The sequence below is a fragment of the Chionomys nivalis genome, chromosome 10 (assembly GCF_950005125.1).
Source record: "Chionomys nivalis chromosome 10, mChiNiv1.1, whole genome shotgun sequence".
Lineage (NCBI taxonomy): Eukaryota > Metazoa > Chordata > Mammalia > Rodentia > Cricetidae > Chionomys > Chionomys nivalis.
The window spans coordinates 4,913,108-5,201,465 of NC_080095.1; the positions used below are offsets into that span (position 1 = coordinate 4,913,108).

The 288,358-nt window shown below is 42.9% G+C and overlaps 1 protein-coding gene across 1 annotated transcript; it reads right to left on the reverse strand.

Annotated features, from left to right (window-relative positions):
- Positions 1-455: 455 nt before the first annotated feature.
- On the reverse strand, positions 456-230,138 carry Rapgef5 (Rap guanine nucleotide exchange factor 5). Its single transcript, XM_057782269.1, has 26 exons — positions 229,848-230,138; positions 189,634-189,684; positions 187,560-187,666; positions 183,087-183,208; positions 181,695-181,863; positions 170,232-170,298; positions 151,694-151,742; positions 121,582-121,655; positions 110,024-110,149; positions 75,531-75,655; positions 74,983-75,071; positions 46,314-46,392; positions 42,191-42,335; positions 40,910-41,007; positions 37,366-37,396; positions 36,558-36,636; positions 34,230-34,379; positions 30,633-30,730; positions 28,075-28,197; positions 26,032-26,210; positions 18,801-18,891; positions 16,061-16,111; positions 14,736-14,823; positions 11,383-11,447; positions 6,645-6,699; positions 456-4,103 (listed from the first exon to the last, which is right to left on the reverse strand). Exons 1-26 carry the CDS (start codon positions 230,061-230,063, stop codon positions 3,985-3,987), a joined length of 2,646 nt encoding a protein of 881 aa, XP_057638252.1. The 5' UTR covers positions 230,064-230,138; the 3' UTR covers positions 456-3,984.
- Positions 230,139-288,358: the final 58,220 nt, after the last annotated feature.

Genomic DNA, 288,358 nt, shown 5'->3' on the forward strand with positions numbered 1-288,358 from the left:
ACAACAAGACACCTGGCCATCCCAGAGTTCAACATTTCCATGGGAGGGGATGCCACATGCCATAGGCCATTTTGAATTGGACAGACAACTGCCCCACTTTCCTTGAACACCATCAGAGCCCTCCGCAGCCCACCGTGCAGCTCCTCCATCCTGGCAGAGGAATCCCTAGGTCTGGTACTTCTCTTGATTCCTAGTTAACTCAAGGAGAGTGGGGTGTTGGCAGGGTCTATGGGAATCCCCAAAACTCAGATAAGGCCTTAAGGCCATGTCCAGCAGGGGTATTGAGTCTCAGGGTGTTTAGGTGTAGTAGCAGGGTAGGTGGCTGGGTTCCTGCAGCTCTTCACTTACCTGTATCTCTTTCAGAGAGAACACTTGAGCTCTAGACAGAGTACCAGATGCTGCTGGAACACAGACCCACGGACGCAAGAAAGAGGAGTCCAGTTTGAGTGGTGTGTTTAACATAGTCTTATATTTGGAAAAGCAGCTTAAAAAACACTTGAAAATACAAGATAAGGTAATGGTTACTCATATAAGTTTTAACCTTATATTGCTTGGCCATTTTTACATATAAATTATTGCTTCCTACTTTGATAAATACACAGCACATCATTACACAGAGGCAGAAAGCAAACACTGTCAATGGTAGTCTGGTAATTCAACAAATGTTTCATATCTACCAGCTCTTAGACCGGTGGAAAACTACGAGGTGTAGTCCCTGAGAAGTTAGGTAGATGCCCGGACCGTGGGCTTTCTATCGTCTAATGGTTATCACAAGCTGACAATGTTGCAGCAGTCCTACACAAGAGTCCTTGCTCTGATCATTGATTTCATCCTGGTATTTAACAACAGTGTAATATGAATACAATAAATAGGCTATGCAAATAAATATCACTCTGCTAAAAATGCTTAGTATATACAGCTTTGCTTTATACAGTAGTACAATTCATCTGACTTTTTGGCAATTTTTCAAAATGTTTTCTCTAGAGCAAAACTGGCCCACTTAGTAACAAGCAGGCTGAAATTTCAAGGACACGTCTTTGAAGTGGGAAAGAAACCCTACGCTGGACAGCTGCAGTGGCCCTTGTCGTCTAAACATTGAAGATTTTGCCCAGTTCTGAGAAGCTTGGGTGGGTTGTGCTGTTCAGTTCAGGGTTTGCAGTGCATGTGTCGTCTGTGGCAAACCCACAGGGCTGGGACTTTGCAGCGTCAAGGGGCAGCTACAGGACCAGAAGTCTACATAAGCAGCCACCTGCCCACACTGCTTATGGCTCACTCAGGCGAGTGTGCACCTATGAAGTAGGGGGCGTGAGACTTTATTCTTGTGCCTCTAAAGTCAAGGCATGTGCCACACTACTTGCTTGTAGATATCGGAGTAGGAAAAGGAATGTATTCTCAATGCAATTAAGGATACTAGAAAAGACTGGATATGGGTTATACTATGTGCTACTATAACCATTTGGCAATTAGACAGACTCAAAGTGAATTTCAAATCCGTAGGCTAGGGAGCATCTGCAAATGTGTTTGTAAATTCTTTAAAGGATTTGGAAAGTTGGTGACTTTCCCTAGATGAACTTGTGTTCTGCCTCCTGTGCTAACTAGCAAGTGCGGTTGCTTTGCAGGAATGGACTCCAGAGATCCACAGGTCCCCTAGAGGGCTGTGCTGAGGAAGAAGCCCAGCATCACTCACGGGGGAAGATCCCAGTTACACAGGATTTGGAGAGGGACCGCAGAGCTATGTAATCTAAAGGAAAACTGGAAGAGACCCTAGGCATCCCCTAGTCCACATCCAGGGAGATCGATACTGATTTTGGGGAGGCCCAGGGGAAGTTCTAGAGAAGGAGCCAGCTCACCCCACACATGGATGCTGCTGACCCCTGGGCACATCTACCACAGTGCTCACTTCAGATTTAAAATTCTGCAAACCTTCTGAGGTCCCTGAATCTGCCACCTGAGAAATTCCTGGACATGGGTGTTAAGGTTGAAGATTTAGAGATTTTACATATTCAGAAGACTGGATGGCAAAACAAATCCCACCTGACTTTTGCTTTGGAGGAACAGCAGTCTCACTCACGCATCTCCTGCAGGATTCTCTGAGTGTGCTCAGCATGCTGCAGGCATGGCTTCCACAGCCTAGCTAAACTGGAGCCTAGACATACAGTGTTCTACTACAACAGATCTCTCCATCCAGTGAGTCCTGGGTTCTGCTTAAAGCAGCGTAGAGCTGACGCCATACAGTAGGTTAGGACAGAGACCAGACCAAATGGCCTGGTGTGATCTCACTAGCCGAATGCTGGCTGCTAGCTTGGAGGAAGACGGGTGTCTGTGCTGTCAGTCTGTGTTGCTCTCAGAGACTGCCAGGGCTTTGCGGGTGCTTGTGCTTGCTTAGACATCAAGAGAGCCTGCTTCCCTGCCTCTGTGGCTCTGGTCATCCACTGGTTCTCAGCCCTGTAAAACATTTCCTCAGTGAACCAGTCCTAGTTGGAGTGTGTCTATAACACCCTGTAAGTTTCTAGGACTAACATTCTACATGCTGGTTTAGATGCAATCCCTTTGAAATCTCTACCCAGGATTTTTCCATATAGTTCCTTTTATCAGTACTTCAGGCCCACTGTGGTCCCAAGACCAGAAAAGCAATCAGGAGACAAGGGGCACAGCGTAGTCTCAGTCATGAGAATGGGTAAGGGGCTGTAGTAATCAGGTCTGTGTGGACACTGAGCAGGCAGCCCCTCGGGGGGTGTGAGGAGTGTACCCACACTCATGACTGGAGATGCGGACCTGCTGCGTCAGACAGGGGCTTGCACCCAGCGAAGTGAACAGCTAGCACCAGGCAGCCTTGTTTTAACCACGCGCTCTTCCTTACTTGAGGATTCAGGGAAATTCTCTAACCAGTCCTTGAGAATTCCAAGAGGTCTTATTCGGTATATGAGGCCCAATTTGTCAAAACCAAGGAATGAAAAGGAAATGGGTGAATTGCAGAAAGGCTCTGGCTATCCTTGGGAAACGGACTCCCGACTCTCCAATTAAGTCAGATTTTAGGCATTTCTGGGTACTTTTCAATACTTCAAAGACTGGTAATGCCAACTGTTAAGCTATCTATATCCAGCTTCACTTCCCTCCCTCACAGGCTGACATGCTGCATCCTGTGGGCAGGGAGCCTGGTGGAGTTATGCCACACACCAAGGCTGCATCAGGCACAGGACTGCAGAAACTGGCGATCCTGCGATCTCAGTAAGCGGATACCGAGCACCCATGATCTTGGCCCCATGTTTTCCTGAAAATCATGTTGAGCTCAACAACAACAAAAATACATGTACAGTAAGTTTCCAGAAACTGAACAATGCCAAGTACCTTAGTGAATGAGAAACTCGGTCTACCGTGCTTACAGGAGTGCATCAGTAGTACGGAAACTAGTTTAATCTGTGCCTACGCTGGTAAATGATTGTGGATGCAAAGAAATGTATGCCAGGCACTTCTTATTTGCACAGCAGGACATGCCTCCCAGGGTGATGTCTGATTTCTAGCTGCTGGAGCCTCTCCTCCTGGGCATCTGGAGATGCTCTCACTGTCTTCAGGTGCTCCCGGTCTCTTAATGGCCCCTAGGCAGTAAGGTGATGCAGGCAGAATGGCAGTCCTCCCTGCTACACACAATCTTACTGAAAAAAAAAAACCTGGCTGCTATATATCAAGACATGTTTTCTCTTAATGCTGCCACGCCGTAAGCTGAGACTTGGACTGGATTGAAATCACCATCGTAAGAAAGACCCTGTTCCAAGGATGCTCGACTCCTTCCATCTTCTCGTTGAGGTGGGGAGAGGGGCACTCTCTGCATCTGGTAGCTGGTATCGCTTTCCGAATGGCTTTCCTGCACTTGTCTCATGGTAGCTGCTAGAACTCAGCAAGCTCTTTTCTCACAGGAAGCAGCATGCTGAACGGAGACCCTCCCTTCGCTTTAAGTGCTGTAGTCACAGGACAGATGGACGCGGCTCAGGCCCGGGGCTCCAGCCTGTGAGAGAGCTCGAACAGGGCCTGTTGGCTGTCGATGACATACAGGTGGTTGACATAGGACTTCAGCTCTTGCTGCTCCTTTGGGGACATGTCACTTCCTAGTTTTTTAGAGGGCAGACAAACAATCAATGGAGTGGGAGCAGTGGCACTAGTAATGCAGTAAAGCCACGCGAAGAGTTAGGTTAGTTCTACAAGTGGCAACCTGGTTCCCAGAGCTGAACCACTTCAGATCATATCAGGCAGGCTGACGGGCAAGGCATCCGCAGTATATACCTAATAGACTAACGTCATGCTGTCACCCCTTTACAGATGAGGAAACTGAGCAGTCAGCAAGTACATGCCTAATCACAGGATGCGAACCAGGTCCAGTGGTTCCTAAGCACCCCTCCTCTGTGGCTTCTTATCTCAGCTTAGAACTGTTTGGAATCGGCATCTGAAAGCAATAGCTTACTAAGTTATTTACTTATCTCTACTTTCTATTTTAGATTCTAAAATCTCTTTGTTGTTCTTATTTTTTGGAGGGGGAAAAAAAAGAAAGAAGAGATAGCACAGAACAGAACCTCAGGAATGGGTAGAGGAATGGGCTAAAGTCTACCCAGGAGGATAAGGCAATCTGAAGAGGTAAAAGAATCAGAAGGCCACGAGAGAGACTTTAGTGAGCTATGGCTATGTGCATGCATGCCAGGGACAGCTCTGATAAGGATCCTGATGTAGGTGCATGGACAATACCACAGAGAAAAAACAAACACAAAAGAACCCACATTAGAGAGGAGGAGGACTGGCTGGGAGGGCATGGAGCGTCTCAGAGGAAGTGCGCCCGCAAAGGAGCATTTACTGCAGCTGTGGAAACAGCCTCTCCCTCTTCTATGAAGAATGTGTTTAGTAAGGATAATTTAGGAGCCGTCCACCACAGGCGCTTTCTAACTCTTGGACTTCCTGGCCTCAGCGAATAAACACTGGAAGTTCAGCATTGGAACCCATAAGCTGTAATTCTAGAATGCCTTCCAGAAGACATTGGGAAATTGCTTTGGTAAATGCTTTCTGGCTGTACAGGTAAGTTTGTAAACAGCAAGCATTCAAAAGATATCAGGATGAACATTCCCAACAATCACACTGATCCCTGCACGGTGCTCCACAGTGCATAGCTGTTTGGAGTGACGTTTTCTTACTTTATCCCACATATTAACACTGTTAATGGGGCTCCTTAAAAGAAACTGTTAAAGGAGGTCAGATAATTTAGTCTCAGCCTAATTTATGGGACACACACCTGACAGCTAAATTTCTCCTTTACTTTGCGCTATGCAGAGTCCTGGTGGAAACCTGTGGAAGGGTCAGGCCTGGTCAGCCACGCCGGCACGACCTTCTTGCCCATACTGGGAACACACAAAACCTTCTAGTCCTTGATGGATCAGACTGGTAGCTTCAGAATTAGCTAAATATTTGCTGATCACTTTGGAAACAAAGGCCAATGGGAAAAATCTGCATGTGCACTCACAAGTGAAGCCACAGGTGTCTGCAGGGCCCTTTGCGGCAACACTGCCGCCTTCTGTTGTTACTGCACTGTGCTTGCGGACTTAGTGAGAACTAATGCAGTGCATATACCAAGCGGTATTAACTGAATATTCAGAAAATTAGGCCCTGTATTTTATAATTCCCATTCTCGACTTCATAACACATATAGGAAGCTCAGTTCCTAGTTGGATTTGCCGGGGTATACTATTGACAGCCATGAGCAGTACACTATAGAAAAAGCATTTAAAGCACGCACAGCAATTAGGAGTACTTTCTTTGGTGGGGAGAAGCTCTGGTTCTCTAAATATGCCGTATTTGTGAAATAAATTGTAATGAAGATATATTACTTAAGGTCTACTTCCACCATCTTTGATTTATAACCATTGGACTGTATTTTATTTCATGTATATGTATGCGTGCCTCAGTGTGTGTATGTACGTGCACCACAGTGTGCAGGAGTCCTCAGACATCCGTTAAGGTATCGAATCCCCTGGACCTGGAGTTATAGATGGTTGTGTTACCATGTGGGGGCTGAGAACCGAACCATGGTCCTCTACAAGAACAGCAAGTGTTCTTAACTTCCAGAGGTCTGTCTGCAGCTCGCCTCACACACTTTCTCTCCCCCTTCTCTTTCCAGAGTTTCTCTCACTCTGTAGACCAGGCTGACCTCAAACTCGAAGAGATTTGCCTGCCTTTGCCTCCTGAGTGCTGGGATTAAAGGGGTGTGCCACCATACCTGGCTATCTCTCCATTTTTAAAAATTACTATTTCTATACGTAGACTCAGCAGAGGGCAAAGCAAGGAGGCTGGAGGCAGGGCTATGCTGCTAAACTCATCAGTAAATCTGGGGGACTGGGCAAGCAAAGGGGGAAAGGGGATGGGTGGGTGGGTGAAGGGTCTGTCTGAAGTCAATCCGGACAGTGCAGACTTGCTTGCACAAGGGGGCAGTGCTGTGCCACATCCCAAACACGCAGGGAGGGATACTGTGAAAATGCAGACTATAAAGCATCACGCACTTATACATACCCCTCATAATCTGTTTAAATTTAGGGTCCTAAGTGTTTCTTAAATGGTGACAGCATCACTGAGAAGTCAGTATGCATCGTACCCCGACTTCAGGTACTCACCAAACTGGTTACTTCTGCAGTGTCTCAGGGTCCGGACCGTGTCTGCAATCATGTGCTGAAAGACAGAAGAGGGAGCACAGCAAAGGGTCACCACTGAAACAGCAGTGTCTGCAGGGGCAGCTGGTAACCTTCTCCTGGGGGGATAAAGCGGAGTTCATCTTGGAGCTGGACATGAGTTTAATTGATTATATTAAACTTGGATTATTCAAGAATACTGAGTTTGTGTCAGCAAAAGCAGTGGCTCCCAAATAATGGAGGTATTCTGGACCTTAGGAGAACATGCTGTCTCTACTGCCCCTGATTTCCTGCCCAAGTTTGCCCGTGTTTTCCTTGAAGGTGAGTTGTTGTCTTCATGAAGCCGTTTTGAAACCTCCCTTCTGAGGAGCACAGCATACGCTCACTGATTTTCTGTTCCTGTCACCGCTGGGACCTTTACCTTCCCCCTAATCAGGCAGCAGCACCAGAAGACTGCGCACTCAGGACGCAGGCTCACGTGTGTGCCACTGCCCCAGTGATGGGGCTGGGGACTCAAACCCAGGGACTCCTGAGTGCTCAGCTGGCAGCGCCACGAACTGAACCACATCTATGGCTCACATTCATGTCCTGGGCGGACGCACCAAGTATTCTGGACTCAGGGGCTGACATAACGATAGGAAGTGACGTACTCATGAGAGAAAAGCGACAGCACCGCCACTTTACAAAGGCCGTTTTGTCTCTGACTTATATTTCCTTCCTGTCTTCCGTAGTCTAATTTCTTTCCTTTAGCTTCTCACTGATCTCTAGACTAAAATTATCTGAACTGTACAGCTTTGGGGGAGGAGACCATGCTTAGGCCTTGTGCACACTAGATAAACACCGAGCTACCGCAGCCCCGAGTGTCTCACCTGCATGCCCAGGCTGGCCTAGAACTCCCGGTCTTCCCGCCTCAGCCTCCTGAGTAGCCGGGGTTACAGCCCTACAGCAGCAGACCTGGCCAGGACCCTCACCTCCCACTGTGTCTCTCCAGTAGTCTTTAGCTCACTCCACTATTTCCACTTTTCATAATGGTGGGAAACAGGGTTTTTTGGAAGAACTAACCTCTGCTATGGATAGTTCCTTCTCCACAGCCGCCAGAGTATTATAACACAGTAGGGCCTATTCTCTGGAGAATGACAGAACTCCTTACTTTGTTTCAAACCAAAATCCAAATATTTCATTACTCAAGGATCAATGCCATTCGTTATCTGGCCCTCCCAGCACCGTCTTCACAACCTGCCTGCCCTACTCAGACACAGGAGCATCCATAGACGACAAACAGTGAGTCAGCGATCAAAGAATAATGCTAACGCTAAACCCTTCTCACTTAAAATCCAACAGAATGGCAGAAATGCTACTTGAGTCCGAAAGTCTGATTGAACTATCCTGGCTGTAGTTGGGTTCATTCGATGCGTCTCCATGTTGGGTAATTCAGCGGGGCAGCCAGGCGGCATTTGAAGAGGAAATGAGACCTGACTCACGTCTATGTGCATGCATTGTTACATTTCCTTCCCCAATTCGACCCCAATTCCCAGGACAGAGTTCCCGTTGTTTGAGCCTGTGGCATCACACCGATGGCTATCCTGTGCCATTTGTTCAGCTCCCGAAAGGCCAGCGCTGACGTGAGGCTCAAGGCTGTGAGTCCTGATTCCCACCTCTGGGCTTTCTGGCAGGATGGGAGGTGGACACAGTCAAAGATCATGCTCATAATATTGGGGACAAAAAGAACAGGGTAGAACCCTCTGCTCCTCTGACACTTCATAGTTTGAGGTAGAAGCATTCAGAGCTGCTGAGGCAGCAAGGAACTTAGTACAGGAACTACAGGAGTCTTAGTGTGCTTCCCGAGCACTTCCAGGTCTGCGTATGGCCTGTGTCGGTCAGACAAGGAGCACATTCGGACTTCTCTGCTGACTGGCCCATGTTGACGTCCACCATGAGAAACTGCCTGCTCATCCTAATTTACTTAGGTCCCATTGGCTCATTACTGTGAAAGATGATCCTGTCCTAGCTTCAGTGAATCTTGTCCTCTGCTAAGAGACGCTCTCTAAGAATATTGTCTACATGAAGATGGCCCAGCTCCTGAGTGGAACACTGGCCTAAGTCAAATTGATTTTTGTCTGGTGGTGGTGGCACATGCCTTTAATCCCAGCACTCGGGAGGTGGAGGCAAGCTGATCTCTGTGAGTTCAAGGCCAGCCTGGTCTACAAAATGAGTTCCACGACAGCTAAGACTGTAACATAGAGAAACTCTGTCTTAAAAAATGGAAAGAAAAAAAATGATTTTTGTCTTTCTGAAAAAAATTCTAATCTCATCTGTCTTTCCCACATAGGAGGACACAAGGCATGCTGAGCTGGAAGAGCCACTTGCTCTTCAGGTGGTCTGAGGGCCGGGCCACCATTGCTGTAGTCTCCTCTCTTTAGAAATGACATACAAGGGCCAGGGAGAGTGACTCAGTGGGCAAGAACATTTGCAGTGCAATCATGAGGGCTTGAATTCAACTCTCCAGAACCCACACAAGGAGCTTGTCATGGCCATGCGTGTGCCTGTAAGCTAGCACCATGGGAAATCAGGAGAAGAGACAGGAGGATCGCTGGGACTTGCTGGTCACCAGCTTAGCTACAGGTTCAGTGAAAGACCTTCTCTCACGGGTAGAGAGCGTTAGGGCAGGACACACACACACACGTGCAAGGAATGACGTGCCAGTGTACATCTGATGGCCAAGGATCTGCTGTGTTTGCTCACTTGTTTGAGGTAGCATCTTGTACTTAGCCTAGACTGGCCTGGAACGCACTAAGAACCTCAGGCGGATCTAGAGGCAGTGACAGCCCTCGACCCCACTTCCTCAGTGCTGGGATTATAGACTCATGCTCAGCTTCCATGTTATTTTCTTAAACTTTCTTACAGATATAGTGAAGTCTGTAATGAAGTATTTATACCTTATCTCAGTCCCTACTTTGGGGCTCTGTGGAATCACTGGTGGGAAAGCCGAAAGGCCAGGCAATGAGAGGAGAGGTGGAAAGGGTGCTTGAAGCGTCCCATGGCCCTGTCCATTTGAGCCTGAACGGAACTGTTTTTGCACTGCTGTGACATTATCTGAGGAGAAATGGTACAAGGAATGTAGCCAGGCCACTGCTGGCTTTAGGTGAAGGTCAACTCCTAGTCTGCTCGGAGGAGGCAACAGTTTTTAAGGAGCACACTGGCTTTCCTGCATCTGTGAGAGCCACAGATGCCTTGGACCCAGAGACTTCCAGGCTGGACGACCGACTATATCCCATATCTTCACACATGCCCTACAATGCTCCTCGGTGATTTGAAACAGACACATTCGACAGGAGACAAAATAAATTCTGATCAATAGCTTCCTATTCCTGTGATTATTTATAAATACCAAACACTGAGAAGAAGATACTTAGGCTGAGGATTCTAGTGATTGAGACTTTGGTTGCTAATGTGTCCTCAGGGAATCATAGAACAGTACAAAACAAGATGAAAATCCCTACACATTCCATTGCTGGCCATGTCGGCTTCACTATAGCATGTGAAACACCTAAGCTCCAATTCTACAATATGCAGGGCAAAAAGAGAGAGAGACTTGAAAACAAAACATGTCTCCATCTCAGCTCTCAAAAATAACTAGCCATGAAGCCATCATCTTCAGAGTTCTAAGGGCTATTACAGAGCGAGGGTGGAGGATGTCTCTCTTTGCAGACACTGGGAGTCTGGGTTTGGGGTGGTGGGTAGGAGCTGACTTTACCCTTCCTGTGGGCCGCCGACCTTGACATCCTGGGAACCATGGCGACTAGGGCAGAGCAGTAAGAAGGCAAGGTCAGAACCAGACATCACTCGGAGACTCCAGTCTGGGTGCTCTTCAGACAGTGCAGTATATGGTTTGGGGCCTCAACCTCAAGTGGCCTTCTCTGAAGCCTGACTCCAGTCTCATGGGCAGCTGGGATGGTTCCCGAAAGAGCTCATGCAAATTCATTGTCCACACTGGGAAGTTCAGTCAAAGGTCAGCATCTCTAGAGAGGAGTGCTGGGATCACCTTTGACCATGATGGACTATTTCATCAATGGCACTAAAGGTCATCTGTCAGAAAAATGCCTTCCTTTGGTCACTGGGCTGTCTGTGTAGGACATTGCTATGCGGCACCCACTCAGGCCCACTGAGGATAACCCTGTGACTGTCCTCGCAGCGTGGTTAGGGAGAAGCCTCCCAGGAATGCACACAAGAGGCCTGGCCAGGCCCTACAGCCATCAGCAGGGAGGTCCTGCAGCAGAGGCCAACAAAGAGGAGGCCTTTTCCCTCACCTGTCAAACCCACAAATCTCAGGCGCATATCTAAACTCGGGGTTCTAGAAGACAGACACATCTGTCTGAGAGGACTTTCTTGCTCACTGTCTCAAGATGGCTTACACTGGGGCATCAAGAGACGCCTGTGCAGCAACTGCCCTCTCATGTTGGACCTGCTTCTGACACAGCCTCTCATGTGGGGACTGCTCCTGACAGCAGCCTCTCATGCCTTTGTGCTGCTTCCATAGGTTTACCCCGTCACTGGTGCTAAGATAATGACACGTTATTTCCAAGAATAAAAGGCAGATTCTCAGTCTTGCCAGCCTAGTGGTGACACCGTCACATGTGCAGCAGGGACCCAGGGGCGCTCAGGAAAGACAAGCATGCATTTCCCTTCCAGAGAGAAAGAAGGAGAAGTCGTGAAGTTTACATACCAGCTTTTCAAAGTTGACGAGATTATCCAAGAATGTTTTATTTCCTTCATGAATAAATGTTACATCTGAAAGTTAAAAAACAGCTAGATCAAATATACTATTAGGAGGAGAACAAGAAACAACCAAATTGTTTAGAAACAATGCAGTGTATGATTTTTGTCTTCAGTGTTTTGAAATTGTGCCACATATGCGACAAGGTGGCATAAAACTAAGCCTGTATAACATCTGAAATGGAAGCTTAGGGCAGCGCAGCCTCCCTAGAAGAGTTCACATTCCCACGTGCGCTGTCAGCTAATGTCTGATTGGTTTGCTATGTCTCCGGGTCAAAAGACTGAGTAGAAAATAAATGAATATTCATAAGCAACAGGGATTTGATATTTACATATTTGTATAAAAACTCCTGTTAGCCAGTGAAAATGGGAGCTGCTTTAGATAAAACAGTTTAAGTTTGGTCTTCAAAGCCCGTGCACCAGAAGTGATTTGACTGGTAGAGACAGCATCGCCAATGAAGAGAAAACAACAAAGGTAGTGGAATGGATTGCTTTTGGAGAAGAGAAAGAAGACTTGAAGTGAGCGAGGAGCTGGGGTGCAGTTCAGTGGCTGGTCCTGTGTCTAGTGTAAGGGCTTGTGTCTTACCCACTTCCCTAAAGAAGTGGCTGAGGGCGCTGAAAGAATACCTGCTTTTGTTGGAAAAAGTGACTCCTCAGGAGATAAAGATATGAAGCCGGGAGGTGGTGGCACACACTTTTAATCCTAGCACTCAGGAGGCAGAGACAGGTGGATCTCTGTGAGTTCAAAGCCAGCCTGGCCTAAAGAGCAAGTTCCATGACAGGATCCAAAGCTACACAGACAAACCCTGTCTCGAAAACTAACAAACAAAAAATACAACAACAACAAACAAGAGAGATAAAGATTTGGGAATGAGACCTATTAAGCTAGCATCTCAGGCTCTGAGAATTTCTGCCATACAAAAAAAAAAAAAGGTTCCATAATGATGGAACCTTAGCGTCCCCACAGACAAGGACTGCAGTACAGGTCATTCAACTTAAAGGACATGTAAATACCCTTGCTGTCATCAACAACAGACCAAACCCACCAAAAATAGAAACAGGTTCAGTCAAAGCTGTTGAGACAGGGGCTGCCAAAACTTGCGTACAGCGCTGAGAGCTTGTGCTCTCATGGTCACCAGGAGGCAACACACAACACACACGATGACACACACAACTGTCCCCAAGGTGACCCTTGCATACACTACAGCTTGCTGCGGGAACATGAGCTTTCTATCCTTTGTTGGTTTAATTGAACAATATCTTGCTATCTTTCATGGTTTCACTGCTACAACACAAGATTGCAAAAGAGCAGTTTTCCAGGTCAGCTTTTACATTTTATACACAGCAAATATCACTCTGTCCTCACTCGGCCGCCTCACACAGAACTTCAGACCACAGGCTCCGCTTAGCTGCTGGTGCCCCCTGGCCCCACCCCATGCTGCAAAGGATGGTGGTGCCCAGTGACAATATTATCAGGCACGGCTTTGGGTGTTTTGCATGGATTAACCACTTACTTCTCACAAGGCTTTCTAAGGTGGTTGTAGGAAGTATGCAAAGAGACGATGGCTCAGGAGACAGCCACAGCTAAATCATGCTCATGCCATTGCGGCAGAGCTAGGAATCAGTCGGAGGGAGGGTCCTTCAGACATGGGCATCGGGCATGAAAGGGTTTAGGTCTCCCACTTCCAGCTCGAATCCACCTGCTGAGCTTCTGCCACACCAGCTGCCGTTCCCCACATCCTTTCCTGAATGTCTTCCTACTTGGCTTCCTTCTTCCCCTTAGGGTCTCAGGACTTGTGGAAGGCAGCAGGGGGATAGTGCACTAAGGAGTGTGAGTGTGTGTGAGTGTTTGTATATGAGAGTGCGTGAGCACGTGAGTGTGTGCGGGAGTGTATCTGTGGAAAGAACGTGAGAGTGTGTGTGAGTATGTACGTGAGTGTGAGTGTGTGTGTGTGTGTGTGTGTGTGTGAGTAGAAGCACATGTGTGCACATGCTGGGGTGGGCTCCAGGAAACTAAAGTACAGACAGGACTGGTGAACAGAAGGTGGGGGAGGTGACAAGAGGACACAGGCTGGAACCAGGAGAAGAAAGGCTTTAGCAGCTGAAGAGTTCTCACTGGGACAGGAGCCATGGGAGGTCTAACCCTTCCTGCATACACAGGCCCTGAGTTCAACCTCTCCCCATTTTCTAATTGAAAGCCAGTTGAATCAGAAGGTAGACACGAGAGGAAGAGTTGTCATGAATATTAAGCTAGTCCCTCTAAGACTGAGTGAATGTGCTTTCAACAGAAAAGAAGGAAATCTGTCTTGCTGCCACCAAATGGTGCAGAAAGCTGCACGCATGCTCAGGTGAGTGGGTGCCTTGGCTTCAGGGGTTCGGAAGCACTAAGGGGCAGGACTGCTTCTTCCTAAGTTAGAGAGACACTAGTTTGAAGACAGTGCCTTACAAGCATTTAATGTTTCTAGTTTTCTAACTCAAATCAGTTCCTTTCCCTCATATTTTCTCCTGTTCCCATTTGTGCCTAAATAATTCCAGGAGTTCCTTCGCGCCTGTTGCCACTCCCCCTCCAGCTGAAGGTTCTGCACTTTGCGATGACACCTATGAGCCTGCATAGATGTATCTTAATGCAAGTGAGATCAAGAAGGAAGACAGTAACGAAACCTTTAAACTCTGACTTTGGCATTTCAACCTCTCCTCACGTTGCTGACTTGCCTTGAGCAGATTCTCAGCCCTGCACAAATTATGCTGTGCATCCCCCAAGTGCCCTCAGGACTGCCATGTTTCACATGAACTGTGTGTCCTCTACAGGAGAGGGTTCAGTGCTGTATGTGGAGCTGTTCGGTAACTTCCCAACTAGGACCCACTTCTCGGAGACAGAGAGTGTTCATGAGATGCGCAGCTTCTGTGGAAAGACAGGGTTTCTCACCCATCAGTGTGCACTGCTGTCTCTGAAACACGGATGAAAACAAACTAGGCCTTTGGGCTCTGTATGCTACCTTTATTCTTGTTTACCTATGTCACGGCACTAAAGAAAACAATACGGGGCTTAGGAACAGTAGGGTATAAACATACAGGCTTCAAGAGACAATGCTTTGACACCGCTCAACTACAACCATACATTCTAGATATTTGAAAAAACAGCTGGGTATTTAAAAAACAATTCCATGCAACTATAGAGGTATAAAAGTTGGAGCTCTTTTCAATACTATTGTTTTAACTGAGAGTTCCATTGTTTCTGCTATAGTTAGAAAAGACAATTCTAGAAGATGACATTGCATACCATAACAGATAGAAAATCATTACCTTTAAGCAATAAGGGCATGAAAGGAATTTTTGGTGGCTTCATCTTTTTGAATGCATCCCTGTAGGCTTTGTGATTTAGGGAAGGATCCTGCCAACCAAGCAGATCACACAGAGAAAGAAAAATCAATGCACTATAGAAGCAATTCTCAATCTATATCTGCTGTACAATTTGAACATGATTAGATACAGCAAGGTTCTTCCGAAGAATGAGGCGGATAAAGGTTTACTCAAAGGGTAAATCCACTAATTAGGGCAGGCAATTTAGGCAATGCTTAGAATTCAAGGTATCGGTTTACAATAACGGAAGATGACTGTAAGAGACGGCCACCTTTTGATTGCCCTGTCATTTTCCTCAAATAGGTTCTTCAAGTGCAGCTAGCTGCCTCTGCATGAGCTCTACCATGAGGTAACCTCAAAGTCTTTTGTTAAGTACACCACAAAGAGAAACTGCCCTCAGAACACAAAGACAATGCCAAATTCTAAAAATCTAAAGAATATAAACCTAAGAAACAATAAGTAAAGGGGGAAAGATTAATGTAAATCACACTGAATTACTCACCAAATTTATACCAACTACTTTCAGGCTGTGGAATGGAAAACGCCTTGTGAAACAATCACGTGGATTTCCAGGGAGAGGAGGCAGCTTGAACGGGCACCATGCTTCAGTCTTAGACACATCTACCATCTGTTTGTTTACCTATCATCCACCATCTACCTACCTACTTACCACCCACCTATCATTTAGTCTTCAAATTATAAATGAAACATCTTTGAAATTTTATCATTTCTCTTCTTCCCTTTCTTCCATCCAACTCCTCTCTTGAAACTGCCCCCGTCCTCTCCCAAATTCATGGCTTCTTTTCCTTCAATGTGTGTGTGTAAAACGTGTGTGTGTGTGTTCCCAAGTACATAAATACAACCTACTCAGGTTGCATAATGTTTCTTGCATGCGTATGATCACTTGGTATTGAACAACCAACCGAGTATTTCTCCACTATTTCTCCACTCTCAGTATTTTCTAGTTGCTTGCAGTTCTTTGTCTAGAATTGGGGTTTCATGAGATTTCAGCTCTTCCGTTATCCCACTGTACTGTTTATTTTTAAAACTGGGACTTATTTCATAGTAAAGGCTGGCCTGGAATTTGTAATCTGCCTGCCTCAGTCTACCAAAGTCCTAGGATTCTATCCCCACACCCAGCTCAAAACTGTCATTTTACATGCAAACAGTCAGTTAGGCACTAATATCATGAAGGACAGTAATTTGAACCCTGAACCCAGAAGGAAATAGCACTAATATTACATTGAAGAAAAGTCTCCTTTACTTACCGTTAAGCTTTCAAGTTCAGAGAAAAGTTTCTTAAACTTCCCAGGAATTTTCTTAAACCAAAACAACAAAATCACAGTCAGCAACCACAAAGGTCATAGAAGGCAGCTATTCTGAGAAGGGGCACTAAGGGACATTTGCACTGAGTTCTGCTTACTCACGATACATTTCTGAGCATAGATACCGGCCCTGGGACTCTACACTGATTGCATCTCATTTGCACGTTTATTCATCTCCTCAACATGACCTTCGTTAGGCATGTTGATAAAAATATCTTGGCAGCCACACGATGAAGGCATCTAGCTGGCTAAACTTTCTACACAATGTGGTGATGTAATGAACACAGATTTCAGTTCAGTATCTCATCTCTGACGAATGTGCTCGTCCTTCTAAGAGCCTGCCCAAGTGGGGACAGTGGTGGCTGGATGTGTTTCATGTGAACGGCGACACTGCAGAAGCCAGGTAACACAGACGGGGAAAACTTTAGGGATTCAGCTTGCACCTTAGAGGATGGAATTATCCAACCTGAATTGAAGGGAATGTGTGTCCGTGCCATCCTCCCAGGTAAAAATTCAGGCTCACGAAAACAGACCTGGAAATGCTCCAGACCCCTTTTCCCACGAGTAGGAGAGAGCGCAGAGCTTTTCACGCTGCCTTAGTGTCCAGTCACAGAAAGCTGACCCAACCAAGGCCCTGTGTGAATTCTGCCCCCGCCCCTGCCCCTTTCTAGTTTAGTGTGAGTCTGCACCCTCGCTGCTCTCAGCCTTCAGCAACAACCTATGAAATAAATGCACAATGGTCCATGTCCATGGTTGCTATTTAATGGATTCTAGCTATTAACATTAACAAGGAAGGCCAAGATATTCCAGAGAGGTTTCGTCTTCAAACTGAATCAAAATAATCATCGTACGTTTACTTACTTTAAAACTTTAACTAAAACTTTAAAACTACTTAATTTTTCAGTGTGATAATTCGACTCTTGACTCAGTTATTGTAGTATGTAGTTTAATTTACCTGGAAATAACTTTGTCCCAATAAAGAAAATATAAAATGCAGACTTTTGTAATTATTTCCAGTCTTTCCTTTGAATTACATCTTATTTTATTGGACACCCCAGTGGTACCACCAACTTGCTGTACTTAAAACCAACTGTATTAGCCAGAAGTCAGGCCAGAGCCAAACCTGGCCTGGAGACCAGTTTTGTAACACACCCATGGCCGTCATTCACTAGCTGCGGCTGCTGCAGTACAATGGCCGGGCTGTCTCACAATGGAGAGTGCCCGCTAGTTCAGCTCAGAAATCTGCCAACCTCTGACTACTTCTCAAACCTACTTCTTCCCTTTATTTGAATACATGGTCACCTTCCTTTGACCGTAAGGTCCTCTGCTGGGAAGCCCAACCTCAGCTACCAACAACTTCTTCCTCAACCTCCAAAGCCCTGCTGCCCAGGCTCTGAGTCAGGAGGGTCTCCGCTCACTTCTCCCTGGGCCAGTGAGACCTGGTAAAAGGTCCTTCAGCACACAGCATTCTCTGGTATTCGCTTTCAAGCAGTGTGTGCAACTCAGTAGGCAGCCAATATGCCGATTCAGCTTTTTAAATGTAATTCAGCTACTTCTGCAAATCAAAGTTTCTTTTGTGGTTCAATTCAAACTCCATTCTGTGAAGACCCTTGCTATCCATTTGTCTTCCTGTTGCTCTAATCAGCATGGCAGTTTTCTCCCATCTCCTTTAATCTTTAGTGTTCTTGGCCATCTTGTTGAAGCAGAGAGGGCAAGCCTTTCCCGTCTTGAAGGACAGCACTATCCCACCCCTGGTTCAGCACAGTGCATTCCATTGGGCACAGCTCCTGACTCGAAAGGATTGAATCCATAGGGAGAATGACACAGCCACTGAGGGAACCAGGAGAGGCCAAGGAGACCACAGTGGAGCATGCAGGCTACAGCCCAAAGGACGGTGACGTGAAAATTGGAGAGAGATGAGGAGAGAGACAGTGCAGGGTGAGGGAGACAGTCAGAAGAGACAGAGGGTAAGGGGACAGAAGCCCACAGAAAGCAAGAAAGCAGGGTGGGGCTGCAGGAGTGGCAGTCTGATGCTTCTGACTAAGTTCCGGCTCTCCTAATTTGGTTCTTCCCATGCATCATCTGGAGCAATAGGTCAACTACACTGGTCTCCTGCATCTCATAGTGCAAGTAGATTTCACCATCTACAGAAGCAGAACTGGAACTTGGGAGGCTTAAGCTTTCTGTAGATATAGAAAGTCCTCTCTAAGAAAACTAGAATGCAAACTTACTTTGGCAATTTTGAAAAGCTATACATGGCAATGTGAACATGGCCAAGGTCTGCAAATGGGGGGCACTGAAGCTCAACTTCATCTCGGTGTGCACCCCCTCACTCAGGCCAGTATCCTATTCATCTCTGTGCACACCTTGCTCCACAGAGCAGACTGGAGAATGTCTAGCCAGCATGAGCTAGAGATGCCTTCAGAAAATGCAGAGGAGGGTGAAGAGAAATTTAAAACATTTAACTTTTCAAAAATCTTCTTCAGATACTTTAAAGAATCATGTTAAGACCATTTGATAGAAATGGTTCCTATCACCCTGTCACAGTCCTACTAAAAATACTTTTAGTCAAGCAGAATTTGTCTCATTTAAACTACTTCAATCTTATTTCTAGTACCCCCTGGAGTGTTTCATTCTGCCCCACATCCACACCCTGACTCCCAGTGCAAAGCCCCAGGCTCACCTCCCAGGTCTGTGACAGCCGGCTCACAGAGGCCGTGTTGAGACCCATCACAATAGCGAAGAAGGAGTTCAGGTTCTGCTGGGCTTTGCAGCTGCGAAGAAAGGAGAGTGGGGACTGAGCAGGCATTCTTTCAAACAGTGGGCACTGCTTGCTTTATCACTGATGAAGCCCTCAAGACTTCTGGGAGTTCGAGACCAGCCTGGTTTACAAGAGCTAGTTCCAGGATAGGCTCCAAAGCCACAGAGAAACCCTGTCTCGAAAAAACAAACAAACAAAAAAAACAAAAAACAAACAAACAAAAAAAGACTTCTGGGACACGAGTTCAGCCCACACAACTGTCACTGTTCACGGGGAGGTATGGCTCAACCGTTTCTAATGCAAAAGAAAGGTTTATGGCTCTTGGGCTCCTCTCTGCCCTCAAGAAAACCCTTCCTAGCCGGGCGATGGTGGTGCACGCCTTTAATCCCAGCACTCGGGAGGCAGAGGCAGGCGGATCTCTGTGAGTTCGAGACCAGCCTGGTCTACAAGAGCTAGTTCCAGGATAGGCTCCAAAACCACAGAGAAACCCTGTCTCGAAAAACCAAAAAAAAAAAAAAAAAAAAAAAAGAAAAAAAAAGAAAACCCTTCCTGACACTGCAGGAGATCCTTCCTCCTCTGACATTCATTTATGCACATTTATGAGTTCAGCGATTGCGCTTTGAAATGGCCGCTTCTCTTCATCCGCCACGGATGGCCCCTGCAGCTCTCCTCAGCTCTTAGTCCCTGTGATTTCTGTTCCTTTGGCTGGTGTGCCCCTCTCACCTCACAGGCCTAAGTTCTCACATTCATTCAGACAGAACACTATCTCTCTCTCTCTTATCTATCTATCTATCTATCTACCTATCTATCCATCCATCTATCCATCCACCCATCCATCGATCTATCTATCTATCACCTGTTTATCTGAGCATATACATACATTATGGGATAGCTCTCCAATTTCTTATTTATAAACATAAGAAAACAAGATGGACACTTTTGTAATCCCCGCACTGGGAGTGAAGACAGGTGATTCAGAAGTTCAAGAAGGTTACCTTCTACTTCAATGAGAATTGAAGGCCAGTCTAGAAATACAGGAAGATCTTGTCTCTTACAATGAGAGCACGTTTCATATTTTTCTTACTTAGTTTTCCTAGCACAGCCTTTGCTAGTTTCAATTCTTCCCTGTTACACAGAATGCTGCATCGGGAATCTTTGTTATGAAACTTTTCACTTACTTGTGATTTTTTTCATGGGCTTCCGGCTATTACATGATGGTACAAAAGCTATACATGTGAAAAGTGTTTTTGATTTTTGTTTAGTTTTGTTTGTTTTGAGATGGAGCCTCATTATGCAGCCCAGGCTGTACTGGAACTTACTATATAGCTCAGACTCGCTTCAGCTTCACAGTGTCTGCCAGCTGAAGGTACCGACATGTGCTGTCTGCCAGAGCTGTGCCTTTTAGCGGCACTACGGTGAGTAAGAATGGGCTGTGTTCTAGCAGGCCCTGTCTGCCTCACGAACCACACACTGCTCCAGTCTAACTGTACTTGGACTCCATGCCGGGAAGAGAGGAGCTGGAAAGACACTGTTGTCTCCACACCCAGAGCGGAAGATACCGTGAACATATGTCCAGCAGGCACTTCACTACCAAGACACCAAGTCTGTCCAGTTCTGATGCAGCCTTCAGATCCTATACCTAGGAATGAGGCCCTTGGAGCCCAGACTTGCTGATTCTTCCTCTGGTCTCTTGTCAACGTCCACACCCCCGATGGCCGTGTGTGGCACAGTCTATGAAGACACTGAAGGAAGGGGCCTCCTGTCTATGATTACTTTGAGATTTTCTGCTGCCTAAGGCTTAGCACTGACTCCACTCACTTCCCTCATTCTAGACGACAGAGTTCATAGCAGACAGGAAAGCTTGAGGTAGCCCCATCTCTCCTCTACTGGAACTCCTGTCAGTGAGAATGCTCTAATCTACTGCCAGAAGATACCACCCACCCATGAGTCCTCCCACACAAGGGAGGCCCTATAGGCCATTGCTGCCGTCAGGCGCATTAAGGCTGGAGTACATACATATCTACTCATTTGTTTTACTGTGTATATCCAACTGCTTGATGCACAGCAAATCATGCACAGAGCAAGTCCTGCGGCTGAAAAAAAGAGCTTTTAGGTAAATGTTTATTTTTCATGATGAAGCCTTTGCACTCAGCACCATTTATTTCGATGTCTTTATATGGCTTCCATCTTTCACCTGTTCACACCATTTCTTCAGGTCCACATAGCTCCATTTTAGTCATAAAATCCACACCCACACACACCATCTGAATTTGTCTTGAAAAAAGAAATTAAATTAATGTAGACACAATTTCCACACCAGACAAATTGATTCTGAACAGAAATTAGATGCCAATCAGGCCTGGAATCCTGTTACAAGGCCATTCATTCCGAGATGAGAGCAGGCTGCCTGACACTGAGCATCCCAGTCCAGCAACCATTCCTTTGTCTGAGTGAGGAGAGAAAAGGCACTCAATCCACAGAGGTGGGGGAGGGGGACAGTGAGAAGGAGGGAAACATGAATATGCAAATCGCATGCCTTAGGCAGGGAAAACACTTCATGATTGTGGAAATTGCTGTTTTCCCTGGGTTCTTCCTACAGTGTGATTATGGGGAATTTAACTTTATGTTTCAGTTGCCATTCTGTTCCATGGACGGGGGAGAGACCATTACCATAAATAATTCAGGAGCACTGCGCCATAGGAGAAGACAGGAATATATTTCACTTCCCCAGGCTAGCTCCAGTCCTGTCTTGAGGAAGGACCGGGTGGTGCCTCCTTACTCCTTGGAGCCTCGGCGTACTGTTTCTCCATCTAACTTGTGTTCTAAGAAACTGTTAACCATAAACTGCACCTTCAGGAATCTCAGAGCCATTTTAGAATACAGTGGCTGAGTTAACAGACAAGCAAATAACAAAACCACAAATAAAGCCCCAGTCAGCACAAAAGTGTCAGCCTAGGGTACAGACCTTTACCTGCTCCTCTATCCAATCACAGCAGACCTCAGACAGGTGCTGCCTCAGTCTCTTGCTTCTGGGTCCCTTGGCCAGGTTCCTTCCCACTTTCAGGAGAGCATTCCTAAAGCAAGTTCTGGGCCTATGGGTCTCTTGGCCAGACTCTCCTAGGATTGCATCTGCCTTTGCCAGCCAACCGTCTCCTACAACTTCCTCTCAGCTGAACACAGGGCTCATCAGCTCGCAAAGGCTGCTGCTCTGCTGAGCTCATCTTCAGGGTGCCCTCCATGGAAAGAGTGTTCTTCTCACCCAGAAAGCAAAGAGAGCAGCAAAGGCTCCTTTCACCAGTGTTTCCTATCTCCAACCCCACACTCCTGAGATGCAGCCTTTCCTTCTCCCAAACCAGGACAGACCAGATCCCGTCCCAGGCCTTTCGCTGTGTTCTACGGAGCAGCATGCTGAGCGATAGCACCTTGTAGCAGGAAGCCTGACTTCCCACAAGGCCTCATCCAGATCCACACCCATGACAAGCGATCACGCTGCACTTTCTGGACAAGCCAGGCTGACGCACATTCAGCCCTGCACAGTTCCAGAGTGGTAGGTTTAGCCGTATCAGGCACCACGTAGTAAAACCCACGTGGCTTTATCTAAACTGAACCACAGAGGCTATTTTCCTTGACCTGATTCCCTAAAAACTCAGTGTTAATGACAGTTTCCTGGAGGATTACAGAAGCCACTCCTTCCCATTTCCATCCATGTAAGTGACCATGGCCCATCTTTCCCTGTAGGCATTTTGTCAGCCACACACATGGGTGACAAGATGTTCCCTCAGCATGAATAAACGTGATCCTGCCTAAGGTCAGACGGAGCCTGCTTGCTTGCTTGCTTCCTTCCCGCCTTCTCCTTCTTTGCCTTTTAAAAATAATCTAACATGATACTGAAGACCCAGGATGGAACAGAGCAGCCTACCAGCTGCTCAAGCCCCAGCAGGGCCACAGGTTTGTCTCAGGCAACCTTATCTTTTCATTCTCTGTCTCCATCCTTTCTCTCTCACCATACCATCTACCCCTGATACAGTCTGACCTAGGTGAGAGACCATGCTGCATTGGAACAGAACACACACACAACACAGAAAAACACTGGAACTAGGTAACCATGGATCTAACTCTGAGGTACCCTAGCTAGGGTTTGGAGACCACTGGAGCTCAACATACTGAAACTTTCCTAAGGCCCACTCTGTTGAAGGGAATGGGAGTTTTCCATTGGCTAGGAGACTTTCCACTGGCCCTGTGGCTCCTTCACCCTGGAATTGTATAGGTTGGGAACACCCTCATGATCTAGGGGCATGTGATCATTTCCAGATGTAGGGGATGGGATGCTCTTCTCAACTGGACATTGACCCCTGCCTGGACCTGGAACTGGGCCAAGCCATGGTTTCCAAATTTTCTGTACCGATAAGACACTCCTTTGACCTGTGTGCAGGCTAATGTAAGAAGAGTCAGTCAGGAAACTGGTGACTCTGCTTCGCCTTTTAATGCAATCTGGCCTCAATGCACACTGAGCAAACAGCTACTGCTGGCCCAGATTTGGAACCTCTTATTTCCAATACTTAAACTGATTTATGTAACTTCATAAGAGGACAGGAACGACAGCATGGTCCGAGGCCGCCTTTCCCATGAAACTCACAGTTGACTTACAACCATACTCAGAGCCAGGATGTCTGCTGGCTGCTATTCCTGCTGGGCTGAATGTCTGTATATTCAGATATCTTGTATTGCTCCTGAGATACCATAGAACTTTTGGCCTTATGCTTTTGTCTTACTTGTATTTATACTTCTCCAAACCTAGAAAATCCTGCTTTTATCTTCAGTAGCTAGGAGGTAAAGCATTTCAGGTTGTCTCCTCCGTCTGCAGATGCACACACCGTGTAGACCACTGGGTTCAGACTTCCAGAGATTTAGTCGTCTGTAAATGGAAAGTTGTCTGTGCTGTTCTACTGGACTGAGAAGGTGACTCTGGAGCTGGGTTTTGGTCCATGTGCTCCAGACCCAAGCATGTTTGCTTAAAAGTTTCCTCCAAAGTCCCTGACTCTGACAGGGAGAAGGAGAACACGCCAGGCAGTGGTGGTGCACACCTTTAATCCCAGTACTCGGGAGATAGAGGCAGGTGGATCTCTGCATCTGAGGTCAGCCTTGTCTATAGAACGAGTTCCAGGAGAACCAGAGCTACACAGAGAAATCCTGTCTCGAAAAACAAAAACAAAAACAGAGCCAAAAAATAACCAAAAAGGAGAACTAAGCAGAAGAGCTAGGAAAGGAACTGTGCTGGAGAACAAAGAAGTGAACTTTTCTGTTAGGGTTACAAACAGGAAAGGGTTTAACTGTCTGAATTAGCCCCCATTTTTTCTGGTTTTGTTTAAAGCTTTTGTTGAAACTTTAACTTTCTGTACTTCAGAATTTATAAATTCATTGACTGTGATTTAGAAAGTCTATGTACAGATAAAATTAACTTGCTGTAGCAAACCATGATGTAACGTGGACCCGACTCTTATTTAGGAAAAAGGGCGCGCTTCATGGGCTCACCTTGGAGTAATAACAACAAGTGGCTGCCACCATCTTCACTAAGAGTCAAGAAAGAGCATATCATGTGACTTCACTGCCATCACAGTTAAGGTGGCCATGTTGTATAAACCAACTAAGGCCATACCCATAAAATGAGGCCCACGGATCCCTCTAGTAAACACTCTACGTGACTCCCTTTTATTAGGCCAATGAGGTATGGTCAGACTTCCAAGATGGTTTGTTTTGAAACTGAGTCATATAAAACAAAACTAGCATTTTATAAAAGTACATTATAAAAGGATCATGGATATAAAGTTCTCATTTTCTCTGTAGACTGTATTTATGGTTTAAAGTTTATTTTGACACTAAAGGATCTTTAAATCAGAATTCTATTTTTTAAGGCTAACATAAAATTCTAATCTTATAAAAAGACAATTAGTAACACTATAAATTGTTACAGATAATTAAGATATACAAATTAATGGTCAGTCATGCTCAATACAAACATAATTTATTTATAGAGACAAGCTTGGATGGAGAGACCAATTTCTATCTATCATTAAATAGCCTTCTGTATATGTTATCAAAGTTAAGCCTGAAACAAGTAAATCAAAACAAGTTTGAAGTAACTTAGTTTGTCTAATGAAAAATAATATTCAATATCAGGCTATATTTAAAAAATCACTTACAAAAGATTGAATTATTGAGTAAAATGGATTAAACTTACAATATACTTGCATGGCAGGAAGCCTCTGGGCTCAAGCAGCTCCCTTGGGTGGAGCACCATCCCACCAGAGTACAATGCATGATAGCCTCCTTACAGCACAGGGACGCACGGGGAAGAAGCCTTCTGGAGTCTGTTGCCTCTATCTCTGGCTGCATAGGCCTGACCAGCTCTGGCTGTGTAGGCCAAATCAGAAAAAATCTCCTCCTTATGTAAAGATACTCCTCATGTCTACATAACAGCGGATGGATTTCTTTGCCCAGTGGAGGATCGCAGTCTGCACCCACATTCTAAATGTCTCAAACAACAGAGAGACAAACAGCAATTACTCTACCCTCAATGCTTCTCAAAATAACATATGTGCAAAAAATACTCTAAATTTATTTATGATGTATATATGTGCATGTTTGGTGTGTGTGTGTGTGTGTGTGTGTGTTTGTGCTTATCCTCTGTTGTGAGGAGGCCAGAGATTGGTACCAGATACCCTTTTTTCAATTGATAAGTGCCTTATTTGATTTGTTTATATATATATTTTTTGAGATATGGTCTCACTATGCACACCAGGCTAGCCTTGAACTCACAGAGATCCTATAATGTCTCTGAATTTCCATGATGCCCTCACCACACACATCATCTTTCATTTTCCCAGCCCACTGGCAGTGCCACTAGCTATATTGTACAAGAACTTACTACCTGGTTATAACTTCTAAGCAGACAGCTCAGTGCTCGAGTCTGTTATTTTGACACTTCCTTTAAGACATGAAAACTTCCAACGAAAGGACAAAAATAATCAAAAACAAACCTTTTCAATCACTTAACTCAGTATTACGTTGCAATATCCCAACCCTTCTTATAATTACAAAAAGTAAAAGAAAACAAAACCCTGAAACATCACCACACTTTCTCAAGGAAACCTACTGAGCAGCAATCTTGATGAATTTCTTCAGCAGTTGCACGCGCTTGCCCAGCTGGCTGCAGAGCAGGATCTCCGTGGCCACCCATAGCTGGACTTCATTACACCTCTGGAGCAGAAGGCTGAGGTTCACCGTGTGCTCTCCACCTCCCTGCCTGCTGAACGTGAAGTAGATCAGCTCTTGCTGAAAGAAACATGTTAACTTTTAGCCCAAGTCAAGCTGATGCAAAATTCAATTACTTTATGAGCCATTTTAAGAGGTCACTTCCATATTCTTCATGTGTTGACAGAAAATATGGCAGACAACTACACAGTCTATTCAAGCTAGCTTACCTTCAGTTTCCAGTGTGCTTTGTGCACCAATACTTACCTAGAACCCTCACACACAAAAACCCTTCTTCCTTCCTTCCTTCCTTCCTTCCTTCCTTCCTTCCTTCCTTCCTTCCTTCCTCCCCCTCCCTCTCTCCCTCCCTCCCTCCTACTTACTAAATAAGGCAACTAATGGCACTAGTATTTGCTCCTGCACATCGGATCCAATGGGGAACGGATTATTAAGGTGGTCCTCTGAGCCACCCTAGCACTGACTGGTAAGGATCAGGTTACTGGACCTCTTCCCACATATCTGACTAGAAGTCTACGAGGGACAGAAACATCCTTTGATACTAGGTCTCACCACATTGCCCAGGTTGTTTTGGACCCCTGGCTTCCTGATCCTCTCGTCTTAGGCTTTCGAGGAAAGAGGATCATAGGTGGGCACCACCATGCCTGTGTGTGGGCTTTGAAAATCTATAATTCTAACAGGTCCTCAGGTGTTGATTCTGGTACTCTCTGATAATCAGTGTTTAAAGACACTTCAAGATCATAGACAGAAATAAAGTGGAAATAAAGAGTGGGTTGCAAAAGTTCACAAAACAAGCCAAGACCAGTAACTATTTGCTGTAACCAGACAAAGCAATGGAGAGGTTCATTTTTAACTGGGTGCATGTGTTCTCTTCAGGAGTCATCAAGTTCACCACTGCACAAGCAGAGGCAGATCCCACCTGACTGACACTCCTAAAGAAGGAAGTCATCCAGTCTGAGCGAGTTCAAACCGGATTATAATGCTACAGTGTTTAATGAGAAACTATGAACAAATGTTAACAGATGCTGAAAGGAAGCAGTCGTGAGGTTCCCTGCAGAAGAAAAGGCGCCCCAGAAGGAAGTGCTGCTCTACATGAAAGACGAACATACCACACGGGTACCTGCAGCGTTTCTATCTGTTTCTATCTCCTGGCTTCTGTGAGACTTGCTACCACCAAACTGTCAGTAGCACTTTGCTCCTAGCATATAATTTATAAACATTATAATCTGTCTCCAAAGGAGACGTCCATACACATAAAAATGTAATTTATAAGACAGTATTTGAAATTTCATAGTACATTACAAAATTTATGAAATATGATTTTTTTTTTGTTTTCAAGATAGGGTTTCTTGGGAAGCCATGGTTGACCTAGAACTAGCTCTGTAGACCACGCTGGCATCGAACTCACAGAGATCCGACTGCCTTTGCCTCCCGAGTGCTGGGCTTAAAGATGTGCACCATCACGACCTGGCAAATTTATGAGGTATTCTTAAGTAAAAGGATGGATGTGTGTGTATAAATGCTTGCATACAAATATAAATATATATGTATATTTATATATGGAAATCCTAACACCAAAGGTAAAATTACTTTTTAATCTCATTATAGCATCATATATCGGTATAAATCTATGCAACCACATCCCTACAGATCTTATACCTGCCTACAGGTGTCTGTGCATATAAACCCAGCATGTTCACACCTACACCAAGCACATGATTGAACAAGAAGCAAAGAAAGCATGGTACATATTCTGACTTTCCAAGGATATATTAGATTTTCAATATATTTTAACTCCTCCAGACAGCTTTTAGACCACACCCTAGCATAACTATATCACTACACAAATGTCTCAAGACAAGCAACAACAACAAACCATTCATTTAAAAGTTAAAACAACGTTATCAATTCTTTTATCCCTGCTTACCTCATGGATTGAGTTGAACAGACTCCAATCAAAACTCATCAGTTCGAGAGCAAGGTCCCAAGTGTTCATTCCCAAAATCCTCATTGATCTTTGCTGCGATTCCTCATTTTCTGCAAAAGGATTCTACACCGACAGACAGAAGCAAAAAAAAATCTTCAGTAATTCCCAAATGTTTCACAGTGAATTGGCTGCACATAGGAAGATTCTAGGAACCCAGATTAGAAAAGCAATCCTTTCTGAGGGCACTCAATATTTTCCCTCCTCTCACCACCTTCAGTGAGTTACAGCCAATGTAGGAAACAGCCCTGAACAGCAGGACGTGATCAAGGATACATTGCCCAGTGAGCCTGCCCCTCCCCCCCACTCCCACAAGCTCACACACATCCACACACCCACAGATCTGATTATAAAACACAGTCCAGACAGACAGCATAATGAAAGCGAAAGCCCTGGAATCACTATGGCTTCTGGTAAGAATTAATGTGCCAGCAGGGTGAGTATAAAAACAAACAAAAGAAATGTCATGAGCACTTCAATAAAGGCAGACATGGCTTTTACAGGAAGCACGCTTTGCTAGCCTCATCTCTGACACATGCTCGCAAATTTTATTACACTGCCCTTGGAAAGTGAAAAATCTAACATGGAATAAAAATAGAAGCTATTTTATTTAGAGCCCGTGTGGCTAGTCAATACATTCTCTGTAACAAATGCCCCCGATGGAGATGAGGGCTAATCACTCTGAGGTTGATAACACTACGCCCTTCACAATCTGGCATGAGTCTATTAAATTCCCAACGTAGCCTGAAATCTATCATCACTTTTGAAGTTATTAAATAAACAATTTGGTATTTTCCCTAAAATAACTGATATTTTCTAATTAAAATACATATTTTCTCACTTACGGGGTTAGAGTCAAAGAGCTAATGATTTAAAAAGAAAAGGACTGGGAATTGGCTGTGGTGACCCTCACTGACAGCACACTGGGGCTTGCCAGCCGTCTAGGATATGTGTAGGGTTAATTCTCATGGATAACATGCCATTTAGAACTTTAATGCTTATGAAAACGCTTCCTGTTAAGACAAACGCTAACCACAGAACACCTTCACAGACCGCGCAGGGTCCACTGCCTCGCTAGCCGGCCAAGCACAAGTTGCCTCTCCACTCCACAGAGGGTGTAGGATGCCGTGTTGTGTCAGAAGACACTGTCAACACACAGATTCTGTGGTGCTGAGGTCTCAAGGGATCGTCTGCTAGGATGGGGCAAGACACTGAAATGGACTCAAAGGGAAAACTGCAGCGTGGGCTAGCATCTGATCACAGGGTAACTCGGCCTTTTGTCCCTTCTGTTTTCCCACAGATTTGCTGCAGCGTGGGCTAGCGTCTGATCACAGGGTAACTCGGCCTTTTGTCCCTTCTGTTTTCCCTCAGATCTGGCCCTAAGCACAGTTTAGCTTCCTTCTGGTTATTCAAAGCTGCCCACTGCCCCAGCCAGATGACATTTTATATTTCTTCATTCAGTTCCTCCAGGCTCTATCAAGGCTGCCCACTGTCCTGGCTAGGTGACATTTTATATTTCTCTGTTTTGTTCCTCCAGGCTCTACGGTGTGATTCTGAGGAAGATTTGTTTATCTGTGTGAAAGCACTAAGGGGTACAGTGAACAGACTCATGTGGTAGTCCTCCCCAACCATCATCTATTCTAAGTAGAATCCTCTGAAGATAAAATCCCTAAATCTGCTTCTCACAAAGACATGCGCCATGGCGTCCAAAGCTGGTGGAGAAAGCCCTGGATGGCAGGATGGGGTCTTGGTCCTTTGAGAACATCGCTCATGGTACATGTTTATTCCACTGGGACATCACCCACGACCACCTTAGGCTCTCTGCGAGGCCCTGTAGAGAATGTCCTGGGGAGATTATCCCAGGTGGCCATGTGGCCGAGAAGGAGGGTCCAGTGGACAGATAAAGTGTGGGCTTATGAAGAACCCACAATAGCTGCATTTCAGACTGTCCTCTTTCACGGGCAAGAATAAAATCAGATCCATTGTCTACTAAGAAGTGCTGGGGAATACCAATGATGGTCCTATGGTCATACATGTTCTTGAAATTTATACAGAGAATAACCTGAAGGGTGGGCTTATTTCCATTTTTTTCAAAATCTTACTCTTCAGGGCTTCTGGTATTGTTACCAACTCATCTCACTGAGGGAAGCCTAAAATCCACCCTGTCTTTAAGGAGAACATTCAAGAATACACGCATTTCTCCTCCCAATCTATTGGGGATTATTTCTCAGCCCTGTGCCCATATAGCTCCCCCAGAGAAAGAAGAGACTAAATCAGAATTCTGTGGCACAGGGAGTCACTATTTTAATTCTTTATAACAAAGCAAAAGCAAGACTGATCTTAGGGAAGGCCTCTGATTTACAGAACACACCACTTGGCATGTACTCATGGCTGCAAGAGGAAATAGTTTATATATATATATATATATGTTTCTCATAATAAAGCATGAAAGTATTGTTGAGTCTGACACTGTGTTTAAGTGCCAGCACAGAAGTCCTCACCAAAGTGTCAGCAAGATCTTTCCGGTAGACAAATATCCGACCCGAGGCCTCCAGGGATTTGGAAACGGCCAAGTCATTTGGCTGAAGTTCATGCTTTTCTTTATTAAAAAAGGAAAAGAAAAAAAGAAAAAAGTAATTAGAAACACAAGTGAGCCTGAAAATTTGCCCAAGAAAAATATTTAAAATAATGTAAACAGACTTTGAGTGAGTTCATTGTTTGCACATTTTAACATAATGCCTGTGGTGGCAGGAACATCACCTAGACCTCAGAGCTAAACCAGACAGTTTAAGATAGACAGCAAAATTCAGTAATAATCCCCTCTCCAAAATAACCACGTGAGTCCATATATCAGCAGTTCTTATAGTGCACGCACACTCATTCATGCACGCACACTTGCTCACGCATGCACGCACGCGTGGCTGTACAGCGTGACTTCATGAGAAACACATACCCACTTGCTGTTTCTACGTCATGTTTCACCGGTATACTGCAGCCCGTTACACCACCATCTAGTCACCCCTTCACCGCTGAACATTTAATGGCTTCCCTTTTCTGATCATATAAATTAATACATGTTAAGTACTAACACAGGGCCTGACATCAGAGCGTCTCGACAAATGGTCTGTTATTACAGCAGCTATAACATAATCCTTGCACATAAATCCTTTCTACTTACAAGTTTTTAAAGAGACTTCCCAGTGGGAAACTACTGGCAAAGGGGGTGTTTGCAAAACCTTTGACATCAACTGCCAAACTACTTACCAATTCTCTTTTTAGAAATAAATCAACATATCTCCCTACAACTAGATATAAAACTTGTACACTGAACAACACCTATTTATAGTTTATGAATGGTCTGCTTTACATGCAAGTTAAAAGGCTGATTCTTGCTTGGATGCTCTGGAGAGTTGGCTGCTTAACTTCCTTATTGCAAAATGTTTGAGTCTAGCTTTCCCTCTCCTGCAGACTGAGCCCTCTTTTAACAGATGAATGTCCTCCTCACATCAAATGTGCACACAAGGATAAAGTAGCAGTAAAATTTGTTCTGCGGCCACACAATCCACTTACCCTAGGGCAGTACTTTTGTTACTGGTGTGAGTGACAGAAACACTTGGTAGGTAACTTAATCAACTTAAATGCCAAATTTTGTTTTGAATATTTCTAGTTACTGCAGAGCACATAAATGATCATCTAGTTTACTCCCAATGTGTCAGCATTATAATAGTAGTGGGCTGTAAACACAGGTAGTAAATGGCTCCAAATAGCTGGGGCTACCAAAATATCAAAGATTGAAACTAAATTTTAGCCTTCTAATAAAAATGGGTTGGCTGCTATGCTACCACCTTAGACACAAAATATCTAGAAATCTGTTGAAGCTTGTGAACAATTGGTGCCTCTTTTAGAAAAAAAAACCATGAAACATCAACAAATTCCTTAAACTGTTCTCAAAAACAAAATGAAACAAAACCCAGTTCATGGTGCCAGCTCTCTCTGCAGAAGAAGGGAGACATTATTTGTGAGACAAGCTTCACTGCAGCAATGACTAGTTAATCAACAATTAAGCCCTGCCCCCACCCCAATTTATTGTTTGAAGGACAATAAGACGCAGGCAAGGAAGCTCTTTATAGATCATCGCACCATCAATCAGTCTAGAAAACCGACCCCCCATAACCAGCCAATCGATAAAAACTACTAGATGAATGGAACATCTGTGGACAGTTCAGGCTAGCCTGTCATCTCTGCTGATGGCAGGCAAAGGACTCACACACGACAGAATATCACTGCCCACACTGGTGACGCTAGCAGTGTGGAAGCGGCATTTCCCAGTCACCTGTAGGCACGCGGTGATAAAAAAGACACCTTTTTAGCTCCTAGATTCTTGTATGGTTCTGGGCTGGTGTGAGTCTGCTCCCAAGGGCCATGGGCCTTCACTGTGTGTGGAGTTCCCTTGAATGCCTGTCTTTTCTCACACCCTCTGTCTGAATAGAGGCCCAGTTCTCTACAGTGGTACTATCTTGAGAGGCAAACAATGTTTTGATGAAGTTTAATATTGTTTATAATCATTTAATGTTTTGTCCTTTTGGAATACATGATACATTTAACACATCTCCCTGAAATATATCATTAATTCAGAATTTCTGAGAACATGCATTCCTCTAGCTCACTAGCAAACACATCATTGGGAGTGATTTTCATTTCTTAAAAATTTTCTATATCTTTTTTTTGCATTTTAAGATTTTGTTTATTTTTATTTCATGTGTATGAATGTTTATCTGCATGCACATTAGTGTACCATGTGCTGTAATACTCACGGAGACCAGAAGAGGGTGTCAAGAGTCCCTAGATCTGGTGTTTTTAGATGGCTTTAAGCTAGGAACTGATCTTGGGTCCTCTGCAAGAGCAGCACATGCTTATAACTGCTGAGCCATTTCTCTAGCTCCCATCTCTAGTTTTTAGCAAACAACTCCCACCCCCAAATCATTTCCTTATTGAAGTTCATTGGGTTAACATGCGTTGCAAATTTTTGCGTTTATTTCTCGTAGATAATTTGGGGTTAGAGGTGTTTCTGGGGCTCAACCCAGAGTCTAGTACATACAAGACCTGTGTTCTACCAATGGGTTACATCCTCAGCCCTGGATGGTGTTTTGTTAAGCTGTACAATGAGAGTTCTAGGAAAGGAAGGACTCTATTAGGCTTACAGGGAATGGCTTTGGCTTTGTGGTTCTTTAATTTTTATTTTTTGTATTTGTAATGGATTGAGTTGTCAGACTATTTGACCAGCCTGTGAGCAAGAAGGTAGCAGGAACAATGATTTGTTACATAATGCTTTATCTTTACATATATTCCGAGTCCATCTCTCCTTGTAGAACAGTCACTGGGAGTAAACAGGAATGCCTTGTCTCTGCTCCCCTCCCCCAACACCGACTGGTTAATGTGCTTCAGCTTTCAACTGACCATGCTCAGTCACCTTCTCCTCACGGTTAGTTAATGAGATAGTTAATAAAGAGTGTAAGCCCAGAAGGAGGCCAGTGACATTGTAATCGGGCAGGCTCTAGTGAAAACAAGGGGTTTGTCCAGGCTGCACATCACCAATGTCTGCTTGTAATCTGCATGATCTATTCAAGACAGACAATAAAGCTTCCTTGTAGGACAAACAAGGCCCATCAGGAGAAGCTGGGACAAAGCCCAGCTCACCATGTGCACCTGAGAGAGCACTGCCTGTGAGCTGTGGCTTACTTCACAGTTTCCTGTTGTTTAACAGAGTCGAAATATTCAATTCTCAGCCAGCAAGATGACTAGTCCAAGGCTACCCCCTCCCTGTACAGTAATTAAACCCTTTAACAATTTCTGAAGTTAATTTAAATATGAAAATGGAAGGCTTATCTAATGTTAAAAAACACAAAAAGCTTTCAACACATTTCAAAACACTGGCACTACCCCGCCGTTGTCATGGAAACACCTCTGGCAGGCACTTTGTATTGTTGCTGTGGTCATCCAGCTGCAGGCAGAAAAAGGAGAAGCAGCATGGCCTACTCTACTTCCTCCTGGTGGAGATCCAGTGGAAGATTAATATCGAAGGAAAGAAAATAACTCACCTCCAGAGAACATGATGGCCACCAGAGCCAGATCCTCTTCGGCTCGCTGCAGCTTCTCAGCCACAACCTTCAGGATCTCCTGGGCTGTACTGGAAACTTTTGCCTTCACACTGACATAGGAGTGCTCCGTTATATACACATGGCAAAAAACTGCAGAAGTCAAAAGAACAATTCATAACTAGAGAATCGTGATCATGAGGTCACAGACTTTTCTAACTAAGGTATCACCTTGCTGTTGTCTTAAGTGAAAAGCGTGTGCAGCTAGATGCATTTAGGACATGAGGATGCAAGGGTGCAGCTTGTCAGCATATACTTGCAGGGACCATGCAGGAGCATGGCTTTTCATACTGCAAGGGATCCCTGAGTCACAGCAGCATGAGCTGGGGACAGACTGCCTGGTCAGAGGACATGGAAACCATGCTCCAAAGACTGTACTTCTAAAGCCCTTCCTTGAGAGCCACGAAGATCTCCCAAAGCAGCGTATTAAACTGTTGAATGCACACATTTTTACTTTACACTCCATTTCAGGACTGACTCCTTGGCCCAATCAAGAACTGCACACTTGCTATCGGAATTCTTGGAAGCTGATCTGAAAGTCTGTCATTTGCCTTGGTTCTTGTGTGCAGCTTTCTCAGTCATTTGAGAATGAGCCTGCATGAGCCTCAGTCTCGACCCATATCCATTTGCGTTTGAGTTTTTAAATAGAGGTCATATTTCTAGCTTTGGAAAATTTCCTCTTAATGTTTGCAGTGTTATTAATGATTAGTAGGGTATTATCACTGTCAGGATGATTGGGCTCTGGAAAAAAGTCTTTTCATGATTTGCAAAGCAGAGATAGTTTTAGTAGCGATGAGTATCACTGACTTGGTACTTCCTGCAACAGCTTCCTTTAGCATGCAAATGCTAGCTTCTTTAGACTGAACAGGACAACAATATGCTCAGACAAACTTCTATAGTCTCTCAAAAATAAACAGGGGGTTACAGATTTAATGGAAATTTTATATGCTATATAAATAGTGTCACAAAATTAACTCAAGGAGGGTTTTCTAGAAATGCAAAGGCAACAAGCCCAGTGCAAACTGCTACCATAGAGCCTCAAACAAATACACTGCCTGTACCAGGCACCCGAGTCTTTGCTTTGGTTAGGTGTGCCGTGGCGTGCCGCTAGATCAATAGCTTTTGACAAATCATTACTTCATGTTTTGTCAGCAGACTTGAGAAGAGAGAGGTTTTCCTCCTCCTACTCTTCCATTAGGGAAATGGAGATTTTGAGTAAAGATCCAGTCTATAAACTACTACATAGAGGCTGAGTTTGTCCTTGCGTAATAAACTGATAAACAAGAAGAGCCTGGGGCTTTACCATGCTGAAGTCTCTTTGAAGCTCAGCTTAGCAAACTCCACAATTAAATTATAAGAGAAATGGACAAGGAAGGTCAGCGATTAACGCATTAGGAGGTAAGGTAATTGCATTTGCTCTTTGATTTGGGGCAGAAGACAGCTAACACAACACAACAGAACCCTTGCTGCTGGGGGTATTAGCCTACACTACAGGACAGATTTGTTTGTTTGTCATTAAGACAATTTATTTTGGGATTGTTAGAAAATTCAAACAAATAGTAAACACTGGCCCTTTAGCACATGGAGGAGGATGAGTGGAAAGCTTCTCAAGTTGACAACAGCACAGGCATTTCAATCCCGGCCTGCTCTGACTCAACCTCTATTCAAACAGGGACCTCCGCACCACCTAGGCTCTGCCATAAGAGCGTCTAGTTGAAAACACACCAGCACCTGCAGGATGCTCACAATGCTTTTCCCCTGGTGCTTGCTGAATGCCTCTACCCGCAAGGGATGTTGTGAGCCCTATTGGGCAAGGACCACTGACTGAGTACCCTGGAGCTTCAGGTGACCGTCTCTCACACCCATCCTCTCATTATTCTCTGCAGATTTGCTCTTCTAAATCTCAGGGACCAACTCAGCTAAGACCCTGCACACTGGCTTTGGTGGCCCTTCTGGTCAATCACGAACCATGGACCATGGGTAGCCAGAGCCAGAAGGCAGGCTCAGGGAAGAAAAGGCTGAATTTCCAGGGTATTTCGTAGAATGCGAGAGGGCTGGCTCTGTGCACACATTCCTGTTCTTCTCTAATTAAGAATATCCTAGTCTTTGAAAGAACATTGCATTAACAAAATTAACACTCAAACCAAGAAAATAAAGCCATGATATTTGATATTAACGTTCTTGTTAAAGAGGAATGATGGCTACAACTGACAGTTGTAGGCGAGATGTGTTCCTGGAGGAGGATGCTGGCCCTCTTGTGTGCCTACTCACTTTCCTCTGTCTCAGCCACAGTTCCTCTATGCTGCAGCCAGTTCTCCTTAAGACTGAATTGGTGGAAAAGGGCTTTACTCTGTGAAAAGGGAGAAAGAACAATGAATGAATGTACCCTTGCCCTCTGAAAAGTCACGGCTATTTACAGCACGCTCCAAAAGAGCTAGCCAAGCAAAAAGCCCCTCGGTCTATTTGGTGCAGAAGATACCTCAGAAACACTCACAGTTCTCTAGAAGACACTTTCTTCATCCCAGCACAAGTTCTGAGACACAGTTATAGCAATCTCAGCTCCTGCCTTTTTCAGTTTGCGAGGTCATTTCACACGTCATTGGTTAATTATGGTTACCCACCTTTTTCCAGACACTGACCAACATCTTCTCCTACATTCCCCCTCACCAAATTCAACGGAAATACAACACACTTGCTACCATCTCTCTGTCAGAAGACTTTCTTACTCTTAGAGTAAGGAAAATCCTCTAGCTAAGATTCTTACTTGGATTTATAGGGAGGAATATGAGCAGTTTAAAATTCAAAATTCTATCAGTTTGGTAACAGTAGGGAAGTTCTGAGGCTTTAAAATGTATCAGAAAATATGCACACGGTCAAAAAGTCAAGGGTTCGTATGCAATCAGGCCTGAGATACAACAAGGCAGGACAATGCAGGCTACATCCCTGGGTTTGCCTATCTCACCGTGTTAGATTTGAGGCGGTATTCACTTTAATTGCAAGGAAACGCCAAATCAGGCAGGGCAAGCTCTCCAAGCCATCCCCTCCCTGCTCCCCTGAAGATAGGAAAGCATTTACCTACCTTCCTTTGTGGTGAGTACTCATCAACAGTGCTACAAAGAAAAAGGTGAGACATGAGACTGCAGAAGACCCACTTCAGGAGCGCTGTAGAAATGAGCCACAGAGGCAGATAAGCAGGCAAGGAGCTAACTGCTAAGCCTGGGGACCAGACTTCCAAACCCAAGATCTACACAGTGGAGGGAGCTGACTCTGAAGGCTGTTCTCTGACCTCCACTCTGGCATGCTGGTTTTTGTTTTGTTCTGTTTTTTTTATCAATGTGATACTTTGGAACAGGGGACTGCACATGAGGATTTGCCTCCATCACCCTGGCCTGTAAGCAGTTTTTTTGATTAATGTATTCTGCGGAAAGGCCCAACTCTCTGTGGGTGATGCCTGCCAGGGGCAGGTAGTCTTGAGCTGCAGAAGAAAACAAACTGAATAAGTCATGGGGAACGAGCCAGTCAGCAGTGTCCCTCCGGGATTCTGCTTTAGTTCCTGCCTTGATTTCCTTTGATGATGGACTGTACTCTTAAGACAAATAAGACTCTCTGCCTAAATTGTTTCTTTTGGTCAGTGTTTCATCACAGCAGCAGAGATTTAGAGCGCCGTGACACACCTACACAAACACACACTTACACACACACCATTGACACACCACATACCATGACACACAAACACACACACACGACACACCCCATACCCATACACCGTGCCACCCACACCCCTACACCATGACACCCCCCCCACACACACATACCCCATGACACACACCATGACACACACATACACATACACACCTTGGCACCCACACACCCACACCATGACACCCTCACACACACACACCATGACACACACCCACACACCATCACACACACACCCACACACACCCACACATCCACACCCCCCCACACACACACACCATGACACACACACACACACCTTGGCACCCACATACCCACACCATGACACCCTCACACATACACACCATGACACACACCATGACACACACCCACACACCATCACACACACACCCACACACACCCACACATCCACACACCACCACACACACACACCATGACACACACACACACACACCTTGGCACCCACACCATGACACACACACACCCACACACCATCACACACACACACATACACACACACCATGGCACACCCACACACCATGACACCCACACACCATGACACACACACACACAAACACACACCATGACACAGCCACACACCCACACAAACAAACAAATAAATAAATGTCATTAAAGTAGACAAATGAAAGAGAACAAAACTGATTGGTATAGTGGTACATGTCTATAATCCCTACACCCAGGAGGCTAAGCAGAGGCAAGATGGTGGTCTTCCTGGATCACAGAGTAAGTTTCAGGTCAGCCTGGGCCACAGAGTGAGACCCTATCTCAAAAACAAAAAAAAAAGATAAAACACACTATTCATCATTAATTTACTATGTATAATGTATCTGATATTGCATTCCAAGTTTCAAATGAACTGGGGTGAAAAAAAGCTACTTATTGGACACATGCATTGTGCTTTCTACTTATAGAGAACAAAGCTAAGGCTGGCCCACATCTCGTTCTAAAGTGTAAAGACACTCTGTAGTCTTATACTAAAGAAGCAAGGCCCCCAACCCTTCTCTGTGCGCCTGTGTTGTGGGACGTGACCCACAGCTTGAGTTCACCCTGAGCCGCACCCCTAGCCCAGCCGTATCCTACTACAATGTTCTCGTTCAACTCACTATCGTCTGTTATAATGAAAACATTTTAATGGAATGTACTAGATTTGGTGACAGAGTTAATATATTTAAGCATACTAAACCAGGCATTACTGTTTCCTAACTGTAACCGTTCTGCCTCATAGTGCAGAGATACATCCAAAGGAGAGATTATTTTGTCATAAAGTTTCTGATAAGTAAAAACAATAAGAAAAGGGCAGCTCCACCTGCACAAAAAATTCAATTAGGTCAAATCAAACCGAATCAAAATGCCCATCATTTTATTAAGAATGACACTCTCAGGTGGCCGAGCACATGGTGGGGAGACAGGACAGCAGGGAGCCCATGCAGACCTGAAAACGACGTGTTTCTCCTCTAGGAGCTAACTCAAACACCCTGCCATGCTGGGATTTGGAGTTCAGACCAATACAACTCCCAGGCCAGAGAGGCAGGGACGGATGCTAGGGGCGGGGGCTATGCTCCCAACTTAACAGTTTCTTTCCTTTTTTGTTTCATTTACTAATTATAATTTCAACTCAATACTAAGCTATTCATATATGCATATGATACTGTGATCATTTCTAAAACATTGTCCTACCTTGCACGCAGTTTCTAGACAACTGAACCAAAGGCTCACACATGATCTGTTTGCTCCTTAAGACTGACCTATATACAACTTTTATTCGTGATGGGGCCCCTTTACTACAGCTAAATCAATGATCTCAAAGGCTCAAACTTGCATTTCTTGAGACATGCACTCACTGTTGCTGAAGTCTTAAAAGCATCTCCAACCTGATAGTGTACTTGCTTCACACTGCTAAAAATAAGGAACTGCACTACAAAGTGTGATGGGGGAGAGTCTTCTGTTTTGTGTTAATTTCATTGGATAAATAAAGAGACTGCCTTGGCCCTTTAATAGGACAGAAAATTAGGTAGGCAGAGTAGACTGAACAGAATTCTGGGAGAAAGAAGCTAAGTCAGGCAGTCTCCATGATTCTCCCACCCGACACAGATCTTCCCTGGTAAGCCACCTCGTGGTGCTACACAGATTATTAGAAATGGGTTAAAACAAGATGTGAGAGTTAGCCAGCAAGAGGCTAAAACTAATGGGCCAAGCAGTGTCTAAAAGAATACGTTTCCGTGTAGTTATTCCAGGTGTAAAGCTAGCTGGGTGGCGGGACGCAACCCTGCCGCTCATACTACAAAAGTGGATAAACATGGCAAAGACTGGACCTTGGAACTGAATAATGACTCAGTATCTTCATTTACTAAAATTAACAGAGAGTCAGTTAAAACTAAGCAAAGGCAAAAACTGCCAATCTGAAAGACGTGTGAGTGCTACTTACAGGACACTCGGGCATTCCACAGTCACGTGAGAACGTGGCTTTCTCCAGTCTTTCTAAAGAGCAAGGAAACCTCGGGACCTCATGACACTGAGCCTATGAAATGCTCTGTGACTCACTGGAACTATTTACAGATATTTTCTTCCCTGCTCCACAGAGATTGCACTGAGTCCCTAAATGATGAGCTAAATATGAGACTTAAAATTAAGGAATAATTTACTGGTTTTATGTACTTAGGTTCTCATGGCCCAGTCTGCTTTTATCATAGAAAACTTAAAAGAAAATAAAAAGTCAGTGAGTATGACTAGTGTTCTATTTTTATTCACAAAAATAAAAACACATAATTTACTACTAGAAATGTTAGGTAATCAAGATAAATCCAGGGTTAAGATGTCAAAAATCATTGTACGTACACACCAGCCTAAATTCTTACACTGGCTATGGCATTCATTAACCGCTATGAGAAAAGCTCAATACTTACTGACGGCGATGCATCCCAAGTATCTTCTGAAATTCTTTCAGTTCTTTCTCGAGAATTGGGTATTCGTAGACATCATCCAGTACATTCCTGTATATGGTCTGCAGAGAGGGTGGAGACAAGAAACGGCAACTGTAACCAGTCACTGCCTGTTCTGTGAGGATTCAGATGAAGACAGGGCCAGCCACAAAGCTCAGTGGTAGCACAAGTTCAGTCCCTGTACCATCACCAAGAAAAAAGGCTCTGGTAAAGGTTATCTTGTTGCAGGAAGTGAGGCAAAACTCAGGACCAGAAGTTTCACCTTAGCTATTCAAGCCCCTGGCACTGCTCTCTCAGGCTGCTTTGAGAAGCTGTCTGTTGGGGATGCTGGAAACTGGGTATCAGAGATTTTCCACAAGTAGTTTAGATCTCAAAACAGAACACCTGCATGACCACCTGAGAGGAAAACATATTAATTAAAATAACCGGTGGGTTTGAAAAATAACCGAGTTTAGGCAGAGGGATGGCTAAGTGAATGGTAAGTTCAATGCCATTTCCTCTATGATAGGCAGGATAAGCTCAGACATTTATCTATTCTAAAGAAGATTTCTTGCTAAAATCCCAGTCTAACCTTTCTTTGTGCTGATTTATATGTCCAATACAATGGTCAAATAATCCAAACTCTCTAATCCAGAGAACTGTCCATGGTAAATACACATTATAAATTATTAATATTTAGACAGATTGGCTTATCTAGGTTAGTGTCTTTCAGATTGTTACTATTTCAAAGTTACTTTAATGTAACTTCGTAACTTTAAAGTAAAGATACTTTAATGCCAAGTATCTATTTTCAAATATATTTTCAAATACAGCATATATCTACAATTCATATTATGATACAATATACCTATGGTTAAGAAGATTTTTAAATGCTTATCAAGTACTGTTTGCCTATATAGGTGTTGTTAGCTTTAACATTATCATAAATCTAGCATTAAATCTTAGAGTATATTTTGGTTTATCTTATTTACCTAATTTGCAAAAGATTCTCATGATTTAAATAAATCATCCAAAATTAGTATATACAAAAATTTTCATATATAATTTTTCACAATATATTTAAAATTGTTAAAATAATTTCCTCCTTATATAGAGAACGCCAGGCATGGAAGATAGAATGAATTTATACTTTCACTGTATTTGACATACAAAACCTGAATGACTAAAAATAAGATTTTTTTGAATCATATAGATGAAAATAAAATCAGTCACCCAACATCAAAATACTTGAAATTGTAGGAATACCTTTAGAAACATTTTTGAATGTTCATCTTCATGTAGCCAGTCTTTGTACAGAGCAATCCACTGTGAAACCAGATGGAGGACCTTACGCTTCCGACAAGGGACATCTGACTTTTCTTCTTCCCCTTGATGCTTCTTAGCAGAATAGGTGCAAATGGTTAAGAAAGAACACCCGTGTTGTTGAAATACAAAATGTGAAAAGACCTATTTGGTCCAGCTTTTTACAAAGTAGGCTACAGCATATTTTCCAAAGAATTCAGAGCTGCATAAAGAATAGACCCTGAGCAGGGAGAGCAGACGGTGTGCTCTGAAAGGCATGAAAGCAAACCCAGGAACAAACGGAAGCATCCCCAGCAGGAGGCCATGCAGTTGAGGGCTGGACCTCACACTGCAGCTGCTGGAAAAGTCCCGGGGCTGTATGGGCTTCACGTCAGTTCAAAGGACACAGGACGGCCCGCTGATTTCAGAGTCACTTCCAAGGCAGATGCGGCCTCATAGCACAGGTGAACACTGTGTCAATGAGGCACATCAGAAGGAAGCCAGGCCGTCTGTGATCTGCAGAACTACATATTTTATAAAAGCAGTTGCTTCTAAAGTTGTTCCAGATGAGCACAGCTGTCTGAAGCACAATTTATGATCTGATTCAAATGCCGGATCCTAAGAATTTCCTTGATGAAAGAACCAGATGAATGTGCAAGGGCCCAGGTAAAAGGGTCGAGATTTTCACCTTCATTAAAGTAAATTTAAAACATAACAGGGAAGGGCTACGTGTCCCAGCAAGAAGTCAGTTAAATAAGTGGCTCTGAGGCCATGAAAATGAGGGTCATTACATGAACATTACAGTATACTGGTGAGCATAAAAACCAAAAGACAACAGCATTTTCTACTTGGGTTAACAATGCTTACATGATTATTTTAACAATGCTTATATGAATATTTTAATTACTTAGAAAGACATACAGATGATTAACAGTAGCTTTTCAGAGTAGCGAGATTTGAGAATAGCTGAGCCATTTTACTAATTGTCACTTCCTAATTTATATATAATGACCATGTGTTAACTAATTATTAAAATAACTTCAAAGTAGCAAGCTTAGATGACTAGGAATGAATTGTCTAAATTCACATACTCTTATTCCCTCAGAATGAGTCTCTCTCTGCCCCCCAGGACAAAGTCTCTTGCAGCAGAGGCTACCTCAACTTTTCATCCTCCGGTCCCTACCTCCCAAGAGCTGGGGTTACAGGTGCGTGCCAGGCCAACATTCCTGGTCCTGACTGTACTGATGGTGCTGAAAAGCTAACTAGACATAGGAAACATTGTGAGATGGTTCATCAAGACTGCGTATCTGTTAATGCTGATAAACAACTGCAAAACAAAAAGGAGCTATTATTCATCAGACTTCATAACTATGTAAACACATGGCTCCGTCACTTTCTCCCTAACTTGCAAGGTTACTTTGTGGCTACATTTAAATTCTTCTTGTGAAATCAACTGAGCCATACAAACAAAAAAAAGTCTGTTAAGAGTGCCTATTTCTTTCAGTTTTTCTCTTGAAAAGCAACTCTGAAGGGTAACTCTGTGTTATGTCTGTCTGCATGTGTTCTGTTTTCAGCAATGGCCAGCATGGGGGAAGATGTAGCCAGTTGAGAAACACCAACAACTTCGATCTCTTCTAGTGAAGTTCTGCGCTTCTCATTCAAATGTCATTTAAGTACGGCAGTCTTGCATCAGCAGAATAAAGTAATTTCAAGACTTTGAGTGTTCAACTATTATTCCTAATTTACAGTCATTAATATTTGTTTTCTTAACCTCATGTTCCCTGTGATATATGTACCTTTGAGAACACTTAGGGTTAACTGGCATTTGTTCTTCTGTTCTGTAGTAAGGTATAGGTTCCTTTATATTTGGCCCAGGCCTATTTATACTGATTTATAAATGGAGCAGTGGGGGAAGGGCACAGGATGAGCTGCAGGATCTTTGCAATGCGCTGAATATTAGCTGGCCCTGGCTATGAGCCTAAATAATGTGCTTTACTATGATAAAAGTCAAAAGCCATTTGAACCTATAACAATAAAAATATCCATATAAAATATCCAAGCAGTCTAAAATAGTCCCAATCTATAAATAGTGTTTATAAATCATGAGAAAACACAAACAAGAATGAGGACTTTAATAATGAAAAAGTTGCAGAAAAAACTAAAATTCTGTATAAAATGTCCCAGCTAGACTGAAAAACACTAATACCCAAGGAGACCCTCGACATTCTTCAGAAATATCCACAGGGGCAGTACACTACTAAGTGGTAATAAAAGTAATATTCGGACCATAGCTGAAGACAAGAGTCTGCTATAGGACATAATTTTAGAGCTAATGGGTGGTAGCTGCTTTGAGTAGGTGAGCATTAAAATGAAGAGGAAATTAGCTCACAGACTTCTTTCCCAAAATACATCTGAAGGAGAAATTTAAAAACGTTAATTATTGTTTTCTTTTTTAAAAAAAAAAACAGCACTCCACTTCAAAACTGTGAGAAAAAAATCTGCATATTGTTGAAATTTTCAAATTCAAAACTAACATTTCAAGATCAGTTTTATGGGTCAGTCTTTAGAACTGTCAACATAGCTATAGATCTGTTTGGTTGGCGGGTCCAGCGAAGCTCCAAAGCAGCGCGGGCATAAACATATGTCCTTTCTAGTTCATATGCACATACATAAATCTATAAATACTGTTGGATTTTGTTTTTGGGACAGGGCTTCTCTGGGTCGCCTTGGCTGTTCTGAACACTCTGTAGAGCAGGCTTAGTCATAAGTTTTTAAGAGATGTTTTATTTTTAACACCTTATGAAGTTTTAAACTATTCTTTTAGGTGGGAAAATGCAGTATAGTTGGGATATAGTTGGGAGACATATAACAATTATTTAACAGGAAAAGAATCTTAAATGGCCATTATCGTTAGATTTTAATAAAATCTTTGGCTTATAATCCATTTTTCTGAACATTTCCTATGGAGATTTGCTGAGGAACCTCCTTCAGCCAATGGCTTTGAGATACTGTACCAGGTTGGGTGTGGCCTTGGGCACCAAAAACACGCTCTCTGTTCTCTCTCTCTCCCCCCCCCTTGGCTGATGGATTCAATTCCTGTTCTCCATTTGTGCAAAGGACTGTGATCTGTGAGTCCGTCCTAAATAAAGTTATACTCAGTTCTGAGCTGGTGTGGGATTACTTTATTCGTGTTCTCCTACAGAGATTGAAATGAAATCTCTAGTTTCCTTTATTAAAATCAGTAAAGTTTCTTATTAAATGCTTAAAGGCTATAATTAATTTATTACCATTAGAAATAAAATTAATTAACTAAATTAATTTATTAAATACTTAATTGCTTTTGAGGCATCTTCTCTAAGTACAGTGAGGCAAGAAGCCCTGGTGGGGACTTCTCATCAGTTTGCAGAACCTCTCTGGTTACTGAGTAAAATTGTAAGGCTTCTTAGCCAGCGATTAACCTTCTAATCCCACCTGACACTTGATGAACGTATGCAGTGAGTGAAAACACTCCAGAAAGATGACAATTACAACCAGGGATGAGAGGATTTCCTGTGGGGAAGACAGTTCAGGTGTCCACAGATGCTCTCCCAGGAAGATGGTATCACACACACGCACACACACACATGCACAGACACACATGCGCACACGTGTGAGTGTGCACACATACACAGACACACACAGACACAGAGGGGTGTTGCACAAGAAGTCTAACTCTAAATGATTGATTCTCTATGAAAATACTGAATGTTTGTTATTGTCGATCCATTTGACCTGTTCACTTGAGTTTACCTAGAAGACAAGTTTACTTCCAGGCCCCTAAGCAACCATGAGAAGTAGATATAAAGTAAACATGATATTCACAGTACCCTTTGCCCACAGTAGACTATGAAGACAGCAGCCCTGAATTCCCTGCTATCCCTGTCTAGCCTGTCTCATTCCATCTTCACCTTGGATATCATCACATTAATATTTAACACATTCACACTTCACCGTGGGTTGAGTAAATTAGGAAAGGCAGTTAATTCGTAATGTGGGACATCTGTCTGAGAGGAAGCCCGCAGAGCATCCTGAAGTTAATGAAGGATATTGTCTCAACAGCGCCTGGCACAGGTCATCGGTTGTCATGAATACTGTATACGTGAGAAGGAAGTCATCGAGGAGCGTCTCTGCAAAAGAAGAAAACAAGCACAACGTGAGCAAAGGAAGGACGGACAAGGTACCTGAATAGTGCCTATTGCAGGAACAAGCTGACTGACTGGGGGCTAGAGTGAAGAGGACCCTGAGAGAGACACACATGTACATACATGTGTCTAAGAGATACATACATGCAGATTTCTACAAGGGAATAAGAAAAAGACAAGATCTCCTGAGTAAATCAGGAGTGTGGGGATCATGAGAGGGCAGAAAGGGGAGGGGGATAAAGGAAGGCGAATGGCTAAAAATATATAGCTCAATAAAAACAATAAAGAGAGAGACAAAGAAAACCAGTGCATAAATAATGTGTTTTAAAAAATGAAGTTCCTAAGGCTTTTGAGATATATACTCCAATTGTACAGAAAAAGAAGCCTTCAAGTTCTGAGGAAGTAAGACTTTACAAAGCCATTCGTTTCATTTAGGACGAGAAGAAGGATAAGAAAGCCCACAAGACACACATCAGGTCCCAAGCCCATTCACCTTTACCTTTCGATGCACCTTAAGCAGTGGTTCAATGGTGGATAGACTGCTTTCCTAGTACTATGAGGCCTCAACTTTGTATCAATGCCACAAACAAAAGCTGGGAAAGTGATGCAAGATCTCTTTACTACGGTGAAGAGAGACCGACCCAATGCCAGCAAAAGTCAGGGCTGAAGAGAGACCGACCCAATGCCAGCAAAAGTCAGGACTGAAGAGAGACCGACCCAATGCCAGCAAAAGTCAGGGCTGAAGAGAGACCGACCCAATGCCAGCAAAAGTCTGGGGTGAAGAGAGACCGACCCAATGCCAGCAAAAGTCCGGGGTGAAGAGAGACCGACCCAATGCCAGCAAAAGTCCGGGGTGAAGAGAGACCGACCCAATGCCAGCAAAAGTCAGGGGTGAAGAGAGACTGACCCAATGCCAGCAAAAGTCAGGAGCCTAAATTCTAGCCTTACAAAATGCTTCTTCCTAACTCCATTTGTAATCTCATATTTTTAATGTATGAAATAATAGGTTTCAGTATGACATTTTTATACACACTAATCATTGTACTTTCTGTGTCCCAGACCCTACAAGCCCCAATCCCTCTTTTCTGAGTGTTTTGGGAAAAGCTGACATGTGATATGAGGGTACAAAACAGGCAAACTCCAACCCTCTGCACAACTTCCAAAGCAACAGAGATCATGTGTAAAACGCGAAGTAGCTTCACCTTGGTCGCTCTGTCTTGTCTCTTTAACTCACTTTCCAGCATCATTTAACTTCCTCATCTTTTACATTGTGAACAGAGCATTTTTAGTCATATCAAACACTAATAAACTATGAAGGTAATGGAATTACGTACTATTACAGACTGAAGACTGGTACCACCTCCAACTTCATAAACTGAAACCTACCTCCTAACATGATAAAATTAGAAGGCAGAGTATTTGACATGCGATTAGGACTGGATGGAGTAGACTCGAGAGGGTGGATCCTTTATGGCTGGGATTAGTGATGTTTACAAGTTCTCTGTGCCTGCTTCCTTATCTACTACACGAGCACATAGTAGGCCAGCTTTGAACCGGGATCAAGTCCTCATCAGACAGACACTGACTCAGGAAATGTCTTGCTCTTGAGCTTTCCGGCCTTCATAACTGTGAAAATAACTGGATTTATATTTTGTTTACAAACTTCTCAGGATGTGGTATTTTGTAAGAGTAGTTTGAGCTAGGACAACCAATCGGTTCTGTTGTCCAAGATCTAAACTTTAATAAATGCTTGGTATAACTAACTGTCTACTGCATAGTTCTGTGAAGACTGAACAAAAGAAAAATTCCAGAATTTAGGTATATACAACAAGATAAATTTGCTCCAAAAAAAAAAAAATCAATACAAATAGCAAGGCTGTATCTACAAATGCAAATCCCACTCCAATAAGTTGACACCAATAGTCCTTTTTCAGCCACAGGGCTGTTTCTAGGTTTCACTTGGCAACACAATGGTAAGAAAATTCTGATCTACATTAGGCAATGGTTGCAAACAGTGATATTTAAAAGGTTTTGTATGTGGTGTGGTGTTTATGTGTGTGTATGTATGTGTTGTGTTGTGTGTATGTGTGCATGGGGTTATGTGTGTGTTGTGTGTATGTGTGCATGTGGTTATGTGTGTGTGGTGTGTATGTGTGTGTGTGGTGTATGTATGTGTTGTGTATGTATTGTGTTGTATGTGTGCATGTGGTGTGTGTATATGTGTGTGTCCGCCTGCAGAGGTCAGAGGAGAACATATGATGTCCTACTTTATCATTCTCCACTTTATTCCCTTGAGACAGGGTCTCTTGAAGAACCTGGAACTGGGGTTGCTGCCAGAAGCACTGGTCTGTCTCTGCCTGTGGTGGTCTGAATAAGAATGGCCCCATAGGCTCATATATTTGAATGTTTAATCATCAGGGAGATGTGCTATTTGAGAAGGACTAAGAGCGTGGTTTTGTCAGAGGAAGTGTGCCACTGGGGGTGGGCTTGGAGGTTTCTAAAGGTCCAGTGGCTCTCTCTCTTCCTGCTGCCTGTGGATCCGGATAACGCTGGCCGTGTGCCACCATGTTCTTTGCCATGCTGATGATGAACAGTAAGTCAGTTGCAACTACATGCTTTCTTTTACAAGAGTTGGCATGGTCAACAGAACACTGACTAAGGCACTGCCTTAGGTACTGGGGTTATGGGTCCATGCACAGCTAAGTCTGGTTTTCACATGGAAACTGGGGAGTCTTGTGTATACCTGCATACTCAGGTAGCAGGTGCTGTTACACACAACGCCATCTTCCCAGCCGAAGTTTGCCTTCACATTGCAAGCAGCCATTAAAGTGAGCCAAGATGCTGATTAATGAAGACTACAGTAGAATTTTTAACAAAAAATGTTTATAATTTATACTGGGCCCTAATTTCAATTCCCAGCAGTGAAGGGAAGACTTTTCTAATGCATAATGTTCTTTATCAAAACAATTAATATAACAAATGGCATCTAAAACTCACTACAAGCCTAAATTTCATGTCCTGCCACACTGCAACATGCTAGCAAATCACCAACCTGACTTGCTTGTCTGTTTGTTTTAACACTTTTGTTTGTTAGTTTTTGGAGACAGGGTTTCTCTGTGGAGACTTGGCTGTCCTGGAACTCATTCTGTAGACTAGACTGGCTTCAAACTCACAGAGATCCACCTGACTCTGCTTCCCGAGTGCTGGGATTAAAGGCGTGTGCCATGACTACCTAGCTAACTCTATTTGTTTTTTAAAAGGCTCCAAATAGGTGTGCACAGGTTTTGTTGGGTAAAAGTTAAGCCTAGCATAAAAAGACACAGTGTGTACCTAATCAGACAGTACATAGCCTGTATTTACAGATCGGCTATAAGCTCCACAGCTCTCTTTATAAAGGCTAGGAGAAGCCCCAAACCAGTTAACCTAATAGCCTGTTTTTAAAGATTAGTAATTATAATGAAAGATTTGGGCATATGTAATGACTTTTATTACAGCTTTTTAAATATTTGAAATTAAAAACAACCATATCCATGATGTCTGAAAACCTATGTAATTTGGAATGCACCTGAAAGCTATCATTTTGGAATACTTTCCCCATATATACTAAAAATATGATAAATATGGTTGATAAGAGCTCTTTTAAAGTATTTTTTATTTTACGTGCATATGTGTTTGACTTGAATGTATGTATGTGTGCCGTGTGTGTGGCGCCTGCAGATGATGGGGGGGGGGATCTCCTGGAACTAGCTATGAGCGGTGGAAAACTGCCTTATATGTATTCGGGAGCCATACCCAGGTTCTCTGCAAGAGTAGTAACTCTCACCACTGTATCTCTCCAGCTTCTTGTAAAAAACCACTTAACTTCTCTGATATGATTAGAAGTTAAGGTGCTGTTTTTGGCACATACTGCAAGGCACAGACGGCACAGACAATGGAGTAGCCTGCTCTGAGGTCTTCGGTAACCCTTACAGGTAGGACCCACCAAGACTCAGAGAGCACCAGGTAACCCCGGCAAGAACTTCACACTTTTTAAATTTTAGGTTTAACACTTAAAATGCTTGATGTGACAGACAGGTAAGATATTCTTAGACTCAGCTGGATCTAATGAGGTAGGAACTATTTTCTAATCAAGATTTACTCCATTAGTAGCCAAGATTACAAAGAACACCATTAACTTTGACATAAGCAGCCATTCCATGCCGAAAAACCTTAGCTAATGAACCAAGTGACTGTTGGAGTCTGGTTGGATGGTGGCAACCTTATTTGGCTTTCAATGCAATTAATGAGCCCACGTATCACAATATTTTGTGAAAAGCTTTGACCCAGAAATGGTAATTTCCCCCTAAGCTATGACCATATTTAATATTCAACAGTTCTTATCTAATTATCTGCCATGGAAATATTAAGTAAAACAAAAACAATAAGGCCATATAAAAACATCTCCACTTAAAATTCTAATGAACATCCCAGTAAATAGATCAGATTCCCAATACAACCAATCGCAGTCTTTCTTTCTTAGCTACTGCATTGTTCTGAAAAATTTTCCTTCACATAACAAGCAGTCCTTTATTTTTTTTTTTGTTGCAAAGATAATGAATGTAATTGAGTGATATGAATAAAAACTATAATCAAAATGAAGCACTTGAAATAAAAGTGCATTTTATTTTATATTCTCCATGCTTCAAAAACGTCTGTCCCACTGGTACTTAGGGATTTTTTTAGAGACACAATGGCTGTATGAATGGTTCCCCCAAGACTGTTAGCCAACAATAGCTATTTAGAAAGACTAGCATATCCACTAGCATCCATATTAAAGCACAGTAATTATCCATTATATTACACAGTGCTGAATTAATAGTGATTTAAGAATGTAGGCAGAAGCACTTTTGTATTCATGAAAGCATCTTTCATTTAAACAAATTTATATACTCATATTCTGATAGAGAGATGTATTCATTTTGATTTCTAACACTACAAATTCCTAGGTATTAATATGCAGAGAAATCTGTTCTTTAGAATTTGAGTCACTAAATACAGGCCTAAGTTCTTGGCTCATCACCAAACTCTTGGGAATATCTTCTGCCCTTTTCCAGAAGAAAATATGCTTGTATTAGGGTACGGTGCTGGAGACCGAATCTAGGGCCTCATGCAAACTAAGTATGTACTCTAGATCCCCAGCTACCCCCCAAAAAAGTATTTTTTAAAGCAGTTTTCTAAAACTTTGTGGTTGTTTGTATTTTGGGACAGCATGTTACTTGGTCCAGGCTGGCTTCAGACTCAAGTTACATGCGTAAGAAAAAATTCTGAGCCCCTGGTCTCCTGCTACAACCTAGATAGAGTATAGGCATTCACTACCACACCCAGCAAAAATTTCAACTTGCCTGTTATAGCATAAAAGCTACATTCAAATAATGATTAACACTGGAGACAAAAGTAATTCTGGTTTTAAATAGTGTGTAACTTGACGACTATGCAATTCAAATCTGCAGCCTTGGCAGAGAAGGCTCTAAAATCCAGGCCTATGATTTGGTTTACTGATATAACACAGAGCTTTTCCTATCACCTACTACTATTTTAAAAATAATTAAGAAATAGCTGGGCACTCAGGAGGCAGAGGCAGGCAAATCTCTATGAATCTGAGGCCAGACTGGTCTACATAGGGAGTTCCAGAAAAGCTAAAGCTATATGGCGAGATCCTGTCTCAAAACAAAGGAACAAACAAAAACTAAACACCACTGTTGTAGAAAGGCTGCTTTTTCATATCTCAAGTGCCAGACTCCCGAAATAATCACACAGAAACTATATTAATTAAATCACTGCTTGGCCTATTAGCTCTAGCTTCTTATTGGCTAGATCTTACATCTTAATTTAACATATTTCTATTAATCTATGTATTACCATGTGACAGTGCTTACTGGCAAAGTTTGGGCATGTCTGTCTTTGGCGGTGGCGTCACGGCTTCTCCCTGACTCCGCCTCCTTTCTCCCAGCATTCAGTTTAGTTTTCCCCACCTAGCTCTACTCTATCCTATCAGGCTAAGCCAGTTTTCTTTATTAATTAACCAATCATATTCACAGCATTCAAAGGGGAATACCACATCACACCACCAACAAAAACTAATTACCCCCCCCCAATAAAACAAATATACAAACAAAAGAACCTCATACTTGACACCAATAAGGTGGCCAAGAATCTGGGCCTAGATTAAAAACTACCTCTGCTAAAGGAGTAAATGTGACAATAAAATGATACCTAGTGACATACTCCTATACCCATTGGTCATGACTTGTTCAGCCTTCATCAGAGAAGCTTCTTCTTGTAATAGATAGAAATGAACACAATGACTCACAACTGGGCAATGTGTAGAGCACTCAGTCCTAAATGAGATGTTTGCATCAAACCCTTCTCCCCAAGGCTCCCTGAGCCATAAGGTGCAGGAAGACTAGAAGAGCCGGGGTGATGAATGACTCCAGGAGACAGTGTCTTTAGGACAAAATAGGACTGATGCACATAAGAATGCACAGAACACTCACAGGTTCAAGTCAAGCAGGGTCTTATAGCAATGAGAGGAGGGAGGGACATGGGGTCCCATCCTAAACAAGAAGCTATTTGCAACTGATACCAGAAGGCAAAGGGAAGATGAGTTTGCTCCAGTGGAGTCTTACTGGGGACCGAAGACAAACTTCAGGGTAGGTCCAAAAGTAGGTGACCAAGGCAAAACAAACTCAATAGTATATTTTGTGGACTTTTTTGCTTTATTTTGCTTTGTTTTGGCAATTATTGTCTCTTACTGGTCTTTTGCTTATTTGATTTCTTTGTGTGTGTGTGTGTGTGTGTCAGAGAGAGAGAGAAAGAGAAAGAGAGAGAGAACATAACACTGTGTAGGTAGAGAGGTATGGAGGAACTGGGAAAACTGGGGGAAAAGAAAACATAATCAAAATATAGTGTATGAAAAAGTGTTCAATTAAAAAATAAAATATTAAGGTACATGAAATCAATTATCTAGTTTGATTTGATTTTACATGAATATACTTTCTTTTACGTATCAATGAGAATAGATTTTCATTTCCATGTTCACCGCAGTCAGTTTTCTTTGGCAACAGAAATCTCTTTTGAGTCTCTATAGTCGTATCAGGGTGGAATAGTAAGAGGTTTGGTAAGACCATTTTACGGGGGTTGCTATGTAAATATAATTGAGCTAATGAAGTGGATCTAAATATTACCCCAAAGGGGTAAGTTTTCATTTTGTGTGTGAAAAATATAAAAGAAATCAAAACCCAAACCACCCAGCATATTAACATCAGGAGTTTAGGGCTACTTAGGAGTACTTACAGAAGTCTTCAGGACTTGGATGCAGACCGTACGGCAATAACGACAGCACTCATCTTAGAGTGGACTGCCGAGCAAGCAAGTGAACGGAAATGCCCACGGCAGCTTCACGCAAGTATGGCAACGGGGATACCCAGTTCTGACTGACTGGGCTTCCTTGAGGTCGTCAGCGGGGCTGTGGCACCTGTGCTTCTGCTTCAGTGGGATTTAAAGCATCCTGAAATAGACCTCACTTCACCCTTGATTTCCAGGACCCAAGAAAGGCTTCACATTAGAAAGACCCTGTTTCTGGTCCTGAAATGTTACTTCTTTTACTGCCAAAATACAGGTTCGAATTTGATTAAGCGTAAGTTAAAAAAAAAAAAAAACATGTTTTACATTTGAACCATAGGTGCTATGCCATGACAAGCAGGATTCTTTTGTGGTGTTTATTATATTTCTGAAAAGGACACTGATGTCTCCAAACACAGCTGTTCACTGTTCAACAGCTTCAAATTTATTCAATTCCTGCATACTTTATAATTTCCCCCAAATTCTCTCTCTCTCTCTCTCTCTCTCTCTCTCTCTCTCTCTCTCACACACACACACACACACACACACACACACTCATTATAGTAAACCCCTTGAAAAGACAGAGACTTTCTACAGACAGGGTTTGGTATGGTTTTCAAATAATCAAGCATCTTTTTATTTTAAGTTGAAAAACTGATGTGGGAGTGATTTCTTTCTAATCTGTTGCTTTCATTGGTTAATTAATAAAGAAATTGCCTAGACCCATTTGATAGGCCAACCCTTAGGTAGGTGGAATAAACAGAACAGAATGCTGGGAGAAAGAAGCCGAGTCAGTGAGTCACCATGATTCTCCCACTCCAGACAGACGCAGGTTAAGACCTTTCCTGGTAAGTCAGCTCGTGGTGCTACACAGAATATTAGAAATGGGTTAGATCAATATGTAAGAATTAGCCAATAAGAGGCTAGAACTAATGGCCAGGCAGTGTTTAAAAGAATACAGTTTCTGTGTAATTATTTTGGGTAAAGCTAGCTGTGCGGGCGGCCGGGTGCCAGGAAAGCAGCCCTGCCGCTCTTATTACTACAGAGTGGCACCCAACGTGCTAATGAACTCCACGTAAAACCTGAGAGGGCTTGAAAAGGAGAGAGAGAGAATTTAAGACAGCTTTTTGCTGTTTGTGGGTTGCGTGCCGCAAAGAAATTTTCCTGACTCAGCAGCAGGAAAAAAACTGGCTGTTTTAAAATTCCGGCTTTCTGGGCTGTGCCACCCCTGCGATCTCTGTCTGGCTCCTGCGGGAGACAGAGCTTTTGAATGGAGCATTTGGAGTAAAGTGCTATGGCTTGCTTGATGGCAATGTGGACTGCTGTGTGCCTGGAACTGTGAGTGGCTCAGGGGCACCAAATGGCTCTGAGGCAGGAGCAGCTCAGCTCTGCCATGCTGAACTGTGCTGGTCTCAGGCAGGAACTACCGTAATTACCATAACAACAGCACAGTTAAGGTTCAGACTGGCAGTAAACAGGCGGTATCATATTACCCCTACATGGTGCAACTTAAGTTTTTAAGAAGTGCTTAACATTTTAAGAAATGCTCCTGGATAGTAAAGAAATTACAGATTCACAACAGGACAGATTCAGACCACTAAGTGAATCACAATGTTGGATGAGTGTACGTAGGCTTGAGAGAGAAAAAAAAAACAGAATAAAGTTAATGCCCTTAAAAAAAAGGGTAAAGTCTTTAAAGAGACAGAGTATAGATAGTTATAAATTAAAAAAGTCTGGATTTGTACATTGGGTTTTCTTTAAAATTTTTGACTGTGAAGGAGCTAAGAACAGAGAGACATTTCATTATATGGGCTGCCAAGCGGAACCAGAATGGATATCATAAGAGTATTATGATTTCAGAATTTGGGTCTAAGGATATGATGCTTTGGAGAGGGTCTTCTTTTGTTTTCACAGAGGACGAGACCCTGTTGATTGCTTCTATCTCAATATGGTATGATAGACCACGCCCTCCTGAAAGGTTGCTGTGAACACCCTCAAAAAATTACTTTGCTCAACTGCCGACTGAGATGAACCTAGCAGACAGGTTATCCCATAAAAGACCTGAATAACAGCACCTCCATTCAGCAGGAAGCTGTTTGGAGAGAAAAAACTGCACCCATGTTCCCAAATGTTCTTTTACATTTAAAGGGGGATATGATATAGATATGAATAATTTGCATTGGTATGGATTTTAAGGTCAATTTTGTTATATGTATATGTATTTCTGATCTTGATTAAGGTATTGTGATTGTGTAGTTTATTTAAAATGTAATGTATAATTAGGAAATATAGATTGTTGATGGATAATCGATAATAGTCAAGCTTGTAGTCATGTTAGATTTTCTAGATATATAGAGATATATTTCAGTTACATAGGCATTCTTATATCTTTCAAAGACTGCAGAATATGGCATTTAAAATGTTTTAATAATTTAGGGCTTTTCATGACAATGAGACATGTCTGCTCCTGGCAGCACCAATCTACTTTGAGAGGAAGATGGGCATCAAAGAGGCTCGTTATGGAGTTTGATAGCCATTTGAGGAAGAAACTGCTCTTGCCTGGACTACTGCATAAACTGGACACAGAGAACCCTCAGAGAGAGGACTGCTGAACTTGCCTAAAGGTGAGATGATCTTTTGGGGTTCCTGATTTATGAAAGAGTCTACGAGACATTCTGCAGGACACAGCAGAAAGTGACTGAACTGCCTTTGGAATTTCCTGCTTCATGGAAATGTCTGCTGGATACTATGGGCCTGTCGACTGAAGATGGATGCCCCAACAGTACAGAGAAACTTTGGGTGATTGTCCAGACAGTGAGATGTCTCTGTCATTTCTAGAACTTTGAACTTCTTGTTTGCTTAGGTAATATTATATCCTTCTGGAGTCTTTGATGGAGTTGAAGAATGGTTAGTTATAGTTATAGTTTTTCTTAGTTATGATAAAAGATAAAATAGATATAAATATTGTAACTGTAATTCTTGCTTGATAACTGTTTTGTTATATGTAATCTTACTATGTTAAAATGAAAGCCTTCTTTTTTGTTTAAACAGAAAAAGGGGAAATGATGTGGGAGTGATTTCTTTCTAATCTGTTGCTTTCATTGGTTAATTAATAAAGAAACTGCCTAGGCCCATTTGATAGGCCAACCCTTAGGTAGGTGGAATAAACAGAACAGAATGCTGGGAGAAAGAAGCCGAGTCAGTGAGTCACCATGATTCTCCCACTCCAGACAGACGCAGGTTAAGATCTTTCCTGGTAAGCCAGCTCATGGTGCTACACAGAATATTAGAAATGTGTTAGATCAATATGTAAGAGCTAGCCAATAAGAGGCTAGAACTAATGGGCCAAGCAGTGTTTAAAAGAATACAGTTTCTGTGTAATTATTTTGGGTAAAGCTAGCCGGGTGGTGGGAAGTGGCCCGCCGCTCCCATTACTACAAAAAACTGTTAAGGAATCCCATCTTTTTTTCTCTGGGAAGGGACGCCCTGACTACAACTGCTCTTTTGTTCTTTTTTTTTTATTTTTTTTATTAATTAATTTATTTAATTATTAAAGATTTCTGCCTCTTCCCCGCCACCACCTCCCATTCCCTCCCCCTCCCCCAATCAAGTCTTCCTCCCTCCTCAGCCCAAAGAGCAAGCAGGTTTCTCTGCCCTGTGGGAGGTCCAAGGACCACCCACCTCCATCCAGGTCTATTAAGGTGAGCATCCAAACTACCTGGGCTCCCACAAAGGTTAATCAATCCAATTATAAAATGGGGCACTGAGCTGAACAGAGTCTTTTCAACAGAAGAAGTTCAAATGGCCAAAAGACACTTAAGATCGTGCTCAACTTCCTTAGCAAGCAGGGAAATGCAAATCAAGACAACATTAAGATACCATCTTACACCTGTCAGAATGGCTAAAATCAAAAACACCAATGATAGCCTCTGCTGGAGAGGTTGTGGAGAAAGGGGCACTCTCATCCATTGCTGGTGGGAATGCAAACTTGTGCAACCACTTTGGAAAGCAGTATGGCGGTTTCTCAGGAAAGTCGGGATCAACCTACCTCTCGACCCAGCAATACCACTATTGGGAATATACCCAAGAGATGCCCAAACATACAACAAAAGTATATGCTCAACTATGTTCATAGCAGCATTGTTTGTAATAGCCAGAACCTGCTCTTTTGTTCTTAACCACCATAATATCCACACACTACCTTTAGGCGTGTTTCTGAAAGGACCAGGGCAGAGCACAGCACGCAGAGTCCCCCCCACTCCTCCTTCTCTAGACTGGACCGCAATGGAAGAATGTGCATGGGGCACATGGCGATTAGTGGGGTCAGAGCCCTCTGTGTAGCTGCGCTCCAGTGCAATTAGCTGTATCTGGGCACAGCTAGAATCTGTGGCTTATGCAGATGCTTCCCAACCTTTATGGGAGGCTCAGAAAGCGTCATGAAGGCAATGGCACTGTTGTGGTGGTGCATACCTATAATCCCAGGACTTGAAAACAGGAGGACTGGTGCGATTGTTGAGGGCAGCAGGTGGTTTGTAAAGCTGCATCGACGGCATGGCAGCGAATAGTAACAAAGGCAGCATGGTCTAATCCAAAGTAAGCCTAGAAAAGTAGGTCAGAGCTGATTCCTGGGGGGCCTCTGAATATTGGTAGGGATCCTAGGGCACACTGCACAGGGAACAGGGAATAAACACAGGCTTTGGAGGCAAGGAGTGGCAAGGACGTTTCTGATGGACTGATCCAGTCACATCAGGAGTACGATGACGGAGGGAAAGGAGTTGAGCTTCCCTCTACAAACTGTGGCACTTGGATTTCCTAGGGTAATCTGACTAAAGCTATTAGCAAAGGCATCAAAGGCCAGGACATGGATTATAGCAAAGGAGTAATACGCAAAGATGCCTGAGGCTCGCATAAATTTCCCCATGCCCATGGGAAAGACAGCTGTGCTCTAGGGTTGAGCAGGGTGGGCTTTCATGTATAGGAGATGGGAGGAAAAGGCAAGAGAAGAAGAGAGAAACAGAGAACTGGGAAGTAGTTATACTAAAAACCAAGAAGAGAGGTTGGAAATGCAGTTTCTGAATGCCAGGAAGAGGTGGATTAGCAGATCACTCCAGGCCCCTGGGCGGGCTGTGGGGTGGGGCTAGGCTGGGGTCCCTGGGGAGGTGCTCCTGGCTAAGCAGGCAGATGTACCACAGCACAAGAAAACGAATGAAGGCTGTTCTCATAACCTGCTGTTGCTGTACCACGCTGCCTCTCCCCAAAGATTCGTGATGCAGTCAGGAGGAAAAATACCTTGATGATCGATGCAGCAACATTTCACGTAACCACACAGATTGGGCTGTGTGAAGTGTCATGGGTACAAGACCTTTCATACCGATTTGTCAGCAATGACTGACAAAAATTAGCATCCTGGCTCCATGAGTCTCTAGGTCTAATATCATTGACCTCACTGAGTTACTGCTGGCCCCTATGATCAGCCTCTCACAAAGACACAAGCTGTGCTCCTAAGTGCCTATCAAGTTAACACGCTGCAGCTTCAGGAAACAGAAAAAATTTAATTTAAACATAATATTTTAAATTAGACATCTGAGACATGGCTATTTCAAGCAATTAATAATCACTCTAACACTTAATTCAGGTCCTGGTGTGATGTTTTTACCTCTAATGTGCCAAGAAGAATTTTCATGACCAGCCTCTTTCTAAAGTTTGAAATCTACCACCACTCTGACTTTTATCCCTTTTCTGATCATTGGAAAGCATTAGCATTGCATTTTAGAAAAAGAAATGTTACTTACTTATTTTTGTATCTGGCAAATTAGGGCCACTAGAGTGGTTATTTTCTTCAGAGTTTAGAAATGGAGAGACGTGTGACTTCTGGCAGTTTCAGTAAGATAGGTAGATAATGGAGAGTCTAAAAATTCAGCAGACACGTCTGATGCCCTCTTCCCACAGCGGTCACTAGAGTGCCTGTCCATAATGGACAGTTGCATTGCTTCATACACAGGTAAAAGGCAGATTTGTGGCTTAGGGTCACAAAATGTTTGGTAGGGAACCAGGTACGGAATCCCTATTACTCAAGGCTGAGTACCATGCTTTCTGTTGAGTCAGAGGCAAAGCTGCCCACTGGGTTTTGGAGGTTGATCGGAGAGCTAATTAAAGGACCCACAGAACTAGTCTTCAAACCCTGGGATGACAGATAGCACTGTGAGGGAAATAAGGCCCCAGCCCAAATCCTGCCTGCGGCCAGCACTCGTATGTGTGTTAGGCCTAGAAAACCCAAGCATACTTGCACCCACACCTGCTCCTGGCCATGTGACAGAAAGCCAGCGTGTGCACAGAGAGGCAGAATCGACGATCAATGGAAGGACTGACGCAAATTCATAAATGCTATCAAAGTATATGAATCGACCAACTACATGTTTACATTAAAAAAATCAAAATGTTAAAGCCAAATCATGTTTCTTGGTATGATAGCGCATGTTGTAATCCTAGCACTCAGGAGGACGATCATGTGTGTCTTAGCATGGTAATACATGTTGTAATCCTAGCACTCAGGAGAATGATCATGTGTATCTTGGTATGATAGCACATGTTGTAATCCTAGCACTCAGGAGGACGATCATGTGTGTCTTGGTATGATAATACATGTTGTAATCCTAGCACTCAGGAGGATGATCATGTGTGTCTTGGTATGATAATACATGTTGTAATCCTAGCACTCAGGAGGACGATCATGTGTGTCTTGGTATGATAATACATGTTGTAATCCTAGCACTCAGGAGGACGATCATGTGTGTCTTAGCATGATAATACATGTTGTAATCCTAGCACGCAGGAGGACGATCATGTGTGTCTTAGCATGATAATACATGTTGTAATCCTAGCACTCAGGAGAATGATCATGTGTGTCTTAGCATGATAATACATGTTGTAATCCTAGCACTCAGGAGGACGATCATGTGTGTCTTAGCATGATAATACATGTTGTGATCCTAGCACTCAGGAGAACAATCATGTGTGTCTTAGCATGATAATACATGTTGTAATCCTAGCACTCAGGAGAATGATCATGTGTGTCTTAGCATGATAATACATGTTGTAATCCTAGCACTCAGGAGAACAATCATGTGTGTCTTAGCATGATAATACATGTTGTAATCCTAGCACTCAGGAGAATGATCATGTGTGTCTTAGCATGATAATACATGTTGCAATCCTAGCACTCAGGAGGACGATCATGTGTGTCTTAGCATGATAATACATGTTGTGATCCTAGCACTCAGGAGAACGATCATGTGTGTCTTAGCATGATAATACATGTTGTAATCCTAGCACTCAGGAGGACGACCATGTGTGTTTTGGTATGATAGCGCATGTTGTAATCCTAGCACTCAGGAGGATGAGGCAGGAGGCTCAAGAGTTCAAAGTCCCCTTGGGCTATGTAGTGAAAACTTGTCTAGGAAAAAACAAACAAACAAAAAAACCAAATCAACCAAAACATCCACAGCCCAAATCACACTATCAACCTTTCCTCCAGACAGACTTCTCCACAAGCATTATGGGTACTGGAGCATGAATCACGATTACACTCCCCTAGGTCAAAAGAGCTAAACTCCATGTAAAAGCCAAGGTATTTGCTCATCTCAGCAATGGCTGGAGCCCCCCAGTTCAACATCCGGGGAGACAGAATGTCAGACACACATCACCTGTCACTGATCAAGATATCTTCAAGGACACATGTCCGCTTTTGAGCTTCTTACACTGAAAGTACACTAAGCATCTTCATCTGACACAGCTGTGTCCTGTGTTTGGGTGAGGACAGAACTCGTCATCACATATGCTCAGCACACACCACCACTGAGTCACATTCCCTGTCCTACCCTGCTTTGTTCCAAAATGAATGAACCACTTAAAGTTACCAACACCTGTACAACTTTCTCTTACTATTGGGATCCTACGGCTCCTAGTGGTGATATATAACAAATGCCACCAAGGACATAAAAATAGAAAATACAACAGAATAAAAAATGCCAGTGAGATACCCACGTAAAGATGGCAGGAAGAAATGGCTCCCTAATGTCCTCTGACCCTACACGAGTGTCACCTCCACATACACACCATGGCATACATGTCCATCATACACATACATAATAATTCTTTAAAGAATAAAATTACTTTCCTCCTCTTGGTAGAGCTAGACATCCTGCAGTTCAATCACGACAGTAACTGCTCAGAGTCTGTACAGTTTGAGTCAATCCTACAAGTGTGCTCTTTTTTCAGACTCTAATCACAAATCCCAACTTGTTGACTGTACTTTTGCTAACTAGCTATAAACTGGGGTCCCTCCCCCACCATCCCTTCAAATACCTCCTTATATGTGATCATTTGCTCTACTGATTCAACTAAGGGGTCTATTTCCTGGTTCATTACAGAGGCTGGTACAACAGATAGGTGTTGGAGAATATAATTTCAGGTGTGTGACTTTTGTTTATGCTGCACTTGTTTAACTCTGTGAAGCTGTTACTGTGCCTGTCTAAACACCTGATGGTCCTAATAAAGAAATGAATGACCAATAGAGAGGCAGGAGAAAGGATAGGTGGGGTTAGCAGGCAGAGAGGATAAATAGAAGGAGAAAACAGAAGAGAGAGCGAGGAGCAAGAGAACAAGGAGAGGAGGACATCAGGGGCCACTCAGTCACGGAGTAAGGAGAGAAAGGTGCCCAGAAACAGAGATAAAAGCTCAGAGGCAAAAGGTGGTTGGGGTAATTTAAGTTAAGAAAAGCCGGCTAGTAACGAGTCAGGCTAAGGTCAGACATTTATAACTAAGAACAAGCCTCTGTGTGTGATTTATGTGGGAGCTGGGTGATAAGGCCAAAAGAGTAAAATATCACACAACAGATAGAGATGAAAGACTAAATAAGACCTGGTCTCAAAGCACAGTTCCTGTGCAAGTGGCCCCTGCCTTCTCAGCAATGGATGTGTTCATCAACCTAAAGCCCTCTACTTTGTGTGCCAGGGTTCTAGGGAGGTCTCATTATATAGGTATGATTGAATAAATTATGGGACACTGGTAATTAAGTTAATTTCTAGCTTCATGCTTGAAGGTGGTGGGACTAAAACCCTATTGGTCTTAGTCTTTCTACTGACCAGTCTCCATTCTGAAGTTTCCTTGGCCTTTGGCTTCCAGCCATACAAAGGTCAGTCTTCCCACTCTGGAGATCCAAAGGTCTCCTAATTTCTTCTCTTAGGAACCAGCAACTAAGACCAAATACTGAAAAGTTGCTCCTATCACCCTATCATACAGGCCTTTACATGGGCTTGAGAACTCTGTGCCAGGGAACAGACTTCAACGTCTTTCCTGAAATGTCACAAGATAATGAAATAGTGTATTGTAAGCTACTCCCACAAAGTTTATTTATGCCACTGTTAACATTCAAGCCACTGACAAAGGAATATTTCTTCCTACCTACTTACCTGCCTATCCACCCACCCACCCACTCATCCATCCATCTATATATCTCATTTATAAAAATACTTAAATTTTTTGGAGCGGATTCTCAAATACAATCCAATGGCTCGTATCAGACAAGAAGGTACTTAGCAGCTATGTGAACATTGCAGACTAAGAGAACACGTCTATGTGTAAATATTCACTGTTGAGGTGACTATAACGGTCAATCTACTCTAAACTATTATAGCCTTTCTAAATGCTTGAAATCACAGTATGTTTGTGTTCCCCCCCGATAAAGGAAAGAGAAAAGTGTCACTGTGGCCTCAAGTCCCTTGTATCAGCTCACAACTGTGTGTGGGGGCACACCCTGATAATTCCGAACAAGGATGCTGAGGTAGGAAGATAACCCCTGGAGGAGGGGGAGATGGGAGGGAGGGAGACAGACAGTAAGGGAGGAGATATGTATATGTATATCTATATATGATGAAATGTATTTTTATTTTACTTTTATTCCATTTATTAAAGTACAAGCTATTTTATCCTTCTTTAAGAATCAACGTGTCGGTGTCCGTGTCCCCCAGTCACCCCCACCCCCAATCCCTGGCGCCTGTTCCTCAGACACTAAAGGCAAAATAAAACATTGTGATTTCCAGCTTCACTTGCAAAAGGATGTGGCCACGAGACAAAGTTCTAACCACTGGTACCAAGACCAAGGGGGCTGCAGAGACAGGCATGCTCGTATGAAGTGAAATGAAAGCTCTATCCCGGTGTGCTGCGCCAGCCGCCTGGAAGGAACCCTAGCACGGACAGCAGGCTGGCCCCAGCGGCACTGGAAGGAACCCTAGCACGGACAGCAGGCTGGCCTGAGCGGCACCGGAAGGAACCCTAGCACGGACAGCAGGCTGGCCCGAGAAATCCTAGCACGGACAGCAGGTTGGCCTGAGCGAGCAGCTCGGGGAAGGAACCCTAGCATGGACAGCAGGCCAGCCTGAGCGGCATCGCAACACTTTCCCCCACATTGTTTCCATAGGAAAGAGAAAGAGGTTCATGCCACGTTCAAGTCGTTAGAGTTTTGTTGTAGCATGCAGCCATGTCTAATCAAAACTAATACATGTATACCGGGAGTTCTCAGAGGCCCAAGGACAAGATCATACAAGTGATCTGGTTCTTAGGTTCCTTCCTCAGTTAAGTAAGAAGGGAACATGTCTGCAGCCATTAATATTCTGAGTTTATACTGACTGACCTCAGTACCGTGGATTTCAAGAAGCGACTTTCCTGTGTGTCTTCTTATTTAGTGAAAACAGATTACCCCCGCCCCCAGAGACTCTTAAACAGTGTGTGTACCCGGTCAGAACTCTGAGGTATACATGCCAGGCCAATCAACATCAACAGAAATTATTTCAGGAATTATCAGTTTCATGGAAACTGACATGCAAAACCACCAAATTCAAGTCAATCCAAAACAAGGCCTGAGAGTTCATATTTCTCGAGAAAAAGATCCAAATTTAGGATAAAATGATGGTCAGGGTTTTGGTTTGTTCTCCGCTGGAGACGGGCTTTGGCACTCTTCCCACACATTCGCTGCTCAGCCGCTGCCATGCTTACGTTCTCCCTTTGTAAAGCCACACTGCTGGACACGAGGTGTAAGATCTAGAACCTTGCTACTCAACAGCCCAGTGACAGCAGGACCAAAGAAAATGTGGTGTGCTACGAGCCTTCTTCATAACATCATAACACACTAAAGCCTGCTGCCGGGACAAGGGAGGACAGCGGAGGCTCACACGGTCGCTGAGCTAAGCTATGGTCCCTTCCAGGCCGGGTGCTCAGGACAAATACCCGCCTAGACACACTACTTTAACCTGCATGTTTATGTCACACTGAGGGGCCCCTGTAGGAGTCAGGGGTTTGCTACCTGTCCTTACAGGCTGAGTACAGGAAGACCGCTAGGCCTGCAGCAGAAAGAGACTTCTCTGGAAATTGTGTTCTGACACTATTTAGATGATGATAAGATATTCTGGAAATTTTTGGTTTTGTTTTTCACATTGTCCATCCTTATTTGACAATCATGACTAATTTCATATTTATTTCTAAGATTTGGAAGGATTGGCAGCCCAACAGGCATTGAAATGCTGCAAACAGAAATCAAAGGCTGGCTTCAGTTGTCAGACAAGAATGCCTGAGGGCAGAAAGGCAGGAGAATGGGGGTGGAAAAGGGGTAAAGTGAGCTAGACAAAGAGATGAGGAAAAGATGAGTTATGGAAAAGAGAACAGGGAAAATCCTCCCATACAAACCCTATTCTTTCTAGATATGTACTTGTCAGCTACAGCAATTCCGTGACATTGTGTCCTTTAAATGAAGTGATAATTTGATTGAAACACACCATGAGAGATTAACAAGCAGCGATTACAATCAAAGAAGTGCTGTCAGCTGACAGACCGTCAGGACTGTGTGCCCCACTCATCCACTGAGATAGACGGACAGAGAGACATAGACACACAGAGACAGACAGAGAGACAGAGACAGAGAGAGACACAGAGATAGACAGAGAGAGATATAAAGACAGAGACACAAAAACAGAGGGACAGAGACACATAGAGACAGACAGACAGAGATAGAAACACAGAGACAGATAGAGACAGAGACAGATTTTTTTGTTTCCATTTTCCTGGTGAAGATTCATTTTGAGATTCAGAAAGATAATCTGATAATCCCATTCTAAGCCCATCACTCATATGGAAAGACAGCATGCATCTCTGTTTTGGGGAGAGACACAGAGAGAGGAAGACAATAGTTTTGTTTTTCCAACCTTTGACATTATCTTAAAACATTTTCAGGTGATTGTTGTTTTTGGGAAATGGGGGCCTCAGATATGCTTAGGCAAGCATACATGAACATATCAACCACTGAACTACACCCTAATCTTCAAGTAACAGCAGTTTCTGCTCTTAAGATAAGAGGGGACCACTCAGCTCACTATGGACAATGTCTGGGCTCATGAATTTCAGTGTCTTCACAAGGCCTGACAAATATCTCACATAAAAATGAATATATAAACAGCCAGACTCAAGCAAACTGCCATGTGTTCCTAGTAAAAGACAGCATTAAGCATACCAATGTAATATCCAGGACTTGCTGAGAAACAGCTGTTTAGAAATCCATAGGATATAAAAACAGTTTTCCTTTACAACAGTGGTTCTCAGCTTCCCCACGCTGTGACCTTTAACACAGTTCATGTTGTACTGACCCCCACCCAACCATAAAATTATTTTCAGTCATAACGTAAATATCTGTGTTTTCCCATTGTTTGAGGCAACTCCCTGTGAAAGTGTCAGTCAATCCCCAGAGGGGTCACTACCTAGATGCTGTGAACACTGCTCTAGACAGACCAAAACCACGTCCGCCACAAGACTAAGAAACTGTACTGTGGAGATTATTTTCACAAACAACCTCTGATAGAACACAAATAGAAGTTGTCTGCATGGTCATTTTAAATTATTGAATGTTTTAGTTTCTACTTTATTAATATGTATACAAACACACATTACAATAGTGGGCATAGAATAAGCAAGGGTGGAAACGGAAAGAAAATCATAAACATAAAAGCATAATGATATGTCTTCTCCATGTGGTTCACCGCTATTGCTGGCTAGTCACTGCATAAGTTACCTTCCATTGCAAACTACCAGCTGAAACTCTAACAGTTCGCATTAACTTTGGTGATGCTGTTCATAATATTAACAATATATTTCAGATATAAACTACCATAGCTCAAATGTGGACTAAACATGAGAATGTTTTAAGAAACAAGCATCTTGTGACTAGGGACATGGCTCAGCTGGTAGAGTGCAGTGTGAGCATGCCCAAAACTCCTGGTTCAATCCCCAGGACTATATAAAACCAGCACGGTGCATATGCCTGTTCTCCCAGCACTCAAGAGGCACAGCTGGGAGGATCAGAAGTTCAATGTTATCCTCGGCTATGAGGCCAGCCTGGGCTAGATGAGGGCCTGTCTCAACGACAAAACAAAACCTTCCCAATGATCCCCGCCCATCTAAGTAGGCACCGTTTCTGTATCAAGTGTGCTGCCCCTCTATGCCCTTGTCCATGAAACAGCTTCTTTGCTCACGTGCTGTACTGTCATGGAAACACCCACGTTTCCATAGCCAGTTAGTGTGTGTTAAGGATCTTGTGATCAGTCAGTCTCACTGCACTTCATCTTGCTTTATTACCAACAGGAAATTAATTAACCCTCAGTCTGCAGGCAGTCTGGCTACCATATGTAACTGCATGCTCAAAGGTGGTATGAACAGATCAGCCTGGATGACAGACATACTCGACAACATCCACAGACAAAATGGTGTTGCCCCACTTCTCATCGTATAGCTCAGGTCTAGGTTGGTCTGTCTGCCCATTTCTCTCTCTCTTCCTCCTTTCCTTTCTCATTCTCTCTTTCTTAAACATCTTTAGTTAGCTGCCCACGTGGCCATCCTTCTCATACCTGGGAGACAGGAAGCAGGTCCTGTGTGCTGGAGAGGAGGTTGAGTTGAACTACGCTTACTTCAATTATGCTGTTCACCCAGGATTCCATTTCTAACAAGAATGCCTTTGGAATAAAGCGAGGAGTGCATCTGGGCTCATTTCTAGATTGAAACGTACATTCAATCACTGGCACAATTTAATTAGCTTCTACCTCAACATCGAAGTCCATTAAATGAGGACAATTGTTCTGCACAAGGTCCCATCTAATGAGCCAAGGTTTGGATAAATGAATTGTCATTTTGAGTAACCTTTGAACCCTGGATTTCAGGTCTGCAGGGACCTCAGGCTTCATGTGGTCTAAGTCCCCTGTGTGTGTGTATGTGTGTATGTATGTATATATTATATATATTTGTATATATAATGAGGCAACTGAGAAGAATTATTTCTACTCAGTTCTAATTATCTCATCACGTAGTTAAGTGAATTTATAAAATGTCCCAGTATTTCAATTATGGTTGACAAATACATTCTCTGCATTAGCAGTTAGGAGAAAAGCTAAAGGAACTGCAAAAACTAAATACGACATCAAAAATAGCTTCATTCAAACAAACCAAACGGAAAAGTGTAGTAGAGCACTCTAGAGCAGAATAGAGACCGCACGCGGACCGCAGCCCAACTGTTCCGACTTCTCTGAGACCACTGGGGACATTTTTGCTGTCACTGTGCATAGCTGGGCCATGTCTTTGCCCTTTGTGGCGAAACAAGCCTCGACGGATCCCTGTGCGCTCCATCCACCGTCTCTGCGGCACCTGGGGCATATGCTAATGACGGAGCTTTCCTTGACCTTATTTTTATTAGTATGCACATCAGCAAAGAGCCCAGTATGTAGAAAATGACACTTCCATAGTGCTGAGAAAGGCCTCACGTGGCATCCTTGTTCTCTGACTTGCGGAAGCGACTTTCCCGGTCTCAGAAGGTTAAAGGTGACAGCCTTATCAGACATTTCCAGGGAGGAAGGTCCTTTAGCTTTCAGAGAGGCTGCATAACAGTAACATATATCCTAAATAAACACATATCAGACGCCCTTTCTATTTCAATTAAGTCTATTTTGTTGTGTTCCAAGCTTTCTTGTTAATATTTAAGATCTCTGAATTCCAATGTACTTGCTTTGGAAGACGTGGATTAGTTACTGGAGCCACCATCCACAATACCAATTACCCATCATCCATCCACCATTTAATGTGCAGCCCCTTTCCTCACGTTGTTTACTGTTTGTTTGACTACACCAGCAAGACAAGCACCCACAAACACAAGAAACCAGTTTTGTTTTCAACCGTGTCCGTAGCATTTACTAATAAAACAGCGCCCACATAGTAGTAAGTCAAAGATATTTATACAGAGAACAAAAGAATTACATTTTCAAAGGCACTCAGTCATATGGATGCAGAGGCTGAATAACGAAAGCGCACTTTTAATACACAGAAGTCTTGTGTAAAGTTAAACTTGAGAGCATACAGGGGGTAATTAGTATAAAGATACAATGTGTGTATTTCACTGTGGGGAGGGGGCTGGACTTCCTCTCCTGCACTCGACTATCTCCGAATATCCTAAAATGGTTTGGCAATAAAACTCTGCAAATGGGTTTTGCTGGTAGCTGATGAATCAGAGCTATTCACTAGACATGTTGTTATAGTGAAATTTCTCAGAGGAGCTTTAAGTTCGTTCCCCTGTGCCAGCTAAATACAAACACATGTACATCCCCACCACATACAGACCACTGAGCCTTGGGTTTCAAGCATCACAGTCACCAACATTCTGTTCTAGAAACACAGCAGCAGCCTCAGTAGCTTGAGGTGGCCTCACTTCTAATGTCCAGATTGTATCAGATCTAGGATTCTGTGGTTCTTTGGTATATTTTGCAAATGAAGAGGAGAGCCCTTTAGGGGAAGAAGTTTGTGATACACGACACTTCAGAGCTCACCCTTTATAGCCTCTATGTCTCCAGCTGATTTACTAATGGAGCCCAGACCTGGGACCCATTTCAGCACATTTTCTACTATACTGATTGGTACTCACCTGCCTTAAAACATAATTTTCCACAAAAGCAAGCAGTCCCAGATATGAAACCTAAGTACCACCCAGAGGTTTGTGCTGTGTAAGGACAGCTGTAAAAACCCAAATGGATTTTGTTCATTCTGTCATTCACTTCCTCATCATTCCAGGACTGAGAAACCAAGTAGCTGTGCGTCCTTTCCTCAAACCCATCCAGTGGAAGGATAGCAACACAGAGACCATAGGCAGAGGTCAGAGGTCAGGAGGCTAGTCATCGAGGCCTGGAGAAAGGATGCTAAAGAGAGGTTGACAAAAGGGGAAGGGGGTCTCGTTCTTACAGACCCGGAACAGATCTTTAAAAGGTTCTCAAAAGAATAGCAGTGGGACAGGCACAGTCAATGTCTTACTTTAGAGGCTTGCAAACCTAGATGCACAATACCACAGCCTGGGGACCTGTCAAGGCTCAGGTAAGATGCAATCCCCAGCTGAAGGCACTGCATCACAATGTCCGAGTACGATTTGTTTTAAGCATGCTCCACTAGGGCTCGTGTATACAGCTACAGATAAACTACATTGGTCAATCTGTCACACGACACTGCAAATAAGAGGCAAGGGACTTGTGGAGGTGGCTTTAGCAGTGGTGTGCCTGCTTGGTGCGCAGAATGTCAGTCTCAGCGCAGAACCCGGTCTAAACTACAAAGAAAAAAACAGTATCACAATAAGGTCATGTACGTATCAGTTACATAAAGCCATAGAAAAACGTACATCATCTAAAAGCTTCTCTGTCTACTCTCAAACAGTTTGGCTGTAGCAGGGTCTATGCTAGGTTTACTTACTGGCCTGGTGACCTGCACGGAGAAGGCAAGCTCAGCAAGGAAGACGTTCAACAAAACTTTGTTTGTCCAACAAGCATTTTTATATTCCTCTATAAAACATTACATTTCAAGGTCATTATGAACTTGTTGTTGACAGGGAAGGAGATAAAAATTTAACAGAAAACCAGGGTCCTGCCCTCACTTAATCAGGGTTCTAGCAGTCCAGTGCTCAACAAAGCCCTTCTCCAACCTTCCTCAACCTTTTAATACAGTTCTTCATGTTTTGGGGACCCCCAACCATAAAATCATTTTCACTGTTATTTTGTAATTAATTTTTCCACTGCTATGAATCATACTGTAAATTTCTGTGTTTTCTAATAGTCTTAGGTGACCCCTGGGAAAGGGTCATTCAAGCCCAAAGAGGTCGTGACCCACAGGTTGAGAACGAGGCTCAGCAACACGACTACTCAGATTCTAACCCAGTACTCACTACAGAGCGGGTGTGGCCTCTGAAGAACAAGACTTGCTTCCTCACGCCCAGGCTTAACCATCAACCATCAGCATGGAGGCATGTATGGTGTCCAAGGCAGGGTGTGGAGATACTTCTGTACAGAGGAGTGCTAACAGACCACATGGATTCACAGCCTCATAAAACTAAAGGGGGAAAAGGCAGCTATAGCTTAAAGAAACCAGGTCAGATCTAATGAGAAGCAAGGCAGATTTTTTCCTTTCCTGCTTGGCTTGTTTGCTTTTCCAGAGAATCTGTTATCATAGCGCTCTTTGTTCAAAAGGATGGATAAGGAATTAGGAAATGAATATAAGGAAATGGGAAAAGATGATTTTCCCCCTTGCTTGGAAATAGAAATCATTAGTTTGTGCAAAAGCACCTACAGGTCGAAATTCCTTCATTCTCTGCAGGAGGAAAAGGGTTAAGTAGAAGCAGGACCCCTGTGCACAGCAGGGCAGCCTGGGCTCACACCTGTCCTCCACTCCCCTCCCCCAGATCCTCCACTCAGAGCTTCTGTCATTTCCTTCTTCCTTTCTTTGTAATTCCCTGACTGGGAATGCCCAGAGATGTCTGTCCTATTTCTGGGCAGATGAAAGGTAGAGCTGCAGAAACTGCTGGAATTTTCTCTAACATTTCTGAATGTTTCAAGTCGGAACCTGAACTGTGAAAAAAAAGAAAGTCTTTGAAAACAGCTTCAATCACTTCCCACAATCACAAACAAATATCCAATGGCTACACTCAGCTCTTCTTTTGTATCTACAAGAATAAAAGAGTATGTGCAAAAGAAAAAGAATGTTGAAAATTATATTCCAGTAGATTCCACTGCTGCTTGCTATCTGGGTGCACTATTACTAATTCCTAAATAGAAGGGAGTTTATCATTGATGAATTCAAAGCTGCCTGCAAAACAAGACCCAGGTGCTTAGTGGTTTGTGTGTTCCTTACCTGCGTTCTCTATTCTTCTTTGGTAAAAGTATAAAAACTAAATCCATCTATTCATTCATCCATTCACTCAGTCATTCCACACACATCACTGGGTCTCCTATGACTGGTGTTACCAGACAGGTAAGATATGCAGAATCATGAAATCACTTTGGTGATTATATAAGGATCAAATTATTTAGAAAAACTGTTAAGTAGATTGCCTTTAAGCATCTCTAAAATTTTGAAACTCAGCTTGATTTGGTAATAGAATAGTGCATAAATTGTTGAGGTTTTTCTGTTCTAATATTGATTTAAGTAATAAGAGAAATAAAAGCCTTCTCTTGGAGCCCTGGCATTCTCTTCTCTGTTCTATTCCCCCGACCAACGTCTTCCATTTCAGTTCAACACCAGGGCATCATCAGGTCTGGAGCCTACTGTCGGTGCTCGTACACAGACTTCACAGGTAGGTATCCCCTGGAGAAAGGTGTGAAGCATCTCTTGTTTGCTTGTTCTTCCAGCTTATGGTGGGTAGAGGAATGAAGGAATGTCAGAACAGTTCATTCAGGCTTCCAGAGATGTTCACCTCTTTCTTTCCTATGCCATTTCTCCCTCAGCAGCACCGGGGCCATGTGTAGAGGCTACCATATGGCCACATGGGCCCCATATGGCTCCATCTCACAGAGAGACGCTCAAGAACATAAAATCGCTGCCGTATACTTTTATGGCAGCCCCTTCTCATTCCCCCCCATCTGCCCTCCAGATGGCTTCTGCACCTCTATTAGACTCTGCTATGAGGCACTGCCCAGCTGACCTAGGTGTCCTCACCTGTCAGTGACAAGGGACGTCCAGTACTTTAAAAACTCAGTACATTTAGTATTCAAACTAGAACAGACCATTTGAATATATGTATTTTATATCTTTAAAACTTATCAACAAAACCCACATGGTCATTCTCTCCCTGAAGTTTCAGAGAGCCACGCCATTGTCCCATAAGATCCTCTCATATCCAAACATCAATCACTTTCTCCAAAACTGTGTTTTTCATTTTCATGAAATTCTCCTTTGATGAGAAGAAAAGTTATTACTGAATATTTTTTCAAATGTCTTTAGAAAAATTTGAAGAAGCACATGTGTCTACGTGTTCTTCACTGAAATTGAATAAATGAGCAAGAAATCAGGTGCTACCGAGTGAACCCCCTGTTAAGGCTCAAAGGTCTAGCCACTGTATCCTGCACCTCTTTGTTTTTAGGTGTTTGTCTGAAGAGGCATATGCGACCCTAGGCTCAGTATAGCAGAGAGGAAAGCAGAAATAACTGTCACTAGAGAATATGCATATTCCATTCAAACAGGCCACAACTCCTGGACTTAGAGACACAAAGGTGACAGTCATCTCCAGTCCCAAGTGCTGAGTCTGTTCCTGAGGCCCAGGACAGGCTGCAGTGTCAGTGAGCAGTGGAACACTTCCTGGTCTGCCGGAGGCCCTGGGTTTCATCCCCAGAAGCACAAGAGGTTAAAAGAAAGGAATGTACAGACTGAGTGAAGTCATTGGGGGGGTGGGGAGGAGTAAACAAATTATTGTTAAATAATGTCTGTGCTTATGAGGTTAAGAAGCAGAAGTCATTTCGTCCCTCCAGCGCTTCCCCCTGCCCAGTGAGTCCTACCCTTTCTGTGACAGACAACTTGCCCATGTTCTCTTCTCAACAATCTAAGGCAACCAACACACGGGAACTCATCTCATGATTACTCTGCAGGCAGAGCACTGGAATGCTGCTCAAAGACACACAGTGTCAATTTTAGAGATACAAAATAACCCAGCAAGTGCCACAAGGATACTTTTATTCTATTGAGACTAGCTTATTTTGTGTGTCTAAGCAATAACTTATTCTTTCTCAATTGTATGCAAAATAAAAACTTGACTTTTAAATTACAGTGATATCCTAAGATATATGGTTGAGTCATGCAGGTTTGTTTAAACTGTTCACACATCATTGCTCCTCTCCTTTATGAAGAGGCAGACAGCACTACTGGGACACTAGGAGACTTGCTCCTAGGCTGGCATTTCAGGCTCTTCTGTGTACAAAACTCAACAAGTTACTCTGCACCAGTGCAAGCCTTTTCTGGAAGCAATCAATTCACTGCACACCGAGGGGGTCACAGGTGCCTTTGTGGCAGCGAAATGTGTGTGGCAGTCATCAGATCAAGTCTCAACTTCAGGCTGCTGCCAGAGGCCTGCTCACTGGGTTAACTGCTCTGGGCTGAAACAGATTGCAAGTGCTGGTTCAGAGAAGCAAGCACTCTTCCTTCTATGAGAAAAGAAATTATGGGTAAGACATCTATCAGATGTGTTTCCAAAGGCGTGCAAAGCTAAAAGCTATATGGTCTTTTGGTTTCAGCTGAACGAAATGCCAGGACACCTGAGCAATATGGCTTTGATCTCTGGTCAGGCAAGCAGTGCCACAGGGGGCACTGCAACCCTTGCTCTGGGAAGCAGTTTGTGACCACTTGGGAAGAGGCAGAAGTTGCTATAGCAGCTGAGGGGTTGCAGGGATTGCTTACATTTGGGCAGGGAAGCGCTCTCAGCACTTGCATTTCCTGCATACCAGGTGAAGCTCTTGGCAGCCCCCTCCCCTTACAGGCTTTCCACAGCACAAGAGCTATTGAATACTGGCTTCCTGCCAAGTGGCTTTACGTGAGACTTGGCAAAAATTACCAACCACACACATCTGCCTTCACCTCATTTTCTTTCCACAGCGACTTCCCAGGCAACAGCTCAAGAACTACATGTGTCCATTTACTGGATGGAAACAGCACAGGGAGAGCCACACAAAGCATATGCTTTCCCAGCCATCCTGATTTCCCAAACAGTGGGAATCTCGCTCCTGGGGATACTGACAGGCGCCAGCTGCTGTTGATTTGGGGAGAGGAGACCCCAGGCACACACTCCCAGCCCTCGCCCCCATTCCAGCTTACCTGTTTCTTTGTGCTGAACCTCTGCCAGGTGCAAGTCATTCAGAAGGTGCTCTAAGATCTTCTCCGGGGTCCCGGACACCACCATGTATCTGTCAGAGAGCAGAGACTCCACTGAGTCATCCTCCGTGGAAGACTGCGAGCGGCTGCTCCATTCGTCGTCCTCATCTTCCTCGTCGATGTATTTGAAATAAGGCACATCGAAGGTAGGCAAGGGCAGCTGGCGCCCTGAGAGCGCCTCGGAATCTTTCCTCTCTAGATGGGGGTCAAAGACCCGCAGGCGGGAGCTGCCCATTGTGAACGGTGCCTAACAAAGGCATCCCCTAAAGGCTAAAAGATCTTGCCATCCTGGTCCTTTCACAGGGAACTAAGTCCATCTGGCTGCTAAGAGCTCTGCAGTCAGCTAGAACGCTGGAGAGGCGGAGAGAAAAGAGGGAGGGGAGGGAGGGAGAGTAGGACAGGCAGCAGCAGAGCGAGCGAGAGGGAGCAGGGAAGGGAAGCAGCGCAAAGGAAAGGAAACCCAGAGCGTGCCTGGGCTGCGGGACTCTCACCTCGCGTCGCTCTCGCTCTCCGCACTCCCCGGGGTGGGGGTTGGGCCACAGCTTGCTACTTTCTTCAGCACCAGCACACTCTGGCCTTGCTCTTTAACCTGAACCATCGGCACTTCATCATCTTGCTTTAATTGTCGAGCAGCGTGATGGATAAGAGAAGGAAAGGAGAAGAGAAAGATTAATAAGAAGCCAACTGTCTTCACCTCATTTCTTTAAAGAGCTGGAAAGAATTAGCAGTGTGGTCAGGCATCAGTTCAGAATCTAGGCTCAAGGTCTCTGGAAACACAAAAGGCCACGAAGACAGAAGAAAGTGTGTGTGTGTGTGTGTGTGTGTGTGTGTGTAATTAGGATTTGAAGAGTTTATTTTTGAAACTACCTTCAGGAACAATTTGATTTGGAGAATAGAAAGTTTAAAGTTTCAAAATGTACAACATACTACTTGCTGTGAACAGTCTTCTACCTGGCTGATGTTGCCTAAACATCATTAAAACCAGAAAATCACAGTGTAACTGCTATTAACACTTAGAAAATGAGTCAAGGCTTGCTTTAAAGGGTGGGCAAATGGCTAACCATTGGATAGCTCAGGCTCCTCTCCCTGGATGAACACACACACACACACACACACACACACACGGGGAGGGGAGGGACACCCAGCGCAGGGCTTTTAAATTTATCAAGCATTCTTTTATTGGAGTACAAGCAAAGATGGATGCTTAGTTAGAATGTTATCTATGCTAAACCCTGATGCCACGGGCCCCTGCACTGACTTTCTTCATCTCTGTCCCTTTTTAAACAGGCGAGAAGCTTAACCATCATTCATTTCTGCACACACAGCTTCCACAGCACAGGGCCAGTGCCTGACCTGGCTCAGTCAGGGCAAGCTCGCTGCTGATCCAGCAGTATGGGTCCAAGTCTGAGCTTCGGACACAAACTTTAGGGCATTTGCTATGAAACGCTCACTGTGCAGTAACCCAGCCACAGGGATACCATCAAAAAAAAAGAACTATAATAGGCATATAAGAAAATCCAACTTCTTTGTTGCTGATGATTTGAAATAAAATAATAATAATAATAAAAAAGAATAGAGCAAGAAAAGTTGAGAGCAAGTAGGTTTCCTCTTAAAGATGATGTCAACTGTTTGCAAAGGAAGCCTGTGCTGGTACATTTCTGCTACCGACAAGACTTACCTGTAATTAGGTACAGACTCAAAGAAGGGTATCCTGCCATCCTGCATGGGTAAAAGTGCCTTATCCAAATGCCTTGTAATTGCTTCAACAGACCCGTCATGGATATCAGTGTATTTTATTTTATTTTTTTTACAAGACTAGAAAGGCATTGATATTACCATAACTGCTAAGCAAATCGGCAAATGACTATGACCTCAACTCCCAATTTCTAAGAAAATGTAAGTACTACTGTTTTTTTCTTAAAAACTAATAATATTGGTCATTCTAAACAGCAATATAATTGTGTGATCATCCTTTTTAAATCTCCTACTGGCAAATAATTTTGCTATGAAGAACCGGTGCATTATGTTTCAGCAAGGTCAGACACATGGTGTCTGTGGCAATTAATGCTGGATATTCATTGTTCAACTCCCCAAGGAGGCCAGTGTGAGTCCTGTAACATGAATACCAATGTGTAATTGCTATCATTCATTTCTCCAAGCAGTTCTTTTGTTATCCATGCCGGTGAAGTGGACCAAAGTAGCTCGAGAGAGGGGCATATTTGGACCAAAATGGGGGGGTGGAGAACAGAAGAAGGCTGGGATGAGCTACACTGAATAAGGCAATTCTATTATTTGAGAGAACAGATATGAAAAGACAAAAATCTTTCCCTGGCTTCCTCTAATCGTCAGACAATATTCATTTTATATGAGCTGCTGTCATTCCGAAGTACATTTTACATCCTATGTGCACATGATATATGGCATTATTAACTTTGCAGGCTGCACACATACATATGGATGGGCAGGGTTTCTAATGTCTGTGTAAGTGATATGCATTACATGGCTGTGCACACAGCAGTCATACTTTACTGGGCAGGAGAATAGCTGAATCAGGTTGACGCACTATCAATAGCATCTTATGTCATTGTAATAGGTTCCATTTTGAAACCTGTTAAAAATAAAGAAGAGAAAAAGCAGAAAAATCAATGAGTAAGGGGAGGTGTAAATTCTTGAAACCTGCTGTGAAAACACAAGAATCCTGTGTCCTGTAACCATCTATGAAGGAGGGTTAAATTAAGGCTTCCTACTATGGGCACCTTTCCCTTATTTCTCTTCCTATAAAAATAGAGGAAAAATAGCATCATTGAGGTTGTATTATGAAATTTTATTTTAGTACTTGACAGGGTAAAATAAGTATTAGGACTAATGATGGAAATATGTTCTATGAAGGAGGGTTAAATTAAGGCTTCCTACTATGGGCACCTTTCCCTTATTTCTCTTCCTATAAAAATAGAGGAAAAATAGCATCATTGAGGTTGTATTATGAAATTTTATTTTAGTACTTGACAGGGTAAAATAAGTATTAGGACTAATGATGGAAATATGTTCTATGATACATTGTCCATGAAGCATTAAAACTTCTAATTGACAGTCATTTATGTAACAAATAATGAGGTCCTCCTTTGGGTAGGACACCCTGCTGGACACTCAGTGGCAAGCAGAGACGAGTAAGACAAGCCTGCTCGACTCTAAGTTAACTGCCTCATGAAAACCCAAGCACAGCTTGGTGCACATTCTAAAGCAGCGGCTTCTCAACCTTCCTTCATGCTGCAGCCCTTTATACAGCTCCTCATGTTGTGGTGATGCTCAACCATGACATCATGTTCATTGCTAGTTTATAACTGTAACTTTGCTATGGTTAGGGATTTTAATGTAAATCTCTTGTGTTTTCTGGTGATCTTAGTCAACTCTTGTGAAATGGTCGTTAGGGGTCTCAACCCACAGGTTGAGAACTACTACCCTATGGTGTTGCTAAGTGCAGGGGACAAGGAAGCAGAAAACATGGGGTTTGGTGGTCAAAGATAACTAAGTGGCCTGAGAGACTGAGGATGCTATTAAACAGGACAAGGATCTAGAGAGGAATGATAACTCAGATCAAACAATGATGTTTTATTGATAGGACAGAGGACTGTAGATGTTTATCAGGCAGTTAAAAGGAAAACACAGCTTTCTGCACAAAAGCCAAGGAGAGAGACAAATTTGTTAATAATTCAAATTTTGGCAGTCGATGGTGTTAAGGTGGAACCAAAAAGTGGGCAGTAAAGTGGGATTTAATGAGAAAAATCGAGTGAGAGACCAAGAAGGATAGAAACAGTCTCTGGGAAAGCATTCAGAGATGTGGAGGAGCTGGAAAGAGAATCCCAGGAGCAGCGTCAGGAGGTCCGAGGAAGAGCCTGCCCTCCCTGAAGTTCAGAGTTCAAACGGATGAGCCTAGGAAAAGATCTGCTGGCATCATCCTGGGGCAAGAGGTGAGCAGAAGTCATAGCCCGGGCGTTCTGGAGGCAGAGGGTCACTGATCAAACACTCACTATAACTTTGAAAAGGGGCCTAGATTATAGCTCAGTGGTAGAGAATTACTCCACAGGTAGAGGAGGAGGGAGGGGGAGAGAGAGGGAGAAAAGGATGTTGAGTAAAGGAAGAAGGCGGGAGGGGGTTAGAACCTGAGGATTTCAATATGTAGGGCTAGGGCATCCTGAAGGCCTGTGCCCTAGCTAAGAATGGGGAGTAGGAGCAGAGAACACAAATGTAGGATCAGCCAGGAAAGAGACTTCCTCCTCTCAGATAGAATCCGCTGGCTCAATGAAGCAGAAATTAGGAAGCCGGAGAGATCACTTGCAATAGCTTCTATCTTAGTAACAGGTACTGAAGCAGCTTTTGGAGGAGGGCTGTGTGGTGCCGTTGGTAGCCTGAAGAAGATAGTATTGGGAAAATGGCCTTGGGGGTGAAGCAGCGAGTAAGGCAGTATGAAGAGAAGGATCACCTGGGCCTCATGAGCTGCCCAAGCTAGAATGCACACTTGTGCTTTTATGACCTTCTACAATAAGGCTTCAGGAGCCATAGAGGAAAACAGTGACTTGTGAGGCCCATCCAGGGTAAGAGACAGCAGAAGCCAGGGTGGGGAGAGGACCCAGGGCTCAAGCATACTAGGAAAATATCCATTCATCACAGAGTGCCTGCCTGGCTATGGGAGGGGAAGCTCAACCATGAAAACTGAGGGACTGCTGATTAGCTACCACATGGGCCAACAGCAGAGGCTTGAATCAAGGTGGCAAAGGTTCATTGCCAACAGCTCTGGGTAGTGAAGGGCAGCGGAGGAACAGAGGCCCTGAAGTGACAGATGTTTTGCGTTGGGTCCTAGGTTCCATATTTACAGCATATACAATGCTGACAGCTTCCTAAGTGGCTAGTGCATTAAGAGCAGCTTCAGCAGGTCCAGAACTACAAAGGGAGAAGGCACACCCCTTTCCACACACCCACCTCAATTTATGTTAATCAAGTCACATAGGGAAAGTCACCAAATAACCCCATCATAGAAGGCCTGGTTGCCAGGAGAACTAACCACCTCCTCAGAGGGCTGGGGACTCACAGCCCCTGTCCCCACCTCTCAAGGTCTCACTGATCACCAATGGCCAGTGAATTCATCAGTCATGCCTACACAAAGAAGTCTGCATAAAAATCCCTAGGGCACTTTTCAATGGGCTTCTTGGAAGGTGAATAAGAGTTCATCTACCTATCCAGAGGGCAGCACATCCCAGCTGCAGAGAAAGGAACTGTTATGCCTGGGACCCTTCTAAACCTTATCTTCCATATTTCTTTGCTGTTCATTTGTGTCCTTTAAAATATTCCTTACAATAAACTGCTAAACGAGTTTTCTGGGGTTCTGTAGCCACTTCAGAAAATCAACTGAGCCAAGAGGGGTGTGTGTGTGTGGAAAACTCCAAATTATAGCCAATAGATCAGAAGCATGGACAAAACAAACCAGAGATTGTGATTGCAATCAAAATTTGGGACAGCCTTATAGTGCTCAGTGCCCAGCTTGTGGGCTCTGGTGCTGTTCTCTGGTTGACAGTGTCAGAATCCAGCTGAACTGTGGGTAACTGAGCTTGGACGACAAAGAACTGACCATCTTTCTAGTTGGTAAGGAAACCACTCCACCGCCCCATGTACATGTGGTCACAGAAGTGGTCCATGCTGTCAGCTGAGTGGTGTTCCCCTCACCTCTCATTTCCAGGCTCTGACAGTGCCGTGTTCAGCTGGGTTTGGACATTTTGTTTAAGTGATTCTGCAGGGAATCAACATCAGACAAGGTCTCCAGAGAATCATGATGCATCAAAACAAAATGCAGCTTTTAGTCATTACATCTGAACAAAGAATGAATATCGTTCAACCCACAAAATTCTCTAGAGCCTTATCTGTTACCTGCTACTCTTCAGTGACAGCGGTAGCTTTGCCCTGGGCTGCACTCTCTGGGGGTGGGAGGGGGGAGGATAAGACTTAGTCACAGAATTAGCCTAGTTTCTAGACAGTAATTCAGAGCAAAGCCTCACTTCCTTGGGCTCTCTCCCCAAGTCCTCAGAGTACATTCTAGTAACTGTCTCCCCAGAACGGTCCTCAAGAGCGTGAAGTCTCAAGATCCTCACACAACACCAATAAGCCCAATTCAGTCACCTGCAAGTGTGGTCCTCATAGCGGTCTCTGGTCAGAAGGCACTGATGGGGCAATGAGGTCTGCACACTGCCCTCGCATTGGTAGGCAGTGATGGAGGAAAAGCATGGGAAGGCAGAAGCCAGACAATGAATCGCCCAAGGAAAAAGGAACAGCATCCTGGAGTAAGAAGCAGAGGACCAAGCCAGTGGCATGGACCCTGAGTGAGGAATGGCTCTGGGAGGCAGGATGTTGGTACGACCATGCTCTTTCCAACCTCTGTGCATGGTGCTGAGCCTGATGCGCACATCTTCAGGGAAAGGTCTTGCCCCCCAACACACACTTTGGTCCCAGATCTGCACAGACCAGTTCTCATTCCCACTTCCGGGGTGAGATGAGGTGCTCTAGTAGCTCACGAAATGGATGCCTTGCAGTTCCACCCAGTAGGAAGGCACATTATTGGAGACAACAGAAGAGGAAACACAAAAGCAAGTAGTAAATAGTCCTCAGTGACAGACAGTACCTGCAGAATGCCTGATAAGAGGGTAATTGGATTTCTGAGACTTATGACCTCTTGTAAAGGGCCTTCTGGAAAAAAAAAAAAAAAAAGGAAACAGGGGAGGGTTGCTAAGTCCCCAACTCCTTGTGCCTGGTCCATTCTCTGGATGAAGAATGTTGATGGATTTACTCAGCTTGGCATTACTTCTACCCTTAATTAGAGCAACAACCTCCATGACTTAGATTAACTTGCTCAGTTTCTTGCTTCTACATCAAACTAGTGTTTCCCTCCCCATTTATTCACATGGACAATTGTCTTTTTCTTACCAAAATAAAAATACAGAGTTGTAAATATACTGACTTTTTAAAGGCAAGGAGAAGAGTGATGTTCACAGTTTAGCAGGCTGCAATTTTACTGTCCTGAGCCGAGTTTCTGGTTATATTTGTGTTTTTGTGAATCACAGTATGACCAAGAAAAAGTGACCGCAAATGCATCTCCTAGCCTGCTGGAAGCATCATGGCTCCTAGCCTGATTTTCCTATTATCCCCAGTTCCCTTTGCGGGTGTCCTGGAAGCAGTCCCTGGCTTCTCCAGGGGCACACCTCTGGTGCTCTATGAGCACATTTTTATAAGAGCCCTTACCTGGGGCTCAGAGATGGACTTTGGGAGCTTAGAGAACCTTCTGATGGCATACCTGAGATAAAGGTACAAACCATCTTACACACAGGGATTTAGATTGCTCTGAGGAGGTTTGGTTTCTATAAGTCTCTTAACACTCGCCCCCTCAATTCCAACACCCATCATCTGACTATATAACCTATGTAACCTTTGGTCATTTGCTTTCTGTTCTTCTCCACTAAATGATGACATTCCAAGGACAGAAACTGTGCCTTCTGTCTTTCTAAAGAATGGATCAGGGCCAGGCACACGATATTCACTAGATAAGAATGTACTGAGCATGCAAGTCCATGAGTAAGCAAATGAGGAGGGTTCCAGCTCCCTCACAGGGCTCAAGGTCACCCTTGGTAAGGTTCCCACACTCCCTGCACACAGACCCTCCGACCCTTCCTTCTCACTGAGCATCTGACAGGACGTGTCTTAAACTGAAGTGTTCAGAGTGGCTACTCCACAAACTGAGTTTCTAAGCAGCCGATATTTCAGAGGTTAGGTATCACAACATCAGTAAGGCGAGCATTGATGGGCACTGTCCCTTAGGTCTATGTCACATGAACAACAACAAAAAACAAAAAGCAGGTGGCTATGATCATGTCAAATGACAGGCTCTGTTAGGAAGCTTTCTTATACTCCATTCTTCCAGGTTTCCTCTCAGGCGACCTGACTGCTCCGTCCTAACAGACATGGGCAGCCTGCGGATGGGAACAGTCACCTAGGCTGGCAGCATCAGTACCAAACCATAAAATGAGCACACATCCCGACACTCTTTCCCTTCTGGTCTCTGATACAGCAATCAGGACACTAACTTAAAAGCATACTGTTTGCAGCCAACAGCGTTCTAGACACCCTTGCATCACACAGCCCTGACCTAACTATTTCACAGCAAGAATCACCTCCTCCAGAAAACCCCTGCCAGGACCTCGTGAGTGACCCTTTCTCACGGATAGTTTCCTGTTCATCATAAAGTATAAACTATCCTGCAGCAGATGCTTTCCTTAGTTTGCACCTGCAACAACAGGCTGGATCTTGACATATCATATTCACTCAGTGAACATTTACTGAATAAGATAATGAATAAAAATGATGGATAGATAAATGTGGAATTTATAGTGACAGGGAAGAGAATACCTGAAATCTCAAGTTCTGCTATAGCTAAGACAGGAGATTTGGCTGGGAGGTGCTCCTCACAGGAGGGGCACCAGGCTACCCTGGTAATGGATAACATCAGCCACCCTGCTACCTTGACCATCTACTGAAACGAGGTACTCAGATAGACAGGCTAGCCTGAGAACTGGCCTGTTTGTGAAACTGGATCATGACAAACAGCGCATGAGTTATGAGCAGAATAACCTGCTCTCATTGGGGGTCTTCACTTGAGGAGCTTGTACGAAAACCAGCGTCAGACAGACCTGGGACACAGTCACTTTGAAGGCAATTTATGATATGTCTTTTGATGTGTGAAACGTTGTGCAATTATTAGTTACTAAATCACAAATGGCTAATGCAATTTGCTTATACGGCAGTAAAGGTAAGCATAGCACCAGAGCTAATGAGATGGTATTGGTGCATTTGAGAAATAGACCTGTGAGGAATGGGACAACAGGGAGGACTCAGCCAGGACGAGGCAGACAAGCCTATGCAGCATCACTTCCGGAGGGCTTACCATTTAGCTAGCAAAGTTAAAAGCTGAATGTATGCTATCTCACACAATCGTTAAAGTTGTCTATAAAGTGGACACGATGAAAAGCCATGGTTTACAGGAAGAGGCTAGAGCACAGGAAGGAAATGCCACCTGATCAGGCTGGAACACAAAGCACGAAGACGATGAAGCTGACATTAAGCACACATAGGCTTCATGTATTTTAGTGCCTTTGGTCAAGCCACAGACAACCCTTCATTGGTCAGTGCTCTGTTCTGAGAGACCAGGAGCTTGATTCACCCTGGTGCTGAGAGTCAGGCAATAGGTGTGACCAGGCCTTATCAAAGTCCCAAACTGCCAAGATAGTATTTACATTTGAGTGGCCTGCTGGCTTTGGAAAATCACATTTCAAGAGGAGAGGAGGGTTGATGGGTACTTACTGTGGTACAAGTCCACAATCCAGCCAACTGCTGTCGGGCAAAGCAAAAGACACAGCACAGGGAAATGAGTACTGATGGGAACTGAGGCAGGGACCCCAGCAGAAAGAGGGTCACATTTAGCAAAGATTGGTCTGACAGGAAGTCAGTGCACTTGAGGCCCCTATGTCTATTTAACCTGTGGACCCAGAGTCAGGAAGGTTGTGTCTGTCAGAGGTGGGAGGAGTGTCCCAACACAAAAGCTGCCTTGCCCACTAATAGAGTCAAGAACTGGGCAGACATTGTACAGTATTATGGTTGATTTTATTTTGTACAATTGGTCTCAAAAAGAAGAAAAAGGGGGGTGGGTGAAGAAGGTTGGTGCTGGCGCTCAGGGGTACAGTGATTGTCTAGCATGCACAAGATCCTGGGTTCAATTCCCAGCACCGAAAAACAGCAAACGAAAGTAACAGTGCAAACATGAACATGTGGACACAGGCACTCTGACAGGTGGGGCCTGAGAAACACGCCTTGGGAAGTTGGTTTAGACTGCTGGATGTCCATGACAGATCAGAGGAAAAAGCCAAAGGCTCTGCATTGTTTCCACTTGGAGATTCTGAGCCTGTGAGAGAGGGAGTCCGGGATTACTAATGATGTGCTCCAGGTTATTTTCCACGTGTGGGTGGCAAGATAAAAGAGGCCGAGCAAGGCTTGGTGTGGCTCGGTTTCAGGCTGTACACACAGAGGTGCAATGAGACATCTCTCAAGCCAAGTCAGAACTGTCAGCAAGACCAGAAAGCCCCTGGAGGTGATCTGGACCGAGAAGGGAGGTTGCTCACTCTTTCCAATGCTAAAGTTGTATATAGTTCAATTATCTTGACTCTACTTTTCCCCCACAAGTCCAGAGTGTTGCTCTCTCAACGAGGAGGAAGGCACCCAGTGGAGCAGTGAGAGATTTCTTAACATCATGTACTGGAAATCCACACATAGCTCAGCAAACCAAACCATCAGGGCCCACATCTGTTTTGGTACTGTAAATGTGGGTACCACACAAATACAGTTCTTATCAAGGTGTGTGTGTGTGTGTTGGGGAGGGATAAGTAAAACAGAGCCTTTTTTAGGCAAAAGAGAGCTTTGTCTGAGACCAAACACAGATTTTGCTGACAACTTATCTTATGGTTTATTTTTTTTCTCATGGAAACCAGGTTTTTTTTTAATTAATTTACTTATTTATTAAAGATTTCTGTCTCTTCCCCGCCACCGCCTCCCATATCCCTCCCCAATCAACTCCCCATCTCTCATCCGCCCTAAGGGCAGTCAGGGTTCCCTGCCCTGTGGGGAGTCCAAGGACCTCCCACCTCCTTCCAGATCTATTAAGGTGAACATCCAAACAGCCTAGGCTCCCACAAAGCCACTATGTGCAGTAGGATCAAAACCCAGTGCCATTGTTCTTGACTTCTCAGCAGTCCTCATTGTCCACTATGTTCAGTGAGTCTGGTATTATCCCATGCTTTTTCAGACCCAGTCCAGCTGGCCTTGGTGAGTTCCCGATAGATCATCCCCATTGTCTCAGTATGTGGGTGCACCCCTCAAGGCCCTGAGTTCCTTGCTCGTGCTCTCTCTCCTTCTCCTGGTTTGGACCTTGGGGTTGTAGTCTGGTGCTCCAATGTGGGACTCTGTCTCTGTCTCCTTTCATCGCCTGATGAAGGTTAATATCCAGGAGGATATCTATATGTTTTTCTTTGGGTTCACCTTCTTATTTAGCTTCTCTAGGATCACGAATTATAGGCTCAATGTCCTTTATTTATGGCTAGAAACCAAATATGAGTGAGTACATCCCATGTTCCTCTTTTTGGGTCTGGCTTACCTCACTCAGGATAGTGTTTTCTATTTCCGTCCATTTGCATGCAAAATTCAAGAAGTCATTGATTTTTACTGCTGAGTAGTACTCTAATATGTATATATTCCATACTTTCTTCATCCATTCTTCCATTGAAGGGCATCTCGGTTGTTTCCAGGTTCTGGTTATTACAAACAATGCTGCTATGAAAATAGTTGAGCATATACTTTTGTTGTATGATAGGGCATCTCTTGGGTATATTCCCAAGAGTGGTATTGCTGGGTCCAGGGGTAGGTTGATCCCGAATTTCCTGAGAAACCGCCACACTGATTTCCAAAGTGGAAACCAGGTTTTTAAAAAGGATATGAAGACAAAAATATTGCTGAAAGACAGCACTCATCAAAACAAAGGTGAAGGGGTGGAAATCCTGCTTACTAAGAAGACCCTGGGTTCATCCCTGCACCCCAAAAATGTATGGAGAGCATGAGAGAGAGAGAGAGAGAGAGAGAGAGAGAGAGAGAGAGAGAGAGAGAGAGACGGGGGGAGGGGGAGAAAAGGAATGGACTGGAAAAGCAGGTGCGACTTGTGTCAGGTGAGCTGTGAAGAGTCCTAGGAACGCAAAGGCACTCATCTGAGAAATTCATCTCTACAGTTTGCTCTAGCAGAAGAAGGATAATTAATTAAATAATACTTAGTTCTTTTTATATCACACACATTAAATTAATAACTCAAGCTTCTGTATTCATTATCCTCAAATTTATGGAACCTATAAAAGTCTGACTTTCATAGGGGTGAAAGCAAACACAAGTGTGTTATGGAACTTGACGAAACAGAAAACCAGTAACTATAACAGGGTAGACAGCAGTGTAATGATCTGTCCTGTCCCTTTAAGAGACAAGCCATGCCCACTTCCTCCTCAATCCCCTGAGGCTGGCAGATCTTCCTTCCTGCTTGTAGCCTGAGTCTCTTCCTTTTCCCTCTCCCTCTCAGAGAGGTAGCTTTTGTCTTCCTCTCCTCTCCTCTCCTCTCCTCTCCTCTCCTCTCCTCTCCTCTCCTCCCCTCCTCTCTCCTCCTCTCTCTCTTTCTCTCTCTGCTCTTCTCCCCTTCTTCCTCCCCCCTCCATAACCCACTTGATAAATATCCAACCTCACTCTGCTTGGCATGCCTATCCATGTCTCTGTCTCTTGCCAGCTGCCACGTGTCTCCCTGCCCAGGACCAGCTGCCTTCGGAGACCTGCGGTGTGGTCTCATGGCATGCCCATCTGTCTGCCTTCACTTCGCGAACCTGCTGTAAATCTGCAACCTCTAAGTGTAGTAATATAAAACAAGGTGTCTAAGAGTCCTAAATCTGGAGCAAGTGTAGGGATTTGATGATGGAGCAGAATGCAGCTTGTATGCCTGCTAGGCTGGCAGGTTAGATGGGAGCAGGAGAGAGGAGAAGGTCACTGTCTTCATCATGAGAATACGTCAATAAGCTACAACAGTTGATGCATCCTCTGGATACTGCTGAAAAGGGAAACACAGCTAGTAGGCCAGAGGGCATTTGACCAAGGTGTTGTTCACAGAAGCATTTGAGGAAACCATGAAAAATGATGTGATGACCCAGGGTAACAAGGAAGAGTTCACTGTTATAGCTGAAAGGGCTGAGCAGCTGTGTGAGTGAGTACTAGACCTGAGACAGCCAGAGACAGCGAGTCCGTCATGAAGGAGGCTGACTACAATGAGCTGCAGTCTTTGAGCTCTGTCTCCACCTCCCACTGACCTGGCCCCACTCAGAGCAACAGAATGCAGGTGGCCAGGTCCCCAGCAGCAGGACACACACAGCAAAGGTGCAGTGTCCCACAGCTCACAGTCTCCAGAGATACTGTCCATTTATCAGTGCAGAGTATGCCATAAGGGTCACACTGTCCACTTCCTGCTGTCAAGAGAACAACCAGAAGATCTAAAAGCTTTGGAGTAGGTATGCTAGTGTTTCCAATCCTACATGCTTGTCTTAATTCTTGTCTCATACCGAAATTAATTACTGCACTCAGCGCCTACAGCTTTCTTCACACCCCACTCCTATGTGATACTTGAGAAGTTACTCAATCACACAGGTGTTACTGTTTTCTGTTTTTATCCTAGAAGCTTAAATGTTGTTAAGTACTTCCCAGCAGGCCCTCTTGTCCCAGTATAGGAGTTCTTGGTCGATGGCCAGAATTGGGAATCAGGATGGGCGGCAGAAGAGAGAGGAGCAATAGTGGAGCCAGTGCCATGCAGTCATCAGTTGCGTGGAGCAGTGACTTAGTGTGTTTAGTGTTTTGTGTCATACCACCAGCCAGAGTAGAGTTTTGAGGAGTAGAGGAAGGATGGAGGGCCAGTCAAGGCCACAGACAGAACAGAGGGATAGCCCCAGAAGGACAACAGTAGAGAAGGGAGTAAGAGAGAGCCCAGTTAGAAGCCAACAGAACAGAAAGTCAAGGTCTTAGCCACCCGTGTTTAGGAACCACGGCTGCCTAGTTGGACCCAATGAGAGTCCAAGTCACAGGCATAGTTTTACAAGGCAGAAACCAAGTCAGAGTCTGACTTTTGGGTGCTTTGAGCCACTTGTTACTAGGAGAGGTCCTCAGAGAAAAGGCAGGCACATGGGTGCAGACAAATGGTCAACGGGACTGAGGGGATAGGGCTTTATAGGGAGCATCCTAATATAGAACCAAGTCCTGACAAGGACTAGAACGTGATGCCGCTGCAGAAAAACGTACTTCCTGAACTCCAAGGTATCACGTGAAATACAAGGACAGGACCCCCTTCTATGGATTTCAAGGCACTAAGAACGGTAATGTATGCAAGAAAGGTATTTATCAATCCATACTCCTTACCATAGCCGTTCTCACTAAACTCATGCCAGAAGTATGTGCTATCTCTCCTTATTTCATGGGTTATAATCAATTATTAATCACATAAAAGTTAGATGCCATTTCTTCAAAGAAGTTATGGCCTGAATCAAATTATATCAATTAACTTTATCAAAGTAAACATGGGTATCTCTTGGTTCCAATTCTAGATTTACCACTACTAGAGGGCTGGGTTTTGCTTAAATTGTTCAATCTCTTTGGGTATTAGTTTCCTTGCATTGAATGGTATACTACTATGTAAAATTCTAAGCTAAGTGTTGGAAACAGCAAAAGCCTCCACCAAAAGAAAAGAAAAAAAACAAAAAACAAAAAACCATTCAAACAGAAAAAAAGCCATAAACTATACAGGAACAAAATGTCATTCCAGTACATTAAGATTTATGTGTTAGCTGGGAAGTACTGGTGCCTTTCTGGGTCTTGCTATAATTTCATCCATTATATGAATATGTAAATACCACAGCAATTTAAGGAGACACAACCAATAACGCCACCCTGAAGTAGCGGGAGCAGCTCCCTTTGGTAGGCTATGAGCCACTGACAGACATTGTGACATCCCAGGAGTTAATTCCATAGCTTCCTAAGCTAGGAAAAAAGGAGGCCCAGCACCCTCTGCTAGAGAAGGACTGTGGGTGATGACCTGTGACCCCTGCTGCAGGTCATAGTGTTTCTCTCTGGCAATCACTGTCCCTTAACTGCTAAAAGGCGCTCATTTCTAGACACCAACTCTAACAAAAGGGGGATGGGCAAGTTTGTTAATGCCCTGCATCTTAGATGGGGAGAGGGGCGGGCCATCAGTCTGCAAGGGAACAGTGAAATTAAGTGTCAGTGTGATCTGTCTGGGGAGCAGAGAGCCAAGCAGCAGCGGACAGGCCTGAAGTCATCTGTCATCACCAGAGTCATCATGGCTCTCAGAGCCACCTTTTGCCTGTGTACAGAGGACCTGGGCTCATCAGCATCTTGGCATACATCCCTTCAAAGGTCTTGTCAAAGGCCAAGTGAAGGCACTGTACACACACACACACACACACACACATGAGATGGTGGTGGGGAGTGTTACTTGGGAGTTCTTAAAAGCGAAAAGTTTTTTTTTGTGACATTTAATTTGTTCCTTTTGTAAAACCTCTGATGGAGGAGGGTCATCTGTTTATTTGTTACTTTCATTGGTTAATAAAGAAACTGCCTTGGCTTTTTGATAGGGCAGGATTTAGATAGGTGGAGTAGGCAGAACAGAATGCTGGGAAGAATGGAAATGAGGCAGATGCTATAGCTCTCCTCTCCAAGATGGACGCAGGTTAAGATCCTTTCTGGTAAGCCACCACCTCGTTGTGCTACACTCATTAACAGAAATGGGTTAATCAAGATGTGAGAGTTAGCCAGTAAGAGGATAGAGCTAATGGGCCAAGTAGTGTTTAAAAGAATATAGTTTCCGTGTAATTATTTTGGGTAAAGCTAGCCGGTGGCCAGGAGCCCTCCTGAGTGGTGGGAAGTGGCCTGCTGCTCCATCTACAAACCACCCTAGAAACCAGATATCAGACTTTTTCATAATTTGCCTTCTTAAAAATATCTTGGTTAGAAATGAATTATATATATATAATTATATATTAATTCTGTAAGGATATATATAAAGAGTGGCAGAAATAAGGGCTGTTTTCAGTACTGATCATCTCACAGAGACATTATCTGGAGTTAGTATGGGCTGGGAGCTGAATGAGTTTCTGAGGAAAATGTCAATACAGACACCTCACTAGCATCCCCAAAACAAGCGGGGGTGGGGGGAACTACACTAAAATCTAGTTGCAGATATGATTGTTACTTCAGGTGTGGAAGGATTCTCAGCAGCCTGTGAAATCTGAATAACAAGATGATGGTATAAATTTCCAAAGCAGTATTAAATGGTCAGCCCTCACTGCTCCCAATGGCTTTGGCTGTTCCATTCACATTACTTCTATAGAGAGCTTGAGCCCCAGAAGCCCTTGATAAAGTCTTCTGATTGAGTGAAGGTATAATTCATAAACTTAAATTATTTGAAAAATCTGGTCAAACCAAACAGAAGTGTTCTCCAAACTTATAGAAGAAAAGAAATGGTAAAGCAGGTTGAAACTGGAGAGCTGACAGGGCCAGGAACTCTACTACTCATCAAAGCTTGTGTGTGTGTGTGTGTGTGTGTGTGTGTGTGTGTACACCGTGTTCGCCATGTTTGGGCAAGCATGTGTTCACGTGTGTTTTTGTGTGTGTTAAAGAGAAATGCATGTTAGTTTTAGAGAGGGCAAAGCTGCAATGAAAGGGCAGCCTGAGTATTTATGCAAGTTATGAAATGAAAAATTCCTAGTTACCATAGCAACTGCTAGAGCACAAGGAATGGGTGTGAAGCAATAGGAGACATCTTAAGTAAACACTAAAGCTTTTTTTCATATTTTGTACAGTCCTGGGTGTTTTTAGACGCTTGCTTTTAGTCTGTGTAGTAACCATCTCAGAAACTGCACTTCACAGTTAGACACAAGACTGGGTGAAAACTAAGGAAAACACTTTGCCACTCTGTGTACACTGGGCAGCTATACAAAGCTGACGACGAGAATTATAAAGGCAATGATGTATAGGTGGAATACGCTGGGAAGCAAGCAAACCAAAATGCTAAACAAAACATAGACACGTTTGGACACAGGGGAAATAGCTCTCTGACCTTTCTCTAAGCTTGAGATAGAGATGGAGAAAAAAAAGGTGGACTGGGATTTAATGATAATGCAGATGAAAAGGCTCTTTTCCTGAATGTTAATATGCACCAGGTGTCGAAGGTTAAAGTACTTGAATACAAACCAAAAGTAACCCATTAGTGCTGTGTCTACTCTTTGCTGACAACCAATTCTTGCAAAGTCTTACCCATAACTGCAGATTGTAAGTGGTGGGGGTCCAGACTTTCTGCTTACTGCATCCAGGCTGATTCTTAAGACAAGAAATCATAACTAAAAATATGTAAGTGTACATGTTTCCAGGTATGTTGTATGCGTGTGGGCACACATGCCATCATACATATATGAGGACTATCTGTAGAATTAGTTCTCTCTTTCAGTCCTTATGTGGATTCTGGGATTGAACTCAGATCACCAGTTGTGGCCTGAATGAAAAATGTCTTCCTTAGACACGTGTGTTGAGTAAACACTTCGTCCCCAATTGGTGGCGCTGCGTGCAAAGGTTACAGAAAATTCAGGAGGTGGGGTCTGATTGGGGTTAGGTTTTAAGGTTTAATCCATCTTGGTTCCACTTCCTGTTCACTTGCTGCCTCTTGCTTGCTTATAATATGTGATCGATTGGTCTTATACTGCTGCTGCTGCTGCGCCTTCTCCCTGAGGATGGACAGTATCCCCTCAGGAATTGTAAGCCAAAATAAACCCTTTCTTCATAAAAAGTGCTTTTACTCAGAGTATTCTGTCACAGAACCAGAAAAGTAACCAACATCCAGGCTTGGCCCGCAAGTGTCTTTCTCACCAGCAGAAGACAGCAAATTTTTATTTAAAATGTGAAATCTTTAATCAACTGGAATCCTAGCAGTGATACAGTTTTGAATTTTCACAGATCTGATTTAATGTTTAAACCTGGGAAACATTTCATATCACCTCTAGTTGCCTTCTCTACCAGATCCAGTTCCACACACACAAAGTCTAGTGCTCAACATTGGGAATTGAAGTTCAAATAAGACAGAGGGCCATACTCGCAGAGGAACCTTTTCATAGGAGAGTCTGGCATGTTGGGAATATATACGGGTTTGTGCTTTAGAAAAACAGTAGTTTGGGATGGTGCTGTCGAGTGTTAGTAAAGGAACTGGGCTGACAGCAAAAATCAGATGACATGCTTGGTATTTACAAAAGTTCAGTTAAGATCTACTATTTGTCATAATTTGGGAATTCTAGTTCACCATCTTCTTCAGAACATTCTGAACTCAGAAAAACAATTCCAAATATTTAACAACTTGACTTAAAATGTGGCTTTAATAACCTGATAAGGCAGACAAATTCTAGCTGGTTAGGCCAGATGAGTCATCATCTCATAGCAACAGCATTTGACAAGAAATTTTTAAAAGCTCTAGCTATTTTTAAAACATAAAAAGAACAAAATGATTCTTGGCATTGAGAGGCATATTCAATTAGAGTAGGAGAAAAAGCTACCAGAACCTTCCTGAGCAATCAATTGATAGCCATTATTCAATGACAACATCCTCCCCCAAATAACTCAACACTCCAAAGTATGGATGCCATTGAATTCGTATGTGCATGTGTGGGAAGTTGAGAGAAATCATAGGTCTCCAAATCTTAATTTAATGCACAGGGAAAGAAGGCTTACAAAGGAAATAGATCATCCAATGTATAGTTAAAATATTTAACTTGGAAGATTGGTTAGCAGAATTTCAATTTCTCTAAATTAATAAACTGAAGTCTCACGATCCAAAGGAGGAGCAGAAGGAGAGTGAGCACGAGCAAGGAACTCAGGACTGCGAGGGGTGCACCCACACACTGAGGCAATGGGGATGTTCTATCGGGAACTCACCAAGGCCAGCTGGCCGGGGACTGAAAAAGCATGGGACAAAACCGGTCTCGCTGAACATAATGAACAATGAGGACTACTGAGAACTGAAGAACAATGGCAATGGGTTCTTGATCCTATTGCACGTAATGGCTTTGTGGGAGCCCAGGTAGTTTGGATGCTCACCTTAATAGACCTGGATGGAGGTGGGTGGTCCTTGGACCTCCCACAGGGCAGAGAAACCTGCTTGCTCTTTGGGCTGAGGAGGAAGGAAGACTTGATTGGGGGAGGGGGAGGGAATGGGAGGTGGTGGCGGGGAAGAGGCAGAAATCTTTAATAATTAAATAAATTAATTAATAAAAAAAATAAAAAAAATAAAAAAAATGTTTTCATACTAAAGATAAATTAACTGAAATAAACTTATACATGTGATAGGTAATGAAGAAATCTGACATCACAAAAATAAATCAGAGAGATGTTAAAGACCATTTGCAAAGGAGCCTTTGAAAAGGAGTGCTTTCTGATCTTAAAGGCAAATTTTAAAATGAAGATGAGTAGGAGAAATAGTTTCTACTCACAAAGAAATAACTAAATTGATGTAGGAAGGTCTTCTATCTATCTGTTGCTTTCATTGGTTAATTAATAAAGAAAGCTGCTTGGTCTGATAGGTCAGAACATAGGTAGGCAGGGAAGACAGAACAGAATTGTGGGAGAAAGAAAGCAGAGTTGGGGCGAAGCCATGAAGCTCCAGCCCGAGACGGATGTGGGATAGAATCTTCCTGGTAAGTCATGACCCCGTGGTGATACACAGATTATTAGATGTGGGTTAAAACAAGATGTGAGAGTTAGCCAAGAAGAGGCTAGATATAACGGGCCAGGCAGTGTTTAAATGATTACAGTTTCTGTGTTATTATTTCTGGGGCTAAGCTAACTGGGAGCTGGGCAGAATGAAAAGCAGGTCTGCTCGCCTCATCACTACAATTGGCGACCAATGTGGGGCATGAACCCATGACCTTGAGATTAAGAGTCTCATGCTCGGAAACTAAATGTAACCAATACAACATTTTGTAGCCTTTATGTATGAAAAATTTATTCAAGTCAATGAATAGATAATAGGCCAAGGAGGCAAATGGATTGGTTAAGAAGACAAAGAAATAGATTAATATAAATTACCAGTATTCAACTTTTCTAGACCCCTCAGAGAAGATGAAGGCCAGAGGGCAGGCACACTAAAGCAAGTGCTTCTATGTACTGCTGACTGAGGAAAAATTAGTACAAGCTTTAATAGGAAGTAGCTAGACCAAAACACGAAAAAAGGGGATTAACACAGTTTGTGCCTGTAAGTAGTAACTGTGCTAGGAAAATCCCGTTTACAATATAGGTAGAGACTTTAGTAGAACTGGGCAATACAGTTCTGTAATTGGAAAATATATTTACCCCGATTGGAAAGGTAGTTCAGAGTGTTGTGGTATCTTGAGGAAATCTCCCGATGCACATATTGGAGGCAGCAAGGAAGTGAGGGGCAGTGGTTAGTTTTCCCTGACTTCCCCTTACTTTGTTGTATTTGTCTATCATTTCTAAATTCCCTACAAAATTCATACACTACTTTTTCAATTACTTTCAACTATTACGAAATGCGCCTTAATGACTAGAGAGATGGCTTAGCCATTAAAGGCTCGGCTCATGACTGACATAAGAAATGTGCCTAAGTCTGACATGTTGGCCAATACCTGATTCTGAACCATGAAACATTTGTACATCTTCTCTGGGGGATCTGTTCTCAGGACAGACTGAGGCACTGAGGAATCAAAGTCCAGGTCTGTATTAAGATGCACGAAAGGGTATTTCTATAGTTAGAAAACTGGGGAGTCAGGAATGGTGATAAAGTAGCAACAACATGTAACCTCCTTTAGCCATTTGACTGGAAATCTTTGTCATTTATGATTAGTATCCAAATAGCGTAACATCAAGGAAGTGAAAGAGATGGTGCTATTGTCTTTAGGCATGTGAGAAAAGCCAGTTTTGGAAACAAATGTCTTATCACACATAGCTTTTCCCTCTGCTTTGCTTTCTCATCCCTCCCCCACCAGGTGCTGGTGCCTTCTGGAATCACCCCTTGTTTGTTTCTCTCTCAGTCACTCCATTAAAGAATGGAGATAATAATAAGCCAATATCACCAGGTCTCTAAAAACTCCCCTCTATGAGAGAAGAAAGAAGGTTAAATCAACATTAGTAAGTATCTAGGGCTTCAACAATGTGAACTCTATGTGTGGTAGGTAGCTAACTGATCGCCACATGGAGGGCCCTGACTGAAGACAGCTCAATAGCCAAAGCTCATAATCCCCAGGGCCTGCGGTCCACTTCAGTCAGTTGAGGAATACTTCAGGTCATCAAAGCAGAAGTGTGTACATCCCCAACCCTTTGTGCCTTCCCAGGGTCACAGGCTGAGACATCCAGCTTGTCATTGTGCACTCAGAATGAAGAGGCGTTATTTCTGCTTGCTCTGTTCTGTACAGAGGCAATCTTTTTCTAACCACTTTTTTATTAGAGAAATTTAGTTTTCATTTTACATACTAACTTCAGTTCCCCCTCCTTCCCTTTTTCCTGTTCCCCTCCATCTCCCCTTCTCACCCCCATCCACTCCTCAGAAAAGGTAAGGCCTTACTTCAGGAGTCAACAAGGTCTGGGATACCAACATGAGACAGGACCAAGCCCCCACCCCCCACCCCCGTATCAAGGCTGAGCAAGGTATCCCACCATAGGGTATGGTCTCTGAAAACATCAGTTTATGAACCTGGGATAGTTCCTGGTGCCACTGACAGCCCCCTCCCCTGCAAAGATCAAGCCACATAAATGTCACCCACATTCAGAGGGCCTAGTTTGGTTCCATTCAGGTTCCCCAGCTGTCAGTCCATAGTCTGTGAGCTCCCACTAGCTCAGGTCAGCTGTCTGAGGTTTTTCCCACAATGCTCTTTGATACCCCTTGTTCACATGATCTCTCCTCCCTCTCTTTAACTGAACTCCAGGAGTTCAGCCCAGTGCTCTGGCTGCATGTCCCCATCTCTGCGTCCATCAGTTACTGGATGAAGGTTCTGTGATGACAATTAGGGTCTGATGACAGGAAATGGCGCTTTCAGGCACCCTCTCCATTATTGCTAGGAATCTTAGCGGGGGTCATCCTGTGGATTCCTGAGAGTTTCTCTAACACCAGGTTTCTCCCTAAGCCCATAATGGCTCCTTCTATCAAGATATCTCTTTCCGGGCTGGAGAGATGGCTCAGGGGTTAAGAGCACTGACTGCTCTTCCAGAGGTCCTGAGCTCAATTCCCAGCAACCACATGGTGGCTCACAGCCATCTATAGTGAGATCTGGTGCCCTCTTCTGGCATGTAAGCAAACATGGAAGGAATGTTGTATACATAATAAATAAATAAATTTAAAAAAAAAAAAGAAAGAAAGATATCTCTTTCCTTGCCACAGAAGCAATCTCAAAGCTTAGTTCTGGATTAACCAGACACTCCTTCACTGCATTTCTTCACGGAGATCCCAAACCAGCCATGTGTAGAATGTAAGGTGTAAATCAGAGTTAAGACACAAGAATGGCAAAATGACCGGGGATGGGGCACAGCACAGCAGCTGTGAATGGTGGATGTACTTAGAGCTATGCTGATCTCCAGGAAGAAAGATCGCTCCAGGGTGTGGTGAGTTTTCTCAGGTCTGGGCAAACTTTCTTATTATGCCAAGATTATGAGTTACATTGATGGCCAGGAAACATTATTAGTGACTCGGACAGAATGGGATCTACTTTAAAATAAAGGTCAGATGTACTTGCCAAGTTACAAGGAAAATAGCATTTAATAGGTCAAGGAGTCATCAAAGATTTCTGTGCACAAGCACCTGGCACTCAAGTACATTCTTTAAATGCAAATCAAGATATCATTTGCGCGCGCGCATGCTAGACAAGCTCTCTTCCACCGAGTTACACTGCAATCCCAAGTTATCTTCTTTGTTTTGTTTAAGTGTTTTAAATTCTGCCTCACTTAGGCTCAAAATTTTCCTTCCCCACGTCCAGGGTCTTAACCTGCAGGAGGAATTACTGTTGCTAGCTTGGCCACATGTGCGTCTGTCTCTGCCTTTTTACTCAATTGAATCTTTTAAAATTCCATCCACACCTATTATTAGAGGGGACAGAATAATCTTCATAGCTTCAATTACCCTGTTTCTCGCCCTGTTTTTACGGATATATCTCAGTGTTATTTTAATACTAAGATAATTTTTGGATATGTGCTTCCTGATGGGTGTTTAATGAGAAGTACTGAATGATCTCATTTATATTTTGCTGACAAAATTACTGGTTTCTGCTTTCATGAGATGCTAATTTTCTGATGGGGTAACTGCTAATAGAGAAGGGGAATTTGCTTTACAGAAGCAGTTTATAGGAGCTAAAAGCCATTTCAATCAGCTAGCCTTGACCCAGGATCCCACAATAAACAAATACAGTAACACCTAGGGGCAAACTTACATTCTATACCAAGCCTACAGGAGTTCTGTTGCTGTGCTTTTACTAGTGATTTTTTGCTTCCATTTATGAAGGATAAAGATATCTGTTTTACTATTGAAATAATATCAACGGAAATATTTAAACATTTTCTCGTGATTAATGAGCCGCCTGAATAACTAATCAATCATATTTAATTTATTACTCATTTTAAGGTGACTGCTTATAAATCCCACTTAGCAGGTGCCAGTTTACAAAGGGAATAAACGACTTCTTACAAACACAAAATACATGGCATCTAAAGTTTCTTCCAAAGCACAGAATTCTCAGAGAAAAACCCCACTACTCTTACAATGTCAGGACTTGTACCCACAGTGAGAGTGAGTTCACCGAACAGAAACATGAAGCATTCAGCAACCATAAATCCAGTTGGGGTTTAATAACGCATTGAACCATTAGAGGATCATTAGTACTCTCTTCATAGGAGTAAGCAGCATAGCAAATTCTGACCCAGGCAAACTCACGCCAAGTTTAAAGAATCATGTATACCATGCGACACTCTCTTTCTTCTCTGGTGGTACAAGGGCCAAAATTTTACCTTGACAAATTCCACTCCTGCTCCACCTTCAGGGTCACAGGATATACGCTCTTATGACTAATTGCTTTTCCTGAGCCCCTTAGAAATCCCTGCCCTGGCCGGGCGGTGGTGGCGCACACCTTTAATCCCAGCACTTGGGAGGCAGAGGCAGGCGGATCTCTGTGAGTTCGAGACCAACCTGGTCTACAAGAGCTAGTTCCAGGACAGGCTCCAAAACCACAGAGAAACCCTGTCTCAAAAAAACAAAAAACAAAAAAAGAAAAAAAACCAAACAAACAAAAAGAAATCCCCACCCCGAAGACACTTCCTGCTATGGTAACTGTCTTGTGACCATCCCTATTCTCTTCAACTGTTTCCTGGATCTTGACGAGCCCCTAATTCTTTATTATGACTCACAGGGCTTGAACCAGGCCCAGCCATTCCTGGAAGTTGCCCTGAGAAGAAATTTACACACGGTTGTCAAAATTGTTGACTTTGTTCACTTAACTGTGTACAAATGTGTAGTAAATGAACACACATACAATGTCTTATTCTTCCACCTTCTGATATAGAAAGGAAACATTAGGAAAGAGACCCCACAATCTATTCCAACTAAACCCAAGTACCACAGAATTGACTTCTAAAGATCTAAGTAATAATATTTTCATTTTCAATAAGAGAATACACAGTTTTTTTTCTTTTCTTCTTTTTTTTAGTCAAAGACATGGCCAAGGGAAGAAGCTTGGCTGGTAACGTGCCTGCCCATTGTAGGAGCCCGCTTGTTCATTCCTGGGTGCCAGACTTGAAATAATCACACAGAAACTGTGTTAATTAAATCACTGCTTGGCCTATTAGCTCTAGGTTCTTATTGTCTAGATCTTATATTTTAATTTAACCCATTTTTATTAATCTGTGTATCGTCACGTGGCTGTGGCTTACTGGCAAGGTTCTGTCCTGCGTTTGTTTCTGGTGGGGCTACATTGCTTCTTCCTGACTCCTCCTTCTTTCTCCCAGCATTTAGGTTAGTTTTCCCTACCTAGCTCTGTTCTGCGCTGCTATAGGATCAAAGCAGTTTCTTTATTCATTAATCAATAAAAGCAACACAATCCCAGAAGGGCCTCCTATACCACCTGCCTGGTGTGCATAAAGCCCTGGCACTGAGAACACTACTGATGGAAGAAGAATCAGAAGTTCAAAGTCATCTTGGGCTACTAGAGAGTGCGAGGCCATCCCAGTACACATGAGACTCTGCTGTGAAACAAGAACAAAAACAAACAAACAAAACCCCAAAAGTTGAAGACAGAGGTAGCAACCTTCACAGCAGCAGCTACAAGGGAGCGACCACTGAGGGAGTAGAACACCAAAAAGACAGGATCAAAAAAATAAATAAAAAATAAAAAAGTCCCCTCGCCATATAATAATCAAAACACTAAACACACAGAATAAAGAAAGAATATTAAGAGCTACAAAAGAAAAAGTCCAAGTAACATAAAAAGGCAGACTTACCAGACTTACACCTGACTTCTCAATGGGAACAATAAAAGCCAGAAGATCGTGGTCTAACATTATGCAGACACTAAGATGATCACAGATGCCAGCCCAGACTACTATACACGACAAAACTTTCAATCACCACAGACAAACAAAACAAGACATTCTATGACAGAACCAGATTTAACTAATACCTACCTACAAACCCAGCCGTACACAAAGTACTAGAAGGAAAACTCCAACCTAAGGAAGTTAGTTATATCCACAAAAACACAGACAATCCCAAAGAATGGAAAAACACACACAATAACTTTCTCAACAATGAAAACTAAAATAAAAGGAACAAGCAATCACTGGTCATTAATATCCCTTATTATAAATGGACTCAATTCACCTATAAAAAGACACAGGTTAACAGATTAGATACAAAAACATAATCCATCCTTCTGCTACATATAAGAAACATACCTCAATCTCAAAGACAGACATTGCCTCAGAGTAAAGGGTTGTGAAAAAAAAGTTCTAATGAAAGGGACCCAAGAAACAAGTGCGTGTAGCTATCCTAATATCTAACAAAATAGACTTCAAATGAAAAATCAATTAAAAGAGACAAAGAAAAACATTTCACATGACTCACAAGAAAAATCCATCAAGAGGAAATCTCAATACATTCAGTAATCTATGTCCCAAATACAAGGGCACCCTCATATGTAAAAGAAACACTATGTAAAATACCTGACTTGCAAGCTACAGATCTGAAAACAGCCTGGTATTGGCATAAAAACAGACAGGAAGATCAATGGAACTGAACTGAAGATCCAGATACTTATGAACACCTGATTTTTGACAAAGAAGCAAAAAAATATAAAATGGGAAAAAGAAAACATATTCAACAAATGGTGCTGGCATAATGGGATATCAACATGTAGAAGAATGAAAATAGATCCATATCTATCACCATGCACAAAACTCAAGTCCAAATGGATCAAAGACCTCAACATAAAGCCTCATAGAAGAGAAAGCAAGAAGTAAACTTGAATGCATTGGTACAGGAGACTACTTCCTAAATATAACTCCAGTTGCCAGACACTGAGAGAAACAATTAATAAATAGGACCTTCTGAAACTGAAACGCTTCTAGAAAGAAAAGGACACAGTCAACAAGACAAAACGGCAGCCTGCCGAATGGGAAAAGATCTTCAACGTTACATTGGACAGAGGGCTGATCTCTGCATAATATAGAAAGAACTGAAGAAATTGGTCATTAAAAGAATACATAATCCAGTAAAAAAAAATGACGTACAGACCTATACAGAGAACTCTCAACAGAGGAATCTAAAATGGCTGAAAGACAAGGAAATGCTCAACATCCTTAGCCATCAGAAAAATACAAATCAAACAGCTCTGAGACTCCATTTTATACCTGTAAGAATAGCCAAGATCAAAAACAGTGATGACAACTTATGCTGGACAGGATGTGGGGTAAAGAGAACACTCCTCCATTGCTGGTGCAAGTGCAAACTGGTACAGCCGCTTTGGATATCAGTATGGTGATTTCTCAGAAAATTAGGAAACAACCTACCTCAAGACCCAGCAATACCACTTTTGGGTATATACCCAAAGGATGTTCAATTGTACCTCAAAGCCATCTGCTCCAACTATGTTCATAGCAGCATTGTTTGTCATAGCCAGAACCGGGAAACAACCTAAATGCCCCTCTACTGAAGAATAGATAAGAAAAATGTGGTTGGTTCATTTACACAATGGAGTACTACACAGCAGAAAAAAATAATGACATTTGAAATTTGTGGGCAAATAAGTGAATCTAGAAAACATTACACTGAGTGAGGTAACCCAGACCCAGAAAGACAAATACCATATGTACTCACTCTTAAGTGGCTCTTAAGAAATAAAACAAAGAAAAATCAGCTTACAATTCACAATCCCAGAGAACCTAGACAACAAAGAGGACCCTAAGAGAGACATACATGGACATACATAAAATTAATTAAAAGAAAAAGTTAAAGACAAATTTTTCATGTAATGGCAAATAGGAACATAGTCTTGTTTTTAAAAAATAAGGATATTTAGCAAGACTGATTAGAAAAATGTGTACTGCACACTAGCCCACAGGCTGTCATGTCCGTTAGGATATTTTAGCACTCCTCTATTTTTGTTACCTTAACACAACATTCAGGGCTGCTAGATACCAGATGGGATTTTTTCCTTCTCACCCACTTCCCACTGTAGGAGGATAAAGGGTTTTCACATTCTACATGAAAATCTTTTATAACTTCCTTTTATTCTTCTTTCTCAGCTCATGTATCTGAATCTCTTCAGATGTGTAAACTCATCTGAATCCATTGAGGCATGCATAGCACAGAGTAAGCTGAACTTAAGTGCGTGTGTGCCAGACGCGTATCAACAAGAGCTTCCTCACTGTGGGTGCACGTATGCTCACATTTGATTTCACAGTGCCCAGGCTAATCCAAGGCAAGTCAACCTACTAGAGATACATGCAATGCAGTGCCTTATTTTACGGAAAAGATAACAAATTAAAAGTGGGCTCTAAGTAGACATTCTGTCTTCTCTGGAACTGAAGTCCCCAGAGCTGAGCTTTCGCCTAAGACCTGCTGGTCATTCTTTCATGTAAAACTAGAGTGAAGACCACAGGAAAGGAGCCAGAAAGCAAGCTTGATAAGAGTGGATGTGACCCCCTTTTTCACACTCAACCCATCCCTGTCCTTCAGCAGAGGAATCTCAAATGCTGAAACCAATGCTCTCACTCACAACTCTTCACAACAGCTTTTTAGTGTTTCCCCAGAGTGGGGTCCTAAGCTCAGTATCGTGCTGTTACAAGAACTAGGCTAAACTCACAGGTTCTGCACCCTCAGACCTTTGCCATCCATCCCTGTATCTACCAAGCACACAATGCTGTGGCAGCTTGACCACTCTCCCAGTTGCCATGTCCTCTTAGGCTACCATACCTGTCCTTCCTCTCTCTAAAATGCTTAGTTCTTCTTATTACACCCTCTTACGTTCTGCCTTGCAGAAGATTGTGCATCTCTCCTGACTACTTACAGTCACATCTGCAATCCCACTTGCCACATGGGTAACTGAAGTGAGCCTTGGATTCCCATGCAGAGCTGCTCTACAAGGGTGATTGTGTCTGACAGTTCCCTGGAGACAAGACAAATCATGTGAGGTGCATCCACCTCTCTCCTCTTCCATAGCTCTTCTTTTCCTTTCTTCGCTGGTACACAGTTCTCAGAGAAGCTCCAGCTGCTTGGGCATCTTTTCCATAATAGTCTTTCTTCAAGTACCCACTATAAACCTAAATAAAACCAATTTGTCACGGAGTTATAGAGTTACTTTCCCAGACCACAGCTGATAAAGTGCTGACATAGTGTTACATTAGTCTAGATCACATATGCATGGAAGTAGAGAAGGAAAGTATTATAGTATTGCCAAGGTTCTAGAAAGAGTTACCATGCAAGGGGAGGTAAGGGAGACCATAGCCAAGAAAAATAATCTGCTTTCCTACACATCATTTTAATTAGTTCCTAACTATGGTGGAGATGATATGGCCACTTTAGTTTTACAATATAAGAACCCAATAAAGTTAGAGAACACTTGTACAGCATGGAAAAAAAGATCCCTTGACAACAGAAGTTTGATAAATCAAGCTAACTAAACCAGAATCCACTATCTTATCTGGGCTTTCAAAATAAACTTGAACATATTCACACACACACACACACAAAATACCATGATGAAAAATTGACAAATTTTCTTCTTAAAAACACTGAAGTTAATTTAAAGGTGGAAGGGTACAGAATTTGCAATGGGCTTCTTGTGAGAACCTAAAACAACAGTCAGTGAGCAGATGGCTCCACCAGACAGCATTAGGCAGTCCCGAGACACACTGATAATCTTGCTGCCATTTGGAGTGAGAAAAACAGAAGTCTGGAATTCCAGGAGCACACAGAGTAAACCAGACTCCAAGTCCTGTTCCTACATAGGAACATGCACGGCTGCTGCTGTGAGATGCATCTGCTTGGTCTATGACCCTCATTCCAACACCTGAAGAACGGAATTATTGAGACTTCACTAAACACTTGAAGGAATTTGTGTCCTTCATGTTAGAAATCTATTCTATTCTAGATTGTAAACTTCTTGAGAACAAAAATTAACCATCACCTACCTACTGTATTACTTACTCTGTGGCCAGATCAAATGTCACTCTGAGGCCAGATTGACACTGATTAAAAATGTACCAAAATAGGTCACTGAAGGAAGCCCATTTCCTATGAAAAGATAGCTTTAATACCAACCAAATTCCAAAATCAGAATCTTGTTATCAAGAAAGGTAACATGATTTCAATGTGGTGATTTCTTTTTTATAGATGGGCAATGTAAAATCTTCAGAATTAATGTTACATCTAAATTCTATCTTTCAGTATAAACAATTATACTAGAAATTTCTATTTCTCTTTAAGAAGTTTTTAGGTTAAATCATTTTAATCGCAAATTTTAAATACTGGTGAGAGTATTTGAAATTATTCTTACCTATATGTACAGTTGTAAATTTGAATATAAACTGTATGATAAAACAAATTCCTTTTTAGTATTTTATAGAGAGTAAAAAGATGTCACCCTACATTTAGCCCTATTTTAAAAGAAAGTCATAGAAACTAACTTTGAATATATAAACTAGGAATGATAGCACCCAGAATACACTAAACCACTTCTCAGCAAGCCTTAAACAAGGAGCCCCTTTGACGTCTGTATTCCAGGATGAGGCTGCAGGAAACAGAGAAAAGGAAATTCCGGTCCAGTGGGAGCGATAGGGAGCTTTCTTCCCTGAGGTAGGCAGCAGACCATGCCAAGATTCAGTTTCAGAATGCGCCAAGTCCCCTTCCCACCCATATCTCAGGATGAATTAGAGAAAGGGAAGGAAGTCGGGTGGGTCCGCAGACTTAACAAAGGAACTGAAGAAATCTGGGTGGAAAGAGGCAGGGTGGAGACGAAGTCCCTCAGGAAGGTCTGACGAACAACTGCTTCCATAGAATTTCTACAAGTGGGAACCAGGGAGTCTGTTTGGGAGCTACTGCTGGTATAGCTCATGTACATAAAACACAAGCTGCATTTCAAGAGAAAAAGTTTCAGTGTCGTGGTTAACACTGCAGCTGCATTCCAGAAAATAGCACCCACGTCTAAGCAGAAACTTCAGTATATCTGTTTTACTGATGTAAAATGTGCAGAGAACCAAGTAGTCCAGCGTTTCCTCGACTCCCTGTGGTATCTTCCCATCATTCTGTCCTCTTCCTGGAGGGCTGCCTGTCTCATTCATTTCTTCTTCCTCAGAGATACCATGACTCTTGTCACCTGCGCTTCCTAGCTCTGTGTCCTTACTCCAGTGACAAGTGCTGAGGGAAGATGTACTCCCAAGTCACCACAGAGGAGCTGCCAAGCCTAGCCCTACCTAAGCACCATCCCCGTCAGCTTTCCAATCCACCAGACTGAAATTAGAATTAAGTCCAACCCAAACTTACTTTAAAAACCATACCAAATCCTATCTGTGTGATAGCGAGGATCTTTTATCCCCATCTGGAAATCTCCTCCTCGCATGTTTATCTTGTGGGTGGGCTCTCAATGCATCCTTCCTGCAGAGCGCTCAAGCATCATAATGTCTTTCCTTCACAACTAGATTAGCTTCTGGAGGAGCAGGAGCCAGCACAATTATTCTAAATTCTCTGTGATACCAACCTAAGTAAAAGTTTAATAAATGAATAGATATGAAGAGGACATTCTAGAATAACATATTAGTCAGAGTAACTCAGAACATATAGGTTACAGGAAGAAGCCTGACAATAATAGAGACATCTTCTGAACAAAGTAGATAGTGCTGCAGTTAACAGAAAAATTTGGCCAAAAGAGTAGGGATAAATAGAGATGCTCTTTGAAGATATTTCAAGGGGATTGTTTTGGGAAAAAAGTTTATGTGCTGTCCACACTGTTACCCAACTAGCAACTCATAAACCAGATGTATATTGAGATACCAAACAATTTCAGCACAGTGCACGGTCAAATGGTCAAAACAAAGCGAAGTCAATAGCTTCTGTGGATTTGGGACAAAGTCCCAGAGTGGGCAATGATTCTGGTGATAAACAGAGCATCCCGGCCAGGCATGCTGTTACAGACTTATAATCCCAGCATTCAGAGAAGTAAGGCTGGAGGACAATGAATTCAAAGCCACCCCAAGTTACACAGGGAGATTTTTGTCTCAAAAGATAAAACAAAAAACACAACAAAAATAGCCACAGCATACATATTTCTACGCTGAATTCAAGAAACATACATAAATCAGGATTCAAAAATTTTCATATGAAATAGGACATGAATTCCCAATTATCAATCATCGAGTTCTGCCATATCATGCCTACACAGCTCAACAGCTACCGCCTTCTCAGTTCCCACAGCCTATCACCTCTCATCGGACCGACTACCACAGCTCTTGTAAGATTCTCGCCAACATTTTCCACTTCCTCACCCAATTATTCCTCTGAACTGAAGCCAGAAAGACCTGAGAAAACCCACAACGAGCCATGTTACTTGTCTTCTTTGATGGCTCTCCCTTGCCAAAAGGACAAGTCTAAACTCACTTGGGTGGCCTTCTAGGTCTTTCACAGCTGCATTTCAGCCTTCCTTTCTGCCAACCCCTTCCTGTTCCCCATGAATCAACAACAGCTGGTTCCTTTGTCCAAAACGCTCTCCCCTGCCATGCTCTTTTCTCTGACCATTGGTCACCCTCCAAGGTCATGTGCAGAATTCCTGTTGCTCCTTTTCTCTACTGATATAACCACAGAATTAAGCATTACGAATTCTATGCCTACAGAAGAGGTCAACTTCTTCAAAAAATTAATGAATGAATGTTAATTCTCCCATCATAATGTTTAGAAGACAGTTTCATTTTTACCCTCTTGTTTAAGTCTTCACATATTAATGATCAACACTTATAAATGAATGAGGCTCAGTTTTGCCCATAGCTAGTTAACAGGAAAGAGTCACGCTGAGTGATCCCTGAGAAACATGAAAACTGCATTTCTAATTTTCCCTTCTGAAACAGCTTGGTATAAGTATAGTAAAACATTCTATGATTACATGAATTCATAATCATAGCATTTGTCAATTTAAGAAAATACTAGAAATGCCCACTCAAAAGGCTCTACTGCTCTAAATTTGTAATAGGGCAGTAAGAGTCACAAGTGTAGCTTTACTAACTTCACGCCCTCCCAGTAGTTGTCCTTCAAAGTTACTCTCCTGTTTGGACGGACACACACACACACACACACACACACACGAGAGGAACAGAATGTGGTGTTCTGCAACTGGAGAATATGGCTGAATAAAAAGAATAATCCTACAGGCAGTTGGGATTCTAACTTAAATGTTGCCACTCTTACTTAGCTTCAGCCAGGAAAGATAGATGAGGTAGATAAGGGATTTTAAAATAATGAAAGAAAGGAAATCTGTACCCAATTGCAGGATTGGGTTGTTACTGTGGAAATGAGAGGAGGAAGCGGTGGACTTGGGTTTACACGGGCGAGTTGCAGTTTCCTCCGCCTGTGCTGTGTGCTTCCACTGAGTTTCCACGAGCAAGAGCAGAGGCCTGAGATTGCAAAGAAACTGAAGCTCATGAACACAGACCTTAGCAAAGGTATTGTTACAACAGATTCTCAAGATATGGATGGTTAAAATAAGGTCAGAAGGCTTGGATTCTTCGATAGTGATTGTGAAAACATACAGGCACCTAATATATAGCCATTCCTTTAAGAACAGCACATCAGTTTGAACTCTGGGTGCTGACTGACAAGTGGTGTCATCCTGCAGATGGAGATCACAGGGCAGCTGAGTAGATATTTGCCAGTCAGACAGGAAAGTCCTTGATAGTTACTTTTCCTTACTTTAAGCTCAATTGAAACGTCTACTGGAAAAAGCCATAATTCCAATGTTTATTTATACATCTTTACTCTTAGAAGCAAACATTTCAGAGATGTAAATGTCATACGACATTCATGCAAGAACTAAAAAACATCACAGTGAAAACTCTATTTTAGAAACTTTAAAAGTTTTAAAGGCAAGAAAGAAAATAATCATAAACCAAGCTGCAAATCTTCACACTTGAAATTTCTGGCTCCTTTAACAGCCTTACCAACGACTAGCACCAGCAAAAAGTTCTACACTTTGAGGGAATTATAATCTCACTAGCTATAACTATAATATTCTGGATTAAAACAGTTACAAAACAAGGCAACACTGGTATCTTGTGGCTGGCACCGAGATTTTCATGCTGAAGCCTACCTTCAGTCCCTGTGAGTAAGACTCTGCCATTTGACCTGGAACAACTCTACCCTATCTCAAGCAGTCACTGGTTCAATGCACCTCACTTGCAATCCCCCATAAGATACAGCAGTCATTTAAAGGAAAACTAGGAAAGAACACCCCTAATTAAACTAAGGCATGTGTTCACACCATCAGTAATTAAGACTCACAGTGCATTTTACAATCAAAAAGCAAATGAAAACTTCGAGTCTCCTAATTAAAATGAATCCAAAGGAACACACCTTGAGAAGTTGAAGCTACAATTAAGATAAATAAATATTCCAAGGTTATTATGGGGTAAGAGTTAGGCTGTGACACAGGCAAACTTTAGGGTCCTTTTAACACCTTAAACAAATCCTTGAACCCTTCTATAATACTCAGCAAAGGGTAGGTGTCTGAGTCTTCCAAGTATACTATAAAGCCAACAGCCAGCCCTGCAACAGTTGGATCTCAAGACTCTGAAATTATCTTATCATTCCCACCACTTGAGACAACAACTGTCACAATGCTAAGCCAAACTGTTGAAAATATTCCATGTTAGTCAGCTAAACAGCTAGCCCGGAAGGTCCTAACCCATCTCTTGCTCAATAAAACCCTATCATTTGTATGGACAGACTTAGGGCTGAAAAAGCACGTAACAGCATCTCCCCTGGAAGGATTTGAAAATAAAATGTGAAGCAAACACTACCCAGAGAAAGACAGGCAACTGTTTTCCTTTGTGAGCAGTCCTGGCCAGTAAGAGCAAAGTCTGACAAATAACAATCAGTGGATCACAATATGTGGCGAATAAAGTGGCTACATTGTCTTCCCGGCCTGAGGGCAGCATTCTCAGCTCTGAGGCTCCAGCTGAATAACTGCTTTCAGCGGACCAAGCAATTTGTCCTTTCCCCCAGCTTCCACTGTAGCCATACAAAGTCACTCTTGTTGGAACACAGCATTGAGAAGCTCCTGGGAAGTCTCCATCTGACCCGCCCTCAGTGCTAGCAGCTAGAATCTGTTTTTCTGGCCTTATCTGTTTCTAGTGACTCAGGATACATTCCTCTGGAAATGAGATCCACAACCAAGGTAAACATAAAAGTACATTGGAACAGTCTTTCAAAAATCTATGTTCGCTGTACTACTTAATGGAACAAAATTTACAGTGTAAGACTGGGAAGCTATCCACTCAGAATCATGACAGACATGCATTCATGGCTGTCTACATTTCTCTATGGCTTACTTCTGAGAAGAGTTCTCTTATAAAACCGGTTCCAAAATCACTAGCTGAAGAGTTCAGAGCATCTACCATCTTTACTGAGAAGGCTGTGTGCAGAGGTAAAAACCTAAACAATTCCAAATACAAGATTTTTGCTTTCATATATACAACCATTTCCCCACCCATTTTAATACACATCGCCAAGAGGAAAGGGGCTTACCTGCTCAGACTTCTCCGGCTCTTTTTTGTCTGTCTGTAGAAACTGGCAGTTTTCTCTTGCCAGCCTCTGGACCAGCTCAATACGCCCGATATCATCTCTCTCTTGAAGCTTGCACATCACTCCAGCCTTTAGAGTTGGAGAAAAAGCGAAGATATACTTAAATCCACAGTCCCAGGACATGACAGCAACAAAAAGTTCACTTTATATGAAGTGCATTTTCCCTGTGACCTGAATCAAATCATGGCCTTTGTAGAAGAGTTTGCCTTTCCAAAGTTAAATCTGTGTTATCTTAACGTAGAGATACCATGCCAGAGACCTCTACTTTAAGAGCTGGAAGGGCAAACTACATCATTTGCTACTACGTGTGTGCCTGATAGGCTGGTATTTGTTTGTTCCTGACAGCCTGTTTCCTGTTACATAAGCAAAGCCCAGCAAAAGGTTAAAAATTCATGGGAAAGTTAGCCAGGAACCATTCTGGCAAAAAGGGTGAAGTGATACAGAGTCCTAAAAATAACAGTCTACAGCTCCCAGTTCTTCAGCGTGAGCGGACCATTCCATGGACAAACACAGTTGGCAAGAAGATTATGGGATAAACTTTTTTTTCCACAACTGGAAAATTACTATAAAGTTGTGAGTAAAACAATGTCAGTACTCCTGGGCATTTGGAAACAACCCACCAAGCGTCATGTATTCTTTATATAGTGAGGGGCTTAAGGAGTGATAATAGGAAGGGGGTAAATCTAGGAGCTTGGAACAGAAAAAAAGGTCATTCTAACACAGAGATTATAAACTATTTCTACTCAAATTCTTTCCTAAATGGTTTACACAAACATACCAAGGCATGATCTAATAAAGAAACCTGAAGTTAGCCTGGCAGAATTAGTGAAAACCCCTGAATCTTTATTTATCCAACATAACCTACAGGATTTAAATATACTCCGTAATGAGACCAAATATGGGGACAGAGCTTGCAAGAGCGCTCAAGTTTCATGTTTGCTGGCCCCTGCCCCCACCGCCCCCAACACTCGACACAGGGTTTCTCTGGCTGTTCTGGAACTCACTCTGTATTCCAGGATGGCCTCAAACTCACAAAAGTACATCTGCCTCTGCCTCCCAAGTCCTGGGATTAAAGGTGCATGCCACCACCACCCGGGAGCTTGGTTGTCTCAACGGCTAATGTGAAGGCACCCATGCTATCAAAGGACATCACGGAAATAAAAACACACGCAAAGCAACAACTACAACTTCATTCCCAAGACAATGACTTCCTGAATTGTGCAGGCAAATGGACGGAAATAGAAAACACTATCCTGAGTGAGGTGAGCCAGACCCAAAAAGAGGAACATGGGATGTACTCACTCATATTTGGTTTCTAGCCATGAATAGGGGACGTTGAGCCTATTATGCGTGATCCTAGAGAAGCTAATTAAGAAGGTGAACCCAAAGAAAAACAATTAGGCGATGAAAGGAGACAGAGACAAAGACCCACATTGGAGCACCAGACTGAAATCTCAAGGTCCAAATCAAGAGCAGGAGACAGAGCACGAGCAAGGAACTCAGGACCGCGAGGGGTGCACCCACACACTGAGACAATGGGGGATGTTCTATCAGGAACTCACCAAGGCCAGCTGGCCTGGGTCTGAAAAAGCATGGGATAAAACCGGACTCGCTGAACATAACGGACAATGAGGACTACTGAGAAGTCAAGAACAATGGCAATGGGTTTTTGATCCTACTGCACGTACTGGCTTTGTGGGAGCCTAGGCAGTTTGGATGCTCACCTTACTAGACCTGGATGGAGGTGGGTGGTCCTTGGACTTCCCACAGGGCAGGGAATCTGGATTACTCTTAGGGATGATGAGGGAGGGGGACTTGATGGGGGAGGGGGAGGGAAATGGGAGGTGGTGGCGGGGAGAAGGCAGAAATCTTTAATAAAAAAATTAAAAAAAAAAAAAAAAGAAAGAAAAGAAAAGAGATTCTCCAAGTAGCCATCAGGGACCCCTAGAGGGCAGCAAGCAGAATTCTCCCAGCATGAGGTTTAAGCTCATAACATTCCTTACAAGTGTTATTTTTAGTTTCTTTCCTAAGTTTCCTTGGATAAGGGCCTCAGTTTATCTTAAGACATCCTGTACATGGTGGACAGCCCAGCTGCTGGGAAGTCCCAAACCACACCAGATAACTCTTGAAGTTATTTCCGACCAGTCCACGAGCATAGTACTGCCTTTTAAAGCAACTTGAACATGGGCTATCTCTTACCCAATAACACAATCTTTCTAGTAGTAAACATAATTCTATTGCAACATCATTTAATATCCTCCAGATCCATAACTCTGGTTTCCATTTTATCTCATTCATTCATTCAATAGACTTTACTTGATAACTATCCACTAAAGTTATAGATTTAAATTCCCTGAAGTCTCTCATGTCCCTGGAGTGTACATTCATTGTAGGAAGAAGCGTCTGTAACATAAAAAAAAGAAGAAATACGAGGTAGAAAATAACAGGAAAGCATGAGGGGTCGCCCCTCATGAATCAGGAGGTTTTCTAAGAAGATGACACTTGAACAGCAACCTAAAAGGATCAAGGAAAAGATGGTGTCCATTCCCAAAGAGGTGTGTTCTAGGCAGAACAAGGACCTTGAGGCTTGGTGTGCCTGGCATGCTGAAGGGCCAAGAAAGAGAATATCATCCTGGTCGGACAAAACAGGTTGGAGAGGAGCAGGGTCCAACCACATAGTGTCTTTCCAGGCTATATAAGAAGTTTATAGTACTAAATGGGATGTCTGTATCAAATCTCTCCTCCTCAGAGTTCAGGGAACTCTGTGGAAGAAAAGGCAGAAAGACCGTAAAACCCAAGGATGGAGGACAGCAAGGAAACAAGGCATTGTAAACCCAGCAGGACCGATGAAGGCAGAGACTGTAGCGGCACACACAGGGCCAGCATGGAGCTGCACCAGATGGAATTTCAGAAGACAAAAACGGGCATAAGCCCCCATCACTACCCCAGAAGCTATCTCCACTTGATAACCACTTGCAAATGAAGAATTAGTTCTTTTTAGTGACTCTCACGGGAGATACAAACTACTCTTAAGGGCAGGTCTCATGCCCAGAAGCAGATGGTCAACACAAAAATAACTCAACAATATCTTTGCAGATCCTTTGTCTTACAATGTTTAGACAAGACATTTTTAAATAACATTACAGGTCCTTTGCACATAAATTATGGCTTCCACTTTTTGGGAATCTTGTGTACAGGACTGTGTGTGTTTTTGTATCTTATGTTCTACTTTCTTGCTTTTAAAGGAAAGATAGAAAGGATGTGAATTCAGATGGGAGGGGAGGCGGAGGAAGATCTTAGAGGAGCTGGTGGGGGTTAGAGGGTACTGCAAAAACCTGTTTGCAATAAAAAAAATTTAAAATGTATCCCCGTGAGGTGACACTAGTCAGCATATTTTTCCCAAGGCAAGGATATTGTGTTTTTTAGTTGATTTTTATTGAGCTCTACATTTTTCTCTGCTCCTCTCCCTGCCTCTTCCTTCCCCTTCAACCCTCTCCTATGGTCCACATGCTCCCAATTTACTCAGGAGATCTTGTCTTTTTATTCTTCACATGTAGATTAGATCTATCTATGTCTCTCTGAGGGTCCTCATTGTTGTCTAGGTTCTCTGGGATTGTGATTTGTGGGCTGGTTTTCTTTGTTTTACGTTTAAAAACCACTTGTGGGTGAGTACATGTAATTATCCTTCTGGGTCTGGGTTACCTCACTCAATATGATGTTTTCTAGCTCCATCCATTTTGCCTGCAAAATTCAAGATGTCATCATTTTTCTCTGCTGTGTAGTACTCCATTGTGTAAATGTACCACATTTTCCTTATCCATTCTTCAATCGAGGGACATTTAGGTTGTTTCCAGGTTCTGGCTATGACAAACAATGCTGCCATGAACATAGTTGAGCACATGCCATTTAAAAGTCTCTGTTATTAATAAATAAAAATATTTAAATAAATATGTTTATCCTATTTCAACTTATAGGATGTAGAAATACACTGAAATATCACATATCTATTATGTGTGTGTTTCAGTTAAAATAAATTTATGCTAGCCTGGAGTTTTAGTTTAGTAGTATAGCTTTGCCTAATATTAGTATTATGTGCTGCATATACTTTGTATTGCCAACAATTAATACGCTCAATTCAAATTTTAAAGTGAAATAATTATAAAAATCCTCACAGCAGTAAAATGAAGAATCAGGTTCTTTGATTTCTGGAGGAGTCAAGATGGGCATTGAACACATGGAATTTTATATCAACAGGACAATACTACATTTAATTAAAAGAAAAACAAATATACAGAATTAACAGAATATAAATTTTAGTTTAATAATGAGAATTATAATAATTAGTCTTCATAAAAATGAACTATGTTACTTCTTAAAATTATGCTTCTTTGTCAAGATATGAGCTAATGACATCAGGTATGCTATAAAATTATGCTGTACATAAATTTATTATTAACTATTCTCTAAGACAATGAATATTATTAAAATACATGACAATGTTTTGCCTATAAAGAGATTGGATTCTTGTTCTGGACAAGATGAAATTTTTTGAATGGCTTCAGCAGACAATTATCACAAACAGATCACAGTTTAGAGGATCGCTGTGTCCAGCGGGGAGGACGCAGCAGTAGGAGCTAGAAAAGTGAAGGGGACTGGTTTTCACCCATCTGAGGCAGTGGAGGAGACAACAGACTTGAGGGTCATCTAGATGCACTTCCAAGTCAGTGGCAGCAGATGTTATTTGGGAGTTTCACCAGAGTTTGTAAATACTGGGAGAGTATGGAAGGAAGGTGCCTACTCAAAGCCCCACTGGGGGGGGGTGGCCTCTGTAGGAGCATGGGGGCCATCCAGAGCGTAGACAGTATTACTTTGGTTGTTGGAATGCAGGGCTATAAATCAAAGAGCTGAGTGCAGTGTTTCAAAGTGGGAGGATACAGGGAATCAGAAAGGAGACAGGAAGAGCGAGCAGCTTCAGGGGAAATCTGGTGGACCAAAAGGTTTCATCCTGTGTGTGTGTGTGTATGCATGCGTGTGTGTGTGTGTGTGTGTGTGTGTGTGGGAGGCTAGAAGCCTACCCAGCATGCTGCTGGGAGGGATCTACCAGTCTGCTGCTGGGGAGGGGATCTACTAGTCTACTGCTGGGGGGATCTGCCAGTCTGCTGCTGGGGGGATCTACCAGTCTGCTGCTGGGGGGATCTACCAGTCTGCTGCTGGGGGGGGGATCTACCAGTCTGCTGCTGGGGGGATCTACCAGTCTGCTGCTGGGGGGGGGATCGACCAGTCTGCTGCTGGGGGGGGGGATCGACCAGTCTGCTGCTGGGGGTGGGGGGATCGACCAGTCTGCTGCTGGGGGGGGTCGACCAGTCTGCTGCTGGGGGGGTCTACCAGTCTGCTGCTGGGGGGATCGACCAGTCTGCTGCTGAGGGGATCTACCAGTCTGATGCTGGGGGAATCTACCTGTCTGCTGCTGGGGGGGTGGGGGGTGTCTACCAGTCTGCTGCTGGGGGGATCGACCTGTTTGCTGCTGGGGGGTGGGGGTTGGGGGGTGGGGGGTGTCTACCAGTCTGCTGCTGGGGGAGGCATCGACCAGTCTGCTGCTGTGGGAGGGGGGCGGGAATCTACCAGTCTGCTACTGGAGTTTCAGATACAATGTTTCCAAATAACTATCAGTTTGACAAAGGTAATCTGTGATTTTGAGGAGACGAATCTCCTCTGAGGCAGTTAGGGGACAGTTTTACTAACATGTAGCCAACAGAGAATCCCACAGGTACTGTGACAGACTGGGCCCTGCTGAGGAATGATTAGAACAGGAGTTCCGCTGGCTCGATGGAGCCGAGGTGAGGGGAACGTCAGCATATTTATCGGTGTTAGAAATCATGTACTACACAGGGAAATTTGATCACAGGAGAGGAGAGGAAGACTGAGGGGAAGAGAGAGAGAATGTGAGCGAACACATTTTCAAGATTAATGCCCTTGAGTATGGAAAGTAGATAAGGATCTACCCCTAGACAGAAATGTAAATATCAGTGTTCCAACTACTGGAACAGGAGGCAACATGCAGGTAGGCTGGCAGAGTCTGATGGTGGCAACTCACAAAGATTCTTTACTGAAAATCTCTTTTCCCCAGAAGTTACTGACTAAGAATAAGAACTGGGGAGAAGATGCTGGTGATATGAGAGACAAAGGCACAGAGCGGACATCTAAGTGGCAAGTATTTGCAAAATTTTCATATCAGGCCAGACAGTAAGTCTCAGGTATGTGTCGCAACTACTTGGCTCTTCAGGTGAAGCCTTGGATCAGCGAGCAGTGTTGGGTAAGCAGATGAATAAGCTATATAACATCTGAATACAGGCACAGGCAGGGGCTGTGGTTGTCATCTCCTGGCCTGCAGGGAAACCCAACTGCAGAAATGTAGTGATGTGTTAGGGCCTAATGCTGCCACCCTTTCATACAGTACTTCATGTGGTGACCCCGAATCATAAAGTTATTTCTGTTGCTACTTCATAACTGCAGTTTTGCTACTGTTATGCACTGTAATGTAAATATCTGATATGTAATATACATATCTATATGTTGAGAACCATTGATCTAGAGCATCACTGAGGGTCCATTTGATTTTTACTTTTAAATACTTTTTACCATCCTAGCCATCCTCCTGAGGGTATATTTCTCGTTTGTCAGAATTTTAATGGGTCCTATAATATGAGATGATGCTAATATGGACAAATGATGAAGTCGTGTCTATAAGCAGTAAAAGGCACGGCACACAGGAGTAAATCGTATTAAGTGCCCTCCTTTATGACAGGAGAACAAGGAAACTGTGTGGGGGAGGCAATTCATATTTGCAAATAATGAACATTCTTTAAAGATTGTATTCTTTTAGATTTATTTATTTACTTATTTATTTAATGCCTATGGCTACTTTGTCTGTATGTACGTCTGCAAACCAGAAGACAGTATCAGACAGTTGTGAGCTACCATGCGCATTCTGGGAACTGAACTCAGGGCCTTTGGAAGAGCAGTGAACGCTCCTAACTACTGAGCCGTCTTTCCAACTCGCTAAAAATTGTTCTTAAAATGGTAAATTTCTGCTATCTAGAGAATTCTATGCTCACACCTGAGACTTATTTCTCCTCCATGGCACCCTCAGTGTTCACTGTCCCCTGCTGCAGAGGAGATGCTGCCATCCCACAAAACCTCACAAGACTCCCTGGTAGTACTGTGTGGCAGAGGAATCCTTCCGTTCTTTCTCTCCTTTCCTCTTCCTGCCTGTCTCCCCTTCTCTCTGGCTTCCAGTGTGGCCTGAGTGTCAGAGGGAATGTGTGCATGAGGCTGCCAGGGCTGGTCCCAGCAGGGAGTGCTGGGCACACTGGGCAGGACATGCAAGGACTCACTCAGACACTGAGTCCCACACACAGCTCTGTAGACAAATGCGTCCATCATCAGCAACAGACAGATGAGCGGAGGGGCACTGGCTATATTCTCGGTTTCTACAGAACTACAAATTTTCGAGATATTCTTCATGTCATGATGAGAATCTTAAATACAGACATTTTTGTTGTTGTTTTTGCCTTCTTAAAATAAGGGTTTTATCTGAACCAGATATATCAATGCATGAATCCAACATCTGCATTTTAAATAACAAATGTTATTACTTTAAAAAGTCTGTTTCAGATTAATTTAACTTTTATACTTATTTCATGTTTTCTAATTAAAAAAGGAATATTACTGTCTTCATTTTCAAGTTTCCATTTAATTTTTGTGGCACTAATATTTTCACTAGATAATTTTACAGCACTACTTATAAAATAACAACCTGTGGAAAGCTTTCAGAGAAGTTTATAGACGGCACTTTATTCCCTGGAGGGCTTTGAGCCCAGAGATATCACAAATCCTCTAAGGTTTATAGGACAGTTGTCCTGGAAACACAACATGAAACCAGATGTTCTCTGGGGGGGGGGACCCTTCCATGGCTGTGTAATTTAGTAATTTAATTCAAGAGACCCATGAATTTATTAATATATTTTAGGGATTTTGTCATGAACAAAAGAGGCAAGATAACTTGATCTAGACTTTCATATTTGTGGTCTATTTAATTTACCTATGTGAAATTAATTATGAACAGTTTACCTAACACTGCTAAGTCAGAAAAAGAGAAGGATTAATGTGTAACTGTCAGAAGAGTTATTTAAAGCCTATTTCAAGGTCTCTCTTAGAAAAAGAAAATTCTCTGTACTGCATAATTCAAGTCCGCATGGCTTTCAGCCTGAGAAATGTTACAGATGCCAATGAAAAGTGGAGTCATAAAATGTAGGTCCACTTCCTTGAGGCAGAAAATGAAACATGAAAAATGCAAAGGACATACAGAGGACAAATAAGCAATGTTTTCTGTGACAAAGGTGGAAAACGCATCTTTCACATCTGAAAACAATGACTGCATTACCTTATCACTAAAATGCACTTCTTCCGGGCCCAGGAGATGGCTCTGCAGTAAGAGCATTTGTTGCACAAGCATGAGGCTTGGAGGCCAAGTGCCTAGTGTTCCCGTGAAAAGCCGGGTGTGGCCATGTGCATACCTATGACCCCAGCACTGTGGGGCATGGAGAGGGAACATGGCTGGGGTTTGCTGGACCCCAGCCAAGCTCCAGGTTCAGTGAAAGGCCTTCTCTCTGGCCTCCATGCGTGTGCAGGTGTACACACACACACACACACACACACGCACACTCCATGCATACTAGGTTTTGCATGGCACAAAAGTCTGCCCTACAAAAATTTACAGATTTTACCAACAGCTAAGGAGCTCGCTAAAGGCAACAGCTAAGGAAGAAGGGCTTGCGTACAGAACCAAGTGTAGACATGCTCTTCACTTTAGCCATACAGTGCAGCACAGAAACGGAGTCTCTCAGGAAGAAAGAGACACTGTTAATAGACGAAAGATGTCATCACTTGTGAAGGGATAGGTAGAAAACCTACAGAGAACAACAGCCCACCTCCTGGGGATAGGTGGATCTTCCTCCTTCTTATGCCCAAAGTTTTCAGCAGCTGTGGGACAGCCCCTCTACACAGTACATATTTCACCATGCACTGGGAAGAAGGCAGACAAATGTCAATTTGTTTAAATATACTCTACAGTGAAGACAGGAGATTCCCACAGACATGCAGATGGATGGGTCTCTACACACACACTGATAGAGCAGGCAGCAAAAAGCTTTATCAGATACATTAGGGTCATAACCTCCTTCTTTCTGAAATCTCCCTGGACAGACACCACTCACAATTCACAGCTGTGTGGTGATGCTACTGTTGAATAAAGTCACAATTTATGTATCCTTTTGAGAAATAAAGTTGCATTCAAACAGATTTTTTGCCCATAGGATAAGTTGAAAACAAACAAAACTACAGTAGCTTATATTTGGAAACATTACACTAATAAATGAATGATCCAATAAATCTCTGAATAATGAATGCAGAGTTGGGGAACTCCTGCATGCTTGAAGCCTGAAGTATAACTTCAATATAAACTCAACTACAGCATCACTCATATTATAACAATATAAATTTATGGGATGTACTCACTCATATTTGGTTTCTAGCCATAAATAAAGGACATTGAGACTATAATTCGTGATTCTAGAGAAGCTAAATAAGAAGGTGAACCCAAAGAAAAACATATAAGCATCTTCCTGAATATTAACCTTCATCAGGCGATGAAAGAAGACAGAGACAGAGACCAACATTGGAGCACTGGACTGAAGTCTCACGATCCAAAGGAGGAGCAGAAGGAGAGAGAGCACGAGCAAGGAACTCAGGACCGCGAGGGGTGCACCCACACACTGAGGCAATGGGGATGTTCTATCGGGAACTCACCAAGGCCAGCTGGCCGGGGTCTGAAAAAGCATGGGACAAAACCGGTCTCGCTGAACATAATGGACAATGAGGACTACTGAGAACTGAAGAACAATGGCAATGGGTTCTTGATCCTATTGCACATAATGGCTTTGTGGGAGCCCAGGTAGTTTGGATGCTCACCTTACTAGACCTGGATGGAGGTGGGTGGTCCTTGGACCTCCCACAGGGCAGGGAAACCTGCTTGCTCTTTGGGCTGAGGAGGGAGGAAGACTTGATTGGGGGAGAGGGGGGAATGGGAGGTGGTGGTGGGGAAGAGGCAGAAATCTTTAATAATTAAATAAATTAATTAATTAATAAAAAAAAATTACAACCTCTACAGTCTTGACTGACAAAAGTTAAAGTGATTATTCCGGCGACAATCAATAGATTTTGGACCTTCAAAGCAAGCGGCAGTAGGATAACCACACTGCGTCCTCAAACACTTCATTTTAATACAAAGTGAATGGTTGTTGATACTGAGGTATACAATTCAAAATCTTGTCCATTTGTGATTTCGCTATTAGGGATCAACAGCACAGGGTCTCTGGCAGCTGAGGCATTGTTATAGTATGTCTGCAAGTTCCTTCTCTTCTACCAGCTTGAAGAGACGGTCAGTCATAAGGACCAAGTCCTTCTACTTCTTTGCTTTTTTTAAGAAGTGGAATCTATCATCTATCAATCTATCTCTCTGTCTATCTCTCTGTCTATCTATCTATCTATCTATCTATCTATCTATCTATCTATCTATCTACCTACTTACCTACCTATTTTCCTCTCTACCTATCAACCTATAGACACGTAGAGGGAAGGGAGGGAGAGAGAAAGAAGTGCATTCCTCTATCAATCACTATGCAGTAGTCACCATTTATCCGAAGAAGACACACCCTAAGATCCCCAGTGAGTCCTAAAACTATAAATAATACTGAACTCCCTATTTTTATATATATGTATGATTCATTTCTGCTTATATATTAAGCATTGTAAGAGATTAACAACACTAAGTAATAACAAGAGACAACAACTAACTCAATATACTATAGGAAATGTTATATGAAAATGGTCTTTTTCTTTTTCAAAATGTAACATAGTCACCCTTTTTGTGATGACGCAAGATGATAGAACAGGTAAGAGATGAGATGAGTGATGTAGGCGTTGCGATTTACCAGGCTAACCTGGAAGGGCGAATTGAAGAAGCCCTGCAATACCCAGGATGCTGAGCTGATAAATAGCTCTCTAGTAACTAAGGGAAGGAAGGGCACACAGTATTGATACTTTGAATAAAGAAAAATTTTGCATGCTGGGTGGGATGGGGCTACACTGCTCAGAGTGACACACAATTTAAAACATATGAATTGCTTACTTGAGGGACCTTTCTATTCAATATGTTTGGACAGTGAGTAATTAAAATTACAGAGAGTAACATCCATGTTACAGGAGGCTTTCTGTGTGAACAATTTAGGGTCTTTCTTTGGAAATGCCTTTATATATCAAAACTAAGCAGTTTATTCCCATGAAAATGAGTAATAACAGGACACATAAGGCAAATCTGCCTCATTCGTGACCTAACCACCCACAGGCGAGGAAGATGCACACTACGGCAGACCGCATCATACCTGAGGATCAGGAGCATCGTTAGCCTCGGTCACGGTTACGTGCTTGGCGGTATTTCCATCATCTTCTTCATCAGCTTTAAAAATAAAGACACACATATATGGCATCATAAGAAAATGTCTCGGGTAATTTTTTCCAGACAACAACTTGTCAGGGAAAAATGGACTTATAAAATGAAAACACAGCAGTACCGTTTGCTATGCGCATGGAAGGCTACCTGTCACACGGTGTCTGCCATGCACATTACCTCATCCACTAAACCAATGCCAGTGGAATGTTAATTCCAGCTCTCCTCTCCGTCCCTTCATTCAGTACTGCGCTTTACCAAAGGAACTCCAGGAACAGTAAGGGTGTCTATTCATTTTCAACTAGAAGAGTCGTTAAATTATTATTTTTTAATGGAGGACTGAACCAGGGGCTTCACATTCTACTGCTGAGCTGTGTTCACAGGTCTTTCACTCTTTTTATTTTTATTTTTAAGTTGTATCTTAGTAAGGTATCAAGGTAAGCCTTGAGTGGATCCTCCTACCTCAACTTCCCAAGTAACTGGGAGTATAACGCTGCACACATGCGCGCATGCGTTGTCGTGTTCTGGATGGCTCGATAAATGTCTTATTACAAAGGAAACGATACTTTATGGTTCAGTTACTGGGTACATTGCCACCACAAAATTCCAAACTCTAGAATCCTGTGTCCACTTCGTCCTTTCCTCTGGACCTCCCTGTCAAGCATTTTACAGCCCTTTCCTCACTGCTACAACAACCTCCCCACGAGGAGCTGGTTCCAGCCTCTCTATTTAATTCAGCAACTGCTAAAGTAATCAGTCTCAAAAAACATAAATACAAGTGCCACGCTTGGCCTGTGCATTCCTTATCTTAGATGTCTGCTCACTGCCAAGAGGATTCCTCCCACTCTCCAGCGTCTGTGGAATCTCTACTCTCACACATTATTCAATAAAAAATATAACATATTCAACCCTGACCCAAGTTTGACGACTGTGCAACTTTTCAGTGTGGACAACTTTGTTGTACAACTAATAACAAGTGTGCGCTGAGTGCCCACTCTGTACCTGGCATTGGCGTTCTGCTTACAAACAAGACAGATACACCCCATGAAGCATGCATATACCTGGGTACACGGTCAGTGACAGCTACAAGGGTAACATAGGCTGAAGTAAGGGCTGGGGAATGGCTAGCTATATAAAGTCTCTTGCCACCTGAGGAAGGGAGTGTGGGTCCTGCAGGTTTTTTTCTGATTTCCACATGAACACCATATCATAAGCAACTCCCCACAATCCCCCTACATGTGCGCACACACACACACACACACACACACGAGCGCACACACACACACACAAGTCAATGGGATAAAGGGAGTGGCACTATTAGGAAATGTGGCCTGGTTGGAGAAAGTGTGCCATTCCAGCACCACTTCTGCCTGCAGGCCACATCATGATGATAGTGGAAACTCTGAAACTGTAAGTGAGCCACCCCAATTAGATGTTCTCTTTATAAGAGTTGCCATGGTCAGGGTGTCTCTTCACAGCAATAAAAACCCTGACTAAGACAAAGCTGGTACCAGAGACTGGGGTATTGTTGTGATGGGCCTGACCATGTGTTTGCTTGGAGGAATTTAGACTTTGCTACATTGAGTTAGAAAAGCAATGGAATGCTTTAAGCCCTGCTTAATGGGCCATACTAGTAGGAACATGGAAGACAGTGGTGCCGAGAATTATTTGAACTATGGGGGTGCACACTCAGGAGGTTTCAGAAGAGAAGAGTTTTAGCATGTCGCCTAGAGATTGCTCTTGTGATATTTTGGTAAAGAAGTGGCTGTCTTTTGCCCTTTTCCAGAGAGTCTCCCTGGGGCTAATTGGATTAATTTCGTTGGCAGAAAAATAATCTCAAACAGCCTTGTATACATTCTGTTGTGTGGATATTAATGGCAACTCTAATGAAGATTTAAAATTAAAAGAACAAGGTGAGCAAGGAAAAACATTTGAGGAGAAAAAGAGTACCTGAAAGTGGAATGTTGCTCTAGGAGATAAACAGATAAAGTGAATAATGACCTCAGGGCAAAGTCTCACCCAGTTAAATTTCCAACTTGTGAAAAGGAACTGAAGAAAGGCTTAGAACCCAGTCTGGCAGTGCACACCATTAATCCTGGCATTGGGAAGACAGAGGCTGGTGGATCTCTGAGTCTGAGGTAGCCTGGTCTACACAGCGAGTTTCTGGGCAGCCAACTTTAGGCAGTGAACGAAAATGCTGGTGAAGATGTAATTGAATAAGGGCAGGGGGCATGTTCCAGTCCCAGTAAACAGCAGAATTTAGCAGTTTTGGCCATGTGGTTCTGGCTTTAGAGTTAAGGATAGAAGAAAGGAGTTATGGTATAAAGCCGCTGAGGCCAGGCATGTATCAGAGATGTCCCAGAATGGAGGCTTAGTAGAGAGGTAAGTGCATGAAGCCGTGAAGTTGAAGCCTGACTTGCCTTAGAGAACCAAGGCGTCGGAGATGCCAGAGTCGTGAGATATCTACAGGGAAAGCTGCTAACAGGGAGTGGAACGAGCCAAAGAGAAAGACGTGTGTTACAGTCAAATCTAAGCAGAATTGGAGCTCTGAAGAGTGTTTGGACATCAGACACGGAGATGCAGAGTTTGGAGTTTGCCCAGCTGGTTTTCAGCCTTGCTTTGGTCCAGTATTTTCTACTATGCTCCCCTCCCTATGTTCTATAATCATGGTAATGTATATCCTATGCCATTATATGTTAGAAAAGTGTTTTGCTTCTTGATTTTCATTTTATAGGGGATTACAGTTAAGAGATTGCATGAATCTCAGAACAGACTTTCAACTTTGGACTTTTAAACGTAGAGACTGTGATAGACTACGGGAGCTTTTGAAGTTGGACTAAGCACATTTTACCTTCGAGGGCCAGAGAGAGGAATGTGGTGGTTTGGAAGAAAACGGCCCCCAAAGAAAGTGGCACTATTGGGAGGTGTGGCCTTGTTGGAGGAAGTGTGTCACTATGGGGGTGGGCCTTGAGGTCTCTTTTGCTCATGCTTCCCTCAGTGTGTCAGTCAGTCAACTTCCTGTTGCCTGAAAGATGTCAAACTCTCAGCTACTGCTCCAGCACCACATCTGCCTGCATGCCGCCATGTTCTCCGCCATGATGATAATGGACTGAACTCTGAAACTGTGAGCGAGTCATCCAATTAAATTCTTTCCTTAAAAAAGTTGCACAGTCATGGTATTTTTTTCACAGCAATGAAAAAAAAACCTAAGACAGCAGTAGAATCTTTGAACTAAGATAAGATGAAAAGTCATACAAATACAACTATGAAAATGCAGCAGACTCTCTGTGGGGATCATGCAAGCCAGGAGGACATGGGTGCTGTGCTTCTCAGAATAATCATATTTGGGATGAGACTTAAGGCCGAGCTAATCACTCACTGCAGGACATAGTGATCCATGACAAACCTGGAGACAGTACAGACCACAGTACATTTAGACTTGAGCCAGAATCTGTATCCTTTGATGCTTATGTCCTCAATGTCTGTCAACTTGTTTGTGGATGATACCATAGCAGCAAAAAGAAACAGAGAGGCCGGTCAGGAGACTGCTACAGTGGCCTGTAGAAATGGAACGACTTAGGCCAGGGAGGCAGCAAAGAGAACGACAGAGGTGGAGGGCTTGGGCTGTACTCTTTGACAGAATGAGCCCACCTGACAACGAGCTGAGTCTGGGAGGGAGCTGCGGGAAAGAGATGATGGGCATCCGCCGTCAGTGATGATCCTCATCTTTCTGCCCTCTCCATCAAAGTGACAAGGATACAACCCTGTACCCTAACTGCACCTATGGACTCTCTTACTGTGGAATTATACATATCACACTTTCTGCTTAGTAGTTTTATCATTTTGTGTGCTTTTGCTTTTGCATGCCTTTTGTGCCTGCTGTTTGCCACTTGCTATGAGGCCCTGTAAACAAGCAGGGATGACCAAGGCATTGCCAAGAGCTCAGAACGATTCTACTTACACCACTTACGTACAGACTTTAATAAGCTACATCTTTTAACTATTCATGAAAGGAGGGAGTGTAGTTCCCCTATTAAACTACCAGATAACTAAGATCACTCCTACCAGCTGAGCATGCCCAGGCTTGGCGGGGACGGTGGAAGTAGAAAGAGGCTTTGCCCTATTTTCAGCAAAAGTTCCCATTCGTGCTTGTTCAAAACAGGTCCCCTATTGCTCCTCTGGGCCACTTAGGAGGAAATTTAAAGACACAAAACCAAAAACAAACACTAGCAGAGACCAGGAAAGGAAAAATAATTTAGAAAAACGATCCCAACTCCTCTTAAAAAGGTAACAGACCCCAAAAGCAATAATTCCACTTAGTCAAATGAATTTCCATATGAAGTTTCATCCGGTGAGCAAACTACTGTACATGAATGGAGGCTTCCTTTACGTGAAGACAGTTGTGAAATACTGGCGTACACCGTAAAGACGTGTCTCTGCCTACAGTGCCTGCTGACTGGTTTAGTAAAGAGCCGAATGGTCAACAGCCACGCAGGAGAGGATAGCTGGGATTTCTGGGGAGAGGCAAGAGAGGGCGGGATCTAGGTACACAGACTTTGCTAGAGATTCTGTAGAAGTTAGACATGGTACACAACAGAGGTAACCAAGCCACATGACTGGATGTAAATGAACAGAGACAGGTTAATTTACATTATAAGAACTAGCTGGAAAAAAGCCCAAGCTAAGACCAAGCTTTCATAATTAATAATACGTCTCCCTGTCATTACTGGGGAGCTAGTGGTCCCACAAAAGAAAGTCTGACTACATTTGAGAAAGATTGTTACAGAGGACTGTGGGCATTTAATTTGTGATTTACTTATTTTCTTTCATTCCTCAAACCTTTACTTTTGATTAATAATAAAGAAAATAAAAGTTTGAAATAATTCATGCTTTTTTGAAACCATGTTCTGGGACCTAGGTGTTTCTTTTACTCATCTAATTCAACTAAGATACAGAACATTAGGGTAATGCATATGAACTGATTTTTTTAATGTCAGACAGAGCTAATACTGATTTTTTTTAGAAAGTTTGTGTATGTGTGTGTGTGTGTGTGCACGAGAGAGAGAGAGAGAGAGAGAGAGAGAGGAGACACACACACAAACACACACACAGGAATAGTTTTTTAGGTGGAGGGTGTTTCGAGACAGGGTTTCTCTGTGTAGCCCTGGCTGTCCTGGAACTCACTTTGTAGACTACCCTGGCCTCAAACTCACAAAGATCTACCCACCTCTACCTCCTGAGTGCTGGCACTAAAGCTGTGTGCCATCATGCCCAGCTCCAGAGAGTTCTTAATACAAAAAGGTAGAATCAAGAAAGAATAGATGAGCATACAAGAAAAAAAGATGAGTTTGTCCCCAGTAGCAATATTACATTCATCTACTCATTCATTCACTCATTCATGCCAGGATTCATGCCTGGGATTTAAGTGCACCTTGCCATTTGTCTTTATCAACAATACCACAGTACTCTCACATCTGTAGAGATGTCAATATCCACTGTCTGTTATTTCACGCAAAGGGCAGCCAGACTGTCTACATCTATATCCTGGAGGGGGAAGAAAAGAGAACGTCCTAATCCAGCATCTAAACAATCATTGCTTTTTAAAGAAAAAAAAAGCCACTGAATAATAATAATAACTCTCAGGGGGCATTAGCCTGTGCCTCACATATGAGAACAAAATTATTTGTTCTAGACTTTTAAAGATTCATGTTCACCCTAGGAAATCATGCATATGAAATATGTAATTGGAACTTTCTACTGAGCCTACAATATATACATTAATGTCAAAAAATATATTAGGAGGCAACTTCTCTCTTATCTCTTTATCTCTCCTAACAATGACGTCAGTGGCAAGAGGAGGAAGAGGCAGCCAGTTGTTTAGATTCTGGGTTCAATTTTTCTCTTATCTGATCTAATAAGGGTAGGTTGGAGGAGAGTTTCTATGCAAATATTGATTCTGGGACAGTTCCCTCCAGCAGGACGTGCTCATAGGAATGACACTTCTGGGAGCAGGGAGGCTAGAAGCCTCACCTTCTGCCAACACAAACCACCCCCTTATCTCTCCACACACAGAATCTAAAGCAAGAGGCAGTCTTTAAAAATAACTTTCAGCATAACAAAAAGACAAGTATAAGTCTCAGAGTCTGGACTTTGAATAGTGAATGTTAGAGGCCACATAAGAACTAACAGTATATGCAAACTACTTACCACTAATTCTCATAAGAGTACTTAGTTTAAATGCATCTATTTGTAAACCAGCCAGGAGGGAGCTCAGCGCTCTAGAGCTGACAGCTTCCAAGGCGTCACCAGCCTGCCTTGATAGCACTGTATTTCTGCCTTTTATCTTTTCTTTCAGAGCTTCATGCCTAAGCAGTATGCTTATTATCATTCTCAGCCTTCCTTAACCTCTCCATCTCCTCCCACATGCCCCCCAACTTCCCTAATTCCTGACCGCCTCACTATTGCATGCACACAATGCACACACACACACACACACACACACACACAGAGTCCATTTAGTGCTGCTTGTGTTTATGTGTTTATGGTTGACTTCCTGGGCTTGGATAACCCGTCTGGGGGTCATCCCTAGAGAAAGGCAATTCTTCTTTTCTCTGCAGCCATTTAATTGCCTGCAGCTCTTCATCTTAGGTAGAGGCTTGTGAGATCTTCCCCATCCACACTGGCATGAGGACGTGAGGAAAGGGACCCTTCACTCATTGTTAGTGGGACTGTGAACTAGAGCAGGCACGATGGAGACTGGTGTGGAAATTCCCCAGCAGATCTACTACACGACTCGGTTCACCACTCCTGAGCACATGACCAAAGGACTCGATAGCCTGCTCTCCAGCTACTTGCTCAGCCTTACCCACTGCTGCTTTATTCAAAAATATCCAGGAAATGAAGACAACCTAAACGTCCTTCAACTGATGAATAGATAATGAAAATGTAGTTTCTATACACAGAGGGATTTTATTCAGCTGTACAGTAAAACCAAATCATTACACTTGTGGGTAACCAAAAGTGTACTGAGTGAGGTAACCCTGGCCCTATGTCCCCAGAACAAGTTTTCCTTCCTTCCTTCCTTCCTTCCTTCCTTCCTTCCTTCCTTCCTTCCTTCCTTCCTTCCTTCCTTCCTTCCTTCCCTCCCTCCCTCCCTCCCTCCCTCCCTCCCTCCCTCCCTCCTTCCCTGTTTTGCCTACATATATGTATACACACCACATGCATGTCTGATGCCTTTGGAGGCAAGAAGAGGTGTCACATCCCCTAGAACTGGATACAGTTGTGAGCAACCATTTGGGTGATAGGGAACCAACTAGTATTCTCCAAGAGAGCACTCAGTGTTTTTAACCAAACCACTGAGCTATCTCCCCAGTCCCATGGAACAAATTTTCTCTCCCAACAACTTGCCATGATGGATACTAAGGAAACTCTCCTAATGACTCTATTAATATTACTTAAATCAAAATATAACAGGTAGCCTTTCAATTTTTAAATTTTATTTACTTTTGTTTGAGACAGAGTCTTGTCAGCTGGTCTAATATTTACTATGCTATTGTGAGATATTGCTTTAACTATGTAAAGATGTGTTGCATTTGTTTAACTATGTAAAGATGCTTTGCGTTTGTTTAACTATGTAATGATGTGTGTTTAATTATGTATTCTTACCTGCCTAAAGCACATGATTGGTCTAATATAATGCTGAATGGCCCAGCACTCCAGAGGCAGAGGCAGTCGGATCTCTGTGAGTTCAAGGCCAGCCTGGCCTACAAGAGCTAGTTCCAGGACAGGAACCAAAGCTACAGAGGAATCCTGTCTCAGAAAAAAACAACAACAACAAAAAACAAACAACAACAACAATAAACAAAACAGAAGTTGAATGGCCAATAGCTAGAACAAGGGAGATAAGAGAGGGAGGAGCCTGGACTCAGTCTGAAAGACGCCCCCCCATACTTGAAAGACCCCCATGCCCATGTACTATGTTAAAATTTAGCTGGGCCCCACGGCTCAGCCGATGGTAAAATTGGATATCTATGGGTTGCAGACTCACTGACTAGGCTAAGGAGAGGGAATACTCCACCCCACCCCCCAAGGCATTCTATCTCAACTGTCAACTTGCTGCAGAATGCTCTATCTAGCTTTGTGGATTTTCAGGACTGAGGAGAGGGAATACTCCACCCCCCAAGACATCCTATCTAAACTGTCAACTTGCTGCAGGGTGTTTTATCTGGCTTTATGGTTTTTCGGGGAAATTAGAGAATAGACATGGGGCCATCTCCAGGGTGAGCTAAGCCCGCCAATTTGACAACCAATGAAATGCTTGTTGCTAGGCAGCCTCTTATGTAACTCCGAAATCCCTATAAATACATGATGTGCCCTCAGCCCTGCATGCTCAGTAACTTAGTTGTAACTTGGTTACTGCAGCATCCACAGGCCCTGTGTATCCAATAAACTGCCTCGTGCTTTTGCATCCAGTGGATTGGTTCTGGTTCTTGGGTGGAAGACTCCTTGATAGACACCTCTCTCCGAGGGTCTCTCAAGTCCACCAGACAGACAAGTCATAAGAGCTAGTGGGATAAGCATAAGATAAGGCCAGGCATTCATAAATAATATTAAATTGCTGTGTCATGATTTGGGTGCTGCCTGGTGGCCCCAAGGAGAGCCTGCCAGGCTGGCCTCTCAGTCACAGGAGTGTGCCTGCGTTGTCCTGCTGATCCTGCGATGACAAGCAGTGATGCTTATTGAAGATTCCTCAATGACTTTGTAAAGCAGAGACCTACACTCATGTGGAGCACCGAACATACAAGAAGAGTGCATTACAGTCAGTGCACTTGTAAAAGCTGTTTGTCTGTGGTTTATTTTTAAAGAACTGACATGTCAAAGAAAACTTGACCTGAAGACAGAAATTCAGCATTTTAAGTAGCTTGTGAATAGTCAGAAAAGATAATTAAGAAAGATAATCTACTGAACACTTGGCAGAGTTTAAGGTGTGGCAACAGGAGAATCCTTCACATATGCGGCATCTTCTCTGAGACAGAGTTTAAGGTAACAGGAGAATCCTTCACATATGCGGCATCTTCTCTGAAACAGAGTTTAAGGTGTGGCAACAGGAGAAACCTTCACATATGCAGCATCTTCTCTGAGACAGAGTTTAAGGTGTGGCAACAGGAGAATCCTTCACATATGCGGCATCTTCTCTGAGACAGAGCCAGCCAAACTGCACACCATCCAGCTCATTCTTTGTGTTCTGTTTTTCTGAAACAGTCTGACTACAGCTCAGGTTATCCTGTTGCCTCTATTTCCTGGGTGCTGGCTTTCCTGGCCAGGGATACCACATATTACTCATGTTAATCTTGGGTTGAATTTCTTTTCAGTTCTTTCCCTCTGCAGAGAAAGAGGGCAGAATGCAACAAAAAATTTGAAAAGTAGTTAAGATCAAAATGGATTAGAACTGGTATTTTTCATAGGTGGGAGCATTATATGGATGGAGGTGGGGTCCTTCACGTGTTCTGTGGACTGTGGACATACAGAAGGCAGGAAAGCACTGCAGAGTTTCCAGCCGCAGCAGGCAGGACCCAGTTCCTCTTTATGTAAACCATCAGCTGTTGTTTTGTACCATCCTGCAGAGGTCTCATAATATTGTTTTAGGAAGCCCCTCCACAGCACACCCTGCACATTCAGCAAGGAGCTCTGCGTGAAGTGGCAGGGTAGCGGCTGCAGCAACATGTGCACATATTGCCAACACATCCACAGCTGCTTCCAAATGCTCACATCCTTCCTTATCTATAAAACTAAGAAAAGCAGTCCCAGATTGTGACTGTATTAGTGACAGTGTTTATTTTAGTGTTGAAACTGAAGATTAGGGGGCAGTATCTACAACCTGGTGCCTGCACATGGCAGAGTGTTTGAGTCTGGATTCAATGCTGACCAGGGATCACACACCCATGTTTTGCTAGCTTGCCAGATGATGGTAGTGTTAATCATTTCAAATGCTTCTTTCCAGATCCTTCTTCCTGAAAGCTTGCCCTGGGCTCTCCTCTCTTTGCCTCTTTCCTCAGAGATCTTATCTGCTCTTGTGGGTTCAATCTGCATCACAATGCAGATTATTCACCAATCTGGGTTTCTATTCCTATCCCCGTGAGGCTCAGGCCCACACTGCCAATCACACACTGAATCCTTCCATTTTATACAACATGACATCAACTATGAAAAAACTACTGTGGCAGGTGTGTGGGGTGGGATCCCCAGGCTAACAAGCTGCCTTGTGGGTTCTTGATATCCCCATGAGGTTCTAGGGCAGGGGAAGGTTTGGTCCTCTCTTCAGTCTGTTTCCAAGCACTCTTAAGATTATCCTCATCTAACAGATGACAAAGCTAAACCCCGAAGAGGACAAATAGTTCTAGAATGGCACAGGAAACCAGTGAAGGAGACACCTTACGTACTCAGGTGTCACTGTATCAAAATGTTCTACAAACTTAGCTGCTGAAAATGAACAAGAGTGAGGCTAAGATAAAGGAAGCAAGAGTGGGGGTACTGAGAGTGCTCCACACAAGAGTGGGGGTACTGATAGTGCTCCACACAAGAGTGGGGGTACGGATAGTGCTCCACACAAGAGGAGGGGTACGGATAGTGCTCCACACAAGAGTGGGGGTGCAGATAGTGCTCCACACAAGAGTGGAGATACTGATAGTGCTCCACACAAGAGTGGGGGTACTGATAGTGCTCCACACAAAAGTGGGGGTACTGATAGTGTTCCACACAAGAGTGGGGGTGCAGATAGTGCTCCACACAAGAGTGGAGATACGGATAGTGCTCCACACAAGAGTGGGGGTACTGATAGTGCTCCACACAAGAGTGGGGGTACTGATAGTGCTCCACACAAGAGTGGGGGTACGGATAGTGTTCCACACAAGAGTGAAGATACTGATAGTGCTCCACACAAGAGTGAGGGTACTGATAGTGCTCCACACAAGAGTGGGGGTACTGATAGTGCTCCACACAAGAGTGGGGGTACTGATAGTGTTCCATACAAGAGTGGGGGTGCAGATAGTGCTCCACACAAGAGTGGGGGTACTGATAGTGCTCCACACAAGAGTGGGGGTACGGATAGTGCTCCACACAAGAGGAGGGGTACGGATAGTGCTCCACACAAGAGTGGGGGTATGGATAGTGCTCCACACAAGAGTGGACCAGGGTTATCTAGCAAGAGTTTAGGTTCTAAAAATTAGAGCCATGAGAACTTAGTCTTTTATAGCTTTCTAGTGCAGGGAGACAGAAGTCTACCAGAATCATCAAGACAATGCGAGGTAGTGAGGATGCTGCACCAGGAGCTGAGCAGCTTCCCTGGAGCTGCAGCATAACCAGCGTGTGTTCCACACTGCACACTTGACTGCGGGGCTTCAGCTCCAAGGACAGCTTTCTTGCTGCTTCATTCACTTGCTTCTGAGGTTGAAGGTTTCTATTTCAGTTCTCAGGTCTTTGTCTCTCAGCCAAGACTCTTCAAACTTCATTTTCTTTTACTTCATAAGACGTTTTAACAGTGTTTACTTTTAAGTAAGATTTAATAAGTTCAGTTAATGGAAAAATTATTCAACAGAAAAAAATGATAATGTCACTAGAACAAAGAGTATTATATATCAGGCGCTGAAAGAGAGTATAAATATTCACTACTGGCCAAGGCAACGAAGAGGTAATCTGGACCTGATCCATGCAAGTAACTTCTTTTCTTGCTATGCTCACTAGAAATGTATTGCGGGGAAAAGTTTGATTTTAATGTGAAGATGACTTGTGTTTCATTCAAGTTTTACAAAAAACAAAAATGAAGCAACCCTTGGTTACAATATTTTTTTTTCTATATTTTTCATGAGAGGCAGAACAATTCGGGCCTTTTGAAGCGGCTTTCCAGGATGTGTTCTGGCTAGAGGACAGATGGAGACCAATCTGTTATAGTCCCATGGTGCAGGAAACGGCCAGATACGTTCACTTTAAAGGATCCTAAAGCACTCGGTTACTCTATATAATTTCTCCTGGGAATTAAGTTCCAAAGATTTATCAAAGCTTGTAAAAGAAAGATGGTTTTGAGGCCTAACTAGGCCAGGAAAGCCATGTACTTCATGCCATGTCATTTACCCTACCAACAAGCCCAGGGGCATGTGCTGTGAGTACCATTTCACAGAATCAGAAATGAGCCTCCAGAAGCCACTAAGCCATATGCCTGGCTAACCAGGACCAAGTTGGAGTCCCTTGCTTTGTTTCCACAGCTACGTAATTATGCCTTTAGACAATAAGCTAGAAAGAAAACAGGTTACATCTCCACGGAACACCCTTATTAACTAAGGGTTTACAGTAAAAAAAAAAATCCACATTAGCATATATTAATTGTATGAAATCATCATCATACTTTACACACTTTACACACTAACACTCACATCCCCATTACCCTTTCTTATCTTGCCTCCCTTCCCCAAATAGGGTCCTTTTATTTTCATGTCTAGACTTCACATGTGAGGAAGACATGTCATTCCTGTCTACAACATGATTATCTCCACTTTTATGCATTTCCTTTTTTGTTAACATTTTTAGTGCTTGAGGTTCTTATACATGCATGTAACATATTTTGACTAAATCCACCCCCATTCTCTCCTCTTCAATTCTTCCCTTATCCCTACAATCACTTTCCCTCCCAAATTTATGTGCTCTTCTTAAAAGACACACTGAATCCATTTAGTGCTGCCTGTGTGTACATGGATGTAGGTCCATCTACAAGAACATGGGCAGCCTTTTGGGGAATCCACCAGTAAAGTAAATAGAGGCCCCCAGCAGCCCTCAGTTGTCAACAGCTCTTCAGCAGGGGAAATGGTGTGAGAGGTCCTTCTGTTGATGTGTTGCTTTCATTAGTTAATGAATAAAGAAACTGTTGATAGGGCAGAACTTACGTAGGTAGGGAAAACTAAATGGCATGCTGGGAGAAAGGAGGGAGAGTCAGAGAGACACCATGGATCCGCCACCAGAGTAAGACATGCTGCCAAAACTTAGCTGGTGAGGCACTGCCACGTGGCCATACACAGCTTAATAGAAATGGGTTAAACGAAGATGTAAGAGTTGGCCAATAAGAAGCTACAGCTAATGGGCCAAACAGTGTTTTAATCAATATAGTTTCTTGTTTTTATTCTGGTTCTTGGCGGCTGAGACAAACAAGCAGCCCTCTCCTTGCAACAGGATAGGACTTCAAGAGCCCTTTCCACTAAACATGCTAGGGTTTTTGTTGATCTTGTGCCAATTGCATGCATACAGTCATAGCCACTGTATTCATCAGAGAAAATACACCGTCATAGCCAGCAAATCCTGTTTCCCTGCAGACTCCACAATGATCCCTGATCCTGGAGGGTAGGAATAAGCTATAGAGATACCATTTAGAGCTAGCCATTCCAGTCTCCTGTTTTCTGTATTCTAAGCAGTTGTGAGTTTCTGCATTTTCATCATCCACTGCATAAAGAAGCTTCTCTGATGAGGGTTGAGTGAGGTAATGATCTATGGTATAAATAAAGGTAGAGCTTAGGGGCAGGTTATTATATTACCACGTCTATTTAGCAGAATACTAATGGTCTGATATTATTGAGCCATGGGCTTTGGACCACTTAATGGTGGTAGCAAGCATGAATTTAGTCTTGTGGAGTGGGATTTAAATCCAGTCAGAAAGTGGAAGATTATTTCCATAACAGTCATGCTCTTTTTCCACCAGTAGGCATAATCTGATTTTCTTCTTCTTTATGGCTGAAGAACACTTATGTGTGTGAACGTGCATGTGTGTTTTCTTACATTTCTTTATTCATCTGTTGATGAGCATTAACCTAGTCTCATAATCTGGCTACCATAGATTATACAGTGATAAACACATGTACCGGTATCACCTTAGTAAGCTGCCTCAGATTCCCTATGGGTATATATTGACATGGATAGATAATGTGGTATTTGTATTCTTAATTTTTCTTTTTTTAACGACAGAATCCCTATTCTGATTTCCATCCTAGCTGTATTTATCTTCTACCAGTATTGTGCACAAGTCCCCTTCTCTACCCCACCCCCACTCTTCATTCTTGTTAGTAGTTGCTTAATTTTCTTGAAGATGCTATTTCTTTTATTGATTTTTATTGAGATCTACATTTTTCTCTGCTCCCCTCCCCACCTCTCCCCTCCCCCTCAACCCTCTGCCAAGGTCCCTATTCTCCCAATTTACTCAGGAGATCTTGTCTTTTTCTACTTCCCATGAAGATTAGATCCATGTATGTCTCTCTTAGGGTCCTCATTATTGTCTAGGTTCTCTGGGATTGTGATTTGTGGGCTGGTTTTCTTTGCTTTTTGTTTAAAAACCACTTATGAGTGAATACATGTGATAACTGTCTTTCTGGGTCTGGGTTACTTCACATCAAAATGATGTTTTCTACATCCATTTGCCTGCAAAATTCAAGACGTCACTTTTTTCTGCTGTGTAGTACTCCATTGTGTAAATGTATCACATTTTCCTTACCCATTCTTCAGTTGAGGGGCATATAGGTTGTTTCCAGGTTCTGGCTATGACAAACAATGCTGCTATGAACATAGTTGAGCACGTGTCCTTGGAAGATACTATTTTTGATGGTGGGTTGCATTCCCCTAATGCGTAAAGGTGTTGAGTACTTTTATGTATATACTGACTATTTATATATCTTTTGAGAACTGTCTGCTCAGCTCATTTGCCAATTTATTTATTGGGTGTTTGTTCTGTTGGTGACTGATATTCTTTCTTCTTTATAATATTCTAGGTATTACTCTCCTATCAGATGACTAACTGGCAAAGACCATTTCCCATTCTTGTAGGCTCTCTCTTCGCTCTGGTAATTGCTTCCTTTGCAATATTTTGCAAAGTTTTCCTTAATTTCATGTAATCTCATCTGTGAACTATTGTTAGCATCTCCTGTGCTACTGGAATTCTTTTTGGAAACTCCCTTTTCCCTTCATCTTCGAGCATTTTCCTCTACTAATTTGCAAGCTTCAGGTCTTATACTAAGGCCTTTGATTCATTTTGATCGACTTTTGCTCAGGGTGAAAGCAGAACTAGTTTTATTTTTCTACATGTGGAAGTCCAGCGACCAGCACTATTTGTTGCTAGCTTTTCTCCAGTGCATATTTTTGGTAACTTTGTTCATAACCACTGCTTGACTATAGCTGGTCCTTTTTGCTTTCATAAGAACTTTAAACTTATTTTTATTTTTACTTATGTGAAGAATATTGTTGGAATTACTTAGGATGACATTGCATACGCAAGCTACCACTTTGGTAATATATAATATAATTTTCACAATATTAATTGTCTATCCCTGACGCTGAAGGCCTTTATCTCCTAGAGTCTTTTTCAGTTTCTATTTTTAGATTTTATAATCTTCATTGTATAATCCTTTTACTCCATGATTTTTCCATTTCTTTTCTGAGAGTAGAAATACAGTGTTTCAGATTACAGTATTATAATCTTCCGCCATCCCTACTATGTTTTATTTTTGAACTGTTAATAATTATATTGCTAAATCTTTACACTAACATCACAGTGGAATTTTAAAACTTGCAGAGTACTCCCATAATTCCATGGAGAACCTTGTGCTTGTAATCATAAGCAATGATACCATATGGACCAATTGGTAAATAAAACAAACAAGGGCAAAGGACAGCTTAAGAATAGTCCAAAAGGATGTGAAATTTTTCCTCATCCTCCGCCCATATCTCTCCTGCTAGCACAGAAAGGAGAGGTCATTTGCTCTCCATCTGGGGAAAGCAGGAGCAGCTCCATAGTACTTCTGCATGATCGTTACTAAGCTACACCAACTCACCAAGCATCGATGCCACCACGGCAAGAAGCGGGAAGGAAGGCAGCCGCACAACGGAAGAACGGATTGTGAAAGGCGGCTCAAAAGTGACTTGTAAGGAGCCAATGTGCTTCTCTCTTTGGCATTTTCATCCATGAATGGAATCTTTTTGCCTAGTCGGATCCACCTACCACTGGAATGAAGTCAAAGCTAGACCATGGAAAGGCAAAGTCACTGTCTCCAAGAGGAAGGAAGTCATAATGCAGCAAGCTGGAAAAGTTCAGGGCTGCTGCATATCGCTTCGTGGGCAGTGGGGAGGAGCATGAAAAGAGGCAGCAGACATGGGAGACAAGAGCTGTAAGTGGACACCCCTTCTGCCCTGATGAGAGGCAGCAATCACAGGGACATTAGCTTCACATGCTATAGAGATTGCCTCAACAGCCTCTAATCAGATTAGAATATCTCAACATGGACAGCCCTGAATTATGGACAGTAGGGATGTAGACTTTAATTTTTTGAAGTTTTTCTTTCTCAAGGTAGGAACATCCAGAAGTTTCTACATGTCTCAGGGACAGGGGCCAGTACAGGTTGAGCTCAACAAAGTAAGTCTTGGGCAGGGTAGCCAAGGATACAGGGAAGGCCCAGTATCCTGCAAGCTAAAGCAGCTCCTGCTCTTCATTATGATTGCGGGAACTGACAGGGCTCTCACATCTGCATCCTTCAAGTCCTGCAGGCCAGGTGCTGAATAATCCAGGAGGGGATTTTACCAGCTCCAGGAAAGGGTTGCATCCCAAGCAGCCTGCTTGCCAAAGCCCCAGAAGGAAGGCATCAGCAGAGCCAGCACGTCGTTCACCACAGTGGCTGCTGGCTGCGAGGGCCATGGAGCAGTTCTCCAGAACTTTGTGTTTCAGTGCTGTGGATAACTGAGAGTTTACATTACTCTCGTACGGAGTTAATGTAAGAACCTTAATGGCTCATAAGAGAAAATGTAATCTCTTAAGGTTGATGTATTTGAAGAAAAGAGTTTTGATCTTGCATTGGTTATCAGTTCAAACTAAATTTGAATTAACCTAAGAATGACTGTATAAATTTTTAGGATAAAATGTGATATTTTGACACATGTGTACACATGTATAAGTAATGATTTCATATACATGAAATGACACATGGTCACTGTTATATCTGGGAACACTAGTTTCAGGGGATTTGTCCTGAAATCTGAAGATATTCAAGGCCCTTTTATAAAATGGTGATCTCCTTGTTTATGACCTGTATAGATCCTCTCATATGCTTCTATGGCCTGCTGTATGTAATAACCAACACAGTGCAAAGGTGATGTACACAGTTACTGAGCTATTTTTAGAGAATAAGGGGAAAGTGTCTGCGCATGTTTAGTACATATAGGACCACAGCAGGCCTAACTAAACATGCACAAATAAGTACAGTGCACAAACTTGGGAAATGTCCTGGGAACACTGGGTTTCTATGAGGTGGGAGGAGACTCCAGCAGGATTTGCTCACATATCACCTGTTCATATGGATTTGTGTAGACGGAGGCTCCTTGTTCATTCCTGGCTGCCTAGACCCGAAATAATCACAGTCTCTGTCTACAGGTTTGACAAAGGGAGTGGCTGCCTACAGAAAACTTGGTCTAGGGTGTGTCCACTGCATATAAAATACTTTACTCAGAAAATAATGGCTTCATGTCTAAAGTATTGGAGCAAGTAACTGTTCCAGTTGTCTTTTGTATCATGTTAAAGTAGTCTTTTGCCTTCTCCCCCCTTTTGTATTGGGGTATAAAAGTGTATGAAAATTAAACACGGGTGAACTCAGAATTCAATATTCAGTGTCCACCGAGTCGCCTTCCTGCCACTATCCCACGCCTCTGAGTTTCTTTCATATCTCTGGGTCTCCTACCTCACGTTTCTAATCCTCACACTCCTACCCTAGAATGTGTGAGTTTTGTTGAAGCTGGTCTTTGACAAAAGGTAAAAGCACAGAAGCAAAAGATAGATGGGATAATTTAAATTAAAAAAAAACAAAAAGCTGGCAAGAAGCAAGCCAAGCTAAGGATGGCCATTCGTAAGAATAAGCCTCTGTGTCGTGATTTGGGAGCTGGGTGGCAGGACTCTCAAAGAGCAAAAACAAAGAGCCATAAATGCTAAGAGTAAAACCAGTCAACAACCCTGAAACTGTGTCATTTAGTTACCACATTCCCATGCTCCTCACCCCCAGTCTCCAGGTCTCTGGGAACCACTGCTGTGCCTTCTACTTTTCCTTTTTCAGACTGACGTTTTTACTGGGCATATGCATGAGACCACACAGAATCTGTCCTCCTATGCCTATATTATTTTGCTTAGCAGGGTATCCTTCAAGTCCTCACATCGAGAGATTTGGACAAGAGCAACAATGACCAGAAAGACAGGAGATCCTGGAAGGAGCAATAGCGGCACTTATACCCCAGGTCACCAACAGCTGTCTAGTTAGGCTTAAGGCACACTCAACAGGAGGAAGTGTATTCCTGGTTCTGTAAACTGAGACCACGGCCTGTGGAGAGACCTTACTATTGCCACTTCACTAAACCAGCATAATCTCTAACTGTATTCTGAATACTCACTCTTACCTTATACCCACAGATAAGCAGAGTTTATCTTACCAAAACTTTTTCTGCTCCAGAAAAACACAACTATTCCAAATGCAGAGGACAGCTGACTGTAGGGTGCCCAGACCCAAATGACATTCACAAGGTGACCATACACTGAAGCTCAGGAGACACTGGAAAAGGGGGTGAGGATGGGATGTCCGCTGCAGGAGAGTGTCTTCTGCAGGTGACAGGGAAGTTGACCAGCAACTCTCAACAATACGGTTTCCCAAACAAGCCTAAAAAGGACTCTGGAATTATAAAATTTTACCCCAAAAGATCTATAAGCAATTAATGGTTGCTGAGAAAAAAAAGAATGAAGAATTCTCTAATGACAAGCGCTGTGATAAGCTAGCCAATCCCAAGGGGTCAGTCTCAGCATCACCAAATGATCTGAGCAGGTAGTGTTTATAAACTTATATACATAAAAACACATATACATACACATATGGATGTATATATACATAAAATTATGGTTAACGAATAAGAAGCTATGAATTTGAGGAGTGGGAAGAATATAGGAGAAATTGAGGGAAGTGATAGAGGGGGAGAATAATATAAAATTGTATTTAAATATAAGATTCTTAAGTATTAACAACCGCTTCCACCTATGCCAATAAAAATCAGCTCCGTGAAAGCTTTCCTGACGAGTTCCACTTAGAAACTTTGGTCACAATATGTTTTTACTCCGTGCTGCCCCAGGCACAGGCTGGAGACAATTCTCATTTATAAAACTTTCATTGCTGGTACCATGAAAGAACTACAGTTCTGCTGTCATTCCCACAGGAAAATTTCTATCAAGCTAGAGAAACACCGAGAAGCCAGGAAATTCTCCAATAAACCGATTAGTAGTCACAGTTAAAAGAATACTTTTGATTCCTATGACCAACAGCAAATGCTTATCATTAAACTCCAGCTCACTTCCCGAGACTGCGGATCCAGCTTCACATGTATTTATCAAGGTCTGGAGCTGGAATCACCTAGGGCTAAACACAGGCTGGTTAAAATCCCGGTGCCAGGCCTTTCCTACACGTAAATGCTAGCCCCGCAGCAGGGCCGGTGCCCGCACAGCTGAGAGAGGAAGACGACTCAGAGCCGTGCTGCGGAGAGAAAGTTTCAGTCAAGGAGGAAGTTGGAAGCACCTGCTCAGAAAAAGGCAGAGATTTATCTTATCGAGTTTCCATCTGTTCCCACATTCGTACAAAAACCACTGCCAAAAGCTACAAATGAATTGTGTGTGTCTTGGGGACCGCAGGGGGAACTTCTCACCAGCCTCCTCCTCACACACTGCCAGAGCAATGTTCCCAGAGCCAGCTGACACCGGTGATCTGCTCTGAGCGACCTGCAGTTCCCGGGTGAGGTGCAGCTGTCAGTAAGCTGTGCCCAAGAGCCACAGCAGTCATGGAGAGCCCGCGATGCACCCCAAACGGGCCTGCCGCTGCGAGCGCGTGTCTCAGAGTGCTAAAGCTGTAGCTGCTGTGTGCCCACTAGAAAGGTCTCGTGGGTTTACATTACTGTGGCAGGGGAATGTTTTGTACAGTCTTAAAAAAAAAACCTTTACAATATAATTTTATAACAAATCCTGTGATGGAAATACAACTGTGGGTCTTTTTAGGCTCGGGGAACTGGAATAGGCCGTTTGTATGAGTAGACTTGTTAGCTTTATACTTAGGTAAAAATATTCTAAAGAAGTATGTGAACAAAATAGCTGGTTTTCTAAGATACAGATCATATAACACTATTTTATATTTTGCTTTATGAAATCCATTTTACTTGTATCATTGAATGTGTTTTAAACTAAAGGGACTGAATTTAAAAAACCCTCCAATGTTCATTGCTCACACAAATGCACGGAGCAGGTTTATCACGAGCATGTCAGGTGAGGGCTGAGCCGGTGAGCAATGCTCACTCTGTCACACACTGTTTGTGTCAGCTCAGCTCCATCTTCATGGCTACTTACACAATTAGACTTTTAATGTGATGAATGATGGACAATTGCTGGGTCATATGGCCAAGACAAAGATTTCCCATGATGCCTCTTACTTGTCAATACCAATTACATCAGAAAATGTGCCCTGGGGGTGCAGGGGAAGGGGGGCCTTCAGATATTCAATGATAAAAGATGTCAGTGAAATGGGGAAAAAATGCAGGAGAAAGATATTGTATTATTTGCAATTAATATTCCCATATTCGTAGGTAGTCAATCACACGCTTGACTAGGAGACATCAACTTGCGGGTGGCTATCATGGCACTGTAGTCTTAGGCCAAGTTCTCCTCTTCCTTGTATTAAAAAGGATGCTGGACAACGTGAGAAGGTAACACAGTTGCTGTGGCAGTCACCTTTCCTGAAAATGCTCCCAAACTACAAAACTTTGGTAGGTGATATGTTTCACTAGACTACAGAATTTCATGACTTTAGAAAAACTGTGCATGGCAGGAATTCTTAAGGAATATTTTAGTGCCTGAGAGAGATGTTAGCTGTAATATAGCTTTTCTTTTAATTATGTGATCATTTTCTTCTAATCGTTCCTTAAAGATTTTCACGTTAATATTTTAAATCATCTGCAGATTGCTTTTACTGGGCACCGGAGGGGCATACCGCGTTGCTGTCCCAACACTAGAGTGTAATCCGCTAGCAGTGGATTACAGATAATCTCTGTCCCCACCCTGGTCCATGATCCACCAAAGATGCTATTTAAAGGTCCAGACTCAGTCAGATACGGGGTTGTAAATAGATGTACTTCCTCTTTGGGCCACCTGGTAATTAGCATAATGACCTCTGGGGCCCCGCCTCCCAGGGCTGGGTGCTATATATCAAGTGTTGCTGGGGAAGTAGCTCCCATTCCCCAGAGGACCAAGAACAAAGAAGCTGGCAAGCTGCAGAGGAGAAGCTGCCCAGCCAACAGTGTATTAAAGACACCCATTAGTTGTTTCAATCAGCTAATTAGCTCAACAAATGCAAAACTAAATCATTAAACAAAGTGGCCCTGATTGCACTGCTGGCTTCTGATTTGGCATCCCTAACCCAGCAGGGGGAGAACAGGGTTATTCAACAAAAATCAAAAAGCTGTCCACACTAGGGAACTAGAAAAGGGTGGGACTTAATTTTTTTTTTATTTTTATATATAAAAGTTGAGATTTGCCAGGAAGTTTCACTAGCAACAACAACAAAGAAAGTACCAGGAGACTTCTGTGTTTATGCTTTGAAATTTAAATCAATTTAATTATAAAATGACTCTCCCCTTTTGTCATTATGTGAAAGAAATAAAAAGAGTTTTAGCTCTCTGGTGTGCAAACGGTCATTAACTTTTGTTTGACCCCGGGTGCAGAACTAATAATGGATTTATGCACAGGGCACTCTCATTATACTCTTCCTGGTGCATTACACAAGACACACTCCCAGGAGCTGCAATGCTAGGTGCATTACACAAGACATGCTCCTAGGAGCTGCAATGCTAGGTGCATTACACAAAACACGCTCCCAGGAGCTGCAATGCTAGGTGCATTACACAAGACACGCTCCCAGGAGCTGCAATGCTAGGTGCATTACACAAAACATGCTCCCAGGAGCTGCAATGCTAGGTGTATTACACAAGACACGCTCCCGGGAGCTGCAATGCTAGGTGCATTGCACAAGACACGTTCCCAGGAGCTGCAATGCTAGGTGCATTACACAAAACACGCTCCCAGGAGCTGCAATGCTAGGAGTCACGTCTCAGGTTTTAACTAGAAAACTTGATTCTCCCTAGACTGCCTCTCCCCAGCTTTGTATCCACCTCTCTGTTCTTACAAGAAACTGTTTCTCAGATTTAACCCATGTGTATAAAACATGTGCAGTCACAACACTGTCCTGGACACAACCGATCCATGTGTATAAAACAGGTACACACGCAACACTGTCCTGGACACAAAGCAGAAAAGCAGAATGTCTCCACAGGTCTCCATGTCCTGGGGAGACAGGCCCCCAGTGTCCATCTCTCTTCCAGCATCCAATTCTCTACAAGAGGAAGGAACTGCCATTCCAAACAATTTAATTACCTGAGTCTGTTGGGCACTGAAAATGTTAGTGGAAATGACACTGAAAGATGTAAAGAAAAGCATCTTGTTTTTCTTTGTCACTTACTTAATTCTTAACAATCCTTAGGATTAAAGGAGTCCAACTTCTGATACTCAATACCTTCTAGTTTAAAGAGATCAGCGCAGAGGGCTATTTTCTTTTATAGTATGCCATTGGATAGTTATTTATCATTTCGACTTAATAGCTCTAATTACAGAAGGCAGTGTCATGGGATTTTTTTTTAAAGGCAATTTTCTTTGTATCCCAGTGGGAGGCTTAAAGAAATGTACAAAGTGTCAGCTGCATGAATTTCCAATTATTGCTTCATCGGTGCTATTGTTCTCTTGATTTAGGAGCCTTACATCTTCCAGTATCCTTCAACTTTACACTGCTTAGAGAATCACTGCTTCAAGCCTCTTCGTGTGATTTCATGACACCAATAAAAGGAAAGACAAGCTTCCAACCACTGAACCGTTCCCTTTCCCAGTCCCTGGTGAAGATGAGAATGAATATACTTGGAGCCCGTCAGTGGCAGAAGTACGGTCTCTGGAAATGTCAGCAGAAGGAATTGGGCAGTGGAGAAGGAAAGTGTGCAAGTGTCCAAAATCAGCATGGTGTTATGTAAAATTCTTCTAGGGGCATCCTTGGTCATCACCAATAGGGAAGACAAAAATGTTAAGAATGTTCTATCAACTGTGTGAGGACAGTGGGTGCACAGTGCTGACTGCACAGCTGGCCTGCAGTGAGTACACAGTGCTGACTGCACAGACGGCCTGCATTGGGTGCACAGTGCTTACTGCACAGGACGGCCAGCAGTGGGTACACAGTGCTGACTGCACAGACGGCCGGCAGTGGGTGCACAGAGCTCTGACTGCACAGACGGCCTGCACTGGATGCACAGTGCTTACTACACAGACAGCCTGCAGTGGATGCACAGTGCTGACTGCACAGGCGGTCTGCAGTGGATGCACAGTGCTGACTGCACAGGCCTGCAGTGGGTGCACAGAGCTCTGACTGCACAGACGGCCTGCACTGGATGCACAGTGCTTACTGCACAGGACGGCCAGCAGTGGGTACACAGTACTAACTGCACAGACGGCCGGCAGTGGGTGCACAGAGCTCTGACTGCACTGACGGCCTGCACTGGATGCACAGTGCTTACTGCACAGACAGCCTGCAGTGGGTACACAGTGCTGACTGCACAGACGGTCTGCACTGGATGCACAGTGCTCTGACTGCACAGATGGCCTGCACTAGATGCACAGTGCTGAGTACACAGACAGCCTGCAATGGGTGCACAGTGCTCTGACTGCACAGACAGCTTGCAGTGGATACACAGTGCTGACTGCACAGACAGCCTGCAGTGGGTGCACAGTGCTGACTGCACAGACCTGCAGTGGGTGCACAGTGCTGACTGCACAGACCTGCAGTGAGGGCACAGTGCTGACTGCACAGACCTGCAGTGGGTGCACAGTGCTCTGACTGCACAGCCAGCCTGCAGTGGGTGCACAAAGCTCTGATTGCACAGCCGGCCTATGGGCTAAGCAGGCAGAGTGACAGCTAAACTCTCCCAAAGAGGTTTACTAATGTAGCCTTTTTGATTCTTCATAAATAGAAGCTAACCAAATGCACATTTCTAAGGATGAGAACCAACTGGCCCTGGCCATGGAGTCCCTAGAAAATGAAGAAACCATTTCGTTAAACCACTAACCAACTGCTCTTAGCAGTAGAACAAGTCATCCAATGAGGAGAAAGAAGTGCAAGAAAGCCTGTTAATTTTGTACAGTATCTTAACACCCACTACAGTAAGCTGTTAAAGGAGAAACCTGCTTAAAGTAGATCCTAATAGTCTCTTCAAAATAGATTTTTTTTTTTACTAACTATAGCATGAATCATTTATGGAACCTATATTGATTGGCAGTTACTCTTATTTATGTTTGCATGGTGAGGTGCAACTGAAGCCCTTTCTCCTACTCATGCTCATGTTAAAGATCCTTTGCGTTTGGACATAAATCTACCATGGCACCCGAGTCCTAATTAGTAGTCTTACTGCAAGAAACAAGCTACTAGGGTAGTCAGCTCTTGCTGTCCAGCCCCAGATGTGCCAACTTCCCTTTTCATACTGTTTTTGTATTAGATATATGCCACCTTCTTCTCTTTTTCCTTTAACAATAAAAATGCAATATAACTTTAAAAACAAACAACAACTAAAACCCAAGGATCTCACAGAGAAAGTATCTGCAGCTGTTATTCTCTAATACCTCTTACCGCCACAATCATAACTTTGCCTTTATCAGATGTGCATTCACTAATATGTTATACTTATGAAATATAGGCAAGGGTTTAAACACAGAAAGGGACAACGTGTCCTTCTCTTGTCCACTCCTCTCACGCCTTACTGAGCATCTGCATACAGCAGTCGGTAAAGAGTGGAGCAACACAGCGAGGTTGCAGCTCTCTGCTTCACTGCTGCTGCTTTCCATCCACTCTCAGCATCACATCCGACAGCAGCATTCTTGACTATAACAACATACAACTTGTTGCTTATTTTCATCCCTGATTGCTCCCCAAATTTGTTGTGGTTGGGGCCTATAACTGAATTATCTTCCTTTTTTTCTCTGGAACAATCTTCTTTATTCATATTAGTTTTCTAATCAGAAAGCATATTTAAATAAAGCCAGGGGGAAAAGCAGAAGCAGTACTACTCAGTTCTCATGGCCATTGATCACTTTTCATTCGCTGAGCCATGACTAATGACACAAAGAGCGACACAACTGGATCAGCAGAGACAAAACAGTCACCACGGATCATTCACTTCAGTTAACAGTTGGGGGAGGCACAGAACCCTCATATAAAAAAAATGTCAGACAGAAGAGACATACAACATGAAAGCTGATCAGATAATGTGGAATTTTGCATGGAGAGCGGGTGAGCCAAGAAGAGGCAACACAGTATTGAAGAAAAAGAACAAAGTTGGAAGACTGATACTTTCAATCTCAAGATTTACCAAAGAGCTACCATACTCAAAACAGTGTGGTACTTAATGAATAAAAGAACAGACTCCCAGGTCAGTGGAGCAGAATGGAACCCCAAACAGACCAACCTAAATACAGGCAAGAATCGTAGACAAAGGAGAGTTAATGCAGGAAGCTTTCTTAACAAACAGTGCTAAGACAACAGGATAGTCAACTGAAAAGTGAAATCTAGACCTTATTTATTGATTGATTTTGGTTTTTCGAGACAGGGTTTCTCTGTAGCTTTTGGAGCCTGTCCTGGAACTAGCTCTTGTAGACCAGGCTGGTCTCGAACTCACAGAGATCTGCCTGCCTCTGCCTCCCAAGTGCTGGGATTAAAGGTGTGCACCACCACCACCTAGTTAGACCTTATTTATGCCCATCACAAAAAAGAACTCAAAATGGACCACAACCCCAAAGAAAAAACACAAAACTATAGAACCGCCAGCTGGCACCCTGAGAAAATCTAAATGGCTTTGGCTTGGCAGTCATTTTTAGATACAGCATGGATGGATGACTCAGAAGAGAAATAATTGGCAAAGTGTATTAAAATACAAAGAACCATCAAGAAATTGAAAAATCAAGCCATAGAATGGGAGAAAATATTTGCACATGGCAAATACTTGATTGTGACTCTTTCTTCAAGTTCAACAGTAAGGAAAGGAACAAGCCAATTGGAAAACAGGCGAAAAGCTGACTGATCATCACAATGAAGAAGTTATATAGCCGGCAACAAGCTCAAGAAAAGATGCTTGCCATTAGCAAGCATTAGAGAATTGCAAAAGACAACAAAGGAGGAAGAGCAAAGAAAAGGGGGAGCTAATGCACTGCCTTAGGAGGGTCCAGATCTAAAGCAGCATCAAGCTAGTTGAAGACTGGGGCAACGGGAACTCTCACTGTGGAAGCAGGAACCCTAGAAGACCATGTGGCATTAAACACGATCTGATATAAGACCTAGCAAACAAACCTTTTAGTGTTCAATTACAGTGAGTGAAAACTTAAACACAAAACCTGCAGAAATGTTCCAGCAGCATCAGTTACAACTTCTCAACTTGAAGGTAGCTGGGATAGTTTTTAGTAGGCAAATGACTAAACTATGCTAATTCAGACAGCGAGCAGAAGGTTGGGGGTGGAGGATCTGGAATGAGCTGGGTGTGAGGACTGGATCTGATCAAAACACACATATACATGTAGAAATTCTCAAATATAAATAAAAATACTTTTAAAAAGTACTTGGGATAAGCCCAGTTTATTAGAAATGTATGAATCTATAATTATCTCAACATCTTATTAATATGTAGCAATATTTACATGTTAGTAGAACAACATCTAGAAATATATACAAAAAAGATTAATATTGATGTTGGTGAGAGGAGAGGAGATTTTTTTTATGTGGGATGTCCTATGTATATGTGTTGCTTTTAGTGGTTGATGAATAAAGCTGTTTCGGCCAATGGCTTAGCAGAGTAAAGTCAGGAGGGAAATGCGAACAGAGAAAGATAGAGGGAGTAGGTGGAATCAAGAAGATACCATGTAGCTGCTGAAGGAGTAACATGCTACACCAGTAAGCCAGATTAATAGAAATGGGTTAATTTAAGATGTAAGAGCTAGTTAATAATAAGCCTGAGACATTGGCCAAACAGTGTTGTGATTCTTCGGGTCTGAGTGGCCAGGAAATGAAGGCACAGGCTTGGTTTACAATTTTCAATTTCTTCTTCAAACATGAATGTATAATAAAATTTCTTTCAATGAGCATGCTCTACTAGCAAGAAAGATAAAACTATTTTATTATGAAAAAGAAAAGGAATATATACCATTGTATATATTTCACTGAATATTTTACTTTATAATCCCATGATAAGAATTTAAGGACTACTTTTACCTTTTCTTTTTCTGTGTGTGTATGTGTGTTTTTATATGTGTGACATGAACATGTCCATGTGGGAATGTACATACATGTGTATAGGCTACAGGTTAAAGTCTGGTGACCTCTTCAATTGTCCCCCTCCTCACTTACTGAAACAGAGTCTCTTGCTGAATCTGGAGCTCCATGACTCTGCTAGAACAGCAGCCCGATGAGCTCCAATCATCTGTGTATCTCTGCCTCCCCATGCTGAGATTATAGGCACAAGCTAACAAGCCCAGCCTTTAAGTCGTTATTGGGGATCTGAACTCAGCTCCATGTTTGCAAGGTAAGCACTTTACCAACTAAACCATCTCCCCAGCAGACAGTCTCTACTTCCTTAACCTTAAAGAAAGTAATACAAGGTCTGTAGATGTAGTTCAATTGATAGAGAGCTTGCCTAGCATACACAAAGCCTGGATTTGTTCATCATAGTGATTTCAAGGCCAGTTTAGGCTACACAGGACTCCTTACAAAGAGGAGAAAGAGAATGCAATCAATGCACACGCTTCTCTCTTAATCCCTGCTGACATCCTGTGGCTAAATCTCAAGCCTGAGGTGACAGGGACAAGGAACTGCGGATGATAGAATACTCCGAAAAAATGCTCTCCTAGCCAGATGGTATGGCTTTAATTCTGGATTTGGGAGGCAGAGGCAAGTAGATCTCTGTGAGTCTGAGAGCATTTGGTCTACGTAGAGAATTCTAGGACTATATAGTAAGATTGTGTCTGTACAAACGAACAAACAATGACAAAAAAAAAAAAACCCACTTTCTGGAAAACTGTAAACTTATATCCCCATTCTTGTGTGTGTGAGGGATCTCTTCTGAACCTAAAAAGCTGTAAAGTGTTCAGATTCCAGCCTCCACAGATCTAGGAAAGGAGGCAGTCTAACCTCCTACGATGGTGAGGTGCAACACACCTAACTTCCCGCAAGTCCTCTGTAAGCACATGTCCAGGTTCTGCTTCATGGTCCATACGTCTCCCTTGCTCACGCACCTGAAGCCCCTCTTGCATCTCTAGAACACAGCAGGCACACGCCAGCCCACATGCTCAGCCTCCTCTGTACCTTCTTGCTCTTTCTCTGGCAGTGGTCACTCAACTTGTCTTCTCAAACTTACACTGAAACTGTAAAAGGCCAGATTCCACACTCAAAGATGCAGCAGCTACCACAACTCACACAGACTTCAAGTTTCGCTTCTTTACTGCCAACAGGATCAAGATCAATGCAGTCACTTTACTTCTGACCCTCTCAAAGTCATTCAACTGTCCTTTCTCTGGCTTGGCTTCTTCCTTCTGCAAATATCCACTGTCTAATGCTGTTTGCCAGTGAGCTCTGCTCATACCCCCTCATGACCCTCTCTGCAGCCTCTAACACCTTCATAGCATCTGGTCTCTGTCTTTTTTTAATCAACAAGGTCACCAAAGCTACATGGATATAATAAATGTACCCATACTAAAATGTATTTGATTCAAACAGTAACTGAAAAGTCAGACACTTTTAAGGGTGCCTTAGAGAAAGCGACACATGACCGTCCAGTCTACGCTAACCCATTTTCTCTCTGGTTATTCTTCCGGTTTATCTACACTTTCGCTGTTGCCATCTTCCAGCCACCACATCCAGATCGTGCCTTTGCTGAGTTCCTCCACCCTCTGAACATCTCCCCTCTCCAAGTGTGGTTTGAAAGAAAACGGCCCCCAAAGGAAGTGGCACTACAGGGAGGTGTGGCCTATCTGGACTAGAAGTTGCCCTGTTGGAGGAAGTGTGTCCCTGTTGCCTTTGGATCAGGACGTAGAATTCTCCAGCACCACGTCGGCCTGCACACCACCGTACTCCCAGCTCTCATGCTCCCCACCATGATAGTAATAAACTGAACCTCTGAGACTGTAAGAGTTGCCGTGGTCACGCTGTCTCTTCACAGCGATAGAAACCCCAAGACACTAAGCAAGCATTTCCCATTTCGCTAAGCCTCCATTTTATACTGGATTTTAGCAGAAAATGTTTTGTTCCCCAGCGTATATTTGGAAGCCTCCTTTTGCTTTCTGCATATTATTTCTTCAGATTATAGCTTACAAATATGAGGACATATCTATATAACCAGTCCTGTGAAAAAAATGTTTGCTATGAAATATCATTGAATAAATTATTTTTAGACAAATAATTCTAAAATTTAAAAAAAAAACGTTGTCTTAAGCACACCAAGAAGCAGGCAGTTTGAGATCAGCCTGGTCTACAGAGAGAATTCCAGGGTACCCTGTCTCCAAAGCACTATAGTACATAGTATTTGGTGCTATCTGCCATCATATTACATAATGTAAAGTAATTTAATTGCTTTCACAATGGACTTTGATGTCTTTCCTGGTTCCAGTGGACCATAAAGATTTTTCATTTTTCCTCAGAATTGGAAATAAATTAGGGAAAAAGGAGTAAAATTTTACTTTGAAGTGTTTTCCAGAGCACCTATGCTGGATATTTAGACTGGAAAACAAATCTTCAAGATACGGTTTTTCTGCACTCTGTAGCAGGCATCCTGAAGTGCCCCAGCGCACACTAGCCCCAGGATTACAGTCACCGTCCAACCCACCAAGGATTACTCACCGGACTTTCTTGCTTTCATCGCAATAACAGCTGCTAGCTCTCTCTGCACCTAAGAAAATATTAGGGAAACAAATCATATTAGAATAAGAAAAATGGAGCCTCCAAGGCAGCACTGGGTTTGGAGCTAAGAAGCCCATATTAGGAGCTGCTGTCGAGACCAAAGCTTGCCACCATCATTGCCTTCTTTCCTCTTTTCAGTATGAGAAAAGCTGTGGCAGCAGTTCAGAACAAAAATGTGGAAGAAATCACATTTACTTTTTTAAAGAGAGTGATTTTTTATTAATTTATTTAATTTTTAAAAGGCTATTTGCCATAAAGTGGACATTGTGACATGCATATGGCATGATGAGTTCTTTGACAACAACTATATATTGCACTCAGAAACAGTACGGCTATGAACTGATAGAATGATACTCTGACAAGCGTAGTAAGGATTAAGTATGCCTGAGGATGCTTGTTTACATTAGGAATTCCAGATGGGTGGTCCTGCATTAACAGACCTCTGCTCTGACACAATGAACTTTTGCTGCAGGCTGAGCAGGTGACAGGAGCCAGTCTGAATAAGATGCAAGGTAAAAGCAAATGGCACTGAACAGGGCAGGCAAAATAGACAACACTTAAAATCACAAGGGTCTTCCACCATGTTTATCTTCCAAAATTTTAGCTTATAAATGCTGACGCTCTGCCAGTTTGAATGCTTAAATCTGCCCTTTAAAACATCACACGATGAACGTTTGCAGGTGAAGCTGTGTGGACAGGAGGGTCTACGGCACGGCATGCAGCAGCTCCCAGTGCCACCGAGAATGGGGAGGGGATGCAGAGGTGCGAAGATGGCGGGGCAAAGTGCTTTTTTGGGTTTGATTGTTTGCTTTTTTGTTATCTTTGTTTGTTTTTGAGATTTTTGTTGTTTTTAATCAATATTCTTACTTGTATTTTTATATTTTATTTTTATTGTTTGTTTTTAAGTTTTTCTTGGTGGAAGATGCTACAAAGGTGAAGGACAGATATGGAGGGACTGGGAAATGAGTGGGGTTGGAGTGCATGATGTGAAATTCCCAAAGAATCAATAAAAATTTATGTTAAAAAATTCTCAACGAGAAACATCAAAGACAAAAAGGATAAGTACACTTATTTTCAAGATAATATAATCACAATCTTGAAGACAGCCATGCTTGGTAGCAATGAAAAAGAAACCATAGTGAGTGAGTCCTTTTCTCTTCTAGACACAACCTCTTAAGAGTGTGTAAGTCTGTGTACCTGAATATATTACAGTGATGACACTTAAAAGGGGAAACATGGGAGTTCAAGGTCAAATTCCAGATTTGCCATTCAAATTAATTTAATTTATATTCATTTACTGTAAGGCAAGAGTGCTAATGTGTTAGACCGTGAGATTCCATCCAGAACCATTTCCCAGGGGCCCAGGCATCAGCTTCTTAAGGAAGCTTGCTCGGCTGACACACTTCCCTTATGGGGTGCACAAATGTCATTCAAAAGTGCATTCTCCTGATGTAGCTGATTCTTCAATGCCTGAGACTCTCACGACAATTACACAATAATGAGTAGGCACAAGATCTCTTTCTCTCCAACCTTGGGAGTTTGGAGTCTGAAAATGGTCATGAATGGAAGGTTTATGGGGAAAGAACAAGGTGGGGAGGATACTGAGGAAGTAAGAACTGAAGAATGACCAAAGGAAAACATCTAGAAATATATTGTATCTGCTCAAATAAGAAAAAAAATTAGCAAAATAAAATACCAATCATTGAACATTTGTATTTTGAGTTGTGTACTGTAGCATTGTTATCTGCTTTAGGATTTTCCTCCTTCACAACGCCACAAAGCTGTGAGAATGGTACAAAGATGCAGATTATGAGCGTTCCCTGGCATCCTGTCAGCAGCTGCCTGATGTGTGACCTCCCAGGGAAGGTCTCACTGCAGTCAGAGACAGAAAAGCACCAGAGATGGAGAATGATGGAGAAATTGGATCACCAAACTTGCTCCTGGAGAATCACTGTCAGCCTTCCCTACCTCAGCGTTAGCTCTCTACGCCTCAGTGCCTTCCACAGGGTCTTCAGTCAGTTGGAACAAGGCTCAAAACAAAATAGCGCAGTAAAGAAAAAGCAGTGTATTCTAACAGTTCTGTATCCTGTACAGTTTCCAAGGATTTGGAGGGAAAGCAATTGGTGGGCTGAGCAATAAAACCATAGAGGAAGGGTAGGAAGAAGAGAGTTGTGGGCAGTGAGATTTTGGGAGTAGTCTAGCACTTCTGTCCACATAAAGCAAATGAAATTACTGTACTCGCTACATCCTCTGAATTTCTGCAGAGAGAGGACAATTGTCCTACACATGGCAGGGTTAGGATGACTTCCACAGTTCTGAGTCAGGAGGGAAAGAGCTTTGACTAAACGCCCTTTCTTTCCATAAAACACAAAGGGGAAAGTGCTGTTCAAGCAAGACACAATTAGGTCTGATCCCATTGGCACCTTCCCAGGTCTTGTTTGTTCCTGCACACCCGGCCGTTGTGTCATTAATTATTCTAACTCATGTGGCAGCTGCTTGTCTTCTGAACTAGATGCTCCAATGAGGCACAGACCTATATGTTCTTTCGCTGACATCATCCAGCAGAAGGGAGGCTTCTTCATGAAAAGACAGTGACTTAGTACATACAAAGGCATCTCTTGAGAGACTTAGGGAGTGAAAAGACACCGAGGGAGGAAAAGGAACATTCAAAGAGAAGGCATCCCCTGCCATAAGCTACGCCAGCAGGAATCTTGGTGGTGGTGGTGGTGGTGGTGGTGGTGGTGGTGGTGGTGGTGGTGGTGGTGGTGGTGGTATTGTTTTTTTCTCTCTGTAGCCCTGACTGTCCCTAAACAATCTCTGTAGACCAGGCTGGCCTGAACTCAGAGATCCACCTCTCCCTGCCTCCTGAGTGCTGGGATTAAAGGTGTGCATCACCTCACCCAACTAAGGAGTCTTAAGAATATAGTGAAAGGCCATAATCTCCTTTGCAAATTGTTAAGTACGAATTTAAAAAATGTGAGCAATCACACACTGCTAAAACTAAGCATTAGAGAAGGAATGCCATGGTCCAGCACCAGGAAGTCCTGCAGAGGCCAATGCTCAGACAACTTCCCAAGGACACCAGCAAGGACCACCCAGGCAAGAGTCTCCCAAATGCCTGGTGAGCTGCTGAAAGAGCCCTTTAGAAGACAATGGATTGTTCCATTAGTGTCAATGACTTAAAGTCTCTTCCCATGGGATTCAATGCTGTGCCCAGGACTGAAAACCATTGCTCTCGTCAACAACACACTAGTTTTCTCTAAGACTCCATATTCCAATATTATACTCATGCCATCTGGCAACCAATCTTTACTTTTATTTTGCTCTACCCCAATTTAATTCATTAGTTAAGGAACATGAAATTTGTTGTGTCTTCCAGATAAAAGTGATGCTATAATGCAATCAAACGATCAGACTACTGGGTATATCATCAGGCTGACAGACTCAGGCACACAGAACACTAACAGATGATTCTTAGAAAGTTTTAATTTAAGATACTGTTTGCTCAGCACACAAAACTGCTATTATAGTCCAAGCACATACAGTTGAAGTGTTGGCTGCTCTCATGAATATCTAAATGGAGGCTGGCTGGGACTGAGAAGACACAGTTGTCAGTTTCTCTTCTCTTCTGGTTACCCATCAGAAGCTAGAGTCTGAAACACGTTGAAGTGCGTTGGCTTCCAACATCTACAAGAGCAGGACCAATCCCAAATGTGCTAGCGCAGCTGGTCTTACCCCTAACACTGCCTGTTTTTTCCCTGGTACTTTGATAGTACTTCAGCCTCGAATCATAAACACTTACAAAGTTGTGCATCACAGCTACGACTGGAGAGCAACAGGAAGCCTTAAATGCAAACAAAAGAGCTAGTCTCCCAAAAGAGCTTAACTGCTAAAATGAGAACCAGCTTTCTGGAAGAAATGACTCTTACAAAGCAAGGTAGGCCAGTGAGGGCCATTCTAGGGCAGAACAGTAAGGGTAAAGGTATTTACCTAACTAAAAGGCTGTCTTTACCAACTCATTTAGATACAACCAACAGTGAAAAATTTTGCAAAGATTCTTAGAATTCTAGAAGCAGTTAAGTTTTGAGACCATAGTAGAAATGTTTTAAGCCACGGGTCACTTAAATATGTATGTCTTTTTTTTTTTTTCTCAATTTCTCAAATTAAATGTAAGGAAAAAAAGAGTTCTCTGATATGCTAAGTTTTAAATCACTATAAAATCTTAAGCTAAGGACGGAGGATGATTCAGTTGTTAAGAATGTGGGGGCAGAGGACCAGGATTCAACTCCCAGCCTCTATGTGGTGGCTCAACCATCTGTAACTCAAGTTCTAGGGGATCTGATACCCTCCTTCTAGCTTCAACAGGCAATACATAGATGTAGTATCTATCCAAACATGCAGGCAAAATACCCAAACACATAACATAAAAATAACAAATAAAAAAATTAAGCTGGTATAAACTAAGAATTTGAGCAAAAAATATATATACTTCTTTAATTAAGCTATTTTCATATAAGACATAAATAAGTTCAGAAATTTTAACTTCTGTTCCTAGTTTGATCGTCTTGACAGGTTTCCACTTGGCTGACAGGCACATCCAAGCATCAACTGACGACAACAACCGGCTCCAAACGACTATGAGTCATGAACTTGCTGAAGCTGATACAGACGAAGCCAACAGATATAAATGCTGTCTTTTCAGCTGGTCAATGAACCATTGCCCTTGCCTAACATTCTAGCCTTCCAGGGCCTTGAGAACAACTTCCTAGTATCAGAAGGAAATAATTACAGAAGTGAATAAGTCATCCTTGTGCTCCTGAAATGTTATATCAAAAGGGAATTTCTTATCATAAGAAACATGAAATAAAATACTAGCTGGCCTTCATTCTCATTCCCAAGATTCTTCTAGATAAGGACTCTGATAGCCATCGTAGGAATTTTGGCTCTCTGCTTCTGCTAATTGCTGTTGGTTCTTATTTCATTGATGCCTTAACTAAATGATAATTTCTGTCTGAAATTTAGCTGATGATGCTAAAATCCCAATATCAGCCCCTGGACCAAACCCATCTCAGGGATTTGAGATGATACACTCACTACTCAAGGGGGTAACAAAAGGATCAAGCAGATGCCATAACAGGCTGTTCAGTCTTCAAGCCTCAATGTCAGTTTCCTGAGACTGAACAAGCAGTTTCTTAGGAAAAGCCACGAATAAAGGACAATAGATCTCCAATGCCCCAACAAGGAGATCAAGGAAGTGGCCATGCCTGAACTAGCCTCCCTGGTGACTCAAGGACTGGGCCTGGGACTTGGACAGGTCTGCACAAAAAAACGGAAAACTGTAGCCCTGGACAGCCCCTGACCAGCCCCAGCCAATTAGAATATACTAAAATGACTGGGCTTCCCAGTAACCTATACATAGAGTCTAAAATATGACTTTCCTGCCCTATAATCTTTACCAGGACACATACAAATCCTTCACTTTATACATCTCTCTCTCTCTATCTTCAGTCCCAACCTTATGCTAAATTAATCCATTTACTTGTCTTTATTTCCACCTACTTAAGTGTCTCTTGACCTTATAAATGTTCTTTTCTTCCCTTTCTCCAGACCGATCATGGCATTCCACTTCATACAAGGAATTAACCTTAAGGATCAAGACATTCTTTTGTATTTTCTTTTGAGACAGGACCTCACCATGTACCAAGATTGGCCACAAAGATGTATTATATTTTATATTTACGTTAGTTTGAAAAAACCTTTCACTATTTTTATTGGCATGTTTACTTATAGCAATATATGCTCAAGTCCAGATTTTGTAAGTTGTAGAGTGGGAGAGAAAACCACCCCGAGTACCACTGTCTCAACAGCTGATCCCAAATGCATTCACCAAATGGGACATGATTCTGATCACCAGGCACAAGTTGTAAAAACCAGTGCCAAGTCTATTGCCAACAGGCAGTTCATACATGTTTCTGAATTTTAAGAAAGGACTGGCATCCCAGAATTGTCCTATAGATGATCACCAGTTCAGTTTCATGTGGAGAGGCTTGGGCTGCTACACAGATACAGAAAACAACAAATAGCAAACTTCTGTTGTATTATTACACACCAGGGCACTGTTCCAGTAACCATGGGCTTAATTTAATTTCATATTGCTTGAGTTATGGAAACAGTTCAGGTGCGCTCTTGAAAACATTCTGTAATACATACGAAGATGATTCAGACAAGCTGAATTCATACAGTGTGTTAACCCTCTTACAGGTTTCTGTCATACCTGTTGGAACTCAGTCCTTGAATGAACCTGTTTTAGGGGACTTCTGAGAGCTTGTGAGAAAGCGCCAAGTAAACAAGAGTCCTGTAACCTCTGTTCCTCCAGAACATGGATTTGCTCTGGAAACATGCTTCCACGCCCCTCCTAGGTGTAGTAAGTAAGACTGGATTTGCTTTAGATTAAACACTGTGTTTTCTCTTGTTATCCAAAAATGTTTTCAAGCATGGTTGTTCTCGTGACTGTACGCAGCCCAAACTCTCCTGAACTTTTCTCAGTTGACCTTGCTTGGCCCTCACAATACCTACAGACACAAGCTGCCCGATGCTCTGAGTAAAGTTGGCTATTGCGTGAGACTTTAGTCCACCTCACTGTTAGGCTCAACTCTCTACTCTCCCAGTTTAAAACATCAACTAGATCAATAAGAACACAACTACCTGGCCTCTGCAGATTCATCTCTTTTGTTTGTTTTGGCTTTTTTTCAAGACAGGTTTCTCTGTGCAGCCCTGGCTGTCCTGGAACTCAGACTGTAGAACAATCTGAGTCAGAGATCTGCCTGCCTCTGCCTCTGGAGTCCTGGGTTGAAAGATGTGTGCCACCACAGTCAAGCTCAGACATGTCTATAAATAATTAACTAAAACAATTTAGGAAGATAATTTCCAAGGGAGCCTTTGGTGTGAATGAGCAACTTTGTTTGAAGACCCTAGTCATTGTTTCCTGGAGGTTTTATGATCACTTTCCCACCTCTCCCTCCTCTCTCCCTCTCTTTTCCTCCCCCTTATTGGGTGGGGATGGCGGGGTTGGGGAGAACAAACCCGAAGCCTCAGTCATGCTAATCATATACTCTACCATTGAACTACAACTTTAACCTCTATAGTTTTTATTATTAAAATATTTTAGAATTTTTATTGACTTCTTTTTATGTATATAGGTGTTTTGCTGCAATGCACCATGGACATGCCTGGTATCCTTAGAAGCCAGATGAGTCTGTCAGATTCCCTAGCATCAGAGTTACAGTCACATAGGTAGAGAGGATCAAACCCAGGTCCTCTAAAAGAGCACCCAATGCTCAAGCTCCTGGGCCACCTCTTTTGCTCATTTTTCTAAGCCTCAGACCTCCCATGTTCTCACTCCCCACTCACAGTTTCGTTGAATAAATTAAGGGCTCTAGAAAATGGTTAAAACAGCAGTCTTGTTCCTTAAATCTAGTCTAAATCAAATTAAAATGATATTCTAATTTCTCCATGACTGGCATAGGATCTGATGAGCTTTCCATGTTTTCCACTTAGACCTGGGATATTCTTAGGCTTAGCTTTATATTCATATTACACGTATTAGAGGAGATCTCCCATGCGGTCTGAGCATCTCAGCAGTCCTAACTGCAGGTGCTATGTGAACTTCCTAACCCCATTCTGCAAGCTTCAGCTCTCATCCACCTCCAGGAAGTACGAGGAGGCTTGATAATTACTCAGCAAGGAGCAACAAAGGAAATTTATTTCAAGGGAATTATGGGGATGCTGTAGGGACAGCAAACCTCAAATTCATGAGGGTTCAGTCACTTCAAGGACTAGTGCCCTTGGAGTTTAATGGTCAACGGGACTGCTCTCATTTGAAAACAGCAAGAAGCCTGGCAAAGGGGACATGGTGGACTACAGAAGCAGAGAGGAAGTAGGTCCTGTGCTGGGACTGCAGGCATTTCAGAAATGCAGCAAGCAATACTGCCTCCATGTTTCTCAGAAGCCTGGAGAGGGCTGGCTGTTAAGTCATTTAGAAAATGGGTCTTCTAGGAAGATGGGTGATTCCCGGGATGGAAGCTAGAAGCATGCTGCAGAAGGTTAGGTTCTACAGATTGAGAAAGAAGAGAAATTATGGAGAAGGGAGGACACTGGAGCAGGAGTGTCCAGTGAAGCCTCACGTAGCTGTGTAGACAGCGCTCACAGAGAACTGCTACCAGATCTTAGCTGTGGCAGCAAAGAAAGGCTTATACTGACCTGACAACTACTCCCAAAGCCTCTCAATGCCTGATTTAGAGATGGCACAATGGGTAGCAGAAGGGAAGAGTGGAGAAAGAAAAGTAAAAGAAGAGATGAGAATGTCTACCCAGGCTTGGGTTATGGACAAGGAGACACTACATTCTAGTGAAACATTGAAGTCCTGATACAGGACTCAACTAGACATGTGAAGACACTGGTAACTTCTGTCCCAGTTAGCGATCACTGATCAAAAGCAAGGTGGGGAGAAAGGGTTCACTTGTCTTTCACTTCCAGATCATAGTTCATCTTTAAAGGAAGTCAGGACAGAAACTCCAGCAGGGCAGGAACCTGAAGGCAGGAGCTGATGCAAAGGCCGTGGAGGGATGCTGCTCTCTGGCTTGTTCTTCATAGCTTTCTATAGAACCCAGGACCACATTGACTGGGGCCTCCCCCATTAATCACTAATTAAGAAAATGTACTACAGCCAGCTCTTATGGAGGAATTTTTTCAAGTTATGTCCCTTCTTTCCAGGTGTCTCTAGCTTGTATCAAGTTGACATAAAACTAGCCAGCACAACATGTGAAAAGAGAGGACAATTTCTAAGGGTTTCTTCCTGTCTATCTTTGTCTTGAAGAAACCAACCACGATGTTTTCAAGAAACCAACAGTTCCACTTAACAGAAGCATGGACTTACTCTAATTACTAAGGCACAGTGCCATGTGGAGACACAGTGCAAACTGGTTCAATTGTACTGAAATTAGTTTAATGAAAGCAAGATGGTTAACAGGGTTAACTTAAGCCTGATTCTTTTCCTTTTCTGACCCATCCAACAGATAAAGCTTCTTTACACATTGCAATCCTCTTGGGAGATTCAGTACCTATTTTTGCCTAAGTAGAATCTCAACCCTCCTGCTGCATTCTAGACATTTGTCAGTTCACTCTGCCCATGTTAAATAAAGGATTCTTTCCACCTCCTAAGCATAGCACACCCTGCTCGTTCCTTAAACAAACACCACTGAGCTTTAATGCCCTTGCTGCTATTTCTAAACACAGTGCTGTTCTCTCTCTGTCACTCTCCCTGGCCCTCATAGCAATGCTGACCCTCCATGGGACCATTTAAAACCCCTAACTGACAATGCTGATTTGTTCCCCAGTAGCATCCACAGCACTGTGTATTCATTACAGACATGGGTGCTCAAGGTCTGTCAACACATACACCAAGTCGTATTTCTTTTTTGGTTTGTTTCTTCTGAAAAATGAACTTGGGTAACCTGATAAACTATCTGAATTGGCTTTTAAACTATGTAGTTACAGTTAACAATATTCATAATTTTACTGGGTTAAAAATAAAAGTACTATTTAAAATGCCTCCAGAGGCCTTGTTGCATCAAATCTTAAAAATTCCATAATGAATTAGACCATGCAGTAAATAGTGACCTGAATGTTAATAATGAGAAAAAAAATCTATCATGGTAGGATTCTACTTTATTTTAAATCCTTATTTCTCTGGTGTAGCTATGTAACTATATAGAAAATGGTTGGCCTCGGACTCAGGCTCCTCCTTCCTTAGCCTCCAGGGGCTGGGATTACATGTGAGTACCACACTCTTCATGTGCTACTGATCACTGTGTGATTAGCACTGTCTGTCTCAGACATCTTTTTCCAGTGGCAGCATGCTCTGCAGTGTGAAACCGGACTGCAACAGAATGCAGAAAGCACGAGCTGGATCGCACCTCGACACCTGTCATCCTTGCCTCTTACCCACTTCTCATTCGGGTTTTCGGGAATCAACAGCAAACCAACAGATTGCCATCAGCAAACAAGTTCTTCAAAAGATTTCCCAAAGTGCTGGAGATGCGGTTCAGTCACTGGGTGCTTGTCCCAGTACCAGGAAATGCAGAGGGGGATGGGACATTTCCAAGTAAAGATTCCTCTTAGTGTTGTTTCTAAGAGCGCAAGACTGAAAACAACCACAATGTTCGACAGAGAAGAAAATGGTAGATTTGTGGACTATGAAATCACAGAATCACTGCTTGTGTTGCAGGTAATGCTTTTAACATGGAAACATGTTAAGCGGAAAGCACCGATCACAGGTGGCTGAGGTGACACGTCACAAGTCGACCAGCTGGAAGATGGAGGCAGGGAGGTTGGGAGCTCACAGCCCACCTCAGCCACCCAGAGAGGTTAAGGCAAGCCTGGGCTACAGAAGGGACTGTCTCAAAACAGATACAAGAACCAACAACAATAAATCCCAATATAGTACAGACTGAAAAATTAAAATAGTTAGCTTCATGGTTAAGAATTACGCACACAAGAAAAACACCCAGTAAATTATAACTACTTCAGTATTAATAATAGGTTCTTTCTGAGTGCTTTCAAATTCTATAAGAAGTGTTTGTGTGTTTGTTTTTTTAACTATGAGACCATTATGTTCAAGTGAAATAACCCAAGTTTCTGGCAAGAAAAATGAAATTCATGGTGTGGTAGCAAACAGATTTATATTCATTTGGCATCCACAAACAAAGAAAAGAGTTTATATTTCTATCAAAAACACATACAAGATATTATTGTTTCTTAATTTGTGAAGCAATATGAGAAGACAAAGCAGATTTAAAATTTGCCTTAGTCCTTTATCACCAAAAGAATCTTAAATCTTACTTTTTCATGTCTGTTGGCCCTTCTCTATATGTGGACACACCAGACAGTGCTGTGACTCTAACTTATGTTTGTGAAATTCCATTTCATGTATTCAACTATTAAAAGTTCTACTTAAACTGATGTGGGATTTCCCTCTGTATGCTTGAACACCATTAATGAATTAAGAAACTGCTTTGGACCTATAGCAGGGCAGAACTTAAGTAGGCAAAGAAGACAGAAATGAATGCTGGGAGAAAGAAGGGAGGAGTCAAGGAGCTGCCACTGGAGATAGGTATGCTGGTAAGCCACAACCTCGTGGTGATAAACAGATTAATAGAAATGGGTTAAATTCATATGTAAGAGTTAGCCAATAAATAGCTAGAGCTAATGGGCCAAGCAGTGATTTAAATAATGCAGTTTCTCGGGCAGCTGGGAACCAAGAAGCGGCTGCCTCCCTCCTTGCAACAATTTGGCATGCCCACGTGGTAGACTAAATCCATGTAAAACCTATAAAAGCTTGAAAAGGAATTCTAGATACAGAAAAACAAATTTAGCCTCATTTTTTTTTTCCAGAGGTTTTTCTGATTCAGCCATAGCAGGAAACAAAGAGCCATGCGGTTTTAAAACACAGCTTCCTGGGCCATGCTGCTAGCACAAACTCCAGCTATGGAGCATTTGAATGGCATTTGTAGGCCCGGGTGTTTGTGTGCCCACTCGGAGTCAGGAGGAAAGTAGCTGAGACCATGCCCACAGCTCAGTGCTCCCTGCCCAGGCAGGCATTGAGATCAGGTCTACTAGGCTTGTGCAGGCAGGAGAGCATAGCGGATTCCTGCCACCATACACAGGCCACACAGTGCACTGCATGGTGGATTTAGCTTTTACCCAGCAAAAAAAGAAGTTTATATGCTTCACGGTGCTATCCAAAGTTTAGGTGGTGAAGATGGCTCTCACCCAGCAGTCCTAGAGCTGAGATGAACTACCTCCACCATATTTAAAGCCTGAGAGAGGCGGAGCCAGTACCCAGGGCCACTGAGACCAAGCTGCTTAGCATTTTAAGAAATGCTTGTGATCAGAAAATAATTACAGATAAGCAATAAAGACAAATTCAGATGGAAAAGAATGCTAAATGGGTCACAGTGTTGGATAAATGTATGTAGGCTAGGGAGAGAGAAGAAAAAGAGTAGAGAGTTGAAAAAGAAGTAAATTGTTTAAAACAAAAAGTCTTAAAGAGAACGAATACAGATAGTCATAGATTAAAAGGGGTAAAGAAAAATAACCCATATAAAAGTGGAAAATTTACAGAGAGTCTGGATTATGTATATTATTGTGTTATCTTTGAATTTTTTTGACTGTGAATGACTTAAATACAGAGAGAAATTTCATTGTATGGGCTGCTAAGCTAAACCAAAATGTATATCATGACTTCAGAATTTGTGTCTAAGGATATGTTGCTTTGGAAAAGAGGTTCTTTTCTTGTTTCCAAAAAGGATGAGAACCTGTGGATTACTTCCAGGTTAATATGGTTTGATGGACTGAGACCCCCCCCCCCCGAAAGATCGCTGTGAGCATCCCTCAAAAAATGACTTCTCCCAATAAACAGCAGGAAGCAGTTTGGAAAAACTATGCCCATATTCTCAAATATTGTTTGTAATTGTTTCTTTATATTTAAAGAAGAATATGTTATAGAGACTTGTATTGATACAATCTTGATTTATTGATACAAATTTAAGGTCAATTTTGTTATATGTATATGTATTTCTGATCTTGATTAAGGTATTATGTTTCTGCAGCTCATTTAAAAAATTTAATGTATAATTAAAAAATATAGGTTAATAGATAGTCATCTATAATACTCAAGCTTGTAGTCACATTAGTTAGAATTTCTAGATGAATAGAGATATATTTCAGTTAGATAGGTATTCTTCAAACCTTTCAGAGACCTTCAGAATATGACATTTAAGATGTTTTAATAACTTAGGTCTTTTCATGACAATGAGACACATCTGCTCCTGGCAGTACAAGCTACTTCAAGAGGAAGATGGGCATAGAAGAGGCTCCTTATGTACTTGGTTAGCCATTTGGGCAAGAAACTGCTCTTGCCTGGACTGCTTGACTGGACATGCAGCGCCCACAGAAAAATGACTGCTAAACTTGCCTAAAGGTAAGATGGTCCTTCGGGGTTCCTGTTTCTACTAGACATTCTGCAGGATACAAAAGAAAGTGATTAGCAAAACTGCCAATATAGGTGGAACTGTCTTTGAGATTTTCTGCTTTATGAAAAAGTCTGCTGGATACTATGGGACTGTGGGCTGAAGATGGATGCCCTAATGGTACAGAAGAACTTTGGGTGACTGTCCAGGCAGTGAGATGTCTCTGTCAATTCTAGAGTTTTGGAAGTTGCTTACAATGCACTTCCTGTTTACTTAGGTAATATTATATACTTCTGGAGTCTTTGATGAAGTTGAAGAATTTATAGCTTTCTTTAGTTATGATAAAAGTAGATATAAATATTGTAACTGTAATCCTTGTTTGATAACTGTTTTGCTATATGTAATTTTACTATGTTGAAGATAAAGCCTTCCTTTTTATTTAAACAGAAAAGGTGAGGTGATGTGGGATTTCCCTCTGTATACATGAATACCATTAATGAATAAAGAAACTTATTTGGACCTATAGCAGGGCAGAACTTAGGTAGGCGGGGAAGATAGAACTGAATTCTGGGAGAAAAAAGGCGGAGTCAGGGGGATGCCATGGAGCTGCCACCGCCAGAGATAGACATGCTGAAACTTTGCTGGCAGGCCATGACCTCGTGGTGATACACAGATTAATAGAAATGGGTTAAATTTGTATGTAAGAGTTAGCCTATAAGAAGTTAGAGCTAATGATTCAAGCAGTGATTTAAATAATACAGTTTCTGTGTGATTATTTTGGGTCTAAGCTAGCTGAGCAGCTGGGAACAAACAAGCAGCTGCTTTCCTCCTTGCAACATTAAACCAATGTACAGCAAAGTAGCTCACTATAAAATATGTATGGTATTCATTTTATAGTTCCTCAGACTTCTCTGGAAAGGACCAAACAGGAAGCACATTTCACAAACCCATGATGGCCAATGCCCAAACTGAGCATTCAATGACATATTTCTGTCCCTTGTGAATTAATAAGGTCTGCATTTCTATGTGTACTCTCATCAACGTGATGATCCTCATCTTGGACAACACCCCCATAACGCTGTAATACTCACATGGGTAAACACACATAATATATGGCCTTCTGCAATTCCCAAGGGATTAACTCATTACTAAGCTTTAGTCACATGACTCTGGATAGATTACAACCATATATATAACCACCACACTTTTTTCTCTTTTTGTTTCTTAATTGTCTTTTGAGATAATCTTGCACAGCCTCAACTTGCCTCAAAGTAACTACATGTTTGAGGATGGTCTTAAACTCCTAATCCTCCTGTCTCTACCTTCACAGTGTTGGAATTACAGGTATACTACCATGCTTGGCTTGAAAAAATGTCCTTTTCAGGTGAGGGAGATTTGGGTCTAGAACCCCATGTCTTTAGCATGTACTCTAATATTGAACTATACACCAAGTCTTTGAACAGATAAAATAAGATAGGGACTTTGGGCTCACAACAATAACCTAAACAATACACACTGTGTTGCTCCCGCAGACCAAGTCTTTAGATGTAGAATTTCATTATATTATCATATCTGGCTAGGCTTAGGTATTTTCTTTGAAATTAAAAATGATAACTCAGAAACTTTTTTTTTAATTTTGTGAAGATTTATTTAGTATATTTTAGATGTACAAGTGTTCTGCTTGCATGCATGTATGTGCACCATGTATGTTCCTGTGCCTGCAGAGGTCAGAAGAAGGCACTGGATCTCCTGAAACTGGAATAACTGTCAGTTAGGAGCCACCATGTTCATACTGAAAACAAAACACAGGTCTTCTGAAAGAGGAATCAGTGTTTTTAACCACCGGAAGTTAATTTTCTGAGGCTGTTTATGTGTATGCTGAGATGTGTACGGAATTGGGGGTGAGGATAGGAAATCTATTCACGGGAAGAAGAGAATACAGTTGATGTGCAATAGGTGTCCAACATGAGTACATATGTAAATACATACACAGTACAATAGCATGCATGATTACGAAGTGTCCCTGAGAAAGCTGACCTTAGAGAAACTGAAGTAACTTTACCCCCTCTTCACATGACCCCAGAGATCTTCAGTCCACACCCAGTGGCCTCTGAACACTCTAGCAGGACGACAGCAACACTGGCACACAGGGAGAGAAGGAGGAACAAGCCCTGTGGCCCTTCAAAAAACAGAAACACCACCAGAAATGTGCTATCACTCTACCACTGAGCTACACCATTGATCCACAGATGCCGCTATTGCCCGGAACCAGATCTGGAATCACGGGCCTCGTTGGATACCTCCTCTCAATGCTCAATCCACCTGGCCCTTCCCCAAATCACATAATTATTTCTTTTATTACTACTGAAAGAGAAGAGTCAGACTGAGGATTCCAAGTAGGCATTTTATATTTCCCACAGATAAAAGGTATAAGGTAATGCAATGTGTGTGATCCTGATGAGGGCAGAAGGAAGGCTAGTCATTCCAGGGTGGGGTGGGAGGGGCTTACTGCCATTCACTAAAAAGCCCACTCAGGTCAGTGAGAGAAGGAGTGGAGATGAACTGCATTCCATGTCTCCATTTCCCAGAAAGGGGTGAGTGGAGTTGAGTGTGTACATTCTAAAATGATTGCTCAAAGTGTTTTTAAATGACATGATTGTGCTTATTATGCACTCAAGGTTACAGGTCTGTGCACTCTCCTCACCCCCTGGTGAAAATTACTTTCAGGCATGGCTAGTTTGGCTTACACGATGAACAGGTCTTTAATATCCCACCTTCTTAAAGACTCAGAGAATCCAAACTCTGTGCTATTGCTGCATCATGAAACTTGAAATTTCCAACAAAGGAAGTACTCATGTTGGGTTGAGGATGGCACTAAAAACCAAATAAAACAATAATTGATGCCAACAGCAAAAGCCCCATCACCACCATGCTCATGTACCCCTGGATAGGGAATTTCTCCAACATACAAATTCAAATTGCTGAGTTAACAAAGAGAGATTAAAGAAATGCTAGCTATTTTAATCTTTTTGCACCAAGAAAGGAAATAGCAAGACCACAGAGCTAAGGAGAGAGGCTTTGTGCACAAGCGAAGGGAAAATATGGGACAAGCACTACAGAGGAACAGGAAGTCTTGGAAGGCTAGGTGCCTTGGGAAGACACAGTCTTGGACTTTCATTGTTGTATCCAGCTGTACCTGACAAGACAATGGTTCTCAGTGGGACATGATGGCTCTCTAACAAGTATCACCCAAGAGAGCTGGGTAGAAAAGGCAGCATGCAAGAGAAATCAGACAAAGACCTAGGAGAAACCAGAACCTAGTATATGGTAGGAATTTTGGGTCATCTTATCTATAAAGCCAAATTCCAAATGGAGGAAAAAGAGAATAAAACATTTTACAAGAAAGGATGGTAGGAAGCCGAAGCCTGGGAGGACAAGTTCATAGAAGACTGGAAGTGAGCTCCATCACAACCTTGGACACTGTCTTAGTCAGTGTTCCATTGCTGTGAGGAGACACCATGACCACAACATTTCTTATAAAGGCTTGCTGACAGTTCATTCTCATCATTGCAGGGAGTATGGTGGCCTACAGGCAGACACAGTGCTGCAGGAGTTGAGAGTTCTACATCCAGATCCACAGGCAGCAGGAACAGAAAGAAACTGGGCCTGGCTCGGACCTTTGAAACCTCAAAGCCCACCCCCAGTGACACACTTCCTCCAGCAAGGCCACAATTACTCAAACAAAGCCACGCCTCCTAATCCCTCTCAAGTAGTGCCACTCCCTGATGACTAAGCATTCAGATATATGAGCCTGTAGGGGTTATTATTCAGACACCAAACAGGAAAAAAAGCTGTTGAGAAATTGATATTCTATGGTAATTAAGTAGCTGGTTATAATAGCTTCTTCTAGAGAAATGCAAAAAAGAAAATTTAGAAAATGCTTCCTTTTAGTTAAACTTTAGTTTGGAGTTAAATAACCTCTTCTGGCTTTCCTACCTATAAAACAGAAATGATGCCAGCTGCTTCCCAAAGCTGTTGCACATCTTAGCAGAGTGCAAACACACATGCACAGACGGTATATTTAACACTGCATCAGACTCAGAGTGGTTTTTAGATGGTAATTATTGTTTTGTATAAAACAAGCATTTCTTTTTGTTCTGTAGTTTAACCTAGAAGTGTGTTGTTAAATATTTTCCTAACACACTGTCAAGATTTTCTCTTGTGTGGGATTCTGTATCAAAGCTTACCATATTAAGTCCCAAATTACTTTACTAAACTCATCCTTCAAGTGGTGTCCAGGTGGCAAGACCTGGTGCATTACACTTCATGTAGACAGTTTCACTCATATACAACCCAATCAATCATGATTTCTGCAATTAGCGTTTCATTAAGGGTGTCAGGACTAATCTTGGTTATCAACTTGACATACTTGGAAAGTAGGATCCTCACAATTGGGGAACTACCTCCATCAGATTGGCCTGTGACATGTTTGGACAGCACCTGGGCTATGTAAGAAAACAGGTTGAGCACGAGCCAAGTGGAGCAAGTCCATACGCTGTGTTCCTCTGTGGTCTGCATTTCAGTTCCAACAACCAGGTTGTCACCTTGAGTTTCTACCTGGCTGCCCCGATGGCAGACTATAAAGTGTAAGCTAAAATAAATTCTTAAACCCTTTCTTCTCCAAGTTACTTCAGTCATGTGTTGATCAAAGTAGGAGATGCAAACTCGGACAATGGTACTAACGCAGCACTAAAGACTCTCCAGAGAGGTTAGAAAAGCTTCTCAGAAACTGCCAAACAAATGCATAAAGACACAAATCCTAGAGCTTGTCAAAAATGGACTTAGTGATTAGAATCCACAGGGCCAAACACGGTGATACACACTTTTAATCACTGTGAGTTCAAGGCCATCTTGTCTACACAGTGAGTTCTGGGTCAGTCAGGAATACACAGTGAGACCTTCTTTCAAAAAAAAAAAAAAATCTAGCATTGACAGCCAGTTTCCACAACAAAGAAAGTATGAACTTCCCTTCAGCCAGCAAAGCCACTAATCACTCTTTTCAACATCCTTACAAAACATAGTGACAATGTTGTAACACCATATTAAAAAACAATTCCATCTCCTTGTGTTGCCTAACACGATTCCTTTCTCGGACTAAGCAAACAGACTATTTTCTCATTTGTGTAGCAAGTCACCACTGTCTCTAGGTTAAGCCACACTGGGTCCAAAGCCCAGAAGCTATGAGCACAGCATGAAGACTGTATAGGCTATGTACACCTTCCCCCAAAAGCACCTGTGATATCACTGGAGGCTACAGCAGGGTTCAGTCAAGCCACTCTGCCAGTACCTTGCATTGCGCCACTTACAACAATAAGAAGCTATTCCCAAACCGCCTCCTTCCTGTAACTTGGTCTCATTATTTTTCCTATCACGTAGGGCAATTGTCTTACCGCAGATGTTAGCCGAGCGAGAATTTCATCGCTGCTTTCTTCTGAGTCCTCCACTTTCTGATGAGACCTTTGAAAAACAAACAACAAATTAATCCATAGGGCTGGTTACTCAAACTTATCTACCAAATTATGGGAAACAAAGGGCAAAACTAATTGACATTGTCATTATGTCAAGAGTGAAAGTGTGTAAATAACACTGTGTTGACAGAGCCAGAGATACATAGTCCTTTACCAACCAATTCCTCCTTAGAATCAATTATCCAGTGCCTCTTCATACTGCACCAGCTGAGTTTGGGGTGCTACTCCCCAGACATCATAGGATAACCATAACATACCTGATTACAGATACAGGCATGAACAAAAGTAGATGTGAACATAAGGTGGTTAAGTACTAAGTTCCCCTTGAATCTAAATGAAACTGTGAAGCTATGAAATGTAAATTTTCCAGTACATTTGAGTTTCATACCAAGCAAATTAACTATGAAATAGTGCATTTTAGGCTTAATCCTATGGTGAAAATTAGAAAATGAAACAAAAAATACAGAAGTACAGAAGTACTTTGCTTTCAGAAAAATCACAGCCCAGGTGAAAAGAAAAAATGTTATGCAAATATCAAGTAATTAATGAGACATAACGGTACAAGATTATTTTGTTTAGGATTTACATAAATGTGTCTCTGTTATGCCCACATTATGAGTCCCTCAAAGACCACCAGGAATCCAAATTTGTATGCAAAAGCAAAGAGCCTTTATTGCAAGCCTAAACTTGGGCTCTCTGTCGTCGCGACACAGCAGTTGGATTGGGGGAGCACTGAGCTTAGCTATGGCAGGGTTCTGAAGGAGTAAAGAATGCAGGGGTGGGGAATTCTGGATTCAGATGGGGTTTGAACTCCTGATTGGACAGGAGTGGGGCAACAGAAGTCTTGTCAAACAGGGATTGGTACTGGCATTGATATAAGGAAACTGATAACCAGTATACAAGTTAGGTAGGCTATTCTTAATCTTCTGGAGCATCTAGCACTTGTTTGTCTCCATTCTCATTGGTCCTCTGAAGGGTACAGTGTGTGGCTTTCCCGGCTATTGTAATGGTGAGGCCTAGTCTCAGTATTGCTAGTTTGCAGCCTATTATGGCTGCACTGATGTTAAGACAGGCTTCTTCATTTCTACTTGAAATAAAAATCTTATAAATTACATTTTTTTCCTGGTTTGATCAAAGGAAACAATGAATTAATACCAAGTGAATGCATAAAACTGTATCTTAGAACTATTTCCACAAGCAACCCCTTTTGGCACACTCTATGATGAGAGATTCATGGTAAACTGATCTGTTGAGACAAGAATCAGAAATGTAGTGTAGTGATTGATTCCCATCTCAGTAGCTGGGGGGAGCCAGCTCGAGAACCCTAAGAACAAGAGGCCCTATTCCAGTTCTCCACAGAAGGGAGCAGCAAATTTGTAAGAAGGGTCAATCAAGTTGATCAGTTCTGGCATTTGGTTTCTCAATTCTGGTAAATGTTATTAAAACACTTTTCAGAAAGAAAGTCATGATCCTAAAATCTCAGGAAGGAATACAAGCCCCTGCCTTTCTAAGAGTGGGGAGATGCAGCTATGAAGTCCAGGCTGGCTGGCGCATGTCCTAACTGCCACTGTTTGAACAGCTAACTAAAGATCTGCAGAGGAAACCAGGCATCTTTACCTTTGCATGTCTCCAAAGTCACCTGGGAGTATTTCAAACGACAATCCTTATCATTAAGATTCTCATTTCCTTGTGAAGGAGGCTGTGCTGGATGAGAAGATGTGAAACTTCACACTGAGCCTGGTTTATATGATTAGGCTTAGTGACCGAACAGAGCTGACAGAGAGTTAGGGACCAAGTGTACCAGCCAGCACAGCACTGAACGAGGTCTTATGTGGCTGCCTCTGCCCATCATCTGCAGTACAAGTGGCTTTTCAGGCCTGTCAGACCCAAACTGATAGTTTCCCAATAAAAGACTACACATCCAAGCTTCTCTTGTCCAGGACAAGCAGTTCAGGGAAAGGAGGGACTAGGGTGGAGAAGTCATTTCCACCTCTAGAAGGGGCCATATCACATATTGTGTAGGTACTTTGTCCCTCTGTACAAACAAGTTCCTCCTCACAGTGAATACATATAGTCCCCAAAGGTCAGACCGTGCCTCTCCTCCCCCTCTCTCTCCACCTTCTGTCTCTCTACAGCTTGCCTTAAATAATTTAACAAAAACACCACCCAAAAGTTGAGTTAGCGGGCATGAGACAGTGTGCGCTAGCACAGACTCAGCTGTGAATCTGTCTTCAAAAGGCTGCCGAGAGGAGCTGCAATTCCAAGGGAAGCTCATGTGTCTATGACTTGGGATGGTTCTTTCACGAGCAGTGGGTGTGCTATCGCTGCCTTCCTGAAACATAATCCCATCCCTGCTCAGAGGCAGCGCTCTCTTCATCACACTCCCAGCACAGACCTTGGCAGAAGCATTTCTGAGGATAACACATGATAGTGTGATGCTCTCCCTGGAGCTGCCTGTAACCTGCAGCTTCCTTTTATCTCCTCAGTCACCATGATCTTAGCAGATTCATACATAGAACCCCCAGACCTCATCCTGCTGAGCATGCCTGGTTTCTCCACATTGCTTTTCTCCTTCTCCCTTCGTGGTGTCCTGATACCCCATGGCCATTCATCCTTTCTGTACCCACTCCCCACGGCCAGTCACCAATCATTTCCTTTCATGTTCCTTTCTCCAGTTCTGCTTCCTTTGGCCCAGGCCTTCAACCCCTCTCAGACTGTAACCCCCGTTTAGCCCACTCGATTAGCTCTGGTCTCTCTTGTTCTGCTCAATCTTCCACAGCCACCCAGACTCCCTTTCTAAACCCCAGATCTGGAAGTGCTGTTCCTAGATGCCACCCAGAGTAGCATTGTTGCCTGCTGAGAACAGTGAAGTTCAGAAATACCTTTCCTTCCCTGCCCACGGGGTCCTCAACTCCCCACATTGAAAGCTATGCACATCTCAACGGAGCCTAAGGGAGCTCAGGGAAGCAGGGCTGCTGACCACAGGCAAACAGTGGGGAGCTGGAGTTAGAGAAGCAGTAGGGGACAGTGGCCTTCCTTCTGTTCTCACCACCCCACTTGGTCCTTAACTCCCTGCCCGGCTTTTAGGAAAATGTTAGAAGAATCACATTTGCTTAATACTGCAAACAAACTTCTACAAAATGTGAATAAATTCTTAATTTACTTATACAAACACGTAACAGTGCAGCTCAGGAAAGACCAAGTTTCCCCATCAGATTAAGTAGACAATAAACCAGACAAGGCAGAGAGGCAGCAAGCATATGTACGGTCGGCATATTTTCCATTATCACTGGGATATACTATGCTGCTAAGTGAACAAGAGAGGGAGAAAGAAGGGAAGAGAGAGAAGCTGTATAGTTTGGCAGTCAGAGGACTGCAACAGAGACCCTGGCTGGAATGCACCTGTAAGGGACAGGGAAGTGGCTCTGGGAAGAGAGATGTTTTGCTGTACACTTGTGGCTGATTCTAGGAAGCTCTGGACCAGTTAGGAATTCCGGGGCTGATGCCCCAAAACTCGGCTTTCCAATGAAAGCCAGACTCAGTAGTTTTCCAAAGGAATGCACTAAGCCCTGGTGCAAGACTGGTCTTTAAAAGCCTGTGAAACTTAGTATCTTAGAGTTCTATTGTGTGGATACAGGGATGGCAAAGTCTATGTTCCTTGGCCCTGTGATGTGGGAGTGTTTTCTATCTATCTGTTGCTTTCATTGGTTAATTAATAAAGAAAACTGTTTGGCCTGATAGGGCAGAATTTAGATAGGTGGAGTAGACCGAACAGAATGCTGGGAAGAAGGGAAGTGAGGCAGATGATATAGCTCTCCTCTCCAAGATGGACGCAGGTTAAGATCCTTCCCTGTAAGCTACCACCTCGTGGTGCTACACAGATTATTAGAAATGGGTTAATCAAGATGTGAGAATTAGCCAGCAAGAGGCTAGAGCTAATGGGACAAGTAGTGTTTAAAAGAATACAGTTTCCATGTAATTATTTTGGGTAAAGCTAGCCGTGCGGGAGCTGGGCGGTGGAAAAAGGCCCGCAGCTCCCTTCTATAGCCTTGGACCCTCTAGCCATCAAGCTGGAAACATATCATATCCATATCATATCATATCATATCATATCATATTCTACCCAAAGTACCTGCAGTCCCTGGGGGGGGGGGAGAAAGAAAGAAAGAAAGAAGGAAGGAAGGAAGGAAGGAAGGAAGGAAGGAAGGAAGGAAGGAAGAAAGAAAACCACAGAAAGTTTTGCTCTCTTCCCATAGTGCTCTTAATCTTAACTGGTGGCAATGGCAACACTGTGGCCCCAGTTAGACATCATCCTCGACCCTCCCCATTCTCCCCTTCTGCTTCCCCTTACACACTGAGGCACACTGTATAAGCGATATCCACCCTGCAATGCCTCTGGTCCTTCCTTCAGGGCATTCTTCCCACTTCTCACCATGTTTATCACTGCTGCTGTAGTCCCGGCCCTGACCCCAGAATGGCCTTGAAAACATCTAAAGCATGACCCTAGTCTTCTACCTAGACCTACAGTCAGAGAACCTCAACTGAGCAATTTTCACAGATCAAACCAACCAGTGGCCATGTCTTTGAGATACTGTTTTGACTGATGATTGGTGGAGGACCACTCTGGCCTCCACCAGCACCAGGCTGGATGAGTGAATAAGAAAGGTATCAAAGCCAGCTAGAGAGAAGGCCAGTAAGCAGTGTTCTTTCATGGTCTCTGCTTTAGTCCCTGCTTGATTTCCTGCCCCGCCTCCTTGATGGTGGACTGTGACTCGGAAGTATAAGCTAAAACCTTTGACCCCCCCCAAGCTGCTTTTGGTCAGATTGTCCTACCACAGCAGAAAGCAGCTAGAACGGCCTCCTCACACTGTGTCTCCACACTGTGACTCCCTACCCTTCCTCACACTGTGATTCCCTACCTCACCAGATAAAGTCCAAAGTATCTTTTGTTCAAGAATCATGTAACTTGTACTGCTCTGTGTTTCAGAAGGAAACTCTGGCAGCACAGGAGAGTGAGGAGGCAGGAAGGGTGGGCAGGGCGCAGTGCTGTTATCTGGATGCTGAGGCAGCACAGGGGTCTGCGGCCGGAAGTCACTGCTGTAGAGCAGATGCAAATGCACGAGGCAAAGTAGGAAAAGCAGAGACACTCAACAATTCAACTCCTGACACTTTGTGTTAAGAGACAAGGATTTTACTTTTATTCAGGTGTGGTCAACCTGAATGATCAAGAGGTCAGGAGATCTGAAAAACAATTCTATTGAAACAACAATCTGTTACTCAAGTTCCCTGGAGGAGACATGGCACACCAAGGAGCTATGAGAGGAAGAAGCCCTAGGATCAGCAAGGCCAAGGTGGGAAAGAAAACGTAGACAAGAGAGGCAGGATTGAACTGGCTAAAGAAGGGCTGTTTTGCATAGTTACATCTGACTCTGGGAACAGGGGCTGTCTCTAGTGGCCTGCTACTGCAGAGGCCAAGGCAAGTGGAAAGCCCCAAAGAGAAGACCAGGAGGCAGATTTTGCATTTATTAGTCCACGTATGAAAAGGACTTGCACAAATGAGTTCTCTACTGTCCGAAGGGATAGTGAAGAGATTGACTGGTCTTTGGAAGGGCATCTCCTCAGGGTCAAGCGCAGCCCAAACTGCACAGCCTTGGAATATGGAGTGCGCGTGGTCAGAGAGGAAGCATAAGCAGCACAGTCAGCGAGATGAAAACAGATGTGGTCCCAGGAAACAAACGTAAAGGCTGCTTTCAAAATAGCAGCGTCACAGCGGCAAAGATGTTGACCTGTGCGGGAGGACCAGGACTGAAAGTCAACCACTTTATTTGGGAGCACAGTCCGAGGACATTTTAAGTAGAGAAGGCTTCCTCTCAGACAGAAAAGACCCCACATCTCCCCTCTCAACGTAGCCCTCACAGCCCCCACCCCCAGCATATCCCACAGGGCATCTTATTGAAGAGCGGGAGAAAGAAGCGCACACTGTATTTGAATAACTTTACTATATTAGACCAAAATTGGGGACTCCTTGACCACCCAAAAGAATGGGTTTCATGTAGATAACAGATAACAGGTCCTTTAGCAAAAAAAGAAAAAGAAAAACACTATGTATTTCTTTCCATATCCGAGCTGAGCATTAGTAACCCTCAGCAAGTCTTTAGTATTATAAATGTCAGCCATCTGTGACTGGAAGGCCTTGGGTTTAGGTACTCAGGGGTCAGTGAGAGACTGCTTGGAGCCAGCCTCTTCACCCTTGCTAGCTGAAAGGGACCAGTCTGTGGTCACAAAGCCTCGGCTCCCAGCAGGTCCTTATGAGGAGGAAGCAGCACGCAGGTCCTCGTGGAATCACTAGGCCATCTTTCTAGATACTGTGATTTCCTCAGCCTTCACTCACACTCCTGTCCTCCCACCCAGAATAACAAATGGCAGCTGGGAATAAGTTCATCCTGGGAAACTGGATTCTGGCATTTGTGTGAAGGAGGCACTGAAGCAGTCTCCTTCCTCTCCTTCCCCGAGGCTGTAGCCTCTCAAACTATCTCTCTTTGGGGCACAGAAACCACTTCATAGAGAGCAGGGTATTTGTGTCCTCAGACCAGGCATCAGGCCTTTCTCTTTTCTGCTGCAGATGTCCTTTTTTAAATGATAAAATCCCCTTTATTTTTTTTTTTCTTCTTAAAAATACATTTGTTCAGAACAGATTTCTGTTTATAGAGGGACATTAAGTGATTTTCTGGCATCATTTTAAAGTCGTTTAGAGAGGATGGGAAATTGGGGGGGGAGATAATGTGGAATTGCATAGGTAGACCTTAATAGCTTTCAAATATCAGAAAGGTTATTAAAAGCACCACAGGACAGGGGCTTTAGTTCATAAATGGAAAACAAAGGACTTCAGAGGGCATTTTGGTTAGAAGGAATAAAAGTGAGACAGCACAAGGCTAAGAATAACATAGAAGAATGGATTTTCCTGTGAAAATTACCAAGAATAAGAACACAAGTCCAAGACACTTCGTAGGCATGGTAGGCCTTGGGCTCCCCCTTGAGGGCTGGGCAGAACTTAACAAGGAAAGGAAAGCAGAGCTGAGAGCAGGAGAAGATGACCAGTGTGGGCAAAGACTGGAACAATGGAGATTTCGAGGTGAAAGCCAGAGTTATGACGAAAACATGTGCAGGAGTCAGGAGAGGTGCTGTGCCAATTCAGCTGAAAGATGACAACGTCACTACTTATCTTTTCTCTGACGGTCCTCTAGCTCCGAGTGTGCTTTCAGAAATCTAAGAACAAGAAGGATATATCTTCTCTATCCTGAATAGAACTGTGATATTAACATTGTTTTTTTTTTTAAAAAAATTATTGTTTTTATTGAGCTATATATTTTTCTCCACTACCCTCCCTTCTCTCCCCTCCCCTTCTACCCTCTCTCGTGGTCTCCATGCTCCCAATTTACTCAGGAGATCTTGTCTTTTTCTATTTCCCATGTACATTAGATCCATGTATGTCTCTCTTAAGGTTCCCTTTGTTGTCTAGGTTCTCTGGGATTGTGAATTGTAAGCTGATTTTTAAAAATTTATTTCTATGGGTCATTTATGGGTGAGTACATATGATATTTGTCTTTCTGGGTCTGGGTTCCCTCACTCAAAATATGTTTTCTAGATCCATCCATTTGCCCAAAAATTTCAAGATGTCATTATTTTTCCTGCTGTGTAGTACGCCATTGTATAAATGCACCACATTTTCCTTATCCATTCTTCAGTAGAGGGGCATTTAGGTTGTTTCCAGGTTCTGGCTATGACAAACAATGCTGCTATGAACATAGCTGAGCACGTGGCCCTGTGGCAGATTGAGCATCCTTTGGATATATACACAAAAGTGGTATTGCTGGGTCCTGAGCAAGGTTGTTTCCTAATTTTCTGAGAAATCGCCATACTGATATACAAAGGGGCTGTACCAGCTTGCACTCCCACCAGCAATGCAGGAGTGTTCCCTTTACCCCACATCCGCTTCAGCATAAGTTGTCATCAGTGTTTTTAATCTTGGTCATTCTTACAGGTGTAAGATGGAATCGCAGAGTTGTTTTGATTTGCATTCCTCTGATGACTAAGGATGTTGAACATTTCCTTAAACATTTTTCAGCCATTTTAGATTCCTCTGTTGAGAATTCTCTGTTTAGTTCTGTACCCCATTTTTTTATTGGGTTATTTGTTCTTTTGATGACCAATTTCTTGAGTTCTTTGTATATTTTGGAGATCAGTCCTCTGTCGGATGTGGTGTTGGTGTAGATTTTTTCCCCCATTCTGTAGGCTCCCGTTTTGTTTTATTTTTTTATGCTTGGCACATTTATTTATTTATTTATTTGTTTATCTATCTATCTATTGTTTCTTGAGACAAGGTTTCTCTGTAACTTTGGAGCTTGTCCTGGAGCTCGCTCTGCTCTGTAGATCAGGCTAGCCTTGAGCTCACAGGGATCCACCTGTCTCTGCCTCTCAAGTGCTGGGATTAAAGGCATGTGTCACCACCCGCTGGGCTATATTTAGTACTTATAATAAGAATAAGCACGTCCTTAGCTTTCCAGTAACCATTTGTACCATTACTAACTGTGACCAAATGCTCATGTTCACATCAAATGAAGAAAACTTGCTGGTGAACATGGCATTCAACAGTTGGTTCTAACCCTGAGACCTGACTACATCCGTAGTAATAAGTGTGTGCCAAAAAAATTGTTTGGATTTTTTTCATTGTTTTTAATGAGCTATACATTTTTCTCTGCTCTCCTAAAAAGATTGTAAACAATCTGGAATTGAAATTAGGGCTTGAATTTTTAAAATAACTGTCACTATATAATAATACCTGAAATTAGAGCAGGTTCAGGATTTACACATCACAAAGCTTTTTCTAGGGAGGTGTGGGGGCTAAACCATGACAACCAGATTATTCAATGCCCTCTTGCCCCCCAATCTAAGTGTACCCAGGGATTGCCACAGCTACACCGTGTGTACAGGACATAAAATGGTAGAAGGCTGTCACAGAGCAGCGGTCCTTCCCTCAGAGTTACGTGAGGCCCACCATCACGGCCATGCCATGAAAAAGCATGTCACTTCTCAGAGAGTTCCTTGGAGCTTACTGACGTGTGCCTGAGCCTCTCTGAGAGGTGTCCACTCTCCATGAAGAGCATATTACAATAAAGGATATTCCATGCCATGCTAATTCAGTAACACTGGAATCTACAGTACGGTTTCCAGGTCCTCTGTCAACAGTGGTACTGACAAACCCAAAATCACTCCACAGCTTAGGCTAACACGCCCATAACTTGTGCTTACAGTTCTCAGAAGGGATGCACGGATTACTGCATAATGTTGAGTGCATCACAGCAGGTGCACGAGGCTGAGGTGATAAAGCTAGGCACATGTAAATGCAGACACTGAAGCTATACTCGCCATTTGTGTGACCTGGGACAGATTACTTGGACCCTGTGCCTTAGTTCTCTCACATATAAATGGAAATTAACAGTACTTGTCTTATGGAACCTTTCTGAAGTGAAACAGGACATAAGGTATTTGCTTAGTACAGTACCTGACATGAAATATATTCCTGACACCCAATTTTTCTATTCGAAATGTATTGTTAATGAGATTTCTCTTTAATTAATTAATTAAATAATTAATTAAAGATTTCTGCCTCCTCCCAGCCCCCGCCTCCCATTTCCCGCCCCCTCCCCCAATCAAGTCCCCCTCTCTCATCAGCCCGAAGAGCAGTCAGGGTTCCCTGCCCTGTGGGAAGTCCAAGGACCTCCCACCTCCTTCCAGGTCTAGTAAGGTGAGCATCCAAACTGCCTAGGCTCCCACAAAGCCAGTACGTGCGGTAGGATCAAAACCCAGTGCCATTGTTCTTGACTTCTCAGCAGCCCTCATTGTCCACTATGTTAAGTGAGTCCGGTTTTATCCCATGCTTTTTCAGACCCAGGCCAGCTGGCCTTGGTGAGTTCCCAGTAGATCATCCCCATTGTTTCAGTATGTGGGTGCACCCCTCGCAGTCCTGAGTTCCTTGCTCGTTCTCTCTCTCCTTCTGCTCCTGATTTGGACCTTAGGGTTTCAGTCCGGTGCTCCAATGTGGGTCTCTGTCTCTGTCTCCTTTCATCGCCTGATGAAGGTTAATATTCAGGAGGATGCCTATATGTTTTTCTTTGGGTTCACCTTCTTATTTAGCTTCTCTAGGATCACGAATTATAGGTTCAATATCCTTTATTTATGACTAGAAACCAAATATGAGTGAGTATATCCCATGTTCCTCTTTTTGGGTCTGGATTACCTCACTCAGGAAAGTGTTTTCTATTTCCGTCCATTTGCATGCAAAATTCAAGAAGTCATTGTTTTTTACTGCTGAGTAGTACTCTAATATGTATATACTCCATACTTTCTTCATCCATTCTTCCATTGAAGGGCATCTCGGTTGTTTCCAGGTTCTGGCTATTACAACAATGCTGCTATGAACATAGTTGAGCATATACTTTTGTTGTATGATAGGGCATCTTTTGGGTATATTCCCAAGAGTGGTATTGCTGGGTCCAGGGGTAGGTTGATCCCGAATTTCCTGAGAAACCGCCACACTGCTTTCCAAAGTGGTTGCACAAGTTTGCTAAAAGTCTAAATTAACTGCTCAGTAGTGTCATTTTTTTAGCTAATAAGAGTTATATTTGTTGTAAGGGATGCATCTCTTGAAAGCTATATTCTCACCTAAGAAGTAAGGGCAATTCCACTTGCCTTACTAATATCAAAAAGCAAGAAGAGTCAACAATATGAGACAGCACGCTGATGCCTGAAGAGTTGCACATCTGTGAGTGATTCAATTGGCATTTCATCCTGCTGCTCCTTTCTGAAATAAGCTTGCCACTATTGCCAAGGATAAACAGGCATGTCATAACCCCCATATCACGACTCAAGGAAGCTGCTTCATATATTTTAACCATACAGTGATTCACTATCTTCATGTGATGATTCACATGCTTTAATTTGAAAACTCTGCTTCTAGATTATTTTCAGAAATTTCTGTTGAGCCCCTTCTTAGCACAGTCACGACGTGGATGGTGGATGAGAGTTAATGTTTCACTCAACTTTAGCCCAATCATGTGTTTATACCTAATTTAGACCATCCACTCATTTAGTAGTGAATTGGAAGCATCATGGTGCAGCTGGTGAAGCAAGCCAAGGATCAGAATAGCAATGGAGCCAAGTCTAGCATGAATCTTCAACAATGTTTCTTACCTTTGTGAACTTGGTAATGGTATTCCTACCACTCAAACAAGACAGAAGCCTGAAGAAGCAGAGCACAGTCCCAGGATATAGGACAGTTCTCTAGGAGAGAACAGTGTACACTGGTACCCAACAGCACGTACTCACAGGTCACAGGTGCCAGCTCTAGCAGGAAGGAGATGCACAAGCTGCAGGAGAAGCTTCACTCCGTTTTGCCATTCTTCTTCTCTTTCAAATTCACAGTACAAGTAGCTACATTCCTCCGAAGAAAATTGGTAGAAAACATAGTTATCTTGAAAGTACAGATGTTGGTCCACTGTTTGAAGCAAGCAAACAAACAAAAATGTTATGCTTTAGAGTCATAAATCAAATCAAATAATAAAGTCCAATGATTAGTGAGAAACCAAAGGTAACATTCATTCACCCTTGCACATAAAATGAAAGGACACATTGATTAATTTCACTGCTCAAACTTTGACCAATATATCCACATATGTTTTATAAGTTTTCTGCTTTACAGACAAGTGCTGGTCAACTTAATATCAATTCAAAGAGGGTGGCAAAAAATGATACAGAAACAGCAAGTTCCATCTAGCAAGATTAGAAATGATTGTGCATCACTGCTTCAGGGGACACGTGGTGACGCCTAGAGACATAGTGAAAGGATGTGCTCCTGGCATCTACAGGAAAAGGAGATGGGTGATGCCAAAAGCCCTACATGCACAGCACAGTCCTCCTACAACGAAGAACTCTCTAACTTAGAATGTCAATACCAACAATGCTGGGGAATCCTGTTTTAAATGAATCTGAAGTTAGAGGTTTGTCTCAAAAGGCATTTACACAAAATGTGTTACCAACCATAAGCCTGCTCCTCAAAGAGTGTTAACCTAAAAGTATTAGGTGCTAGGTGTTACTAAGAAGACTAAAACCATGCGCGCATCTGTGCTGTTCTTTCCCAATGACACCAAGACTTGTCCTTTGTATTTATCATCTATAGAAACAAGGGTTTTTCAGTACCAACTAGCAACTGAAATAAAGAAGAAATAGCTTCCACTGCTTCAGTTCCCTGGGTTCAACTAAGAAGAGAGACTGTCATCTACTTTGGCTTCTACTTAAACATCATTTTCTATCCCGTTTGAAGAACTAATCTTCACAGCTCACATATCTAAGTGTTTGTGATTACTTAATTAAAATAATGCACACACACACACTCATAAATCAGTTCCTGATTACATACAGCATGATAAACCATTCTTTTGAAGCAACAAAAGACATAACTGACAAAATAAGTTTATGAGCAGAGTTGACAAGAAAGGAAGGCAATGCCTTTTACAGGTTTATGTCTACAATCAACAAGTACTTAAGTATTTTCACAGAAGGTGTGGCAAAAATAAATGGTTCAAAAATGATGTGTCATTTTTACTTAAAATATAAGAATGTAAACATTTAACTTCAAGACCAATTTCCATCCAGATTATAACATGCTTTGGTCTAGCAGTTTAACAAAGCAACAATTGTGTCTTAAATATGAACACTCACCCGAAGACATAATTCCCATATCCAGTAGGAGCTGCCAGACTCCAATGGCCATAGATCTACACTGGACGAAAGGGCAGTGCTCTAGAAGCCAGTCAACCAGCTCTGACCCCACACAACTTCTCCTGGACCAAAACAAAGCCATAAGCAATGAGAAGTTCACAGCACACAGTAAAATCTTGAAACACACTTGATTGAATATGAAGAAATGAAATTAGCGGCTCTTTATGTAAAGGGACTTCAGATTGGTGATGAGGAACTTTCACTTAGACATTTTGGGACTTTTGCCTGCTCCCTTTGGTAACAAAAGGATTCCATAAAGGTTCGACAAAACTGGACCACAGACTGCAGCCTAGAGTTTTGTTCACTGTTTTTTAAAGATTAGACTCTAAAACTTGTTTCAAAGACCTAAAACCTTGACTGTTAACCATTTTAATGTAAGCAAAGCAACCCCATTAAGGAGCCTAGATCATAAACACAGGAAGCCAAATGTGTGTGCTGGATTCCACTAACCACACATAGTCATCTCTGTAATTAGATTTGAAACACACACCAAATCGCACAGTCTATTACAAGCAGTATCATCAAGTCAACTTTTCCATTTGTGTGGGCCTCAGGGGAAAAAAAAGAAAAAGAAAACTTTTTGAAATACAGGTTTTCATTTGCAGAGGAATCTAATTTATACTTTTTCTCCAGCACAAAGGCCGCTAGAGTGCTGTAAGAAAGAGAGAGCAGGAGAAGGAGGGAGGGAGGGAATGCCTCATACACTGTGGACCCTTATTCTGCAGACACTGAGGAGGGATGAGAATGTACTGTTGAATTTCTAAACCAGAGAAATGTGTTGTGTTGGCTCACTCTTGTGACTGACACAGTACGAGCCATCCATAGCAAGACTTGCTATGAAGAGCCACACTTCCACTGAGCCACTGGATTCAAGGATCCAGCTTTTGTTAAAGCATGTTGATATCTGGTCAAGTGTCATTACTTAAAAGATGCTCCAAGGCAATGAAGACAATTCCAAACATGCTCAGGGGCAGGTTACCATTAAAACGATAGAAAGATAAGAATCCAGATATGTGGAGTCTTTTAAATGAGGACACAGGTGGCAAGAAAACAGGCAATTAGACCAAACAGTCAATATTAACACTAACTCTACAGGAAGGAATCGAAGTGTTAATTAACTAATTACTCAGGGCTTCTTTCAATTAGCCAGCATCTTTTCGCCTTTGAAAGCACTTTCGTTCATGGGTTAAACACTATGGTATCTTTTTATTTCACATTTTCAAAACACTGAGGCTCATCAGCCTTCTCTGAGTGTCTGCTTGGAACACAGAAGCCCACAATACAGCATTTGCTCAACAAACGAGACCTCCACATTGTACCGGGTGGCTGGCGAGACGGCAGCTGTGCCTATGTGAGCAAAGGCAGCCATGAGGAGGTCTTTTCAACAACACTGCTCGGCAGTGCCAGGGGGACAGGCAAAGGTACATGGAAACTGAGAAACCCACTCCCATCAGACCCCTTAGGTGCTGCTACTGACCACAACGCTCAGATTCCTTAGATTCCCTTTCTCATTATGAAGGGTTCACCCTGTTTGAGGCATAGGCTTGGCACGAATATGCTAAAACACAGAATTGCCATGACAACCTTCATGGAAAACGGTACCACTCCCTAACAAGCTACTGTTTTAATTCCATGTGGTCCCTTTCTGCCCCTCCCTAAATCTCACCATTATGTTTTAAATTTCTCCTACCATCTGTCTGGCCATGAAAAATATTAGAGACAAGGAGAAAGTCTGTCCTTAATATCTTTAATTCCTAGTCTTCTGTCTTGTTGACCAGGTCTACAACAATCCAGTTCAAAGCCTCAGTCTACAGGGCAGAGGAGAGCAGAGAGGATAAACTGAAACTGCTGGAGCAGAGTGATCTGAATGCTGCCAGTGGCTCTTAGCCACGGTGCATTTTCAGCCTGGCACTCCATCTGCCATACTGGGTAGTGGAAGTGCCACTTGGAGGTGTACTACAGAACCACGTGACCCTGCATACAGCTGAATTTTACCCATTTCTGCAGGGGAAAATTTGTTTTCCTTGACCTCTTCCTTTCTTCCATTATGGTTTGCAATCAGTCTGTGGTAACACAGATACTAAACTTTAAAGCATAAATAAGGTAGTGGTATTTAGTGATTCATCTACATAAAAGGAAGTAAGGGCTCAGAAACAAACATGCCTTTTCTATAGTACAAACTGCATAGAATCTATCCAAAGCTTTCACTGTGGATTCTCATATGGCATATGGGAACACAGGACCTCAGCTGATGATCAGACACATGTAAATGACTCATTCCAGGCAGCCATTAGTATTTTATCTTTAATCCTAGAATATTAATCAGTCCTTAGACTATAACAGAAAAGTAGCTCTTTCCCCATTACAACAAAACACATACTTTCTCCCTGCTAGGCTCCTGTAAAACCCTAAAGATATTATAAATTGGATGTTCATTTTTCCATAGACCTAATTAGGGTACATCTCCATTTCAAATCAATGCCCACAGAGATCACAAACAAATTAAAACAACACACAAACCCTTAAAAACACAGACATTAGCAAAGTCTTCTGTAACTGGCACGAACTATTTGAGCTTGCTTACAACTAGACATGAAGACTTACAAATGCAATGCTAGCTTTAAAGAGTCAGATGTGACTATACATGATGTCATTTACTTTTGCTTTTAATTTTAATTTGAGTGTGGTTGGATGTGGAGGCTTGAATGAGAACTGTGAACTTTGAAGGGCAGGTGGGGAGTGCTGTTTGGAAAGCGAAGGGAACGTTAGAAGGTGAAGCCTTGCTGGAGGAAAAACACTGCTTAGAGCAGGCATTGAGAGTCCCTGGTCCAGCCTCACTTTCAGTTCATTCTCTCTGCTTAATGCTTGTGTTGAAGATGTGATCTCTCAGCTTCCTACCTCACTCGGCTGCTGCTCCCCAGCCTGTCCGCTGGCCATCATGGCGGACTCTCTCTGCTTTAAGCTGGCCGTTGCACCATGAGACTGAACGCACAGCAGCTGTGTCCATAAGGACACACGGTGTCCACAACACTGGGCTCCTCACTACTCTGTCAGAGAACAGGGAGGTTGATGGGGCCCCACACCTTCCTGGGGATGTATAATCCGCTACGAGCTGCTAAGGAGAGGAGAGTCATTTCCTTCAGTGTTTCCTCATGGAAACAGTCCTTGCACCCACCTCCTTCAAAAGAGACATGACAGTAGAGAAGAGGCTAGTGGGAAACAGGAAGGGACAAGAGCGCAAGTTGGCACAGGACAGCAGCAAGAGGTGAATATGAGTGAAATTCATTGTGTAGAAGTATGAATTCCATTACTATGCATAATTGATATATGCTAAAAAAAACATTAAGACATTTTATTTGCAGAAACTGGTTACTGTTAAGAGGGAATGAGGGAACTTTCTAGAATGTAAACATCCTCTGTATCTTAATAATGGCTACACAGATCATGATTGTATGGGTACATAGCAAATAAAAATTTATTAAGCTACACACTTAAGATCTGTGCATTTTCTGTGTATAACTGTACCTCACACAGGAGTCTTTTTACTGCAGATACTTGAGATTCACTATGCCCAGGATTTGGGTCATTGTAAAATGTTTCCTATGGAAACACTTGTTTCCTGTGGCCGATGAAAACAACAGGAATAATAAAATTATTTTTATAAGCTAAATTTCTATAACTTAAAGGATCACCGTTTATTGTGAGAGTATGTTCTTCTTATAATACCTGAGTACTGGCCTATTCTGCTTTTTAATGTCATCTCTTTAAGAGAACTGACAATGTAAGTTTTAGTTTTTGCTTTTGGTTTTATTTTTATAATTTTCTTTTGGTATTGTTAAGTATTAGTTCATCTTCATGTAGCAAAATAAAGGTAACAGTATACTCTTACTATTCCATAAGAGTGAAACACATTTCCAAACTTTCCACTTGACCTCACCGAAGGTCCAGCTGTTTATTAAGACTAGTCATGAACCTATCTTTCCTTTACTGTTTACAGTGCTATCCCTATTCACTGGCCTACGAAGACAAATTGCCTCTTCCCACTCCACACTGTAGTGTGGAGTGTCACTCATTCTCACCCGGAGGGTTTGAACAGCTCTCTCTCTGCCTATGAGCCTTTCCAGAGACTTGGCAGTATTTCCAATGTGGAGGGACTTATGTTTCCTTGAAGGACTCAGTGTAGAATCAAAAAAGAGACAACCCTTGTAGTTAGGAATTTTATGTCCTTGCAGACCCAGAAACCTAACCATGGCCATAAGCAAACATCCTTCGGATGCTCAGCAGCCAGAGCACTTCTGTCCCTCCAGCTGCTGATACCCAGAGAGCCTGACACTCTGTGCTCAGAGCTACAATTAGGCTGCTGGATCTCCCCTCAAGGGGAGCTTCTGACAAGGTGTTAAGAAATGGTGTTACCTGTAAAATCCCTTGAGGTTCACTCTGTCCTTTACCAGGTCAGCTGCTTGAAGGATAATAATATTTCTTAATGCTTTTCCTGCACAAGAAGAATTCTCTCCATAAATCTAAGCAGAGAAGAAAAATAATCTTGTAAATGTAGAACAATAAGGTGACAGCCTGTGAGCTCCCAAAGCAAGCTGTGTATAAAGAATCACGACCAGTTCCCTAAGCTTCACATACATTTTAGCCTATGAAGCTATATAGGCCAATAATTACCTTATTTCATTTTAGCTGCTGGTCCATTTAAGCTATTAAACTATAATAGCTATTTTCCAAATGTAAAGGACTTAACTATAATCATAAGCAACGTTCTCTTAACAGATGAAGTTTTCAGAGTGGAATTTCCACATTGTGAACATAATGTTTCAGTCACTGCAGCACACTGGGGTCATCTGATCTGTATAGATTAATCAGAAGCAAATCGTTTAATCTACTGACTTGGCCACATTGATAATCCATGCACATAAAAGCCTTTGGAAGATACTTCCCCACTTAGCAAACAACCAAAAGCAGGATGCAATGCCACGGCATGCTACTTTTCCCGGAAGCTCCACTCAACGGCAGAGTTTACAGCTGACTCCAAATGTTCTGATATGATCTGCAGTGCTTCAGTTACATCTTTCAGAAAGAGATATCACTGAACTTCTCTCCTTAATCTTCCCATTCCTCCCTCTGAGTCCCGGGTCCCTGGAGAGGAAGGGAGGTGTCTCTTGGAAACCTCTCAGCCTTATTTTCAAAACCACCTCCTTTCCTCTGTTGTACTTTCTTCTTTAGCACAAGGCTATATTTCAGAACCGAGGAGGCAGTGTGATGGGCTAACTTCACGAGGTAAATAAATGATCGCGAAAATCAACGTACACCGCTAGATGCTCACAGCTTCCCGTTTGCTCCCCTCTTCCTGTTGTGACATTTATTTATTTCTATATTAATTTTATGGCTATGAGTATTTTTTCCTACATGTAATTTTGTTTCTATGTGTGCTGTACATGTGTGTGACCAATGCTTCTAAAAGTCAGAAGGTATTAGATCTCCTGGAACTGGAGTTATATTGTAGATGGTCGTGAGCCACCACGCGGATGCTAAGAATCGAACCTGCGTTTTCTGGAAGAACAGCTAGTGCTCTTAAGTGTTGAGCCATCTCTCCACCCTATTAGATTTCTGTCAAACTCCTTTGTCTGGCTGTGCTAGCTTTGAGCACGGGTTTTATAAAACAAGGTAAGTGCTCTATAACCTCAGGCCCTCTTAGTAACTATTTCTTACCTATAAGTAGTTTACATTATCTCTTAAAGCAAATAAATTGATAATATATTGGTTATGACTTGCTAGAAAGTAAGTGTCCATACTTAATTCTCCCAATCTCATCACTTGAATACAATCTGATGAGGAGAGGGCCAGAAATGATTCCCTGCGAACATGTTTTAAAAATCAGATCTTGAACAAGCTACATGGCAGAGGCATGAGTCAGCGGAAGCTTAAGCAGTCCTGACATCTACAAGGTTCACTCAGTGACTCATCTGCGAGGCATTAACGAGTAGCTGACAAGCACACACTCTGCTCCAGATGCATGACACAGGGAAGAGAAAAGGCCTCAAAAAAAAAAAAAAGAAAGAAAGAAAGAAAAGAAAAGAAAAGGCCTCACCTCAGTCCTCTGTGAGCACAGAGGGGACAATATCCTTAGAGGTAGCTCTACATACATCTTCTCTTACTAAAGTTCTCTGTGCAATGTATTTGTAAACTCTTGTGTTCCTGTCCATACAAAATCTAAAGGATGCATGTGTACTATACCACCCTGATGGCTTACTGCAGAGCATGTGGAAAACAGTTGTGTCTTATGTCACAAGCATCCTGAATCCTGACAATTATCAGGGAATCTAAACGTCTTCACTGGTCTCCCTGGCGGGAGGATGGTGTGATGAGTACATTATCCCTGCAAAACTCCGGGAGGTCAGGCAGCTGCAACCCAAAGTTCTCCACTAGCATCTGTGAAACACCATTATAAACACAGAGAAGAAAACAGAAAGCAGTTTCATACCTGGGAAGAAGTATGTTCAAGGTACGGGTTGGAAATTCTTCTTGAAAGAGTCTATTTGAAAAGAAAAAGGAAAGGAGGGAAATTAGACTCACAGATACCTTGAATCAAAAAAAAACAAAAACAAAAACAAAAACAAAACAAAAACAAAGCACATGCAAGTGTCAGGCCTAGTGTCTATAAAAGATTAGTTTAATAAACCTCAAGTCACAGGTCACCTTCACTCCAGTCAGGCAGGACATTCCACTCAAAGCGCTCCTGCCTCCAAGAGTGCAGCCTGCAGCAATAAGGCAGGCAGGAAGCTGTGCCTACAGTCACTCCAGCTGGGACTGGGATTCCATTGCTCTTGCATCACCCCCATTCAGCCCTCTTTCACTTCTACCTGAGAGGCTGCTTCAGCCTCTCAATAGGTCTTCTGTCCTTCAGTTCCGCTCCCCCCACACCCACCTATCCCCTCCCACACCAAACCACTCTTCAAACTTCAGCAGACACATCTCCAGAGTCATTCTCCCTCTTAAAGTGAGTCACAGGTAGCTGAGAGGGGTCAACTCAAGGCCCTCAGCCCCACAGTCTGCCTCTTACACACTTCATGTGTTATCTCTCTTCAATCCCACAGGGACTTTCTCACTAAGATATAGGTGTCCCTGGGACTTGGAGAAGATATTGTAGATTATATTCATAATAGGTTTACATACATGAGACTGATGAAAATAAAGAATTTAGAGGATCTAAGTGTCAGACACTAGAGAGACAGATCACTCTCTAAAGTCCTGAGTTTGATCCCCATAACCCATTTAAAGAAAGAAATGGGCATGGCGGCATACACTTGTGAGCCTAGAACTAAGACGGCAAAGACAGGTGGATTCTTGAGACTCACTGGCCAGCCAACTTAGTGTACTTGGCAAGCTGCAGACCAGTGAGAGACCATGTCTCAAAAATCAAAGCGGTTAACACCTAAGAATGATCCCAAAAGCTGTCTTTTGGCCTCCACATACAATCATACACGTGTCTGCACATGGGCACACAAAAGTATACCCACCCACAAACATATGCACACATGTATGTTAGAGAAATCTGATGCTCACATCCCTACCTAGTCACAGCATTTTCTGTTCAAACCCATTGTCTTCCATGATGGGCCCACAGGACCTTGGAGTCCAGGTTTCCACTCCTCCCACACAATTCTAATCCAGCCTGATTCTGCTTAGATTCTAAGATCAGGTAAGATCCTATGTGTTTAGCAGGATAAGGACATTGACTGGATAGTTCTCTCTTCAGTGAAGTTCCACCAATGGGAACGGGGGCTGAAACTCTTCGGAGATCTTTGTTTTACCCTGCAGTACTTGTGCACCCCGCATTGTGGTACACAGAGGATCTGTGCGAGTACCCTATAGTGCTTTGATCACATGGCACCAAGCATACAATGTTACATAAAGAGGTTTGTCTTTCCATTCATTTACTTAGCTCTGTATATATCACATATCAACTAAGTGTTTGCTGAACGTTTGAATCGTGGGAGCTAATTTTCCCCACCTAACAATCTAGCCAGCAGCTCAGTCACCCACAGATGCTTCAGCACAATGGAGACTCATTATCGCGTCCCACTGCGGTTCAGGAAGAACAGAGAAACTAACATTTACTAAGCTCCCAACCCGTGTTTAAGGGCTCTTTACACCTGGGCTCTCAGATTTGATGCTTATGAGAGCCCAGTGTTTAGCCTGCCACCTCCGTTCTGCAGAACAACGTGCTGCACTTACCAATACCCCCGCTAGCCATCACTTTGTGCTATGTGAACCTTCTACCAAATTTCAACCTAAAAAGGAAATGCCTGTTCTGAGTCTTTCCCACTCTCGATAGCTCCCACACAAATTATCCTTGGGTCAAACAAATGAAAGTAATGACTCTTTATCCAGAAAGGCTAATAGATGCTTTGCTAAAGATTTGCAACTTGCTTAAAAGAAGAAATTTTTGTAAGTCAGCCCATTTTCGATGCCCACCATTCTGGCCTTGCCCATGCACACTCCCACCGAGCCCTCGGCAGACCTGGCATCGGAGCCCACACAGCGGCTTCAATCACTGAATGATTTAAAGCTTACATAGACACCAGAGTTCCCCATGGCGATGAGTTGTCATGACAAGTTATTTTTTTATCCAGACCAAGGAGAATTTTTGGAAAAAAAAAATTGCGACAGAACAAAGCTGACAGCCTTCATGTATTCATCAAATTGTTTCAATCAGTTCAAAAAGGAAATTGTTCACATGAGCTAGTCCAAGAAAAAGACTTCCTTAAGGAAAAAAAAAACTGGGCAGGAATATTTTCACAAAGAAACAAACCACTTGCCTTTCTCTCCACTGCCATTCTAAACCAGGCAGCTCTCAGGGTGACAGTCACAGGATCCAGCTGAACAGAAGCACCCTCCCCCAGAGCCCTTTCTAAAGACAGGTAAGGAGAGTAGGTGAAGTGATGGGGCTCCTGTGCTGGAAAGATAAGGTGATAGATAAGCTGCTAGTCCCTGGGGAATGACAGGCAACATAATAAGGCTTGTCTCTCACAGAACACAATCCTATTGTCAGAACCTCCAGGGATGCCCAGGGGAACCATGAGCCACTAACACCAGGGATAGCAGTCCTCAGAGCAGGAAGCCACAGAGCCCTTTGTGGATCTCAGTACTGACCCATTAAACTTCAAATAACTTTCTAACTGCTCTTATAGAGATTACGTCCTGTTAGGGTTCCATGTTGACCAAAGTATCAAGTTACAAAGACAAGGTAAAAAGAACATGGGGTTCCCTCGTCACCTCAGGGTTAAGAGGTCCAGGAGAGACCTGCTTCTTCATTGAATGTGGGGGCCACCATACAGGTAAGTCCCAGAGTACTGCTCTCCAGTCTCTACAAGATCTGCCCCTAATCCATGGCTTAGCTGTTATTACCCCACCTTTTAACGCCCTGGTCTCGCTTCTTCACTGGGCACCTACGCTTCGTCTCTTGAAGCTTATGACCGTTTCCTTCTATTTATTTCACACTAATGAAGCACTTACTTTGTTGCTTGTGAGACACTGTGAAAGCTTCTAAAAACAAACCCAAGAACAAAAACACTCCCTGATTTCTACAACTCCTTTACCAGAAGATACTCTTAATCCTGAAATTTTCCAAAAAAAAAAAAAAAAAAAAAAAACAACCACCAACCAACCACCACCAAACAAACAACAACAACATCAAAAAAACAGTTCTACCATTTTGGCTTAATTTAAGGAAGCTTTTAAGAAAAATTTTAAATACTGACCAAGATGGAATTTGGTCAGGACCATCACCAGGGAACTTTCCAGGTGAGCGGCCTTGAGACATGTGTTGGTGGGGCTTATACAAACAAAGACCCATAGGGGTAAGCAGACTTTCCCATGAGGCTTTGTTTTTAGTTTCCAAGAGCTCCAATCCCAGGATCTCAGGAAGTTACCTGGTCTTTGGGCAGGTGGGGCTTACTGGTTAACTTTGGGTTTAACAATACAAGCTATAACCTTTAAATCCTTGAATTCTCACCTCTTGGTCCTGATTTTCTCATCAGCTTGCTCCATAACCTCAGGGGGCTACTCTATTGATGCCCAATGTCTTTCTGTGGTTGGTCTGGGTGGAGGTTGTGACAGGGCAGCCTCAAACTCATGATTCTCCCACCTTTGCCTCCCAAGGGCTGAGATGATAGGAGAGGACCACCTAGGTGTCCTCCCTTTAAATGGCTTTTAACCATTATTAAATAAAATGAACAGAAAAGGTTATGGTTCCTTTTCCTGCTTATTTCTAACTGCCAGGAACTACTCATTATGGGTGCACTAATTCGGATAGGCATAAATATCCCACAGACAGCCTAACAACATTAATGAAAATGGACTTTAGTTCAAAATCTTTTCCTCCTTTTTAATTTATTTTAAAGATTGGTTGATTGATTTTATGCATATGAGGGTTCTATATGCAAGTAATTCCAGAAGAAGGCATCAGATCTGTTACAGATGGTTGTGAGCCACCCTGTGGCTGCTGGAAATTGAACTCAGGGCCTCTGGAAGAGTAGGCAGGGCTCTTAACCGCTTAGTCATCTCTCTAGGCCCTCCCTTTTATTTTAATGAATAACAGAAAATAGTTCTTTAAATGAACCCAGCGAAATTTAATATTTTAAACATGGATTAGAGACCTGCAGTCCTTTATTGTACACTAATGCATCATCAAGAAGAGGAGCGATGTCCTAACTCAAAGACAATTGATCGGCAGCCATATTACTGCCTTTTAGGTGGGTGCCCACGAAAGTGAAGCTACAACTGTCCAGGAGCCAACCTGGAAGTCACGTGCATTGTGCGTGCTGTTATTAGTACACACCTGGAAGTCTGGACATGGAGTCTTACTAAACTAGAGACATGGGGTTCATGTTTCATCAGCTCTTAAAGGAGATGTCTCAACACTACCCTTAGAATCCATTTAGGTTGCCAAGGAAAGAGATTCCATAAGAAGAAAAACTGAATCCCTTCAATCACACAGAAGTGCAATCTGCCCTATCAGTAAAATGAACCCACAAGGAGACCCGGACTGACTGGTGACATGGGCACTGTCCCAGTCCCCATTTGGAGTGAACAAACAGACTATGAAGGTGGACTCATAGGATAAACACACTGAACATCACAACCTAGGAATCCAGAAAGCTTCATAATTAACTAGTGGACACGCAAGAAATCATAGACTAAAACAATAAAGGCTGTCGCTTTCTGGCAACGCCTAAGACTGTGGATTCTTCTTATGGCAGAACAGAATCCCACTATTCATAGGTTTTAGAAGGACATAGTCATGGAAAGTTCAATGTAATGAGAATAGGTGACAGACACAAGCTGCTGCGGTGGGCAGGGAGTAACTGTTCCTTCTGTGAGTTCTGGCTGCAGCTAGGCCCACACTATTTTGTGGGCCTCCTAGGCACACACCCATAACAACAGCCAATCACCCACACACAGGCCATTGTAAGAAAATCTTCTAAACAGTGCCATGGCACCTAAGCCTACCTAAGCCTATGTGCTCAAAATTCTATTTTTCCATTGACCTGTCATGTGTTAAGAAAGAAGGAAGGCTGATGAGATGGCTCAGTAGGTAAAGTCTTTGCTATATAAAGACTGAAATGAAGAACTAATACAAAATTGTTCACACACACACACACACTTTTTACAAAGTAATGAAAAGGGTTGGGAGCTGGCTCAGTCGGTAGCATGCTTGCCATACAAGCATGAGGATGAGTTGAGCTCCAGCACCCAAGTAAACAAACTGGGCACGTGAGGCATGCCTGTCATCCCAGTCCTCAAGAAACAAGCAGATTCTGGGCTGGCTGGTGACGAGCCTAGCCTACTCATAGGCTTCCACTCTAAGCAGATTCTGGGCTGGCTGGTGAGCTACTGTAGGCTAATGAGAGGTTTCCACTCTCTATTAAAGACCTTGTCTCATGGATGGTAGACGGTTCCTGAAGGACACTCAAGTTCATCTCCGGCCTCCAGATGTGCACTATGACAGCATGCAGCATGCACATGCATATGTGACCAAATGAACACACACACCAAAGAAAGAACAGAAAGCAACAGACTCTTGAGCACCCCCTTGGCCTTAAGCATCTCCCCATAACTGCATCCCCTCATTCCTGTTTGTACATGTATGAGGCTCGATTGTCAGAGAAATGAAGTCCCAGAGAACCGAAACGAGAGCCACAGCAGAGACCAAGTCAACAACATGCCACATGTCACTAAGTAATAGTAAGCAAGTTTTTGATATGTGCCAATGTTTTACATACACCAAATGACAATCTCTGAAACTCTGAAGTAAATATAGATGACAAAACTAAACTACAAAGAAGTTAAAACCCAAGTCTACCTTTAGTTATTTCTCCATGAATGCACAGTTTAACACAGAACATCGTGATTTAAACCATGTGACAAAGGCCTAGGCTGAGTGACTTTTCCAAAGATGTGACAAAGCTGTACCTACCTCAGACAAGGCACAGAAGGCACGGCGAAGGAATGGTTCCACCTAAGTCCATCTTTGGGGTTGATTACAATACATGGGCAGCTTACTAGCAGCTACACACCTGAGGCTCCTCCCACTACAATACCAACTGCCTATCCATACTCAAGGAATGCAGTAAGAAGTCACCCAAGGAACTGAGCAATGTCACTGAGAGGTATTCGCCTAGCGTGCAGGTCCTGGCGTCACTCTCAGTCCTGGGAGAGGGCTTACAAATAATCCCTGCTAGATCCAGCAGGTCCCGAGCCTGGATGGCATAGAAGTCCCTGGGGAAAATACCATGGTCCCACGCTGAGCATACTGAATTCGGATCTCAAGGAGTAGGGTCTGCATTGTTTTTCCCTTCCCCGCAACCCCCAGTTAGTTTTAATGTATGGAAAGGTTTGAATAGAACGGTAAAAATTCAATGATGTGGTGCTAGGGAGACAGCTCAATGGTTTGGAGCACTTGCTGTTACCCCAGGGAATCCTGGCTCAGTTCCCAGCACCCACATTAGAATTCATAGCTCCCATAACTCCAGCTCCGGGGCCCTGATCCGCTCTTCTGGACTCCAGCAACTGCGATCACATGTACATATTGCCACAGACACAATTTAGAATAAAGAAATATAAATGAGTAAGTGACGTCATGACTATTTGAAACTTTTCTACAAACATCACCTTATCACACACCTTGATGGAGGAAGGGGGAGCTGTCAACAGCACTGAGATCTGAACAGAATTCACAATGGCTAGTGAATGGAAATGCCTGCTCACACAGCGTGTGCTTTCTGTAAACCCCACACTGGACATAGCCCGCCTAGGCAGTCTTCCCATGTCCGTAGAGAGCACAAAGCCCACGCACCTTCAGAAAGCATAAACATGTTTTGACCTCCCATTACTAAAGGGCTCCATACGAGTACAAACATGTTTGCCTACTTAAACACTAAAGCTGAGAAGTCAAGTGAGTTCTGGTAGGAATTAGAAGCATTCATAACCTTGCCTACTTGAGGTACTCAGAAAAAACTACAACAGATACAACAGAAACAAACCGAAAAGCCTCAGCAACTTAAATTTATTCAGTCCTTGAGAAAAATATCTTTATTTTTGGCTGTGTTTACAAACAAGACAATAGTTTTCCCCCACCAGAGTGTGCATCCCTAATTAATGTGATCACAGAAAATTCAAAATGTAGAGAGAAAGTACCCAGGAGTTATGGGGAAATCAGGATGCTTCCCCTTCGTCACTGAATCGTCCACTTACTAACATGAGCCAGTTAGTCACACATGGACACCAAGGCTGACCCTTCCTATGGCAGCCAGCACGGAACAGCTCACAGAACAGCTCAATGCAGAACCCTCAACAACAAAATAAATCATGGAAGGGCTGAATAACCTGGAGTCCACAGGGTGTCAGTAAGTATTTCAAAAGCGAGTGGGCAGGGGTAGAAAGAACACGCCTTCCTCGTACAACAATTCCAATTACTAAGTGTAATCAAAGAATAAAGTGGAAATAACGCTGAAGCAAACACCACAGTGGCAGAGGCTGCTGACAATGCTGTGAGTGGAGGCTAAAATGTGGAAACCGTGGAAACCAAAGACAGGATCCTTGCCACTGTGTCCACGAATCTCCACACAAGACAAGAACCTTGCAGGAAAATAGTCACTGCTTAAAAAAAAAAAATCACAAGTCACATGACAAAAATAATCACAGATCAGGTGATTATTGGTGATACATGGACTGAGAAAATCAAGTATTTCAGTATTTCTAACAAAATGCATATCTGAACTTCATGAGTAACTTCAAATTGAAGGATGCTCTTTAAAATATCTGGACTGTAATCTGCTAAAATTAATGTTTATGAAAAGCCAAAAGAAACTAACGAACATTGGAGAAGAGTGAATGAAAACTGCCCAAGCTGGCCTTAAACTCGCCAGCGTCTCCTCAGCGCTCCAAATGCTGGGACTGCAGCTGTGCCCGGTGAAAGACTCAACATAGAAAAGCAGTAGGAAATGTAGGGGCACAGTGGTGTTTCAAAGCCATGCTGGAATGACTCACACGATTCAGGTTACAACACATTCATGCTTGCTTACATCTCCTTTCAGAGCTCCTTTAGCGCTTCCAAAGCTCTTCAGACTTCAGACACTCATTTGGGTTTTGGCTTCCTCTTACTACACAGACCGGGAAGACATGGTCTACCACATGTTATAGTTCCAGACGCTTCCAGTGCCCTAAGACGCATCGCCCGTGTTTAACTTCTACTATGTGTTTGTAAAGCGGAAACGCCTACCTTTCTAATCCTCCCTAGCTTTGCTGTTTTCAGCCCCGTCCTCTGCCCTGCGCTTTCTCTTGAGAGGCAACCATGCATGGTGCTTAGGAACAAGAATGGAGCCCTGCATTCACAACACATTCAAAATACAGCCCACCCCTAAAAACTTGTATCGTAGACAAGTTACCTTCCTTACAGCACTGGGTCTACTCCTCTAAGTGAGTACTACAAAATCTACTTATAAGGCTGTTATAAAGAATAAATTAAAATAATGATTTCAAAATTTCATTATGTACTAGACAGTGTAATGGCATATCCCTGGGCCCCTACACAGTTTTGTGTTTGGTGGGTTTACGTAGACCCTGGGAATCTGAATTTTAATGAGTTCTCAGAGGGGGATGATGCAGGAGGAGGTCAGGAGCCTGCACCCTGAGGACCACAGACTCTAAATCACATAAACGGCATAGAACAGTGCCTGGCTGATGACTGCTCCAGGCGCCATTACTGGGCCCAGCACCCACCTCCCACAGGGTGCAGGACTGTGGACCTACACGCTAGCTTACAAACTTCTCAAGGGACAGAACCTCATCTTTCCACCCACATCCCAGGCACAGCAGATGAGGGGGACATGCTTCTCACACCATCCCCACAACTGCACTTCGAGCACCATGCCATGCTCACCCACTTGGCCCATCAGAGTCAGTCCTAGTAGTTATACCAGGAATCCGGGAGAACTGACAGACTGGCCCCAGTGGTGCTGTGCGGCTGGAATCAGGGCGTCCCCCAGATACGTCTGAATGTCTATGTGCTGTTGCCACATGGACTTTAAGGACAGCTGATTCTTATACAAGCAATAGTCTCACCTGATATTGTCCTGAGGAAAAGCCTGCCATCTACTCCAAAGTTATCGCCTACTTATGCCTAAGTCTCATCCTCGATGCTCACCACGTCTTTTAATTGCCATTTTATTTTAGAATTCAAGAGAATCAGCCAGGCATGGTGGTAGACATCTGTAATCCCAGCATGCAGAAGACTGAGGTAGGAGAAATCATTAGTTCAAGACATGCCTGGGAAATATAGAAAGATTCTGCCTCAAATAATATTTTATATACACACAAACACATATATCAGAGAGATCAAATTAGACTTCAAGTTAGAAGTCGTCCGTGTACACTCTTGGGCTCTATTATGGCTTCATGTGTAGACTCTCAGTGTCACGTAACCTTTTTCTGGCTTCCCGGAGTCACTAAGGAACACTGCTTCTACCAACTGCAGGCAATCCTAGTTTAAAACCAAGCAGCACTGTTCACAGAGCCCGTCACAGTTAACCTCACCATCAGCTCCTTAATGCTGACTACGAGGAGCAGGACTCCCTTCTCTTTTGCCCTGGCACTGACAAAGGTGTGAGTGAGCTTGCCCTTCTCTTACTTTGCAGCCTCTGGTGAGCCAGCATGCAGTCCTGCAGTTTTGTGAAACTTTCTTCGGGGTCACACAGCCCCCCAATCCTCTTGTACATGTCTTTCCTTCAAACGTTCACTTTACAGCCACATCAGCCTTTTCACTTCCTTCTTCTTTCCCAAGGATGGATGAGAACGCTATCCACATCTCCTGCTGTATGTCCTTGTCATGGCTCCAGGTATGGCACCTGCTGCTTCTCTTCATCTACTAAGATCACATTCTACAGTCACTTTCTGTGATGATTCCTTCTTAGTCTGGATCACACTGCTTTGACTCTAATGGCTTTCTTGCCCTGAGTAGACATGCTTCTCAGCTTACAATGAAGCTATGTCCAGATAAGCCCATTGTAAATCAGAAGTGCATCCAACTGACAGCTACTGGCCCTCCGACACTGTAGTGCTGCTGACCTACGCAGCTGTAAAGGTGACTGGGAGTTGTTGCTGACCAAAGTCTTAAGACATAAAGCTAACCTTGGAAATGATCCAAACTCCGCTTTCAAAGTATGAAATCTGCTCCATGATCAATGGCTTTGTGCCCAATACAGCGGAACTGTAGCTGATAAGGGTCCGTCTACACAGCCTTTCCCTTCCCAACTCTTTGATACTCGCTTATATCTTTCATTTACACCAAACCATGCCCTCTAAGTCCATTTCCTCTATTACATTTTCGGCCTAGACATTTATTATTTTCTCTAGCAAATCACTCTCTGTTCATTTTTTCTCAGACAGGGGTACACTATCTACCCATGGCTGGCTAGCTGGCTAGTCCTGAACTCACTATATAGTCCAGGCTAGTCTTCAACTTGAGATACGGTCTCAGTGCTATGATTAGAGGCATGAGCCCTGCACCAGGTTTATCATAATCTTTGGTCAGTTTGTGCCTCCTCCTGGGACCTTTTACTGCAACACAAGCAAACACACCCAGGATCCGTCCAGCCAGAAACAGACTATGTAACCTGCAGGCAACAACAGTACATTCGGACGTTTTTGGAATTCAAAGGGATCCCTAGTACTCTGGATTCCCCTGGAAATCCCCCTTCAGCACCTGCCACTCTGTTCTTCCTTCATTAGGAACCTTCCAACGGACTCCCGGAATGCAACAGAACCCATATGGAAAATGCTACTTTCCTCCAGACATCTCTACCCATCTCCAATGACAGTCATCAGCTCTTACCTACAGACTCCTTCCATGTTAAGGCCTGGGGATGAGCAGCACCAGCCTCACAGTGTTTCTGTGCCATGCTGACGCTTCATCCCCATGGGGCCACACACACCCATTTCAAGGATGGAGGGAACCAGGGCCTAGGGAACTGATATCACAGTGAAGTTTGGGAAGGCCACTCCATACAACCGAGATGCTATCCTCACTTACTGCAACAAGCATTTCTAATTCAAACCTTCCCGATACCAACAAAGGTCCCCCTAGCAAGGATTACATGGGCAAAATCAAGATGAAGATGTTGCTTACTTGAGTCTCCTTAAAAAATAAAACTGCAGGGTGGGCATAGTGGCTCACACCTTTAATCCCAAACTTGGGAGGCAGAGGCAGATGAATATCTCTGAATTTGAGGCCAGCCTGGTCTACAGAGTGAGTCCAGGGCAGCCAGCATTGTTATACAGAGAAAGCCTATCTCAAAAACCAAATAAGAGAAAGAAAGAAAAAATAAGCTTATTGAAGGCATTGGAGAATTCCTACAGTAATTAAACCTGTTTAATCCAACATTCCCAAATATATCTACTTATCATCTTATCATTTTCCATGGACACATGTGCTAATGGGAGACAGCTAATTTAAAAGCTGTCCAGATTTTGAACCACCTCCATTAGATTCACAACTGTGACATCCTCTTTCCCTCACGCAGCATTTCAGATGTTCTAAAGAGCTGTCCTACATGGGAGCTTTGGTGAAGCTGGAAGGATGCTGTAATGCAGGTCAACTGTAACTGGGGTTGGGGCGCCTGGGCGTAGCCTGGGCAACACTGACCCTGGTAGATAAAAACAGAAAGGAATATAGAAAATGCTAATGGAATCTTTGTGAGAGACTACTTGGTAGATTTTTGTTTCTTTCCAACTTCCAAATTTCTTTTATTAAAGAAATTATTCAAGAATAAAAATCTGGTCAGGAGAGATGGCTCAGTGGTAAGGAGTACAAACTGCTCTTCCAGAGGTCCTGAGTTCAATTCCCAGTACCCACATGGTTGCTCACAGTCATCTGTAATTAAGATCTAATGCCCTCTTCTGGCATGCAGGCATACATGCAGATAGAGCACTCACATACATAAAATAAATAAATCTTAAAAGAAAAAAGAAGAAGAAAAATCTACAAAATAAAACAAACTCTCCAGGGCCCATAAGCATGCTATTGCTCTTGCCAAAGATCTGAGCTCGGATCCTAGCACCAACTTCAGGCAGCTCATATTATGACACATAACTCATCTCATAACTCCAGTACCAGGGTATCCAGTGCCCTGTGTCCTCCCCTGGCATCTGCACATGCATAGTGTACATAAACTCATGCAGGCACACACATATAAAAATAATTTTTAAAAAGAAAAAAATCTCAATTTTCACCATTCTGCCACCTCCAGCCCTATGAAGAAAAGTTCATAAATTAAGACAGTAATGTTTAAATATTTACACAAAACGAGCATGTGTCCAGTTAGAAGGAAATCCAATCTTAAGGTCTCTGAGGTGTCCAGGGATGGGGAGAAGAACAGGGAGATCCCTGGGTGAGACCTATGAAAGTAAGACGAGGCTGAAGACACTTCCAGGAAAGTTCTGTTTACACACTGCCCTTCCTGCTCCGTGATGCCTGCCCCATGACCCTGCCTGCCCTAAGCAGACATAAGCATGGCTGAGACCAAGCAACAGCGGAAGAAGCCAGACGGAGAGGAAAGAGACAAGAGGAACCTGGAGGAGACGTTCAAACCACAGTGTAGGAAGACACAAAGCAACCTTCCCCTTCCAAGTGGCCAGCCGTGAGTAAAGGGCACAACTGGGTTCTGCTAGAGTTCCTATTCCAGTAACCCCAGTACCCAGAAGGTCTGCTCTGTGGCCAATCTGCTGAAGCACTCAGTTAATCTCCCCTGTCACAGCTCTGTAACGGTCACACAATTCAGAAGCAAATACTGCAAAGCTAAATAGTCCTAAGATGGACTTCATTTGTACAGGGTCCAGTTCTGTCTCAGCTCCTAAGTGAAGGGTATGAGAGGCACACGTGATGTGGCGGCACAAAGTCAGCGTCATTTCCAGGGGACCCAACCTTCCAGCTCCCTGGCTGCTACACTCACTACTCACTCCTGGATGTGCAAAGCACTTTTTTTTTGAACTGATAATTATCACTGTGTATGGAGCAATTGGTTCTTTTTATTTAATTAAGGCTTTTTTTTAATTTTTGAGATGCATTTTATGTGTATGAGCATTTTGCCCACATGTATAGCTGTGTTCCACATGAGTTTCTAGTGCCCACGGAGATCAGAGAGGATGTCAGATTTCCTTGAACTGGAATTAAAGATGACTGTGAGCCACCATGTTGTTGCTAGGAATCAAACCCTGGTCCACTGTAGGAACAAGTGCTTTCAACCACTGAGCCATCTCTCCAGCCCCTTAAAAAATGTTCATACAATATGTTTTTAGCAGGAAGATTCTGTTTTCTTATATATTTGGTGGTAAACCTAGCCTTTATTGACTGAGCCATCTCTCTAGGCCTGGATCCAGTTTGCTAATACAATCTTTTTCCTAGGGAATTAAGATCATTAATATTGAGAGTTATTGCTGAACATTGTTTATTAATTCCTGTTATTTTGCTGTATTGTGTGTTTTCCCCTTCTTATCATTAAATGTTATTTATTGTTTCCTCTTGCGTATAGTCAGTCGTCTCATTAGGCTGAAGCTTTCCTTCTAAAGATGCCTTCTGTAGAGCCGGACTGGCGGATAGAAACTGCTTAAACTAGGTTCATTTGAATCACCAGCAATAACTTAAGTGTCTTCCCTGTGTGTGTCCACCACACCCCTTTCTGAGTTCTAAATGTCAACTCTCCGTTTGATATAAGAAAGTGCAGTGTTCTGGTCTGAGCATATAGACAGGGAGATTAGTGAGTAGCCTCAGACAGGGAAAGCAGCTGTAAAGAGCCTCGAAATATATCCATACAAACCTGTCACAGCTCTTTAAAACATTATCTATCTGTTTGCTTGTTTATCTATCTAAAGTGTGTGGTGCTTTGCCTGCAGGCTGGTGCACCACTTACGTGGCTGGTGCCGGAGAGGCACTGGATGCCTGGGACTGAGTTACAGACTGTTATAAACTACCCCTGGGTGCTGGGAATCAAACCACCTGGGTGTTCTGCAAGAGGACAAGCACTTTGGACCTCTGGGCCACCCCTCCAGCTTCTAAAGCAGTCTTTAAGTTAGACTGGAAATTGCTTCAGAACTCATGGCTGGGGTATAAAGCTGAACTAACTTTTCTTCTTTAGCTTCTCAGAAGTCCACAGCTCACCAGCATCTGAGGTATGTGGAAGCTTGTTTCTGCACCCTCTTCAGTTTGGTATTATGTGAGTTCCTTGAAATAAAAATAGTTACAGGAAGTACTGAGTTAATCAAGAACTTTCAAGGAGGAAGAAAGTATATTTGGAAAGAAGACAGAAGTGAGCAGGTGACCAAGGATTTCCTTCTATGTCAATTACATATTGCAAAAGTCATGAGCTAAAAGACACTTTTTCAAAGTAGTGGGAAATCTTAGAACAGTAAGGTATTATTAAATCTAAGCACATGTGTAAGAAGGCTTTATTCCTAGCTGGCTTTAAAGTCATAGATGATGTTAGAGAAAGGTTGTGCAACAAGGTAAATGTGTTTCATGCCACGGAACAATACACTGAAAATGGTATTGCTGGTAACATACACTAAATGCATTTACCATAATTAAAAACAAAATCAGTGAAGAGCTATATTCGATGGACCCTGAAATCCATAACTTATTTGAATATGATAATCTCCAAAACTACCCATGGCTAAACCCATGGCTTACACCCCCAGGATGATGGCTATCTTCCAAGATGCTACCTTGCTGCTTGCAGGTTACTATGATTTGTGCCATGCCAGCAAAACCTCCCCTTCATTGCAGGCAGATTTCACTGGCAATTCTAAAAATGGGCTTATGAACCAATGAAGCCTGGAGAGTTAGCTGGGCTTTGTGAACACCAACATCCCTCTCGTGTGTACCAAAGGCAACAAAAAGTCCTCAGCATAAAGAAAGCCATACAGAAAAAGGTAGAAAAGAGGACCATCCCAATTTCAGAGAACAGACCTTGCCTCTCACCCACATTTCTGAAATAATGAGTCAATGGTAGTCCCATTGATTTGACACCCATGGGGAAACTTGATTTCGAAAGTGTTCCAGCGATAAATTAATTCCGTGACTCGTGGCAGGCAATTCCTTCCACACAGCCCTCACTAGAGTCCCGCTGGATGACAAGTGCACAGCCACAGTCCTATCAGCCAGCAGGCAATGCTGTAGAACTGTAGCCACCTGGCACTGGCTTCCCCATGCTTGTCTAGGCCCGAACAGAGGGATGCAGTAAGGAGGCTGCTTGTTCGCCCCAGCCGCCCAGAATCAAAATAACCACACAGAAACTGTATTAATTAAATCATTGCTTAGCCCATTAGCTCTAGCTTCTTATTGGCTAACTCTTACATATTAATTTAACCCATCTCCATTAATCTGTGTATCAGCATGTGACTGTGGCTTACCAGCTAAAGCTCTGGCATCTGTCTCCAGCAGGACTACATGGCTTCTTCTCTCTGACTCCACCTTCCTTCTCCCAGCATTCAGTTTAGTTTCCCCCACCTAACTAAGTTCTACCTTGCTATAGGTCAAGCCAGTTTCTTTATTCATTAATGGTAATCACAGTATACAGAGGGGAATCCCACATCAGAGGAACATAGCAAGATGCTGCAGCTGTCGGTAAAAAATGTACTTTATACAATTACTGATCATTCATTAACAGTGTATCTGAAATGAATGATGTCATGTCTGCCAGGAAACCAAACCGATCCAACTATATTCTGTGATTTAAATAAACACTCACATTAAATGTTAACATTTCATTACAATAATTCTACAGTTCTTGTATTAAACTGTCAATGAAAAAAGATTCCACTTTTTAAAGCTATTTGGAATGTTTAAGATACTCAACAGAAATATTTTAAGTAACTTAGAGCTAAAACCAGGCTGCTCATCATTGCCTAGACATTATATGTGCCACTATGTCTGGAAAGAAAAGAGAGAAGGAGGGGACAAGGAGGGCAGAAAAGAGGAAGGGAGAGGAAGACAAGGAAGAAAGGGGAAAAAAAAGAGAGCAGTTGACCAATCAACCTTAGGACCCAAGACGGCATAGTCAAATGCACAGGTGTAGACTCACCACTAGTTTCTAAGTAAAGTGTCTCTATAAATAGATTGTATTCTGGAATTTCCAGAGCACCCAGCATTTCTAACAGACTTACACGAAAGTCAACACTGGCTCATCAGGAGAATGGAGAAAGGGCTGGGATGAAGATCGGCGGCAGAGCACCTAACCAGCATGTGCAAAGCATGTGCAAAGCCAAGGGTTCAATTCCCAACACTGCACAACAACAAAAGGATGTGTTGATATGACTTTCTGTGAACAAAAAGAAAAGTGATGCCAAGTCTAAGCATTAATGCTACAGTTCACACGGCAGACATTTCCAGATGCCTTCTCAGAGTAGGATGATTGATTTATGAGTTTCCACCATGGCTGTTTCTCGTTTTACAAACTGACAGATGATCGAAAAAAAGGCGATTTCACTAATGATCATAAAAACATAACAGAAAAACTGCAGAAAGTGTTGACTACACTATCCATAAGGGAGTTTTACTGGTGACATTCTATGAATTTGACACAAACTAAAGTCATCTGGAAAAGGAAGGAACTGTAAGGGCACGAGGAACTGACTCCATCAGACTGTCTGTGGGCAAGTCTGTAGGGTGTTTTCTTGATGATTGGTTGACGTGGAAGGGCACAACCCACTGTTGGCAACACTATCTCTGGGCAGGTGGTCCTCAGCTGTACAAGAAGGGCAGCTGAGCAAGCCAAGAAAAGCAAGTCAGTAAATACCACTCCTCCCTGGCCTCTGTTTCAGTTGCTGCCTCCATGCTTCTACCTTGAACGCCTACCATGGCTTCGATAAATGACATGTTACAATCTAGAAGCAAAATGAGACTTTTCCTCCCCAAACTGCTTTTGGTTGTAATATTATCGCAGCAATAGAAAAGTAACTAATACAGTAGTAGATGAAAACAAGAGCCTAACTCTAGAGACCGTGAAGGACTGAACCAAATTCCTTGGACAAAGATCCAATGAGCCATTACCAGAAAGGCAGACAGGCAGGGCAGGAGTGGGGACAAGGAGGGTGCACCTGCAGCCAGGGACCATTTGGCATGATTTTTGCAGCACTGGCAATATCCATACCTGCAGGAGCTTCTCACCTGGCCATGGGGCTCCAATCCCAATGAAAATAGCCTGAGGCTAAGCTGCATTCAATGCACCTAACCTTCTGGTCATCTTAGTTACACAGCACACTGAGAAGTGTGGGCAGACTTCCCCACTGACTGCATCAACAACCGGGTGCTGGGGCCCTGGCATCCAGCAGTCAGAGTTTCAGTGATACATGGCTAGCCCAGAAAGAGATCCATATTCAGAATGTGGTGCGGGAGAATTGTCTGTATTCTGTCAATCATGTTTTAAATAAACGCTGATTGGCCAGGCAGGAAGTACAGGTGGGAAAACCAGACAGGAAGTAGAAATGATGTAATGAGAATAGGAGAATTCTGGGAAGAAGGAAGTTGATTCCTCCCGCTCCTGCCCAGACCACCGAAGCAGCAGGATGTGATCTGCCCCACTGAAAAAAACGTACTGAGCCACATAGATCAGAAAAATGGGTTAATCAAGATGTGAGAGTTAGCCAATGAGAAGCTAGAGCTAATGGGCCAATCAGCTTATAATTTATGGAGACCTATATGTGATTTTCTTTAGGGCTAAACCGTTGTGGGTACCGGGTGGGACAAAAACCACAACAACGAACAAGCCAACCTCCATGTTACAAGAATGCGAACTTGGATTCTGCTGAATGTGGTTTTACTTTCACATGACTATAAGTTGAGCCATCCTAAACCAGAGGCCAACTGTATACACACAATCTCACTGATGGATGTGTACTTACTAAACTTGTTCTTTATTGATCGCTGCTCATTTGTTACTCATGGCTGTCTTTGGAAGCACAGTGCAGCTGTCATTCAGCCAGTGAGTACCACAGAAGCTCTGGCTGGCTGGCTCCACTGTTTGTGCTGGGCATCTGTCTGCCCCTAGAGAACGACTTGATGAAGTCTGGTGCCAGTCTTCCAACCACTCTGCTAGCTGACCTGCAGCCCAGCATTCTGCCAGGATCTTCAGTAACTGCCTTACCCCAGACCCAATCATAAAGGGAGCGCACACACAAAAGAGTCTCCACTTTACCAGGCCAGGGAGCAGACTAGTCACCTGACAAACAGGAGAGGAAGGATCGGTGGGGACACATGTGTTGGTACTAAAATAGTGAGTCGATTGTTCTTGACAATTCAAGAAGAGAGGGGAGCAGGGTCAGCCTCCAAGCTCACTGCTCCATCGGAGGTACTAGTGAAAAGCAGGTACGAAGATCTGCCTGCCACATTTCCTGTGCTCAGCACACAGAAATCTAAGACGTGGAAAGTCAGGATGGATGGCGTTCCCTACTGAACAGCAGTCGCTCTCTGGGCAGCTGGCTGCCTCTCTTCCCAAGCCCTGCCTCCCATTTTAGCTCTTCCACTGGACTTGTCCTTTGAGGCTGGCTTGAGAAGTGAAGCCTGGCACTGGACAGGTGTGGAGTGGGGACAAGGTGGGAGCTCTATTTCCATCTGCCTGGAGTCACAAAGCAGGCAAGTGAACAGCTACAGGTTGGCCACTTAATCATTTGAGTAGAAAAAAAAACCCTCTGAAACTTAGCAATTGTCATTTAAAAGTCACCCTAAGAAATGTTTGTCTTTCTATTACAGAAGAAACTTCAACAACCAAGACAATTTCTCACATAAATAGTCTTCCTGGACTATTTTTGAATTACATTCCTTTCAAAAAGAATTCACAGAGGCTACCAGAACCATTTTTTACAGAACTTTGACCTCTCACTCCCGTTAGCACAGGACATTTCTATAACCAGGACTGAGCACAAGTGGCTGCCCGGCCTTCACCTCTCCTGTCTCCACTAAGCATACCAGTCAGACAGGGCTTTCTAGCCAAGTGCTTCTGTTAACTGTCAGGGACGGCAATGTTACGTGGGCTGGGCTATGTGGACATGCAGTGCATGAAGAGGTTCCCAGGCACTCATGTGAGACACAGCAAGGAGCACATTACAAGCCCTTCTATCAAACTAAGTGTGCTCGATTACAGAAGCTACAGCTTATGAAGAGCAGGTTTACTTTGGTGGCGAGGAATAAGCTACACTAACTGCGGAGGAGGACTGAGGGAAATGAAATGAGTGAGCCAACTCTCCCTACTTATGCTTGAAGGAGCTATAGGCCTCAGATACGGTAGGGGGTAGAAGACAATCTTAAAGAGCATGGCCAAGAAGCCTCCTGGAAAAATGGCTTTTGGGCAACTCATAGCTGGGGAATAAAGAAAGTTTGGGACTAAAAGTCATAGAGCAAAGGCCCTGGGGTGGGAGCATGACGAGTGTGAGGGGCAAGAGGACAAGAATACAGCTGTGCTGGACCTAAGGAAGACCCTGTCTCCTTTGTTTATGAAGACATTCTCCAAAAACTTAGCACGCACTCACCTCCATACCCACTGGAAAGTAAGTCAGACTCTGGGCAGGCCGGAGAGTTGTCTCCACAACCGGTGCTGCCTAATAACTAACTCTGATCGCTATTTTACAAGGGGCTTTGTTCTCTTCATTCTGTAACAGCAACTCTAATTTTTGAGATCAAAGAACTGTCAGCAGCATAATTGCTCAGTCAAGTATTTTTAGCAAGACTTCATCAAAACAATAGTGTGCTACATTTCATGTGCCAGCAGATCGCTTCTACAGCTGACAGGCTGCTTCTATTTCCTGAGGTCTCAAAAAGCAAGTAAGCCTGTTTCTTACAGTTGATCACAAGTTATTATTTTAGGCATTACATGTGCATAGACAAGCCACGCCACACCTTCACCAAAGTGACACAGGCCAGCCCTCCTCTCTTTTCTCCTCCACACGAAAATTCTGCTGCAGTCATTGGACACCGAGAGGTGGGTTCAGAACCCTCAAGGCACTCTGTCTTCTCGTTGGAATTAGTACAATCTATTGTGTAATGTGCAGCGTTTTCAACATTGAGCTTCAACACTCTTCTCCCTCACTGGGCTTTGAACCCCTGAAGACTGAATCCACACTTTACTCATTTCTGTATTCTCAGCTGCAAACATGGTAGACAGTACTAACACCTTTGCTTTTCTTCGGTTTCATATTCCCTGAGAGGATATCACTCTTGGTGTCCTAAAGGAGTGACACCGTGAACGTGCCTTGGCCAATGAAATGCAAACCAAAGTTACTTTGGGTAGAGGTTGTAAAAGGTATCTGCCATTCTCTGTTCTTTCTCACATGTTTAAGTCTCTGTGAAGATCCCGGCATGGAAATGTCTTAAGACAGAAGCCGAGGCTGGCACAGAGGACTGCTACTCTCAAGAGAACCCAAATGCAAAGAGTTCTGTTAGAAGCAAGAAGAAAATTTTACTGTTTCAGTTTGTGAGGTTTCCTTAATGCAGGAAAACTTGAAACACACAGTAAAATGCAGGAGCCAAACATGAATCTTAAGAAGAAAAGATACTGGAAGAGGTCAAAGAAAGTGGCTGTATTGGTTGGCAGTAGAATAAGGGACAGGTGCCAGATCATAGGGTACCCAACCTGGAGTGAAAGAAACAATGAACAAAATTAATCCCCTTTATTTTGTCTTATGTTTGGTTTTTATTCCCAAGGCAAATTGCTTTGGCACAGAGAGAAACTTCTTTGTTTATTACAGTCATTAAGAAGCAAAACTGGTTTTGAATTTTACAACTTTACTTCTCATTAACAATCCTTTCTTGTGTGTATCCAGTATCTAAGAGAAAAGTCTCTATAAAACAAGAAAGCTTAAAAACATAACATGAATGAGCAGCCATGATATCTGAAAACTCTCCACCCCCTAGTGTATACCAGAGACAGTTGTCCATCAAGTCACCTAACAGTCTGTCTTCAGGATGTGTCATCTTAAGGGCACAGTGGCATAAGAAAATTTAAAGAGAGACTGTGGGTTGAGTGGGCACTTTCCTGATAATCTGAACATGCAAGGGTGTCAATTAGTCCAATTCCTGAAAAGAGCATCCAGCATCTTCCCTCAGATGAAAGACAGCCCTCAGCAGGGCCAGGAGAACTGACATTTCCTGCAAGGGTGAAGAAATGAAAACACCAAGAAAGGAAACAATGAGTGGAGACAGCAGGAAGCTGATTTAGAAGGGTTCTAGGACAACAGCCATCACTAAAGTCTTCAGGAATCATATAGAGGGAGGAAGGCAGGGAGACAAGAATGACAAAGCCCAGGAACTATGGCTGGACTGGGGTAGCTCATCCAAGGAACCATGGCTGGACTGGGGCAGCTCATCTAAGGAACCATGGATGGACTGGGGCAGCTCAGCCAAGGGAAGTGAGCAAAGGGATGAGTCTTCTAACTCCGTGGTAGAGCTAACTACAGATTCCTCGGGGCATTGCAAGGAGAGTGATACAAGGCCAGAAAGCTAACGAGGACCTCCACAGAAAGGACCGCTTTCCTAACTGGGGCCATGGGAGGAATTCTCACTCCAAGATAGAGGTGGAAACAAGCAAAAACCATCTTTATCCAAGACTATGAAACTGGAAAGGGACCAGCCCCTCCACTCACCCAAAGTCCTCAACCACACTGAGCAGGCTCCTCCACACCAGCATTTGCATGGAGCCCCTTCTATACCAGACATGACCACTTCTGGGAAGACTTTACCTGCAGGGCCTCCATCCCCTTCCTGGAATAACTGAGCCCCTCTCTTCAGTGCTAGAACAGCTTGTGTTCTCTGAGCAGCCAGAAACCAAGTTCTACTGGGGAGATGCCAGGGAAGAAGGAAAACAGGTAAACAATAGGGACCATAGGTGATGTGATCTAGTATGATCTGCCTTGACTGGATGAAGTAGACACCCTCACACATAACACAGTTTTTACAAATAAATACACAGAAATTCATCAAAAGAGAGAAAAATATTTCAGCGTTGGTAGTGTCCATAGAGAACTTTTGTTTTAGAAATCATAGCAATAATCCAGGTACGGGTAACCTGCCTATAATCCAGGCACTTAGAAGATAGAAGTAGAACTACCAGGGTTCAAAGCCAGCCTTAGCTACCTACTGAGTTCAAGGCCAACCTTGGCTACCTAAGACCTTTTGCTCAAGAAAAAAAAATCAAAACTGTAGCAACAAAGGCCAGACTAATACATACCTACAATACAATCCTAGCACTAGAGGCTGTGAAGAAATGGCCTGGGCTACACAGTATAAAACCTTGTCTTAAATAAAAACAACAAACTATAGCAATAGAAAATTTGAGAATGTCTTTGAATGTACCAGTTACTAGGACAAGGTATACAGATGTTGGTATCCAGCTTTTACTTTTTCAATATTATTTATAAAAGCTGGAAATTAGTTTCAACCTGACATGAAATTTTAACACAAAAGAACTGATAAACACACAGAATTGGTAATTGTGGTCCTGTCTTGTGGTGAGGCTAGTGAAAAAGATGATTTGGCAGAAAGCCAGAACCCGAAAAATATTTTTCATCTCATCTACACACCCATCCCTGGAACCCATGGGCCTAGGAACCAAAGGTGTAATTATTCTATTCAACTGCTTGTTACCTTGTGAATGTAGTTTTGGCAGGCATTTCAGAACATGTTCAATACACAGAGACAAAATTCAGCAAGATCAAAGACCCACGTGAAAGTATCAGAGCTCCTGTGCAGGGCAGGCAGTGCCAAGGCGCCTGGGAAGGAGACGAGGGCAGAAGAGGCCGAGAGAGACCTGGACATCCCTCATCATGTCTCGTGCCTCTTGCCCCAAGTCCCAGCCATGTGCAGTCACACACGAGAGGGACAAGGGGTGGCAAGTGGGCCACATTCCAGCACAGTGGCCTCTCTCAATCCTCGTGTGCCTAAGTGAAGAAGAGGCTTTCCTCACACTCCGTCCTAACCTGCCTCTCCTCTCATGGCCAGTGCCTTCTGTGTCCATGAGCGTCTTCATGCTCTGCCTCCACCTTCCACTGTCATATTTCCAGCAGCTGGGACCCAGACAGGAGCCGAAACTCCTGTCAGAATGAAGCCCATCTTATATGTGAGCTAGGTTCAGACACCAGAACACAGTCGAGCCCACGAGGACCCAGATGAAGGGCCCAGGGAGACATGGCTCTCCCAGACACTAAATTGAGCTCAAGTATTTAAGTGCTGCTGCCACAGACGGTCAGTCACCATGTCACCATGGGAAGGAGAATTAGGGAGGAGAGAGACCTGACTCCTCTCTTGCTGAAATGACCTGGTGAGGCAAAGCAGACCTGGTGAGAGTCCACAGAGGGCAGAAGAGACAGAAGAGCAGAGGGAAGCCATCACAGCCACTGTGACCTCCACGACCCCAGGGCTGTCTGTTCTCTGTCACTGTTCCTGTTTCCTCAGGGTACGTGGCGGGGGCGGGGGGGGGGGGGGGGCAGGTACAATGGAGGAACCAATTTATCCAGCAGTCACGCTGGTGCAGACTTGGAGCTGCAAACAGAAGAGTGCCAGATTTTTGAGGCCTAGGCCAACTGTGTTAGTCTTATTGGTGTCCCTGTGACAAAATACCTAAGCAACACAATGGAGGAGTGAGTCATCACAGTTCAAGGCTTCAGAGCCTTCTGCCATTATGGCAGGAAGGCTCGATGGAGCAGAGTGGCTCACACAGCCATGGCCGGAAGGCAGACCCTGCAAGCAGCACCAAATCACCTGGAACTTGCCAAAAAGCACATTCTAGGGCCCCATCTACCAGCTGTGAAATCAAACCTCAGCTTTCTTACAAAATTTTCACCACTATAACCACTAAGATCCCTTTCAGGTTTTCAAAGGCAGCCGGTGACCACAGAATCCCTCAGCCCTATAATTTGGGGCAGCGATGGTGCTGAAGCAACCACAGGAGCAGCAGCTCACACGCACTGACTGGGAACAAGCTCTGCTCACAGATCCGGGGCTGCCACACAGAGCAGCTCAGAAACCCACTGTGTCTTCAGAAGGAATGTTGATGGCAGAAGCACTCTAAACAGAGAGTACGCACACACAGCAGCACAGTGAGCAACAAACACTAACGACTGTTCTGGATGCTTTCTAAGTTATTTAAGATAGCAAGGCAAGGTCAATGGCACCCAGAGACGGAGGCAGGAAGGCTGAGACAGTAAGTGGCCTGGCATATGTTTAGGAGTCTTCTCGTGAATGGGTGCTGTGCTGAGAACAGAGGGAAATATCAAAGCTTCAGCTGGTACTGCCTGAAATGTGGCAGCACATGGGGAAAGGAGACATGGATGCTGATGGAAGCTGAGAAAAAGCAAGCCGTGTCTTCTCCATAACAGGCTGCTGTGCAAGCTTACAGACCTGAGTTCAAATCCCCAGCAGCAGGGAAAGGACAGGCATGGCCACGGCTCCCTATGCCTCAGAGTTGTAGAGAGTAGAGGGAAGAGGGAAAACCACCGGAGCTTGCGGCCGGCCACCAGCCTAGCTCCTGGTGCAGTCATAGGCCCCATCTCAAGGAATACAGTAGAGAGTGATACAGAGGATGCCTGCCGCCCTCTCTGGTCTCCATGGACACACAGGTATACATGTCAGCTCACATATGTGTGTATGTGCCATCTGAACCCTCCCTCACAGACAAACACACCAAAGAAAATGAGGAAGAAGCCACCGTAGGACCCAACCGGACAAAGAAAAGGCCTGGCACCATGTCTTCTTCTATTATCTCTCCTAGAGTGCCCTATGTGGCCAGAAACCACTCTTCTAGAAACAGTTTAGAGATGTGTTCCTTCATCTTCACTGGCTCACGGCTGTGCTGCTAAGATTTTGTCAGCTTGTACAAAACCTAGATCTAGCTAGGAAGAGGGACTCTAAATTGAGAAAATGTCTCCCTAGACTGGCTTGTAGGCAAGTCTGTGGGGGTATTGTCTTAATCAGTAACTGTTAGTCCATTGTGAGTGATGCCACCTCTGGGCAGGTGGTCCTTGGTTGATTAAGAAAGCAGGCGGACAGACTTTGTTGAGGTCTTAATTCTTTTTGAGGAGTGGATGAGGGTTGGGAGGGAAAAAAGGGAATAGAAGGGGAAGGAGGGGAAACTGCGGTTGGTATGTAAGATGAAATTTTTTAAATTATTTATTTAAAATAATTTTTTTAAAAAAGCAGGTTGAGCAATCCAGGAGGAGCAAGTGTGTAAGCAGCATCCTCCATGGCTTCTGCTTCCATTCTCACCTTTGCCGACTTTCCTCAGTGATAAACTGCTACCTGGAAATGTAAGATGGAAAAAAATCCTTCCTCATCAAGTTGCTCTTGGTCATGGTATTTATCAAGGCAATAGAAACCCTAACTAACCCCAGGATTAAAAGGGTCATGGAGGGAAGTTCAGGCTTTGTGCCGTGTAACAGGGTGAGCATCCCTGAAGAGAGCTCTGCAGAGGTGCGTGCAGATCAGTTGCAGAAGAGACCCAAGGCAGCAATAGCTGTGGCATGGACTGGCCTAAGCTACAGACTAAGTCTGTGGACAACACAACCAGAGGTGCAGCTGCCAAAGCCCTTTGGAGCCCAGAGAACCATGAATGGGTCCCAGAAATCTGACACTGAACTTCATACTGTTGAGATTTTGGGTTTACTTTGATTCAATTATGATTATGCCCTGGTTATTCCCTCTTGGAATAAAAAAGTATTTAACTATTTTTAATTTTATAGGAAACTACATTTAACAGATTTTAGATATTTTAGAAAGACTTTGAACTTTTAAAGAAGTATTAAAATAGTCTTTGGACTTTTAAGCATTGCAATAACTTTAAAAGTTATGCTATATTTATATTATGACATTGATATGAGAGCCTGAGTATGAATAAGAAAAGAAAGGTTATAGGCTAATAACTGGTGTATTCATATATCAAGTTGACAAGGAGTTGACTGTGCTGGCTGTTTTTTGACACAAACCTAGATGTGTCTGTGAAGAGGAAATACAAATGGAGAAAGTACCTCCATAAGGTGGGCCTCCAGACAAATCTATAGTATATTTTCTCGATTAACAATTGATGTGAGTGGGTCCAGCCCTGTGGGCAGTGCCAACGCTGGGCAGGTGATCCTAGGTTGTACAAACAAACAAAAAACAGACTGAGCAAGCCACGAGGAGCAAGCAAACCAAGCAGCAATCCCTCATGACATGACTGCAGTTCCTGCCTCCAGGTTCCTACCCTGCATGAGTTTCTGTCTTGACTTCCTTCAGAGATTGGATATGACGTGAGAGTTACAAGCTGAACTAAACCTTTTCCTCCCCAGCTGCCTTTAGTCATGGTCTTTTATCACAATATAGACTCTAACTAGGACACTGACTTTCATTTCCAGTCGTTCCCTCTGATGGTGTTTTATCTTCCCTTCCCACACAAGAAATGAGGTGACGATTAGACACCTCCCATTCCATTTGCTAAGATGTGTCCAAGGAGCTTTGCAGTAAAAAGGTGATTATTTTAACTTCAGTCAGCAAAAAAAGAACAAAATATAGAAATAAATTCTCTCCCTATCATTAATTGCTCTATAGAACATAAATATGCCTCTAAAAATAGAAATTCAGGTTTTCTGACCTAATCTAGGCCACATGACCGATAAGTGACAAACTCATGGAAATATGTTCCCTGCTATTAGCATCATCATTTATGTCCTGACAATGCGTAAGCACGCATGGGTGCATGGGCTGCCCATTTATGCGGTTCACCAGCTGTTCCTGTCCTGGGCAGTCCTAGATGCTTATGTTATTGTCATACCCAAGGTTCCACAGTCTTCTTTTAGGGGTCTATTCAGTGTTTTTTGGTTCTTCCTCTTTACCTTATCCCATGCACTCCTCCAAGCAGAGCTATCTTCAGATAGCTGCCAGGTCTTGAAGTTCCCTGCCAAGCTGTATTTTGACAGAAGAACTTTCTGAGTTTCTAAAAAGTTACATCTTTTTCAATGCTTAAATTTTTGTGCATAACCCCATACCTATACATAAGTCCATAGCAGGATATGAAGAGCAGACTGTCGGTGTCTGTCCGTTAGTGCCAACATCTGGGGCAGGTGCGATAAGCCATGCACTTCCGTCCAAGGCAACAAGAGAGTAAAACAAATTTACAATCAGCATTGAAGCCATAGCTGTTGGGCAACCACAAGTATTTGCATTCCACCTCATAGCAGCTTCAGGTAAATGATTTGACAAGGTCATGTTCAACTCAACAGCAAAACCAGCAATGGGGCTGGAGTTTAAGCTGCTAAACCAGTTAGAAAGAGCACAGGAAGCAAACTGCTAGAACGCTAAAAGCCTGTTCTCGGAACCTTTCAACTTTTCACTTAAGGTCTGGTGTGCTCACTGGAGATTCTGAATTGTGTCTCCCCTACACACAATGTAGACAGAGAACAATAAAAACATGTTACAAGAAAGAAGCCAGCATCCCATGAACAGAACAGATAAACACAGGAAGTCACTTCAGGAAAGACCTTCAAACTTAACCACTCAAAGTACAGGGATGGACACAAGGGCAAGTCTAACTCGCCTGTCATTTTTATATTATTGAATCAGTTTTAAGAAGCTTGGAAGGGAGAGATTAACTTGCAAATTATACTTAAGTTCTCAAAAAAAACTATGAGGAAGCCAATCATAATTTAGGATTTTAGCCACACACACACACATATACATACACATTTTTAATTCTCCTTACTAGAATTTTATATTTTTACCTTTAATATGAAGCTATTATTAGTTGTTAGAAAAAATTCATTGTATTCCTCTTGCAAGTGTAAATCATTACCTATGCAATATCAGTATTCAATGCCCTTAAGAATTGTTAATGGAGAAGCTGGAAAGATGGTCTAGCGGTTAGGGGCACTGTCCGCTCTTCCAAAGGACCTAAGTTCAATTCTCAGCACTCACAGGGCAGCTGATAAATGCCTGTAACTCCAGTTCTAGGGTACTCGATACCCTCACACAGATATACATGTAGGCAAAAACACCAATACACAGAAAATAAAAACAGTTTTTTAAAAAGAATTGTCAGTGGAGTCTTAACATAAATATTTCATTCTTGTACAAATATAGATTTTCATTTCATGCACCATTTTAACACAGTGACTATATTGATATTTTTACAAATGATGCACTTTTCCATGTTATTATAGCTCTTTATTATATAATTTTATACCATGGTGAAACTTTAGTAATGACTGGAAGCAACAGTGCTCCTTGAAATGATCATATTAATGACAAGCTGCAGTGTTAAAATAAAAAAGTGATAGAGATTAACTAAAAAAAATGCCTTATTTAGAAAGAGTGTACAGAAAGCCTGTAGGCTGCCTGCTTCCCAGGGAGCTATGTGTAAATTTTGTCTCCTCTACTATCCGCGTGATCTCTAGACAGTTTAGTTAGAGTCTCTGTGTACACTAAGACATTTTATCCTAGGAAGCTATTACTAGACTTGAGGCCCACGGGAGCCTGTGAGGGCAAAAGTGACAAGTGTGGATGTGGGGCACGAAAGGGTGAGAGGGGAGGGCAGCTGTCACTGCTCTTAAGTTACATCAGACACGGCTCCTGTGTGAGACAGCAGAGGAGCAGCTGTGGAATAACAGTACCTGTGGTCACTATCGCTAGCGCCTACAAGGGCTCCCTGAAACTTTTGCTACAGAGGTGAATAATTTCCAATCAACAAACTGATAAAATATTTTAACAAATGAGAACATTTTTAAAAAACGTTTGTTCACAATTGAAGAGTGTACGTCAAATGTTTAGAGAAAGGGAAGATAGCGGGTGAGCAATTATAAGACCATGTGCTGTGGTCTAAAAGTTCAAGACTCTCCAGTCAGGGTGTGAATGACCAAGGCTTTGAAATGAAATGCAAGCTAGGTCTGCAACTGTGGTCCACACAGCCCTGGCTCTCCAAGTAGATGAGGATGACCTTGAACTTCCAACCCCACCTTGCCCCCCAGCACAGCTCTTTTGATTTTCAAGTCCCTAGGATCCCTCTTCCCCCACAAAGAGGCTTCCAGTAGATAATCACACCATATTAAAAAGGAAGCATGAACCATATTTATATATCATCAACTATTTTAATTCTAAATGGTGTGGTGACTTTATGTCCATACTTCTGATAATCTGTATTTTCTTCCCTCTGACTTTTATTTTCGAAGAGACATAAGGCTAGATTGCCTCCAGTTCCTGTTCCTGATTTCAAACAATTCATCCCCAGCTCCCACCACCCAGGTATGTGTCAGTCTCAAGTTTGCAATGACTAACATAAATTCTGGGTTACAAGAATTTCAGTTTCTTCTTCTTTGAGGTTTTCATACAAGCCAAAAAGGACTCTTGGATAATGCGGCACAATGCTAAGAATACAGCAGCTTCTGGAACGCGGCTCTCCAGACCTTCAGCTTCTAGTGCCTGTTCCCAGCCCTGGCGGTCACCTCCAAAGACACTGATAATGGCTAACAACTTGCACTAAAATTTGAAATGTTTCACACAATTACCATCTAATATGCCTCATGCTCTCGTTTCCAAGTTTTGTGACGATGGAGAAAGGCAATCCCGGAATCAGTCTCAGGGTCCATTCAGCCTCGCTTGCTCCTAACTGGGTAATCACAGGAAAGCCCATGATTTTCTAATACATGAACATGCCTCCTCCCTTCAAGTGACTACTGAGGTTGCTAGCCACGGCAGTCCCTGTGGGCTTTGCCCTTGTATATCCATTTATGAATAACTTATCACATACACACATGAAAAGCCAAGTTGTCAACTTTAATTATTTAGATAAAATTGTAAAACTTCTTACAAAAAGCTTCCAGATCTCATGCCATCATGGCATTACCAGTATTCATAATAAAGGCTGTTATTCAGTATGGAATTTAAAATATATTTTTAAATCACAACTACTCCAAGCCTTCACTAGTGACTTAGTTCCTGTCTTCCCATCTATTTTTAGCTACACGAGTTAGCAATTACTGCCAACAAGAGACATAGCAAGTGTGAGATTTTGTCATGCCACCAACACTCAGACGTCACCTAAAATAGTCACTTTACGTTAGAGTATCACATTTTTTAAAGCATGCGATTTGACTTTGCACGCAAAAGTACAAATTTTTGTGCCTACGTTCCATAAACATATTTATAAGAGCTAATTTTCTCAAAATAAGCATCCATCCAGGGAAGGGAAAAAATTCTCAACTCAGCTGGGCAGTGGTTGTGTACACCTTTAATTCCAGCACATGGAAGACAGAGGCAGGTGGATCTCTGTGAGTTTGAGGCCAGCCTGGTCTATAAGAGCTAGTTCCAGAACACAGTAAAGCTACAGAGAAACCCTGCCTTGAAACAAAACAAAACAAAAACAAACAAAAAATACCTGAGCAAACAAAAAAATCTCAACTCCAGTGTTTCTAGTGTTTCACCTACGTTGTATCTGCACTCCAGGAATCCTAGTGTTTCACCTACGTTGTATCTGCACTCCAGGAATCTTGAACTGTGATGTCTTCTTACCAATGGAGAGCTGGAGGCTACAGCATTTTAGGGCATAGCTCCTCCAAGAAGACAGGACGGTGAAACCATCAGACTATCTCCGTTATTTTTTGTTGCTATGATAAAACAACATGACCAAGGCAACTTATAAAGGAAAGCATTTAATTGGGCTTACAGTTCCAGAGGAACAGAGTCCACGGTGGCAGGAACAACTGAAAGCTCACATCTACATCCATAAGCCTGAGCCAGAGAGAGCACACAGGGAATGGCCAAAGTCTTTGAAACCTCAAAACCCAACCCCTGTAATACGCCTCTTCCAACAGGTCACAACTGTTCCTTCCCAAATGGGGAGCAAGTATTCAGACATATGAATAAATGGGACCTCAAATACCCTTCTCTTTTCACAACCAAAGTCTACTGCAAGGGTTGGGAAATAAGAAAGACAGGAAATAATAAAAGCTATTTACAGCAAGTCGACAGCTAACATTAAATTAAACGGAGAAAAACTCAAAGCCATCCCGCTAAAATCAGGAACATGACAAGGATGTCCACTCTCTCCATACCTCTTCAATATAGTGCTTGAAGTTCTAGCAATAGCAATAAGACATAAGGGGATAAGGGGATAAGCAATAAGGGGATCAAGGGGATTCGTATTGGAAAGGAAGAAGTTAAGCTTTCATTATTTGCAGATGATATGATAGTATACATAAGCGACCTCAAACACTCTACCAAAGAACTCCTACAACTGATAAACACCTTTAGTAATGTGGCAGGATACAAGATCAACTCTAAAAAATCAGTTGCCTTCCTATACACTAAGGATAAGGAAGCAGAGAGGGAAATCAAAGAAGCATCACCTTTCACGATAGCCACAAATAGCATAAAATATCTTGGGGTAACTCTGACCAAGGAAGTGAAAGATCTATTTGACAAGAACTTTAAGTCTTTCAAGAAAGAAATTGAAGAGGACACCAGAAAATGGAAGGATCTCCCTTGCTCTTGGATTGGGAGGATCAACATATTAAAAAATGGCAATTCTACCAAAAGCAATCTATAGATTCAATGCAATCCCCACCAAAATCCCATCAAAATTCTTCACAGATCTGGAGAAGACAATAATCAACTTTATATGTAAAAACAAAAGACCAAGGATAGCCAAAACAATCTTATACAATAAAGGATCGTCTGGAGGCATTACCATCCCTGACTTCAAACTCTATTACAGAGCTACAGTATTGAAAACAGCTTGGTATTGGCATAAAAACAGAGAAGTCGACCAATGGAATCGAATAGAAGACCCGGACTTTAAGCCCCAAACTATGAACACCTGATTTTTGATAAAGGAGCTAAAAGTATACAATGGAAAAAGAGAGCATCTTCAACAAACTGTGCTGGCAAAACTGGATGTCAATCTGTAGAAGAATAAAAATAGATCCATATCTATCACCATGCACAAAACTCAAGTCCAAATGGATTAAAGACCTCAATATCAGTCCAAACACACTGAACCTGATAGAAGAGAAAGTGGGAAGTACTCTACAACACATGGGCACAGGTGACCACTTCCTACGTATAACCCCAGCAGCACAGACATTAAGGGCATCTTTGAATAAATGGGACCTCCTGAGACTGAGAAGCTTCTGTAAAGCAAAGGACACTGTCACTAAGACAAAAAGGGAACCCACTGACTGGGAGAAGATCTTCACCAACCCCGCAACTGACAAAGGTCTGATCTCCAAAATATATAAAGAACTCAAGAAACTAGACCGTAAAAGACTAATAAACCCAATTATAAAATGGGGCACTGAGATGAACAAAGAATTCTCAACAGAAGAAGTTCAAATGGCCAAAAGACACTTAAGGTCATGCTCAACTTCCTTAGCGATCAGGGAAATGCAAATCAAGACAACTTTAAGATACCATCTTACACCTGTCAGAATGGCTAAAATAAAAAACACCAATGATAGCCTTTGCTGGAGAGGTTGTGGAGAAAGGGGTACACTCATCCATTGCTGGTGGGAATGCAAACTTGTGCAACCACTTTGGAAAGCAGTGTGGCCGTTTCTCAGGAAATTCGGGATCAACCTACCTCTGGACCCAGCAATATCACTCTTGGGAATATACCCAAGAGATGCCTTATCATACAACAAAAGTATATGCTCAGCTATGTTCATAGCAGCATTGTTTGTAATAGCCAGAACCTGGAAACAACCTAGATGCCCTTCAATGGAAGAATGGATGAAGAAAGTATGGAATATATACATATTAGAGTACTACTCAGCAGTAAAAAACAATGACTTCTTGAATTTTGCATGCAAATGGACGGAAATAGAAAACACTATCCTGAGTGAGGTAAGCCAGACCCAAAAAGAGGAACATGGGATGTACTCACTCATATTTGGTTTCTAGTCATAAATAAAGGACATTGAGCCTATAATTCGTGATCCTAGAGAAGCTAAATAAGAAGGTGAACCCAAAGAAAAACAAATAGGCATCCTCCTGAATATTAACCTTCATCAGGCGATGAAAGGAGACAGAGACAGAGACCCACTTTGGAGCACCGGACTGAAATCTCAAGGTCCAAATCAGGAGCAGAAGGAGAGAGAGAACGAGCAAGAAACTCAGGACCGTGAGGGGTGCACCCACACACACACTGAGACAATGGGGATGTTCTATCAGGAACTCACCAAGGCCAGCTGGCCTGGGTCTGAAAAAGCATGGACTCGCTGAACATAGCGGACAATGAGGACTACTGAGAACTCAAGAACAATGGCAATGGGTTTTTGATCCTACTGCACGTACTGGCTTTGTGGGAGCCTAGGCAGTTTGGATGCTCACCTTACTAGACCTGGATGGAGGTGGGTTGTCCTTGGACTTCCCACAGCGCAGGGAACCCTGATTGCTCTTCGGGCTGACGAGGGAGGGGGACTTGATTGGGGGAGGGTGATGGAAATGGGAGGTGGTGGTGAGGAGGAGGCAGAAATCTTTAATAAATAAATTAATTAATTAATTAATTAATTGAAAAAAGAAAGACAGGAAGAAAGTAAATGAAGTATTAACTTGGATTGCACTGTTTTGCTAAAACTTGATTAAATTAAAATAAGATAATTGAATCTACAGTTTCCTTTCACTTTTGGGAGTGACAACTATAGAGGATTTTATTGTGGTAGTGGTGGTTTTGTTTTTAATGTTTCTGAGACAGGGTCTCACTGCAGTTCAAGCTAACCTGGAGCTCTGTGGCCCGAGCAAGCCTCTGGTCTTCCTACCTCAGTGTCCCAAGCAGTAGGATTATGACGTGAACCACTATGCTCAGCTGTTACTACAGAATTTTAGAATTGGTCCTTTGTTTCCATGGGGCTGGCATCTGCAAATTCACCAACTATAAATCAAATATATTTGGGGTATGAGAGGACTATTTTACTCCTTGTCATGAGTTCCTAAACAATACTACAAAAGAACTATTGACATAGCATTAGCATCATACTAGATATCATAAACAATCGAGATGATTTAAAGTTACATGTGTAGGTTATATGCAAGTACTGTTCCATTTTATATAAAGGACATGAATATCAGCAATTCGGTAACTACAGGAAGTTCTAGAACCAGAATCCCTTAAATGATGGGGACCAGCTGTACTCATCTGAAGCCAGGGTTATTAAAATACTGGGTTCAAGTTGGCAGTTTGTCAGCAAGTAGATGCAAGGATGTCATGATTCTCAAATAAGCTTATTACATGTTCTTATCTGCTCTGACTCACATTGCCTGCAGTGCACATGCACCCATTAATGGTTTGGTGTTCTTATAGGCTACCATGAGCAGATTCTCAAGGTGTGCCCAGTGATTGTTTTGTTTAGAACATTCTGACTGCTATTTTTTAAGTTGGCACGTATTAGTTACCATTCACCCATACCCATAATGCTTCTCCCCAATGCCGCTGGTTCATACCCCCTAGGTCAGTGACAGCCTGTTTGTGATAAAATGAAAGAAAAGTTAGTTTGGCTTTGCACCAATTTATTAGGCATTTTCAGAGTGGCAAGATGCTATCAGCAAGTCCCATAAGCTACAGTAACTCACAATAAACAGAGCCTTTGCCCTCTCTGCACTCTAGAGCTAGACCAACAACTCAAAGCAAGGACTGTCCTCTGGAAACTCACCCTGCCTGATTTAAACTTCGTTCCTCTTCCCACTGACACAGTTTGAGATCTTTGGCAAGTCAAGTCACTTCTGTGTTTAAGTTTCCAGATATACAGAATGTACATAGCCATGTCTAACTTACAGGGCTGTTGAAAGAACTGAATGAAGTTTCTGCCAACATGTTCGTGATGCATCGGCAATGAATTTTGATATAAATACAGAAAACAAATTATATGCTCAGCTTATAAAGCACATATTTAAAACAGGTATTAAGTTGGGTAATGTGGAGCAGTGTGTATTTCTCAATTAGCAAAGATAAATTTCCAGTTGAGGAGACATTGTGTCATGCCTAAGCTCCAGTTTGGACAGAAGGGAAGGATCACTTGTTTCTCTTCAAGAGTGAGTGAGTGTGTGTGTGTGTGTGTGTGTATAGATAGATAGACAGACAGACAGACAGACAGACAGACAGACAGACAGAGAGATAGAGTTATATCTCAGCCCAGTGGAACTAATCATTTAGTTTCTACAATCTCAGCATTTGGGAGACTGAGGTAAGGAACACGTCCCATGTCCAAGGCTAGGCTGGGAAACACAGTACGTTCCAGGCTGACCTGATACCTCAATTTAAAGAGCTAGACATCAGCAGTCCTTCCAAGAGCTAGACATCAGCAGTCCTTCCAGGTTTCTGTCCTTCTACTCTGCATCTGCCTAGTGAAGCATAGTAAAGAGACAGAGTCACCCGAGGAGGGGACATCACCCACCGGATGTGAAAGTCAAAGGCTGACCTTGGGGAAGACTCCATTGTGAAAGTCAAAGGCATCACTAGAGGACCGTGGGGAAGACTCCATTGTCAAAGTCAAAGGCATCAGTAGAGGACCGTAGGGAAGACTTCATTGTAAAAGTCAAAGGTTGCACATCACTTGAGGACATTGCTGTCCACTGTGAACAACTCAATAGCTGCCTACTGTAAATAAAACATTTAAGACAATGAAGACCATCTCAGAACCTAGTAGAAAATATTCAAATAGCAAAGACCAAACCATGTAACTTCCAGCATCTGACAGAGCATAAAGACGGAGTGACTATCAACACCTGTTCTACACCAATCTTGGAAATAGCCTGATTAAAAAAATTTTCAAAGAATTTTAAAAAGTAAGGGGGAAGGTTATGACCAGATAATAAAAGGAACAAAACATAGAAGAAATGAACCATTCTTAATAATAATTTTTTAAAAGTTCCTTGGACAGATTCATGTGTGAAGGAGAAAATGGACTTGATAGGCCAGAAAGTCAAAAGGCTTCTGATTGTCCTGAGGCCATGTGCAAAGCATGCAGGAGACAAGGACACGCTGCAAAAAAAGAAGATTTGCCACAAAAGACTAAAATAAATGCATTAATTCTTAATGATACCTAAGAAAAGAACAACTCTGGTTATTGATGAAGGTTTTTAGGGCATTAAATTATTACTATGAAAAATGATAAAAATGGAAAAGTGGGATTTCCTCTTCTTTCTTATGTAGCCTGAATGTCAGAAAACCCAAATAATTCATGATAGAAAGCTCTTTATGGACAGTGTTCCAATTAATAAATGCAAGAAGAACGGTGGGTTTGGATTGTCCATATGTTTGCGTTCCCAAATGAAGATGGCTTCTTCCATAAAAGAGGCTAAAGTCATTAGGTGAATGGTAGGAAGAAGGTGAGCTAATACCATCTGACCCCACTCGTCAACCTCACTTCTCACAAAGACACCATGGCATCGTGAAATAACATGACACTCCTGAATGACAGCACTACCCAAAATGGGCACTTGCTTTTCAGTGTAATCAAGCCTCCATATGGAACTGCCAGGTTACAGGGATGGAAGAATAAGTTACCTGGCACCCAGAAATCAACCCAGAAAGTAGGGCAGAGTCCTGAACTAGGGATCCAATTTGTCTTGCAAATCAATACCATTAAGAAAAATAAGATAGAAGGAGGGGTCTTTTATAAAATAAATAGATTTAAAAGCCTAAAAACAAACATAAATTTGCGGTACCATTTAATTCCTGATTCTACCCATAACAAGAAAGCATCTTCAGGAGAATGTGAACATAGCAGTTATACTAAGAAACGTTAATGTTAAATTGTGAGTTTTTGCTTGTTTGTTTGCCTTATTTTGTTTTAAGTAGGAACACTCTTTGTGCTCCTACTTAAGTACAGAGCTCACTCTATAACCAAAGTCTGCAACTGTTCTGACAGATGAGTGTTCTGGTCACAAGCACAAGCCATCATGCTGGCTCAGAGGAGGGTGAGGGTGGCTGTAATGTTCTTATCAGAGATGCAAGATGCAACTTCTGTAAGATAATTTAGAAGTTTGCTTAAAATTTTACCTCCCTACACACACACACACACACACACACACACACACACACACACACACCTGCATTCATGCACAGAAGGAACAAACAAATGAAACAAGATTGGTAAAAACTGTTACTAACTGCTGGCACTTTGGGGTTTATTACACAACTCTATTTAAAAGTTTGATGAGATAGTGTGTGGGACTCCAGAGCACCACGTGTTGCCACTGATATTTAAAAGGTGGCAATAGTTTTCCCTAAAAGCGAAGCTGAGCTTTTGCTCTACTTGGTCCAAAAGACGTGCAAAGTCTCCTTCATCAATGCACAGTGAATCCAATACTATTAGAAATGACTGAGCCGAGGAACCAAGGCGTGGTGCTGTATTAACCAAATGGCAGGTTAATCTGTCCCGGAGATAGTCTGCAGTAGACCTGGGCAGAGCAGCACAGTTCACAGAGAGCTGAGATGGTGTTGGATTGCCCAGATTTGTGGACGTCCAAGACAGCATGGACAACACATACTGCTAAATCAGATCTTAGTATGATTCGAACTCTTTACCCACTACGCAACGCTTAGAGCTGCTTTGTTCCTGGTGAACCTCTATTAACTGAGATCATTCAGCTCCAATCTGGAGGAATAGCCTCACAGTTCTCTAAAGACTGTGAGCCATGATGTCTTTACATTATTAACATCAATGTCCTAACCAAGGGGCTACCCAGTTAACCTCAGATGTCCACCATCCGCCAACCAGCCTGGCGGCCAACCAACTGCCTCTTCCTCTCAAGCCCCTACTATGGCCTGGAAATTGGGGGAAATGCAACAAAGCCTGGCTGCTCTAATTAGATTAGATTTGGTTGTGAGGGTGGGGCCCTCATGGTAAGATTAGCGACCTTTTATCAGGGTCCTCCCTTTAGTGGCCAAATAATATATCAGGGTCCTTTCTTTCACCCTGCTAAAGAAAGGCCCCAGGAACGGGTAGAAGAAAAGAGCCCCCTGCAAGGCAAACCCTGTGCAGAAACAAAATCAGCCTGAACACTGAGCTTGGTTTTGCCAGCTTTCAAAACTGTGAGAAAATCAACATCTCTTAAAGTCTGGGACATTTTGTTACAGTGGCTTCAGCTGCCTGACACAGGAACACATGATTTCACTTTGTTTTTCCTTCTTTCAAACTCCTTCCGTTCCCTTTGGTGATGGTTCCAAAAATCACAACAGTAGCTGTCCTAGTCGGGGGTTTTCAAATTGACACAATCTCTAGTCAGCTGGGAAGAGGACTTCCAGTTGAGAAAATGTCTCCATCAAATGGCCTGAAGGCGAGTCTGTAGGGCATTGTCTTGATTTAGTGATTGATGTGGGAGGACCCTGACCACTCTTGGCAGTGACACCACTGGGCAGGCTGAACAAGCCATGGTGCAAGCCAGTAGGCGGCACTCCTCCATGGCCTCTGCTTCAGTTCCTGCCTCGAGTTCCTCCCTGTTGATGGGTGGGAAGCTACAAGAGCTCACCAGAGAGCTCACCAGCTCTCACCAGAGCTGCATTTGGTCGTGGTATTTCACAGCAACAGAAAGATACTAAAAACTGTCTCCTCCAGAGCAGGAAAAGCGTAAAATTGTTGGAAAGTGTGAGTTTGCAACACTGAAAAACTTGACAATCTTCTCCCAATTAAAGAGAGACATTCATTTAAGCCTGCAAAGAACTAATACAATGTGCCATAATCAAATTAGAGTCGTTAAAGTTCATATAATGAAATAATAAGGGCCGGCATGCTGAGTAGCCTGGAAAACAAGGATAGGTCTGCACAAATTAACAAGGCACACCATCATCCCAGGAAGCAAGAAACTGGAGTCCGCATAGATTAACACTGCAGTCAGATTTATGCAGAAACCTGGACAATTCCTGTCACAGATTACCCAGCTGCCCTAGTGGCTTCAGTATTCTGTGTCATGCAAAAGCAACTGTCAAGGATAATAGGAACACAATTTGACCTACTTTCCCCTCGATTCCTGCAATGTCTTTAACTCTGGATCTTGTGTTTATTTAGCCACCATATCTTGAGGCCATACTTCCTGGCTTTCTTTACAAACATCCTATATGCCACATGATCAAGATTACTGTGTGGGCAACTCTGAAACTTTTAAAAATTTTCTTATTGCATGAGGGAATTCTAAGAACAACCCTTTAAGGAAATGCCTAGGAAGCGAGACTGCAGCCTGGAGAAGCAGAAGACCTGTGTCATTTCAGATCCTTTCCCATCCACATCCACAGAAAGCCGCAACAACGCACACCTTCTCCACAACACTCATGTTTCTGGAACAAACCAATGTCACAGGAGCCGCGAGTCTCTAACTATGATATCCTTTCAACTCAGACAGCTAAGACTTCTAGTCAAAAACATCTACATTGTTGCAACTTCTCAGTGAATGCTACCTAATGGTCAAGATTTTTTTTTTTTTTTTATGAGTAGGCAGTACCTAGGTAGGAAAGTCTGAGTCTATTGGTGTCTTGAAGACCCATTCGTTCATCCTGAGTGGCTTCAGGATCTCTAGGATGACAAGCAGACCCTCCTTTTAAGAGAGAAAGCATGCCTGACCTGCTCAGGTCGTGAGATGTATTTAGAACACAAGGAATGCTCCTTCACCAGGAAGTCCTATCTGAACACACCATCAGGAAGTCGACATTTGAGATTCCCAAGGGTCCTACACTCTCTCACTCCAGGGGGCGTCCCGGAGTACTGAGTGCTGTCGGTGCCAAAACCCGGGAGCTGGAAGCTCACCCAAGCTCTTCCAACTCCTAAGTGCCAGGGTAGTCCCGAAGCCCAGACACTGCTAGGAGCCTTCCAAAACAAGCACGCACGTTACCAGCCACCTGCAAACGGTACCCGCGGAGGCCCTGAGACTTGCTATTGGACGGGGCTGGTTGACTCAGTCAAGGGACACCTGCAGCTTCCCCTCAGAGGCAGCAAACAACCCTTCTTCCGGTGATGCCCGGGTGCCCCTAGGTTCGGTCAGGTGCATCTGGGGAGAAGGGTGACCGGGGCTACTCCGAAGGGCGCCCCCTAACCTCGCTCTTCCGGGGCCTCTCCAGTGGAGTCCCGCCATCTCCCCAACTTCCAGAGCGCGGTGTCGCGGCCCCGCAGGGCGGCCGACGGCTCCACGTGCGCGCCCGGGCCACTCACCCGGGCCCCGGCGGCGCTCCGCTTCCTCCGCAGCGTGAGCCCGCTCCGCAGCAGCGCAGGCAGGTCCCGCAGGCGCGGCCGCAGAGACGCGGCGGGCGGCTCGCGCTCGGGCTCCCGGGCGCTCGGGCTGCGGCGCAGGGGGCCGTCGGCCGGGGCCGCCGAGGCCAGCGCCGGGCTCTCGCACGGTGGCTGCATCTTGACAGAGCCCACTGCCATCCTGATGCCCTGACGGCGGCAGCGGCGCCGGTGGCTGCTCTCCCCCGCGCTCGCCTCCGCGCCTTCGCCAGGCAGCGAGAGGGCGCGACTGCGGCTCGGGCACGGAACGCGCTGCCTGCCGCTGCCCATTGGCGCGCGCCCGGCCCCAGAGCCTCGGCCCCGCGCACCGCCCCGGCCCCGCCCAGGTGCTCCCCTCCCCGCCCCGCCCCGCCGCTCACCTCTGGGCGGCCCGGACACTCCCACCGCCTGCGGAAGAGGCCCCCGAGCGCCCTGTGCACAGCGCCTGCACAGGTGCGTCTTTCCCAGAATCCTCCTCCCGGACCCCAGCCTCCAGAGATTAAAAAGCCCCTTTGCCCCCAGCCAGGACTGCCCTGGACTAAGATCCAGAAGGTTAAAAGGTCCTCCTCCCTCCCGCGCTTTTTGCTCAGCCTAACTCCAGAGTGGAGCCCTTATGCCAGACTATGCAAACTGCTTCCTGGGACAGCATTGCCCCCTTGGTGGTCTCCCTAGGCACACTCCTCGTGAAAGGGTGAGCGGAGAAAACCTGTTGGTTTTGATGGTGTTTAGCAAAGTAGTGCAAGTCTGGTGGCCCGAAGGTGAATCTCTGTTAACGTGTTGGAACCTGACCTACCTGGAAGCCTTCTGCGTGTGATGAATGTGCTTGGTAAACTGCAAAGGCTTAGTGCGGTGTGAATCACTGCTTATACGATTCCAGAAGATAGGAACTGTGGAGCGCTGAGTGGAAAACCATTCCAGGAAGGCGCTCAACCCCAAGGGCAGTGGATCTTCAAACAAGGCCTTTTACCCCTCAGCACTAGGACCCTGGGATCTGCTTTTTGTCTATGACTGAGAAGAGTTGAAAAAGCTTGTTCACGTTTAAAGTTTTTAAAATAACAAGTAAGGATATGAAGTCGGGGTAACTATTGTGCCTCCCACGCAGTGGATGCTTGACCAAGTGTACATGGACACGTGGCCAGGTGGGGAAAAGGTGGAGATCAGTAATCTCTGTCTTAAGGAAAGGGAACTTCAGCCAGGTGTAGAGAAATACTGGGAGAAAAATCAGGTAATGCCCATCCTCTCGCTAATTGCGAGGTAAATGTGAATTCAGAAAACTCCTGAGAAGAGCAACAGGAAGCAAAGCAGGAAGGAAGGAAGTCTGCACTGCGCCTTAAGGCTGAGTGGAGAAAGTGCTAGCCAGAAGGGCAAGGAAGTGAGTGTCCCTCAAGCAAGGAGATTTGAAATTGTGATTTTAAAAAAACCTCCTAGGTGTTGTCACATGAGCCTATTGGACGTGGAGAATTTGTCCTGCTGGAGGATAATTGCATAATGAAGTAGAAGGGGAAATGGAATTTGTGTAGGTGACTTACCACAGAGGGCTCGAATTTTGTCACCTTGACCCATATACATTTACTGGGAAGGACTCAGTAAAGAACTTTATAGTCTGTTTTGGTTTCCAAATGTCTATGATATAGATTTATCCAAGAATAAAAGTCTACATCTATATAGCACATCAGACTCTCTTGATTTTTGTGTTAAAATACTTAAGCTTCAGTGAGCACTTAGTTTTTACCTGAGTTCTCAGATCTCACCTACTTCAAACTTCCCATGATATGCCAACTGAAGGGGGTTGGCACGTTGCTCAAAGAAGCCCTCCTGGACACTTCCAATTAACATTCCCTCTGATCTGTGGATGCTCCTGCTATATCATCCCCTAGAATTAACATTTGAATTATATATGAACTCTCTCTGCTGCAAAAGATGACACATATGTTCTGTGTTCAAGCTGACATTCTCAGTCTTCACACGTGTTCATGCAGCTTTCCTTCCTATGGCATTTGCGTTTGTTTTGTTCTGAGATAGTCCCATGAATCCTAGACTAGCCTGGAGCACCCTCTGTAGCGAGGATATCGTGGAACTCCTGGCCCTCCTTTCTCTATCTGCCTGGAGCACCCTCTGTAGCGAGGATACCGTGGAACTCCTGGCCCTCCTTTCTCTATCTGCCTGGCGCACCCTCTGTAGCGAGGATACCATGGAACTTCTGGCCCTCCTTTCTCTATCCCAAGTGCTAGAATTACAGGTATGCACCACACATGCCCAGTTCACACAGTTATCAGTGGAAGACCTAGGAGTTTGAGATGTATGGCATAGATTCCATAGACTCTTACGTGGCATTTTCTAAAGCACAGCATCAATCAGGACCTTTGAGAAGGTGGTTTAGGTTGAGGTAATAATAAAAGCCAGGTATCTTCAGCATTAAAGTGGGGGTGGAGAAGATAGCTTGATTGCTAAGGTGATTGCCCTGCAAGCAGAGGATGCCAGTTAGATGCTAAGAACCCATGTTAAAAAAAAAAAACAAATAAATAAAAAGCAGGGCATAGGCGTACTGTCACCTTCTTTGATGCCAGGGCTGGAAAGGTGGACAGGTAGATCCCTGGGGATTTCTGGCCAGCCAGCATTGTCTAAAGCAGCTTCAGGCAAGTAAGAGACACTATATATTTTTAAAAAGTTAAAAATGGAAGATATCTGAGGACTGACATCCATCATTGTCCTCTGACTTCCACATGCATGCAGACACATGAATGTGCACCTACACACGTGTGCATTTGCACACACATGAATACACACACACACACACACACACGATCTACCAGGAACAGCAGGAATCTATAAATACTCTGATCTCCCTGCTTTGTCCCTTCTGCCGGGAAGGTCATCCCCCTGCAATGCCATCCCACAGCACTTGCTGTGCTGTGCACCGAAAGGGATTCTGGATCTGTGTTCCCAGTCCTTTGAAACTGTAGTTACCGAGCGCTTGAAACATGGCAAGTGTGACCGAAGAACTGAATTTTAAATTTTATTTCATTTAAATTATATAAATTTAGGTAACAGCATATGGCTACTGCCTATCCAATATGGTACCATCCTGGACATCCACATTTCTCTTGCCCAGATCATTTCATTTCTTCTATTCAAATGTCACCATTTAATGAGGCCTTTCATGATTATATGGTATAAAACGGCAGCCCTTTCCCAGCCTTTCATAGAGCTTGTTGCCATCCAAAATTCTACATAGCCAGTTATCACTTTATACTGATTTAGTCTCTTGCTGCCTCTCTGAAACTAGAATCACACCCTATAATGGCAGATTTTTCTTTCATTTGTTTAGTATGTTTAGCAGTAGATCACATGTGTAAGAACTCAGTTTTTCACATAGAGACTTCACCAGGGTTTTTAATGTAAAGTCTGATTTTGTACTATTGAAACTTTAAAAAGCTGTAGGTCCTGTGTACAAACCCAACAACACTCAAACAAGACCACTGGTCAGCAGTTTATCACTTTTTCTAAAGGCTGAGGTACAGAGATGGTGATTTGACTTTGGAAATAACATTAGCAACACTACACTAGTGGAAATGCCTGTCGTGAGAAGTCACAAATTAGACAGGCTTTTGATAGCCAACAGAAATTGGAGAGCTGGAAGGTGGCCCTGCCAATGAACTCTCTGTACCATTATGAAGGCTGAACTGTTATGGGGATGGAACAAAACCAACTGAGGTGTTAAGTGGAACAACAGAGAAAGAGGGATGTGGAGTCGCTCCATATGGTGGTGCAGGCTGTATTTTGTGGTGCAGGCAACCATGCGTTGTCTCCTGGTGCCCCAGGTCTGTAGTAGGACCTTCACACTGTCCCGTGGGTCTGTTTCTCTACCTCTCTCCATCTGAACAGGCTTGGGGATGCTTTGGCCCATTGAGTTCACAGGGATAATTTCACAAGTTCTGTAACGAGCCATTATTGGCCAGGCAGTGTCCACTTCCTGCTATCTCAGAATGCTGGTTTTCAGGAGGTACCCACTTAGAAGCCAACTCCATTGCTGTGAGGAGCCCACGGCATGTAGAAACCCCCTGCGTGGGAGGGTTCCAGCAGCTGAGTTCTATTAAATAACATTATCAATATTTGACTATCCATAAGCCATTTAGAATGTCCAGCCCAGGCTAGTCCAGCACTTGAGAGCAACCAAACTTGAGAAACACAGCTGAGCGCCATCAACCACTGAACAATGAAGTAAAAGAATAAATTGTATTGAGCCCTAAATATAGAAGTATTTATTTCATACCTATAGATGACCAAACACATGGTCAAAACAGCGTATGATTAAAATGAGGGCATTGCATTGAAGGAGGGACTTGTATAGAGAAACTATAGAGATGTCTTGCCTGGTGTGGTAGCACATGTCTGTAATTCCAGCTGATTAGGAAGAAGGATTGTATTTTCAAAGACAGCCTGAGCTATATAGTAACGCTCTGTCTCAAAAAAAGCCAAACGCTAAGGCAACAGTTTATCTGGTGTGTGCAAAGTCCTAGGTTCAATTCCTACACCAAAGGAAAAATTTCTTGGGATTGGCCAAAAAGAAAGAAAGGATGGATTTTTCCTGTATAATTGTGCATAAATGTGTGTCTGTATGCATGCGTTGCAAGTGTATTGCCTATCAAACAAAAATTACTGGCACTGCATTTAGAGAAGTCAGAGAGATTGGGGAAACTGGTTTTGTGGGCTTTAGTTTATACAGCAGTTACACCAGCTAAGTAGAAGGACACCTGAGTGTCCTAGCCAATGAGAGAACAGCATGGAGGGGACTAGAGAGCTGTGCTTGCCAGAGTTCAAAGGCATGGTGGCTGGCTGGCGGGGACAGGCAGTTTGTAAAGAACATACCACAGATGACTTTGAATCCCTGGTGGCATGAAACTCAGGACAGTGATTCTCCTGGCTTTTCCTCATTTAATTACATGGTCCTGTGTGATTACCACAAATACCAGAGCATCGTGCATACATGTGTTTTCCTTTGTGTCCCACACTGTCCCTTGTCAACCTGCTTGTCATTGGGCACAATGCCTGTCGGGCTCCCGGCTCCTCTAACATCACAGCTACCAGGACTGAAATGTCTTCTTTGTGGTACAATCCTTCTTACATAGCCAATTTTGAAATTGGCCTCACTGAAATATCTTATATTGTTTTATCAGTTTTCAGAAACAAACATAGGTAATTTCTCTTTTTACTCAACTAGGCCAGCATCCCAGCATGCAATGACCAAAAGAGACAAATCTGAGCCTGACCTCTCTGAGGATCAAAGCCAAATGGGTAGATGATCAGAAGACAGACTACTTCACACCAGATTCCTTTCCCAGACTGCCTGCCTTACCGAGAATGCCAGAGACAACCATGTGTGTACTCGATACTCAAGCTATTTTTGTGTATTTTAGGGAATGAATATGCAATTGGGAGAAATGTAGCAAAATAATGAAGCATGTTTCAGATCTAAAATGTTAGGCTTACTTTATTTCAGTTTTCAAGATTCACAAATAGAACGATCTGCCCTCACACTGTTCATGACGAACCTGTGTGGTACAGCACTGCTATTTTTGAAGTGCATCACGTATTATGCGTCATGCAAATATTCCCCTAAGGGGTGATAACATTTCCATGTGCTATTTGCATCCGTGGCTCCAGTCAAAGAGAGTGCCTGATGGGGATAGGTGCTGGGACGGATGTTCATCTACATAAGTTCATCTTCTATTCATTATATGAGAGTCTTGAAACAAAATCACTCTGTGCCTTTCTGTATACTGTGTGTGACCGTCACCTGGGAAACTTTTTAAGTATTCAAAGTCATCAGGCCCTCTTAGGTAAGTAGGCATTTTTGCAACAACAGATAAATAAAGGAACAACTATCCTGCATGACCAAATGCCCAGGATGACAAGAGAGCAGTGAAAGAATTAGTGTAAGCACCAGAAAGCTACACATCCAGCCCTGTCCTGCCTTCTCCTCTCTGCTTACAGAAATCCACGCATCCTTACACATGCCAAAGCACACTTCCTCTTAACAGCCTTCTCTAGTGCTCCCTTTCGGGGCTAACCCCTCCTCCAGAAAACATTGGTATTTGGCCTACACTGTTACCCTAAGTGAAGGAAGACAATATAGAGGTCTCGGCAGATGCGGACCCTCTAAGGCTGTGAGAAAATACATTACCCCGAGGGTGATGGGAGACTATAAATGGACTCCAGATGGCAGCATGCTCAGATCAGCAGGGAAGGAAGATGATTTTAGCATCAGTATATAAAGTGCCTTAGTAGAGAGATGCAAAACCCTGGGAAGCCAACAAGACAGGTGCAATATCCCAGGCATGAGGTGTTAAAGACCAGTCCCTAAGATTCAGTTAACAGAAGTGGCTCCTGTGCTTCCCATGTTTTCTGTGTTGGTGCATTCTGTGTGCATTGTCTGTGAGATTGTGTCTTTAAGGCTGCACACTTCAAAGCACTGCACATGTGGCCCCGTCTTTCTGCTAGGAGGGAAAGGGAAGAGACAGAAGATCTGGAAATGGAGACAGAGAAGCAGATCTGGAAATGGGAAGGGAGACAGGAAGTCCAAGGCCACATAGACATTAAAGACTTTTTAATTTTGTATTATTTTTATTTATTTTGTTTGTTAGAGTCCCTCTCTTTCTTTCCGTCTCTGTGTGTGCACGTCTGCATGGCATGTGGGGAGAATGGCGTTGAACTCACTATATAGGCCAGGCTAGCCTCAAGCTGGGCATCAATCCTCCTGCCTTAACTCCCCAAATACTAGGACACAGATATATGCCACCGTGTTTTGTTCCCCAAATTTAATAATAAAGTAGGCATGGTGTGGTACATCTGTAATTCCAGCACCCAGGAAGTTGAGGCAGGAGGATCATGAGTTTCAGGTCAGCCTGAGCTGTATAGTAAAAGTTTGTCTTAATAAACCCAAGGAAAGATTTAGAATGTGGCTCAGTGATTGATCATTTACCTACTGTATGTGCAAAGCCCAGGATTTGATTGCCATCACCAGAAGAAAAAAAAATGCTGCTCGTGATAATGCAGTAGACCCTTTCTTCTCAGTTTTCATTTTCCGTAGTTTCAGCTACCAGCAATTACATGATCTGAAAAGATAAAATGGTAAATCCCAGAATAAGGAGTTTTCAAATATCAAATCATGCACGGAGCATCCTGATGAAATTTCATGCTGTCCTGCTGCATTTCCTCTCTAGCTGGATCTCCTTGCAGGATCACTCTGCTCTCTGGTAGTCACGGAGTGGACATCTAACACCTCCTATGGTTTGCAGATGAAGTGTCCCCATCAAAAGGGCCTTTCTGAAGCCTTGCTCCCAGCGAGCAACAGTACGGAAAGACCAGACTGTGAGGGCAATACCTTCATCAATGGGTTGATGATCTACAAATGAGTTGCATATTAAATGGGCTGTAAGTAGTCTCTGATCAGAGGTAGTCTCTGTCTGTCTGTCTGTATCTCCCTCTTCTTCCCTCCCCCCAGTCCTTTCTGGACCCTGCCACCATTAGATTAGCCTCCTCTTTTTTTTTTTCTTTGAGATTCTCTTCACCATGATATTCTGCCTCATCACAGCCAGAAACAACAGAACCAGTTAGTTGTCGACCAAAATCATATCACTAGGAGTCAAAACACTCCCTTCCTCCTTTAAGTTGATTCATTCAGGTGTTTTGTCACTGTGAAGAAAAGTGACCGACCTAGGTAGGATTCTTGGCTACCAAATGAACTGTTGCTGAACTGTCGAGCTTGTGTTCAAGTAATTCTTATTTTACTCGACACGTTGAAATGGCCTATATCGCTATCACTCTCTTACTGTGCCTACTCTATTGTTTAGCATAGGAAAAATTCATATCCATAGGATTGTAATATCAATAGTTTCAGATATCTACTGGGGATCCAGGAAGATATTCCCCATAGGTACGTGAGCACCTCTCTGTGCAGCTTCCTGTTAGTTCAAGTTGAGCATCTGTAAACACTGATTAAAGCCAGGCATAGAATAAATCCTGATCAAACCTATCTCAGATGATATGGGAATTTTATATGAGCTCAATTGACTTTTGAAGAGCCTGATAAAAGGAAATAAAATTTGGACCAGAGAACAGTGGGAACAGCAGGTCTTCAAGCTTTTTAGCTGGAAGAGATGACAGCACCCAAGGGAGTGGTTTTCAGACATTATGAATAAGATGAAGGATAACTAAAGTCACCGTATACAGAGCTAAGACTAGTAGTCCCTACAGAAAAAGAGCATTGTCTCAACATGGAAAATTTTTTTCTGTTCATTAAAGTGCTACTGGAACCAAGAATGGCTGCTGTGCTTGTCAAATGGGGAGATTACAGTGGTCTCAATAGGGTTGTGTTTCATCAGCTGGAGGACTTAAGGAGCTGACCCATGACATTGTTTCTAATCAAAGATACAGTAATTTCACTAACCTTGGTGCACAGGGTTCAGGAGTCTCCATATGATCTAGGCACATTACACTTGTTCATGACATTTTGAAGGACTCTGAGTGAGTCTTTAAAAAATCACATTAGGTTGACAATATAACTCAGTGGATAGAGATGCTTGCTTCTAAACCTGGTGATCTGAATTTGATCCCAGGAACCTACCTGACGGAGAGAGAGAGAGAATCAACTTCAAATTGTTCTCTGACCTTTATTCATCAACTATGACAAGTGCACAGCTACCCAATAGGAAGGAAGGAAGGAGTAGAGGGAGGGAGGGAGGGAGGGAGGGAGGGAGGGAGGGAGGGAGGGAGGGAGGGAGGGAGGGAGGGAGGGAAGAGAAAAGCAACCACCAATCCCTTCTTTGATCTTTTTTTCCTTTTGCAATGCTAGAGGGCAAACCTAGCGCCTAGCACAATCCAAGGTAATTGCTCCACCCCTCTGAACTATACTCCCAGCCCTCAATCATTTCCTTGTTATACTAAAAGGTCATCTTCCACTTTGCTCTCCTTTTCTCATGAGTTTGTGAGGCCACTGATATGGGATGTTGCAACAGACGAAACACAGGAACAGATATGAAATTCAGCCAGGCATTAGAAAAATCAGCAGAATAAAAACAGTGTCACTGCATTCACTAAACTTGGTTTTATTTTCGAAAACATTGTTTTTCATATAATATTTTATGTTAACTTACAATTGGTTTGATACAGCCCTGTGCATCACCACTGCTCAGTTCCCTCAAGAAACTGTAATACAAATGGGAGGGGACAGAATGGCGTCAGGGGGGCCTCCTTTCAAGTCCAGGGACCTCGGCTCTCTAACCACGGGTCCGTGTGTACTTGGGCTCTCTTCAATCTCCGTTTCTTGTCTATGTCCTGTTCTATGGAATAGCGCTGTCTGGCTGTTGGGACGATTAAACAAAGTATGCAGGATGTGGAACCGCCTAAGCCACGGCTGGTGCTGCACTTGGTCTCCCTGTGGCTGGAGCTCTTCTGTTTTAAACCCGGGAGCCCGAGGAAGTTGCATAACCTGATAGACAAACTGTGTGGGGTTAGGATTTCTACCAACCTTGCTTCCTGCTCTAGGCAAAGCCCAAACCTGCAGACAGGTTATTCCTGAAGACCTTCTTTACTGCCAGCCGCCCAGGAAGAGCTCTTCCTGTCCTGTCCCCGATTCCAAACCCAGTTGTGAGGAGCAGAGTAATCCTGAAACATGGAATCAAGATACCTGGGTCAAGGCTCCCATGGGTGAGGTATTAACTCTTTGACCTTAGCCCAGGACTCCACCTCTCTGCCCGTTTCCTTGTCTATAAAGTAAGGGTAATAAAAGGCAGTGTGCAGATGGTTTTAAGGGCTGAAGTCAACAGTGCCGTGAAGACGCCTGTATACGGGAAGGACATGCATGAACGCCAGTTACTAATAGGTCTTACCTTGCCTGTGTTCAGAAATGGTGGGGACCAAAGATCCCACAGGGCCTATCTAATCAAAACGATGAAACACACTTCACAACACAGAAGCTCACTGCTGCACACAAGCCACAACGAAACACTTCACAACACAGAAGCTCACTGCTACACACAAGCCACAACGAAACACTTCACAACACAGAAGCTCACTGCTGCACACAAGCCACAACGAAACACTTCACAACACAGAAGCTCACTGCTGCACACAAGCCACAATGAAACACTTCACAACACAGAAGCTCACTGCTGCATATGCCCTGATGGCTATTAATGTGAAAGTTGCATGCATTTTTACAAGCACATAAACTTCGTAAGGGAGTTTTTAGTAATCTTTCTATTTACTATCTTTTTCTTGAGCTTTACACCAAGCCCGGCAAACACTAAGTCTTGTGTCAATGTTTTATTTCTAAATAAACCTCACTTAATGAGGTTTTATTGCTATGAGCCGTAGTAAAGAATTTTCTCTCAACTTGTAAAGTGGTGCTCACCTGAGCACTGGCTCCCCTGGGAAAGCATCTAAGGGGTGACCATTCCTAATTCCAGGGTTTAACAAGGTGTTAAATAACTCTTTAATTTGCTATAGACACTCTTTTTATGTCTATTTGTTTAGAACTGAGATGAGCTGTTAGTCATAAAGTTTCTGCTTATTCCTGGCAAAATATCAAAGCCATCAATGTCAAAGTCCAAAGACTCTGACTCAGTTCTTCAGGCTGAGACAAGTCCATGATTGACCAGAGCTCACAGGACTGTCTGTGTGAGTGCTGATGTTGATCCTTCTGAGCTGTGAACATCCCAGGGACTAATGTCACTACTTCTGGGCATTTCAAAAACCTCTCATTATTTACACCTTGGTTTCCCGTACCATGAACATTACTCCAAACTCTGACTGTACAGTTCCAATCAAACTTTCGCAGTAGGTGGATTTGAAGCATTCTCTCAGAGACCCTTTGTGACAGCAACAGAGGCACAAGCCTGCTTACTCAGGAAACTCAGAAGGCCAACAAAGTTTAGTGTTTGCAAACTTTCAGTTCTCTTCCTCAAAATACATGGACAAGATAATTTTAGGTCTTTATTTACAATGTAGACCTTAGAAAAGAAGATAAAATAAATTGGGGAGAACAAGAACAACAGGAAAGGTTGGGAAGCTTGCTATGTGTTACCTCACCTGCGCCTTCCTCGGCACCCCCCCATAGGAGGTCTAACCGCACAGAAGCATCATTTGGGGCCAGGCCAGCTGGAGTGAGTTTTCCCTCTGCCTTTATCCAGGTATGAAGTTGAATGGAGCATTATCTTTGACTTCTGTGCTTTGTTTGCAAAATAAAGGTAGACTAGGAACTGCTTTGTACAATTATTTAGGAAGATATATAATACATATATATAATTATGCTGGCACAGTCAGGAATATAAGCATATTAGTGATTATTTTCCTCATTTGTTCCATACTCCAGAGCACGAGCTTCAAATAGTTGGGAAATCCTGAAGTTATGTTTAAAAAAAAAAAAAGGCATGTGATTCTTTTTTCAGGTGAGAGAGACATGAGCTTCACCAGCTTTTCAAAGCAGGTAATCCAATAAGGAAATCTATAGTACCTGTAAGGCCTATAGCATCGCGGCAGGGATGGAGCACGTAGGGACGGAGCAGAAAACAGCTATAAGTTGCTCCATCTACACAGAGGCCTTTGTTGTGGGTGTATCCACAGCTTGGAAGGTCGCTTCTCATCTCAGAGGATGTCTAAAGAGGTTCCCAACACCGCTGAAAAACAGAGTCTGAAAACAGAAGAAATTATACTCTGCGTGTCCATCTGTGCTGGAACGGTCCAAACAATGGAAGTCAACAGATTTCTTTATCCTAAAAATACACTGGAGGGACAATCAGCACTGGGGTGGATGTGAGCAGCCTGCGGGAAAGCAGAGAAAAATGCGTTTTCAGGAGGCTACTTCATGTTCAGTTTTGGTGTTGCCTCTGTTGATCTAAGGCAGAGGAGGTTTTCCAAGAAAAGGATAGCGGCAAACAGGAAGGCAATGCCGTGTTACCAGAGACCCGTGATAGTTCCTAGAGACTGACTGGTAGGGATGGTGTTGCCATGTTACCAGAGACCTGGGATGGTTCCTAGAGACTGGCTGGTAGGGATGGTGTTGCCATGTTACCAGAGACCTGGGATGGTTCCTAGAGACTGGCTGGTAGGGATGGTGTTGCCGTGTTACTGGAGACCTGGGATGGGTTTCTTTTTAAATTTATTTAAAAGAAAAACTATCTTTTCTCATCCTACATGACAAATCCAGTTCCAACTCCCTCCCCTCCTTCAGCTCCTCCACCTTCGCCCCTCACCCAGTCCCCATACCAACCCCCCATCCACTTCTCAGAGAGGGTAAGACTTCCCATGAGGAGTCAACAAAGTCTAGAACATTTCTTTCAGGCAGGACCAATGCCCTCACCACTATATCTAGGCTGAGCAAGGTATCCTTCCTGAGATAATGAGTTCCAAAAAGCCAGAACAAGCAGTAGGTATAAATCCTGTTCTCACTGCCAGTGGCCCTGCAGCCTGCCCCAGCCATACAGCTGTCACCACATTCAGAGAACCTAGTTTAGTCCTATGCTGGGTCCCTTGCAGTCAGGCCAGAGTTGGTGGACTTTTATTAGCTCAGGTCAGCTGTTTCAGTGGGTGTCCCCATCATGGTCTTGACCTCTTTGCTTGTATTCTCACTCCTCCCTCTCTTCGACTGGAGTTTGGGAGCTCAGCCCAATGCTCCACTGTAAATCTCTGCATCTGCTTCCATCAGTTGCTGGATGAAGATACTATGGTGACATTTAAGACAGTCCTCAATCTGACTACGGGGCAAGGCCTTTTCAGGCACCCTCTCCACTATTGCTTAGGGTCTTAGCTGAGGTCATCCTTGTGGATTCCTGGGCATTTCTCTAGTGCCAGGTTTCTTGCTAGCCCCATAATGGTTCCCTCAATCAAGCTATCTCTTTCCTCATTCCCTGTCTCTGTCCTTCCCACATCTCAACCATCAAGTTCTCTTCCCCATCCCCTTCTTTTCTCCTCTTCCCCTTCCACCTTCCCTTCACCCCCTAACCCCAGGTTCTCACTTTTTCTCAGGAGATCTTATCTATTTCCACTTCCCAGAGGGATCTATGTTTGCTTCTCTTAGGGTTCTCCTTGTTACTTATCGTCTCTGGGGTCGTGGACTGTAGGCTCCTTTTCCTTTGTTTTACAGCTAGTATTCACCTATGGGAGAGTACATGTCATGCTCACCTTTCTAGATCTGGGTTAACTCACCCAAAATGGTTTCTTCTAGTTTCATCAATTTGCATGCAGATTTCAAGATGTAGTATTCCATTATGTAAATATACCACATTTTCTTTATCCATTCTTCGGCTGTGGGGTGGTGTGGGACAATTGTCTATATTCTGTCAATTATGTTTTACATAAATGCTGATTGGCCAGTAGCCAGGCAGGAAGTATAGGTGGGACAACCAGACAGGAAGTAGAGGCAGGTCAATGAGAACAGGAGAATTCCTCCCCAGTCCTGTCCCAACCACAGAAGAAGGAAGATGTGACTGCCCTGCTGAAAAAGGTACCGAGCCATGTGGCTAACATCAATAAGAATAATGGGTTAATAAAAGTTATAAGAGTTAATAAGAAGCCTGAGCTAATGGGTCAATCAGTTTATCATTAACATATACCTCTCTGTGACTTTTTGGGGGCTAAATGGATGTGGGACCTTGTGGGAGGACAGAAACCAGGCAGGACAGAAACCCAGACAACAAATGGCACCCACCAAACCCAATACAAAACAATATACACTAGGAAAAGTTATCAAGTATAAGATTAGAATTACAATTAGCATAAACAATATTAAGCAAGGAATATATGCTAAATGCTTTAATAAACATTCTATCCTAAGGAATCTAAGTCCTGTATTGGAAATGGCTTGGCTAGATCATAAGAGTACAGTAACTATGACTATCTAATCCTCAACCACATAGAAGGCCTGAGAAGGGAGATAATATTACTTGAGCAGGCAGGAAGTACAATCACGTAGCTCCCAAAGCGAGAAATATATGACAGAGACAATTAGCTACCTGAGCAATCAGCTAAAGTCTCATTTTGCAATGCTGAAGCAACCAAATTTGGCTATGGCCTAGTGTAATTGACAGACCATTTTCAGAGGCAGGAAAATTTTCAAAACCGTCTTATCCTGTCTTGGCAAGATTTGATAGTCCTGCTTATCCATTTCCGGATATCATGTAACTTGTCAGTTATTGAGGCATTGTCGGTTTCTTGCCCAAAGGCCAGTTCTGTCAAGAAGAAACCAAGCTCGGAGTGGAGTGTCTTCAGTACTCAACATTCTCTCAGGAATAGATTGGTGCTATCAGAAGCAGTCATGTCTCATGTAAACAGAACCCTAAATTATTTAAATGCCATGTTCCACAGATCCTTGAAGTTGTTGAAGATTACCTATCTAGACAGAATATAATCTCTATGTATCTAAAGAACTTAATTGATCTGACTGTATGTACAGCAAGCATGAACAACTATTGACATATAATAATTAATACATGTATAACTTAAAGACTAAAGCTTCATGTCAGAATATTAAATAACCTGTAAACAAATGTGCAACAAATGAGGAAAATGACCTCAAAATGTAAACAATATATAAGTATCTTGATCAGAGGTAGGAGTAATATATAATGCAATATGAAATATATCCTATGTGAGCCAGACCCAAAAAGAGGAACATGGGATGTACTCACTCATATTTGGTTTCTAGCCATGAATAGGGGACGTTGAGCCTATTATGCGTGATCCTAGAGAAGCTAATTAAGAAGGTGAACCCAAAGAAAAACATTTAGGCGATGAAAGGAGACAGAGACAAAGACCCACATTGGAGCACCGGACTAAAATCTCAAGGTCCAAATCAAGAGCAGGAGACAGAGCATGAGCAAGGAACTCAGGACCACGAGGGGTGCACCCACACACTGAGACAATGGGGATGTTCTATCAGGAACTCACCAAAGCCAGCTGGCCTGGGTCTGAAAAAGCATGGGATAAAACCGGACTTGCTGAACATAATGGACAATGAGGACTACTGAGAACTCAAGAACAATGGCAATGGGTTTTTGATCCTACTGCACGTACTGGGGGTGGGAGCCTAGGCAGTTTGGATGCTCACCTTACTAGACCTGGATGGAGGTGGGTGGTCCTTGGACTTCCCACAGGGCAGGGAACCTGGATTACTCTTAGGGATGATGAGGGAGGGGGACTTGATAGGGGAGGGGGAGGGAAATGGGAGGGGAGAAGGCAGAAATCTTAAATAAATAAATAAATAAATAAAAGAAAATATATCCTAACAGTAGTATTAATATACAAAATGTCCTAAACAGAGATAATAACATACATATATAGTCTGACAAAATAACTTTGTATAGGTGTACAAATAATGTAAACAAAAGTAACAAATATAATTTGAACTTGTATCAATATACAAAAACTATATCAATGTAAATTATCCATGAAGTATTCACTCTATTACCCACTATTACTATCTCCCCCTTTTTTTTTAAACAAACATAGTTTTCACCCCAACCCTCTATCTAATACAAGTAATAACCAACAACCTTTAAACATGGTTCCCAATCCTATGGACAAACTTTTTTGGGATGGGGGCATCCACATTGGGTGCCATTTGTTGACTGATGTTTTCTGTCCTGCCCAGACATGGAAGAAGGAAGATGTGACCTACCCCACTGAAAAAGGCACCAAGCCATGTGGTTAACCTATACTAGAATAATGGGCTAATATAAGTTATAAGAGTTAATAGGAAGCCTGAGCTAATAGACCAATCAGTTTATAGTTAATGTAGACCTTTGTGTGATTTCTTTGGGACTTAACAACTGCAGAAGCCAAGCAGAACAAGGACTGGGCAGGACAGAAAACATCAGTCAACAGAGGGGCAACTAGGTTGTTTCCAGGTTCTTGCTATTACAAATAATGCTGCTATAAACATAGTTGAAAAAATGTCCTTGTACTATGGTTGAACTTCCTTTGGGTGTATGGTCAAGCATGGTATTTCTGGGTCTTGGGGTAGGTTGATTCCCAGTTTTCTGAGAAACCGCCATACTGATTTTCAGAATGGTTATACAAGTTTACATTCCCACCAGCAGTGATAGAGTATTCCCCTTACTCCACATCCTCTCCAGCATAAGTTATTACTGGTGTTTTTTAATCTTTGCCATTCTGACAGGTATAAGATGGTATCTTAGAGTAGTTTTGATTTTCATTTTCCTGATGGCTAAGGATGTTGAATACTGCCTTAAGTGTCTTTTGGCCATTTGAAATTCTTCTGCTGAGAATTCTCTGTTTAGATCTATACCCCATTTTTAATTGGATCATTTCATATTTTGATGTCTAATTTCTTGAGTCCTTTATATATTTTGGAGGTCAATCCTCTGTCTGATGTGTGGTTGGTGAAGATCTTTTCCCATTCAGTAGACTGCCCTTTTGTCTTATTGACTGTGTCCTTTGCCTTACAGAAGCTTCTCAGTTTCAGGAGGTCCCATTTATTTATTGTTGCTCTAAGTGTCTGTGCTACTGGGGTTATATTTAGGAAATGGTCTATTGTGCCATGCATTGAAGGATAATTTACACTTTTTCTTCTATCAGGTTCAGTGTGGTCAGACTGATATTGAGGTCTTTAATCCATTTTGACTTATTTTTGTGCATGGGGATAGGTATGGATCTATTTGCATTCTACATGTTGACATCCAGTTTTGCTAGCACCATTTGTTGAAGATGCTTTCTTTTTTCCATTGTATAATTTAGCTTCTTTGTCAAAAATCAGGTGTTTTTATGTGTATTGATTAATATCTAAGTCTTTGATTCCATTCCATTGGTCAATCTCTCTGTTTAATGTCAATACCAAGCTGTTTTCATTACTGTAGTTCTATAATAGAGCTTGATGTCAGAGATGGTGATGCCTCCAGAAGTTCCTTTATTGTACAGGGTTGTTTTGGCTATCCTTGGATTTTTATTTTTCCATATGAAGTTGAGTATTGTTCTTTCAAGGTCTGTGATGGGGATTGCATTGAATCTGTAGATTACTTTTGGTAGGATTGCCATTTTTATTATGTTGATCCTATCTATCCAAGAGCATGGAAAATCTTTCCATTTTCTGATTTCTTCTTTAATATCTTTCTTCAGACACTTAAAATTCTTGTCAAACAGATCTTTCACTTGTTTGGTTAGTGTTACCCCAAGATATTTTATGTTATTTGTGATTATTGTGAAAGGTGATGTTTCTTTGAGTCCTTTCTCAGTTTCTTTATCATTTGTATAAAGGAGGGATAATGTTTTTTTTTTGAGTTGACCTTGTATCCTGCCACATTACTGAAGGTGTTTATCAGTTGTAGGAGTTCCCTGGTAGAGTTTTTGGGGTCACTTATGTACACTATCATATCATCTGCAAATAGTGAAAGTTTGACTTCTTCCTTTCCAATTTATATCCCTTTGATCTCCTTTTTTTTTGTCTTATTGCTCTAGCCAGAACTTAAAGAACTATGTTGAATAAATATGGAGAGAGTAGATAGCCTTGCTTTGTTCCTTTTTTTAGTGAAATCACTTTGAGTTTCTCTCCATTTAATCTGATGTTGGCTGTTTGCTTGCTGTATATTGCTTTTAGTATGTTTAGATATGTTCCTTGTATCCCTGATCTCTCCAAGACCTTTATCATGATGGTGTTGGATTTTATCAAATGCTTTTTCAGCATCTAATGGGATAATCGTATGTTTTTTTCAGTTTATTTATTTTATTTTTTATTTTTTGGTTTTTCAAGACAGGGTTTTTCTGTAGCTTTTGGAGCCTGTCCTGGAACTAGCTCTTGTAGACCACACTGTCTTCAAACTCACAGAGATCCACCTGTCTCTGCCTCCTAAGTTCTGGGATTAAAGGCATGTACCACTATCACCCAGTTTTCCTTTCAATTTATTTATATAGAGGATTACATTGATAGATTTTCATATGTTGAGCCATCTCTGAGAAGAAGGCAACGTGATCATGGTAGATGATTTTTTTGTTATGTTGTTAGATTGATTTCAGGTAATTATTATTTTTGCATCAATGTTCATGATGGAGACTGGTCTGTAATTCTCTTTCTTGGTTGAGTCTTTATGTGGTTTGGGTATCAGGGTAACTGGCCTCATAGAAAGTGTTTGGCAATGTTCCTTCTGTTTCTATTATGTGGAACAATCTGAGGAGGATAGTTATTAGCTCTTCTTTGATGTTCTAGTACAATTCTGCTCTGAAACCATTGGGCTCTGGAGGTTTTTTTGGGGGGGGGGATTTTGATGACTGCTTCTATTTTTTTGAAGTTTATAAGTTTATAGGTCTATTTAAATTGTCCACCTGGTCTTGATTTAATTTCAGTATGTGGTACTTCTCCAGAAAATTGTCAATTTCAGTTACGTTTTCCAACTTTGTGGAGTAGAGGTTTTTGTAGTATGACCTAATGATTCTCTGGATTTCCTCAGTGCCTGTTTTTATGTCCCCCTTTTCATTTCTGATTTTGTTAATTTGGATGCTCTCTCTCTGCTTTTTGATTAGTTTGGATAAGGGTTTGTCTATCTTGTTGATTTTCTCAAAGAACCAGATCTTTGTTTTATTAATTCTTTGTATTGGTTTTTTTGTTTCTATTTTATTGATTTCAGCCCTCAATTTGATTATTTCCTGTCTTCTACTCCTTCTAGGTGAGTCTGCTTCTTTTTGTTCTAGAGTTTTCAGGTGTGCTATTAAATTGGTAGCGTGAGATTTCTCCATTTTCTTTATGTAGGCACTTAGTGCTATGAACGTTCATCTTACCACTATTTTCATAGTGTCCCATAGGTTTGGTTACATTGTGCCTTCATTTTCACTTCTAGGAAGTTTTAAATTTCTTTATGTCTTCCTTGACCCGGGGTGCTCTCATTGTTAAATTTCTATGAGTTTGTAGGCTTTCTACAATTAGTGTTGTTATTGAATTCTAACTTTAAACCATGGTAATCCAGTAAGATACAGGGGTTTATTCCAATTTTCTGTATCTGTTAGGGGTTGTTTTGTTACCAAGTATGTGGTCAGTTTTAGAGAAGGTTCTATGAGGTGCTGAGAAGAAGGTATATTCTTTTGTGTTTGGGCGAAATATTCTATTGATGTCTGTTAACTCTATTTGAGCCATGACATCTGTTAGTTCTCTTATTTCTTGTTTAAGTTTCTGTCTGGTTGACCTGTCCATTGGGAAGAGTGGGGTGTCAAAGTCTCCTACAAGTCTCCTACTATTAATGTGTGGGATTTGATATGTGATTTAAGGTATAGTAATGTTTCTTTTACATATGTGGGTGCTCTTGTATTTAGGGCATAAATGTTCAGGATCGAGACTTCATCTTGATGGATTTTTCCTGTGATGAGTATAAAGTGTCCTTCTCCATCTCTTTTGATTGATTTTAGTTTGAAGTCTATTTTGTTAGATATTATTAGGATAGTTACACCTGCTTGTTTCTTAGGTTCATTTGATTGGAAAAACTTTTCCCATCCCTTTACTCTGAAGTAATGTCTGTCTTTGAGTTTGAGGTATGTATCTTGTGTACAGCAGAAGTATGGATCCTGCTTTCATACCCATTCTCTTAGCCTGTGTCTTTTTATAGGTGAATTGAGTCCTTTGATATTAAAAGATATTAATAAACTGGTAAATCATGAGCCTCATGGTAAAACACAAAATAATAGAAATGGGTTAATTTAAGATGTGAGAGCTAATTAGAAATACGCTTAAGCTATTGGCCAAAAATATTGCAAATAATATAGTTTCTGTGTGGTTATTTTAGTTCTGGATGGCTGGGAAACAAACAAGCAGCCTCCCACTATAAATTGTCACTCAACATGGGAACAGAAAAGGGGAAGTGATATGGGATTCCCCTCTGTCTGCTGTAAATATGTTTGCTTTGGCCGGTGGTAAGGCAGAATAGAGCTAGGAGGGAAGACTAAACTGAATGTTAGGAGAAAGAAGGAGGAGTCAAGGAGATGTAATGTAGTCACCAAAGGAGACAGATGTCCCAGAACCTTGCTGGTAAACTATGAGCCTCATGGTAATACACAGAATAATAAAAATGGGTTGATTTAAGATGTAAGAGTTAGCTAATAAGAAGTCTGAGCTAATAGACCAAACAGTATTGTAATTAGAGAGAGAGAGAGAGAGAGAGAGAGAGAGAGAGGAAGGGAGACAGAGGGAGGGAGAGAGAAAGAGCTATTAATGACCCATGATTGTTAATTCCTCTTATTTTTGGTAGTAGTGTTTGTATGTTTCCCTTCTTTGGGGTTTGCTGGTGTGAAGTTATCTTTTGTCTGAGTTTATTGGATGCCATTTGATGTGGAAGTCGCCTCTGTATGCTGTGATTACCATTAATGAATAAAGAAACTGCTTTGGACCTATAGCAAGGCAGAACTTAGGTAGGCAGAGAAAGCTAGGTTGAATGCTGGGAGAAAGAAGGGTGGAGTTAGAAGGAAGCCATGGAGCCATGGGAGATAGATGCTGTGAACTTTAGCCAGTAAGCTACTGTCACATGGCAATACACAGATTAATGGAAATGGATTAAATTAATATAAGAGTTAGCCAATAAGAAGCTAGAGCTAATGGGCCAAGCAGTGATTTTAATTAATACAATTTCTGTGTAATTATTTTAGTTCTAAGCTAGCCAGGTGTCCAGAAACCAACAAGCAGCCCTCTATGCAACAACCATTAGCTCCCTTGGGTTAGAGTTTTCCTTCTAGTACTTTCTATATGGCTGGGTTTGTGAGTAGGTATTGTTTAAAATTGGGTTTATCATGGAATACCTTGTTTTCTTCATCGATGGCAATTGAAAGCTTTGTTGGGTATAACAGTCTGGGCTTACATCTGTGGTCTCAGTATCTGAAGCACATCTGTCCAAGACCTTCTGGCTTTCATGGAGTTCTTTGAGAAGTCAGGTATAACTGTATTAGGTCTGTCTTTATATGTTACCTGGTCTTTTTCCTTTGCAGCTCTTAATATCTTTATTCTGTATGCTTTGTGTTTTGATTATTATATGGCAAGGAGACTTTTTTTTGTCCTATCTATCTGGTGTTCTGTAAACTTCTTGTACCTTCATAGGCCTATCCTTCTTTAGGTTGAAAAAGTTTTCTTCTCTGATTTTGTTGAATATATTTTCTGTGCCTTTGAGCTGGAGTTCTTCTCATTGTTCTATCCCCATTATTCTTAGTTTTGGTCTTTTCATTGTGTCCCACATTTCCTGGATGTTTTGTGTTAAGAATTTGTTGGATTTAACATTTTCTTTGACCAATTAATCTATTTCTTTTATAGTATCTTCAACACCTGAGATTCTCTCTTCCATCTCTTGTATTCTGTTGGTGGTTATCCTTGCATCTGTAGTTCCTATTCATTCACCCAGATTTTCAGTTTCCAGAATTCACTTTGTGTTTTCCTTATTGCCTCTATTTCATTTTTCAAGTCTTGAGCGGTTTGAAGTGCTTGCTTCACCTGATTGATTGTTTTTTCTTGTTTTATTGAGTTTCTTAAGAGACTTATTGATTTCTTCTAATTTTTTGTTTGTCTTTTCTTCCATTTACTTAAGGAAAATTTTCATTTCCTCTTTAAGGGCTTCTATCATCTTCATAAAGTTATATTTAATATCATTTTTTTCTGCTTCTGGGTTAGGATGATCGGGTCTTCCTGTTTTATGATCACTGGGTTCTGGTGTTACCATGATGCTTTTTAGGTTGATGCCATTCTTGCATTGTCACCTACCCATCTCCTCCTCCAATTGGTGACTGCAGTGTCTTTGCTTCTTGGTCTAATCCTTGCAGTTGCTGTCTGTGTCTTAGTGAGCTGCTGAGGTATCTCTTCACCCACTCTCTTAGTTCACTCTCTGCCATCACAATGTCTTGATCTGTTCTGTGCAGTCACAGCCTGTGCTTCAGAATTCTTCTGAGGTCACAGGGGATGGGTGGGTTTGGTGTTGGAGTGGGCCTTGCGGGCCTTGTAGCTGACAGGGTCCAATCAATGTGGGGAGAGTGGGTGTTGAGGCAGCCTACCTGCTGGAAACTTGCCTGTTGGCTGGCTAGTGAAGCCAAGGCAGGTGGGGGAGTGGCCTGGAGTTTTCCCCAGGTACTGAGGGCCTAGGGAATGGGGTGCCCAATTGGGCTGATCACTCACCTCTTGGTCTGCTCTGTGCAGCTGCAGCCCGTGCTTCAGTTTCTCTGAGGTTGCGGGAATCCTGTGATGGTTCTCAGTGACTGCCTGGTATGCAGTTGAAATAATTTTCTGCCATGATAACAGGTAATCCTCAGACGATTTCAGTCCCTAACAAGAGGGCAGAGCTGCAGCTTTTCTGCCTTGTTGTTTGCATATTAATAACTCTGAAAGGACATTGTTTGAAATTATTATTTGAAATTATTCTGTCTTCTGTCTGGATTTTGATAGCTTCTTGGAATGGAGTTTACTGGTCCATTGGTTCATATAGATCATTTTTGGAGTCAAACTAGATATTATGTTCATTTTTGTCTCAGGGATGACAACAACAAAGTTTTCTGATTTAATCACATGTTCGTTAACTAATCAAAAAAATGTACAGAACCCTAACCCTATCTTGTGCTCACCCCTGTGGTACCTACAGATATAGATGACAGTATTCAGTCTCTAAAATCTAACTTGGAGAGCCAGAAAAATAAAACACCAAAAAGGGAGAAAATTAGCAGTGAGGATGTTGGTGGAGTACTTGCATAACATACACAAAGTCACAGACTCAGTCCTCAACATGGTAAAGACCCAAGTCTTTGTATTCCCAGCACTCAGGAGATAGAGGCAGGAGGATCAGAAAGAAACTGAAGATGGTCATTAAGTACCCAGTAAGTCTGAGACAAGCCTGGAATGTGTGAGAGCTTATCTCAACTGCCACCCCTCCCTCTGCTAACAAGCAGGGATGGAGGGGGCTGGAAAGATGGTTCAGTGGGTAAAAGGCTTGCTGAGCAAGCATAGGGACCTGAGTTTGTACACCTAACATCTCCATGAGAGGCTGGGGATAGTGGCACATGCCTGTCACCTCAGAGCTGGGGGATGTGTAGGTCTCATGAGTGCTGGTTGCCTGAAACTCCAGGTTCACTGAAGAGACTCAAAAAACAACGTGGAGAGGGATAAGAGAAAAGTCATCTGATGTTGCCATGTTGCCTACGCATGCACACACCCCCTACACACACAATCATATGCAAGCATAAACTATACACAGAAAGGAGGAAGAGCAGAGGAGGAAAGGACAGAGGAAGAAAGAGAAAGGAAGGAAATAAGAGAAGGAAGCTATAGTCATAAGAGTTTGAGAGAACAGTGGGTGTCCTCAGATGAGAAGTCACCCCAGCTAAACTACATTTTGAAAGAGAAGGATTTAGACAGGGAATGGGAAATGACAGTCATGGGAAAAGTAATGGCCAATTCTTGCTCAATGCCAGGGGATGCTGTGCATGTGAAAAGCTGTGCAATGTTCATGCTACTTGGCAGAGCATATCCTGCAAAACAGCATATATTGGTCCTAGACACGACTGAGGCTTGTTCAAGGTGCACGGAAATTGTAAACCATGGTGGATAATGAAAATTGGCCAGAATGTATAGGGTATCAAGATTTCAGAGGGTCTTAAAGTCAGGCAGATAACATTAGAAGATAGGTGGGGGCCGCTGAGAGCAGGCAATTCTGAGCTGGGGAGGGCATGCTGAGGGCAGTCATTAGGGTGGAAGCCGAGCTGTTAGAATATGGAGAATTAGCATCAGGACAAACACCTTAGGGGGAACACAGTGATCCTGGGATGTAACACAAGCTACAAAATAGCACAGACTACAAAGGGAAGAGTTGAGGTACACAGAAGCAGGCACCCCTATCTAAGATCAAATGGGGTGCAAGACATGGAGCGAAGAAATGACATCTGCAAAAGCAGTGAGAGTGGCGAGCATGCTAGCCAGCAATAGCAACATAACAGCAAGTTAGGTGCTTAATACATTCATTTGTCATTGTTGAAACAAAAGCCAACATTAAAAACTTTCGGAAACAAACTTTGGAACAAAAATAAGGCAACTTGTGCCTGCCAATTTATTTAGCATTGACTCTGAACTAATTCCCTAATACTTGGGAGGAGACATTATCTTAGTAAACATGTGTACACTACAGACAGGATTAAGATCCTTGTGATTCTACAGAATTACACACTTCAGACACATCCATTTAAATATAACAGCAGATTTACATGGAGTGGATCAATGTGCCTGGCCTGATGTAAAATCTCCGCTTCATGCATAATTCTTCCATCGGACACAGGGGGCCGTTTCTGAGTCAGTGAGGGGAAGATAAGAGAACAGCATGCACTTTCATTTCCTCTTGACCTGTGAATGAGCAGAAGGCAAATACATTGTCTGTGATGCATGCATGCAGTGTGTGTAAGGCACAAACTTTTGCTTGTTTTGGTTTGCTTTTCAATGTTCGTGGTGCCAAGGCCAAAATCCAGTGCCTTGGGCCTCCTCAACTAAGTGCCACCACTGAGATACATACCAGCCACAAGCCACAGCCCTTTAGAATTCCAGTGTTGGCCTTTCACCCTGTGGTGAAGATCATGTTCATTAAAACATGGTGGCAGACCCCTCTGTCCCTAAAGCTGAGGTACCTCTTAGGGTTTATGCATGAATACAAGGATTCACCAAGTATGCAGTAGAGGCAGCCTCCATGACTGAACCTTTCCAGAAGGAACAGAGACAGATACTCACACTGGCAAGACACAAAGTGATCACCTGTGTCGTCTTGGGGCATTACTAGCTTGCCCAGAGGCTCAATCCGGTGCCATCTTACTCCTGGTGCTGTCTCACATAAGAAGTTTGACTAACATGTTCCTAAGAAGGCGGACCTGGTGGTCTCTTCAGAGTCAATCCCTGCCCCGGATAACTCAAGCCTTGCAGCACCCGTTCCACCTGTTTAAACAATCTCTCTTGTCCTCAGCTGCATCCACCAGGCTAAGCTGGACCACAGGCTTCCCAGCTCACATTGGGAGCACTGAGACCGCACATGTATGGCACTGGGATTTATGTGGGTATTGGGGTTCCAACTCTGGTTTTCATGTTTGCACAGGAGCTGCTTAGCCAGTGAACAACCTTTCAACCCCATATAAGGATTATTTTAAAGTAAAGGCTCTTTAACATCCAGCAGATACAGGAATTCTGGATACCCTGACCCTCCCATTTGTCTTCTGAAAGCCAGGGACAGAACTGTACATGGGAGGATCTCTTTCCAGGAGCAAACAAAAAGAGACATCAGTGAAGGGAACATCAATAGAAAACAATCTGGACAAACAATCCTTGTGGAGTAACCCCCTTACCTTCCAAGTTTAAGTGCCCTGCTCAAACCTCTCAATCTTGTAACTTTTTAATAATTTATCGTTCTTTGCCCAAGCAGGACATAAACATTCAACCGTATCTGTTTCTTTGGGTATCTGTTTCCTTATGAGGTCTCCTGAATCGAGTAAAACTTACGATAAATGAGTTCTGTTTTATTTTCTGGTTGATCTTCAGTTACAGGGGCTTCAGGACCTAGAAGAACTAAGAACAATGGGTTCTTTTCCTTTCTACATTGGCTAAGTCAATCAGTGAAAAAGCCACAGACCGTGTGGCTTATCAGACATTTATCTCCCACAGTTCTAGAGTTTAGAAGTCCAAAATGAAGATGCCGACATGCCAGTTTCTCCTGAAGCCTCTCTTCTGCATGCAGATAGCCTTTGTCTCTGGGCATGCTTTCTCAGTGTTGCAAGGTATGTCCACACACTCGTCAGACTGGATTGTGGTCCTCCCACATGACCTCATTTACCCTTCATTACCTCGTAAAAGCATCGCTTCGACACATCCTCAAGTATTAGGCATTGGGACTGCAGTGTATGAATTTGGAGAGGGATTAAGTTTCAGCCTGCAACAGAACTATCATTTACATTTTTCATTTTATTATATGTATGTTTCTATTATGAAAAAACTTGCATATCAACTAGGTCAGTAAGAATATATGCTCAACTGTTATCTTAAGGGCAACTTTTCTTGAGTCCTTCACAACCCCAATGTATGATGTAAGACCTAAGTGCAGTGGGTCCCAAATCTTGTTCAACACATCTTGGATCCACGAGCACATCTACCCCTTGGGGGATGTGCACCAATTGCTATAAGAACTGGTCTTCACTGACCTCATCAGTGGCTATACTAGATACGAAGTGATTCCTATAGTTGTTATTTTCATTTAATGGATGAGAAAACTGAGGGTTAGAGAAGCAATATAATTGTACTTCTAATTCCTTAGAGAGGCAACCAAGCCTGTCTCCTAACTGTAATGAAGTTCTTCTTTGTCCGTGCTGTAAATTCATATTTAACTTGATCATTTGAAAGGTGAGCCTATGTAAGAACTAAGCTCAGTCTTGGGGGAAAATGGGAAGAGTGAAGAAATTAATAAGGCTTTGGGTCTGTTCCCAAGAAACAGAAATATGTATGCAACAGAAGAGGGAGGCGGAAAAAGAATGAACACACAGACATGAGGTGGGAAAATAGGAGAGGTAAAATGACTGCCAGCACCTCATCTCAAGGGCCCAAGCAAAGACGGCATCTGTCCCAGAAGGAGGACGGGAAGTCTGAAAGGCCAGCTGGCACTAGAGTGAAATGAGCTAACATTCAAAGCACAGGCTTTCCCGGTCTTTACGACATGTTCCTAGAACGGAGCACTTTTGTCCCTAAGGTGACCATCTGAGAGTGAGAATATGGCTGCTGAGCTACTGTGTGGAGGGGTGAAAGACGCAAGGATGGTTGGTGACAGCCTGCCCTCCAGGTGTGTGTGCCCCACAGGCTACACGCCGACTAAACTGGACTACATTTAAATACCAGACACTTCTCACTAAACTCTACTCTTGGGCAGCTCTTCATAAATCTGGAGGTCTACCCACCTGGGCCCTTTCCCTATGTTCATCATTGTGATGTCACTTCCTGTTGTCTCTCACCAGCTGACCTTGCTCACATTACCTTCCACCTCCACCCTCTTGGCCAGGCACCGATGATGTGGGAGGGTCATCTGTCTATGTGTTACTCTCATTGGCTTTTTGATAGGGCAGGATTTAGGTAGGTAGAGTAGACAGAACAGAATTCTGGGAGGAAGAAAGCAGAGTCAGAGAGACACTATGGAGCCAGCCGCCAGGTCAGACATGCTGAATTTTTCTCAGTAAGCCACCACCTCATGATGCTATACAGATTACTAAATATGGGTTAAAGCAAGATGTGAGATTTAGCCAATAAGAGGCTGAAACTAATGGGCAAGGCAGTGTTTAAATGAATACAGTTTATGTGTTGTTATTTCGGGTGTAAAGCTAGCTGTGCAGGAGTTGGGCGGGACAAAAGCAGGCCTGCCTACAGCTCCTCACTACCCAGACGTGGATAACTGAATCCATAGAAAGCCTGAGAAAGCTTGGGAAAGAATAGAGTAAAGCATGTTTTCTTGGTAGCTGCAATTTCTCAGGTCTGCTCTGTTTGCTAGAGGCAAGCAAGCGCTCTCATCTAAGAGAGGCTTCCTGACTCAGCTTTAGCTGCAAAACCTTGCAGCTCTGTTAAGAGGTCCTGCCACAAAATACTTAAATGGTGTTGATGAGAAGCTGAATGCATGTTTTTTTGGTTTTCAGCTTGCTTTTCGGTTTTTAGCTGTATCAAGAAAAAAGCTGTGCTGTTTTAAAATGCCAGCTTTCTGGGCCGTCCTGCCAGGTCAAACTCTGACTCTCTCAGGCAGTCCAACTGAGTGTGGTCTGTGAGCAGAATGCTGCAGCTTGCTTGCTGGCAGGGACCTTGAAATGCCATAGAGTTGTGGCAATAAAAATGGCTACAGCCAGTACCTCTACCATGAGGCTGGAAAGCTAAGGAATGGCCTGGATCTAGCCACGGCTTTAATCCTCTCCATAAAGACTCATGTGGTTAGAAGAAGAGAGATATACAGTAAAGAGAGATTCAAAGACAAAGAAAATCTCTAAATATTTTACAGTGTGTTAAAAATATATGCAGGCTAAAGGTTAATGTTCTTAAAAGTAAAAAAAAAAGTAGTTGGGTATGGTGGTACACACCTTTAATCCCAATACTTGGGAGGCAGACGTAAATTGACCTCTGTGACTTCAAGGTGTGGCAGGACACACCTTTAATCCCAATGCCTGGGAGGCAGAGACAGGCGGATCTCTGAGAGTTCAAGGACAGCCTGGTCTACAGAGTTATTCCAGGACAAAGATATACAAAGAACCTGTCTCAAAAAATAAAAGTGAAAATAAACAAAATAGAGGTTAAAATAAAGCCGCACAAAAAAGGAAAATACACAGAGAATCTTGATACTGTACGCTATTATGCTCTATTTGAATTGTTTGAATGTTGAGGAAGGAGCAACAGCTACTAAAAGGTATTTGTTTATAAGTGCTGCTGAATTAATCAAACATAGATATTTTGAAAATACCTTGACTTCAAATTTTGGATCTAAGGTTATGATGCTTTGGAATAGTTCTTCTTTTGTTTTCACAGAAGATGAGACCCTGTGGATTGCTTCTATCCCAATATGGTATGATAGACCATGCCCTCCTGAAAGGTTGCTGTGAACTCCCTCAAAAAATTACTTCACTCAACTGCTGACTGAGATGAACCTGGCACACAGGTTACACCATGAAGGATCTGATTAACAGTGCCCCCATTCAGCACGAAGCAGTTTGGAGAGAAATAACTGTGCCCATATTCCCAAACATTGTTTGTAAATATTCTTTTACATTTAAAGGGGAATATGATATAGATATAAATAATTTGCATTGGTATGGATTTTAAGGTCAATTTTGTTGTATGTATTTCTAATGTTGATTAATGTATTGTTATCGTGTAGTTCATTTAAAAATGTAATGTATAATTAGGAAATATAGGTAATATAGGTTGTTAATGGATAATCATCAATAATAGTCAAGCTTGTAGTCATGCTAGATTTTCTAGATGTGCATAGATATATTTCAGATAGGCATTCTTTATATCTTTCAAAGACTACAGAATATGGCATTTAATGTTTTAATAACTTAGGGCTTTTCATGACAAGACATGTCTGCTCCTGGCAGCACTAGTCTACTTCAAGAGGAAGATGGGCATTGAAGAGTCTCCTTATGGAGTTTGATAGCCATTTGGGCAAGAAATTGCTCTTGCCTGGACTATTGCATAAACTGGACACAGAGAACCCTCAGAGAGAGGACTGCTGAACTTGCCTAAAGGTGAGATGGCCTTTCGGGGTTCCTGATTCATGAAAGAGTCTGCGAGACATTCTGCAGGATATTCTGCAGGACACAGCAGAAAGTGACTGAACTGTCTTTGGAATTTCTTGCTTCATGGAAATGTCTACTGGATACTATGGGCCTGTAGGCCAAAGATAGATGCCCCAAAGGTACAGAGGAACTTTGTGAGACTGTCCAAGCAGTGAGATGTCTCTGTCATTTCTAGAGTTTTGGAAGTTGCTTACTTCTTGTTTGCTTAGGTAATATTATATCCTTCTGGAGTCTTTGATGGAGTTGAAGAATAGATAGATGGTTATAGTTTTTCACTGTTATGATAAAGATAAAATAGATATAAATATTGTAAATGTAATTCTTACTTGATAATTTGTAGTGAGGAGCTGCGGGTAGGCCTGCTTTTGTCCCGCCCGACTCCCACACGGCTAGCTTTACACCCGAAATAATAACACATAAACTGTATTCACTTAAACACTGCCTGGCCCATTAGTTGCAGCCTCTTATTGGCTAATTCTCACATCTTGCTTTAATCCATATTCAGTAATCTGTGTAGCACCATGAGGTGGTGGCTTACTGGGAAAGATTCAGCATGTCTGACCTGGCGGCTGGCTCCATAGTGTCTCTCTGACTCTGCTTTCTTCCTCCCAGAATTCTGTTCTGTCTACTCTACCTATCTAAATCCTGCCCTATCAAAAAGCCAAGGCAGTTTCTTTATTAACCAATGAGAGTAACACATAGACAGATGACCCTCCCACATCACATCAAAGTATTCAGAGGCCTAGAAACTCACTAGGTTCTGTGTTTAAGTCTTGGCCCCTGTTTGACTATTTGATTTGCCTCTCTAGTCTGTTTTTTCATCTGGTACTATTACTGCAAAGAACCACTTTTATTAAATTACTCAGCAATCAACTGACTACCACAACCTTTTAAACCAGAGATTCTCAACCCCTTTGGGGAAGTGAATGACTCTTTCATTGGGGTCACTTAAGACCATCAGAAAACACAGGTATTTTCAGTACTATTCATAAGAGTAGCAAAATTACAGTTATGAGATAGCAATAAAAATAATTTAATGGTGGGGGTCAGCACAACATGAAGAACTGTATTAAGGGTCACAGCGCTAAGGAGGTTGAGAACCACTGCTCTAAGCAGAGATCAGCCCTTGCTATTGTTGTTATGGGGTTGCATCAGGTTTTGTATTTGTCTTCTCTCTCTCTCTTTCCTCCGTGTGTGTGTGTGTGTGTGTGTGTGTGTGCGCGCGCACGCGTGCTTGTGCTCATGTGTGATACGTTCATGTGTATCTGCATGCAAGTGTCTGTGGAAGCCAGAAGTCAGTTTCCTGTGTCTCCCTCAATTGCTCTCCACCTTTATTTTTTAAGACAAGATCTCTCACTGGCTTGGAACCAAGTAGGCTAGGTTGTTCGGTCAGCGAGCTCCAGCAATTTGATCCTCTCCAGCTCCCAGCCCTGAGATTACAGATGCCACACCACACCTGCCTTTTTATTGGGTGCTGAGGATCTCAGCCCAGATCATCTTGCTGGTGCAGCAAGCGCTTTATTGACTGAGCCATCTGCCCTGCCTGTCTGGAAGCAAAGTCTTCTGTCAGGGCTTAGACATGCAGCAGGAAGTCCTGCATGGTTCCAGATGCAGTTCTGAGACACTGCCTTAGCGTGGCAATTAAAGACACACAGCATCATCCCCACAGAACACCAAGACAGAAAACAGGCAGCCCATAGACAAAGAGGTTTGTGGCATCTTTTTAGTAGACCAGGCACAAATATTTCTCATTAAAAAACCAGAAATGTATCAAGTCTTTATTGAATTTTTATGCACAATTAATTTAAGCAAACAAAACTTGATTGTTTCTAAGAGATTAGGGTGTGGACATCAAAATGCCCCTCCATCAGGACACTAGAGAAGATTATGGAGATGAAAAATGTATTAATCCTTTTGTTATTTACATACATGAATTTTGAATATTCAAAATTATTCCTCAGCTAATAATAACCTGAATTTTCATTACCTGACTAGACAGACTGATTACATGATAAGGAGAATGGGGTGATATGGTGCTGGGTTTTTAATCAACTAAGCATTTTAAATTTTACTGAGTAAATCCCACTGTGGGTAATGGAAGCTGGAAGCTTCGCACAGAGACCAGGTGGGGATGAAGCAGCTTCCTTCCCTGCTGTAAGGCAGAGCCTGGAATCAGGGTCCGAGATTCCTGGCTCCACATTCTGCTCCTACTATTAGTATCTGTAGAAGTCATAACTTATCCATACCTCAGTGTCCCCATTCAAAGGAAAGATCCGGTCAATAGTTCTTGAAGAAGGACACAGTGGGGACATGGTATAAGCAGTCAGTGGTGATCCTCAGAGCTGGGAACATAGCTCAGACTCTAGAGTGCTTGCCAGCATTTAGGAAGCCTGGGTTCAATCCCTAGACCCTGTGAAACTTTGTGGTAGAGGAGGAAATTCAAGGTTATCTTTGGCTACGCAGTGCATTCAAAGTCAGCCTGGGATACAGGAAAGCCTGCTTTAAAAAAAAAAAAGCAAAACAAACAAAACAAAACAAAAAACCAAAAAAACAAAACAAAAACCAGACAAACAAAGGTCATTTGATCACTTTGTTAAGCAAGAAAGCAAGATGCCCAGGGTTTTCATAGGAATCTGGGTCTCTCTTGATTTTTTTTTTTGTTTTTTTGTTATTCTATCCCTAAAGAGGGAATAAAACCTGTTTTTCTCCCCTGGGGAAATATAGATTTGTGAAGAGGAAGAGAGTAATATGAGGCTAGCCTGAAGTGCCCAGATGTCGGAACTTCTGGGGGGGAAGTACAGGTTGCATAGAAAACAATGACAAGGGTTGATCTAGGCAGAGATGGGAACATGGACTAATCAACAACCAGATGAACTGGCTACAGATGCAGCCTCCCTCCCCACACCCGTATCTACAGTCAGAGCCTAGGTGCCTTCCCTCCCTCATCCCAGTGAATGAAGCACAGAAAATACAGTAGCTGCTACTGAGTTCCTCCATCTTCCCCAGAGGTGAGCTTCCTAAGGATGCTAAGGCAGATGTGTCCAAGGTCATTGCTACCATGATAGCATTTTCTCACTGGGCAATAACATTTCTGCGCTCCCCCAACAATAAACTTTGTAAGCTGGTATAAGCTAGCCCTGAGGACAATTCCCCCGACTTAAAAAGAAATTAACAAAATGTATTTCATTCAGAAGCAAGTTTCAATATTCCAATATTTTGGATTTATAGCCAAATGCATCCATGGGGACATTAAATATTAATGACCTTGCCTGTGTTTGCATCACAGGGGTGAACAGAGCCTGGAGTTGAAATATTAACGGGCCCCAATAGATGTGTGTGCTTTCCTAATGATTTTATCCTTGCCTCTTTTTTAACCCATAGATTCCTGGGCAAATCTCTGGGTGGGTTGCATGTCTGATACTAATTTATACAAGCTTAGGAAGGGGTCTTTAACTGCTACCCAGTGTCTGGATGGTAGGCACTGGAGCAGTCTTAATAAAGCGGAGACTTGAGTGGAATGTAGGTAAGGATACCCTGGGAAGCCTAAATCAGAACGAATGGCTAGTCCTGGAAAATGACATTGTTACAGGACCAAATGAAGATGTCAGTCACATCAGACTACAGGCGCCCCTTCTGTGCCACAGGAAGCCTTCCCGCTGGGAAAGAGCCTCTCTCAGTAGCCAGAGAGAGGCTAGACACTTGCTGGGCTTCAAGGCAGGGACAGGTGCCTCTCTCCAGAGACAATGAACCCACAATTAGTGACTGGAAGCACTTGAGCAGAATAGAGGTGAAAGCGGCCTGGCACTTGGTTTTTTTTTTAGCTTTCCCTTTGATCTGAGAATCACACTGATGATTACTGTGCTCCAATCTGCAGAGCTTGATTGGCCTATTCACACTGAAATGATCTTGGGGGTGGGGAAGGCTTTGTACTCCTGTCCTGTGAGGGGCAGGCATCAATCTGCTTCCTGGGTGGCCTCCTATACAGCATGGTGTTTTGGGAAGGAGTCACCTAGGGCTTAGCCAGAATAACTGAGAAAGGCGCTTACACAGCAATGCTGAGAAACTCACAGTGTAAATTCATGTCACTCGCTAGGAGCTCAGAACTATGACATTTGCTTATGAGCGTGCTCTTTACTTCAGGAATGAACGATGAGGTGGTCCTTGCTCACCAGTCATTTACCCTCACACTGAAGGTTTGGAGCATCTGAGTGTCTGTGACCATGGCATCCCTCCAGACCTCGGGCTGGTTTTCTCTGGATTTAAATAAGCCTGGTTGCAGGACATAGTCAATCTCAAACCAGCAAGAGAACTCCTAAATGCTCACTCGTGTTTATATTCCTGAAAAGTGGTATACAGGCTACTGGGGGTAGAAAGACATCAGTGGTCTAACCTCATCACTGGATCCCATGAGTTATAATACAACTTGCCATGCAAGGTGTATCCACTGGTACAATAAGCCTGGCTTCAGCAAAGTGTCGCTCATGGGCCAAATCCAGTTTTCTTCTTTAAAAGAATGAAGAAGGAAACTTTCAGACTTTGGGCCTATGGAGAGGTTTCAGGTCTGTTGCCGCCTCGACGGGTTACTCTGTCTAGGGTTTGTAACCCGCCTGGCTGGCCAGTTATTCCAGGGTCACGGAGAGGCACCACCTGAAAGACATAGGCTGATAAGCAGGAAGGAGGCTAAGCGTATTTGTCAAAGCCTCCGTTTATTAGGGTCATGGTTACAGCTTATATAGCCCCTGAATGCGGAGCTTGGGGGGCTGGGACACGGGGTCTTGCCACGTGGTCCACGCCCCTCACGTCCAAGAGGTTACGATGGGTCAGGTCAAGATTCCTTGGTCGAGAAGTCACAAGGTGACACACCTAGTTCTCTAGATAGTTTGGAATGTGAGGCAAGTTCCGTTAACAGATAACTCTCTATTAACAGTTAATTTGGGGCTAGCCATCATTCCCAACTGTCCATTGACAGAATTTGGACTTTCTCAGATGATGGAGATTCATGTGGTTTGATCTCTAAGAAGACAAGAAAGAGAATAGAGGAGTATTAGCTGCTGGATCAGCTCCACTGGGCCCAACAGAAAACTCAACAGGTTAGGTAAGATGTTCTTCTACCCCTCACATCAAGCTTCCCACAGGAAGGCACATTTGACTTATGCAATTTTCCAGCACTTGGGGGCCAAGGGAGCAGGTGTTCAGCTGGTGGATTTGTACTAGATTTGAAGGAAGAGGACTCAACTTTATGTTTATTATTCTTCCAAAATACTATCAAAAGTCTCCTGGCTAAGGACTTTAATCCTGGGTCTTTTGGGAATTTATGATTTTCATCTTGCTTCATAAATTGTTATGTTAAAAAAGCAACAATGACTTTCAGAATTTGATAGTTTGCCAAATGAAGACAGGAAGCAAGTCATAGGCTAACCCAAAGCTTATATGCATGCCTGATTATAGTGGTGCTTGAGTTTTGTTGGTATTGATAATTGTTGGGCTCCAAATAGAGATCCAGAAAGTTTAAACTAATCCTGTGTCCTCCCCTCCTACAATTTTAGGGCACTTCAAACTTATCTTTGGGGCAAGACTTTGAGAAGGAGACATAGTGATGAATTAAGAAGTTTCATCTACAGCAGGGTAGATGCTGATTGTCCTGTAGGGTTAAGGTTTGTCCTCCTTAGCTGTAACCACCAATTTGATACAGTCCAGAGTCATCTGAGAACTGAGTCTCAGCTGAGGAATTGCCAAGATTAGATCAGCCTATGGGCATATCTGTAGGAGAACCGTCTTGACTGTTAGTTAATGTAAACCCGCTCCCCAAATGTGGGCAGCACTATTTCTTGGCAGGTGGTCTAGCTAATTAAGAAGGCTAGCTGAAGCCTGTGTATTCCTCCAAGGTTTCTGCTTTGAGTTCTTTTTTTTTTTTATTACAACACTGCTTGGCCTATTAGCTCAGGCTTCTTATTAACTAACTCTTACACTAACCCATTTCTATTAATCTGTGTATCAGCATGAGGTTGTGGCTTACTGGTAAGGGTGCGGGGTCTGCCTTCTTTAGCAACTACATGGCGTCTCCTTGACTCTGCCTACTCTTTCTCTATATCTCTTCCAGGCTGGCTATATTCTGCCCTGCTATAGGCCAAAGGAGCTTCTTTATTAACCAATGGTAATAAAACATATTCATAACATACAGAGGGGAATTCCACATCATCTCTCCTTTTCTGTCTAAATAAAAGGAAAGTTTTAACTTTAACATGGTAAAATTATACATACAAAAAAATTTTCAAGTAAGAATTATAGTTGCAATATTTAGTTCATTTACGTTTGACAAATTAAAGAAAATACTCTATCATCTATCCTATCTTTGAGAGTCTAAAATTTTATATCTAATTTATTGTTTATAATAACTAAGGAAAACTATAACTATCTGTTTTTAACTCCTCAAAGACCTCAGAAGGAAATAATATTACCTAAGTTAACAAGAAATGCATTGTAAGCAATTTCTAAAACTCTAGAATTGACAGAGACATCTCGTTGTCTGGACAGCCACCCAAAGTTCTTCTGTAACATTGGGGCATCCATCTTCAGCCTATAGGTCCATAGTATCTGGCAAACTTTTCCATGAAGCAGGAAATATGGAGATCTGCTCTGCATTGTCCTGACAAAGTTCATCAGTTGCTTTTTTCTGTATCCTGTAGAATGTCTGGCAGTTTCTTTCATGAAGCAGGCACCCTGAAGGACCACCCCATCTTCTGGAAAGTTCAGCAGTCACTTTTCTGTGTGTCCTGCATGTCCAGTTCATACAGCATAACATCAAGCAGTCCAGGCAAGAGCAGTTTCTTGCCCAAATGGCTAGGAAACTCTATAAGGAGTCTTTTTGATGCCCATCATTCTCTTATAGTAGATTGGTGCTGCCAAAAACAGACTTGTCTCACTGTTGAGGAAAGTCTAAGTTCTTAAAACATTTTAAATGCCAGATTCTGTAGGCCCTTAAAGTGCTGAAAATTATCTAACTGAAATATATCACTGTATATCTAGAAAACCTAACTAACATGACTACAAGTTTGACTATTATAAATGATTATTAATCTGTATTTTTTAATTTTACGTTGCAATTTTAAGTGAGCTGCACAAACACAATACCTTAAATAAGAGTAGAAATACTTACACACAGTGTAACAAAATCAACCTTAAATTTGTGTTAATAGACCATGATCCATAGTAATGCAATGCATTCATTTCTTTATCATATCCCCCTTTAAATGAAAACAAACATATATAAACATTATTTTGGAAATTTGGGCATTGTTTTCTCTAAAATACTTTCTGCTGCTTGTTGGGCAAGCATTTTTAGGGTTCACAGAGACCTTTCAGGGGTCTTCTTCCATCACACCACATTAGCCTGGAAGGAATCCACAGATTCTCATCTTCTGTGGAAACAAAAACAGAACCTCTTTTCCAGAGCAACATATTTTTATACCCAATTTTTTTATTTTTTATTGTATATTTATTTATTAAAGATTTCTGCCTTTTCCCTGCCACCACCTCCCATTTCCCTCCCCTCCCCTATTAAGTCCCCCTCCCTCATCATCCCTAAGAGTAATCTGGGTTCCCTTCCCTGTGGGAAGTCCAAGGACCACCCACCTCCATCCAGGTCTAGTAAGGTGAGCATCCAAACTGCCTAGGCTCCCACCAAGCCAGTACGAGCAGTAGGATCAAAAACCCATTGCCATTGTTCTTGAGTTCTCAGTAGTCCTCATTGTCCATTATGTTCAGCAAGTCCGGTTTTATCCCATGCTTTTTCAGACCCAGGCCAGCTGGCCTTGGTGAGTTCCTGATAGAACATCCCCATTGTCTCAGTGTGTGGGTGCACCCCTCGCGGTCCTGAGTTCTTTGCTCATGCTCTGTCTCCTGCTCTTGATTTGGACCTTGAGATTTCAGTCTGGTGCTCCAATGTGGGTCTTTGTCTCTGTCTCCTTTGATCACCTAAATGTTTTTCTTTGGGTTCACCTTCTTAATTAGCTTCTCTAGGACCACGCATAATAGGCTCAACATCCCCTATTCATGGCTAGAAACCAAATATGAGTGAGTACATCCCATGTTCCTCTTTTTGGGTCTGGCTCACCTCACTCAGGATAGTGTTTTCTATTTCCGTCCATTTGCCTGCAAAATTCAGGAAGTCATTGTTTTTTACTGCTGAGTAGTACTCTAATATGTATATATTCCATACTTTCTTCATCCATTCTTCCATTGAAGGGCATCTAGGTTGTTTCCAGGTTCTGGCTATTACAAACAGTGCTGCTATGAACACAGTTGAGCATATACTTTTGTTGTATGATAGGGCATTTCTTGGGTATATTCCCAAGAGTGGTATTGCTGGGTCCAGGGGTAGGTGGATCCCGAAATTCCTGAGAAACCGCCACACTGTTTTCCAAAGTGGTTGCACAAGTTTGCATTCCCACCAGCAATGGATGAGTGTGCCCCTTTCTCCACAACCTCTCCAGCAAAGGCTATCATTGGTGTTTTTTATTTTAGCCATTCTGACAGGTGTAAGATGGTATCTTAAAGTTGTCTTGATTTGCATTTCCCTGATCGCTAGGGAAGTTGAGCATGACCTTAAATGTCTTTTGGCCATTCGAACTTCTTCTGTTGAGAATTCTCTGTTCAGTTCAGTGCCCCATTTTATAATTGGGTTGATTAGCCCTTTACGGTCTACTTTCTTGAGTTCTTTATATATTTTGGAGATCAGACCTTTGTCTGTTGCAGGGTTGGTGAAGATCTTCTCCCAGTCAGTGGGTTGCCTTTTGGTCTTAGTGACAGTGTCCTTTGCTTTACAGAAGCTTCTCAGTCTCAGGAGGTCCCATTTATTCAATGATGCCCTTAATGTCTGTGCTGCTGGGGTTGTACGTGGGAAGTGTTCTCCTGTGCCCATGTGTTGTAGAGTACTTCCCAGTTTCTCTTCTATCAGGTTCAGTGTGTTCAGACTGATATTGAGGTCTTTAATCCATTTGGACTTGAGTTTTGAGCATGGTGATAGATATGGATCTATTTTCATTCTTCTACAGGCTGACATCCAGTTTTGCCAGCACCATTTGTTAAAGATGCTTTCTTTCTTCCATTGAATACTTTTAGCTCCTTTATCAAAAATCAGGTGTTCATAGTTTGGGGGTTAAAGTTAGGGTCTTCTATTCGATTCCATTGGTCGACTTCTCTGTTTCTATGCCAATACCAAGCTGTTTTCAATACTGTAGCTCTGTAATAGAGTTTGAAGTCAGGGATGGTAATGCCCCCAGACAATCCTTTATTGTATAAGATTGTTTTGGCTATCCTGGGTTTTTTGTTTTTCCATATAAAGTTGATTATTGTCTTTTCCAGATCTGTGAAGAATTTTGATGGGATTTTGATGGGGATTGCGTTGAATCTATAGATTGCTTTTGGTAGAATTGCCATTTTTACTATGTTGATCCTCCCAATCCAAGAGCAGGGGAGGTCCTTCCATTTTCTTGTGTCCTCATCGATTTCTTTCTTCAAAGACTTAAAGTTCTTGTCAAATAGGTCTTTCACTTCCTTGGTTAGAGTTACCCCAAGATATTTTATGCTATTTGTGGCTATCGTGAAAGGTGATGCTTCTCTGATTTCCCTCTCTGCTTCCTTATCCTTTGTGTATAGGAAGGCAACTGATTTTTTGGAGTTGATCTTGTATCCTGCCACATTCCCAAAGGTGTTGATCAGCTGTAGGAGTTCTTTGGTAGAGTTTTTTTGGGTCGCTTATGTATACTATCATATCATCTGCAAATAATGAAAGCTTAACTTCTTCCTTTCCAATATGAATTCCCTTGATCCCCTTATGTTGTCTTATCGCTATTGCTAAAACTTCAAGCACTATATTGAAGAGGTATGGAGAGAGTGGACATCCTTGTCGTGTTCCTGATTTTAGTGGGATGGCTTTGAGTTTTTCTCCGTTTAATTTAATGTTGGCTGTCGGCTTGCTGTAAATAGATTTTATTATATTTAGGTATGATCCTAATCTCTCCAAGACCTTCATCATAAAGGGGTGTTGAATTTTGTCGAATGCTTTTTCAGCATCTAATGAAATGATCATATGGTTTTTTTCTTTGAGTTTATTTATATGGTGGATTACATTGATAGATTTGCATATGTTGAACCAGCCCTGCATCTCTGGGATAAAGCCTACTTGATCATAATGGATAATTTTTCTGATGTGTTCTTGGATTCGGTTTGCCAGTATTTTATTGAGGATTTTTGCATCGATGTTCATGAATGAGATAGGCCTGTAATTCTCTTTCTTGGTTGGGTCTTCGTGTGGTTTTGGTATCAGGGTAACTGTAGCTTCATAAAAGGAATTTGGCAATGACTCTTCTGTGTCTATATTGTGAAATACATTAAGAAGTATAGGTATTAGCTCTTCTTGGAAGGTCTGGTAGAATCTGCATTGAAACCATCTGGTCCTGGGCTTTTTTTGGAAGGGAGATATTTGATAACCGTTTCTAGTTCTTCGTGACTAACCGGTCTATTTAGATCATTCACCTGTTCTTGGTTTAGCTTTGGTATATGGTACTTATCTAAAAAAATGTCCATTTCTTTTGCATTTTCCTGTTTTGTGGCATACAGGCTTTTGTAGTAAGATCTAATGATTCTCTGAATTTCCTCTGTGTCTGTGGTTATGTCCCCCTTTTCATTTCTGATCTTATTTATTTGCATGTTCTCTCTCATTTAATTAGTTTGGAAAGGGGTTTGTCGATTTTGTTGATTTTCTCCAAGAACCAACTTTTTGTTTCATTGATTCTTTGGACTGTTTTCTGTGTTTCTATTTTGTTGATTTCCGCCCTCAGTTTGATTATTTCCAGTCTTCTACTCCTCCCGGGTGCTTCTGCTTCTTTTTTTTCTAGAGTTTTCAGGTGTGTTGTTAAGTCCCCAATGTATGCTTTCTCTGTTTTCTTTAAGTGGGCACTTAGTGCTATGAACTTTCCTCTGAGCACTGCTTTCATTGTGTCCCATAGGTTTGAGTATGTTGTCTCTTTATTTTCATTAAATTCAAGGAAGACTTTAATTTCTTTCTTAATTTCTTCCTTGACCCAGGTGTGGTTCAGTAGTTGACTGTTCAGTTTCCATGAGTTTGTCGGCTTTTTGGGGGTAGCATTGTTGTTGCCTTCTAACTTTAATCCGTGGTGTTCTGATAAGACACAGGAGGACACTGATATTTTTTTGTATCTGTGGAGGTTTCCTTTGTTACCGAGTATGTGGTCAATTTTCGAGAAGGTTCCATGAGCTGCAGAGAAGAAGGTATATTCTTTCCTATTTGGGTGGAGTGTTCTATAGATGTCGGTTAAGTCCATTTGCTTCATTACCTCCAACAATTCTCTTAAGTCTCTATTAGGTTTCTGTCTGATTGACCTGTCCATTGGTGAGAGAGGTGTGTTGAAGTCTCCTACTACTAGTGTGTGTGGTTTGATGTCTGCCTTGAGTTTTAGTAATATTTCTTTTACATAAGTGGGTGCTTTTATATTAGGGGCATAGATATTCAGGATTGAGACTTCATCCTGATGAATTGTTCCTGTTATGAGTATAAAGTGACCATCTCGATCTCTTCTGATTGATTTTAGTTTGAAGTCCGTTTTGTTAGAAATTAGTATGGCCACACCTGCTTTTTTCTTAGGACCATTTGCTTGAAAAACCTTTTCCCATCCCTTTACTCTGAGTAGATGCCTGTATTTGTGGTTGAGATGTGTTTCTTGCATACAGCAGAATGTTGGATCCTGTTTTCGTATCCAATCTTTTAGTCTGTGTCTTTTTATAGGTGAATTGAGACCATTAATATTAAGTGATATTAATGACCAGTGGTTGATTACTCTGGTTATTCCTATTGTTTTTTGTAGTAGAGTTTGTGTGTCTCCCTTCTTTGAGTCGTGCTGGTGAAGGGTTGCTAGATGCCTGAGTTATTGTAGGCAGTGTTGGCTATGTTGGATTCCTTGTGTTGTGATTTTCCTTCTATAACTTTCTGTAGGGCTGGATTTGTGGCTACGTATTGTTTAAATTTGTTCTTATTCTGGAATGTCTTGTTTTCTCCATTGATAGTGAACGATAACTTGGCTGGGTATAGTAATTTGGGTTTGCATCCATGGTCTCTTAGTTTCTGCAGTACCTCTATCCAGGACCTTCTGGCTTTCATGGTTTCCATAGAGAAGTCAGGTGTAAGTCTGATTGGTTTACCTTTATAAGTAACTTGCCCTTTTTCCTTTGCAGCTCTTAATATTCTTTCTTTAATCTGTATATTTTGTGTTTTGATACTAATATGGCGAGGGGATGTTTTTCTTTGATCCAGTCTGTTTGGTGTTCTGTATGCTTCTTGAATATTCAAAGGAATATCTTTCTTTATGTTGGGAAAGTTTTCTTCTATAATTTTGTTAAAAATATTTTCTGGACCTTTGAGTTGTGACTCTTCTCCTTCTTGTATCCCTATTATTCTTAGGTTTGGTCTTTTTATTGTGTCCCATATTTCCTGAATGTTTTGCGATGAAACTTTGTTGGTTTTGCTGTTTTCTTTGATCAGTGCGTTTATTTTCTCTATGTTGTCTTCAGAATCTGAGATTCTTTCTTCTATCTCTTGTAGTCTGTTGATTATGCTTGTTTCTGTAGCCTCTACTCGTTGACCTAGATTTTCCATATCCAACTGGTCCTCATTTTGTATTTTCTTCCTTGCTTCAATTTCCGTTTTCAATTCTTGAACTGTTTCCATTACCTGTTTGATCATTTTTTCTTGGTTTCCCAGGGCATCATTTACGTATTTACTCATTTCATCAAACTTTTTGTTATACTTCTCATCCATTTCTATAAGGGTGTTTTTTACATGTTGTTTAAGGGACTCTTGCTTTCATAAAGTCATTTTTTTCCACTTCTTCTTTGTTAGGGTGTTTAAGTCCTTCTGTTGTAAGATCATTGGGTTCTGGTGTTTCCATGTTGTTTTTCATATTGTTGGGTGAATTCTTGCCTTGGCGCCTGCCCATCTCCTCCTAACAATGCTATCTAATGGGTCTTTTAAGTCAAGAACAGGTTTTCCTGCTGGTCAAGGGCTCCGCTTACAAAGTGCCCTCGCTCCGTTTCCTGGCTCCCGCCGTGGGCCAAGATCGCTCTCATCACTCAGAAGGATCTTCAGGACCAGGACCAGGCTCCCCGTTTGCCCAGGACCTCGTCCACAAAAGGCCTACCCCTTTGTAGGCCAGCCACCAAGACAGAGAAACTCCCACTGTCCTCTGCCCCGAGCTCCCGACCCAGTGCCCAAACAGGCTATACTGGGTGGTCTCTCAGCCCTGCAGAAGGGAGGGGGAGTGGAAGAGGGCCCTGGGCACAAGCTGGGATGTGCCAGAAATAGAGAGGTCGCAGCAGAGGAGGAGCAGCCCCCGCAGAGGGTATCAGCCTTTCCAGCCTTACCAGGGGGGTGAAGGGGGTCTGAGAATGCTCCCGCTCCATTTCCTGTGTCCCGGTGCGGGCCCAGAACACTCTCCCCACTCAGGAGGGTCTTCAGGGACAGGACGCGGCTCCCCGTTCGCCCGTGGACCTCGCCAATAAAAGGCCTCTTCTCACTACTTCCAAAATACACAGAAAAATCAAGATTGTAAGAGTGAGCTAACCTGAGCCACCATTATGCCTTGCTCTTCTGACTGTGACTTAAAACCAACCCTTTGAGCACTGTAGACAAACAAGAAAACTTTCCAATTCACAGAAAATGAAAACATTTCTGAATTTTAATTTTAAAAATTCAGTTCTTCTAGCTAAAGACATAGCACACTAATAAGTCCAAGTGTCCACCAAGAATAAAGCAAGAAGTTTCATGAAAGGGAACAAAGTCTTTGATGATGCAGAATGCATAAAGTATAATAACATTCATTAACAGTATTTAGGGTAAACTTGGTGTCATAAAGATTTTTCACACAAGGTCACTTTATGAATTCTAATTAGATTGTAACAACAGCAGTAAGAACAGCAACATACCCAGAGCAAAGGATGCTTCGGTCACACTGGAGAAGCAACCACGGTTCAGACACCTCCACAGAGACTCCTGCTGCTTTCAGCTGCTCTGCTAACATGTCTCTTCCTCTCTGCCTCTCTCCCAGCACACAGACCAAGTTAGCCCAACATCTGTGTAGCTTCTTGGGATATTTAATAAGCTGTTTGCCAATTCCTCTCCACATTCAAAAGTCACAAAATCTCAGAAGTTTTAGAAAACAACAAAAATGCTAACTGTCCATGACTGAGGTTCAAAGAGCAGAATTTGGTTTCTCTCTGTGCTGACTTCCATCTAGGGCCTGGCATTCCCTGGGTGAGTACTCTGCCAGAGGTACATTTCCAATCATCTTTTCTTTTCTTTTCTTTCTTCTTCTTCTTCTTTTTTTTTAATGTTTTACTTGAGACAGGGATTTCATTCAGTTGCAAATTGACCTTGACTTGCTATCCTTCTGCCTTAGCCTCCTAAATGTCTGGGATCACAGGCCTGGACCATGGAGGTCAGCACCCACATGATCACTTACAGCTACCTGTAACTCCAGTTCCAGAGGATCTGATACCTTTTTCTGGCCTTCGGGGTATCAGACACGTTTGGGGAGGTTATGGAACATTTAGGAGGTGCAGCCTTGAGGGAGGAAGAATGTCACAGTGGACAAGATTTAAGGATTTATAGTCTTGTTCCACTTTCTGTTCATTCTCTGTTTCCTGTGCATGGCTGAGAAGTGATCTCTCAGCTTCCTGTTCTGCCGTCATGTCTTCCCCGACATTGTGGACATCTAGCTCTCTGGAATGGTAAGCCAAAATAAACTCTTCCTGGAGGTGCTTTTGCTTGTGGAATTTTATCCTAGGAACATAAAACTAATTTAAAAGTTTCAAAATTGCATTAGTTTCTAAAGGACTGGCCTAGGTTAGCAGGCAGCATAAGGGACGAGCCCTGTCATTGTGCCCACTGACACTTTATAAGCCACTAGGCTGTTCTGTCCTTTTCTCCCCCTTCACACTCTGCTAAATTTCTACTGAGAGAAATTTGTTTCTTTATTATTCCTGAGCCCTGTATAGAAAAATGAAGTATGCAACAGAAGTTCCTCGGCAATAAATAGCTAATGCTTAATACAGGGCAGGAAGGAAGGTGTTTCAGTTAATTCTCTGTTGCTGTGTTAAGACACCATGAACAAGAAAACTTTAAAAAAGAAAGCATTCAATTAGACTTAGAGATGAAGAAAGCTAGATAGAGTCCATGACTGCAGAGCAAAGGCATGGCAGCAGGGACAGGTAAGAGCCCACATCTCACATGCAAGCAGCAAACAGAGAGAGCTCACTGGGAAAGACCTCAAAGCCCATACCCCGTGATACAGCTACTCCAACAAGGCCACACCTCCCAAACAGGTACACAAATTTGGGATTAAATATGCAAACATATTTTGGATGGGGCCGTTCTCCTTCAAATCACACAGAAAGGGTTCTTGGGAGAGGTGTCACTCCTCTCAGTCACTTCATGTCCACATCCGCCCTCTGCTCAACCACGGACAGATGAGTTCTTTCAGGATTACTATCTGGCAATCCTGCCAGGCTCCTACTTTGTCTGAGGGAGGATGGAAACAGGACCTTTCAAAACATACATTGAGTTTATACAAATTATTTCCTTTTCATATTGGCTGCCAAAATTATTTGTCATTTTGATAAATATATGGCAAAAATGCTAAACTTTCCTAGTTATCAGGAATCAAAACTGTGGTAAGATTCCAGCCCATCCCAGTCAGAATGGCTAGAATCAAGAAAACAAACAGTACACGGAGAGAAAAAGAGTCTTGATACACTGCTCGGAATAGATGTAACTAGTGAGGTCATGATGGACACCAATGTGGAAGTTCTGCAAAAAATTAAGCATAGAATTACCATGTGACCCAGATGTGTGACTCGAGAGTGCACCTGAAGGAAAGATGCTAAGCCAGCATACCACAGAGATGCTCACACACCCATGCTTACTGCAGCACTGTTCCAGAGACAAGATATGGACCTGACCTAGAAGCCCATCAATAGATGGACAGATAAAGAAAACGTGCTACGTACACACAATCCAGCTTTATTCGACCATAAAAAAATGAAACTGATGAAATGTGTTGACATGCCCCTGCAAATCCAGCACTGGAGAGGGAGAAGCAGGAAGATCAAGAACCCAAGGACATCTTCCAATACAGGGTGAGGTCAAGGTTAGTTGGGGATTATGGGACTTGGTCTCAACAAAAGATCTAAAGAGGGATTAAACTTATTTTCAGGAAAATGGAAGGGGCTGGAGATCATTGTGTGATGTGGAAAAAAGACAAATCCTGCATGTTTCCCTTATTTGCAGTATCTAGATGCTTTAAAATATAAATTAGACAACTAAATAGAAGATGGGCTACGTGAACAGAGGTATTAAACTAAAGCCATGCAAAGACAGGGTGGGCATTGAGAGGCTGTGCTTAGAAATGAACGCATCATCAAAACACTGTCATGAAAACCTCTTACCTAAGAAACTAATGCAGTTCATGGTATTAATAGCTGGATAGTAAATTACCTTCAGGGTTGCTAGTTCAAGTTTCTATTGGAAAGAAATTATTTTTTTGTTCACAAACCTATTCCAAGAGACCAAACTAATGCTTTGCATGTTAAGTTCTCAATACATCTTTGTTAGTTGAATGAGTAAGAGACGGTTAGAATTGCATCGGGCATATCTGTGTGGGAGTTGCGAATAAAGAGGCAGTTAGGATGAGCTGTAAAGAGGTGTAACTGGCCTCTACCAGATGTTAATATCTTTCAAGGGGGTCAGCTTTCCTGTTAGGTGGACCTGACTCACAAGATGTTGGCGGTCAGAGTAAAGAATGGAGCAGTGCAAGCATTTTAATTGGCACACCTGAACATTACTAATTCTAAAGTTCACTTAATGTTGATGGCCTGCTCCCAGATTGCAGAGAAAGTCACTGGAGACTAAATTTTCAAAAAAAAATTAACTTGATTTCTTTGTGTGAGATGTTAATGTGCAGTGTGTTGGGGCTTTGGTCATTGTGTTCAGCATGGACCAGTGTCCTAATTGTACCAAAGGACCAGAAATAAGAATGTGAAAGAGAAGCAGTTGGTTCTCCACATCGTAACTATGGCCTGTGACAGTCAGAGTCTCTTAATTTAATCAAATAAATACCACAAAATCCACCTTTTTTCTTTTTTCTTTTCCCAGGGGTTCTGTGAGGACCAGTGGATTGCAATGGTTGTGTTGTAAAAGCCTGGACCATTTACAAGACAAACAGGAAGATCAGGACTAGAATAGCGGCTGGATGTGCTGGTGTCATGTGGGGGAATCTACACGCCACCAGGGTCAGCAGAGTGTCGATTCATGTAAGGCAAGAGCGAAGACTGATTCCACAGGACTCAGTAGCCAGTGTTGGCTTGAACGTCTAGAGTCTGACACCAGGCAGTTTATTTTAGTCATGTTTAATCACAGAAAAATTTTAAGCAAAGTTTCCAAGTGTAATTAACTCAATCCTGTGGGCGCAAGAAGGTTTAAGACGTGATTACATTGAAACACTTTTCAAAGTACATACAACCTCTTCCATAAAGATGGCTCTGTTGATGGAGAAACAATGCTCAAGATAAGGGTCTAGGGAGAATGACTGAGATAAACACAATGCCGGGGGAGCAGAAGTGGCCTGGCTATTCAGATATAGCAGAGATTGCCAGACTACTCCATCTGTCATGCGACATCTTCCATGAGGATGAGTTCTATTAACTGGGAAACGATGCTCACAACAAAGGTCTGGGGAGGAAGCCTCTGGGATAAACATAAGAATCTGGGGAATTGGGTATAGCCTACAGAGAGCACAAGTCACCAGCTACTAACCATATCCATCTCCAGCCTCCTGGCAAGAAAACAGGATAAACATCTCTTCCTTTGAAGACAGACAACCCTGCGTCTTTAACAGTCTGGTTTCCCTAGTGCTTACCTCTGAGCACAAGGACTTTTCATTCTCTATGTTGTGGCATGTCATTTTTATTTCTGCCCTAAAAGACCAAAAACCAAAAACTTAGGACAACAAAAACAGTCTGGAAGCATCTGCTGGAAAATTCATGTGTTTGACTACCCGCTGTAACGGAACTCAAAGAGCTCTCTTGTTAGGGAGTGAAGTCCTGAGTCTGCACTGGTTTTAAATCAATAACCATTCCTGAAGACAACTTGACTCTCATCTCCACTATCTCTATTTACAACGTGGGTGGAGGGCAGAGCTGCCTTCTGTAAAGCCAAGCACACCTAAGGTGAGTGGCTTCTCATCGTAACACTGTCAGTGTGTACTTGCAGGTTTGCGTTTTGCTGATATTAAAAAACTGGTCTTGTCATCAGGTCTAGCCCCCTTTCTATTATTAGAGTGCTAGGCTTATTAGATAAATTTGATGCTGATTCTTTGCATATGAAGAAACTAGTTGTGTTATTTTGGCAAGTAAAGTAAAACTGAAAGGCAAATTACTAAATTCTTTGTATACTCAGATCTCCTTAGGTGGAAAATAGCAATCACTGTGGTCAATCCTTCATGCCCAGGTTCTCGTCAGTACACATGCAGATGTAAAGAGCAGCCAACACCATGGGAGACTGTGGTAAATCTGTGATGAATAAGATGGGCTCCCATCAGCTCATATATTTGAATATTTGGTCCCCAGTTAATGGAACTGTTTGGAAAGGATTAAGAGGTGTGGCCTTGTTGGGGGAGATATGTCACTGGCGGTGGGCTTACACCAGGCCTGATGTCTGAGGATGAGGATGAAAGGCTCAGCTACTGCTCTAACGCCATGCCTGTCTGCTTCCCAACCATCATGATCTTGGGCCAACCCTCTAAAACTATAAGCAGACCTCCAATTAAATATTTTCTGTTTAAGAGTTGCCTTGGTCATTTTGTCTTTTCACAGCAATAGAACAGTGGCCAAGAGCCCTCCCATCTGGTCACTAGCCGTACACTTGCAGATGTAGAACACAATTAGATGTCAAGGACTCCGGCAGGAGAATAGCCCTCTGTAAGGTGGTCTGGGAGGATGGTAGCATTCTCAATATCCCATCTTTCATTCCCCAGCTTGCTTTATACAGGTCTTCTCTACAGAAACTCTCAGTATCTCCAGCTTCTAGGGTCTTTCTCCTTATAGGCCATCTCTATATACACAAAATTTAAAAATGAATACCATTTTTTAAGAAGCTATTTTACTGGGTGGGCTGAATGAAGGCAGAAGCATCTTAATTCTTCTCCTGTTCCTACATCACTCCCCCAGACACTCTAATAGTGTCTTGTGTAATAGAGACAACCTACTTTTGTTTTTAAAACTATGTAGTAAGTCACAAATATCATCAAGTGGGTATACAGTTTGGTGGCATTTACCACACTTACATTTTGAAGTTGCCTTTGTCATCCATCTTCTGAACTTTTTCATGTTCTCAAAATGAAACTCTGTATCTAATAAAAATGAGTCCTCCAGTGAGCTAATCTATAATCTATTTTCTGTCTCTGTGTTTACTACTGCAGGTATTTCATATAATTTGTGTTATGTAGTATTTTTTCCTTTCTCCCTAACTCATTTCTCTAAAAAGTATCTTCAAGGTTCATACATGTTATAGCATGTACCAGAGTTCTACTTTTTAAGTACAGATAAGATTCTATTAAATGTGCAGGCTGTTACACATTTTGTCTAGCCATTCATCTCTCAATGGACTTTTGGCTTTTCCACTTTGAGGCTACTGTGAATACTCTTGCTGTGAGCTTTGGTATGTAAGTAAGTCTCTTAGATAGGGTGGGATGCAGCTGGACTGGTACCGCGCTTGCCTCATATGCTGACCCTTGGATTTGATCCCCCAGCACTTCAAAGGCTGGGCCTGTTGATATAGGGCTGTAGTCCCAAAGGAAGGAGGAGAAGGAAGATCAGCAGAAGATCAAGGTCCTTCTCAGCTACAGAATGAATTTGAGACTACCTTGGACAATAGGAGACCCTGTTTTTAGAAAAACAAAAGCCCAACGTTTTAATACAACTGTTTCCATCACAATATTCAGGAGCATCACTGGGTCATGGTAAATAATAAATACTTTACCCTTGACCTCATGCTTGTCTTAATTCCTGAGAGTGGATGCTGAAGTTAAACCTATAAACTGCTTCCTTTGCTTACCACTCCAAATATCAGCATGGGTAACCTGTGAGAGGCCAACCTTTAACGTGGCAAACAATTGATTTTGTCTTTCCAGTGGCTACACGTCTTGGATCATCATCTCTCCCTACCATCATCAGTATTCAGGGTCAATAGGTGGGCACCTGCTGAAGCTGGGTGATGGGCAGGCAACGCTTCTTTTATACATTTAGTTTTGGTCCTCGGCATTGAACTTGGGCCTGACGCTTGCTAATCAAGTTCTTTACCACTGAGTTACATTCCCACCCCTAGTCTTGTGGACATTTAAAATAAAAAAAAGTTTATTCAAATAACAAAAACTCAAGCCCTGACATTAACTGTGTGACTGAAGGGACCACCACGGATTTATGTGACCACCTGTTTTTTGCACTGAATGGTTAATTAGGGGTCAACTGGTAATTGTTGGATTTCATTTCTTTGTTATATAATTGTATTCATGGTAACCAACCCTTAAGGCATCTCCTATGCCTATGACATATAAACAAATCATATCACAGGTCATTTTTAGAATCATTTTAACTCGCTTATTTATGAGCATACACGATAACATTTAAATACCACTCAAATACCTCCTGCAATGGCACCGCACAGTTCCCCCAGTGTTACTGAAACCGGTTGCGATTTTTCCTTCCAGATACATAAAGTACTAGAAAAGTAGCCAAAAAAAGAGACATGGACCCAACATGGTGCCAAAAATAATAATAGCACTTGAAATGTTAAACAGTTTCTCAGAGCTCTTCTTGCTGCCCCCTCCTCCTGCTCCCGTTTGGAGATGAGCCTCCCTGGCTGGCTTCCTGTTCATGTGGTGGGCCCGTTCTTCTGAGTCAGCTCAGCAGCTGTTGGGACGGATGTGTGGGGCTAATGGGAACAGCAATGGGCGTGGAACGGAGGACATGGAGTCTGAGCACTTTAGATTCTAAATGGGAAAAAGGCAACAGAAACGATGAATTACTGCTTGGAGGGCAAATTCCTTTCTTGTCAAGCCTCTGCAGGCCTCATAGAATGTCCTTGGTTGAGCTTCATCGGCCTGTTTGCTTCACTGCCTTGGTGGAAGATGAGAGGATGGCGATTGTCTTAGGTCTGGCACCATAATTCTGCAGGCACAAATCATGTCCTGTTATGAAAGGCTAAAGGTCATGGGAGGAGGTGTGAATGAGTTAGTCATTTTCTTCTTTATCACTTTGGGAAGTGCATGCATCAAGACATCTCAGCCGTAGCTGGCTCCTGAAGTCTGCTCATGAGATTAGGGAAAGCTGGCATTCAGACTCAAGTGCAGTCCTGGAGGGAACCATTGGCCGAGGGCAGCCAGTGCAGCCTGGGCGCTCTGCTACTCGGACAGCACCGGCACTGTGTGTGGGAGCCTCTCTGCGCTTTTCTCTCCGAAATGCTCTTGAGGTCAAGTCCAAGTACAGTGAGTTCCCTTTCAGGCATATGTCAAGTCAACACTAACGCTTATTTTTCAAAATATTAATTTAAAAGTAAGATAATGTGCATGTAACTTGCACCCAGTATTCTGCTCAAACCAATAAGCATTTCTTACCTATGCTTACCCTAGCAAGGAGCATAACAGACTTCATTCTAAAGATCATATTCATGCACTCAGAAAGGGTTATCACTATGCATACCTTCATTTCATTTTCTGTTAGTGTGATAGAATACCCCAACAAAAGCAACTCAAGAGAAAGGGGGCTTTTATTTCTGTCTCTCAGCTTAAGCGTATAGTCCATCATAGTGGGAAACCAAGACAGTAGAAGCTTGAAGCCACTGGTCACATCACATCCACATTCAGGAAGCAAAAAGCAACCAATGCCTGTGCTGAGTGAGCCTCCCCCATTGTGTTTTAGTCCAGGAACCAAGATCAGGGTTTCCTGCATCATTTCATTTAATCACTATAACCCCTGACAGTCCTGTCAGGAGTCTAAATGACCCCTTACAGGGGTGCCTGCAGGCTTGCTCCTAGTGATCTTGAATCTGATTGACAATTAACAGTAACTACCGCAGGCAGCTACCCTGTGTGGAGCACTGATTTTGGTGTAGCAGGCTACCAAGGAGACCAGACTCCTGTTTTCATCAAGTGCTAGAGGATAGAAAATGCACAAGAAATTGTTGAACTGAAAAATTCCACTTAATTGCTAAAGTAAAGCAAAGTCAATGTCACGGGGTGGGGGGGGGGATAAAGACAGCGGGAGGGGAAGTTGGATGGCAGATAATCTGAGTGACCAAAGGAAGCTTCAAGGGTAGACAGGTGACAAAAGGGGCCTGCCTATGAGGCTGTGGGGGAAGGGTGATCCCCAGGCAGTAGTGAAGCCCCTAGGAATACAACACTGAACAGCACTGCACATACAGCCATACAGAACTGCATCCTAGTCCCTGTCACTTAGTAGTTCCGTTTTCAGGGCTTCAAGTGCTTCATCAACATCAGGATACACAGCCAGTCGGCAAGCTGGGCCTATTTGATGAGAGGGAACAAATCCATTGGTGTGAATGGAATGTGGAACATCAACCAACCCTGTATGGGCACTACCGGAGCTCAGTGCCGCACATTCCTCCCGGAGGAGCTGCCTCGGGTTTGGGGAGGAGGTCCTTAACTCCCTGCTCTTCAAACACTGGCCTCTAAGGCCAAGTTTGTGAGCTGGGATGACTTCTGCTCCTCCAGGAACCTGGTGTGTGACCTCGAAGAGCTCCTTTAGACTACTGTGATTTTATTCATCTATAAAGCACAAAGGTTGGTTGAGAATGGCACATGCAGAATCCAGAACTTAATGTGCTTTCTGTGCCCTGGGATGCTGTACTGCCAGTCTCAGGAGCTAGAACTCTGAATTTCCATCCAGAGCTCAGCTGAGGCTGCTGCCGCCTGCATCCCCACCCCTCCCTACACTTTGGGGTGGTAAGAGTTTAAATTATCTGTACTGTGCCTTCCAGTTTTCAACCTAGGATTTTGAGTTCTAAACTTACGAAGACATAAAATCTCAAACCCTTAATCTAATCTGAATCAGAGAAGACCTTGATCACTAAGACACATGCAACCCTGCTGCAATACCAGCCTGTACTGCTGTAATACCAGCCCGTACTGCCTTCTCAGACACATGCAACGCTGCTGCAATACCAGCCTGTACTGCTGCAATACCAGCCCGTACTGCTGCAATACCAGCCTGTACTGCTGCAATACCAGCCCGTACTGCCTTCTCAGACACATGCAACGCTGCTGCAATACCAGCCTGTACTGCTGCAATACCAGCCTGTACTGCTGCAATACCAGCCTGTACTGCTGCAATACCAGCCTGTACTGCCTTCTCAGACACATGCAACGCTGCTGCAATACCAGCCTGTACTGCTGCAATACCAGCCTGTACTGCTGCAATACCAGCCTGTACTGCCTTCTGGGCTGGCCACCTTTGGCAAACTGAGGTCATTACCTCATCTCAGCTGCTGGCTGTTCACAACCATTCATCACAGGGTGGGGCTGTGAAACTCCTTATCAGTACGAAATCCTTATAAAATGTGCTGAGATGAAACAGGGAACCTCACTCCTGTGCTGGTCGACTTCTAGCTGGAATGGAATGCTGAGCAGTAGCCAAGGCGCACAGTCTCCACCCACACTACTTGGTTAGTAACCACAATCATTAGGGTTATGTGTGTAAGTCCAGACTTTACCTGGAATGGTTGGTAGGTAGGTTGCAAACCTAGATTTGTACTAATGGAAAGAAAGTTCTTCAACCCAGTTTCCATAAACTTCTGAGATCACCAAACAGGAAATGAAGAACAGTGGAAGAATCTCTAGTTCTGTTGACTCAGATTGACATGCTTTGCTGCCAACCCCAGGCCCTGTGATTACTTGTGTTAGGTTGTTAGTACCACGCAAGCTGTATTTCCATCAAATGTGTTCTCCTGAGAATCCTCTGGGGATGTACTAAGCCCAGCCAGCATGTCAATAAATAGTATAACAGAATTAACTGACATTTCATTTATCTCTCAATGTTTTTATTTTTTTTCTCCCAGATATTAGTTCAAAGGATAATAATGTCATGGAGCATCCATCAGGGGGATGGAAAAAAATGAAATAGGGTTTATTCTCCCTCACAGTTCTCAGGCTATGTAGGTCACTCCCTGGGGTAAAACTGGGCATTTTAGAGGAGAGAGCAGAAATGCTTCTCAGTCAGTCAGTCTGCACCTGCATATTAAATCATCTTTTAAAAACTGTTTGTTATTAAGAAATAATCTCTAGTGTGCTTGTGTAAACATATACTGCAAACAAGGAAAACTGCTGAGCAGAACTCACTGAGACACTGGTTCTTTTGTATGATGACAGCAGAAAACAAAATCACAGTAAAAGAAAATGCCCCATGTCTAAGAATTGAGAGCAGCCCAAGGGATAACAACAAAAAGTATTTAGATATGATTCCCACCAGCTGAGGGCTCTCTGTGTTCATATGAGACACAGCACAGAGAAGAGGTCGTGATCTACGGATGCGCAGTGATGTTAATAGCACAGAACCTGAGTTCGTTTGACTTTATAGACAAACAGCAGGAACTCCTAACTTCCTATCAGACCACAGATGAGCCTTCCCTCATAGCTCATGCAAGATGTTCATAAGTTAATTTAAAAAACCAATACAAATCACAGACCAGTATCCAGACATCAACAACTGTGTTAAACGTTCCTCTTCTGGACACAGCAAAGAGCCAAAGTTAGCAGAAACTCGTTCTTTTATTTCCTGTTTCATTTCAATGTGTCCCTTGTTCTTTCGAAGGTAACAATGACTTTTATAAATGCCATGCCAAACTGAACTATGACCCTGACAAGAATTAACCTGGCCATGTCTACTCCAGCCCTGTGCTGATGACAGAAGTAGAGGTTACATTCTGGCCAGGTAGCAAACTTGAACTAAAGACAGTAGACAAACATCTGGGTCAGGCACTGTGCTAGACACATCTCTTGTTCATGCAACACAGTACATGACAGATTCAAATTAATGGAGAGGCTTCACTATGGCTCATAGTTCCAGTGGGTATAATCCATCACCATGGGGAGCTGCTGGGGTCGCTCTGAATATTCTGGTGTGAAGGTGAAGTGACAATACTTTTCATCACATCATATCAGAAATCCCAGAGTTACACCAGAACTGGACTTCAGTGAGGTCTTCAAAGCCATTCCCTTCGCAGACTCCATCTGCTAGCTAGAACCCACACTAGGAAGGTTCTATAACCTTCAGAAACAGTCTTGCCACCCAAAGACCAAACCAATAAAACATAAGTCTGTAGCAGCCACTCCATTCAGTGCAAACCCTTGTCCCACTGTCTTCTCAATATTTCAAAGGATTTCAGTTACTTCTGGGAGACTATAGAGACATGGGCCTCCAGAACCATTCACTTTCCAAAGGACCATCCATGCCACAGTAGGAAGGTCCAGATGAGGAGCATCCTGCTACCAGGAGAACAATCTCCCATTGGCAGACCTTAGATTCCATCTCTTGCCTTTCCAAAAGTCCCCGTCAGCCCATCTTCCCTGGCTCTCTGTGAAAATACTTTCTGAAGCAAGACAGCTGCAGGAGATGGTGCTCAATACTTTGACCTTGCTGTCTTGGTCAAAACAATGGACAAAGGACTAACTCATACCAGATATCTCCTCTGTGACCCTCCCTCCGCTGTCCAAAATAGAGCTTGATTGATCCAAAGGGCTTCTTCTCCTGAAGCCACAGAGGGATTCTGGGGAGTTCCACCACCTTTCTGTGCACTTCCTAGAAGCCCCAGACTAAAGAGGACATGTGCCTGGAAACACCTGCAGCCAAGCTGCCAGAGGCAGCAGCTGTGGAGAATTCCTGCTGAGATGTTTCCTTTGACTAGGCTGCAGGCTGGCTCAGGAACCAGGCAGGAAGACTCAACTCTTGGCCCAGTGAGATCTAACCACAACCCATTCAAGTTTGTTCAGGCATCTCCTGCTCCTTATGCCCTATTTTTACTTTCTTCTTTGCTTCTCTCGGTAGCCTAGAAAAGAACTGAGAGCCATAAATACTGTTTCAGGCAGTGGAGATCTGGGACTTTATCGGTGAGGAGGGGCATGATCAAATCAAGGCTGACTCAGAGATGCCAGATGTGGACAGCAGAGATATAGCACAGTATGCCCCCACCCCCTTTTCATGCACGTACTTGTGCTTAGAGAGACACAATTTGAGAAAGCCCAGTCCCGGGTGACTACAAGAAGCTCTGTGTGCTAGGCAGGCACTGTGCTGGAAAAGGAAGGACAACATCACATTGCCGCTAACCTTCATTTCCATCAGCACTGAAGGATTACTTAGAAATCCCAGCACCATGATCAAGGATGACAGAAATGAGAATGAGGAGCACCCTCTGCTCCCAGTCTGGGAAGAGAATTTAAGGTAATATAGTACCAGATCCCTCTATTGGCTTCTAACAAAGAGCCAGTGTCCTTCCACCATGTGGGAAAAAGGAAGAACAATCTGAGCTTCAGAACAGAGCCTTGCTTGGGAGCTCTATAGACACCTGTTCAGGGGGGAGCTCAGTTCAGGCTCCAGCATCATCCAGGGACCATGGGCACCCAGAGCTATACTTCTAGTTATTCTATCAGTTTGCTATACAACCGCACTTGGGATATAATAGCAGGCAAGAATATGCACCCTGTGCACTTATGTTCTTGGGGAAGACACTGTCTTTAAACACCCATGTGAGACTAAGTGGATTACATGGTAGACGGAGCATGCATGGGAGCCACGGATGAGAGAACCAATGAAACTGAAGTTTAAAAGCAAGATTCTCAGAGCAGGTGCCTTAGAAACTGGCCCTGGAGTGAAGAAGACCAATGGGAGTGAGACCCACTCAGTGAGCAGTTGTTGAGGGTCCCCTCCATGGGAGCCCTCCTGGTGATATGAGTTTCTGAGCCCTGTAGGAGGAGGGCCTGCCTGTTTGTCCCGGCTGCCTGGCTAGCTTAACCCTGAAATAACCACACAGAAACTGAATTAATTAAATCACTGCTTGGCCCATTAGCTCTAGTTTTTTATTGACTAATTCTTACATCTTAATTTAACCCATTTCTGTTAATCTGTGTACCACCACATGGAAGTGGCTTACCAGGTAAAATTCCCAGCATCTGTCTCTGGCGGATCTATGGCATCTCTCCCACTCTGGTTTCTTCTTCCCAGAATTCAGTTCTGTCTTCTCCACCTACCTCCGTTCTGCCCTGTCAGGCCAAGGCAGTTTCTTTATTCATTAACCAATACAAGCAACACACAGAGGGGACACCCACATCAGAGCCCCTAAAATCAGGCTCCATTTATATTCTTGCTGTGTCAAGACTAGTGTTTGGTGTCTTCCATCAGCATCTTCTGCCACATTGGCTCAGTCTAAGGTTGGGTACTTTTTAAAGGAATAAGGTCCATTTAGCTCACAGTTCTGGGGGCCCAACAGTAATTACACCAGCATCTGCCCACTTGGTTTCTGATGAAGACCTCATGGAAAAATGATCAGAAAGTCAAGTATGTCAGAGACATCACTGAGTGGGGAAGCAAAGCATCTAACATGAGAAGCCAGACTAACTCCATATGAACCTGATCACTATGTAATTCACACACTCTCCTGACAACTCCACTAACCCCTTCAAGAGCATGGAGCCCCTAGAACCTAAGTGCCTCCTAAAGGTACCACCTCCTCTCAATACCACTGCTGTGGGGATTAAGCTCAACATTAGGACCGACACATCCACGCCATAGCACTTAGTAAATGTTCAGCTAATAGCCAGCGTGAGGTGCTTGCTGGAACAGCTTCTCAGGTCTCTTCTTTTCCCAGCCAATGGCCCTCTAGACATAGAGAAATTGATGGTGCCACATGACAAAAGGACATTAAATAAGACCTTAAAAATTCTGTCAGATCTCCACGTTCTTGGACCACATGCCTTGTGTAAGTGTACCTGAAACTCAGCCAGCTGAGACAAATGCTGAAGTCTTCCATCCTGTCTAAGGTGCCATGGAACCTGGCCCAAAGAACAGCTTTCTCTAATTAACCTGTGCTCATCTCTGTTCCTCAAGGCATCAGGCTGTCTCAGCTGTCTCCTCAGATACTCCGAGTTTCACCCATTTCCCTGGCCCCGAGCTTCTTGCTCAGCTTCAGCAGCTATTACCAAGACCAATGCATATGGCCAGCTTCACCTTGCCATTTGACCACTATCTGTGGATTGGATGGCAGGGGTCTCCACCATGTCTGGTTCCCACAAACGGCCAATGGGTGTCTGTCTGTATCACCCCCTGGCCAGGAGTTGTGACTGGGGGCAAAAGGAAAAGATTGCTGCAGGTTCCCTGAGCCCCTCATTGTATATTTGATGTCTTTGTATAAGGTGTAACCATAAAAATATAAAAATGCACCTTTGACTCCTACCCAAAAATTCAACCCTTGAACTTAAAAGCAAAATCAAAACCAAAACAAAAGGAACTTGGATTTCCTGACAAAAATGGGCATCCTGTTTTCTCTCATTCCTTAAGTCTGTTTGTGCCTTAATAGCTTTCTCTTTCTCTCTCCATACAGGAAATGAACAGTAAATGATTGTCCCCTAGATTGGTGTCACTCTCTTATAAAGGCACCACTCACTATCTGCACATGCCCTTTGTGTGTGCATACATATGTGCTTTCCCCTAACTTATAAATAAGTAAATATAAAAATAAAACCCCAAACAGTTGAGTGTTTTTAAGCTCTGCTCTGAAATCTTTTAAATTCAAATAATATCCAAGGGTTTTATTACTGAGTTCATCAAATGCACTTTTTTTTTTCTCTACCCTGGCTCAGCAAAGGCAATTTTCAGACTGACTCTAGGGGATTATGTTTCTAATGTGTTTCTTCCCCAAGACCAACTTACCTGTTTGCCTCGCTTTTAGCTGATCGGTCTATTGACTAACATTCCTGTGGTAGAGGATGGCCAGAGGGTAGATGCTGTATCTATTTCCTGAG

Coding starts and splice junctions, on each gene's coding strand:
- Rapgef5 (XM_057782269.1), bottom strand. CDS start 230,063: ATGGCAGTGGGCTCTGTCAAGATGCAGCCACCGTGCGAGAGCCCGGCG. Junction 151,743..170,231: donor TCGCTCGGCTAACATCTGCG/GTAAGACAATTG, acceptor ATATTTTCTTAG/GTGCAGAGAGAGCTAGCAGC. Junction 4,104..6,644: donor CTGCAGAAGTAACCAGTTTG/GTGAGTACCTGA, acceptor CTAAAAAACTAG/GAAGTGACATGTCCCCAAAG.